Raw genomic sequence first — 288,358 nt, forward strand, 5'->3', positions numbered from 1 at the left:
GGAATTAAAAAGAACAGTCATAAAATAAGAAAAATTTTAATGCAAGAATGTTATCACGATCACATCTTCACGCATTATATTTAGCAGGATTTATTCAAGGTTTCAACCTTGGGCATATCCGGCGGATTCACCAGCCTAGAATCAAATGAAAGAATCGATCTTTCGTAATTTGCGTCGGTCAGTTTTGTCGTTTAATCAAAACTGCGTAAAATCGTGTTTTATTGCGACGTTTGATCCACTTCTACGCCACTGGTCAATGCTGCAGTCTGGGTCTGCTGGCTGGCAGTGCTGGCGGTTCAAACTCTCCCGAGTCTCCCGCCAGTCTCTGAGTCTCTTGTTCCGTCAGTGTCTCTCGCGTGTTCGCACGGGGAACATCGCTCGCGCGTCTTCGCCAAGGCCCATTCCGGCGAGTCCTCGGGCTTTCCCATTAACGACGAGGATATTCGCGGACGGTGAGAGGAGAATTCGGCTCCTCGCGCCCGGGCCGAGCCGCGTCGTCCCCGCCCGGCTAAATGAGAGTCCCTCGCGGATAGTACGAAAACACTCGGTCCTCTTCTCTCCCATTCCTTTCCTCTTCCGCGTCCGTCCCTCCTCTCTTCAACCCTTTGTTTACCTGCCCGACGCAGATCGCGAGTGCACGATTCGCGGACGCGTTTCGTAATTACCCCGGAGAATGGACATGGCCGACCGTTTCTGGAGACTGGCCCTGTGCTGGATATGCATCGTCGGGCTCGCAGGCGCCAACGGTGAGCGATACGCTTAGATTCAATCGCGATGGAACGTGGTCTCCGCGACCACCGTTTTATTTATTTAAAATAATAAACACGTAGGAGAAAGTATACGAGGGAAATGTACGCGCGTCGAAGAAATCTCAAACGTGTACCGCGCGAGTACAGGCGTACCGCGTTGTCTGCGTTCGATTATAGCGTTCAACAGTAATCAGTGACGAGGAGGAAACATGACAGTCGCAAATGAAAGTGACGTTCCTTTGTTTCGAAGCTGATTACGCTGCCGATCGGCGGCCGACGCGGCATAACAAATAAGTGGCGTGACGCGTCGCACAGAATGCATCGTAAAGTTTCGAAGCACCTGACGCACGCGCGTCTCTTTAAGTAGGATGTCCTAGATCGCGATGCCTACGAGGTATCACGAGAGAGATCATAGCATAGCCAGTCAAGGTTGCGACGTTCCCTCATGCGTCGTGCGACGCGCTCGTTATGACTGACTTTAGGCTCGTTACTGTTGACGTTGGTAGACGTTTTCTTTCCTACTCGCTTCACGGTCCGGCTATTTATGAAAATGGCAGTGTCCGACCGCAGATAGAACAAACCGACAATGAACACGCACGCACGGCGCGACGTCGGGATCGTTTTGCGACTCGCAAGAGTCGCAAGGAGTTCTTCGCTTCTTCCCTCGACACGAGTCTCACGTGTTTCGAGCTTCAAAAATCGTCTCAGGCACACCTACCGATGAGTTTATACGTTTTCAGATCACGTTCAGCGGTCGCGAATTCTCCTCGCGTACGTCACGCGATATTACGAGGCGTACCGAGTATCCTTCATCAAGGAGATTCTCTCGGAAGTGAAATTCGCTCGCGAGCTGGGCAAACAATGCGCGCGCTCGCATCATCCTCGACGCAACGCGCAATTAAAAAGTACCCGCAATCAGGGAACGAAACTAGTAATTAGTAATCGCGCGACACTTGCAATTAGGGCAAGGCAGAGGATAAAAGGCTAATTATCCGTTAAGGGCCGCTCGGCTTGGACAAACGAGAGGGGACAGAGCGACGGTGCATTCGAAATTAACTGACTGGGATTACTCAAATTGAAGTTAATCATACTGAAGTTAATTATACATTTTGTTCATCGGTGGAAGTGACCGATTTGCGAGTTCCAATCGTGCCTTGGGAATCGAGGCTGCTCCAATTGTTCCTCCCGAGTCTCTCTCCCTTCGTGTTGACGTGCAATTAATTAACCCTAATAGCAGCTAGATACGTCGAATGAATTGTATGGTTTCGCAAATGTGAAATTAGTGCGATTGCGGGATTGTGTAAGAGAGAAACACGTGTGCGGAAAATAATTACTCTCTGGCAGTCGCGCGCGCGGAAATTCGTCGTGTGTGAGTAACCAGACGTTGATGAATCACGCCATGACTCCATCGTGATCTTCTATACCTTACCGTGTCTATATTTGTATTGGAAAATTGCGCGAACCATTATGTAAATTAGAGCGATCGCTAAAAGAGAGTTCCCGGTATAAAAATAACACGTAAGCAACACGTAAGCAACTCCGCAACGATTACATCACGCTACGCTTCTTTTTTTGTAATACTTGAAAGTCAGTTCGCTTAGCGATTAAAATATAAAAATAACTATATCAGCTATATCAGCAATAATTAATTAATTTTATATAGATCTTTAATGGGGATCTCTTTTTGTGCTGTTTCATGATGTTTAGGAGAAAATTTATTATTTCCTATTATTTATATATTCGCTTGCGTTGTAGCTTTTCTTCGTCAGTAGATAGATCGCAATCGACTTCCTTCCTGTATCATTACTCCATCGCGGGGTTACGTCGAATTCTCATCGCCAGTCGGCGAAATTGATTATCTAGACTCGTATAATGGGCATAATTGAGCTGACTTACGACTACGGGGAAGGCAAACGCGGGAGAGGAGAAATAGGATTCTGCGATAATCGCGAAAAGAAAGGGAAGGTGAGCAAGGAAATGCAATTTTCTGTGTTTTGTGATTGCGCGTGTGTTTCCCACCTGCCCTTCGTTCTCTCCTAGAATCCGCGGAACGATCTTAACTGACTATCGTCCCGGAATTAATGGGAGATCCGTGAACAATGTGAGCTAGCTCCCGCACTAACGTGTGTCCGTAACGGGAAAGACACAGAGCCAAGATTAAATGTTTTGCTAATACGCGTCAAATATTGGTAAAACTTTCGAAATATATCTACAGAATTATCTATATTATTTATACATATATATTTAAATTATATGTATAGAAAAGGCTTAACTGTGTGAGGCAAAAACAATTCCTTACGACCGAAGATAATTTATGAAAATGAAATAATGCTAATTAATATATTTCTTTATTAATGATATATTGGCATTACCAACAGAAGACTCCTCTGTGTTATTTATTATTAAAGGATTGCAGAAGAGATACAATATTTATCGTGGATTTCGATCTAAGGAAACCTTGCCTTTGTGTAGAAGTGCAATTAGTTTTTCAGTAAAGATAGGATTTGACGCAAAATGATGGACAATAAATTACGCTTCCCTTTTAAGTTAATAAAATTCTTCATATGAAGAAACACTTCTATCGCTTTTCCGAGCAGGGTGCTGAGGCGCATCAGTCCGTTCTTGTAGCGAATGCGTGCGAGTGGGAGAATCATGAGGAAAGAGAAGGTGAAATTTGATCTAAGTAGCTCACCGTTGTTACGCCTTGCGCTCTATTCTCTTATTTTACCGCCATTATGGTTATTAACATCATACTTAATTGCTAGACGGCAAATGCGAATTGCAAGGTATTCCGTTCCGTTCGCGGACGGAGTCTCTTCTTATTGGTTTTCACGTGTGGCCGCGGGCGTGTAACATCGACGGATCGACGATAGATAAGAAAAATCGACAATTGGCGAAGAGAATGGAGTCATGCAGAAAATTGGCGCGCGCTCTGTTAAAATGAAATGTCAGGCCGCACTCGCTCGTGTTCAAGGATAATGAGATTTCTCGCGGTTTTAAAACTGTTCGCTTCCTGGCCGGTTTTTTTTTGTACGGCCGTTCTTTACGGAATTTTTCCCATGTGCGGCTCATGAAGGTCGATTTATTCATTATACCGCATGGAAACCGCACGGAGTTTTACGAGAAAGCGAAAACGCTCACACCGAGCGGAAAAGGGATAGGGCAAAACAGTTCCACCGACTCATTCGTGCTCTCCATAATCGCGCTCAAACACGTGGTCAGGAATGAGGAATAATACGAGAGGCGAGGATCAGAGCCAGTTGCGTACCCAGGAAGTTGTAAGCCCACCGTTGAAATATAGAGACCCGTTCGAAGCGACCCGTTTGAACGTTAAATGAAAAGATCGACTCGAAGAAAACAGGAAGTTTGCACTTTATAACATATGTATCACCGTTATAAATTCTATTTTACGAATGATATAAAAATACATAGCTTGAAAAACGATTTCTTTATTAGAGAGAAAAAGATCTGTCGATTAAATCAACAAGTTCGCTTGTCTGAATTACTTTGGATTGCGGGAAAAGCAATAGCATGGCTTCTCTGTTTGTCTGAATTGCTCTGGATTGTGGGAAAAGGCACGATAATTAATATAAATTTGAACATAGCTGTCTATTTTGTTAAAATATTCTATATCTATAGGAAAAAAGTTGGGTAATCTTCGGTCAAGTATTTTTCACTTAAATAATGACTATTATATGCTAAATAACTAATTATATGCCGGTTCTTTTTCTAACGTATCTCTGGAAAATATAAAAGAACATTTAAGAAGAATATAGTAAAAATAGGGACACACGTTATTCTCATATTGCAAAATATGTCGCTAATTGTTTTCATCCTTGAAAACATCAGTATGAAAAGAGATGTAGGATGACGCTGTAATGTTACAGCACTGTGAGAGATGAGGATGTGGGGTATGGGGAATGCACAGGGCCCTGGAATGGGAAACAGAAGTGGGAGTGAGAGTGGGAGTGAGGAATCGGTTGGGAGAGGCCATAGGAAAACCGGTTGCCAATCTGCACGGACGCGTTGGACAGAGCGCTGGGGAGATCATCGAAAAAAGGCCAAAAAGGCCGAGCTCCGGTTTCCAGTAAAGCGATCAGACTTTTCCTGACTCGCGAATCTTTGGATCGGTTCGCGTTTACCGACGAAGTCGGGCAGAAGAGATCAAAAGCTTTTCAGACTTTTTTTTAAATCTAAATCGCATATGTAACAAAATAAAAAAAGAATTAATTAATGCAAACAGAAAGTTGCAATGATAGAATAGATAAAGAAAGACGTCATCTTTTTAATTAATACCATATATTATTTATATATCTAATACTATCATATTAAGGCATCATTAAATAATTATCTTGTTTAAAAAAACTTTATAATGACGATTTATATGCTCTAACAATGAGTTACAATGCGGATAAGCAACAGGAAATTAATAAAATAAATGTCTTAAGAGATAAACGTGAGGCGATTGTTCGCGAAAGGGATGCACGAGCGTGACTTGATCTATTAAAATGTCATTAATCAAGTAAAGAAATCAAAGTCTCGAGATGGCTATCTCGAGATCGATTGCCGCACTGATGTACCAGATAATCGATGTTGCACTGTCGTGCGTATTTGACGTAACGGCAACACTTTTTTTCCGTCAGTCCATCCAGACGTGCTCTATCGGCAGCGATCTTTTTCCTTCGCCGACTAGACAGCACCTCCCGTACTCGGTTTCTTCGGCATTTAACGTATTTCCTTCTCAGCACCTCTCGTCACACCTTTCAACGTCCTCTCACTCGGTGACCCTAGTTTCATGAGCTATTCCAAGACGGACAAATATTTCCTGCGTAATTATTTATACGTGAAAGATAACCGCGCGCGTTCTGCCGCAGGCACGTTCAGATACCAAAAAGGAAGTGATCGAAGGTCAATGTGGCATATTGAATGCGCCTGAAGCGAAATGGCAACGACAGTAAACGTTCAATTTCTCGTAACTCACAAATTAAATGACGTCTTGAACAGTTATCTCGACGTGGCACGAGGAAAAGAACGTGGATGGATAGTGAACCCTGACACGTCATTTTTGCGATAGCTTTATGAATGGCGACCCAACCCATCGAGAGAGACGAACCGTTCGTCACGCGTTTAATGACACATCTTAACATATTCCAAGCCATAAATATACGATATCTTTTCGCGATTATTTTTTATTCTTCAGGTTGCAATGTAGGAACGTTCCCTTTCCGATTGGTACTTTAACGCGTTCGCCGTTAGCTATATAATGGATTTTTATCTATTAAAATTAAATGGAACGTAAAAGCACTTACTATTTTAAATCTTTATGATTTTAATTAAATGTTCTTAATCTAAATTTCAATTATATAAATTTTATAACTCTCATGCATTTAAATTACCACATTTAATATATAATAATTATTCTTCCTATACTAACTTATTGATAGATATGTCAGTTGGATATTTATAAAACTGCGGAAATATTATATATTTTTTGGGGTCATCACCGAATTATATATTACCTGGGGGAATATCGTATTTTTACGTCGATACCTTTTGTGAGCATGACCTCTTCTCTCAGGAGTTCTTATGTTTGTACTTTGTACTTCACGTGTGTATGTGTGTGGGGGGCCCAGCCAAATATGGCGGATACCGGTTGGACCACTTGAGTGCACGCGTGTCACCCGGTACATGCGTAGTGTTACGGATTCGTGTGCACGCATCGTGTGTATTGTGTGTGTGTGTGTGTGTGTGTGTGTGTCTGTGGAGATACCATCAGACAAGAGCGCGCAAGGGGACAAATTCTCTGCTTTATGTTAACGGAAACACTTTTGCGATCCTCGGCAATAACTAACGTGATCTTTTATATATATATTGCTCCTTTCCATTTAAATAATTTAAATAACGTACGCATTACATACGTTAAATTTTTTCTGTGGATTTATCAGAGACTGATTAATTCCGTTACACACTAATTAAATTAATATAGAGCTGTCTTAAAAATTCTTGAGATTTCACGGTGAGCCTAGGAGAAGCGGTGCTTAAGCGCATTGAAGCGGTACACGATCAATTCGTCATACATTTTTGTTTTAATTTATAAATGATTTAAAAATAAATCTTCTATTCCACACACATTGTTGGAATTATCAAAGAAAGTACATCTCTCAGAGAATCCGAACAGGGTGGCTTGATCGTGAAATCTCCAGAAGAAGTAGAATTCTAAAGACTCAGCCTCTCTCGACGAGATTACAATTAATAACGGTAATGAAGCAATTTTTTTCATTAGCATTAACAACGTGACCTCAATGTATCTAGTTGCTACCAGGAAACGTATGGCAAAATATTGCGAAAACATTTCCTGGTAGCAACTGGAGACCGGAGGATACGTGTCGGTAGGACCGAAAAACTTCGATTTTACAGTGTTCCGCATCCGCGGAGCATCAATCGCGATGTAACGAATGATGCGCGGAACGAAATTGTTTGCTCACCGAACTTGCGTCATTTATCACGAAGTGTTATCCTGCTACTTTCCTCGGTACCGGTTTGCTCCTCCTCGGCAAAAGAACTAATTCGTATAAATCGCTGTTTTCCTTACGCCCTGTGCTCTCTTTCTCACTGTCAGGAGCGTTCATTTTCATGATTGATAATGATCCGGCGAGCAGCGAGCCACAGGTTACACGCGAACTTCGTCATTAGACACGTGTATAATCAACTAATCATTAATCACACGTGACCGTTCTTTTTTCTTTGCCGGATGCCAGGCAAACGATCTTCCAAATCCGCTGCTCACTCTTGTTTTATTAATAAAGACACATCGTAACATAGAGACCTGAATTAAAAATACGTTTGAATGAAAAATTCCTGATTGCAATTTTCGATTAATCAATGGATTAGTTAATGGAAGATCAGTCTCTTTCATATCCAGTATCCAAATTATATTAATTTGATTACTTTAACGTTAATATTCATACGTTAACAAAAGCGGCGAAAGAAGATGCACTAAGCGCTATGACGACTATGTTTGGAATATATTTTAAACGGAGACCGACGACCCGATTGCGTGTTTTCATTTCGCAGAAGCACGCTGCACGATACGTTGAGCAAGTGCACTTAGCTACGTATTTGCGTCCATTTTCAATGTAACTGTACTGATAAAGTTGTGGATTAATCGAAAATTAATGTTAATGAAGACAAATAATTGTGCGGCGCTAAAGAAGCGGGAGGTAGACCTCGTGAAATGCGAAATAATCTTAACGAAGTAGAAGTAAAAGTAGAAACATGAGTGCGCAATGCGAAGTGAACGCTTACACTCAAGGCCGCCCGATCGCGCAGCGCTTTATTCGCGATCGTTCGCGAAAAATGATCGGTGTTACTTAATCGGAGAGAAAATTGCAAGATGACACAACCAGAGTACGCAGCCGATTTAACAATTTAAGTAATAGCGGGAAGACAATGTCGATCGTTTTATAACACGGTGAATCTGTTTTCCATGAGAGGCTATCGGCATGCCTATTAATTATCGAGCGGCGGATAAAAGCGAGAATGTGTGTCCGGCGCGGACGGTGTATCGTCATAGTCTGTCATTTCAGTTTATTACCTATAATTACTCCTATCGCTCGTCATTTACACCTGCTCCGATACCGCAGCCACTACACGTATTTACAGACTATGGCTGTGCTACTGCGTCTCGTGATCCTCTTTCCCATCCCTGACGTATTCGTCGTAATTGCAATATTTTTTTATACCTTTTCTCATGATTCACACTCCATAATTATCCCTACGTCGTTATTTCATCAGGCGCCGCGGCCCCCGTATACGTTTTACCCACATTCTATTTCGAATAATGAATGTAACGATCGTATACCAGTCAATTAGGCGAGCCTAATAAAAATGACCGTAAAATGTTGGTAAAGTTTTATTTTATTGCAGTGAATCATTCTTTTTAACGGCACTCTGCTTCGTATTCAGAAACATTTCAGTAGTTCAGTAGTTGAGAAACGCGAACGGTATATTGCACAGAATAGCATTAGATAAGGTATCTTGGTGTGGTGCGTTGTCATTAGAGAGGAAGGTAACGAGGACTGCTCGCGGATTTTTTTACTAGATGCTTTATCTGTTATATTTTATACATGTCTAATGCATCTACGTAGCATCCACGTTATACCGCGGTGCTCCAACTTGCTGAGCACCTACGCGGGAAAGAGGGACTCGAGGAAACAATTAAATCCTGTGATCAGATAGCGCTGCGAGTATCCTCTGGAAAATGTATTCCGTGCTCGGGCTGCGTCTAGCACCAGTCCGGATAACAAAGCGGTCTACCGGAAGTCAGATAAACTCCGGGGACTTGATTCGATATCTTAGAGATGACAGCCGTGCGCGCGCGTAGTAGCATCCGAGATAACAAAGGATCCTATCCCTCTGCGAGATCTTATCTCATCCAGTCGGTTTACTCTCGGAGAGTAAATCGATTTTAAGTGATCGATTATCGGGCGATATTTGTCAGCGTAATGCCGACAGTCATTCTAAAGTAGAAAACGAGAATTGATTGTGATCGTAGTTGTTGTTATAGAGCTACATTGGTCGAATCATTTAACATTAAAAAGAAATAAATAGAAAAAACTAATCATGTAATCCGAGAATCTATAATCAAAGCTCATATTTATGGCTTATAAAAGATAAATACGTTTATTGACTCCCCTCAGGGTTGCAGGGCGTTTTGTATAGGGACGTTCCCAACCCTTTATTCAATTCTCATCCAATACTACCCTTCTCCTCTCACTTAACCCTTTGGACCAACGCGTTGCAACGGCTTAACGTCTCTTTCCGAAAGACGGAGCCCAGTTTGCTCCGCACAAGAGCCTATCTTGCACGGAGGGCGCAGCTTTCGGAAAAAACTTTTCATGTTTACATGGCTCTAGTGGACTCGAACCTGATGGTTCCTCAGATTACGAGTCTGGCGCTCTACCACTAGACCACACTGCCGCCCTTATTTATGGCTTATAATCATATAAATTATTTTGTTGTGCAATACAAGTACATCTTGTAATATGTGATTTAATAAAATTGGCTGTAACGATAATTAATTGATGATTTTTGCGCCATGGAATATCCGTGAATGAAATGAAAGAAATTTCACGGGAGAAAAATTTACAAAAATTTCGCTACGATTCGCGGATAGTGCGTCTGCGGAATGCAGATCTGAAAAGTGCACAATGGACTATAAATAACGACACGTGCGAGCGTTTTATGCACTGCCGAGCCATAAAATTGTTTAAATAATTGTGCGGCTATGCTCCGTGGGACGCCGACTTAATCGTCGTCAGGATTACCGAAAACGTACGTATAACGGTAATTCTCGGTAGCGCGCATAATTTGTATACCGCGTGACGTTATAAATAATTCATTACATTTTCGCAGCATCCCTCACCGACACGCTCTGGGAGATAGGAGAGGCTCCAACAAGAAGCAGAATATTAAACACGTTCCAACTGTTACCTTAATTTAACTTAATGTGCCACGCTTGTCAAAAGGCATCTAATTTCCGTAAAAAAATATTTTATTATCTAGATGTACGTATCGTGGATAGAACGGAAGATATTTTTTCACAGCTGTGATTTAAATATTAAAAAATCATAAAGATAGTACAGAAAAATAGTTTGGTAAAACTGGTAAAATTAGTCATCGAGGAAATGTCAATCGTTTATCGTTTCCAAGCAATTTTAAGGATTGAGGCTTCTTAGAGATTTCTCTCTGATTCGTCCTGCGTGTGACTCGTCCGTCTTCTCTAACCGTTCAGGGTCTCCGAGAGAGTCTCCGTACGTGATGGACGATCGATCGTTTCCGCGCTAGCGATTACTCGCGACGGCGACATACGGTAGCGCCGATATTAACGACGCAGCGAGAGAAACATCGAATTCCGAAGGCGACCGTCGCTTTTAAAGGGAATCTCTCTCCTGCGCGCGATTTGTAGTCATTCGGTCGATGCTCGCGACGCTCGGTTTGCCGTGAATATCGGATTGTATTACTGTCACTGGACGCGCCTCGCTCATCTCACGCGATTCTCCTTACCTTTCGCGTGTGGCGTATCCAGCTTAAAAATAAAAATCATAACACACGCGATATAACTTGTAGATTTTACACGATCGGCAGAGTTGGTATCTTTCTTTGGAAGATTGCAAAAGGGAATTGTTCGGATGACGCTCAGATTTTGATGTAAAAGTAGAACAAGTATAAAAATCAGTCAAATAAAATATAAATAATGCGGTACGCGCATACTTTTTAGTTAAAAAATTATATAATTGATTGAGAGAAAATCGGGATCGCGTAAATTAGACGCCGGAGCAACAAATGTCTAATGCCAAAATAAACTTTATTGCATTAAAATCTAATGATAATGATTAAATTAATATTTAAATTAATTAGTCGGAACTTATTACATTATCATATTTATAGAGATCTATCTCATAATTATCGTTTACAGAAAATTTTGCCTTGCAAACTACTGCAACTGCATCAAGTCATCAGACCGTGCCAATCCGATTGCAACCGAAACATCGTTCCCCCGGTGGGCATAATAGCCCAGTCGGATCCAGGAAGTCGGCAGAGAAAGTACCGAGGAAGGCACTAACTAGATATCCATCGACATACGTGCCTCATCCTTCGCGTGCTCTAATCCCCGACGATCTGTACCCGGTCGTAACCGGTCCCTCTGCCGTCCGACGATTCCGTCGTTTCCTCGAGTTTCGATCGACAGAATTGTGGGCCGCTAATGATCACTGATGATCAGTGATTTACCGAGCTGGCGGCCCTTGTAATCGGCGTGCGCGTACTGCCGCGGCGGGCAAAAGCAACCGGAATGGAATCACCGTTACCGCGTGTATTCGCCATAGCTCGCCTGCGCTCCTCTTTTATCACCCGACGTTACTTGCATTGCTTTGATTAAGAACTTTCTGATCCTGTTATGCAGCGCCCTTTCTCGCCTCCCCCCGTTACGCGTCCACTCGCATGATCCGATCATGATACCCCGCGAATGATAACGCAAGTGATTCGTGCGTTATCCGACTTCCTTGTCGACGAAGACGTCTCGATCATTAAAATTATAAACAGCAATTAAATTTCGTCACATAGTAATTAATATACGATTTGCAATGGATCGGGGTGATCTGCGAATTTTGTTGATCGCTGCTAGCTTCGTACATCAGTAGAATCAACGAAGAGTCTTTCCAAAAGAAAAGAGGAGAAAACAGTACTTCCGCACTCTGTTTATACGAATCACAATTAAAGTTAATAAGATGGGATATATAAAAATAGGAAATGAGATATCTAAGCGATTACATGTGATTTTTGTGCTTCTTAAGCAAGACTGTAGAGAAGAGACTAAATATAAGCGGCGTAATAGCGGCTGAAAATTATACCGTTTAACGCGAAGCGTAATTACACGACGAAGAGGCGTATCATTTAACGATTCGTATAGTCTTTATGCTTTTTCGAAACCTATGTAGCCTAGCTGCAGATATAACGGGAGTAAATAAAAATAAGCCAAGGGAAAATAAAAAATGAGGCACTCATTCTTGCAAAAAGATTTATGTACATTCACGGAAATTAAATGGCAGGTTAATGTCACTCACCGATCCGGTATTACAGCGAAACGGAGTGATAATCGTACTTAGTATATTCGTAATCTTCACGTGCGCGCTATATACATTTCCCTTATTACGGAGATCATATTTTCTACTCGTTATTGCATGCGTATCTTATATTTGCACGACGCGATTGCTTTTTGTAGTGCCACCGATCCGGTTCGCGCCGATGACGATCCGTTTAATTTACAATAGATAATGCTAATAGATAACGTTAATACGATGTGTCACATCCGTGTAAGAGTTTCCTTGTGTCACGTCATCGTGTCGCTTTGCTCGCAATGCGCGAAAAACCGGCAGCGCGCAATCGCTATCCATTTCTTTTTTCCTTCCGATCATTCGGTACTGTTATCCACGCCAGCCAGCACGCATACGCGATAACTCCCCGCGAATATTAATTGATTACTGTAATGTAAGACCGTCGCATTTACCGTTGTTCGGTTTGTTCGCTTTCGTACGAGAAAAATTGAAGGATCGTGTTTCATTTTTATACGTAGCTAGTTACAACAAGAGATACCTGCCTCGCGAAAGAGAAGAAGGGACTGTCTGTCTTTTTGCCGTGAATATTTGTGTTCCAGGACCAACCGATTTGACGTTAGTGCTTGTGTTATTTGAAGCTTAATCGCTTCCGACAACAACAAAGTGTTCAAGCGTAATAAGCAGGCAGCGCGTTGATTTTTACCTCGCCGCGGAAAGCGGAAAAGATGTTATTGCACGCAGGACCGCCGATTCCTGCACGTTCGATCTTCGCGGGAGCCCGAACGCAGCCGCGCAGAAGCGTAATTATTCATCTCGGGGTCTCATCTTAACACTTCGCAGTAATGGCTACAAATTATTGTAATTCCGACGATCGTAAATTGGCGCAATTTACTTCGCTTCTTCTCGGTAGCGCAACGAGGTAGCCGCTCTTGCGAATTCCGCGCTATACGAAACAAAATAAAATGTCGTGCTAGCGGAGATTGGCACTGTTATCAGCAGATGAAACCGGTCATTGGGCAGCCGATTGCTGGTTTTATAGTAATATTGAATTTTACCACTACGGGAATATGAATGGAAAATGGGAATCGGACGAGCCGAGGAAAAAGGGAAGAACCTTAAGTACTTGGTACGTTTCTTAGAATCAAGTCGTTATCATTTTTACCTTGGGAACGGCATGAGACTAAAAATAACTCGTTGTTTTACAGCATGATGGACTCGTTACTCTTGAGAGGATTTAGGCGCGTTAACGGGAATACAAAAACGAAAGTAAAGTGGCGGTGCGGTAAGCTCGTCGGGCAAAAACCGCGTTGAAGATAATGGAAACGAGCATAAAAGAGTGGGTCGCGTGAACCGGGTTACGAGGAATCGGTGGAAAATTTATTTTGGTCATGCGAATTAAATGAGTCCGACTTACGAGCGAACGTACGAAAAGCGGGAGCCCACGCGTTGAAGGCATACGAAGAAGAAGAGGAGGTCGAAGGTCGCGAATCCTCCTCATCAGTCGGGAGGTCATTATCGGTTATCTTGCGGAAATCTTAATCTTGCAAGCTGAAGGAGGCGCGTCGAAGTGCGCGAAAGACGACGGGGGGTGGCCGGTAGTACGGCAAGCGCGTTGTAAAAGGGGAAGGAGGAAGAGAAGCACGGGGAAAGAAGAAGAAGCGGAACTCTCTCAGGATCGACGAGAGGACCGGAGGTAGTATGTAGTACCTTCTCGAGTTTAATGGTAGAAGAAGAGCGCAGGAAGAAATAAGAAGCGTCGAATAATAAAGAAGGATAAAAGGGGCGCGAACGGCGACGTGGAAGAAAACGAAGGAAGAAGGTCAGGTTCACGGACCTCGGGCTAAGATCGAGGGATTAACGAGTGCACCACATTTGAAGCTGATAATTATGCCCGATAGTACGTGAGCGCGGCGTCGCGAATAATCTCGGGCGGAGTAAATGTGAAGTAAATTCGCGATCGGGACGGGCAGAGCGGCAGAAAATAATACGCGAAGGAACTCTGGTCTACCCTGATATATTTTGATCGATTCAAGGCTAGCGTCATCAACGCAAGTTAGTTTCAGCCTCGGTTTAATTAATCCGTCATCTCCGAAGATTGTACGAAGATGCAGAGTAAATTAAAGTACGTTCCTTTCTTGAGTTCTCGAAAATTTCTTATATCAAGGAAAGAAGAGATAGAGTAATGTCGCTATAAAATTTTTATAACGCTGAGGCTTTCTTGCTCGAAGATTTTTTTGCGCATCAATTGTTTCCAATCTAGTAGCCCGATTTATAGCTTTCTGACAGAACAATGCAGACGCGGAAGCGTAATATTGGATCGCCGCTTTCGAAGACGGTGACCACGCAAAGGAAAAACCACGTTGCCGCGGCAAGCTCAGGAAGAAGGGAAGAACAGTGGGTGAAGGAAGATAAAGAAGAAGAGGAAGAAGTCGAAGAGTGGTAACTCAGCGGGGAGCGACGGTCGGGGAAGGGAAGCTAAGGTCACGGACCTCCTTCTCCCCGAGATCGGCAGAAGATCAGCCGCGACTCGCGCCTTCGCTACCTTCGCGAGAACGCTTAAACTTGCTAATGGAAAAGACCGCCGTAGCTTCGTAGGGATGTTTAAAAGCGACACGCTGCGCAGTCACGTAATTTACGCGTTAACTGCGCGCGCGGGACGGTCTGACTGACAGACGTTGCATAAAGTCCGCTCAGATAAGCGTCTGGGTGACGATCGGAGGAGAGTCATTAGCGGAGGGGGATGAATATTCGCGACACGTTTTGTGTCAAAGGTGACGGCCTCCGCTGAAAAAAAAAAATGAAAGTGGCTCTTTCCGCCGTGAATACCGAGAAAAATGCGACGTCCGTCGTCGCGTCACGCCGCTGGCCGTCGACACCGAGTGAGCGAATATGCTGATGACAACAAGTTGGCGCATATTAAGCGGACAGAACAATTTCAACGAGTCGAGGAGAGAGGAAGTACCTTTCGAGACCGTCCTCGCGCGGTGACCATCCTCGTGCGTGACGCGACTGCATCGCATGGATAAAGATGAGAAAACGCTCGAGATTCGAGATAATCTCTCCTGCGTTCCGAGAAGGCCCGGCCGGGGAGAGACGTATGGTCCCATTAAAACGACGTAAAATCACCCCGGGTGATTTCCGCAGCCTTATCGTCGGTGTCATTTCGGCCCGTCGTCCGCTCGTCTCCGTCTCCGTCGTCGGCAACGACGCGACACGCAGGCTCGCAGACTCGAGGACTTGATCAACGCCTGTCAGATAGTACCTGCTAATCCTCCGGAGTGCTGCAATCCGGGCGCAGCGAGCGCGGCAGACTCCCGACCGGCTGCCGGCTGAACATCAATTTGTCTGCCGGAGGAAATAAAAGAAAGCACCAGTCTCTCCGTGCACTTCCTGATGCGCACGCTCGCCTACAATGTATATTAAACATTCTACCGGTCGTTCAGCGTCTGTCAGCCGACGTGACGCTTGTTTATCTTTGCTTCTCGCGAGCGAGATGACTTCTGCAGACCGCGCGGAACATGCGTGAAGGCCTCCTCTCTTTCTCTCTGGATTCTGGTATCGCCTCGAGCGATCAAATGAGCTGCTAAACCACGTAAAAATTCAGCTCGAGGCATCTTATTTCTCATTGAATCATCTCGGCTACTAGTTGCATTATTTATCCTCCCATTATCGTGATATTAGACCCGCATTGTGTTCCGTGAAACGGAAAGTAACTAAGCTACATGTGTGAAGGATCAGTAAAAAAGTTAGAGAGAAAAAAATAGAAAATAAATTTATAATTTAATTGGCTTGTTTCGAGCAAGTCGATGCCTATACTTGAAACGTCTAGCAGAAAATTAATGATACCAGCGACGTCCGCAGAGCGTTATTAAAACGTCACAGTCCCTGATTGTTCACTCTGTCATTCATTATCGGGAATCGCGACATGACGGAGGGCTTGGCCGGTGGTTGCCGGACTGCCTATTCCGGGATGCAGCCGAGGATCGGATACATTGCGTGAAACTGCTTAGGTCCTCACCTCAGTCACCTTGTCGTGGGGGAAACGTTCGCCACGTTCCCTAACAGTTGCGCGCACGTGACGATGATACCTCACCGTGAATTATTGCCCGATGCGCGCCGGGCTCGCTGCGAAGCGCGTGCGTTAAGTGCGGGGAAAATATTGCTACCTCGCGTATCTTCCGAGATTAATGTTGAATTATACCCGCGACGATATCCCCGGGATTGTTCCCGCGTCGCTTCCTGCTTTGACGCTCACGAAGACACAATCTTCGACGACGTTACAGGTCGTTCGAGAGTATTCCAGTGGCATTTTTGTTAAGAAAGAATTCTTTCCTGAATTGGTGAAAGAGCTTGCACATATGAGAAAGATGCAATGCACTTGAATTACTTCGTAAAAATTATGTAAACTTTCTATTTTATATCTCTCGTAACTCTCGTTGAACTTGTCTCAGGATTGGGACGCGTTCCTCTCGATACGTGGCTTGACGTCATCCGCGGTAACGGTGAAAGTATCTATCATGGTATTCCGCGAATAAACAGGGTCTAACCCAGTGGGATATGCATCATCACACATTTCCCGAGCGCATCGCTGCGCTCTTTGCTTTTCAAGGTCGAGACGTTTACGACTTTATGGGGCAATTATCGTGGTATACAGCAACTTAGTTTGCGGATATGGCTAACTTCTCATTCTTCCATAAAGCAAAATCGTAAATTGTCTTGAAAATTCCTCTCTCTTATCCAGATATATATTTTAAGTATCGATTCAAGCGATGATTAATATTGATTACACATAAAGATCGTAAGATACAAGAAGTAGCGAAAAACTTTTAAATGTTATAAAGGAAGACTAATTCAATATCGTATTTATATTTTAGAAACGTTCTATATAATTTTTCCTATTCTTTCACTTTAAGCTTCTTTGAAAATAAATATTTTAAATCACTCATATTTTGCAAAAGTGTTTCCATGTTTCTTATAAAATAGTCATGTTTATGTTTCAGTGCAAAGCAAAGTAAGATGTACCAAGCAATTGATGGAAGTGGATATAGTGAGGAGTAGTCCGCAGGCGAAGATATATCTCCAGCAATTCAAGCATTTTCCGGGTGAATATATTCAAACATTTTTTACGTTTGGCACTTAGGAGTAAATCAAATTATGACTCACATCGAAATTTCTACTTTTGCAGACGAGGCTTGTAAGCCGCAGTTTCACGATGGCGTAGCCACGTTTAAATTATCGCTGCTGGAACAGGACATGTTACGGTGCGGCATTACAAGAGTCGTCAACAAAGTCACGGTAAATCATAATTTTATTTAACAAAATTCCAACTTAATTCTCAACTGTTGCGTTAACGTACATTCCGCCTTAAAAGGTCGCGCGGAAACCTCTGCATTTACATAATACGAGATATAACGTTTTGTATCGGGATTATGAATTTTGATGACGCAGGGTCAGAAGATGTACTATCATCGGGTAATAGTGGAGGAACCTGCGGATTCCAGCAAACACACGTTCACGGTGAAATGCGTAATCACCGAAGTTGTCGTGGAGCCTGAAATCACCGTCGCGGCCAATCACACGGCGGTACGGCGGAGCGTTCTTCCGGCGGGCTTTCAGGAACCTGAGTAAGTCATCAATCACTCGACATTAAGGCGTTTGATATTACGACACCAAGTATCCGGCATTCGTCATGACGCGGACGCAATCGTATTCGCTTTTGTTGTGTTTGTTGCGATAAATATGCGTAATTCATCGTGGCACAAGTAATAACGCGCAATAAAGCCGCGGAGATAGTGAGTGGGTAACGTAAATAGAAGAAATCGCAAGGAGGCGCATCCTGCTAATGAGCGTGATATTTATCAAATCTATTAGATTGACTTAGCCGTCCCGGGAGATTCTCGGACCTCAAGCTTTTCATTTCTCGCAAGTCATCCGACAGTGTTAATCGCGTCGTACCTGCCGCGATAGACAAGACTCTCTCACACTTCCTTCGTACGAAATGATCCCTCGGCATGGGCAAACGAGTGGGTTTAATTACCCGGAAGTCGCGCCTCTCGCCGCGCGAGTGTGAGAGAAAAAACTTCTCTCCGTACGGAAGCCTGACCTACCATTTTGGCGAACGTGACAATCGCATCCTGTCGAGTCAACGAGCATAGCTCCATCGTCGTGCAAAAAGCGGCATCTCTTATTGGCCAGCCGCGATTTATTACAGATAGCTCGAGAAGCAAGAAAATTCATTCACGTTAGATTGCTTAAGCATCCTTTTCTTTCCGATCGATTTTTTTTACTACTAGAGATAACTATGTTTGCTAAATGCAAAGCGAGAATATAATTTGCTAAGTGATACACGCCTTCTTCCGTTCGTCTCCGAGACAGGAAAGTCTCGGGGAGAATTTTATATCGGCGTTTCATATCTCGACGACGATATGTAATAAATAATTTTAAAATCACTGAGTATAATGAAGTGCAATTACGTCGTATTCTACGCCACCCAAATGGATGAATATAAGCGTTATCGTTTCCCGCGTCTTCTAGATAAGCGTAGATCTCGTTTACGCCGTTAGCTTCGCAGAACGGGTATTAACCAGCGAGAATATCGTATCTTATTAAATTTGCAATCAGGCGATCTTCTGGGGCATGTTGAAATGTTTTTTTTTTTCGTTCTTTAATTGGTCAAGTCGGCGACTTACCGGCGAAAAAGTAAAACTGGTCGCCGATTTGCATGCCTACGGAACAAGACGATGCAAAGCAGGCGCGGCGGTGGGGCTGCTTTATCGGCGAGGACGGTGAAATTGTGTGGAAAATTCGATGATTACAAAACGATTGACCGGCCGATCCACATTCGAGCGAATATATGTTTCCACTTGACCTGAATATGCGTGCAGAAGCTAGCTAGACCACTACAGGAGTCATCATCATCGAGAGTTCGTAATTTGTAAACGAGTCGAGATGCTGCCGTCTGATTTATTTGCACAACGGTCGAACGCGCGTTACAGCTGCTGGAAAACCAGTATAATATATTTCAATCCGTGAGACCTAATCAGCATTCCCGCTTTTTCCCTCTTCACCTCGAAAATCGCTTGACGGGTCACTCACATCCAACATCCAACTCGCGCGGAGCTGTTTCCAGCCGGTCTAACGTTTACTCGGGGAAACGTGCGGTTCGACGCGAGTACGCAGAAATAGGCGAGGAATAGCCGGACGATTGAGATACAGGGAAAATTGCATCGAGCACGGCAAAAGAGACGTTGCGATTTATGGCTTCGTACAGGAAGATGGAAGACATAGAGAAGATGGAAGGAATAAACGTTGATTATGGAAATGAGCTTCCGCGACGTGATTAAATAACAAATTCTTCCTTCAGCCTCAGATTCAAGTGAATTCTAGAATTACCATTTGAGTAGATGCCAAGGAATTTGAAGCTGAATGCTAAAGAGACGCAACGCGCAAGTGTGACGGCCTCTCGCGAAATCTTTCTCCGAAGGGGAGACCGACATCAAGTACTTATTAAGTTCGCCGAGGAATTTAATAGCGGGACATCCTGTGTATAGTTGAGACACGCGGTGACATTACGAGAGTCGATTTTATGGTGCGACGAACGGCGGAACAGCCGAGTCCATTGCGCAACGGTTCCTTTACAGATGGTAGAAAAGCCACGGCGCGATTTTAGCATGTTGGACGAAGCGTCGAAGAGAGAAGAGAGGCCTGTCGGAAGGATCCCTTGCCTTCTCCCGAACGAAAGTCGCTTCGCCGGTCGACATTCTTCAAGTACCCTCCGGGGACGTGCTCTCAAGAAAACACAGCGAGGAATTTTTATCGCGACTGCCGGCCGCCGAGGCAGTAATTTATTGGCGTTAATCGAACGTACACTTCGACGGATCGGATCTCGCGCGAATTCCGTAAATCGCCGCATCGTCCGCTACCAGGAAGCCGCGGTCGAAATCTTTATTGTTGAATTATCAAGGGATGACATCGCTGCAACTATCCCGGGTTCGAGTCACGCGACGTAAAATCTTCCCATTAACTATCCCTGCTTGTCGACAGAGCTGCATGACTTCTGCATTGTACATGCCTATTTGCTCCGGGATGAATTCCGGAGTTATTAGTTTATGATGGATAATTATTCGGTTAGTTTTGTTCTCCTTCGAAGAAAATCTGAGCCACGAACAGAGTTAAATACAGAAAATTCTAAGGATTCCTCCAGTTAACGATGGCTCGGACAAATTGAATTTCTCCCCGAGCATGCCTGATACATTGCGTGTCTCCTTCAATAGAAAATAAGTCGCGTAATTAAATAGTTTTTACTCAACATTATATCGCGTATACGAAAGGTCGTCACGCGTCAGAAAACGATGTAACAAAGCGCGCTCTGTGTCCGAGATAATGAAAAAGGAGAACGACGCGACGGTTCAGAACGAGGAGGGAATCATGTAAAATAACACGAGTCACAGTCATAATAATGACTAATGATTCCCAATGTACCAGTCCCGATACTTTGTTATTGAACTGCATTCCGTATACGCGCCTTTTATTTTAGAACTCGATCTGCCCGGTTCTACCTCGTTCCTCATTGCCGCGTACGGATTCCTAGCCACCTGGTAATTTCACGGTCTACCCATTCTGGCGAACATTCGTCTTCGTTATTTCGTCTGTCACCGTGATTTCGCTAGGACGACGATCCACGCCGCCCGGTAGCCCGTAATCCAATGCCATAACGTCGCGGAAGCGAGAGATGAGTCTGCACGAACTGGAGCACGCGTATACCGGCTCGGAATTGATTTACTTGGCCGGAAAATGCGACGAGCACGCACGGATGGTTCGCCTTTTGCGTTTTTTTTTCTCGATAAAATGGATCGTGCTCGGGGTCGCGCGCATAATCTTCCGCGATTTTGCATAAGACCGTAAAGTGGGTCGAATCTTCCTACGGAGATAACTGCGGCGCGGCGCGGCGCGGCGCGGCGCGGCGCGGCGCGGCACGGCGTCACAGGTCATCGCGATGGTGTGGCGTGTACAAACTGCCGCTGGCTTGGAATTGCATATTTGGATACGCAACATTGATTACCGTACCGGCCAGATGGTCGCCCTTATTATATGATTTCATTTTGGAAAGTAGGCGATTGCGACCTTGCGGTTTTCGGTTCTATCCATTTCTGTCGAGCAATTTATTGCGGATTTGATGTGTGGCAATCAGACGGATTTAAGTAGTTCGCAATAGTTAAACTTATACAATTTAAAGGCTTATTGCATGGTATATATTATACATATATTATACCTGTGATGCAAGATATGCCCATAGAAATTACAGAGAAGAAAAACTTACGAAAGTTCTTAGAGATAATATTTAAAGTCAACTTTCAAAAGCCTATTATAAATACTATTTTTAATTATTATATTCTTTTTCTAACTCTTACACTGTTAAGTATTAAAGGATGAAATTTAAACCAATATCTGAGTTAAGTAATATTTTGTTATTTTCAACTACCATGTGTGTCGAAATTTATTATTTTAATACAAAACTGTATTATTTTAACTAGTATTTGTTTTAGTTAAATTAATGACATATCGAGTAGGAGCAGTGGCGACTTATAGGTTAAAAATGACTGAATATAACTTGATATCACGAATTTAACAGATGTAGATAGATCAGATTTTAAAGAAATTTATTTACCTGCTTTAGAGTGATCGACATACGTGAGGAAATTTCGGGAGCGGCACCAGTTCCGATCCTCGGCGTCGGAGTAAGGCAGGGTGGAGCTTTGGTGACCGGCGAGCTCAACGTCAGTCCCGGTACGCCGTTGCAGATGGAAATATTTTTGGACAACGATTCAGCGCCGATCTACGGCCTGCTGGTGACTTACATGTTGGTCACCGACACCAAAACGCAGGAGGAAACGATTATTATTAACGGGTAATTGATCAACGTCGATGGCGTTGCGCACTTGATTGAAGAAACATTGTTTCGCACTACGGTTCCACTGTACGCGTTTCCGCGCGTTATGGTGCGCGTCAAATATAGTTACAGGGTTTTAACGCGCGGCAACGCGTGCATCGAAACCAGTTACATGCCACATTAGCCACATGTGCATAATTTGCGCACACACAGAAAAAAAGAATATTGTTGATTTGAAAGTATCTTTAGTTTCAACGTGGAAATCTTGAAATGAGATTATATTACGTTAAACGAAGAAAATTTGCTTGAAAAAAGTCATTTTATGTGATTCAACGAAGAAAAAAAGTTTAAATAAAAAGTTGACATTCTTATAAGAAGATTATAGATTGTTGTATAGATTATAGATTGCATGTATATACGAAATAATGAACGCGTTAATTTGAGTATACAAATTTTGATTTAACACTTCTTTTTTTTATGCAGGTGCTCCGTTGATCCTTACTTGTTCGAAAATTTCAACACCGTGGACGGCGACTTCCTGACGGCGAAATTCCGAGCCTTCAAGTTCCCGGAAAGCACCTACGTTCAGTTCCGCGGCACCGTTAACGTCTGCTTGGATAAGTGTCCAGGGGTATGGCCTTATTATTTCGTAGCACGATTATTAAATCAGCGACTTTTTAACTTCATTTACACAATCGTTATCCTTTTTTTCCGCTCTGTCGGACGCCGCTACCTCTCGTTCTTTCATCAAGTTTATTAAGATGCGTGCGTGCATGTTTATTTCAGATCGAATGCAGCAACGGGCAAATCGGTTTCGGCAGGAAAAGACGAGCCATTGAGATGTCAAGCACCGACAAGAATAAATTGTTCGAGGTAACCATGTCGACGTTCATCAAGGTCGATTCCGCGGATGACGTCACGATCGATCAAGGTATATATCTTCATCTCGCCAAGAGAATGAGCGTTTGAATAATTACCGTGTATTCATCATGTTTATGGCTCCTGTTACGGTGTGTATACATGTACTTCGTATGTTGTTAGTGCTTTCGGGATTCATCAGGAAAGGAAAGAACAGGACGCACACGAAGGAAAGGGCGGTGATCGCTGAAGAAATCAGGGAGCAGTCCGATCCGACGACAATTAAGACGCACGAAAGAGCGTTTCTCGCGGAAGAGATAAAGGAACAGTTTAAATACAAAGTCACCGAGGTGGTACTCAATGGTTCCTCGTGTAGTGCGCTGAGCTTGTCTCTCCTTTTGGTCCTTCTTTGCTTCTACAAACTGTTGTAGAAGATGAGATTCGTGTTTCCTGACAAAAAGATTGCTAACTGTAAATAAGACGCAGTCTGAGATATGTTAAAAACATGAAGGAAAAGTAAGAAGTATTGCTTCTGGGAATGATAGTTAACTTGCTCACTAATAATCGAGAGATTTCGATCGTCATAACAGCAGATCACTAATTATATAGCGGTGATCAGACAGTGTATAATCAAAATATGCCTTGAATGAAATTTGATTTAAAATAACGATATTTCAAAGTAGCGTAATTTCCTCAAGAGAAAACTTGTCTTCATTGTAAAATTACCGTCCATGTTAAAGTACTTTTATGCGTGATATTGAAAATACGTTTAACAAGAATCGAATGTTAGGCGACAAATTCGATAAAATTTAAATTATCGAATTTGGAATTCAAAGAAAGCTTAAATAATGGATTAACTATCTTGGCGCTAACATAATAAACAGTAACATATGTATATGATTTCTCCGCTCTGCGACCGCCGAATTTTCAATCGCAACGTTTCAGTTTTTAGTTTTATTATATCTTTTTTTAATTATATATCGTAAGTAACTGCCGTATCTCTTGATAGAATAACTGCCAAAAGAAAATTGGCCTTTGCGAGCGGAGAAAGACGAAGACCTAGTCGTGCGACGAGGTGTAATATTAAAATGCGACTTAATTATTTACTAAGTAATTATTAATTGCGTATTTGTAATCTCAGTTTAATTATTACGTTAAATAAATGTAAAATAAATAAATCGACAGCAGACGCGCGGCACAGTGATTATTTTTTAAGTCACAATTATCCCCTAATACTCATTAAAAATAAACTACAATAATAAGGAACGTATTTGAAGAATAGGCCGATTTTAACTGAGTTAAAATATACTATTTTCTGTTATTAAAAATACAACGAAAATGCTTCTGTCAGGCAGAAAGATGCATTCGGGAGGAATTATGAAATTATAGATATGTAAGCGTTATTATAAATATAAATCATCAACAGCGTAAAATATAACAAAACATATATTTAGAATGTATAATAGAAAAATATTTCCTTTACAAAATATAATTTTTGTCGCATGTATACATATGTATGTATATATATCAGATATAAAAAAAAACATAAAGCTTAACAATAACGTGGGGTACTTTCAAGATATACTTTCACTCGTTTTGGTACTTGTGTTACATTCGGAAAATACCGAATTTAGTGTCAGATATAGGCGCGTTCAGACTCGCTGACAAACTCAAGCCGAGTACGACTCGCGTGTCCACCGGATCAATCACACCATCATCCCAAACTCTAAAAAATATCAGGATATTCGTTAAAAAAAAAAAATTTTTTTTTATGCAACGACAATAATTTACCTAGCACTGGAGTAATATGGATTGCCTTCTTTCTCGATCTGTTTTATAATTGGATTTTTGAGATTCTCTTCTTCTTCTTGAGTCCACTGCAAAATCGAAATATGTATTTATATCTGCATGTTGAAGAAACAAAAATTAAATCATACCTGTTTGCCTTCTCTCGCACGTTGCTCCCTCGTGATTTGCGCTAATACGCTCGCTGCTTGCTCTCCTCCCATTACAGATATTCTAGCGTTTGGCCAGGAGTAAAGGAAACGCGGGGAGTAAGATCGACCACACATTCCTATTCAGATATTCGTATTATCTTAAATTATCTTTTTCTCTTTTCAGAAAGAAAATATTAAAATAGCTAAAAAGAGATACCGAAATTCCCAGCTCCGTAGGAACCCCCGATTATCACTGTGATTTTCGGCACCTGCGCGCATGCTACCGCTGTTACCATTTTAGCGCCATTTTTGGCGATACCACCTAATTCTGCGTCTCTACCCACCATAAATCCTATATTGATGAACTTGTTTAATTATACAATTGCGTAATACGAATTTTAATACATTAAGGTAGTTCGATGATGAATGGCCGAAGTCAAAACAATGTTTATAATTTTTTTTATTTATATGATAATAAAAAAATAGAATAACGCATCGCAAAGCTTCGTAACGACGTAAAAAGACCATTAGTAAGTAATTTTTACGTTGTAGAATAATATTTTGCCTGAAATAGATTAAAATAAAGTGTGTGTTAACGCGTCGCTTGACTAGTTTTCAACTTTAATTATTAATTTAAAAAAAACTGTACGGTGGATGGTGTTCACCTTCAATTATAGGCTTTCTCACAGTGTCCTCTTTCCATCGATATATATTGTTCGGACATTTTTGGCAAAAGATTTTTCGCAAACTCGTGTTATTCATAGGAAACTATACCTCTTTTCCTATTAGACCAATGTTAAAATCATTAAAACCACTTAATTTTGAAATTTAATATCTTGAGAACGGGACGGTAAATTATCTTTTTTCTAGGCTTAATCGATTCAGGAGAGTTCCTTCTTTCGATATAAAAAATAAAACCTATCACTTTTGGCAAAAGTTGTTTCATCATCGAACTACCTTAACGGTGTTTATATAATTGTACCTGTAATATTTTGCAGAAAGATAAGAGGGATTTTTCTTTGAGCGCAAAGCTGTACAAAGTGAGTTCCCTTTAGAGCACTTTCCGAAAACAATACACCGTTGTTCGCAACTATGCCAACAGGATAGCCGTAAATTTTGGCGAATCCAGTGACCAAGGTTTCGCCGTATTGCGCTTTAAATTCGTGAAATTTTGACCCGTCCACGATCCTCGCGATGACTTCCTTCACATCGTACGGACGTTTCAGATTCGCTCCGACGATGCCATAGATGTCATCGATGCCGTGGACAGGCAGCTCAATGTTTTTACTGATTTTTACATCCATAGACTGTTGCAGATTTAAATCTTTCACAACTCGACGTGCAAGATACAAAGCATGCGTGTCGTCTATCGCGTAGTGATCGGTTACGCCAGATTGCCTACAATTTTAATTATAACTGATTGTGAACATTTACGATCAGTGTAGCGTTTAAAATCATTACCGACAATGAAGCGCGGCTCCTCCTAAGTCTTCTGCTGAAACCTCTTCACCCGTTGAAGCCTTTACCAGTGGTGGGCCAGCCAGAAATATTGTACCTTGATTGCCAACTATAATACTCTCGTCCGCCATAGCAGGAACGTATGCACCACCTACAACATGAATACAAGTGATAAATCAGTACATAAAACAAAAAATAAATAAATGTTGAACTGAATATCGATAATGGAAAATAATGACAAACCTGCTGTGCAACTTCCCATAACCACTGCGATTTGGGCTATCCCTTTGGCGCTCATGTTTGCTTGATTATAGAAAGATCTGCCAAAGTGCATTTTATCGGCAAAAACATCAGCCTGTTTGGTTAAATTTGCACCACCACTGTCGACTAGATATATGCAAGTTAATCTATTTTCCTCTGCAATTTCTTGTGCTCGTAAATGCTTCTTGACCGTGATGGGGTAATATGAACCACCCTTTACGGTACTATCGTTTACAAGTATTACACATTCGGTGCTGAAAAAAAATATTTGGTTGAAATACTGATGTCGAAAGAATCTAAAATGTTGATTTTGTCATCTATGGGTCATATACCCTTCTACTCTTCCGATGCCAGTAATAATTCCTCCCGCCGGCACTTCGTCCTTACCATACATCTCGTAACCCGCCAATTGCGAGAACTCTAAGAAAGGCGAATTCTTATCTAAAAGAGTATTTATGCGTTCTCGAGGTAAGAGCTTTCCTTTGCTTACATGTCTGTCCCTGGCTTTCTGACCGCCACCCTCAACTATCTTCTCCACAGTGTCTTTCAACTGATCAACAAGATTTTTCATTTGCGCGTAATTCTCCTGCAAAAAATAATTACGTTTACAGTATATTTGTAGATAGATACGTAATTTATTCATGTTACAAAATTCAGTACATTTATATTTATAATATATCTATATAGATAGACACGTGATTTGTTTATATTACATAATTAAAGCAAGAAGCACATGTTTAGAAGTTAATATTATTCATAATATCAAAGGTTGATCTTCGTGTATAGGTTTTATAAATTATGACGTTTATATTTTCCTCCAAAGTGGCACAAGTATAGTTACAAAAAAAAAAGAACAGTGAAATGCACAACTGTACTTCCTAACCTGATAAACCGGTGAACTGGTGTCCGGCGTGCTGCCGATGACGGACGCTTCCTCGTGATAAAATCTCACGAAGGGCCGAAAATGCCTCAGCAAATACCGACTCCGTCGTAACATCGTTCATAAATACTTTTTTACCGCCACGAGAGAAATGACAGTCGACAACAATTGACACGTCTCGTAACATGCAAGTCGAAGTTAGTGAACCTACTCAGTGACGCACGTAGAAGAGATTGTTTGTTTCTTATCATATGGGACCCACACGTACACATATGTGTGCGCGATTAGATACGTGCATGACTGGCATTATTCGATGAATAATCGATGGTCGATGTCGATGGTCGCGCGGGGCGCGGGGTTATTTCTAGGCTAGGTCAGAGAGAAGCCTGACTCAGGCTGCGGTCCACTTGCTACGCTTGACGCTACAAATGCTTCGAAGCATTCCTCTTCTCTTTTCTTTCAATGAAGAAAGAAGGAGAAGAAGAACGCTCCAAAGCATTTGTAGCGTCAAGTGGACCGCAGCCAGATTGAGACACGGCTTTCGATAAGTTGAAAATTTTATCGCTATCGCTATCCCTATAATCCCTATCCCTATAATCCCTATCCCTGTCGTTATCGCCTTGCATTGTGTATTGTGTAATGGCTTCTGCACACAGACGCGGAAACGCTTGCCGCGCGGCAAGAAGCGACGCGGTAGCCAATAAACTTTTGGTTCTTACGGAAAAGCAACACGTTGATTGGCTACCGCGTCGCCTCTTGCCGCGCGGCAAGCGTTTCCGCGTCCTGTGTGCAGAAGCCATAAGGGGTTTTCAATTCGTCGTACAACATGAGATGTTTCTAAACGTAGGATTATGTGTTAATGTCCTAATTGCAACTCATTCAGAAAAAATCGTGTACTGTTTAATAGCTCTACGATGGAATTACTGACTCGTTTGATTCAACCGTTTCACTTGAGTGTCAATACAGTAGCGTGATCGAGCGGAGATGAAACATTACGCCCTACTTGTTTCTATGATTTGTCGAGATATTTTTGAGCGAAGAATAATAGTCTCACACGTTTGTTACGAATACCTTTATTATATCGAATTAAATCACGTCGAACGCGGCAAACTTTAATGCAGATCGTAGGCGAAATAGAACAGAATGTAGATCCTTTACCTGTTGGATAGCTTCCTCTTTTGGCTTCTGTACACAGGACGCGGAAACGCTTGCCGCGCGGCAAGAAGCGACGCGGTAGCCAATCAACGTGTTGCTTTTCCGTAAGAACCAAAGTTTATTGGCTACCGCGTCGCTTCTTGCCGCGCGGCAAGCGTTTTCGCGTCCTGTGTGCAGAAGCCATTTGTTCTTTCGTGTCGCTTGAGCCACATTCCTATACTCGCTCTATGCTTGTTTACAATCCTACGACCTTTCAAGGAGTAATTTAAACCGGCAAGCATTATCCGAAAGAAGCACCGTGCGCCGTCTCGCTGGGATAAAATTTCCTTCTGATTGGCTTCTCGTAGCCACGTGACCGTCGCGGGCATAGCTAATGAAACACGACGCTGCACGTCACGTGACTTAGGGCCTAAGCAGAATAGCTGAGTTATAATTTTAAGACAGTGTTTTATGCTTTAAATCTTTGTTTTTAGCAACGCACAATACTGTCTTGTGTCTCAAGGCTTACAATGTTGACACTTTGTACACTCGTTTAAGACTTGAGACACAAGACAGTATTGTGCGTTGCTAAAAACAAAGATTTAAAGCATAAAACACTGTCTTGAAATTATAAGTCAGCTATTCTGCTCAGACACTTACTCTAGAAATCGTACGAGATTCCTTTCAAAACGCGTTCTTTTAAATCGCATGCGTTTTCTTCTCGTATTAGATGCACCAAGTGCGAGCGTCTGTATAAATCCGCGATGTGGCATAAACTATTGCTTTGCATGCAAAGCCGAATGTACAAGTCATACGGATTGATCAGAGAGATTCTGCAAGTAGTGCAATGAGAAAAAATTGAAATCTCAGGAGAACGATCCGGCTGCTAAACAAAAAATGATGGAGAGTGCACGGACTTGTGCGGGGAGACGGATCTGGAGGATAACATTTTAGAAAATAATTTGGACGAGAGGAACACCAGAGAGTGGCGAGGACTAGCCATTTGATTCAGACGACGAGCAAGAAGTATAATTAAGGATCGACGTTTCAGAAGTTTGTGACTTGATGAATACTCGTTCTTACGAACGTATATCTTTCAGTTTCGTAACTTCGAAACCAGATTGTAGAACATCAATTTCGAAGATCTGAATGAGCTCCGGTCAGCCTTATCCGAAGCAGTGAGGCGAGAATTTGAGGCACTGATAATAATAGAGGCGAAAAAGTTGATATTTATATAAGTTAATCTCGTAGAGGACTTGCCGTGGAAAGTAAATTATTTCAGTTAAAGAGGACACTAAGAAAACTTATACCAATTTATAAAAAATCTTTCTTTGATTTAACGAATTGCAGGTTGGTAATAATAAGGTAATTATATACAAAATAGTATGATTAAAATAGTGCAACTAAATTTATTATTTGCGTTTAGGAAGTGTCCCTTTACGTACCCTATAACGTAAAATACGCGCTTAAGTAAAGATCATTCTTTACTAAATTGAATATTATTTGAAATGTATCCAGGAGACTGCCCGTGTTTTTGTGACTATCTGTGAGTACATGAGAAACACTGAAATCTTCCAGGATGGATCTCTCAGCAATTGAATCCGTTGTAGAATACGTAAAAAGTGTGAGTAGCTCGTACACCTATATATAAATATAAATGTGAACATTATAATATATTATTATAAAATATGTATAGGTCGATTGCCACAAGATGAACAAATTTTATCGGCGCTAATATTAACCGGCATTTCTACTTTACAAGAATCAGGCGTCGAAATGAAAACCGTCTATACATCCGCGGCACTCTTCGAGCTTCGATTCCTGGCAGCAGCGAAGAAAAAAATTTTAACCTGCAAGAACTGAAATCAAGAATTCATAAACAGATTTTCGCAGAGATATAGCGAAACGATGCGGGCTTGTCGAGAAAGAATATACTTTAGTGCTTGAAGAAGTAAGAATATTATTGGGCAAAAAGCGCCGAAGCAAGTGTTTTATAAAAATGCAATGTTTTATTATTTATTAATTATGCTGTACACTGTACTATCATTTATTACAATACTAAATATTTTATTGATGACATTTGGATCTCAATTAACATTCACATATAATTCTCTTAATCGACATGTTCTATATTACCAGTGCTTTGTACCGTTCCCTTCGACATTTCCCAGGATTTTGTCCCATTCCGCAGTTTCTAAAGCAAGGGATGCTAATTCCTCGATCTCTTTGTTTAGCACGGTATCGTCCAGATCGTCCTTGCTCAATGCCCTCAGTGGTTCTATTATGTCTGTTTCCATAAGTTTTTTAGCGACGTCTTTCGTATTTTTCATCATATTTAATGCAATTTCGATACCCTTACGTTGTAAGTCAACGTTTGGATTAGTGAATAAGTTGTGTAGGAATTCTAGCGAGCAATCCGGATAGAGTATTTCTTCGCAAGCCTCTTTGCTGACCGCCGTCAGCATCGCCACTGTTCCAACCACTGCCTTAACAGTATCTTCATCCTTGTCCTCGAACAATAATGTAAGATACCCAACTCGATAAGGTATCTGCTCGCAATATTGGACAGCAACTTCACGGCATAATACCAAATTGTTTATGAGTTGTGTGGCCTTCCGTTTCAACATGTTTTGTTATCGTCATGCATATAGTCCTCGATTTTCTCAAATCCTGCCTCCTTGAATACATGTTTTCGCATGCTGTCGTTGACGCTAGCTAGATTGCACAAAGCTGTTAGAGTCTCGCATCTCTCATTCACGGAACACCTCGAATTCAGGAGATTTATGATCGGCTGAACAACCTCCATCATTATCTGACCGGGAAATGCCTTCAGGAGATATCGTGAGTGCCAGATCGACCAGGATTCGCGAAGCATGCTTCTTCTATAAATAAATGTGAATATTTCGTTTTTATTAAACATTAACTTATTTTAAACCTAATTTATCAGATAATTTTTACAAAGTGTAAGTAAAAAAATATAAGAAATAAACATAAAAAGCAAATTGATTTGTCCTAAACTATTAAACAAAAACTATTTCAATTTATCATCTTAACATATAGACGGACGCGTGCGGATATCTTTCCTTCCATTGATTAACCAATTCATTAACCAATTGATTTATATGATCATTACAGAATATGAAATAAAACTCCTGCAGTTTAGAACATTGTTTCAAAATAACGGAACAATTATCAGGTATATCAAGTTCCGCGTCAAAAAGATGTAACTTTTTTAAGTTTTTGCACTGCGCTAGTAATTCCAACCGGTGATCAGTGAGGACAGCATCGAACAAATAAACTTCTTGCAAGTTTTGATAAGAGGAAAGTAATTTAAATAAGCTATCATCAGTAACTGAATAATCGAATCTGTAACAAAAATTATATAATTAATACAGTACTTTAATTGCAAAGAGAAAATTTATGTAACTTTTTCAAGATGCTCGCAAAAGAAGCAAACAAATTTCAATAAAGAATACAATAATGTGTGTTTTAAAAGAAAATGTAGCACACACACTTACAGATCAAGTTTCACTTTTTGTAAATTCTTACAGTTAGCGAGAGCATTAATACCCTGAGATGTAAGATCACGTGCGCACAGTAATGAATCTATTACTTCCAAGTCACGACACGAATTTTCCAACTCTATTAGAACTGCATCGTTTATCCAGTCTGTCGATAACTGACGCATCCGTTGATTATTTTGCAGTATTTTGCAAAGATGTTCGGTTCTTATACCAGTACCATCAACGTTTAAATGTTCCAAATTATTTAGCCCCTCGAGATACGAAAATCCTTTGTCTTCAATTATGTAAGAATAACTTAGATCCAATTCTAAGAAAAATTTGTATTACAAATTGTTATACAATTTACCAATAATCTTGACAATTATATACATATACTATATGCATATACCTTTCAAATTTTTGCATGTCTCTGAAATTTTAAGTAGGACAGGATTTAAGTCGATGCAGCTATGTGTCGTGTAAATGTTTGAGTCACTTAATCTTAAATGCATTAAACGTCTGCCGCAATTATCAAGAAAGTTTACGAAATCATTAACATCAAAGTTGCATCCTGTAAGATCTAATTGTTGCAAATATTTACATCTAAAAGAAAGAACAAAAAAATTACACAATTTAGATTGCTCACATTCGCCAGACTTATGCTTAGTTTCTAAATGACTATAAAGTTATGCCCGATCTACAATAGCTGTAGTAAGCTGTAGTAAGCCTCAAGATGTAAGAAATTGACCAATCACAGTCGATTATTCTCCTCACATTCGCCTGTAATTGGTCAATTTCTTACATCTTGAGGCTTACTACAGCTATTGTAGATCGGGCCTTAAGATTTTCCGAAATGTATTTTTTATCTTACTCAATGTATCTTTTATCTCATTTTCCGATACACGTTATAACATGTTCCACCACGTGGTACTGTGTTTCACACGGTAGAAGAGCATACGGCATACACACGTTCACGTGCACCAAAGAAAAAAAATTGCAAAATTTAAATTGCTTACGTTCGCTACACTTACGCTTACGCTTTTAAAAATGACTAAAATTTTTCAAAATGTATTTTTTTATTTATTTAATGTATCTTTTATCTCATTGTTTGATATAGGTTCCTAACCTAACCTAACCTTGTGACCGAACTTTAGGTATGAGAACGAAATAAACTCACTTTGAGTTGAAATTACGGTCGCCACGTTTATCGTTAGAACGTAGAACGTATGAGAGCCAGCAATGTATACGAAGGCTGCTTATCTTCCTTCCTTCCTGTCTCGTACCAAGATACAAAATGTCCGCTGCTCAGCTTCATGCGTATAGTAATGGCCAATGTCCTCGGACAAGGTCGCGCACTAACACTCGGTTCACGAACGATTTCGTCAAGGATCAGGGTGAGGATTATTTAAATAATTATGATGTATCTCGTTTTGAATTAACAAAACAATCTCTCATCCTCTGGCGTGACACCAACGAGCTGACGTGCCTACACTGCCTACTTCTCTCCGACGGAATCCCGCGTACGTAGTGACCGTCGTTGTACTGCTCGACAATGAAATGTTCCGGGAAACTTTGAAGAAATTCCACTAAATTGGAATAACCGAATTGACGATACGGTATACGGGTCTTCTCCTCATTATAATAGTCTCTCTCTAGAAGCGGTACAGCTGTGGCGCCTTTCCGGGAGACCAATAACGCCAGGATAAGCTGACGGACCTCGTCAAGTTTCTGGTTGTTCATCTTTGAAATCTCTGACAACGTATCTCTTCATGAAAATGAACAATTTCACGTGCCGAGTCTTCGCCCTGCCGCGGTTGCCGGTCGCGCAATCACAACGATATGTATTTACTTCTTGCACACGAATACAATTATGCGTAAGCGATTGACGAATCAAACTGTTCACGGGCGTTACCCGGGTACAATACTCGAACCTCGAAATACGTCGTTAATATCGTGTTAAATTACTCGTAGAACGAACGCTGCGTCAAGACTTTTAATAGTAATCGCGAATCGCGAAACTGTCCTTTCCCTGAGCGTATTTACGATCTCGAATAAACGATATATAATATTGCGCAATCTAGAATATTCTAAGACCGCACTCGACTATACGTCCGCACTCTTTAACGGTTAGGCGAGAAAAGACCTCGCCTCGACCTCGACCCTCGACCTCGGCCTCGACCGCAGTGTTGTTAAGCCCGTATCACACTAGCGGCTCGCGGCCGCGACTGCGATTGCGATTTCGTCTCTTGACCAATGAGAAATGCCCGAATTGCCAGCAGCTTCTTTCTCATTGGTCAAGGGACGAAATCGCAATCGCAGTCGCGGCCGCGAGCCGCTAGTGTGATACGGGCTTTAGACGGGCCGGTTTTTCCGCGCATGCGCGGACCTATTAGTACTGGAAAGAGGTTCCATTAGTCGCCCATACAAAATTGTTTAAAAATTGTGGAAAATTTTAATATATTTAATATACATATATGTATACGAAAATATAAATATTAAAAATTCAATAATCTGTATTTAATAATAAAAAATTTTAGTAATAAAAAATCAGTTAAAAAAACAGGAAGGAAAGTGATATAATTTATGAAATAAAAGAACTTGTAAATAAAAGTAAAATATTTTATTTGGCAGAATCTTATAGAATATTAACATTCGTTGCAAGGGTAAGGAAAACTGCCAAAAACCTTACCAGTATTCATAAAATAAAAGTACATTTTGTTATAAAATGGTATAAGCATTAATATAAAAACAAAAATAATATTGAAATATTTGTTTCATAGAAAATAAAAAATTAATAACATTTTAAAATTACATAAACAGTATTTAAATATTTAATAATCAAATAAAAGTAAAATATGCATTTTAAAACAAACGTATTAAATACTATTAAATAAAATACTATTAAATAACACAAAAATAAAATTTTATTTATTATTTAAAAAAATAAATAATATTAATATTTACTTATATATTAACATAAATAACATAAATAACAAATAATTTCCGTATAAAATGCTCTTTGGTTTCAACTTAAATTCTGAAATCATACAAATGATATTAATAATAATAATGTTTCGGAAACTGGTCCATTCGGGTTTCTAATTCTTCGTCGTCGCTGTACTTTTCTATTGTCACGCATCACAGCAACATAGAAAACTAAAGCCTCATACACAGGTGCGAAGCAACCATCGGGGCCTCGTAGTATTGAGTATGATTTGAATATTTTGCGTGACAAGTAGGAGGTTGCAAATTCGACATTATGTGTAAATGTATTTTTAATTTGTTTCCCTGGATTTGCAACACTTTTGTATTAATTTTGTAACACAAAATTAGTCATTAATAAGTTGCAATAATTTGCGTAACTAGTAGAGGGTTGCAAATTTATATTTGGATAAGGGAAGACATTTGAAGCACTCCGTAAAATTTGCAAAACTTTTGCAATTTTTTCACGCTTGTAAAAAGTTCAAAATAATAATTGTTGCTAATTTTTCACTGTTGCGGACCTTGTCCGAGGTTGCAAACTTAACAGCTTGTGACGAAAAATAATCTCAACGTTTGCAACCAATTTGCAAAACTTTTGCAATTTTTTTGGCAAAATTACGACTAAATAAACAATTGTTCCATCATTGATTTAAAAAAAAATATGTTGCGTGTAACATAGAAGGTTGCAAATTGGTACAGCTGTTCGGGGCAGTTGTAAAAGTTATTCTATCGGTTTGCAGCACTTTTGCAATTTTTTCCTCCAAGTTACAAATAAAAACGTTATTTTATAAAAAATTTCAATGTTGCGCGCCTCGAAATAGGTTGCAAATCTAATACATTGCGGAAAATATTACAATAGACATTGCTTTAAGTTTGCAGGACTTTTGTAATTTTTTTCGCAAAGTTATAATAAATTAACGTTTTTTGCAATGTTTAGCATGTTCCGGATCTCGGGGATGGTTGCAAAATGAGATTTATTGTTATTTCAACTCACCCAATATTCCATCAAAATTTGAAAACTTTTGTAATTAAAGTGAATTGATTGTCTTTAATGACTGGCCTATGACCCTCAATCAGACATTAATGCTTGCCGGTTTATTTACACTCGTTGAAAGGTCGATCATTTGAAAAGTAGAGAAAGTTAAGGGTGTTCGAACAGCACGAAAGAACGTTACGAAGAGGAAGCTATCCGTCAGGTAAAGAATTCACGTTTTGTTCTATTTCGCAGACGGTCTGAACAAAGGTTCAACAAAATATAACAAAGGCTGTTAAAAATAATACGAGATACGTTAGTAATAATCGGGAAAAGAAGCCACACGAGGACACACGAGGTCATTAATAACTCAAGCTTCACGCAAGTAAATTTATCGCGCGTCTCAGATAATTCGCTCGCTCTTATCAGATTCTCTTTCGTCGGGGAAGTTGAATTTCAGTAAAAAACGGTATTATTGAACTGTGCATTTATCTTTTACCCATTATATATATATACATATGAGTAATTAGGCCTGTTCCTTTTTAGCTGAACTACTTTCCAACGTCAAAAGAAAAAGAGGAAAGATGAACTGTGCAAGAAGTTCAGCTAAAACGAACAGATCTATTGTGTCATACATGCTGTGACGTTGCAGTTTCGCTGCATCGTGGCAGCGCCCCGCCGCCGTCACAAGGCGCGGGTTTCGCGCCCGAGGACGGTCCAAAGAGTCGATGCGAGATCTCCAGGGGCATAGTTGAGGCAGTTGAGCGCGTTTGCATGTTCTGATCCTTTTATTTTATTTTGTATCATGCGTGGCGCCTCACCGAGACGAGACACGGATCTTCGAGGGAATGCGAACGAGAAAGGGAACACGCCGGGAGAATCGAGCCGAGAGATCGATCGACGAAAGCGGACCGCGGCGAGGCTCGCGGGCCGACGAGCACAAGAGAGCGCAGGAGGACACTCGCGCGGCGCGTGACACAGCGGCGGACGGACCCGTAGAAGCAGGGCCCCGGGACGTCGGGAATGAGCTTCACCTGCTCTCCTCACCTGCAGACTCCGGGATGGATGGCCACCATTCCCGGACCAAGACGGAGGAGCACGGAGACATTAGCGTCCCGTCCGCTGCCGGGAAAGATCCCGGCGAAATCGCCGCGCGAGCGAGGAACCATCGAGCGCCCTGCGGGAGCCGTGATTGACGGCCCTGCGCAAGGATACGTCGCGAGCCTGCGAGCTCACCCCTAATTGGCCCGCGCTATAGCGTCGAGGGGCCGCGTACGCCCGGGGTGGGGCGCGCTATTGATTCCGCCATCGAGCGAATTTCGGCGAGCACTCTCGGATCTCGGATCGTCCATCGGCAAAGACGCGACTTACTCGTCTTATCCTAGCGCGGCGAATTACGCCCGGCACTTTCGAGCCTGACGACGACGACCGGCCTGACTTTTGATGGCGGCAACGTATCCTCGGGAGGAGGCAGATCATTGGTGAGGAGCCTCGCGAAATACTTTGTGTAAAGCCACGACACCGCTCTCCGGGTCGCGCTCTCGCTCGGGAATAATTCCGGTAATTAGCGTTATTTGCCGATAAGGCGTTGATTTAGCGATCGACAGCGAAAGCGAGAGGCACCGGAATGGTCTCGTGGCCACGGGATCGCGGCCGACGACCGCAAGCCCTTGGAGATCGCGGTTGGTGCGTCCACGAAGAGTTTCAATATCGCGAATACGCCCTTTCTCGCGACTTCCGTGTTCGCGACCGCGTGCTTTGGGGCGTCAGAATGCGTGCCGCGGAGACTAAGGTTTCACGCGCCATTACCGTGATACCCCGGTTCGTTAAGTGCCAATTCATGAGACGCTGAAAATGAGCGTCAACAAGGTGAACGTGGTGATTTCGCTTTGACGCTAGCGTCAAAGAAATGAAGTTGAATTTGTTTAATATTCAGCGTCGTCGCTGAATTATCGTTAATCGTCCCAGTACAATCAAACATAGACTTCGAAATACGTAAAATATTAATTATTTTCAAGTAATATCTTTAAGTAATAATATTTTATGGATATATATATATACAATATATAAATAAAAGATATTATTTTTGAAGATTTTTGCTTGCTGAAAATGAGCGTCGAGCGTCAACGTGAAAAGGCACCTTTAGGATATTATTCGCGTTCGGTTGTTTCTCGCGTTAGAATAATTGCGTTCAGATGGTACTTGCTTTAGGATATTATTCGCGTTAGAATATTATTCGCGTTCGGTTGTTTCTCGCGTTAGAATAATTGCGTTCAGATGGTACTTGCTTTAGAATATTGTTCGCGTTAAGCTGGATATACACTTAGCGAACGAACACCGAACAAACAGCGAACGTAAACGTTTGTTGTCATTATTCAACAGATATAATCAAAAATTTCAAATTGCTACATGCAGCAAACATCGAATCTGGTCGAATTCTAGTATTTGGTGCAATCGAAAGAAAGAACAAATAACCTAGGAGCAAAAACGCGAATATCTGAACGTTCGCATTCGCTGTTCGTTCGCTAAGTGTATACCCAGCTTTAGAATCCTATTCGCGTTCGGTTGCTTCTCGCGTTAGAATAATTGCGTTCGGATGTTACTCGCGTTGAATTATTACTCGCGTTGGGTTATTACTCGCGTTCGGTAGTTTCTTGCGTTAGGATATTAGTCGCGTTACTAGTTGCGTTAGGATATCACTCGCGTGGGATGCCTAATGGCGTTAGACTATCACCCGCGTGAATTATCATTTTGCGTTTGAATGTTATCCTTTCCGTTTGCGTCAGATCTAGTGTTTCGTGTCCTCGTCTAGTCCGTGTAATCGCGTGCGATGTTCCACGTTACGCCTAGCGTTCTGGCGTTAGATATTGCGTCGTCGTGAGATTCTCACGAACATTGTACCCCGTAGTAAGGGCCGTGCGATCATTCGCGTTAGGTTTAGGTCCATTGGCGACAGAATCCTTTCGCGACGACAATTGCGTTCTCGCGCGCCGAGCGTGGCGCTGTACAGTATAATTCGCGTTCATTACTCTGGATTATTATTGCGCCTTGGGTTCCGTTCTACTGTGTTTAATTCAAGTTCGAAATTAATGTTTATCTAATCTTGTTAACTAAACCTTGGTAATATTATCTAATGTCTGACCTAGTCCGTTTCGTTTCTGAGTTCCGCGATCTAATCGTTCTCTTTAATTTTATTGTTTATTATTTACTCTATCATTTACAATAAACCTTGTTCTTAATATTCATTAAATGTGCGAGTGTGTGATTTAGGCGTCGCCCCGCCGAATCTTGCGCTGCCCTTCATCAACCCCGCCCATAACCGTTAGGTCGAGCTGGCCGATCTCTCGCACACCGGATTCCTTGCGTTTTGCGTTTCTTTCGGGTGTTTGCGATCTTAGCGTACTTAGTGGACGCGTGTCTACGCGTCTGGCGCCCAACATTACAATTTCGTGTCGAATTGCCGGACTGTGCGAGGAGTCGTCGGAGAGGCCCACCATCCTTCTCTCCCTAACCCTTTTGATCCGTCGTGCGCCTCGGGCGCGAAAAAGACGTGACAATGCATATAATTATTTCCCACTCGGCATGTAATATTTCAGAAACATTTCTGCAACATTCTAATGTTTCTGAAATATTAGATGCCGAGTGGGTTAGTAATAATTTCATCTTCTGTGCTTTTTGCATTTAAGATAATACATATATCAATAAGAGACACGATATAAAATGTCAGAGTCTTTCTATGTTAAATCATAATGCAACGTTGCATTATGATATATAATGCGATATATATATATTATGATATATATTTTCTTATGATATATCCTTACATTACCGGCAATTGTGCCGGTCTATTTACACGAAACACATATCCGAACTATAACCCAAATGATCTTTACTATCTTTTTTTAATTACAGTTGACCGACCGAGAGCATGATTCAACCGAGTGGATCCACTCACAAGGAGCGATGTTCTTCTACAAGAATTTAAGTCAACTTTTAAGGAAATGTGTAACAAAAATCAGAAGAAATTCTTCCGAAAGCCTTCGGTGGAGAAACTGAAAAAAATGATCATGGAGAAACTTAAAACGGATAAGTACAGTGATCCGTACGTCAACGACGTGTGGATGATGTTTGAGGATGCCAAGCTCTCTAGCCGCAAGACTTCACAAGCCTACACAGACATCACCGCGGTAATATTTATCTGACGACATTATTACAAACATACTTCACGTGTTCGTGTATAATTTACTCTTTTTTTTTAAAACAGCTCTCGGAAGAGTTCGAGCAGAAGATATTATAGATCGCGCAATGTAAAATTTTGGTTATTGTTGCGGCAAAAAGAACACCTTTAACCCGCAGTTGCTTTATTGCTACAAGCAGCGCTGCACGATACCTAGGGATGCAAAGTATTACTCGTATCAGAACAGGTCAGTATACACAGTAAAAATCCAAACGATGTCTGATGTCTTTCCACAATCTTTTGAAACCAAAATCGGATCCGAAACAGTTAGCCATTCCCAGGGGGAATTGGTACATCGGATCACCCGTGTGAAGTTAGCCCCCCAACTTAAAAAAAATTAATTTTTGTTAGCTCATTCGATTGCTTATCGTTTGCACATGTATGCATATTTTAAATTTTCGTTTGCACACTTCTAGTAAAAAAGTTATTAACAAAACAATTTTTTAGACTTCTTAATATCACGTTTCCCATGACTTCCATCCTCTTGTTTTCTATATGGAGCATTCTTTAACCATTGTCCTGCATATGATGACAAATCCGCCACAGTTACATTAGGTCTCTTGTTATGAATTGCACCTAAAAACGAAATAATATTTTAGGTAAGATTGCTGAACACAAGCAAGAAATGTTTAAGGAAAAAGTATCTTACTCCTGTAAAACACATATATACGAATATTCAATATGTAATACTCACCTATAATCACTTCCCATAATAATAATTTGCAAAAGGGTTTCTTTTGGTTGCCATCGCCTCGAAAATTATATTTACACGCAAGAGAATTAGTAATAACTGCAGCCATAACTGCATATAATACTTCATTATCTTTTACTTTACACTCCTCTTTGGCTTTAACTTTCAGTTGTGCAAAATAATGTACCTTAAAGATGAAAGAAAGACATCACTGGCTGAGTTCAGTAGAAAAAGCAGCTTAACACATTTTATGCCACGTGGGTCACCGGTGACCCTGAACTTTCGATCTTTCAGGCCGTTATGTAATTATTATAGAACACAACTATAATGAACATACTGAGTGTGTCAATCACCGGTGACCCATGCGGCATAGAAGACAAATGACATAAAATTAGTTCGGCATGGTGTAAATAAGAGTGCAATATTGCATGCACGTGTAATTACGAAAAAATTGGTCTTCTTTCCGACAGATACATTTTATGTGAGAAATGTTTCAACGACATTCCTGGTGACACAGTGACGTTGGGAGACGATCCAACGCAGCCTCCATCGTAAGTCATATCAAATAATTAACCCGTGTAATCTTATTGTTATCAACCCGGTATAGTTTATAAGACGTCTCTGTTCCTCGTAGTGCCTTCGAAAAAGGACTGTTTCTGAAAATGGAGAATCACTTAAAATTGGAACCTTTTGTAACCTGTACTTTCTGTGGCAGGAGAGTACACAACATTTGTGTACTCTATATAGAAGAAATCTGGGGAGAGTAAGTAATTCTCTTTTATTCTACTGCGAATTAATTTGAATTATGTTTTCTCGCGATTAAAATAAAATGTTCGCGTTATTTACTGTCTGCAACTTCCAGATTTGAGAAAACTGTGAAATGTACTCGTGTACTTAGAAGTTACTTTTCCTTTGACAGGTTCATCTGTAACAATTGTTTAAAGGAGGAGGGACCGAAACGCGAAGAGAATAAGTTCAATGCCAAACAATTGCTCGTAACGAAACTCGGCACGCATGTCGAGACGCGCGTGAATAATTTCCTGAAGAAAACGGAAACGGACGCCGGTAAGATTGTGATCAGAGTGGTCGATTCCAGGGACAAAGTGGTCAAGGTCAAACCCGGTATGCGCAGCAGATTCGTCGAGAATGGTGACATGCCCGGCGAATTCCTGTATCGCGCAAAGGCTCTATTTGCGTTCCAGGAGGTCGACGGCATTGACGTCTGCTTTTTTGGTATGCACGTGCAGGAGTACGGAAGCAAATGCAAGCCGAACACCAAACGGATTTACATCGCGTATCTGGACTCTGTCCGCCTAAACTTCATCTGGTCTGAATTTCGAACGGCTGTGTATCGAGAGATTCTTCTTGGATATATCTCGATTACGCGAAACAACTTGGGTAGGTTTATTATTACATTGGATGTTATGTAGCGCGTAGCGCACAATTGTTCATATATTTTTTTAATATACATAAAATTCATACCTTAATATATTGATATTAAGGTATGAATTTTATGTATATTAAAAAAATATATGAAACGAGGAAAATGTGAAATTACAGATACGCGATGGTTCACATTTGGGCTTGTCCACCTTCCGAAGGGGACGATTATATTTTCCACCACCATCCCGTAGATCAAAAAATACCAACACCTGAGAAATTGCAGGATTGGTACAAGAAAATATTGGATGAGGGAAAGACAGAATTCTATTTTGAGACAGAAATACAAATGAAACTTTTGTATGCAGGACATCTTAGAACAAGCCAAGGAAGACAGGCTTTCGTCCGCGGCGGACTTACCCTATTTCGACGGTGATTATTGGCCGAACGTTTTGGAAGAAAGTATTAAATTAAGAATTAGATCAGAAAGAAGAAAAGAAACGTAAGAAAGCAGCAAATGCAGCGGCAAACGCGGTAAGTTGTAGAAGATAAATGTCCCTATTTGCACGCAATAACCGTCTTTCTCGTCTCATGTATTTATGTCTTCGGCTTTGTATCTCCTCAGATATCTTCGCTGTCTGAAGACGCGGAAAATAAGAAGAAGACGAAGAATACGGTAAAGAAAAAGGCGAAGAAATCTAACAAATTTAAAGAGAATCAAAGGAAAAACAGCAAGAAATCGAATACTTTTCAGACTGGCAATGATCTTACCACAAAAATCATTGACACTATGGAAAATCACAAGAAAAAGTTCTTTGTGATTAGGTTGCAGAGCGCTCAAGCAGTCAGTTTGAACGTAAGTTTTTTTTATATCTTACCGATCTTTCTCCTCCCTGGAAGCTTGGTTTATGCGATTATTAATTCTGATCTAAATAGGATGAAGAGCCTATCCAAGATCCCGATCCCGTCATCAATTGTGATCTAATGGACGGCCGTGACGCATTTCTCACAATGGCAAGAAAGAATCATTACGAGTACTCATCTCTTAGAAGAGCGAAGTTCAGTTCCATGTATATGTTATATAAATTACATAATCAAGGCCAAGACAAGTTTGTGGCTGTGATGAATACGAGCCCCACTGGACCTGTAGCCGCAATGCAGGCTGGACAACAGATTTCACAGCAGATGTCACAGCAGACACTGCAACAGCTGATGCAGCAACAGCAGCAGCAGCAGCATCAGCCTCAACCGATGGCAACGGGTGCGCAAATGCCGCGGCAACCAGGCGTGATGGGACCGGTTAGACAGGTCGGTCCGCAGGCAAGCAATATGCAGAAGCATGCTCCTCAACAGTTGATGCAGACTCTCAGGAGCCCACATACGCCCGGCCAACAGAACCAAATACTCCAAATACCCAATCCACCGTTGATGGCCGCCTTTATCGACCAACGAGTGAGTTGTTTAACACTTAAAAAAAAAATATATATAATATATATATATATATATATACCAGGGATTATATATATATATATATATATATATATATATATATATATATATATATATATATATATATATATATAATCCCTGGTAGGAGAATACGTCAAATGACGTCTTAATAACGTCTTAATGACGTCATTAGACGTCATTAAAACGTCTTTAGACGTTATTCTCCTACCTGGCATGTATCCATATTATTACACAGATTTGATTACTCTGTGATCTTCTTAATAAATAGACTGCGCTTGTTCATCAGCAACAACCTGGTCAGCATGGTGAGGGAGTCGGCGGGCCATTGGATCCTAATCAACCCCAACAACAACAACAACCTGGTTTGCAGCATATGATGTCCCAACACCAGCAGCAGCAGCAGCAGGGCAGATGCTGCAGATGCTGCAACAGCAACAACAGCAGCAGCAGCAGCAGGACAGAGTCCAAATACTCCAAATACCCAATCCACCGCTTATGATTATTTTCAAAAGATAATTCTTATGCGCTTCTAATTTATCTTTCAATAAAATATTTAGCAATATAATTATATATTTACCGAAAAAGATCTTTACAAGAGTAAAATTTTAGATAATTTCTCTTTCTCTAATTATTTAACTTATCGAGATGAAACAATTTTAATAAATGGAAAATAATTATTATGATAAGAAATAATACTCACCCCAAGGTTGCTCCGTCGGGGCCCGATGCCTCTCCCAGGCCTCCTCCTGCTCTTAGGACGTCAGGCCTCCTCCTTCTTCGATCTCCTCCTCTCACCGCACAGGACACTCGCGAGAAATTTTGTCGCGATCCTTCTTGCAGCACGGTGATCACGCATACCATAAAAGACGATAAAGAGAGAGAGGGAGAGAGGGCTATTAGATATTTAACATAAAATATAAACATAAAATAAGTTACATGTAAGATATAAATATTCTCGATTGTAATTGGTTGAGGATCAGTTTAATATTTATATCTTATATATACATGTATCGATAAATATTAACTTATTTTATATATTTTTATTGTAATAGCCCTCTCACTTTTTCTCTTTCCGACACTGCCGATAAAACATCATTTTGGTGCGCGTCCGTACTACATCTGCAAATGGTATATATACAACAAAATGATGTTTTATCGGCAGTGCCGCAGGCCTATCGAGAATCTCGAGCGTGCGCACTGCGCGTCACGACAGATTTTGAATCGCGGTCAGTTCCAGTTGCAGAACGCGTCGCAGCTCCGGCCCGGAGTCCGGCTTGCGTCGTTCCGTATTTCTCGCGGTCGTTTGTCGTTCAGATGTGGACCTGGCGCGCCAGAATCTAGCCAGAATTACTGGCGAGCGACTCGCGAGGCGTCGGGCGTTCGTCGCAACGTATATCGAACGTAGCCGATCGCTAGATAGCCGCGATCCGCTCCGAAGACCCGGCATCCGCGGCAGCGTCTTCCATCTTAACGCCAATCCGCTCGTCGAAATGCGGCGAAAGTGCGATGCATGATGTACGGTCATCGCCAGGTACGAATATATTCTTTCATTTTTATTTACTCGCTTAAGTTTCAACATTTCGAAAACTGTACATTGCGCGTCGATAAATCCCGAATGGCGGTCAATGCGGTGAAACGCGCCGTGATTTTTGGGTCGGAAACGCGATTTCGCCGCCGTATTACTCCTGATTGTCTGAACTCCGAAAGCGAATCCTCGGCGCGTTTAAAAAATTGTTCATAGACACCGACGTTATAAAATTGTGATGCTACGCACAGATATCGCGATTTTAATATAGTGATCTGCTTATGTACACGCCTGATTCGTACAAGAATTTTTCATTTTACTATCTTACATATGCAAGTACGGGCGGATACAATTCGGATTAAACGGATCTCTTCCAAGCCTTGTTAACAATTTATTTTATTCTTATAGTCAGAAATCTTGGAGATTGTTCTCTCGCACTTGTATATTTTACTTTGCAGAAATTACCGTTTTTGTGAAAATTAATTCTGCTTTTATCTTTTGTCATCTCTTTATGAATTAAAATTGTTTTTGTTATTATTTTATTGTTTTATATATAAATATAATATATATTTCTTTTTATAATTCTTTTTAATTAGGACAAGTTTATAATTTTTGGTCCAAGAATGCTCTAAAAACTTTAGCTACATTATTTTCATATGTTATATATTTTTTATATTTTACAAATTGTAGATATTAAAAGATGTACTTAACAATAGTAACAATTAATGAATTAAATAAGAAAGAGCTCTCTCTTAAATACATCTGATTTATTTTTAATAAGAGAGATGGGAAAAGAGAAGAATCAAGTCTTATCTTTTTCTCTCATCTGCGCATTGTTTAAAAAAAGGAAGAAAAAGTCTCGGCGTTCTCCATCTTTCTCTGTTTTTCTCTCTCTCTCTTCTCTCGTCAAGATATTTTGACTAAGATATATACAGCTAATGCAGTCTTGATACTTACCTGACACAAAATGGCAATATTGATTGGATGATTATGAGAGTTTTAGATATTTAATTTTATGAATTTTAGAAACAATGTTACGAATTTTCTTTTTTAGGTGGAGCGATTGCGTTAGATGGCAGCAGCTGCGAAAGACACTGCTGCACAGCTGATATATGACAATATACGCAGTAGTAGTCCGAGTAGTTGCAGTAGTCGCAATACGTGCGCTTCATGTTGTTGTCAAATCCAAGTTGTAGGCGGAAAAAGCAGATTAGATATTTCTTTGTCAGCCAGAGAGATATTTTTTAATCGCAATTCCAACTAATCTGCCATTTTTTTGTCATTATTAAGCACAGAGGTTACTGTCGCGCGACGAAGATGCCTAATCTAACCAATTTATCCCATTTTCCTTTAAAGGTATGTAAAGGTAGTGCCAGCTACATTCTTTTCTGTTTCAGTGTGTGCGTTTTCAGTGTTTTCATCGATACGGCGTGATATTGTATTGTACTTTCTGCAAATACGTAACACTTTACTGCGAAAACAAATTGACATTTGCGTGTATATATGAAGCCATAATTTATTTCCGTTTTGTGATTGATAGTTAAATTTATAAATACTTATATAAATGTTGCATGATAATTGAACAAAGGCGAAAGGATATCGTTTATTATTATATTTCTTTCAGATCATATTTGCAATTCACTTGATGCTGGTAACATGGTAAGGACAGCATTGGATTCTTCTAAAGTGGAGAAATTTTATGTATTTGTAAGAACCTGTACTTGTATTATAATCTGTGTCACATATAAAATATACGTTACAGGGGTATGCAGGGATATTGGTGTCCAAAATCTGTATTGTTCTATAATTTGCTATTCTTTGTTTGTATATTTTGGGCTGTTCATAGCGTCGAATCAGACGAACCACTGCAATTTGTAAGTTATTAAGGGAGCAAGAGGAAAGGACTTATTTTTTTTTATTTAGAATTGGTCGTGATTATATATTGTTTTACAGGCATTTTTCATAAATGTACTCTCTATATTTCTCGATGTGATTACGTTAGCAGTCTACTATCCATCAGAATACAACCGTGAGTATATATATCGAATATATTATATGTATATATGTCTTTCGCATTGTTCATTAAAGAAAAAAGCAAATAGGATAGGTTAGGTTAAAATTGTTTATTGATCTATTCTATACAAAAGATGTAATCTGTCTGTAGTCTGATTTCACTAACTTGTAGATGCGTCTGATAAGTTTAGCGCAGCCCTTATGATCATAAATTTGATCGTACGTCCTATCTCGAGTATATACCTGCTGCGAATAGGCCAGGGGAGAGGTGGCAACTTAGCCACAGTATTTGCACCGAGTCCTGCCATGGGTCAGTAAATCACTGGCTACGTGTCTACGCTTTTGTAGTGCTTCGACGAGATCTGATTTTAAGTATGTGCACGTACGCTTTACTGCAAACTATAGTTACTCTGTGCATTATTAATAATCAATGACTTTTAGTTACCTAGGTTTCTATGTACCTACCAGTTATGGCACTTATTTTACTGCCAAACTGCTTTCTCGCCCGCATTTATGTTGCATGAAAGTGTAATGTGCCGCAGCAGCAGTTCCTGCTTCTCAATGATTCTGCGAAATTAGACTGTATGTTATTTCGTCCAAATTATTTACAGGTTACGGCAGGCAAGATTACGAAGAAATTTCTCATCCCGTCCCACAGAACTCCGATTTTGAAGGGGTTTAAGATTGAAACAGAGATTGTTCGAAAAAGCAGCTTTAAATTCATGCAATATACACATGTCTGGCACTGTAAGGAGACAACGTTTGTGACATAACGATATTTTAGATTCTAATTTCATAAGATTATTAATGCTATATTAGCATTGATAAATAATTGTTTAAATTTTATAAGTTGTCTTACATAATGTTTTATATCGCCAAAAATCAAAGATTATATGTTATTTATTCATGTTAATTTTCTATTTTTTGGTTGAATTTTATGCAATATGTTAAAATATATATGTATACAATGTTTCTATATTTTGTTTAATGACACAATAGCGATATAACAATGGCTATATTATAGAGGCATTAGTTACTTTAATCAACTGATGATTATATTTATGAATTATGATATTACTATCGTCTATTTAGCGAATTAATCGAATACAACGATTTAAATCTCGTGTATTATAAAATTTCTACACAGATCGCTGTACGTACCTAATATTTTTAATATATTCAGAATCTATTCTGTATAACTATTTCTACTATTGACTTGTGAATAAAAGATTTTAATGCAAACATCGTCGAAGAAAAATCGTCCTGAAAGAATGATTGCCGACAAATATCCATGACAATCGTTCCATGTCTCCGTCGAGAAACCGAATTCCCTATCAAATTCCTTGTTTAGAATTTATTTCTAAAAGTAAAAAAGAACATGACTTATAATTTTCTTCGCAAAATCACTCGTTTGACGTACTTATGTGTATATTTCTTTACAGTGTACAAAATTTGAAGTCGGGATCGGCGCGATTCGAAAACGGCGCGCGGGTGCCGCGACGGCGGCGGCGCTCGGCCACGGACGCGCGGCGGCGGTGGCGGCAGCGTCGCGGGTATAAGAGCCGCGTCCGTGAAGCGGCGCGCTTCAGTAGTGTGGGTGATTGTAGCGGGAGGAGGGTGGCTCCGCGCGCGGCCGCACCGCGAAACCGTGCCCACTCGCCTCGACCACGGAACGTCCACTCGTTTTCACGTCTCGTGCGAAAACATGGCGGCCAGCGACGACGAGCCGATGCATCTCTACGAGGTCTTTCAGAACTGTTTCAACAAGATCGCCAACAAGCAGCCTGGTGAGTGTGCGTCGTCTGTAGTGCCCGTGTCTCCCCTCGCGCACGGGATACCTTGCGCCGTGCGTGGCCTGTGCGGAAGACGAAAGCGACGGACGTCTCTCCTCTCCGTCTCCGTCGCCTGCTCCGGTGTCTCTGTGTATCTGGTGTTCTTATCCGGTGCGGCGTGCGTATTTAACGGCCCGTCGGCGTCGAGACGCCGGTCGATCGAGCCCGCGATCGCGCCGAGGATCGGCGCGTCGGACGATCGTGTCGTCGACGGCCGCCAGGGCTACCTCTCCGCTCTGTGTTTTGGTTCGCTTGTCAGTGCCCTGGACAGTGCTGCCCCGTCGACGGCAACTAGCGACGAGAGCGACGGCTCTCTGCCTCGTGTTCCCCGCGTTCTGATCACCCTCTGCCCCGACGCCGACGATTTTCCCTCCGTCGGCGCGTGTTCCTCGCCTCCTTGCCGTGCGTCGCGGCGCCGCGCCGGGATGCGAACAACATAACCTAGACGCGTCAGAGAGACGTCCGTCGCCGTACGCTGCTGTCATGTGCAACAGTGTGAGCGATGGAGCGACGTGTGCGTGTGTGTGTATATGTGTGTATGCGTGTATGCATGTGTGTGAAGCGTGCTCGTATGAATGCGCGAGGGTGAGCGCCGATAGGGAGGCTTCCGGGAAAAGAGATGATCGCCGTCGCGATGCTCCGTTCCGCTCTCGCCGATCTGTCGAGGCTTATATACGCTCGCGTTACGCTCGCACCACGTGCCGGGACGCCACCGCGATTGTACGAATCGTTAGTGGTTAATCGCTCGGATGTAATGCGAGAGTCCATAAATCGAATCCTTTTTCCTCCTTTCTCGAGCCTCTCTTCTCTCTTCCTTTCTCTTCCTCGCTCTTCCTCTGCCTTCCTCTCGCTCCCTCGGCAGTCAGCCTCCGCGAACGTTTTTCTTTTATTTCTCGCTTCATACACCTGCCAGAGAAACAGCCACGGAGCGATGCGCCGTTGCGTGCCGCGGAATCGTGCGTTACCTCTCGAAAGCGGTTCTCATCCATCGACAATCTTCGATTATCGCGGCACGTGTCAAAATTCTAGCCCCCGCTAGTCTTTAAATATCTAATATTTGACAGGTTTTGGTAGTTTTAATATTTGGTGGTTTTTAAATGTTTATTATTTGATCACTTCTACTGTTATTTATCGATTAAACAAGCACTTGATAAAGAAGATTCCAAGTGCTGCAAATAATCTTAGAATATTATATCTATTTATTTATTTTAGGGAAAAATATATCTAAAAAATATATTGATAAAATCTTTATTTCTATTTCATATTTAAATATCATAATTGAAACCATAAAAAAATCGAATATTTGTATCTTGCTTGCTTATATCAAGCTTGCTGCTATATTTCCTCGATTTGTTTTTCAAATAATGGTACAATTACTGTGTATTTGCTCCTAGTTAGACGACGTCGAATTATTCACATGGTATTACGCTTTTTGAAACCGCGAGATTCCCACGTTAATTATCGCCGGGCGCACAAAGCAATTACGAAATTACGATTGAGAGAGAAGGGCGCGAGATGTGTTGCGCGGGAATCCGTGGCATTAGTTGGTAACTAAGTCTCAAACGTTTGTTTGGTTTGAGACGCTGTTTGGAAGACGACGGTGCCTGTAGGGCCTCCCGTATAGGCTAAGTTCGGCGCAGCCGAGCGTCTCGGAAAGACCGCAAAAACTACGTTTTAGAACGTCTCGTCCGAGGCGTTCCCATATTCCTTTGAAAACGCTGCGGGAGCTCTGCGCCGGCTATTCGGTATAAATATAATTTATATCGCGGCATTGCGTTTGCCATGAAACTTTTTAGGGCGGCAAATGTGAGAGACGGCGCGGGAAAAGGGCAACGTACTGTCGTAGTTAGCGATCCCTTGCGCGCAGCGGTTTACAAAACAACGTTCTGCGTAATTTTACGAGACGCTCGAAACAATGAACAATCACCCCGAGTTACGTTTCGTTAAGTACTGCAAATGATTATATTCTCGGTAATATTAAAATGATAACAAGATATTTGATATCGCGTCTATCGAATGCCTTCACGTCGGGAATATTTTAACGATAGAAGATTAAACATCTCCGTTCTCGCCGATCGAAGAACCGTTGCGGCCAGGATCGATGGGGCTCGTTATTTACGCTCGAATGTTTCTACCGGGTGTCAGATTCGCCGAGTCTCGTTTCTCATAATTTGATAAATATGAGACAGTTGACTGTCGTCGGTCCGTTTCGGCCCGTTAATCTCGACGATTGTCGTTTCGCGTCGAACAGACCTTCGTCGCGGATCTTACTGCGCCGCGGTCGTTATTAAGGCTCGTATTACTTTGCGTACCATACTTAACGAGCTATATTACGACGGTCGCGAGCCTTTAATTCACGGCACGATCGCTCCGTATGCTATTTTGCAAACAGTTCGTATTAAATTTCGGTCTAATCGCAAGCGTAGAGGATAACAGTTGAAGAATTGACAACAGACTTATATGTAATTAATAATATTATTAATAACATTCTATAAACGTTTAATAATAAAGTTCTCAGTTTTTATTATTAATAACATTGATATAAAATAATTAATTTAATAGAAGAAAGACGAGGGAAATAATCATCGGGATAGAGCCTTGTCACGAAAGTAAATCACGAAAGCAACATCCTTATGATTTCCTGCAGTATCCTACAGTCGAGGATCGTCACGGGGTTCAAGTGCAAGGGTATCCGAAAATAGAGCGTCCATCCTACTTACCGAAAATACTTCCGGTGTTCGTTTTCATCCCTATTCCCTCCAATCCGAAAAAGATTCACGCACTGAGGTCTTTGGTTTTATTGCTTTCCCATTGCGCATAATTGACCGATCGACTGAAATTTTATCAGACACGCAACGCAACATAGTAACGTACATAAACAGATATAAAAGGCGGTCGGAGAGATAAGCGTTCCATTGTCCGTCCGTGTTTCATAATCCGCCGGCAAAACGGTCGCTTCGAGAATGATTTCGCGCCGCGTTTCGCCGTCGCGGCGACGAGATGCGTTCCGGAGCGGTCCATCGGCGAAGATAAACATTTCGTGCCGACGCGAGAAAATAATCTGATTCGAAATTACGCGTAATGCGAGGAAAACACACACGCACGCGGTGCCGAAACCCAACGGATCTAAAATTAGTCGCGCACGGTGTGACTCACGAGTAAATCTACCTGGGGCACTAGTTTGTTTCAGGAAGTAGCGAGCTCGATAAAATATAGTTTAACAAACACACGTGTGTGATTCACGTATAGCGCGAGCGTTCACGCATCGAACGTTCGAAATGTTGTCGCTCCACTTGCACTGCCGCCTCGTGTTGCGACTCTTAATCGTTAAATATTCTTTATCGGGTATCCGTTTTATATTTCAGTGTTTTAAGTAAAGAAATATCATTGGCTCGCGTGTCTTTTTGGCCAGCGCACGACTTGCGCGCAATTTCCCGTACGGAATAAGGTGGCCTTCCGCGAGCGAAATATTTCGGGCGAGGCCCGTCGAATATCTCAATAACGCCGTTTTCGCGACTCTCCCCCGATCGCGAGATATCCCGTATCGTACCGCGAAGGTTGCCATGCTCAACAACATTCCGGCCGAGGTCCGCCGAACCCCACGTCCCGGCGCCATTTTCGAAACTCTCCTTCCTCGGAGCGAGAGTTTAACCGAACGACCATAAACGAGGCTCCAGACACAACACTCGTGACTTAGGTCCTTCTCTCTTTTTCTTTCTCCGGCCACTGCCGTCTTTCTTCTTCCTCTCTCTTTCCTCTCTCTCTCCTCTCTCTCCGGAGAATTATCGAGGGAGTGTCACCGTGATGCACCTGCCTCTCGCTCCGTCTCTCTCTCTTTCTCCGTTTTTTTTCTCACTCCCGTGTACCGCCGCCTCTTTCTCGGCCTTTCTTTCCCCGCCTCGCGTGCACGCGCCTCACGCGCGCGCGTCCTCGAACTTATAATGGCTCATGTCGAAAACCCACATACTTAAAATATGGAGGAGGGTGCGTCATCTTCTGCCGGTGTCGGAAAAATGTACCATCGCGACGTCGCACCATCTAAGATTGCCGCAGAATTTTGCCTCCCTCTCGCATTCAAGCCTGACTGATTTTAGGAAAAAAAAAAAAGTTAAAATCCCCGTTAAAATCCAAAAAAGAAAAATCTTTTCTCTTTTTATAAAAGAAAGTGTCAGTTTCTTTTATAAAAATTCCTTTGAAAAATTAATGTTTTGAAAACTTAATTTTTTAACGCGATTTAAACATCTTATAGCGATCGGCACAATAATGAATGAAAATGTACGATTATCCGCGATAAAAAAACCCTATTTAATCTCTCCGTATAAATCCGCGATGTTCCACAGTCAGAACCGTCGCTTCGTTTATTAATACTGAGTGGTTTATTAATACTGGAGCGGTGCAATTTTGCGAGAGCGCGCGTTTACGCGAGATGCAGGCAGATTCCGCGAAGGAGATAGCGGTATCGCGGTTATAAATATATTCTTGCGAATTTTATCCAGAGTCGGCGGGCGGCGGTCTCCTTGGACGCTTTTCAATCCTCTCCTTAGGAAAGGCCAAGTCCAGAGTGCGTTCACGTATGCACGCACACAAATTAAGGGCGCGGGCATAATCTACATTTACAGCGGGGACTCGATGAGCATCTGCTTCTACCCCTCTCGCCCTCGACCGTCCCCGTTCACCCGTCGCCCTAAACTCGATCCCTTTCCCCGCCAACGAGCATCCTCTCCCAACCGCGCATTCTCCCAATCAGGATCGTTCCCTCTTCGTCCGTTGTATCGGCCTCGCTATCTCGCTCTCTCGTTCTCTCGCTCTCGTCCTCTCTCTCTCTCTCTCTCTCTCTCTCTCTCTCTCTCTCTCTCTCTCTCTCTCTCTCTCTCTCTCTCTCTCGCGTTTTCTACATCGCTCGCTCTCTCTCGTTCTCTCGCAAACATACGAGCGAACGCGTGCAGTGGTGTCGATAGGTCACGCGAATCCCTGCTCGAATCAACTGCCTTATCTCGATATTATTAATATCAATCTTATTACGCCGAAAAGTTTTAAATTTAACTCAATATATTATATTGAGTTAAATTGCATCATTAATATGCATCTTTATTACTTTTATACAACTTTTATAAAACGGAGTAATTACAATGACAATTTCAACTGCTTTATCTCGATATTGTTAATATTAATCTCTTATTACGCTGAAAAGTTTATAATTACATCAATAATATGTATATCGAGTTAAATTGCATCATTATCGTACATTTTTATTATTTTTATAAAACTTTTATAAAACGGAGTAATTATAATTTGAACTTACGACAACAGAAATATTTAAGTTTACTGAGTTTGGAAAAAATATACAAAATTACACAATATTATTAGGCTATCGAGATTCAGTCCGAGATAAGATAAATGGTATTTTTCTCTCTAATTGATAGAAATATTTAAATCAATAAAATAATTCTTCGCCAGCGATCAAATAATAAAACACGAAATTTCGTCGGCCTAACTGGCAGTAATTTTAATCTTAATAAAACAAAGAAATATTTAAATTATATTAATTTATTATTTTAATATCATATTATATTATATTAATTTATTATATTAATATATTATATTAATTACATAATGAGCATGGGAAATATATTATCTTGAATATTCATCATGCGACATCGATATTTTAATCGAAATTTTAAAGAAATTTTTTGGCATTGTCTAATGCGTCAAAATGGTTTTTTTTTGCAAATTGTGCTCGAGAGTAAAGTGTGCAATTCTCACATGCTGCGTATCGCACTCGATCTCATCACCGTTACTTTAGGCGGCCAGAAGCAACTGGCGGCGAAAGGCAAACGACGGAAAATGGAAGACATTTTAAGGCTTTTTGCGAAAAACACGGGTGCGCGCCACTCAAGAATTCCTGACTAATGCAAGTCCCTCGTTACCAAACCGCGTATACACCATTCGCCTCGCTCCTGTTATGGTCGATATGAATTTGCCACTGCGTGAAACTCGCGCTCCGGGTTCTCTCTCTTTCTTTCTCCGTCGGCACCCTTGCTCTCGTTACCTCCCGCTTTGTCTCTCCGTTTCTTTCCGTCCTTCTTTCTCTCGCAGTCATACTCCGCTCGCTTTTCAAAGTTTCTTTCTGCTCATCTCTCTGTGCATCCCTCCCCCTATCACCCTCATTTCCTCTCCGCAAATTTGCGACGCTTTGCGGAGAAGAGCAAAAGTCCATTAGCCGCGGCGAGAACTGGGTTACAGAAACAAGCTTGGCGCGATAAAAAAGATGCCGAATGATCCGTGTATATGATTCTCCACGTTCATCATTCGCGATGAAACGCTGCTGAAACGTCTCGCAATCGATCAGTATTCTTCTGACGTCTTAAAGACTTATAAAAATCTCCTTCATTTTCCTCGAATGTACATTTTGACGGTGATTATATTTTACCGTTAACATTTGGAGTCACTACTCGAAAGGGGGATACAGTTATATTTCAGGATTGGCAGTAGAGAGGCAAAAATAAAAGTTTATCTTTGAAAATCTTCTCATCACGATGCGATCGAATATCATCCTCCGTGAGGACAAATACCTATCGTCCTAGAGAGTCGTGTCTCTTACCAGCTTGACTGAAAGCACCACCCTACAAGGGGCACCATATCCTAGTATCCCCTTGCATCATTGGCGTAGCCACGATGGTTCTCAACTATATTTTATTGTTGCGCCGCAACGAAACATCGTAACGTAATGTAGCATTTAATATTCATAATTATGCATAAATCTGTTGAGGCTGTTAATTCTGATTACAACTATCTAAAATGGTTTATCATTAACATAGAATTTTTCTCTTTCAATTTTACTTTACATTGAATATCTGTGAAGCAAACTTGCGAACGTATACGATTGCACGTGGCTAAAATATTAAGAATGTTAATCAGTAAAATATTGAATACATGAAGTATTGAACAATGAATTAAAATTTCATTAACAAATGACAGTTTAATAGCAAAAAGTTAATAGTGATAAAAAATTATTTTCTTCCCACTTTTCTATTATCAGATTTGTTTCGACAAAAAAGTGACGACAAAAGTCAGGAAGAGATGGTGCAATGCCACCTGTAAAGCACCAACAAGCACGTGCAATCCGATAGAGAACGAATCTGGCCAGAGCCGTGTGTGTGGGCATGCACGCACGTATGCACGCACGCACGCATGCATACATATATGCATGTATGCACGTATATACGTGTAGGTATACATATGTACGTGCGTACGCGCGAAGCGCATATGCACTGGGTGTGTTTTCGACGACACGCGGCACCGACCTGCGCCACGTTCGAAATAGACATCTGGCCAGATTTCGTTAAGTTTGGCTCACATGCAGCCGAGGCGCATAGTAGGTAGTAGGTACGCGTACGTGCACGCATGTTGTGTACGCGCCATGCGTGTATGCGTATGCGCGACGCGCTCGTCCACGCGACCGGGGTTCGAACAACAAATGTGCACTCGGGGCACTCTCTCCTGACGGCGCCGGCTACGAAAAAGGGGCTCCGATTTTTTGGCAGGTGCCACTGTCCTCGAGCGCGCGACGTCACCTTCTGACGTTCAATGGCCCGCACGAAGCACGGAGGAATGTCACTTCTAATTGGGTAAACGATCATGAGATTCATGAGAATCCGTTGAGAGAAACGCCGATCGAACACGTTGCGTTAAACCCTTCTGTTACCAAGGACAATTTTTATTCTGATTTAACTGATTTCTTCTTTCGGTTACTTTTCAGAAAGAATAGGAAATAAAACACAATGAATTAAATAAAATGAAAATTATATACGAACTATTGTACCGTGGTGAGATCTCTTTTTACATAATCAAATTCATCTCGCCGCGCAATTCTCCGTAAAAAGAGAGAAGAGAGAGTGGTATGCATCCTTTTCATCCAATTAGTTTGAGTTTCTCAAGCTTTATCACGCTCGTTGCTGTATCGCGGAAGTAAAAATGGCGTCGGAAGTGCCGCGAGATCACCTGTTGAATGTATACCCCCGAGGGCAACCACCAAGATTCGCTCTCCTGCCTTCGGATCTTCATCCTCGTTGCCCTGCCGCGCGTTCGTCGTTCGTGAAGTCGTGTGAATGAACACGCGTGTCGAGAGCGTCGCGTAGAGGCGTCGTCAGTGAGTGCGAGCAAGATCAAGAGAAACCGGAACACGTGCGTGCCACGTGCCGACGGTGGCACGCGCGCGCACGCACTCCGGCCACTTTGGATTCTCTTTTTCCTCTCCTCTCCTCTCTTTTATCTCTCCTTTCTCTCTCCTCTCCTCTCTTCTCCTCTTCTCTCTCGCGCGCGCCTTTTTTTTTTTATACATGCGATTTTGCACACACGCCTATCCCGTTTTCACCGATCGATGGAATCGACGACGGGCGTACTTTTACTCGCCGCGAATCGCCATGAGCGATCGATCCGATCTCTTCTCGTTTTCGATCCAATATTATGCGACGATCGAGAATGTAAGGAGCGTTTCTCGAATACGTGGTAAACGTTGCCACGTGCAACGTTTACCAACAAGCAATGATGCAACTTGCGTTTAACCCACATTCTCGAACACTTAAATTAAATTCAACTGTTCAACGCAAAACTGGATCGCATTGACGACATAATTGCGCGAATTTGCTATTTTTGTAATAGTACATTATTTATTAGAAATTATCATTTATTGAAATGGTCATAAGTTATAATATATCTTGTATCTTGCAACTTATAGTCTTTAATTCTGAAATTTATTTTGAACTCTGGAATTAGCACCAGGACGTAAGAATTTATATATTGCAAAAGAAATATTAATCTCTTTCATGTTCATCTAAAACTCTAATTAATCATTTAGTGTCTTAATATTGAAATTTGTTTCTACGGAATAAGTAACATTTGCTTCGCCAGAGAATAATTAACACAATTAAGAATTTTTAATGGACTATATACTGGCATTGGTCGAAACGCGGTGACGATTCGTCACGACGATTATAATTGTTGCCACGATTATAATCATTGCCAGTATATAGTCAATTAAAAATTCTTTATTGTTTCTACGGCATTAATCAAAGATTTTTCTACATCTTTTTAAAGTTCAAATCGCGCAAAGCTCCGCGCGAACGTGACACAGTATCAACGTTGCCCGGTTATTTTAACAGCGACAGGTTGAGATGCACTGGGGCCCCCGTGGTCTGCGCCAATGTCCTCCAGTGGGCCCCTTCTAGGGTAACACGAAGGGGGGCACTGGCAGCGACAGCTGCTGCTGCTGCTGCTGCTGCTGCATTTCCCCCTTTGCCTCTCGCCACCTTCCTTCTTCCCCTGTCTCCCCATATACACACGCCCGCCCTCTCCTCCCCCTCGGCGGTCTACAATCGCCATGGTCCCGCGGGCCCCTTGGCACGCCGACATCCCCACCATGGGGCCCCATGGTCGCGTGGCAGGCAGCCTTCTCCTCCACAAAATACACCTTCGCTGTTCCGTTTACTCCTGAACGGCGCAACGGACGATACCTCCTCTTACCGCCCTTCCTCCATTTGCTCTCTTTCTCTCTTTTTCCCTCCGCTGCAAGTTCGCCGACTTTGTCACGCTACCACTTTCTTTTTGCTGTTTCGTTTGCTCGCTCGCGACCGTGACGCTCATGCGAGTATCGATATTCAGTATCGAAGTATTCGCAACCTTTAACATATTTTTATTTATTCTTTTCATTTAACATTAATTTCGCGCGCTTATGATAAGGTTATGATTTTTCAAAATGTTTTTTTTACTACCGTCTAGGATTTATTGTTTCGTGCGTTCTTATTTTGTATATAACTGAAAGAAAATAATCGACTTATTACATGAAATCGTTTAATCATTTCCCTATTCTATGTAATGACATAAATGGTTTATTATTAATGTGGTAAGATAATATAGGAGAAAGTAATATGAGATAATATTCAAATATTTTTCAAGAGCATATATATTAAGTTTTAATACTCTTAAGTTTATACTATTAATGGATAAATTCGTGAGAAAGAAGTAGCAGATAATCCTGTTATATTTCTTTTATTCTAAATAGAAAGATGTGTATCCTAAGTAAAAGAAGCTCAGCGACCATCTCACAAGACCAAAGTTCTCCGTTTTTTCCCTTTGGGCCAGTTGCGCTCTTTTGTACTCCCGCGGACTCCTGACGGCACACGCGACGTTTCTTTCGATTTCGGCTGGAGGGGGAAATTGGAGCGTGGCCAGAAGTTCGTCTTCACAAAATTTCTGCCTCCTGAAACTCCGCTTCCTCCTGCTTCCGCGTTGAGCCCCGTGGGACTCGGGCCGCGCACTGCGGTTTTCGGGACCTACGGAGCTCACCAGCGTAGGTACGGAGCCAGAGAATATAAAGGTCTGAAAGTAGAGCGTGCACGTTTTTCTTAATCTCGATTATTCTCGCTTCGACGATCTTACTGTGCATCCGCGATTTGGACCTTGTGATTCCTAGGGTTATCATCTAGTGAACATTACAGTAAAAATAGTATCTCACATTTTTTAAAACAATTTAGACAGCATTTTTATTTTGGTTTGTTAAAGCTCTGCTTTTTTCAACTTTGATAACTCATTCTTAAAAATAACTTGACAAAAACAATTGTGCATATTCGTATATCTTTTTAAGGTTGTTTTCATTTATTTAACGCCTTTAAGGGGACTATCTTGGGGCAGTTGATATATATTCTTTGTAATAATTTATAGATAATTGACTCGCGGGATATGTAGCTGAGTTTTATCAGAACAACTAAGATAATAGAAATCGCGCAGGCCTGGTTGAGCACCAATGGCTACCTGAGCCTTTTTTCTACGTTTTTTTTTCGTCTTTCTCGTCTGATTCTATTCTTTACTCCCTCAGTAAAACCCTATACTCCACCTCTCTTCGGGGTCGTAGGCCTCGAGGGTGGTAGGGCCCCCGCTACCGCCGTTTCTGTATTCTCAATGATCGTGGCTCCTTTTCTCGTCGCCCTTCCTTCTCGTTCTTACCTGTACAAGCCTCGAACACCCTTTTGGGTCGCGTGGCACTATGCACTGGCGCGATACACACGTGAATTCGAACGTAGGGTCGATCCAGTAATAAAGTTAGCGAATGCGGAGATTTAAGTGCAAAAGATTAATAATATATATAAAAAAATTTGGATTATGTGTGTGAAGCAATTAAACAATATCATTTTATACGAATATATCATTTTATATATCGCAAATATGTTTACAGGAAATAAATACATTTATACATTACACTATGATGACTATTAAAATAACGATTTTATAAAATTAAAGAATCTTTTTTATTAATAAAAGTATTTTTTAAATTTCTATGTTACTTATTTTTTATATTAAAGATTTAGGTTTTTCACTTTGCAGACTCCAAACAGCTTCTTGATCTTGTAAGAAGTTGCCATTGACAAAATCGAGTCAGAACTGCATGATTTCACTTTAGCTTTTTCTGATCATAATCGCAAAGTTGCTGAATTAAGATACATAATGACAATTTTATCCTGAAATACATACCAACGTAAACTGAAGTTGTTGGAGATGCAGCGTTGGTCGTCGCATATCCAGATTTACGCGAGAAGCCCCCGCGCAAAGCTGTTTGTAAAATTTACATCGGGCGCACAAAGAAAGTGTCGGGCATTTGTTGGGCGAGCTAATTGAATTAAGCCCGCCTCGGCGCGCAGGTGTTCAATTATTTCCTTTACCGCTTTACGAGCTCCGTCTTTGCCGTGATACACCCCGCGAGATTTTTCTTGGCGCTAGAGCGGCGTGTAACCTGCGTGCGGCATGCTCGCTCTCGGCAGGTGATCCGGTGGATATACCGCGAGAGACGATAGAACGGCGATTCGATCGACGCGCGAGATAGCCGACTGAATTATTTTTCGGTCAAACATGAAAACCGGCTGCCGCGATTCACCTGTGCGCCGTTCGTCTTACATGAGCTGGTCTCTTTGATTCTCGTTACGTCCAAACTGGTCCCTGAACTTCTCTTTTTTATCTGCTTATCACTCCTTACTTTTTCCTGATTTAACAAATCTAACGTACTTTATATAGAATATATTTCCTCTAAAAGACGTTTATTATTAATATATTGATAATATTATTGTTATTATAATATATTAAAATACTTCTTAGCGAGTGTAATATATTTGAGGATATCTAATAATGATAATTTGTCTATTCCATTGATATAATTCGCTGTGTATGAAATTCGAAAGTGCTTTTATAGCAATCTCTGCGAGACCAGCTGGTTGAAGGGATTATTTTTTAATGGGAAAAATCTCTGCTATATAAGATGAAGAGTGCAGAAGTTCTGTAAAATTAGCATTTATTATCAGAATTTAGATATATAATTGATAAAATTCTAGTCTTTCTCCGTACAATTTTAGAATTTTTAATGCGTTTTAAAAAGTTGTGACAATTAAGTGACGAAAATGAGCTACCAATTTCACAGAGTCCAGATGGTCATCTAAGCCAGGATCGTGTTAAACACACTCGATCGAGCATTCTCAATACGATCCCGGCGTATTCCTTTGTGCATACTCTGTCCTCGAATTTTTAAAAAATTCGCAGACGGTTGGCTTCTTGCTGGCAGCTACCCTTTTCTGCGTGAATGGTTTAGCGTGTTTTTCCCCCCTGTAATTAGTCACTAAGTTCAACGGTAAGCTTTAACGCGACGTGACGCTGAAATCCTCTTCGACTCTCCTCGGCCATTGCCCTGCGACATCAAATCGCGAAATCTCTAGTCGAGAGCTATATTTTTGCGGGCGCGAAATGCGGAGTATCCCGAGGTACTTCGATGCCGCGGCCGCGTACACTCACGCGTGTCTATTTGTCGCATTCGCGTTCTCTGCTTTTTTTATGCGTGCACTTTTGTTACGGGATGCCGCGCACTCCACACGAGCGGATGCCTCTTTTTTACGAGATCGTCAACGTTGAAAGTGTCCGGCAGTTTTGGCCTCGTCGCGCAATAACGCGGCGTGATACTCGACTTTTCACGTTTCAGTTTTTATTCAAGCGCAAATATCTCTGATGCTTGCATGGTCGTTAGAAGCTGGCTGAAAGCTTGATAACTTGATTTAATTTAATTAGAAATTAGAAATTGAGAGAGAGAGAGAGAGAGAGAGGGAGAGGGAAAGAGTGTGCTTGTTTATCAAATTAATTCTGTCTAACTTTTTAATTTAATTAGCATTTCTTTCATTTACTTTATATTGTGTCGTAAATTATGCAAAGACTTAATTATTTTATTAGATATCCCATCACAATATAGACATAAAAACTTACACAAGTGTATCTGAGTAAATCTTGTCACGAGTGCGAGTGGTATAATTTAATGCAACTGATTACAATAATTAATGAAATATGTATATCGATAGTCAATTTCCGCCTCTACATGTCTTCTATAACGCGATCGGTACTTTGCGGATTTTCAGCGGAGCAAAACACGACCGACACGTCGTGGTCGCGTGTCGTTCGTCGAAAATTGCCCGCTGTATAGCGGTTTTCGAGGTCGTGTCGCGCGAATCGCGAGGTGTAATATCGAATTAATGCCGCCTGAAAACCATACGGATACTATCGGACATCGCCGGTGTGCATTGCGTAACAAATTCCGCGTCGGCAGAACGTGCTACTGCTGATTCTCTTTCTCTTCCCTTATCAGACCGCTTCTTGTTCTTCTGCGTAAATATCGCATTAATCTAACGTTTCCGACTATCCGCTCGGCCGAACGTGTGAGGAAAACCAAACATGAAAAAAAGAAAAACAAGATCACTTCTAGATAAAGATTTTCATCAAAAAACTCAATGTGTCTTTCTGAAGTTAATATTATGTTTTATTATATATTTCAATTTTATGTTATACCAAATAGCATTTATTATTGTCCAAAATTAATAGTTCTAAATTTGACTTGAAATTCGCAAATCTGCCGTGATACGTGTAAATGTATCCGACATAACGATCCGCCATTAGCGGCGGGTCGCACGCATCTCGCGATCGTTCCTCGGCGTCTACGTACGGTCCAGACCGAGGGCGACACCCGCAACCAGCATTCCCGGCTAATTCTTCATCGAACAATTACCGAACGGATGACGGCGGCAGAGGCAACGCGGAAGACGAACTAGTCGTGACATGGAGGCCCGGCGCTCAGCACTACGTCATAACGGTCGAGCGGGCTTGCGCCGGCTCTGAGGATGACACGATGGACCATGGTTTAGCTTGTCCTTTGATGCATGATATTGCGGAGTCGGTGCCGCACGCTTCGGCAAACATGTCACGAGCAAGCCGAAACTGTTAGGATTCATAGTTATCTCGGGCGATCGTGTGCCGTCCGAGGACACTCGCCCTATCGTCCACGCGCGACTACATCCTCTATAATGTAACACGTATACACCTGTGACGCGTGTGCGTTCCCGTACGTGAATCTCGCTACTCTGCGATATCGCTACTCTGCGAATTTCAGAACATCGTAACATCGTTTCGAGATTTTCTAGGATAACTAATTCCGACCGTAGGGAGGGATCGGAAGGATATGAAGAAAGAAGGATGGAATTCGGACAACGCAATAATATATTTTTGTCTTTTTAAATCCACGCCTCATTAATTCATAACGTCTTCTATTGTTATGTATATATCATGAATTCTTTTCATATGTTAAGATACATCGATGAAAGGATTACAAGATGTTAAGTATAATTTTTTTAATATAGGGGAGAGGGAGAGAACACAGGATAGAGAAATGGGGGCAATACGGAAAAGTACTTGCTAGGGCGTATCTCGTCGAATAAAAATTAATCTCGATGCGGCAACGCGTCGCCCTACAATTCTTTCCGGGCGGTTTTTTGAAACGTAAATCCAACCGATCCTCATAAATTCTCCGCAAGACATGGTGGCGCGCCTCGCGCATAGGTTCGCGACTCCTATGGTAGGTATACGTGTTACGGGGTGGGCATTAATAACGGATGAAGCCCCGGACTGCGGCAACCTCGTAATGTTTATCTCGTTGTTTATTCCGCGTGCGTATCAGCCGCAACGTGGAAAACGCGCGTATACATATCTCCGCGCTCGGATTCTTAGCGCGATCGCGATTTTGATTTATAAAGACGCATCGCGAATTTATGCCCGGCATTAATTTTGCATCGACTCCTCTCTCGAGAGGGGAACTTTCTTTTCGCTCCCCTTTTTTCGCCCAACGACTCACGCGCCAAGAATATTGCGAACCGTGGGGAGATGCGGAATATTCTTTTTTTCTAATCCCCTACCCGATACTGCGGATATTTTGTCAGGTATCCTCTTCCTTTGTTTTCCTTTTATTATCGCGCGGCGTCTATTCTTTTATTTTGCCGAAGGATTACTCGCAAGAGCAGGAACGTTGAATTTATATAAAAGTTTCGTACGTGTGCCATATTATGATCCTCATTTCGTACATTTGATATAATTTACAATTATTACAATTCATATGTATCTATATACAATTCATAACCGATAGCTTTATGAAATTTTTTGACTGCACAATGAATTGCGATGGTTATTCAATCTCTTGACAAAGAGCATCTTGCTGGAAAATTGATCTTCACATATTTGTTTTATCTGTTTCAGAAAAGCCAGGCTTTCAGACGCCGTATGGCCCCACGATAGACAACGGAATGGTGAGTGATCTTTTGATATTGACCTTCGCGCCGAGACAATACCAATCGCAGCGATTTCTTTGCATGCGTATCGCCCTTTGTTCCTTCCTTCCCCATTCGAGCCGAGCGACGCCGACGCCGACGCGACGGCGCGAGAGAAGTTGGAATATTCAAGATCTCTCCCTTTGTTGCTGCGACTTGAACCTTTAAACGAGGCGGGATTATGTAAGAAATAGGACCGTAATAATTATTGCAGTCGTAGGAGCGAATTTATCTGAGAAAAAGTTACTCGCTCCGCGCCGCCCGACTCCGCGCCCTCCCATCCCGGCATCCTCGGCGTAATCCCAAAACTTTACCTCGGATGATATTTTCGGAAAGCGGTTCTCATTTCTTGCCGCGAAAAAGATATCCTTTCTGAGAAGGATATTATTTATCGGCACGAGAGTAACACAACGCGAAAATCAACATGTTTGACTGGCTCGTTAATCTTAATGGTATAAATTTATCTTCGTGACTTTGCTAGTTATGAATTAACTCTCATTCATTTAATTAATTAATCATCTTAATTAATTAACAATTAACATCCACAGTATATTATATGCGCAATAGCAGTATTGCAATGTCAGATCGAAACGAAAATATCTTGTTGTTCCACGAGGCTGAGTGTCATCAACCTCCGACTTTAATATCACTTACGCTCTTTCTCATCCGTGACGATGTATTCGGTGCATCAAGTTACTTGCACGTATTCCACGAGGAAAGAACTTGAAAAAAAATATTCTCTTTTCGGCGCGCGTGTCGTTGAAATTAAAAAGATTGTTATAACACTTATTTTCGAGTTGTTGCACTACTTTTTAAATTTTTCATCGTACGAAACAAGAAGCTCTTGTCACTTATCGATGATTCTTAAGTAAACGCGTTATACATATGTGGAACATGAGAGACCGCAGAGACCTTGCATTCATATCTATTCAACGTAAGATAATGATCCTACTATTTGAATTTCACACACCTTCCGTTCATTGCAATTCTTGAAAACCTATACTGTGTGACACAGAAAAAGCATCACTCTAAACGTGATTATTTTTAAATTTATGTTTCAGAATATTCCTTTAGACTTAAAATATAATTGATAAAAAAAATCAGCAAAATTGATTAGATATGTATTGGTTAGATATTTATTAGATATGTATTGAGTTTTTTTACAATGTTTTAAAAACATATTGGTTTTTTAAAATTCAAATTTGACCATTTTCTATCAATTTTATTTGCATTTTTGGTAGTAATAAATTGTAACAAATCTGAAATAATGCCTAGAGTGAGAAGACATGGTAATTGCCAACCACTGTTTCTGTAAGCTAGATGACAGCAGAAACGAAGCGAATACGATATACTTGAACTTTTCGAAAGCACTAGAGAGAGAAAGAGCAGTATCTAATCGACAGTCGTTAAACCATAGCTGATAAGGAATATTGATTTCGATGGATGATTTATTGAAGCCGCCTCCGAGTTATCGCTGTCGCATTTCCTCCATTTCGCATACTCCCCCAGCCTCATCCTTCCTCTCTTCTTTCATGACTTGTGATAGTTATCCGTAATCAATGCAAAATCCTATACTTTTTTAATTGAAGCTAATTTAGAAAAAAACTTTAATGTGTCATGAATTAAATAAAAACGTAGTACTTGTTATAAATTAAAAGGTAAAATTTTATGTAATATTATTTATGTAAATTAAAAAAATATATAATTACACAATACTTTTGCAAATTAAAAGGTATAATTGTACGATATTTTTAATGAGAAAAATTATTTTTTGTAGCTGGGATATTCTCAGTATGGAGATATCCCGTATTAATACCGTTTATTATTATATCGATAATTCGTCGCTGCAATATTGCGATTATAATTGTCGCGACCAGAGACGAAAATGAAAAAATTGCGGAAAAAAAAGGATGTGTTTCGGTTTCTGTTTCAGGCGTATAGCAGTGGTGCATTCGGTCCTACGGCGGGTGGACCAGGCGGGGGGCCGGGCGGGGGTGGCGGGGGCGGTGGCGGGGGTGGTGGTGGCGGCGTCGAGGGTACCACATACCCCCCGGACTCACCGTATTTTCCGTTCGGGACCAGGGGTGTACCGGTCACTGTGGGTACCGTCAGTTCTCCCACCCCCGTCGTGAATCCGGCAACCCCTGTTGGTACCAACGGCACACGGTTACCTAATCCCACTGGCGGTAAGTCCTTTGTTATCGCATTATCTTTATCGAGTATCAAGATAATGAAATATATGCGGATGCGGAAATTAAGAATGACAGATAGAAAGAGATAGAGGAAGAGAGAGAAAGAAAAAGAATTTAATTCTCGCAAATTTTCTATATTTTTACGTTGTAAAAATTTTTTTATCGGGATTATTCTCCGCACTGTGCATTATTTTTTAAAAATGAATTTTGTAATATGATTTCAGGTGCTGCAACTGTGAAAAGGAAGAAGGATGTAAGTATCCGATATTACATTTATTCTATTTTTATCTTTTCTTTTTTATCTCGTGTGATTGTTGAAAATTACTACCGCTACTGGAAATGTTGATCGCGCAACATAATTCCATTACTCATTATTTATTAAATTAATTATCACGATCGGTTTCGCTCTTTCTCGCAGCACCGTATATACGGGAGCCAGCGTCGAAAACAAGCGTGACTCACTCGATCAATGATTAGGCAGCTCTTGAATCCCACGATCGATAGCAACCGCGTTTAGATATTGCATTCGAACACCAGCGTGTCATATCGCAATCACGTGAAACGTATCTTTCGTATGTTTCCGCACAGCGTTTTTAACAATGTCCTCTATTTGTTTTCTCTGTAGAACCTCGACGGAACGGAAGGAGAGGTAGTGGCGACGCAACATTGGGTGAGTGTTTTGAAAAGAAAAGATATATCGTATCTTCACGACTCATACGCGTAAATTAGATTAGCTCATACATTAAGTTTTTTGCTCGTGTCTCTTCGGCGTCTGACGTGAGCGAGAAATATTCGGATGAGCTCAGGCTCGCGATCGAGATCTTTACGAGCGGCGTTATTGAGGATGATGATTTTACCATTCCGTGGCAGCCGGCACGAAACGCCGACGTTTCGTGACATTTTCCCAAGAACTTCGAGTCCGTCCGAGTCGAAATATTCTACCCTTACGAACACGTAGGAACTAAAAATACCCGCCGTTTAAAATAACATTTTTATGCTTTTTTTCTATCAGACGGTAATAAATGTTAGCGTTAAACGCTATATTAAAGTGAGAGTATCTCACAATTCTATTATATAATATTTTAATAACGTATTCTGGAAATAACTTAGGTCGAAAATCTTTATATGGAAATGACGAGAATAATTAATAGGTTTTTAATTATAAGGGATTAAAATTAGCCAATGATATCACGCAGAATTTACATCCTTATAACAATCTTTATGCGATTTTATTGATTTTCACAATTCAAATGATCGGTTTTTGTTGTTCAGTGATTTTATCTTTCAATTTCTTACGCGTGAATACTATGTATAGTAACTAATTGGCATTAGCAGGCTTTACTTATAATAAATTTTAATATACCAATTATTTTACTTTTTCTCGATAAAAATTTGATCAATTAATTACTTTACTTTGAAAACAACGATTAAATCTAGTGTTATATTTAATTTAAAAAATTAAGTATACCTTTGTTCTGTGGAAAATGGAAATATTTAACTTTGTTATTATAATTCTTTTATTCGCGAGAGAATCAGAATTATATAATTTTAATAAATAATGAACAATGATCGGAGCACCTTTTTGTAGCGTTTTAATTCCCTTTCTTTGATTTATTACAGCTATAATTTTCGATGTATTAAAATCATATAATTTTGTTTCGCTCGGAAAAATTTGGAAAGAAGTAACAATAAATTAATTGGCATAAATACTTTTTTGATCGAGACAAAGGTAACAATTCTTTAAATTATCGCTCAGTGCGCGATAATTTATAGAAATTAATTTGAAACACAAGACGAGAATAGCATGTGTTTATTTTATAATATATACGTTAAATATTTCATAGAGCGGCGATGATCGGTTGGCACATCGCGCTCGACACTCGTTTTTTGCGACGTACAGCTTAACTATGTTGTGACGCGGTTACCTTGTTTACATTCGCGCAGTGAGACTCGCGTCGACAAGCAGCGGTGAGCCGCGCTCCGTGTGTTGTATTATTATCTCCCGAGACGCGATCGCGCGACATATTAAGGATGTATGTCCGTTCAGTCAAAATAGAGGGATGAAGCTGAAATTTACAGAGATTGTGCATTTATAAATCCCAAAAACCTGTGTTAAATTTGCGATCGATTGACCGACCCGTTTCTGAGATATTTGCTTTAAAAGTTACAGAAATTGTATATATAGATATACTTCCCATGTAAATATCATAATATGTATCTCTGCTCATGTACGGTAAAAATGAATGAAATTTTTATGGTAGGTACACTTCTATATGACATCGAGAATTGCAATTACGGTTTTTTAAGTTTTCCTGTTAATATTTTTGTTTCAATTTTTTAATGATTTATTTAAACAATATCAAGTACAAAAATGGGAAAAATTGTGATTTTTACGCTTTTTCTGTCCCAATGATAACATGTTGTTTATGAATAATTTCTGAGACTAGCTTTACACTGTTTAATCAAGAAAACAAAATTATACTACATATAGCTATAGGTAAAACATCCTTAAAAGACGCTAAACGCGACGTATTAAAAGATACTAAACGCGAACATTTTTTACCAATACTTATACCACTTATCATTTCATTAAGAGAAAACGTGAATATAATGTATTGAATTTTTAACGCTTATCAAGCCGCGCAGTTAATTAATTTTTGTGACTAACGATTCGTAAATGTATCAAGACAATGACTGTCTCGAAGCGGATATATTTCGCGCAACTTATCTATTTACGTAAAACTCGAAGAGTCAGAAAGACGAGAATTATAATTTTTGTTCGATATAATACCGCATTTCAATTGTATTTATAATTTTCTATTTTAATTAGCTCGATTTCATTAACCGTGTTGTATCGCACGATATCACAGTGAAATTATCGATGCTATACCTAAAATTTTTTGGTTACAAAGTATTATATAACATGTGTGATAAATATCGAGAATGTGTCGTATAAGATGTTTACGCGATCGTAATTAACTATATTTTCGTGAGTGAATCTCGTGCCATAAAGGTGTCATAGAAGTAACAAGAGAGGGAAAGGCTCGAAGACATTGGGCGATGGCGGAGCAGAGATGATAAAATATTTACCGCAATGTAACATATTTAATATACATAATCTAATAATAAGATACACCACCGTTTTTGTGAAATTTTATAAAATTGCAATAACTGAAATAACTGAGTTTTTTTTTTTTTTTTAATTACGTGCTTATGAAATATGAGTTTTATGAAATATTTTTATAAAATATCAGTTTGAAGGATGAGTAAAAAAATAAATTTGCGTCATAATTATTTGTTGAAATTAAATTATACATATACAGGTGCTCTTATAATTTAGTTATATTTATTATCTTATACGGATCAATGTACTTTGCATTATAATTCCGCTATTGCACATCGTATCGGTAAATGTTAAATTATTTTTTATTTTAATTTGAGGATTAATAAATCCGATAGCAATATCTAGATAATCTATGAATGAAAATTATATAAAACGGATATAAAATATACATATGGAATTTATATCGGAGAAAAAATTGAGAGAAAAATTAAAATCTTCTCTTTAAATAGACTTTCATATTTGTTGTCTTAAAAAAGATAGACGGGCTAATTTAATTTAATTTAAGTATCTTCATGGTGTTCGTATTTCAACGAAGATTGGAAGAACACGTTCTTTACATGTCTTTGTTTAAAATAAAAATAAATCGACATAAAATACAGGGGGAAAATTGTTAATATTAGAAATATTATTTTATGTTCTCCTTCTTTTTCTCTTTCTAAATAATTTTTAATAGAATTTTAGGTCAGTGTTTGGCCCCATTTCTTTTTTCCAGGATTAAATATTGTATAATTGGCAAGCGAAAGAAAGCAATATTCAGAGTTTTTTTTAAATATGTATGTAATCATAAATCTAAATAAAAAAATAAAAGGAATGGAAATATTTTATAATTATATGTTTTCAGTATTGAACATTTCAAATAATTTCTTTAATGAAAATTAATGATTATTAATTATATATGACGCGTGCTAATCTTTTATAGTCTATCCATCCATATTTATTGATATTTTAATTTTATTGAAATATTTGAAATAAAGTAAAAGAAATCCAATATTCTGTCAGAAAATGAAAGAATCTTTTAATCAGCTGAGCGATAAAAATCAATATTATATAAGTTGTGAAAATGACACTGGTATGTATGTATATCAGTTATGAATACGAACGTGCCAAATCTACGTGATACCATTGATTGCCTATAAATCCAAAACGACATCGACGTTTTCGTATTACGGCTCGATTATTTAACGTGTTAGGTCTGTAATGAAAATCGCCAGAATACGTTACGTTAAAGTATTGTATGCTAGTGAAATACTGTGAATAATAATTATAACAAAGCAATGATAAGATCAAATTATCTTTTCAAACATCTATCACTTCATGCATTTGGAAGAATGGTTAATAGGCTATCTGGGTAAATCCGATATGCATTACAATCGTGCGATATATGATTACACAGGCAGTTCGTAATTCAATATTTCACTTCGCGTAAACAAGGATCCGCGAAATTAAACAACAATCGAGTCATGCTGGCGCGTCAAATTTGTTGTTTAGAGTCTCGTGTCTCAACGAACGATCGTAACCTGTAAATGACGCGTATACACGCGTGTGTAAAGAGAGAAAAAGAGAGAGGGAGAGAGCTCAGCCTTTCGCAAACAGATATAATATCGGTCGATTGTAAGAAATTCAATATTTGTCATTCGCTTTGCATGACTTTCGCTGAAAAAGGAGCAAATTGTCTTTTGACGCGATTAAGCATGCCACCAGCTGTGTAAATCGTTTTGATGTAACCATTTAACTGATTTATTAACGGATAAATCGTAGGATCGTCAAGGTTCCTCATTTCTTCTTTCTGCCAAATGCAAAATTCGAAGACGTCATAGTTTGCAAAATACAAAGAAATATTTTTTTTTCGTATGATCTAGATAAGATGATTGCTCCGTTCATATTGCTCGTATTGCTGCGTTTGCCACACAATTAGCCATACTTAATTATTTTCACGTATTCCCAAGGATATGCGTTCTACAATTTATTAAGAATTCTTAATTTACATGATCATATAAGAAAAGCAAGATCACTTCTGTTATACGTTACCGCGGGAATGGAAACGATAATAAATAAGGGAGCGGTCGTGTCCGGAGTGGGATAAATCTACGAGTGTCCCAACGGCGAAGATCGTCGCTAATCCACGCGATACGGCGATCCCTCTCGTTCGTATAAGCCCCCGCGATAATTTATTCAGCGGGCAAAACTACGCGATTACGTTTCTATTAGGATATAGGCACCGACGGCGTCCTCGAGGGTGCTGTAACCGCCGTCCCAAGTGGCTCCTACGGGAGTTTCACTTATCGTTAGTACCGTCCGCTGTCCCCGTGCTCGTTCCCCCTCTTTTTCGAGCCCTCTCAAACGTGCGGCCGTCGTCGCCGTCGCCCGCGCCGGTGTTAAAAAAACATTTCGCGCCGTTTCCGATGGGAATAAATAACCCTCCGTGCCGTCGAAAGGCCGTTCTGCAGTTCGCCTCGTAATTTTCGGCTCGACAACGGGTCACTGACTCTCGTAATCAACGTGTTCACTGCGTTTGATCGTATCCTAGCTATCGCAGTAAATCTATACTTATACGTTTGTACCGGAATTACCGAACGACCTCTCAATCATAAATCTTTCGACGAGTATGGAATCAAGTTTTTTCCGTGAAGAATATTTAATTTTTAAAGCCTAAACATCTGAGAATATAAGAAAGTTGATTAAATTTATCGTACTATTGTGGCAGGTAAAAATTACTCTCCTTGTTTTAAGTTTCTTATAAATCATTTGAAAGTTTCAGTTAGCGTGTCGAAACAATGCTGTTTTTTTTTATTCACGTTTACCTTAATTCACACCTTGTTTTATTCAGAAAAGCGCTGCTTTCTTTTCTGTTCTTTTCTGCTTTTCTTCGAACTCCAGTATCTTCGGCTGAAAAGACATCCGGTGGTTCCGAGCACCCTGTGCGTCCGCATACATTGTTCTTGATTCTCCGGGAAGACTTTTGGGGGGGGGGGGCACGTTACGAATTTCCGCCGCCTTACCGAAGGGGCAATCCTCGGGGCGTGCGTCGAGGATGGTGCACCGGCCGATTCGGTTAGGATCCCGCAATTCCGCGAGCCTTTTTCGGGGGTTTCGTGAAGAGTTGAGGCCCCTCCGTGTTTGTGTGCACGGAGGTCACGGCAGACCATATGGTGTCGCGTGCTGCGGTCACCAGACCGTGCAGCAGCAGTAGCAGCAGCAGCAGCAGCAGTCGGGGCCCCCCTTTCCAAAGGTCTTTCGTATCCGTCTATGGACGTGTATAGTCCGTGCATCGTGCCCGGGCCCCCCGGGCATACCGATGGTTTCACACTAATTCGTGGCTTCGTGGAATCCTGGGAGCCTCTCTGGCCTCCGATCCGATCCGATAGCGAGAGGCTGCCGTGTAAGTGGCACGAATTTACACGCGCTGTCGGTCGCTGCCTGTTTCCCTCGGTGGCACGATGGACCGCTTTTTTTTGCACGCGACATTAACACATTTAATATGGCCGTATCGTATGGCCGCGCATATTTTACGCGTTGTCCTTATGGTCCGCGACCGCGCGCACTTCTGCGAGATTCCGGCATTTCGTGCTGCCGGATTTATTATGTACGCTCCAAAGAACTCGAAGCGGATCCGATGCGACGCGACGTGCTGTATATTTCATATACTTATATATTTGTTGCTCATGGCAGACACGGCAGTCGTTACAATGTGTACGGCAGGTTCGAGTTAATTTTGTAACGCAATAAGCAATACTGGTTTTACCGGAGGGCAGGTGTTTGTTTCAGATAGTCATAATTGGTGGTATTTTCAAGTTTTTACGTATCTCTCTTGTATGTATTATTATTATTAGACACAAGGTGAGGGTTATTTATTTATGCATCACGCTATAGCTCGTATCAAGGTTAATGAAATTCATTTTTTATTTCTGAAATACAGCAATCGCTCGCGCGCGCGCACGTGCGAGAGAGAGGACGGTTTTATGACAGTGTATGTTACTTTCTCGTATTAGTTGTATATTAGAGAGCTTGTTCCTCTCCATGACGCAATGTGCTCCGATATACCATTTAATGCCCGGCTATTTACGCCCTCTCTGCGCGAACGTATCGGGTTAGTGAAGTAATTAAGGAGTTTTTAAATGCGCTTTCAAAGTCAAATTGCAGGTTTTACGTTTAATTGCCTCGTAAGACCCGCGATCCCCGGACGTTTACTCTTGTTTGCGTCTCTCGGCGCACAAAACAAAAATATCTTTGATGAAAACTGGGGGAGAAAACGGGCCGTTCACTTATTAATTAATGAATAAGTCCCTTAAATGGTCTTAATTCTTTACCCTCTGATCGTGCCGACGGAGTGTTTCGTGCGTTTAATTACGCGGTGAATTTCGATCGCATTTTATTACCCGTGCGTTCCATGAAGTTCTCGACGAAAGATCCGCTTCATGTCGACTTCTTCTCCGCCTCTCGCTCGATATAAATCGATGTTAATTTCGAAGGGATTTCGCGAGAGCTGCTCGCAAATTAAGCAGAGATTCTTAAACACACACGGAGAGAATTTTCTCTTAAAATTTACCCTGAAATCATGGTAGTTGTGGGACAACATGTACCACCAAGAATTTTATGCAAGCTATTCTGATTAATATCTACTATAATAAAAAATATTAGTATCTATATATTATATACATTAAAATATAAATTATGTTTGATTAATTTTACTAAAATATATCTAGGAAATTTCAATAATTTTTCAAAATTTACCAATCTGCTTGGTAATTTTTATCACGTTGTTTGTAAAATGTCTTTTGTATATTTTAAAAATTCCTTGGTGTGTGTTGCCAAGTTGTCCCAAGTTTGTAGTGAATTTAGGGGTAAAATATAATAAAAAATTCTCTCCGTGCACGCACAACGCACTTTTCAATCAAGTAAAATTGCAAGGTACAAAACAAGGAACAAATAATTATATAATAATTGTAGATAATAAAAGTCAAAAGAGAACAAGGAGATTAAACATTTTTTTAATTTATCACGTATGAAACAGTTTATCATAATGACGGAAACAAATCACTGTTATTTTACTTTTTTGATCTGATAGATTTTTTAAGCACAATGCTGAAAAAAAAAACCGAACGAATAAAATAAAAGAGTTCTGTGGGAATAGATTTCGTTTTAAGGGCGCAGCCGTCGAATTTCGGTATTCGGTGAATTTCGTCGATATCGATGTTTTCACGCTGACGTCGCGACGAACGGGAGGATACGCCGTATCATTTATTTAATCGCGCATCTCGTGCTTTGTAATAATCGGTTGCGCCCATCTCGAAAACAAAGTTGAGCGCTGTTTAAGAGGCGCCGTGAAGTCCGACGCTCCGATACCTTCCCGCCCTTCATGAGATTACACGGCTGATTCTTTTGGCGTTACGTGCATTCTTCGAAGAATTTCAAATTGTAGACTCTATAAAGTCGCTTTCGAAGGTCGCTTAATACATGCATGAAAGACGGAAAAGTGGCTCCCCGTTTTACGTATCGATTCTCAACGATCAAAACGTGAGAGAAGGAGAAAGGCATTTACTAATGTCCTTTGGACATTAATTTTAACTCTATCTTTCTAAAGATAGTTTAGAGATTGTATTTAGACATGTTTCTATTTTCATGTTTTTAATTGGTGGTGGTTTTAATTTTAGGAATTTTAAGTACTACACGTGGCAAACAATTTTTGAAGTACTGGGAAAATTAGTTTGAGATTGATTGAGAAATCCGCTGAGGAAAGGTGGTTCGTAAGTACACAGAGAGAACGGTTTCTTTGGATTTAATAAATTTTATTAGATTCAAAGAAATTTATCTTTTGGAATAGTCCAAACAAACAAATTTTTGATTCAACAAATACGATTGTTTGATTTTTCAAAGAATATATATCTTTGTCTTAAATAAAAAAATTGTTTGAAACGAAAAACATATTCTCTATCGCTTTAATAATACTATTGTTTCATTTAAATATCAATGCTTTATAAAAAATGTCTTAAACATTTATTTATTATTTATTTATTTATATGATATATGTGGTAGTCGGTTGACTGCTACATATATAAATAAATAAATAATAAATAATTGTCATATCTCCATCACTCGAGTGACCGGTGTGATGGATTCCAATGATGTGTACAACTGCGAGTGATAGACGCTTTCGCCGTGGGGCCTTATATACAGTCTCTGGTCGAATTTGACTTACGAGTTTAGCAGCCGCCTAGCGGTGAAAACGCTTATTACATTTATTGTAACCAAATAATATATTATTTGTTTGGGAAATATTACTTCAAATAATAGTGTCTTTTCCGTTAAATAATAGAGTTTTCTTGAATAAAAACACAAATTTTTCCATTCAAAAAAATATTATTTTGTCTAAGCATATGTTGTTTCAATGAAAGAAATGTCAATCAAACAAATAGGATTACTAAATCCAAAGAAATCGTTCTCTCTGTGTAGGTTTAGGACGTTATATGTAACGGGGTATCTGCGTTTAATATTTTATTCCCCAGCGCGACTTCGTAATTTGCGCAGCGGGAGGAGATAATCGCGATGATTGCGTAATATGAAGCCGTGATGCGCGGGGAATTATTTATCAGTGGCCGAGAGCGCGCGCGAAATTTATCGAGCGTGAAACGACGTCGACGAATAGCACACCCTGGGATCCTCTCTCCACGACTTGTATCGTGCGCGCGGATCAGGAGTATGTCCTGTCTCGTCAGCGAATCAATTATCGAGAATCGCGTGCGCGAGGCGAGCCCGGCGCGGCGGAAGAAGGAGAAAGAAGAGGAAGAGAGCGCGCGCGGGGCGGAAAGAGAAGCGGCTCGCTGCTAGAGACGTTGGTTGAACGTTGTTTGACGGGCACCTGTTGCTGGTGGCACACCAACGAATACCTACCTCTCCTCTCTGCAGCGTGCACTCTCGCCCGGCCACGCTGTTCCTCTCGTCCTCTTTCTCCATCTCTTGCTTTGCTCCGATCCTTTCGTGGCGCACGCTACTTCATCCCCCCTGCGTGCCATTGCACTTGTTTGCTCGGTTACCTCGTGTTTCTTTCGTATACGAGAAAGTGAAAAGGACTCGCGTTGGAGAAAGCTGTAAAGGAGGAATGACAAGTTTATAATTTGTACGAAATCTAAAGTGGATCTTGTGTACAAATCACGGACTTACCTTATCCTTGCGTTTTCATTGCGAGTTACGCTGTTAAATTAAGGCGACTATCACTGCCTGCGGAGAGATTTAGTATGCCTTTTAGCCGCCTTCATACGTTATTATCGGAAATAGCTGGTGACGTAACGCGGGTAGCGTTCGCGCGCGCGCTGGGAGAAATTCGACCTTTTTTTTTATTTCCGTAACGCGTGTTTCGTCACGGCAATAGCCATACCGAGGTCGTAATTTCGCGTGTTGAAAGCATGCGAGTGCGTTTCGCGATCAATCGGCCGGCCGCTTATCAGAATCAGTAAGTGGTTCGCGTCGTGGTATTGTCTGGATCCTTTTATGCTTCAATCTCATCCTTCTTCGTTCCCTTTTTTCTTTCACTGGCTTCCGCGGCGACACGTGCACGCTCTCTCTAGATACGCTGACAATTTTATTACTAGCTAGGTAGACCAACCGTTGCGATTACAATGGGCTATACATGTCACAGTCTAAAAATTATTCCGTAGTGAACGCGTACGAAGAACACAGATACGGAATAAATCGGTTGTTTAGCATTGTTTTAATTTATTCCGATTCCGTGTTGTGCAATTAATGACGAGAAAACTTCTCCGGTACGAGCGAGTAATATTTTAATGATATTTACGAGATACGAAACTTTCCTACACTGAGCTTAGCATGTTGAAGTCGAGTTACGATAATGCGAGCGAGTTTTAGACGGTCTCGCAGAGAAACATATTTGCGTTTAATCACATTTTATTTGCGAACCGCGGGGAGAGTGCGTCATTCGCATTCCGATTCGGGAGGCTGCAACGGCACGCGAGATATACTTACATATATACGGTAAACGCCGCGTGCGGATGCTCGTCATTTCGTACAAAGATGTAATTGTGTTATATTACAGTGCGTGGCGAGCGAATCGATATCTTTTTTTTTCTCGCAGAAGGTACCGTTACACTTAAGGAAATTATAGCTTTCCGAGCTTACCTGCGAGATATCGATGCCTCTGTCACTGTTCGCGAGGATGCTGATTCCGGTTTTATTCCCCGCAATAATCTTCCGAATAAAACGTATGTAGGTATTACAGATCTCTCCTCGTAACGATGTTTTTGATCATTCAAAATTTTTTTAGTCGTGTTGTTTCATCATTTTGCAAGCGTGACTTTCTCAACGGCGAAATCACTTTATTCGCAGCTCCTATCTATTATCGCGGCTTTTCCGTCATTCATCTCGTCCTTCTCGCGCGCACGCGTCTCGTGCAAACTCGCCGCAGTGTACAGAGTACACAGAGCGCCTCGGGTTTATGGAGTGAGTTGTCGACTTACACCGGGTAAACCACCCGGCCGACGGGTTGACGATGGTCGTTGGGGCGGTGAGATCAGCTTGGGTGAAGAGCCGAGAGAGGGAGAGAGAGAGAGAGAGAGACCGCGAATGCGATCTATACACATATTTTCTGCCTTCGAGCGCGATCGGTATCACGTACGCTCGCCATTGTTTGTCCGCACGAGTTAATTCGTCGCCGCTGTAGAGACGTATTGTGGGAAAACGATTAGTCGTCGATAAATCGAGAGAAAATAACAGGGAGATTTTGTTTCGTCCTAAGAAAAATCCTCCATTATCTTCACAAACAGCGTAATTGTATTGTATCTTCAGACGATTAGAAGTGATTCTTTAACGTTTCTATTATTTGTGTGTGTTTGTGTGTTTCTACGAACGCGCAAAGGTCGATCGCATTCAGTAATTTAATATATATGACATTTATATCGATGTACTAAGTATATATAACATTAATTAATTTATCAGATATCTCGCGGCAAGAACCGTTAATGATTACGTGGGCCCTATCAATAAATCTTTTTATCGATTCTCTGCTTCGTGTGGAAGCGTAATTTCAGATAACTCGCCTCGCGCCGTTTGTCAATGCCTCGTTACACACCGAAGTGAATTTTATTCTAATTCTAATACGGAAGTATAGCCTATTGTAGCATTACAGATTACAGCGATGTACCATACATCGGCGGCCGTTGTTGGGCCGCGGAGTATGCGAAATACCGTGCAAGCTGACCAAAATGCACGCGTGAGCGATAGTTTACGGTCATTGTGGGATTATCGCGATAAATTATTGCATGTATCGCAACTGCGCTTATCGGTATGCCGATAGTATTAATTGGGTCGTCGAGATTATTACCGGGAATGTATCAATAATAATTACTAGCTCGCCGGGGTGGAAAAGGATTTCCCTCGCAATCATAATCGACCATCCTTGCAATGAACGCAAAGGAGCTTTCACGGATAATTTATAAAAGTATTTTCGTTTAAAGCCGTCGCACGCAAACGTCAACTTTTACTGAAATTTCAAAGCAACAACCAAAATTATTTATGATGAATTATTTAATAAAGTGCCCGATACATTTTAGGTAACCATTTAATAGATAACAATTTAATTTAATTTAATATAAAAATATTATTAATATCAATATTTATTCGTACTATGTCATACACGGTTGCTGATAAAAATATTCTTATTATAAACGTCCACGGTTAGTACGAACGACATACTTGCTGAAGTGAGAATTTTTTGCGGTGCATTAAGGGGAACATTAAGAGATATCATCGCGCCACGCGAAACGTTGCGTTGTGCGAAGGGTTGAAAAGTGGCCCATACGGCTGGTCCTATGGATGGCTGAGTTTTTCATGGCGCATACAATATTTAATGATCCCGTCCACTTCTACCGCCCTTTCATCGGCCACCGACGCGTACGATTAATCTATTACCTTCGACTAGCACAAAATTTCGAGTGGCCACTATCTCCCGCCGCCCTTCAAAGGGTCACGTGGCCCGTACGCGGGGGTTTTCTACTCTAGTGGGTACTAGTGGGTCGTCGTGTATCCCGCGATCGTTTTCATGGGGGATTAACGATCGCGGTGAGAACTCTGAGCCAATTAACATATCAATGACATTAAACGGATTCTCCCATTTCAATCTTTTCTAATTTACTCGTATCAGCGTATGAAAGAATCTCGGATTTATCAGCTGTTTATTAATATTTTACCTTCGCAGTGTATCTTATCAACTTTATCGATTTTATATTTTACTATGTGCAACTTATCATAAGATAACTATGAATACTCAAAGTTCAAGGTATAATCTAAGCAGTCAATGTTTTGCTATATTCTTTTGGTATCTTAAAGCCCATAATGTGCCATGTAAAATTTTCTATGTCAAAATTTTCAAATTAACGGCACATACGGCGCGAGTAATTTTTCCCAGGGGGTAAGCTCTTTTTTTTCGCGAGCAATTGAGGCGTGCGAAGATTTCGGGGCATCGCTCGCACATCCATATATCTCTTCATTGACCGTGTACACCGAGTCGCGTGTGTGTGTGTTTGTTCTACATGCGTGGCAGTGTTTGCTCGATGCGTAGTGCTCAGCCGAGGGTGCGGGATGATACGAGCTAAATCGAGCACCACCCAAGTGTGCTTCATTTGTGGCGTAGCGGGCTGTGAAATTCGGGGGTGCTCTCGCTCTATCTTCAATTTCCTACCCCGAGCCGCTGCCCCCTCGATAGCTCGTGATGATTTGTCGGCTGTCTGACCAGACGTTATCGAAAATACGCGGCCAATCTTCCGCGATGATACCGATCCGGGTCTTGCGGGGCTTGCGAGCTTATGCAAAGCCCGCCGTGTTACGTGAAGCGAATTATTTGTATTATGTCAGGTATATTACTCGGGCGTATGAGTATATATCGGTCCGACATGTACGCTGGAATTTCAATGAATTCCGGATAAATGCGTTTGTTATATTTCGTGCAGAGCGGATATGTAGATGATGCAGAGTTTAGCGAATAAATTGCATTTATGCGTCAACAACTGAATATTCCTCAAAGTTCTATCGGGTGATATTCTCGCTAAAATTACAACCGTACTATTAAACGAATAGAATTAGAAAAAAATAGATCCTTCCGAGACGGAAAAAGAGTGATGATATAAATTTTAAAATTGAGCTGTTGGTAGTCGCGAGTAATTAAGGATCCGGCAACCGTAAAATATTCGACCCCCTCGACTGACACGGCTTTGCAGGTTATAATCCGTCGGAAAATATAAAATGACAGCTCCGTCGGAGCATAAAACCAACAGGCCTGGGGCGGAAAGGTACAGGTCGTCCTGAAAATCGAATATATACGGCCGCGGTGAACGGACCCGCGGGGATGAAGCGGCTTCCCTTCTCCCTCCCCTGGGGAAGTTTCGTGCCGGCGGAAAGCCGCGAGATCGTGTGTGCAAACAGCCCCCAGTGCAAACAAGCCGTGCACCCCGTAGCGAGCTTATATTATCTGTTTCGACGTGTACTTAAGGGATGCCGCGTCTCTTAAATCTTTCCCTAGTAACTGCATTTGCATTACGCATTACGCGTTTAATTTCCTTTTGCATACATCGCGTTATGTTACGTTAAGGGTCTAACCGATCCTGAGGTGACGACATCTTAGTTGAGAGAACTCGGAAACAATTTTATTCGAAATTAATTTTATTCGTTTAGGACTTTTCCAGAGTAGGACAAAATTTATTTGTTACCGTCAAATAAATTTGTATAAATTATATCGTAAATTTTTATGTCTTGGAAAAGTATTTTTATTCCTTGAAAATTTTTCTCGGAATTAGATGGACGTTTTCTTCTCGTTAAGTGCTAGACATGGGCGTTATATTTGGGTCAACGACCTAGGAAATACCGTTTCCATTTTTTGACCTGTATCCTTGATTAACTTCGAGCTCCGAAGTTATGCGGTCTCATCTTTCCCTTATCCTTTCCCATCGATGCGCAGTGTCACGCCTACGAGGCCCTTGAAAACTATCCTTGCGATACACAGGGAAAACTGATTAGAATTTTATTATCGCGAACGGCGGCGAGAGAAAAAAGGAGGGAAAATCTACTCTCGAAGGGCAGCATATGGCGCGACTAGCGAAGCCGCTCTCTCCTACGGCTTTTGAAGTTTCGGGGATGAAAGAGGCCGCCGTTCTTGAGTTTACTTGACTCTTGTGCCTCCCCCTCGGTCCCGAGGATTCTCTTGGAGAATACCCGCCCCTTGCTCCACCTCTTCCTTCCTCCTCCTTCCGTAGAAACCTTACTCACGAAACGAGCTACAATCCCTCGTTCTATCCCTCCGGAGTGCCCCGGAGTTGTCTTTCGGAGTCTCGGAACGACTACCGTTACGGAAGACGTTGGCCAAACATCCGTGTGAATCCTTCAGTCGAGCGAGAAGTGCTACGAGAATAAGCAAGCGGAAAAACAGGATATTTTTTCGAAACGTTTGTAGAAATATTTGTCTTATTTTTATGCATTACAAATAATTGTTAAGAAATTCTTACGTATAATAATAACTAGTAGCTATGTAGAGATATTTCATTATTAATTAATTTTTTCTTATTTTGTTATTCACTTTTTATATCCGGACGCAAAAGAGAAATGTAGATCGATAATTTAATAAAAATTCCATGTGTGCGAGAAATTCGCTGAGGCGAAATGTAATGTGCGTAAAGATATAGATGCCGTTGATCCTTGTAGCGATATTACAAGAGCGGGGATATGTTTTAGTAACAATCGGGGGTTCTCGAAAGGGACAGAGATACGAGCTTGGCCCTGGTAACATCGAAGGGCTCCGGGCGTATATATCGAGCCGCAGGAAGTTGTCCCGGGATTCTTTCGCGTCGCTCCCCCTCGGTAACTTAAGGGTCCCATTTCGTGAAGTGGTTTCCTTCCTCCTCCTTCTCCCGCTCGCTCGAACTAATAGAAATTTCGGGGCTCGGTACCTTCGTATTCGGGTAATGCACCCTAAGTACTGCCATATAAGATAACAGTAAGTGGGGCGAACCTCGGGACGACGGATAACGTCTCGCCTTAACGTCGCGCGCGGTTTTAGTCACCGTGAGTTAGCGCGTGTCGGGCATGTTTAATAATTTAAGACAGCGCGCCTTTGGCGTCGTTCGCGTAGTCGAATTGGGGAACAACGAATTGTGTGAAATTGATGGATCCGCGCGGCAAACGCGGGTTACATTTCCTCGTTAGATATCGATGGCTTTTGAGCTGCGATATTACTTCCGTTTGGGAGACACTACGGTAGTATCATAAGCGAAGACTGATATGAATCGTCGTGGATAGTGTTTCGTGGTGGTTTGGTATTTCTCTCCCGAGTATCGACTATAGTTTGACTCTCGGGACATGCACTACGTACACTATACACAGGATGGGTAGACTAAGCGACGGAGGTTGGTACTAAATCTCACCCTAAAGCATCCCTACCGAGCCACCCCTAACTACGCTACTAGTGCTCCTGCCGCCCCTCGTTCAGTGCCTCACATTGGCGTAGGGCTCGGCGCGGTCTGCTGTTATATCAAGATATCGATGTAATGTAATCACCATTCTCCGTGAATTATTCTTTTGTTGGATCAGATAATGATATAGGTGACTTAAGACATGCTTCTTGCAGAAATTAGATATCGATGTAAACTTGAAATATATTTCTTAATAGGAAACTTGAAACTATTTCTTAATATAATAGAAAATAGAAAATTTAAGAAATGTCATAAGTTACCTGAAATTATCATACATAAATTTTTAAACAGAAGAGAGAGAGAGAGAGAGAGAGAGTTGTTAGTATAGAAATTGAAATAAAGAAACTACAGGCACAATCTTCTTGCAGTGCGGATTGCCGACCGAGCAAAAAGATCGATGAGATAAGATACTTTGAGCACACGGTAAAGAAAAAAATAAAACGCTGCGAGCAAACGAAATACGTCTCTTTCGATATGGCACTCGGTTTTCGTCTCCTTTTCACGTCTTTCTCACAAGGTGTATACACAGTTTGATATGTTAGTATGCGAACATACCATAAGCCGTTGTTGCGGCCACATCGCGCAGTGATCGAGATTCGTTAGTTGATCTATATTTGGCCAATCGATCGAGGAAATACACCGCTATCTAGCCTTTATTAAGGCTAATCGGGATTAATCTCGCGAATCTTACAACACGAGAACGTTCGCTTCTGTTCGTGTCCGTCCTCGTCCTCGAGGAAATTGAATGGAATTAATTCGAAGGATTACACGTGGCAAGCCTTGGTAATGATAAATCACCGAGATTCTTCGCGTTGTGATTGCGTGTGAAAAATCTGCTGAATTAATCTCGCTAATTAACTCGGCATACATGAATATAAATTATATTATTTCATTTTAGATAACTGTTTCACGTTGAAAATAGTATTTTATTTTATTACAGCATCTTATAACTATATGTATACATACAATTACAATTGAGTCAATCGAATTAAGACAATCACGCGATTAAACTTTGAAGAATTTTTAGCCAAAAAAAAGAGAGAAAAGAAGTTTTGGATTTGTCACATTCACCCAATATTAGAGCCGGAGATAGAACAGACTAATTCCCGGAGCAAAATTTCAACCACCGCGTTAAGTCCGATAATTTCCGAAGGAAGTATTCTACGACGTGAAAGCGTACGGGGTGTTACTTCCATTACGCCACTTGGTTAACAAGAGGTCAGAATTAAGCCGTAGCTACTCGTCGCACGCTCCCGAGAACGATTTCGTTTTCCGTTCGGCTTACGCCAGTGGTGCGGCCCCAACCCACCCCTATATACCCCGTCGCCCTGCAGTTAATGTGTTCCAGGGTGGAACCCTGCCCCCCTCCCACCTTCCCATCCCAATTTCAGTTCTCCTACCACCCGCTCACCCTCCTCCTTCGCCCCTTCGAACTCCCCGAACCTGGGATCTCGGCTTTGCCACCACGAGAGAACGTTTCTCTCTTTCTCCCTCTCGCTTCCTTCGAATCGCTCGTTCATCTCTCTCTCTTTCTCTCTCTCTCTCTCTCTGTCCCTTTCTTTCTTCCTTCCTCCGTCTCCCTCTCCCTCTCCCGCTTCCGTTGGCGTGCTACGATTCGCGACTCTCTTTGTTTTAGAAATTAGAAGAGGATTACCGGATCCCCCTTTCAGCTGCGCTGTTATTAACTATTACCTTTTAGCCATTCACCCTCGGACACGATATCCACGAAAGGGTTGTGACGGGGGAAATTAAATCGGTTTCTCGCGGAGGTTTTGCTTCGTCCGCGCTTTTTACCGCGTTTACCTTTCGGCGAAATATCATCGTTTCGCTTCCCTTTCCCTGTGCAAAGATTATCACGTATGAGTGTAATTATTTCCGGCATTCTCTGAAATGGTTTTTAGTAATTTCACGTCAAGTTAGTATTGATTGGAATATTATTACTTTTGCTCCTACAAGTCTCATCATTGAAAATTACGAGATGGTAAAAATTAATTTGCGACATGAAAAGAACAACCGATCTCAAATTATAATTTCAAATACTAACAGATTCTATACAAATGAATTTGTTCGTGTGCAATTATTTGTTTATACGGGTAATTTACAGAGGATGCCAGCTGCATTATTTGACGTATATCGTATAATGATACCAGTTATGGTTTCAAAACGCTTGAACCCGCGCGTCGTCGTAACGCTGCCGACGACGCGGAGACACCGAGTTCCGTTTTCTTGCCGGTCGACGTTTTTGTCGCGTTCCCCCCGTGCGCGCGTCGCGGGGAGAACGGAGTAGACGAGGAGAATCGACCTCCGACAGCCACGATCTTATTATTTTTTTCACGCTCTCTCGAAAGGGGAATCGTGCGGCGGGGACAACGGCGCAAAGAAGAGAAGAAGAGGCGTCCGGGTCGACGACTCTTCTCCACCTTTCTTCGTCTCCACTTCTCTCGGGTCTTCCCTTCTACTTCTGCGTCCATATCTTCTCTTCCTCTCCCTTTATTCGCCTCGTCGTCTTTACGCGACCTGATAAGGTGTAAAAAGAGCGGGAACGTCGATGCCGAGGAGGAGATGCAAGTTTACACAGTTGGCAGGCAAGGTTACCTAATTATTTGTTAGCTGTCCAATGACGAAACACCTCGAGGCAACGTCGTGTCTCTTCTTCCTTTTTCTTTTTTTTTCTTATTAATTTTTATTATTTACGCGTTTCCTGGCAAAGCAGGAAAAAATTTCTTTGCAGTGCTATCACGCATGACATCGCTGTAAAATGACAACATTCTCAATCACTTAATATTTAAAAGGGCTTAATATGTTGCATTGATCTCTTTTAAACTTCTCTATAAATGAAAAGAAGAAAGGTGAGGAATATAGTCTTCCCGTATACGAGAAAACATCCTAAAAAAAGTTGCCGTTTCTGTGAAGTATTTTCTTCATGTATCTTGTTTCTTCATCGAAGCCTCCCGGATATTATCATCCGGACCGATCCTGCAAAGCGCTTTACGATCCGATCTGAGAACGCCATATGCCACCGATCTTGGGTTAGTCGCGCGGCGAGTATCTTTCGAGATTTATCGCGACTGTATTAACGGCAATCAGGGACGCCACCGGGCTCTCTCGTGGTCCTCGCAGCATCACCGTGAAGTTCTGAAATGCGTCGCATCAGCCGAAGATGCGTCGATTGTCAAAACTCGCAGGAGGTATAAGCGCTGTCGCGCGATGATTGATACTCGAGTCGCTGCGCATCCTCTCCTTATCAGCGAGTCGACAAACGCAAACGTTGCGTAATTATTTAATTAAATTGTGTCATTATTTGCCAGCGACTGTGCCCGAAACGCAGTGGCTTGTTTATCTTATTGGTATATTCCGATTCGGAGTAATTTCAATCGCGACATTTCGTGCTCTTCGTTCGCGGATGCTGCTATTATTGTGACAACAAAAAATTTATAAATAGATACAAAGAGACATTTATTAAAAGCCGTAAATAGGCGTTTGCAGATAAACATAATTTATTATTTCCTCTAGTCTTTATTATGTATATTTTTTTACATTTAATCAGAGCATTATTGTCACGCGATATACCTTGAATTTTTGAAAGAGGAGAAAAGCCTCTTAGTATAAAAAAAAAATGAGATGGGAAATTAGAAAAGAAGAGAAAAACAATTGGACGCAACGTTTAAAACAGGCAAACGTTTTCCACGTGATTTTTGACGAGGGTTTCGAAATTAGTGGGTCATCGTAGTTGGGATCATTATCGGTCGAAAAGATGAAGTTTTCTCGTCGCTCCCAAAGGTGTTTCGAAAAGCAGGTATAAACCCAAACTGTACATATTGACACTGTCGCATTGTGTCGGTTGTCATATTACATTATTTTACTGTCATTACCAGCTTTAAAATAGCGAGAATTTCTTTATACCTGCCGTTCCTATAGGATGGTCATTTATTTTGACCGTTGACTGTTTCCTGTTGACTGTTTGTCGACTGTTACTTTATGGCTCATTACGGCGACAAGTGTGTTCGCACTTTGTCGTCTTTCAGGTACGAACACCTTGTTACATTTACACCTCGCTACGTTTAGCGAGTCTAATTTAATGCATTACGCGCTTTTAACAATTTAAGACGACGAATATGTATACGTTTCCCTTTATACTAATAAAATACCGATTAACCTGCGCCATAAAAATTGATATTGTTCGCTCGCTCGTATGTTGAATCGAAATGAGATCAAGTGTCTTCAATAAAGCGGCCGTCCGCAATTGATGTCAATCGTCGCTACAATGTAACGGCGAACTATTTGGCCACATATAAACGCAAATACTTATATTATGCCATTCCTGCCATCGGAATTTGATTGCCGACTTGCAATCGTCATAATCGCCGGTCTTATAAACGATCGTATATATCGCGCGTCGTTAGGTTCGAGTAAAGTCAGGTCAGATATTAATTGGAGGCTCGTCGACAATTCTCGGTCGATCGACTCTTTCTTCTTTTTTTAAACGAGCTTCGCCCGTCGTATCCGGCGCTCGGTGAGAGGAAAACTGGAACTCTCGCTCGTTTGCCAAGTGGGTTAGATTGGGTCGGGTGAGGTTAGGTAATTATAAACCTTCGGGCCAGTCGCGTGGGTACGACACTAAAATTACTCACGAATATCCGACTAACGAGGCACCTTTGGCGCCACGGAGATATCTCGTTTGTCCCCCTCCCTGACAGATTTTCCGAAATCGTGGCGCGCGGGTCATTACGGGGGCTTGCCCCCCCCTGCCCCCCTGCCCCCTCGATCCCCGCGCGAGCTCGCGCGACGAAATGAAGATATTCTCGGCCGCGATATCATTAAACTTCGCCGGGCGCGGTAAACAACGCCATTTAACTTCGGGCAAAAGTTAAGCACGCCACCTTAAAATTCGCCGACGATCCATTATACAGCGGCGAGGCTCGCGCCGAGCTTTTAATTAACTGGGCGTCGGCGAGATCGGACAGTTTCGAAGAAACTCGCAATAGGACTCGTTACAACGAAATCCGCCGTGAAATTCCATCCGCCGTCGTAGCTTCCGTCGAAGCTTCCGTTTATTCTGCACATTCGTGAATAACTTGCGCTTTTATCGGAGCAGATACCTCGATAAATCCTGAAGAATCGCAGGATCCATCGTAACTTCCATCATGATCTTCAATCATATCTTCGTCTAAGATACTTTTTGGCATGTGCGTGTGGATTTTATTAATAGTGAGATACATTCTATATATTTTCTCTTTCTCCCTCGTGTCACGCACACCCACACCCACACACGTACACACGGAAGTGATATTAATATTGTTGCTGCGGGGAATTTCGCGAACGGCGTTCAGAGTGAAACGCGATAATCGCGAATGGAGATGGAGAACGGGCAGGCTCTCGTCACAGAGATCGACCGCGTAGTGGCGCGTCCTCGCGCACGGGGGGCCGATCCTCTTTGTCTGCCCGTCGTTAGCGCCGCGAAGCTTTTTATCTCGTACGTCACTTTTCCGCGCGCGTATGCATACGCACGTATGCACGCACGCATCTACCCACACGCTCTCGTTTTCCGGGGCTCCGTCCTGCTCTCCTTCGCTCGCTCTCTTTTCGACTCAACAAGTGGGCCGATGTTTTCGGCATGGGGCATAGCCTGCGGACAAGAGAGGAGCGAGAGAGAGAAAGAGAGAGGAAGAGAAAGAGAGAGGAACCACCCACACTCGCTCTTGTCGCCGATACGTGAACGTCTGCCTCTTCGCAGGCAAAAACGCTGGCCCTTCGCGTTAGGGGTTGCTGCGAGTAACGAAGGCGCTAAAAGGGACGAAAGGAATCGTCGTCGAGTGAACGAACGAGAGAAGCGAGCGAGCGAGCGAGCGAGCGGAGCGAAGCGATCGTACGGAGCAGCGCGATGGCGCGCGGAGTGGGGTCCGAGCGCGGGGCGCCCGAGGAAGGGATGGGAACCCTTGGCGGCAGGGGGGTGGAAAGGAGCCGTTGCGATCGCCTCCCCTCGCGACCGCGACGCGTCAGTCTCGTCGCGTGTCCCGTGGAGAGAGGATCTCTCGCGCGCGCCCGCTCTCGTATTCCGCCGCTTCCTCCGCAAACCGTATCGGCGACGCAAGTGAATCCGCAGATAACCAGTGAACGTTGTATCGCTTGTTTGCGCGGATCCGTGCCACTCGCTCGCGGAACCGAAGGAGATGCGGCGCGCGCGGTAGGACGCGCCACCGCCACCGCCGCCGCCACCGCCGGACGGGTTTCTCTCTCTTTCTCTCTCTCTCTCTCTCTCTCTCTCTCTCTCTCTCTCTCTCTCTCGTGTGTACGTCCGCGTTCTAACCTCGAAAACCGACCCCCGACGCCATGCAGCTGGTGGAGCGACGGCAGCGATCGCGCGCGTGTGCGTCCTGATGCGCGTGCACGACGCAACGGTGACACTACGACGATACGGCGCGCTCATGACTCCGCGGGTGATTTCGCCAAGGGGACGAAGATCGGTCAGCGATATCGACAGCCGACGGTAAAGGTAGCCGGCAGACTTCCGAACGGGCGTCGCGTTCTCCTTTCGTTCCTCTCTTTCTCTTTCCCTCGGTCTCTGTGCCCGTTCTCGACAATCGTGACAAGTGCGTGGTATGTTCGCCCTGACGGGGACGCGACCCCGCACTCCCCCCGATTGTTCCCGAGCCGCGGCCTCCGCGAAGCGGATCCTCGTCACGTGACAGCGCGTCCTCCTCTCGATCCCCTACCCTCCTTCGCCCCACCGTCCGTCCTCCCGTGCTCCCGAGATTTTTAGCGACGATGACAACGGCGCGGGGTCGTTCGCCGCGAGACGCCGACGTCGCTAGGGTCTGACACGCCGGTGCGTGTCGGTGACGCGCGCGCGCTCGAACACTCGTCGCGCTCGCGGATCGGCTCCGCGAGCCATCGCAAGGCACGTGCCCGCGTTCCCCGTTGTGCGCCGGTTCCCGGCCCGTGAATTATGCAGTCCAACACGATACTCCGCTCCGACATCGGCAGCACGGAGAAGCTGATGGGCAACAACAATAATCTCAACAACAACGGCTCGCCGGGGGCGGACATAATGTTCCAGATGGAGGACGAGGGCCTCACGCAGTTGGGCAGCGTCTTTCAATCGGCCTACCAGTCGATCGTGGGCGGCGGTCCTCAGGTAAAAGATCGAGGGGTGCCCTCATTCAACGATCCGATTACTCTTGGGGGCGAGGCAGGAAGGAGACTTCCCGAATTCATCTTCGATATTAGGGATCTGTCTGCGGGAGGGACTTAAATTATTAAGATACCGCATAAACAATTTATTACATTTAACGCACGTACGTCTATTTATTTTCGTGAAAATTATACTTGTTGCAATTTTAGCGAATTGCGCTGATTTTCTTGCATTTCGAAATATGTAACAAGAAGGCAGACGATTTCCAGATTAATTGGATCGACTGCGATCCAATTAATCTTGAAAATCCAACCGGTGTTTGATTCGTTCGCATAATTGACGATTTTCTTCTCAATAGACACCGCAGGAATATCGTTCTCTCTTTATTTCGATATTGTTATTTCGCTCTCGTGTGTGGTCCATGGCAATTCGAAACCGCCGTTTCGGACTCGTACAAAATACAATTGTGTTCGCGTCCGATGTAATTTAATCTGAACGATATCACATCCGATGTTCGCGTATAACGGGGGAGGGGGAAAGAGAGAAAGCACGAAAAATCGTATATCGCGAGGAATCTTTCCGACGAAAGAGGCGAGCGGAACTTTCCGTGGAAAATCTAAATCCCCCTCGAGATCCCGGCGACGGCGACGTCTCGGCGCGGGAAAGACGTTTTCCCCAAAGCGGATTGCGCGTCAATCGCGAATAGGGGTGGAATGGCGGGCAGGGACGGGATTGGAGGGGGACCGTACACGTTTTACGATTTTCCCCGTGCACCCGACGGAGCGTGCGGAGCACGCTATCGGCACAATGACGTCAGAATTACGTCACGATATGGCCGCTCTCACGTGGGCGGGCTCGTCGTCGTTCGGCTCGCTCTTTTTGCGAGCCCTCCTCTATTGTACAGGGTGCTCTAGAAATCCCTGTGACCCCGCGCGGCGCGACGAATCTCTTCTCCCCTGTGAAATTGACGGCGACCTTTCGCGAAATATCGGACGCATCGAACTCGCGCGAACCGCTCTAACAATAAATTGAGATGGTACGCGCTAACTTTCGAGCTGATTTGAATAAACGACGGCTTGGGCCGTCTAGATTGCGACCTAATATGAGATCCTTGAATGTCAGAGGGCAGTCGACGACGCAGGGTTTAGCTGCATATTGTTTCGGGAATACTTTTCCAAAACCGATAGGTCGGAAGACGCCGGCACGGAATATCGCGCTTCCTCGAAACTAGAACGGGCGATATCATTCGGCGCTCTCTCGAGATAGGATAAATCCTACATCCTGTCGAGATAGCGTATCCTTTCTTCCCGCGCTATCGACTAGTATTGCTCGCTCTAGTTTCACAATGTAATCTGCTCGCCTTACCGCCCGGTCTCCGTATTTTAGGCGTATTGTATCGTCGCCGGTGGCGCTCCTCTTGTCGTTAAAAAATAATGAACTCGACTCGTCCGGGTCGGTTTTGCGAAAATGTTAGTCGGAGATGAAAGAAGACTCCTCGAGCTGGACAGAATATACCGTTGCCAAAATATATACGCGCTTGGCATTCCGACGCGACTCGCGGAGCACGGTGGCGCGATAACATGAACGGCCTGTAAGAATTTCGCGAAATCAGAAATTCACGAGAGCGGGAGGGGGAGGGGAGGAGAGGAATATCGCGCCGGGAATGCCGGGACTGCAGTAAGAGGGCTGGGGTAAGAGGGGCGGGAGGGATGATGTCTATTCCGACATTGCGAGTCAGGGCGTATACGGCGAAGTGACTCATCATCCCCGCATTGTTTCGTTAAATGGAATTTCTATCTAATTTAAATGCGGCTTAGCTAGAAATAATGCGATTATGCGTTAGCTTATTCTGTTTGTTAATCTCCTTTGCACACCATTGTTACCCCGTCGAGGCGGGCGAGGGACACGGGCGGCGGAGGGCGATGCGATGAAGAGAGTCGGAGAGCGCGCTTCCCCTCCCCCTCGTCCCTCTTTGCGTCCCCTCTCTCGCCGACTTGCCGTTTTGTACGGCACTGTACATTATTTCAGTACAGTCTACACAGCCGCTAGATCCTCTCTGGCTTATGGACTGTTCGCAGCGGTTCTCCTTTTCGACCTGCGACTGCAAATTTAATCTGCCTATCCGTCGGATTTTCTTCCCTTAAGTAGGATTATTCTATAGAATATATAATTTAATATATTTGGTGTTTTTTTTGTGATTTAGACAAATTTTGTTTTAACTGACCTAAGAATATAGATTACCACGTAAATGAATTGATAATAATTAATGGAAACTTGACTTAATTGTTAATCTCATTTTATACTGCGATATAGTACGTACCAAGTTCGCCGTTTCCTAACTGAATTATGATGGGCGATAATGCGCCAATTAAGCCGGGAGCTTGTAACGTTACTGAAGCACAAAGGAATCTAATTTAGTACTCCATTTTTAGAATATCGGCATTAGGTCTAATGGCGCGTTCTGTAATTACTTATTCCTGACTGGGTGACCTCTTTTACATCTTCTCGGGCTTTGGGACCGGCTCGATCGGACGACTTATTAACGCTAACGGTACAAAAGCATTGTAATTATGCCTCTCGCGTTATGCCGAAGCAAAAGACGTATTTAATGACGCAAAGCGTTACGAGACAAATGAGATCGAGTAGGTCACGCATTTATGTTGTGTTAGATCGACAGCTGTCGGTCCATTATTTCAGTATCTTCGTCGTCAATTTCAATTCGCTTAATTGCCGCTTCTAAGAAAATAAAACGACCCGTAATGACAAATCGATGGAATCGTAACTACGGGACTGTGTTGCAAATTTTAAGTTTTAAACACGTCGTTTTAAATGTCGCTAGTTATTAAAGTAGTTAAAAAGGAAATTATGTCAATTATATAAAATTAATGAATGTGAACTAAACAGATAAAATGCAAATAAGACTGTCACTTTTACAGCGTAAATAGTTACTTGAATTAGATCTTGAAATAGATCTTCGTCGATCCTTTTCCCTTATAGAGCTTTTTTAGTAGAGTATCACGTCTGACAATCTTAATATTTGCAACTTATTTCCCGCGATTGTTTTGACCGTGGAAAACCGCGCTTCGTCGTTCGTGCGAGAGAAAAGTACAACGGTGCGTTGCTACGAGAATTCCCAGGGCTGTATTTCGCGGAAGTCACTCCGGATTAACTGCATTAAAGTTTCTCCGCGGCTCCCTTAAAATATTGCAACGGCTTAAACGTTTTTTAACGCCGAAACTTTTGCCTCCCTCGATTTATTCGAGAGCGAAATTATCCGTTATTTACCGACGAGAGAGCGGTAGGAAGGAGGGCGGTGGTGGAAGTGTTCTCTCTCTCTCTCTTTCTCTCTCTCTCTCTCTCTCTCTCTCTCTCTCTCTCTCTCTCTCTCTCTCTCGCTCTCGCTCGCTCTCTCTTTCTCTGTTTCTCACTTTTTTTTCTTCGCTTCCCTCATCTCTCGGCGGCGCTTTCGTGTGTCTGGCGAAACCAGTTTTTGATCGCGCCGGGTTAAGGGCGGCCATTTCCGGTCCGCGCGCGCCTTCCTCCCTCCTTCTCTCCGTCCCTCTCCGCGTCCCTCATATCCGGTACGGCACTTGCAACGTTTTAAACCCGCTGCTCTCTCTGGTACACTCGGACGACCTTTTTTTTCCCCGAGAGCTTGTCGGGCGTAAAATCTTCCCCGACGCGGCGTCGGGACGGCGAGAGGGGAGACGACGGCGCTCGAAAAATAGGCAAAAAATCCACCTTCATTATGAAACGTTATCTTTCTTTACGTCCGACTTAATTAGCTCGCCGCGTCCATTTTGGGGTATTACAATGCGCGGACCCGGAGTAACTCCGGCCGGAAATTAAGTCGCTCGTGCTGTCGCATGTGTATCACTTTGATGGATTAAGGCAATGATAAAGTTCAATTCAATTTGATTTTCGCCACACGTACGCGATTTTATGCTGACCTTTAATTTTTTTTCTCTTCTCGAAAGGAACTGACCATTCTCGAAGAAATTTATGCGTATATACCTCGGTTAATAAGTGGATACATGCAACAGACGTTTGCATTTATCCGTTCGTTTTACGACGTCGCGCTGAGACCTGCCATTTCTACGTTATTAATGAAGATTCATATTACGTGCTTCGCCGCGATGGCGCGTTTCTCTATAAGCTCGTTTCAGCCGGATACAGAGGAAGATAGAGCTAAGAAAAATAACACACATCTACCTCGCCGCATAATAAATGACTTGTCATAACTGCTCCCATTTTTGCATAATCCTATCATGGATTAATGAACTCAATTTCTTCGTACTTCCACAGCCATGATAATTTGGAAGTCGTATGATCCTTACGTATCCGTCGCCTCTCGTATCTTTTCGTATAAAAATTCGTTTCATTTCCAAAGTGAACGATTAATATGCGGGATAACGTATGCATATCCGGATTTCTCGAAACGAAGCTGCAGTTCGGGGCGAAGGGGAGGAAACGCAAAAGCGAAAGTGGCCGTCGATCGCGGTGGTCCAGCGGCACGCCCGCTTCAATTAAGATGAAAATTTGAGAGAATCGCGCGCGCGTGCAGGCCGGATCGCCGATCGGCGAGATCGTGAAAGCCACCGTCGTCGTCGTCGTCGCCGAATCGTCGTGACGTTCAGCGTTTTACGAGCGGTCCACGCGCGGCGATCGTCAGAGAAATAACTTTCGCGCGCGCGCGCGCTCGTTTTGGAGGTCGGTGTAATTGCCTTGAGAAAGAGAAAGAGGAAAAAAAAGAATCAATGAAACCGATAGGTCCGTTACGTCGCTCCGTTTCACCTGCCTTCCCACGGTGCGCGTTACCGGTGCGACCAAATTTACTCCGAGTAAAATGTGGTGGCCGTGTCGAGATGTTGCGCGTGTATATTGGTCGCGTGTAAATGTGCTATATCTGAAATTCCATCCTCCGAAACATTCTTGTGAGATAGACCGAAGTAATCGATAATATGGACTCTAACGTCGAACGTAATTCACTTAAAAATTTCACGCAGATGGCTCTTAGGCTTTTATTCGATTTCCTCGCTGCTTGCTTTGTCCGTTTTTATCTTGAGAAATTGAAAGGAATATTGTACTTTGTTGCGCTGCAGAAAAATGTTGGCGATGGCCGATGAGAGCCACTGATCACGCGAGTGCTAGGTTAAAAGCGGCAATGAATAGAATTGATATAAATGGGACGGCGACCTGGCTTCGGTCTCGAAGTTGATTGTTTTTTCTTTCCCCTATCGGCGAATTGGTCGACAAGTGCCACTTTATTATCGCAGCGAGTTCATTACCGTGCTTTTACCGAATCGTCGACACGAATCGATTAAAGTAGGAAAATTTGTGCCCGCGAAATACACGTTAGCTTATATTAATGAACATTAATCAAGTAATTCTTACTTATATTATCTTAATGAAATTTTCTTTAGCCTGCCATTAGGCATTATTTTCTTACAAAATTGTTATTGATGATCCCTCATGTATTTATGACACAACATAATTTAGAAAAAAGTTACGATAATTCGGCGTGCGCGAGATTCGATAAAAAAAATTATATTGTTATTCTTGCGAATTTTATAACATAAATTGATATATTTTTTGCACTGCAATTATATCTGTTTACGAGATATATAGTCCTCTGCGGTGGATGTTATCTAGATGAGATGAAAGAGATGAGATGCGCTGACTGTACTCTCGCTCGCCGGAGGACCGCGGAAAGCTAGAAACTAGGAGTCGCGGAAATTCCATGACGGCGGCAGTTCCGGTCGATCGTCGCCGCCCGTCTCGTAATCTATGGTTGGGATTAGCATTAGTACCCCGACACGTATGCGTAACCCATATGATCGTGCTTGTAGCTACAAGTTGCGCGCGCGCGAGTGTACCTGCTCGTATGCACACGCCGAACGCGTATATATCCTGCTCTTCTCTCCGTCTGTTTCTCTCTCTCTGGCGCGCGCACGCGCGCGCGCGTAGTTCTCCACAATTTGAAGCACAATATATACATATACGTATACGCGCGTCTAAACAGATACGATAGATACGGCGGTTACAAACATATTCGCGCGCGGCGCGCGCGAGGTATAATTAGACGCGGCCTAGAGCCGTACTAATAGCGGTATCCTAGGACCCTAACACACGTCCGCCGATATAACCATTGCTGGTAACCATTATCCCCGGGCTCTGTTTGCGCGGATACGTCGCCTCCGGGACACGCGTACTCCGCACATACACACGCGCACGCACACACGCTCGCACGTGCGTTGTTTCTCTGCGCGCGCGCGCGCGAGAGCATGCGTTCGCCTCGTATCTACCGTTATATGCGTTGCGCATATTCTGTGTACCTGCCTAAGTCAGCATACGTGTATGCGTATGCGCGCACATACGAAGCGCGCGCGCGTGTCCGTGTGTGCATATTTGCGCGTGTGTGCGCGCGATCCTAATGAAGCCGCGCGCTCTGCGCGATTATGACAATTAGCCGGCGAGGTCGAGCGGTCGAAAAATGAGAAAACAAAGATCGTCAAGATCTACGCGCGGCCGACGATCGCCGACTCCGGTTCGCGCTCCCGTTTGATGTATATTTTCGGTCGGCTCGCGCTATAAATGCGGAACGCATATAATCGTAAATTAATACCCGGGCAGTTACGGCTGCGACTCTATTCCGCGTTGCACTCCGAGCGTTTATAAAGTATTCAAATACCCTGTCTGCGCGCCCGCTTTCAATTCCCGATTAATTTCGATGAAACTGATGATCCTTCCGAGACCCGGTATTATATTTTTAGTAAAATTTATAGAGAGGTTGCTATTTATTAAGTAGATATAATCCCTTTTTTTTCTTCAAAATGTATCTATTGTCCCAATGCATCATACATGACATTAACACGGTATAAGTACTGATATATTTGATATATTTGAGCAACAGAACCATATAATGATACGTCTGTAAATTAATATCGGTTTAGATTTATTTTATAAAAAAATTATCTTTTTATATTTATATCTAAATGATGAAGAAGTACCTTCAGTTCTTCACCATTGGTATCGTGTGTCAATTTTTAGCGCACGAGCTACGCCGGTCATCGGATGAATACTTGATGCCGAAACTTTACTTCTCCTAGTTTCTTTCGTACTCGTCGGGCATTTATTATAATATGTATACCGGCGAAGTAGGGCGGCAGTACGCTAAAGCGATGACTGAAAACGCCACCATTAGGAAGTAACTACGCGGCGCCGGATATCTCGATTATCTTCCAACAATCATCCTTCCTCTGAACAGGCGCGGGTATGCGTTCTCGAAACGCGCGCGTGTACATACACAAACGCGCGGGCATATGCACGCGAATACGTGCACATGCATCCGCGTGTACGTACACATACGGACGCACATTTCCGTATATCCACCGGGCGCAATATAGCAATACGGCACATACGAACCGCATGAGCGTGCGCTTATGTGTCCCCGTGCGTGTGTCTGTATCTGTGAGTACTATATGGACACCATATATACGTCCGATTATTAGTGTGTCACACACGCTTGATTTGGTAGCGGGCTTATAACGCCCGCTATAGCGCCGAGAGGCGCCAGCTGGATGTGTTTCGAAACATAGCCCCCCGACATATCCGCCAAACACGAACTTCCCTCTCGCGCGTATTCGTCCCCCCGATTCTCCGCCGATCCTCTGTTCGCGCTGATGATGATGACGTTGATGATGACGGGACTTGCGACGCGACGCGATGCCGCGCTAGACCGCGATCGAATAATCGAGATTTTCGGAGGCAGTAAAGCGTTGCGAGAACAAGGGGATATCGAGCTTCGGGTAAAATATTCGACTGAACTCCTGAGATCGTGCTTGATCGAGTTTTCTCTAATATACTTATAGTATAATCATGCGTAATAGCATAAAAATGAAAAATTAGATATCAATTCCGATTATTTTTCTACTACTTTATTACATACATTATTTCAGCGCGGAGGTGATAATCATGAATTTTATATTAATGAAATAGACCTCCGCGATCTTGTAATTGAAATTAGACACGGCGTACAGTCGTGCGCGCATTTTAATTATCATTCGCAACGGCACGGAATTTATAGTCATGCTAATTGTGTACGGCGTCAGTATTGATACACATCGCGCGACGGCTTGCACGATCCGCGTGCGCCAATAACACAGCGTGGAGAATTTATTAACATAGTCGTAGGACAGGGAATACGGGGCCGTTTAACGGCGTAGCCGAACGGCCAACGCAACGAAATTAGGCGTCGCGATTAGCGTTTCCGCCGATGGCCGGTGGCTGCGTGGACCGTCGACCGCCGATGTGGGTCTCTCATCTTAATATCGTGCGAGTGGGCGTCGCCCGTGATGACATGACGGGATAGTTCGATAGTATGTCGTGCTCAGAGATTTTCACGCACTGTCGACCGGCCAGCGGACGCGCGAACAGTGGAAACATATACACGAATCACCGTACCGTAATTACACGCTCCCCGTCCGTAAGATATGTCTTCTAATAACGGTCTCGTTCTCTTTCTGTTTCAGGTGAGTTAACAGTTCCTCTCTCCCATCGTGTGCCGATTAGTAGCCGAGAGCGCTCGCCGCGCCGGTGAGAGATTTACATTTATATTTCTCTGTTGACGTTCTTTTTTCTCATATATATATCCCCTAATTATAACGATCTCTATCGTGAAATTTTTAATTTCACGCTCTTTTAATTTTCATCTTAATTCTATCATATCTGATTTATAAATAGCATTTATAGTTTAATGTTTTGACACAAATATCCGAGTATATTTAACACAATTATTTACATTTAGTCCCTAAGTTGTTAATTAAATTATTCTCGTGCTAATGAAGTTAGATTAAGAGCGAGTCAAAGTGTAATTTCGGAGTTTTCTGAGACTCGAAGAGAAATACATCGAATCGAGAACTCGAGTCGAGCTAGCGAGTAGCGAGACGAGGGGGAGCTACCGTGAAAAAAAGAAAAATAAAGACGCGTAGGGACCTGAGTCCGCTCCGGGGCGAAAGAAAACGATGGAAACATGGCGACTTTCGGGCCATATGGCGTTTACGGGTGCCCAAGCACCGTAAACTTTCATGGACGTAGTCTAATCTCTCTTTCTCTCTCCCTCTTTCCTCTGTCGGCCCTCTTCCTCACGAGAACAGAAGCCTTAATCAGCGGCCGCCAGACTCTTAAAGGATGACGAGTGGTTTCGGCTGAAAGTCACGAAGCGAAGGTTCTTCGCCCTTTGCGTGTCTAGGTCGGGCTCGCATGGTTCCAGAAACTATTTTATTCCCCCGACTCGTTCGATCTGTGCTAGATCTATCTCGCCTCGTTCTCTATCTCAATTTTCCTCCCTTTCTTTTATACGATTGCACCAGATTTTCTCCGTTCGAAGCCTTTTAAATTTTTCCTTGAATTCTGTCTCTAGCTATTCGCGATAAGGAAATAACACCCCTATCAATCACAGCGTGATAGACCGCATCGATCGAGAATAACGGATTACGATACCCGCGAGTTCTACATGGCGTGACGCGCGAGCGTATTGCGCGAAATTAACGCTGCAACGTCCGATTAATTTCCATCGCACGTTTTCCGAGAAGACTACCGACAAAATCCCCCGCCGAATATCTAAGTCGGGCGGAATTATGCGAAAGCGTCTCCGGCATTAATAAACGTTTCAATCGTTGCCCTAAAGTTTCTCCGTCTCTCTCTCGCGAAGCGCACATTCCGTACGTACACGCGGTAGAATACACAATGTGCCGATTCATATGCGCACACACAACATCCGCGTGTGCACACACACACGTACACGCACCCGCGCGCTGGTCGCGTCCACACGCGGGCATTCTTGCCACCGAAACGGGCTTCACCTTCGACCCGAGGGATCGATCTGCATAGCGGGTAGCTCTCGCATAATCGCGCAAAACGCGCCCGGCGGACATGCACATGCAGGCGGACGGCCGCTGGGTAGGACCGTCGGAGCGTTTGCATGCATACAGGCACACAGGTGTGCATGCGTGAGTGTGCGTGCGTGTCCAGTGTGTGCCGGAGCTCCATAACGCGAACATGTTAGCCAGGTTAGGCGTCCCAGGGAGGGTAAAGCTCTCCCGCGCGCTCTCTCTCTCTTTCTCTATCTCTATCTCTATCTCTCTCTCCCTCTGTATGAGATAGAGCTTAGATTAGGTTGGCTCGAGCCAGTTCCGATTTTCGTGCTGATCTCGCGATAGATCGTGCCTGTTTCCGTGCCTGTCTCCATCTTCTACACCCGCAATCTTCGTACCTCCGTCAAATCCCTCGTTATTATTGTTTACGATTATGTCATAATTATGGTGCTACCCCTCGCAGCGATGTATCTCTCGCCTTTCTGTACGGTGTTAATTAGGTATAGTGTTTAGATTAACGTTGATATAAGGATTGGGTTTAGCAAACTTAATTTTTAGGAGCTTGCAGTTTTGACGTGAAAGATAATCAACTTTCTTACGCGAAAATATTCGCGGTAATCGAACTTCTCGACAAACATTTCAGTTCCTTAGCGTAATTCGTAATTCGCCGTTTTGCATTCGCAAATCCAATTATCTTCGGATAAGATAAAACGGGTGTTGGTACGAGTTATATTGCATCGGGGTGCATCGGGGCCCGGAATAGAAGCGCCTACGAGCCAGTTTCGATTTCTGCGGAGATCACGCGGTAGATCGTGCCTACCTCCGTGCCTGGCCCCCAGATTACTTCCCGGTGATCTTCGAGCGCGAGCGAGTTCACGTCTCTACGAGCGCGCGGCTCTTGCCGTTGTTGTTGTCGGCGTCGCCGCGCCCGCGCCGTAGCAACGTCGTGTATTCAACGAGTCCGAAACTTTTCGCGACTGTGCACACGACTGACGAGGAAGTCACGAACCAAGTTTTACCTCGAGGGACGCGTTTAGCACCGTTGCCTCGCTCGTATGTTCGTATCCACGGCGATTTTGCAACGGCCATTAAACAGCCGTTGAGCAAACTGATTCTCAATCCTATGACGATTAGTTCGCCGGAATCGACGATGCGAATCTCATCGTTGGCGCGTATAATTTCAGCGAACGCGTAATCGATTCCGTCAAAATAATAAAATATTTTTTTCAAGCACAAATATAGATATCGCATCGCAAAATCTACGAGATATTACACAATCTTGATCGCGAGTGTCGTTAGCGGGGAGGACGAGGGGGACGCGTCTCCCCCAATATATATATACGCAAATATATGATAATTTTTTAGTAAATTAAAATAATGTCTATATATATATATATATATATATGTACCTGAAAATCTTAACAAGTTAAACTTTTTAAACTGTATAGTTCTTTTATTTTTTTTACTTATGTATTTATTTATATTTTTTTTTAGTTTTTAAAGTCCCCCTTAAAAATTTATAGTTAACGGCGCCAGTGTCTTGATATAGATCGTCAGGAACGGCACCTGGCTTTATCGTTTCGGGAAATTTCCAGATAACAAAATGCTCTTAAACATCGCGAGTTTCCTGAAACTCACAGTTTATCTTCATCTCCGATGTAGATCTTTGTTTTCGAGCAAAGGAATGCGATAACTGGCGATCCCGAATCAAGAGTCTCGTGCCGATCCGCGACACCTGGCCTTACGAGTGACCAAAGAATTAAGTCCACTCACTGGAATACGCGATAAGATAAATTTCTCCGCACAGTTGACTTGGCGAAACGAAACGATATCCGCGATAGAAATGATTTCTCTGCGACGTGGATACGCTATATATCCGGTGATGCATCGGAATAGACAGCCACGTGTACGTCGCTCGCAGGCAAGTTCGATCGATCGTTCCGGGATTACCTTATAGACAATTGCTCGCTCGCGGACTAATTTCGCGAAATTGCATCGTTCTGCATCGCCCAAGCGATAATTGTTGTCGATAGATAGAGCGATTCCGCGACAAAGACTCGGCCCGGCTCGATTTCGCGAGGTCGATCCCGCGCTATACCGAGTGGCGAGATAAAACTGCCGCCGGTCACTTCTCGTACGCGATTTGTCCATGGCGACTCTACTATAAAATTATTGACTTTTGCTATAAATACCGTTTGCATCGCGGGCTATAGTCGACGTACCTTTGAGATAGCGATTTTTCACCTTCGAGCGATTCTTTCCGACGTTGCTACCAAAGAAGTTTGCTGTATACTTCATAAAATGATTGCAGTAAATTAAATGATAATATGACAAGATAAAAGAAATTATAAATGTATTTTATTATTCATTTTATTGATAAACTTGATCGATTTTTTATGGAACTTTCGCACACCGATATCGCTTTTGATACAATGAAAAATTTCAAGAGCGTTTGAATTGAGGTACTGCGAGGCCTCATGTCGAGAGTTCAACGTTCCTTGAACTTTGACCAATCGACACGCAGCCTCCTCTCCTCTTCACGCATTCTTACTTTCCCGGAGACACGGATTTTAATTCGAGCCGCGTGACCGGCCCCTTGAAATTCGATCCGAAATTACGAGACATGGTCCCCGTTCCGAGTTCCGGGCCAGTGGCAACAGGATGAGTGTGAGGAGGGAGCCCTCTTGCCTCTTTCCGCACAGTCCCATGGAATTATGGTTTCGTTGGTCAGAATTATGGTCGCGCTCTGCGCCCGTGACCGGGTCATTTCCTGAACGTCGCGTCAGCATATTCGTTCGTCTTCTCTCTCTCTTTTTTTCCACCACGCGCTCCGTTTCTTATTTTCTTTTCCACGTCTCTTTTTTAGATTCTCAACAGTCCTTAATATACTCTTACTCGTCCATTCCCTCGGACGAGAGGGCGTTTGAGTGAGAGTGCCTCTTCAACGAAGGGAATTACAGTTGAAAAAAAAGCATGGAAAAAAATGTGGTCCTCCCGCCGCAGGAAAAACTGCTCCCTCTCGGATCTCGATGATATACACGGTCTAGACCGGAATGACTTGGCGTCGCGACGCCGCGTACGTTTCTTTTTGCGAGCATGATTTGGATGATAAATCGTTTACCGATGTTGAAAGCGTGTACCAAACACGGTGAAGGTTAAAACTGGTTACCGATATGCATTACCGGCGAATATGGAATCAATTTCTCAAAATCAATTCGAAATAGAATAACCGATAGCTTTCATTACAATCCGAAGTAGTAGCAAACGCGATAAGACGAATTTTGCGACGAATGAAGGAGTATCTAAGAAATTTGCGATAAATATCTCACGATGTTTAAGAGCATGATGACTTTCTCGCCATTTTTTTTCGTACTTTCTTTACATTGCATTGTTAAGATAAGCATAATGTGATCGTGATAGGAAAAACATCCGAACACGTCAGGTTTGCTGCGTGGCTCTCTTGACACAGGTGTGCCCAATTCGGGCTTGTCTTCGACTATTGACGATTAAATTGTGCAATCAGTAGAACGTCTCACCGCTCATCTTTAATTACGAAACTTTTTACTATTGCTTAATAAAATTATTTTTTTAGCTCCGTAGCCATGGATAAATATTAAAATTAATCCCACACGTCTACGGTATCGAAAGTCAAGTTTAAGTATACTTTCCAATTCTCAAAACTTGCGAAATCTTTCTGCAGTATTGTATTTCTTATTACGCTTTATTCCCTTTTTCTGTAAAAAGTCCCGAGGATTGATTCGAATTAATCAGAAGAGCCTTAAACATAGTATCATTCTTTCCGAGGCGTAAGCTCATTATTATTGCGGGTAAAACAACAAGATTACCAGCCGGTCGAAAACCGGTTGTACGTGTTTTTTTAAAACCCATAATCCTAGGTGGAAGGACCTGCTGGGACACAGTGTGCCGTCGCACAAATTTGTGAACGAATGAACGAAATCCTTGACTCCCCGTGGCTAGCTCACCCCCCGTGACTATTGTTTCCGATTCCAACGTGGTGCGGCATTGCCATCATTCTCTACCTGTTTCGGAAAAATCATTCGGATTTGCCCAGATGTGCCACCCAGGCGAAGTGGATTTTCACGGTTTTCCCAACAGCGGGATCTTCCGAGGATTTCCGGTTATTTCGTAAACACAATTAAATGTATCTCGAGAAATTTATTATAATCTTAGGGCAGATCGGTTAGAGTAACGTTAACCGAAGGATAAGAATAATATTATGGTCATTTCAAGTTGTCGCTATCGTGTTATCAAACGTCCCGGTTCTATAACGTAAATTTTCGTTCTACTTGTGCTGCTATGAATTTTCGAATTTAATATCGACGTTCTGCATTTAAATGTATTTTCGATTCCGCTGTTATCGATTGCAATTTCGAGCACGTTATTTACGCGCGTATTTGTTATTGTTCATATTTATATTAATATTGCCAGAAGAGCATAGTATTTGCGTACGCGTTTCTTGCATGCACACGCACATGCACGCGCGCGCGTGTGCACGCGATGGCAACGTGAAACGATGACGATGCGCATGTGCGCGTGCATTCACGCATATATGCGTGCTAACGGCGCTTACGCATGCGCATACGTCGTCTCCGTAGCAGCTGTCCGCCAGGTGCGTGGCACCGTCGACCAATCGGAGGCCTCCCCTTGACCGGGGGGTGCTCAACCTTCGGCGTCCTCAATTACCTGCGTCCTATCCTGCAGGGATATAACCTGCCAAGGAGGCATTGTCCATCGGAAAAAATAAATCCGCCCTCGCGAAATATACGTTCGTGTGTAAAGAAATAAGAAGGACCATCGATGTACGGTGAGATTTTTATAAATGCGTATCGCGGGACGTTGACGTGTAACGGGAGTAAGCAAAAGCGTTGCTCTTTGTCACGAGTGCGATGCGATGATTTCGTTTGCGAAATGCAGAAGGGCTGCAGGTGTCGAAAATTAAAACATATTTTCAGAGAGTAATATTTATTAAACTGATTTATTTCGTTAGTGTTTTATGGAAAGTACTCATAATTCAGAGAGAGAGAGAGAGAGAGAGGATGCTGAAATTCTATATTAAAACCATAATTAGTATCGCAACAGTCATTAACATGAAATTATGAAATATTTAACGAAGTATAACGAAAGTTCGATAACGCAAACATTCATTTCGATGTGTCTTGTCTAATTATTAAAAAAATACAATTATGATGGGCACCGAAGATTATTTATCGCATGTAGATTATTTATTAAACTACTAACAATTAACGGCAGATTGCCGATTTTTCTAATAACGACATTTCTACTCTATCTATATGTAGCAGAACCGTCGATTCCGGTCTTTCTCTCGGCGCCGTTCCCTGCCTCAATTCTTGGCATCGCGCGGTGCAAAGTGTTACCGTTAAATAACAGCAATAGCCGCAAATTGCTGGCATTAGACGGCCGATCCATCGCGCTCGGGGAGAGCGCGTAATATTCGCGCACGCGTCTATGCACCGGCGCGGCACGCTGCAATGGGTCGCAGCAACGGCTGCTGTTGCTCCTGCTGCTGCTGCTCCTGCCGCTGTTGTTGAGCACTTTTGTGCCGATCGCTCGCGGCGTTTTCTCTCCTCTCTCTCTTTCCCTTTCGGGCGTGCACGCGATCGGAATCCGCAGCTGTACGAAAAGTCATTTTCGTGCCTCGCCGTGGACGGCCGTCCACGTGGCCAACTTGCGAAAGCGAGCCCACTCGAGGAAATCCGCGCGCGCGGTGGGTGCGCGCGCGTACGGATCGCTCTCTGCGAAGTTTGAGAAATCGGTGCATACGGGAGCGAGCCATTAAAGGAGATCGACGCCGCCTAACTCTCCGTCCGTGGCGAATTGTACCGCTCGCCGTGACAATGGCGCACCGCCTGCCCTCCCCCCTTGTCGACGGCACTATAAAAGTGAAATAGAAACCGGCGATACTATCGGGTTTGCGAGTTCTATCGTACGACGCTACGTCGCGGATAGTAACGAGCCGCGATTTATTAGCGCGCGATCGTTCCCGTCGACGACGTTGCGTCACGTTCGTCGACGATTCCAAATTGCTGCATCGGATGGTGACTTTGATCGATATAACGCTGAATCGCGTCGGTAAATTGGGCGATTTGCTATACGGAATTGAGGAAATGTATTTCATCGGCAAAAATATAGTAATAAGATCGGAACTGAGTAGTAGAATAGCGTAAATCTACTTTGTACTCTCCTAGACAAAAAATATTCTATAAATGACAAAATAATAGAAAGACGCTATTATTTTGTGTGACATAGACAATAGAATAGAGGAAAGACCCCGATTATGAGATACCACATCTATTTTGTGTGATTGCCGGAAGTCTATGGACAGAATTGAAAAATATAGTAGGTCATTATGAAGGAAATTTAATAAGCTTTAAGATGCTGAAATGTAAAATTTAATTTAAATATTGATTTTTCTGAAAATTAGAAAAATGTAAAAAATAAGCTTTCAAAAAAATCGAAAAAGTGTGCTCCTAATATGAGAGACCTCGGGAAATCGCTAATAAAGTGCAAAATACATCATATTGCAATTAAAAAACTTTATTTAAAGTTTTTGAAAGACAAATGTAATGGAGAAGCATATTTGCAACAATCGTAAACCCACTTATACTCAATATTGTACCTAATCTTCCCCCTCCACACTTCCCCCTCAAATCAAGGTCAGCACAGTCTTATAAATTCATATAAACCTTCCCTTAACGTTAATATAGTATTTTCTTTTCTTTTATTACTATACAATAACTTTCATACTCCAGCAACCCAGGAGTACCCTGAGTATCTCATGTTACGAGCACCACGCCTTGCGGTTTCGCGATCACCAAATCTAATCTCTACAATTGAGCAACTCAACATATCCCGTATTTTCCTATTAATACGACCTTACTCTATCGCTGCATGCAGAACTTATTGCCAAATATTTATTAATTATATAATAAACAAGGTTTAAAGACTCATATCCTTGGCACTTGACAACATCCAATTTCACAATTTCTTTCTCTGCAACGACTACACGCACGATCAAACAATGAATTTTCCACTAAATAGGTTTTATCCCAAGGGTAATAAGTTCATGGTGGAACCAACAGATAGGGCCTATTAGTTTAGTAGAAACCTTGCTGTCGCATATTAGGAGCCTATCTCATAATAGGGGACTTTCCTCTATATATTTTATTTAGAATATTTAGTAATTAATCGCATTATGGTAGATTCAGATTATAGAGTAATTAAAATAGGAAGTAATTATGTTAAAAATGATAAGGAGCAAGAGAGATATAGAATGCCAGATAAAAGGAGCAAGTGTGTTCTCGCATTTCTTGATAATATAATGGAAGTTTGCCGTTTAGGGAAAACGTCGGCTCCTTTGAACCGCCCGCGCAGGATCGCCGGTGATTTGCCGCGGAAACGTCCGTAGAAATGTCGCGCACGTGCATTGCGAGATATATCCAGTTTAGGCCACCACCGCGCGCAGAACGATTAATGGCCGACGGATGGAAAACACGGGAGAGAAAGGGGCCCGGCACCGCGGGGAAATGACATTTTCCTGCGTCTACGCTGTTTAACGAAATGCAAACTGTGAGAACGGGAGGATTGCGGAATCACATCGCGATACGCACTGTTCGCTGTTCGCCTCGGTATTTAGCTCGTTGCCTCACGTTCCGTATTGAATGCGGCAAATTGAACAATGTATGCTCGAAGGATTCGTTAGAGGCGTTGAAAATGTCATTAGGAGAAAGCCGAGTAGCTAGCACGTTGTTGTTCGACCCACGATATTGATTAATGAGAAAAAGTAATATTCAATTAACTGAATCACGTTGCGTTTGGCACGTATGTGTATTTCATGACACTTTGCGACTTTAATTTTAATGTCAAAGCTTTTATAACTAATTATCGCAATCAATTTCTCCTTATATGTTCATCGACAGCTTTCGTCCCTAGGATTATTGAAATTAAAGAATTGTTCATCTCGCAGAGGTATTTCGATATTCCGAATATAGAACATCGAAATTTTGACAGGACACACTTCTACAACGAGATTTCGATTAGGAGTGCATTATTGCTTTATGCACAGGTCGTTTTCGGCGTAATCGGCGCAATTCGCATCTCCATGCGATTTGCACCGTGAAATCGCTCGGTTTGCTATCAAACGATCAAAACGTTTCGCGCATCGTCGACCATAGCCAGGGAGATTAATGACAAGCTTTGATGCGTACCAGCAATTATTAATTACTCGCATTACGCGACGCCGCCGGACTCGACGTACGCACCGTATAATGCTCAATCGCGTTAACTGTTAGCCTTAATGCACCAGGAAATGAACTTGCCTTCGGTGATCACGTGGTATCCATTCGACGGCCCCATAATCGACTGTTCGATGATATCTGTATCGCGCATGGAGGAGAGGAGGATATATGAGGCGTACAAGATATGTATATTTTAATTTTATGCTTTATTAGTCGAGATATCTACAGCTGAACATTAGAAGTCGTACTGGGGAAGAGAATAATATAGAATTCATATTAATATTTTGATTCCAAAACACATCGGTCTTGTTCATTTCTCATTTTTCGTATTTTAACATTTACTTTTCATGCTTCGTCAACGATCGATTTGCTTCGAATTTCCGGTTGTCATAGCATCCGCATAAAATATAAATACGTACCGTTGTCTATTACGACACGAAAGGACGTTAACGACGAGGTTTATTCGATTCCCAATTGGCTGCAGGATATATTACGTAAATAAGTGACGACAAACTGTCACTCAAGGTGCGCCGGCGTTGTTGTTGGAAATTAATTCGCGCATTCCGCGTACTGTGCCATCCTTTCACCCGAGTTACGGTGACCGATCCGCGCAACCGGATGCCGGGATTATTCAGCAGGCCGCCATTTAATCGGCCTTCTTAATTAGCGTCCAATTATTTTATCCGCGGCTACTGGTACCTACTGTTAGAACACCGCCGGTCCGTGAGCACTTCGGGCGGAATCGGCCGATGAATTATTTATCGCACGTTAGACGGGTCAAGGGTACTTTACCGAGTCTACTTCGTGCCAAAAGCCATTAGCTCGAGATGATTGTGGTAATTTCTCTCTTTGGCTTGCATCTTTTTTCGATCGTGCGTTTCTTTCGTATTTTCGCTATTCCCTTGTCGCGGGAAAAAATTTCCCGATCTATCGAAATCGATCTTTCGGAAGCTTTCAGTATCGCTTTTATGTCCCTTAACGTATGTGTCATTAAATGAAATAGGTGTTAACGACAACTTTTGATTTATAGTACTTCTATTAGTTCTAAATTACATTGACATAATACTTTTACTTAAAGTGGGAAAAATAACTTGAACAATCATCCGCTTATATATCATCGCTTGACAATTTAATAATGTATGCGATGAACCTCGATCAGTTACAGCATTCACCATTCGTATATCCTGCTCTCTTTTGTAAGACAACCGAGTACAAATGGAAACGTTTTTCTTATCTTAACCGGGCCGGTCCGTTGCTTAAAACGTCGTTTCCCGTCCGACACGTTTCGAGGTCGGAATCGATAAGAGAATCCTTTCTCCGGTCGTACGTGGAATCCCATCAGGATTTCAGCTTGGTGTCTATATACCCGGTGTCCTTAGGGGATTCGAATAAGTACGAATGGACGACGATGCCAAGGAGAATCGTTCGGGGCCGCCCCGAGGGGGGTTGGCACTGACTACTTGACTGACAACCAATTATACGAGCGAGTTGGTCAGGCAGCCGCCGTTTATATATCGAACGAAAACCTCCGGATCTCCTTCGGGTTAATCTCGACGAGGGGGATAGGGAGAATGTCTTAAGGAGGATTATGCGTCGAATGAAAGAAGGACGGTCACGGCTGCATGCGAGACACGGAGATTTCTGAATGCGTCGAAAGAGAATCCGGTGATATTTATTGATCTGAGCCATTTGTTTACGTAAGACGGGATTAGATCGCGCCAACGAGGGTAACTTTGCGTCAGATCGGAAATAAAAAGTCACCCGATAGTCGCGAGAATTAATCATCGAACAAGCGGAGACCGGAGTTAGCGAGTTACTCCGGCGGGCGTTAAATGATACCGTTACGGTCCTTTTATTCATTATAGCGGAATCCAGAAGCGTCTTATCGTATTTAGAATATTCTTTCGGGAGGGCAGTTTCAATCAAGTGGTTGAACTACTTAAATCGGAACGCGTCTTGTACGCGCGGATATCGGCCGGCTTTAATGCATCGGCTTATCGGGAAAAAAAGTCCCAGAGCTCGGGGGAACTGTGTTATCGAATGCTTTTACGGTATAGGATAGGCGCGAACAACATGAGGCAGTAATTAGCGGCGCGGCAACTCGGGCGGTATCGTCGCTTCCAAGAAACGCGCTCCAATATTTTTTTCGGCGGCGTGCTTTTCTCTCCACTTCGCTACCTACTTTGCCCTCGTCTATATCCTTCGTCGGTGGATTTAGAATCGCTGTAGGAGATCGGGATGAGGACGGCGATGGCAGAGCGAGAAAGAGAGAGGGAGAAAGAGAGAGACGAGATAACCCCGGGGTGCAGCGAGATAAAAGCTGCCTGCCGTTTATTTTAATGAAAGCGACTGATAATCACGGGTCACCGAGGAGCGCCATGTTGTCTGCTCGCTTATCGCACTTTTCGTTGCTTGATTGACGCGCGACAGGAAGAAGTCAGCAAACGATGATACCAAATTCGTACTCTGGTCCTGCCTCGCGCTCTCTCCGTCTCGCTTCTCCGCGACTTTTACTATTTACTTCTCATCGCGCATCGTCCGAGAGCAAGGGTTCGGGGTCAGCAAAAATGCGACATCAGAACGCAGGAAACGCATCGCGATAAATTCGAGCGGGGGAACGGCTTAAAGTCACGTAACCAATTTTCATGACGGCTTTCCGCTGCGTGATTTTACCGAGCGCGTGGCTTAAAAATTCATTTCGTTCTAGTGGAACGAAAATTTCTACATATTTGCTCGTTGGCGTGCGTGTACTGCGCTAGCGGACAACGAAATTATTGCATAATTGTTATTCGCACCGGACGTGGAGAATTAAAGCGGAGTATCGTGAAAATAAAGCGGACACGAGCCAACGCAACACGGTTCGGGTCCAGGCCGAAGTGCCTAATAACGAGGCGCGGTCACTCGTCCCGGGAAATCGCTCGTAATTCTCGTATCGGTGCAAACATCATTTTTGCGCCCTAGGGGTCGCGCGAGAGAGCGGGTTCTCAACTATCGCTCGTCCGCCCCCTCCCCTCGCAAAAGCGCGCTACGATAATAATCGTCCGCGCGAATAACAATTTTTCGCCGCAGTTTCCACCCTCGAGCGCGCGTGTTCGACGGCTCTAAAAAATGGTACAAAAATCGTCGAAAAAGAGTCGATACCAAAAATCCTACCGCTTGCAGGCGAGCTTTCCATATCGCGCCACCGCGCTATGCAAAAAGCGTTGAGAGTATCGCGCCGACACGTTTGCGAGGATTTATCGTGCATTATTATTTCCCGCGAGGTGCAATTATGAGAATCGAATCAACGCGAAATTTTTTCTCGCTGTTTGCGTTAGATCGGCATCGTCGATAGGCATTATCGTCGAGCCTGACCGTTCCTCTCCATTTGACGATAGTCACAATCGCTTTTTCGCCTCGGCGCGACTCTTGCATAGCATTAAGTCACTTTCCTCGTGGGGCCAAGCCTAATTGGAATTATTATTATCATCGCGCCGCGCCGTGGAACAAAGTGTGGGTTACCCTGCCGTGATCATCGTCATTATCTCTTTATCGTCTCTCGCATCACATTACCACTCTCGTTTACATCGGACGTGTGTTCATTACTACGATCCGCGATAAGAATCGTTCTTATCGACTCCTCGTAAAAGGAATCTCGGGCCACACGGTCGTATCCATTATGTAGATAGATAACGTTTCTACCTAATGTTACGGGACTTTCAATTTCCTATAAAATTCCTAAGACTGCATTTATCTTCTTCGATCGAATATGCATATTGTTTTGTGTGTAAATTGAAAACGTAAAACGGCATTTCCCTTTCTTTTACACACACTGTTTTTACTACTCGAACGTAATTATCTAAAAAAAAAGTAAAATTACACCCTACAGGATTAGAGAGGGGAAAATTTCGGGTGTTACTATATAGTTTTCTTGTAACAATAGATTCGATTCGCTTGTATGGTGCAGAATCGTTTTGTGATCGACTGTGTCGTTAAATCGTGAATCGGCCTCTATATCGGTAACCTCTATAGCGGTCGGCGCGGTGGAAAACTGTTGTCTCGAATTATATTCCGCCTGTACTCTCCTCTCCTCTATATTCCGCGATGCATTGCGACGGCCGGCCGGGATTGCGACCCCGCGACACGCGCGATTTACATATTTCGGCGTGCGTTTGACCGATAATAATGTTTCACCCCGTTTTCAACGAATGGCTCCATTACCGTGGGCCGAGGCATCGTGGAGTTGACTTTCCGTTATTATGTGCTTTGAAAAATCAACCGCCCACGCACGTGAGAGAGCGTACGGGGCCGCGCGCGTATCGTCGTACACACAATGCAGCGTGCCTCGCACACAGAATCGCTTTCTTTTGTGTCGCCCCATGCACGCACGTACGCACGCGCGCGCGCGCGCGCGCACACGTACGAACGAGCGGCACGGTAAAATAGGGAACGACTGTAACTTTTCACAGAGGCGGCGAAGTCTGCGCGAGCCATTGATCATCGGTCCGCCTGGTATATACCGCGTTGAGGGATGGTCGTCGGCCGCTCGGCTGAATTTTGGCTATTTTTCGGTGGTCTGATGTTTGTTAAAATGGATATTTTATTGTCGTTTGTGCCATCCATGGCCACTCCATTCTTCCGCTCGCCCGCGAAAGCATCGCGCGCGCTTTCGTTAAACGATAAATCAATACCATGCAAATCCCATAAAGCGGTACCGCGCGCTTTCTCGGACCGGGTTTCATCGCGCGACGTACGATTCCGCTCGCTCGCCCGCGCGAGCGAACGAGCTCCCGTAATTCGTTTAGAAAGAAAGAAAGAAACGTAACTTTGTTTCGACACTGTCATCGATACGTTTTAACGCTTAGTATAATCTAATATGGACTTTCAGGGCTGCATTTACATGGAAATTGATAAAACTGATCGGGTAGAATTGCTCCGTTTCGAAATATAGTTTAATGTTTTAACGATGCGGTACCTACTGAGAAAGTGAGTAAATTTTTATTTTAGATATATATATATAAGTATACATGAAATATTTATTGCACAGGATATAGCAAGGAAAAATATAAATTTCTTATGACTTACATATAATTCTTCTTTAGTTATGTTATATCTCTAGTAAAAACCCTTAGAAAATTATTTAGTTTCAAGTTTTGCGGTCAAAAATATATCTCCGATATGTATGAAAAATCCAAAACACGACCATAAAGAACAATATTAGCGAACAGACGAAAAGAGCAACCGCGAGGCATCCCTCCTTGGTTTCTCTTAATAACCTCAGGGAGAAGAAATAAGGACGGAGGAATAAGTTGGGGTGGCATATTCTCGCAGGGCGGGGAGAAACTTCGTCGGCTTTGGTTAAATATTTAAGTAACAGGGCATTTCACTCCCGAGAGTGGCGTCGTGAGACTACCATCGGGGGATCGTCGTCGAAGGGAACGAGACGGTCGGCGACATCTCGGAACGCCGCATCCCCCTTATCTTTATCTGTAAGATATCTCGCGAAGGCGGCGAGGACGACGGCCTCGACGAGGTCCAATCGCGGTTTTATTGCCCCCTCTTGGAAGACGATTTAAGTACGTTTCTATGTCCCGCGGAAATTCACGGTGCGAGAAAATGCCTTTTGAAAATTTCGATCTCTGTCACCGCCCTCTCTCCTCTCCTTGCCTATCGGCTCTTTTGTCTCACTCCCCTCGGCTCTCCGTGGTCCATTTTTCCTCTCGATTCCCGTCTTTCGGTGAAATTATCGAGATCAATTCGCGCTTTGCCGCATAATCTGGCTCTAATTAAACCAATTAGAAATTATAGAAATTGAGCGATAAATTACGTTAGGAATTTACAACTTTGCAAAATAGGCTCTCATCGATTAAAACTTTCGTAACGAGTACCTACATTCGTGATTAAAGCTGATTCGCGAGTTCGGACCAACGCGAGAGTTATAAACCCGCTAATAACCGATAGGTAACGGCATTTAAATTAACAAACGGCACTTTTATACACGCGCGTTTAATCATATTAATAATTCAAAGTTACTGTAGCGAAAGCTTGCCGGCCGAAAACGCTTGTAACTCGCCGTGTAATTCGCCCTGCTATCGACACCCGTCCCACTGCATGCGTGCATTACGCGGATAATTTACGGATTCGAAACGAGCCGTTAGGTGTTATACCTTCAATTAAAAGCGCGTAATTCCGAGAGGCCGCGACGGGGCACTCGAGCGCGCCGAAACAGTTGTTGCTTCCCGATGTGCGAAGTGTCGTTGATGTTTCAAAAATGATACTCCACTCGATGCGATGGTGTATAATTGAAAAATCAGTGAAGCGCCCTCGACACCGTTGGCCGCGCCGCGCTCGTCGAAAAACGCACCCTCGCACGCGCGTGCACTCGTGCTCGAGTACCCTCATTGGTCGATACCTCGAATTGTTTTTCCCTTCGAAAAGCTGTCCTCGTAGCGTGCCCCATATGATTTTTAACTCGTCCGACACCATCGTCTTCGTAACGGCGTTAAACATGTTCCGTGATTAGCGTTAAACCCAGCCGATTATTTCTCGGTGCAAGATGACGTTGATCACGGTAGACGAAATACGTTGAATGTGGGCTTTGAATACGAGCTTCGCGTGCGCGCGCGAAATCACGGAAGGCGAGGTCGCCGCGAGTAAAAACGACCGAAAATACGAGGGAAAATAATAAAAAGAGATAAATAAATAAAATAAAAGGGACCTTTGTGTGCTCCTAGCAATTAATTATCCACTCTATATGCTAATCGCGCATTCGTTCGTTGGTTCGTTCCGCAGAGGCGTGCCATTGTCTCCTGAAAAATTAGAAAGCCCATTTACGGCCTCCTATGCGGTCTCATTAATTTGCGAAAAAATTTGCGCGGTGCCCGTTGGAATAGGACCCCCTATGTAAATCGCGCGAGTGCTGCATCCGCGCGATCCATAACGTGTCAAGGATGATCTACGCTCGTGTGTAAGTGCGCCATGTCGAAAAGAAATTATTTACAGGTGTGTGCGTGTCGTGTTTATGCAAATAGCGGAGTGCCCGGCGTGCCTCTCGTGGTCGGAATGCTCGAACGGCGTTCCGCGGCTCTTCACGTATTAACGAGCGGCATCGACATTCGTTAACCGGACACTAAAATCGCAATATCATAATGCCCTCCGTTTCGTTCGCGAATCGGCGATCTTTTAAAAAACGCAAAGAGCGTTCTTCGCGTTTCGATACAGGCGCGACACCGCCCCGGGACAAATGCTATAAATCGCGCACCTCGCAATTGTTGTATTTCCAATTCGATCGCGAACGGTTCCTCGAGCTATTTTGCGTTGCACCAGAACGGTTAAAAATACTGAAAATTTTTTTCACGTAAGCCTTGTTTTTTTTCCCCTTGCTTCATAAAAGTGCATTCGTTATCGGACTTAATTAATAATCATAAAGATGGAAATGGATAGCAATTATTTTATTTAATTCGACGTGCTTTGCCGCTCTCGAGGGCGTATTTCAATATTTTGGACGTTCCAATTATAGCGCTTTGCGGCCGTGCCGAGCCGGAGTTTTAACATCGATGTACCCGGCGATGATCGATGTAATCCACTTTCCACCGGCGATAATAAATAATAAAAATAGGAAGCGCCGAAAAAATGGCGAGTCACGCTCAGAGCGGTAATAATATTTCGGCACCGGCACCGTGCCCCGGATTGATCGGTCTGCACTTAACATTTGCGCAATTGCCGCAGGTGCGGCTACAATTTCACACGTCATTATTATTTGTTATCATTTAATTAATCGCCCGGGCAAGCATTTATTTATTTACGGTGCCGGAGCGCGCGCGCGCGCGTCGCATCGATCTCTCTCTCTCGCGTCGTGTTACGCAAACATGCGTATCGAGAGCGAGAGTAGGAGAGAAAACGTACAGGCGAATTAGCACGGCCGCGTCGCGACCGCATTAATTATTAGTACATGCTGAAACAAAATTAGGCGCTGTCATAGGCGTAATTTAATCGCGTGCGGGAAACGGTGTAATAAAGTCGGGCGAATCGTGTCGATCGATCTCCCGCGGGGAACAATTACCGGAAAAATTCGCCCGTTCGTTTCGCATTTCCTTTCTCATTTCTGCTTTTCAAACGCAGTCCCGACATACAACCACCCGATTTATTGTTGAAGATTATTTTTAATAACACCATCTCTTTAGTTTTAATAAAACTATTTCTATCTTTATTAATGCATTACTGTAATTATTAGTCTTTGCATATTAATCGCTATTCTACTAATTTGACGTTTGCCTAAAGTATTCCTACTTTGTAATAAGTTCTCGGAGAAGAACTTGTTCATGCTTGGCGTTTAAATATATTTCTTGTCCGTCTTGAGACCTGAGACTGTTCGATTATTCATTGACTAGAAAATATCTTTAAATAACGGATAAACCCTCAATGAGGCGGGCGAGAACTCTCCGATATTAAGGCGGCACAGCGGCATTAAACGACTTTACCGTTAGTTTGAGCAACAACTTCCTCGTCTCGAGGGTTTTCATCGACGCCAACTCGATTCGATTTGAATTCTGGATTCCGGTCTGGTACTTGCCGCGATCGGCGCGCTCGCTCGGCATTCCGGGATCGACCCTTTCGTTCGGCTCGGTAAAGTATCGATGCGCGTACAAGGCGATACGAAGATGAGGGTACGTGCACACGCGTGCGTGCGGATTTACACGCGTGCACACGGTATATCGCGGCCGGCGAGCGAGCGGGCGAGCGAGAGAGCGATTTATTACGTTTTTGCGGCGGGCTCTCCGCGCAATACCTCGCGTCGCGGTAATTGAATATCTGAAAATGTCAGGAAGCACATAAGTCTTGCGGAGTGCACGGCGCGGGGTCATTGCGTTCGCCAAGTGGAACGCCATTCTTACAGGACGCCGCGTTTCGGACTCCTCTATCGCGTCCTCGTCCCCAATAATGCAGCATCGAGCGAGCGTGCGTATTTCTTTTTACACGGACGCGTTATTATTATCGTTCCGCAAAGTTGTCGCGCGAGAGCTGTTTTCCGCGTTTCTTCGCGAGCTAGAGAAAATAAAAAAAAATAGAGAGAAAGAGTAACGATCGGCCACGATCGAGAAAGAAATTCAAATTGCGATACTTGGCCGATCGCGCGCGGTGTGCGCATCCTCATTGATCGATCGCGCGGATTCGAGAGCGTCCGACGCACAAATCATCCTTCGATCGTCGGTCGGATGCACCTTCTCGGTGGAAGCAGAAATTGCCGACAATAAATAATAAACCGAGCCGTGTAATTTGAGGTAACGGGTTTTCTCGCTCCCCTTCTCCACCGCTCTCCTTCCCCGTTTTTCTCTCTTTGCTCTCCTCTCCGCTCGGCCACGCATACACGTGGACGACATGTTGTTCGTGGCGCTTCGCGAGGAGACGCGTGCTCGACACGCACAGGTGCAAGCCGAGATTACACGGTCCACCATGCAAACCACGTCAGAAGAAATATTCTCGCGTTGCAGAAAAAGTTGCCCGCGGAATTGAGATGAAGAGAAGCATCTTAATTTGACCGTAAATATTTTCGCTCTGCAAGAAATTACTCGAGGGAGGTTGTATGCTGAGACACAAAATATATCACATTGCGCAATTAATGGATTTTAGAAGTTAGCAAAATCATACAAGTACTGTGACGAATGCGGACTAAAAGTACGATCGTTTCGATATGAATTTCTTGACCGTCGATTAATTTTCAAATTTTTACGGTAAACAGTATCATAACTTATTTGTATTTTATAACGTGATCGCTCGTAAAATTATCTAGAATGTGTGATCACGGATATAAAATTACCTATATGCGGTTAATTACCGCTGTGATCTATATTCCAGCTAACGATACGGACGCTGTACAGCGTGCCGTAACTCTCTCTCGCGTGCGCGCGTTATCCAATAATGCTTATTAACCGTAAAATTGCTTACGTCGTTTTAAGCTACATACAACGTGGCCGCGAGATTTTTCTTCAGTTCGGTCGTTCAATCGAACAACGAGCAACGCGAATAAGCTTAAAGCCCTTCTGCATACCGATTGCCGCTCGGCGCGTAAACGATTCTGCGAGCTCGATCGCTTTGCTCGCGAAAAGTGTGTGCGAATACGCAGCCGCTACTCAGTCCGCTAGGGTCAAAAGATGGCGAGGAGTACTGAGCCGTAAGATATTTATCTCGTGCCCACACGCGCCTCGTAAATTTGCGCGTCGCTGAACTTTTATACTTCGTCTTTAATACACTTTACGCTGCGCGGACGCGGCCTCGCCTTACCTTACCTTACCTTACCTCGTCCTTACCTCGACTTATCTTAGCGATTGAAACCGGTATAATTCCAGCGAGACCGATTTTCGATGCTATTTACGTGGAATAATGCATTTCACGCCGATCGCGCCGCGTATCCGTTATCACGAATAAATATACGGTTTATTTATGGGTCTCAATAGCATTTAAATCTGGATTCGCTGAAATTATGCCGGAATGAATTTTGCTGTCGGACATAAATTTACATTAACGCGAACTTTATCATATCGTGTTTATATTTCGCGATGATTATATGGGTTTATAAAGATTTACACGTTAATACATTTCAAACATTTTGAGCATATATCTCGGTAATTTTTTTGGACAAATCACTTCAGTTGGACGTGTTGCTTTTTCCGGCGATTGTCAGAGTGACGTTCTTTAATATGCACGCGTTTTCCGCAATTGCTGTCATCATTCTGGGCGTTATTGTTCACCGCGCGAGCGAGTTTCTCCGTCGAAAAAGCATCTTGCGCGCCCGACGATAGCGAAATAGCCATTAATTACCGAGAGTCGGCACTGGCCTTCTAATTAGCTCGAAAACCCGGTTTTGCTTTCGTCGTCGCCCCGTCCTACCGTAATCCGCGACTGCACCGCCCTTTTCTTCGGCGTTTCCTCGAACTTGTTAATTTATGAATGAGCTGCGAGTTAACGAGCTACGAAAATAAAAGTTGCGCGCGGCGAGTGAAGTATAGTTGCACCAGACACATTTTAATCTCTCGTGCTCCTCCGTGTCTTCTTCCTCCTTTTCTTCGATTTCTTCTTCCTCGTGAGGTCACATCGCGAACGAGGAAACATCTTTCATATTTTTTGCAATTGCATTTTTCGAAATGTCCTCGCGCTCCGGCAAACATACACGACAGCATTTTTCACGGGAGAACTATACATCATTTTTGCTGAAGGGTTATTTATTACGTACTTGGTCATATCTTCTTAGGAGCGAGCGCTATTCGTATCGAGCGGAAAAATACAACAGAAATAAGAATGATCGGCGCCAAAAGGATTGTCAGATAACAATGAGACGGTGGGACGAGTAAGGCAATTTCCGACACCGTGTATAATGCTCGGGGGTGCGGTGCGTCGTGGTGATCGGCTTTGTGTCCCGTTACCCTCTCGAAGGAAAAGCTTTTTTTCGCGTTCCTTCTACTACCCTCTCTGCCCGCCTCATCCTGTTTCAATCTAAATCCGCTTCGACGCGTATAATTCTATCGACCGATCAAATAATTGAAACGCTTTAATTCTCGGTATGCACCCCCACGTTACTCGCTCTGCGCCCCGCAACCTCTTCTTTATCCGCCCTATACATCGCGAGGGGTGGTACCAATATCCGTAGTTTTTCAAGGTTGAGGGCAGACGACGAGGCCTGTCATTATTGCTAAACTTTTCAAATTGGAATTGTAACGAGGATGAAGCGAGAATAATTATTTTCTTATTGTGTCGCTGAAAATGAGAATTTTGTAATTATTTAGCGAGAAGTGAATGAAATTAATTGATTTCACTTCCTGGTCAAATTTATAATTAATCAACTCGAGATATAGCCTTTCTAACAAACACTTGTTTAAAATATTTTGTTATTATAGGCAGCAGGTATTTATTAAATAAAATGAGTTAATTAAAATGATCGTTAACGCGTATGCACATGAAAAGACAGGATCCTCGGATTTACTACATCGCTCTGTTTTCAATTAACATCTCCGCATTGTCGGTTACGGGAAAGATCAGCGAGAAAGGACGGCGACGTCACTCCGGCGAAAGAAAGCGGGACGAGGAGGTTGGCAAGGGGGGGAAACGGTAATGACGCGTATTTCAATCCCGAGGGCGCCGTGGCCCCTCGGTAGAGGCGGCAGTTTTCGGGGGCGAACCTACCCCCTGCCCGTATCCACGGAGTATACAGTACATCGAGCGTGTAACGTCCCACTGTCAGCCGACCCTACCGGCCCCCACACATGTGTACGTTACACATACGCGTGCACGCATACACGCGCGCGCGGAATACGTACGCGCTCGCCCCGAGTGGGGGTCTGCCCTATGATTTGTAGCAGGGCTATAATGCCTCTAGCCGGCACCCTCTGCTTTACCCTCTCTTGTCCCCTCCCCCTCCCGTGCTCCTGTCGTAACGCTTCCCACCCTCATCCTCCACGAACACGCTAGTAGAACGGAATACACGCGCAGCTTTGCCCCCTCGCGCGTGTAGCGACATGTAGAAACGGTTGCCGTTTCGAGAGCCGGCTTCGAAGCCAAGCGCGAGAGATGTTCACGGCTTTTCATCCACGCTTTGGTGCTTTAGTATCGGGAAAACTTTCAAGTCGGATTGTACATTCGACCCATATTCCCTCGGTTGTTATACGAAATATTAATTAACTTTAATTAATTATTATAATCGTTAAAACTTTCATGTGTTTTATCGAGCAAAAGCGACTTTTGATGTACTTGTTTAATTTAAATTTGTGTTAACGTATGTGTCATGATGTAAAGTACAATTTTACAGTAATAATAAAAACCAGTGATCGTTGGAGCGATTTTCAATAAACTTGCAAAATGCTGGTTGTTACGAGGATCGAAATATGAATCGCGGTCGCGATACGCGCGAATTCATCGCTATTCGAACGAGCTCATTCGGTGACATTATCGCCGACGCTCGTCCGGATGAAGAACGGAACGATGACACGCGACCGTTGCGATTTAATCAACGTGGAAAATTAACTGGTTGCATAATCCGAAATGCATAGCCATTTTCGAGCGCGCACCATTATTATCAGCGCGCCTATGTGCGCGACGATTCGTCCAGATTTGACGCTGATATACGCGTGAGAATTCGCGAGTCGACGAGGTCATTATCTTAGCCGAATGACGAATTCATGGTCTCTCTCTTTCTCTCTCTCTCTCTCTCTCTCTCTCTCTCTCTCTCTCTCTCTCTCTCTCTCTCTCTCTCTCTCTCTCTCTCTCTCTCTCTCTCTCTCTCTCTCTCTCTCGGCGTGATATTTAAATTCCCAATCCGATGATTTAATCGAGCCGCGCGCGCTCGCGGTAATTATTCCGCCGATGAATTTAATCGGCCGTTATCTCGCTGTTGCGCGATTAATAACGGAAAAACGTATCTCACGCGTTGCGAATCTCGCGCATAAAATTTGTACAAATCAGGATCGAATCTGCATACTTCAGTCTCTAACGGGAAATAATTAACGATGATCGCCGCGCATTATAATAAAAATCAAATTTAACGTAAATAATTAGGGAACGTTTTTGCGAGGTTTATTTTAACGACTTTTAACGCGATCATCGCCGGATTGCAGTCGAGGAATGAAAATGGAATGCGGACGATACTTGATTTGTAAAATCCTCCGGATGCCCGGCGTTTAGGTTGTAAATGTAACGCAAGCCAGGAACTCGAGGTCTTCGACAGTTTGATCCGTACGACAAACGCACGACGGCGAGGTTTCCGTTTATTGGTACATCCGACATACGGAGCCGTAAAACTCCCGAAGATCAACAAGGAGACGAATTTATGGCAGTTTCGTAGCGCGACTGCCGCGAAGAGGAGAGAAGGAAAAGAGGGCGAGGGCGAGAGTGTGAGGTTGCTCGGAGAACGTTCGTGAGAGAAGTTTTAGCCATATTGAAGAAGGCCAAAGTCGTCGACTATCGGGTGTCTCAGGGTTGACTAGCCTCCTGAAACGAGAATAAAATTATTGAATTCAATAGAAGCTGATTACAATTTAAGTTAAGGTTGAAATAGGGAGACGGTAAAGGCTGGAAGTTTTATTAATTGAACTGCGATGACATCTTTTTCATTAAGTACTTTTGTAACTGCTATAGAATAATTGAACAGTTCACTGCGAAATATCTCTGTTCGCATATTATAGAACGGAAATTATTTTCGACGGAATTTTTTTTACAATATATTCATTTGCCGTAAATATCGCGGAAATCGAGTTAGGATGAAACGTCCTATAGAGGGAGAAAAAGAGAGCAAGAGAGAACGAGGGTGAGTTAAATTGCGAAATGAAGATGGCCTTACTGTTGTTAAGCGAACAACGGAACGAGAAAACCCGATGGTTGCCGCGAGTAAAAAGGAGATGAATGATACGGTGATACAGTTACGGGACAAAGATGGCCATAATTCGACGGTACGCTCGTCAGTGTCTCTCAGTTTGTGACAAATTTTCTTATCCTAATCGGCTTACCGAAATATTTTATGTGATATTTTATTCAAAGAATGGCCAATATAATCATTCTATCTATAATTATCTTTTCGTCTACATATCCAAAATAAAAGTTTTTTTTTAATTATAAGGGATGTGCAAGTATTAATTTTATTTTGTGATATATTTTCTTTGCAACTTACTATATTAAACGTAGCTTTAATATGACTTAATATAATTTAATTCATCTCGATTATAATTTAATGGGTTCTTCGGAGGAAAGATATTTCATGTCAATTTCCAAAAGCGTGTAAGATACATTGAGTGTCGCTGAGTATCGTGGGCTTCTGGATTTAAAGGGATTCTCCTCATCCTCTTCCTTCTTCCTCTTCTTCCTCCTCTTCCTCCTCCTCTTTCTCCTCTGCTCGACGAATAGCTACGTACTTTACCAACCGACCGACCGAGCGAGCCGAGTTATTAAATTTTTAATGTGTCTAAGTTGGTACAGTCTCCCTCTTCACCCTCTTTCATCCTCGTTTCTCTCTCCAGCGACTCGACCGGGCAATTCAACCCCACTGGCTGAGCGAGAACGAGTATCGGAGAGTCGCGGGGGAGAAAAAAAGGGGGGAGAGTAGAACGAAACGAGAAACAAGGAAGGGTGAGCGAGAAAGGGAAGTCGAGAGAGGGATCTGTGTGTTGTCTGTCGCAATAAATTTATGAATTGTTCCGAATTACACGGAAGCTCTCGGCTAATCGAGTTAACGCACGCCGCGTTGGGGGTAAGCTCGAATTTTTTCCAGTCTGAATTTGTCGGCCACTCGATACCATTTAAATTAACAGTCGCAATTAAAGTTCAAATACATTTTGGATATCAATTGGAATTTGTCGGTTTTAAACAATGCAAATAAGGGGAAGCATATCTTGCGGAATACATGCATCATGTCTCGTTTAAGATCGACGTGTTATGCTTAAGTTTTTCTTTTAAAAACAATAGGGATATGTTACTCCCGTATTAAACTTGTCCGCGTAATTGGATAGACACAAGATATCCATCTGATGACTGTGCGTTCGCATTAAACACTTGACGTTGGTGTCAAGTGACGGCTGTCAAGGATTGTTTGCGTGTCATCTACGTAGAACCTGCGAGCACCTTACCGCCACAAGCCACCGATCGTCTCGATGATAAATCGATAGGAACGCGCGCGTGCCTCGGCACATTGAATAATAGCTTCCGGATGTTTTGGAAATTCTAATCGTCTCCGATGCTAAATTATTCGCCGGAATAGAGGACTGGGTTATCGATTATTTAAGGATTATCGGTCTTGCCGTAAATTGACGCGAAGCTATTTCTTGAAGCTACGTCTGTCAATTCTGCTAATTGGCATCATGGTAATACGCTCATTTAAATTGCAAGTTAAGTGTTCGATTTGTCGGGAACAAATTAAATTAATTCCCGGTTTCTAGATTCGCGAAGTGTTTTAGCGCGCAAGAATAAGTAAGTGCAGGATAAATATGAGGTCATATCTAAAATAGACCTCACAAATTATCTCGCTCTCACACCGAACCCCCTCAAGTCTCATCCGATCTCGTACATCGTGATAACGAAAAAGCACGCGATAGAAACAACCGGCGGACGAAGGGTGACGTCAGTTCGTCAGCAAGAGAGTCGTATATCTGCGGGCGAAACTTCACGAGAAAGACACCGTCGCATAAATTCGCGGAAGTCGCAGTGAGATTCGACGTTCGTCTATCTACTTTATCTAAATGACACCGTCAGGATCCACCATGCGGACTTTATCCCATTATTCGCATGCGTCTACGTTTCTTCACGGACAGCATTTTCGAAGCTCAAACGAAATCGATTGTCGCGATTTTAAGCGTTCCGCGCTTTTCACCGGGCATTTAATTACGCGCGCGAACTGCGGCACTTAATTCGGCGAAGCGGGGCCGAATTTCAGCGACGAGGGAGAGGGAGAACGGTGGCGACCACTGTTAAATAACAATTACAGCGACAACGGAGGGAAAGCAGCCGCCGAAATGTCCGTGTAACGTCAACCGGCGGTAATTTAACTGCCGCCTCCATAAACAATCATAGCCGGGGCCATAATTATTATTGTGCAGCGAGCGCGGGTAGCAGGGACCGCGCGAGCGACTGGAGCACATTGTATGCGCGCTGCGCGCAGCGACAGTTAAATCGCCATCGTTAAATGTCCGGCTTTACGAGTGTCGTTGAATCGACGTTCTGTTCGTTATCGCCGCAAACTGCCCTCGCCCGCCCATTCTCTCTGCCTCCTCCTCCTCCTCCTCCTTCTCCTCCTCCTCCTCCTCTTCCACCCCGCGCTCCCCTTTTTTTCTATTATTCTTTTCGTTATCGGAGTCAGTCGCGAGTATTTTTGCGTCACCCGTTGCGTGGGAGACTTCCGGCCGTCGCTTTAAAGTGTCACGTCGCGGAAGTCCGCCGCGAACGCGTCTTTTAACTTGCGATGGACGTCGCGATTCTTCGAAATCTGTCAAGTGAAATCTCTTTCTCGCGAGATGTCGGATGAAAATTGAAAAAGGATCGAAATTGATACAACACTGGTGTACGTGTGTATGCGTGTGCGTGCGCGGTACACTTCAAAGATGTTTCACGCTTTTCGCCAGATCTGTACATATGCTTACATAGCGATACGACAGTAAAATATACAGAAGCGGACGCAGAGGCGCGGCGGTGTAGACAAGATACGTAGAGGCGTGTTTGGCCTTACGAAATTTACATTAGCGATGAGAACGACCAATGTCCTACCGGGAAAGGCTTGACGTTACCATTTTGACGAGACGAAGGCTCTGTACGCTTCTATACGCATCACAAAAACAACGTTGTCTACCTTCTGCCTTCGAGTCGCGGGTATGACATTGATTGTTCTCGTTCCAGGGCGACGATATAAAAAGTACGTTCACGGCTCTTCCAAGTTCGGATTCGCGACAATTCTGCCTCTCGGCAGAAGTTGCTCGCCGTGTACCTAATGAATCTTTCAAAGTACGAAAGATGCGCTGTTTTCCCTCCTCGCGAATACCATAAAGGGGGTCGGCTCTCGAGAGGACAAAAATGGCGCGTTGTCCTGTCGCGTTGTCCTGTTTCGGAAAAAGACTTGTCGTCGCAAGTCATGCGCGGTGGAGTTAAGGCTCATTTACACCGATCGATTTCTAAACGATGTCGAGTTACACTGACTTTCACATAACTTGTAAAATAATTTATATATGTAATAAGGGAGATACGGCAATTGCTCCAATATATTAAAATCAATACTTATAATTTATTAATTTATGAGTTAATAATGATTATACAATGATGATTATGTTGGAGTTATTTTCTTGTATTTTCTTTTCTAGGATACCATTAATTACGTATTTACTAAGCTACATTAATTACCAATAAAACGTTTTATTTCGTATCAATTACGATCAATTATAATAAATCTTAAAAAATATTGGGGCAGTAATAAAAAAAATTATTTTTTTTATTAAGAATCGTTTAACTCGGATGAATGTTGAATTGTCGTGATGCGCAAGTCACATGGCCTTGGCAAAGGAAGAACGATGCATTCTGTTTTCCTCTTTGTTAGTTTGCGAACAAGTCCGCGATGTCCGTAACGGAGACGCTATTCTTCGGGGACGCATCAATCGCCGAGTGGTCTTCGCGTAAATGGCTTCGCGCTGTCGTTTTCGGCCGTCGGAAGCAGCGTAGATGGACAATTGACACCTTCCGTGGATAATTAGTTCCGCGAACATTCTGCATAACCTTTTTTGCCTCTTTATTCTCATATTGTTTTATATCTTCACTGAATAAATGAAGAAAAATAATTCTCTCCAAGCTATAATGACGATGATTTTTCTCTCGCTTGCAATATCAGTATTAATTGATGAAATGAGATCAAATTAAATTTTATAAAATTTATAAAGTTTATCTCGGTCATCGCTGACTAATTTCTATCTTTTTTGTTTCAGGTAAGTTCAATACCGAGCAACAACAAGAGCCACGAGAACGCTTCCGTGCGAGAATCGTAAACGCCAACTGCACTCACGTGAGTCGTCCGCTCGGTTCCTAACGTGAGCGTGAACACGTGGGTAGTCGCGATCGTAAGCACCGGGCGTGCTTAATTCATTCAACTTTCTAACAGCGCGCCTACCCGACGCCGCTCGTCGTTTTCCACGCGGGCGCGGGCGCGGAAATATTTGTCATTCGTGTGTTTATGCCGCTTCTTTATACAGCTGTAATGTACAGCCATTTTACGTGTTTACCTATAGCCGGCACGTTAATCTTCGACCGCGCCTCGTGGAAAACGATCTGTAAATCTCGCTGGGAAATCGTAAGATTCCGCGACGTCGTCGAGAAAGTCACGATGTTTTACAAGCGGTCCCCATATTTATGACGCAAAGTAATACGTAATGTGCGTACAAATGTGTCGTGGATTTTATAACGTAATGTGTGACATAACATAACAAACGATTTTTAATATTTATCGGGACGGATATCGCGAGCTCTGCCGCCATCATGTCTCTTATGTTTTTTATTATGACATAATTTTAATTCCATATTTTCCTCACGACTAATTATAGGTAGTAGGAACCCATTAATTTTTCTTGCAAAAGCTTATAAATATCACTTTCCTTTTACGTACGACGGCCGAATTAATTTCCGGGTCGACAAGTGCTCTGAATCGATAATCTAACGGTACCGGGACGCTGTTAGAGATCGATTAAATATCTCTAAGCTAAGCATTGTAACTCCGCGCAAGAGTGCTTATCTGCATTGTAGATCCTTTGTTTCTGTCACGCTTTGTTCGCGACAGATAGGATCGCAGAACGACGAGATCAATGTCGGCGAAATTCGCGTGGACCGAATGGTAGTGACACTATTTTTTTCTGCGGTCTAAAACTATTTGATTCTCGAATAGATCGGGCTTAAAAAACTGACCGGGACTACTGTCAATCAATGGCTCTTCGCGCAATCTTGCTGTACAGGATATCCCAAAATCTCCGCTCTTAGCATTAGTGATGGATTGGAATATATTTGTGTAATCTCGAAATAACGAGACGTCCCTTACGTCCAAATGGAAGGTAAACATCCCGTTTTAATGCACAAATAATAGATTGCATTTCATTAAGCAAATTAATGATTACTGAAAATGAATAATTAATGATTGCAAAGGGCGCGTTATCGCCGCGCCCGCCGTTGTTCCCTTCGAAAATGCGGCGAACTGTTCACGCGGGGTACGTCAAACGCAATGTTCAACGCGCGTGAAATTTGCGGTAAATAACATGTTTATTTTATGCAACTGGTATGTACAACGAATTATTTGTTGCGCGCGTGTGTCAAGACGTGGCGGGATATAGGTGGGAGAGCCTTGATTTTAATTACGTGTTTATGCAAAATCAGAGAAATAGTTGACAGCGGAATCTCGATCGGAGCATTTAGATAAAGTGAACGGTTATTAACGAACCTGATATTCCAGGTGTATAATACGTTCTCAAGGGGACTATTTCCAATGGGGAAGGTCTCTCCGCGTTTCTCTCTCTTGCCTTTTTACTTTTATCCAACGCTATCCTTTGTCTCGTTGGCACGCGAACGCGTGCGAAAGAGCGACAGGCAGGCTGCGTTTTGTTTCTCGGTGATTAACCTTTCGCCTATCGACGATAATGGTCTTTTATAAATATTTAGCTAAACATACACCTATGAAAAGCGCATGTTACGCTTAAATGCGCCGTATGACTGCATGGAGTAAGCAACGCGAGTCGAGTTCTCTCGGATCCCGCTTCGTTCCGTGAACCTGGCTATCAGTTTTTCTCTCCTACTTCCTTCCTTACCTTGTACCTTTGCTTCTTCCTCCCTTTCTCTCTCTTTTTCTCTGTCTTTGGTCTGTCCCTTCTTGGTCTCTCCCTCTTCGTTTGTCTCCTCCGAGCGCGCCGTCGTCGGCGACAGGCCGTCTGGCTGGTTCTCGGGTCTCCTTCCAGGTATTATCACATTAGATACAAAAATCGCAGACAGCCCGAACGCACCATTGCGGTGCATTCTACCGGGAAAGAACGTCTACTGCGTCGACGCGTGGTATCTCTTAGACAACGTCGTCTCGTCCTACTCGCTTGTTCGATCTTAGCTATCAATTTCTTCGTGCTTCCCTCGTCCTCTCGTTCCCTCCCGATCTCCCTCACTTCTTTCTCTCTCTCTCTCTTTCTTTCTAACAGATTGCATTACGTTGTGTCGGCGGCAGGCAGTCTGGCCAGTTTACTCTTCAGTGGCTAGTTCCACCTCTCTCTTTCTCTATAGCTGTGCCTCTCCCTTCCTCTATTCTCATTCCTTTTCTAGCCGTTCATTCTTCTCTCGCGCACCTTCACCGTCGCTGCGCTACCCACGGACACGTTCCGTACCTGTCCCTCGTGCGTGTGCGATACCTGTCTTGCGTGCGTGTGCGATACGTTCCTCGGCTCCGACCGTCTCCTTCGCCAGCCAGTCCTTTAAAACCGGTACAGTACCGATAGAAAATACAAATACCACCACGAACACGCCCTTTTGCCGATTAATCGTTTTTCCCCCCTTTCTCGCGGACGGCTAAATCTCGGAGCAATTAAGCCTTGAATTCCTATCAGAGCAGAGTTCGATTAAAACGGATGGGGAAATAAAACTCGATACTTCCTTAAAACTTAAACTTTTTTAATTTCTATATAAATACGTTACAAAACGTGGACGCGACGCGCAATTGCAAAATTATTATGTAATTTTTGTCGAGAAGTTTTACTTCGCGCGATTCATCGTTCGCGGGATTCTTTTTCTCTCTCTCTCTCTCTCGCAAGAGAAAGAGAGACAACGGCTCGTTTCGCAATGCGATCTCTATGCTCGATCATTCCGCGCCGTACAGTCCGGCTCGTTAAAAGTGAACGTTCTTGTTCCGCCTGTTTCCAGCGGAGTTGTATACGCGATTCGATGACGACGAGAGCGACGACGACGACGACGACGAGGACGACGACGATTATATGTTACGCTGCGCGTATATGTAACGCACGCGGCGGCTAGATTGAAATCGGTACGGAGAAGAAACCGAGCCGAACTGGTTGCACATGAATGGGACCATAATCATGCGGGGACAACGAGTCGCATATGCTTAGAGGGTCTGTGAACCATCAGCGAGGGAAAGAGTGCGGACGCTTTTTCACCTCTTCTCTTCTCGCTCAGCCACGTTCACGATATAAATTCACGCCCGTCTCGAATGGATCGAGATTTTATCCGATCGTAAATGTCGGTCGATCTCGCAGCGCTCTCGCGCTAATTCCGCGCGATCGCGGATTTGCAATCTTATGTTCTGACGCATTCAATGAATTATGTCGATTACGACCAAACTAGAAGAGATGAAATGCCTCGTGCAAACTCATTTGCGGAATAGAAAAAAATCTGTGATTTTCAGATTTAATAATTTATTTACCCCTTCAGCTATGGATTTCTTAGGACTTCTTTACTACTTAGTTTATAATTTTATTATATTTTTAAAGAAAAATAACATTTTATTCTATACACAATCAATGTTGAAAAATACAAGATACAACAGCGAATACGTATATAATATAGAGAGCAATTATTTTTTTATATCGAAAATAATAGTCTTTGGGATTTTATGTGTAACATTTATAATTAAGGATTAATTCAGAAATGTAAAGCAAATATTTTTTCCTAAAGATATATACGAGAATTTTTTCACTTCTCTTCACGTCTCTCGAAGAATCAAAATATAAGAGTAATCGTCACCGACACGCCGATTACTACACAATCCGCATAATATTTCATCTTGACTTTATCGAGAATCGCACGAGTCGATTTCGACTTCTTTATTATCGCAATTTGCGGTGAGTAAAAGAAAAAAGAATTTACCTGCCGGTGACGCGGTTGAATTATTGCACGTCGCAACTCGATTCGAAAGGACATGTCGTCGTCGTCGCAAGCATCGAGATATCTAGGTGAAGGTGTGCGATTAGGCACTTTGCGGACCGCGGCAGTGGTACGTTTACCAGTTTCGTTGAGCAACCGGTAAGTCGCGCATTGATCGACGAGAGTTCTGCATCGCCCGCTCGCTCGCTCGCCTCGTTGCTCGAATTGCTACCGCACTTCACCTCGCGATCCGATCCGGATCGATGGTGAACTACCTACTCGTTACCTGTATGCGCGTTACCGCATCGATCGCGCGATTAGTATGTCCATTATACAGATAGAGGAAAAGGTAATAGGAATACGCGCGCGATATATCCCATTATGTCATTGAATCGTGAAATGCGACGTTTAATTCTGTGGCTTTAATTTCACGTATATCCCGCGCAATATATTCCAGTGATACGAATACAGATTACTCCGACTATATCGCAGGTTTAAAACCTTTATCTCGTTTCCGAAGATTCGCAGTTTGATATTTCGATTGTTTTTTTCCTGCAATTATCGTAATAGATTTGGTAGAAAATGTATGGAGAGAAATATCGCGACGCGGCGATTATCGCGAGTGCCACGATCGGCCCTTGTTACAGTCGACCTCAGACTCTCCCGTAACGTTCACCTTGACTTAAATCGCGCCAGAGGTGATTTCGTCGATCGCCGTCGCTGCACTCGCGGTGTCCGCAGCTCGCTCGACTTGCAGCATCGAGCCTCTGCCGTTGGCTTCCCTACCTGTTGCACGTCGGACCAGGGCTGGTTTTTCCTCGGGTTTACCTCCCCGTTTCCACTTTGCGTCGCCGAGGAGCTCAGCTGCCACGGGGATCGGAGTCGCGTCTGGAATTGCGGAGGCCGTGGACATCCGTTTAATCGCATTCGCGTCTTTTTTAAGCCAGTACGAATTCCCGAGATCTTGAACGCCCCCGTGCAGCTCCCGAAATAATAGGTACTTCGAAGTTGTTGTGCTCCAGCCATTTCTCAGCTGTTATTTTTACATTATTTTACTACCGATATTCGAGCCGGATTTTCAGAGAAGCACGGTTGAAATGAGCGAAATAAATGATAAATATATCGACGTAAAGTAATAACCCGCATCTTTGTCCGCGTTTGTCTGTAATGAACAAATAATTAGCAATTAGTAATAGCGTGTGGATGCTTTTATCCCACGCAGCTACAATTACATCTAAAGGCAAAGCGATCGTCTCGATTCCCGATCTTCTTTGTTACCGTTTCAAATTCCACGGCATTATTTGTGAAAAATCGACCTGGATCTCTTCTCTCTCTCTCTCTCTCTCTCTCTCTCTCCGGGCGATTCTCTCAAGTTCTTTAAACGTTCGCACGCACGAGAGAGCGAGTCGAAGATCCGTCGGACCTTGACGCCGCTGTCGATGCAGCAGTAGATTCCGCTCGCGGAGAATCGATTCCGTGAGCCACGAAAGTCAGAACAAAGGAATCGATTCACCCAGTGGCGACCACCTAATCCTCACAAAGCGCCTCACGTCGCCACGAAGTCGAAGTTTACTTTTCGTGCTCAAACATAACTCGGGGGCTTTCGGAAGCGCGTTTGCGCGACGGCGAACGTAGAGGCGGCGGCGGGACGTGGGGGGCCGGGACGAAAGCTGGGACGATGAAGGAGGAGGACGAGAGCGGGCCGGGGAAGGTTAAACACACATAATCCACCGTTTTCCGCTGTAACTCGTAACTCCCGCTCGTATTTTCTGTCGTTTCTCTCCCCGGTTCACCTTCCTCCTCTCTTTCCGCCTTCTCCCGCCTTCTCGCTCCATTCGGCCTCTTCTCCCGAAATCCCTCCGCGGATAAACTATTTCTGTATTCCCGCGGCGCGGTGCTTGACGAGAGATGGAGAGAGAGAGAGAGAGAGAGATGCAGCGGCGTAATGCAACGAGCTGCATCTTGGAAACTTCGAGAGAATCGAGTACTGTCGTGGCTTAATGGGCGATGCGGGCTCATTTTTTTACGAGTTAGTGACGAATTAACGAAACAAAAAGACTTTTTTCTCTTCGATAGATTTCGCTTGAACGAGCGATCCTTTTCTAAACTCGATAGTATATCTTCGGTGAGATATATCTCACTTATCTTTTATTTTAATACAAGATTTTAGCTTTCTTCGACTCTTCCAAATTTATATGTTTAATGGATTTTATTCTTATCCTCTGTTTAGCAGTTATTTACTTACAGAAAAGAGAACAGTTGTAGCGTTGCGAAATTGTTTATTAACGTTGGGCAGAACGCATGAGGGATAGGCGAATTTTTTCGATTTTTGATAAAGCGAACAATTAAAGATTAAGCATTTCGTAAATTCTGACGAGTCGTGCCGACTGCGAGAAATACTAAATCGATAGTATCGCATTACGGCCGATGGCTTGGAAATAATGCTCCGATGCCGCGCCGAGGTATTTGACCCCTTGTAAAAAAAATGAAACGGAAAGTAATAGGCGATTAAGATATCGCGCCGATCCACGATTAATGATCCGGCGTGAAACGAGGGGCAGATAGGCAACCGTTGTAAACAACCGCTCGCCCCCTCGAATCAATATCCGATTCGGTTTACACTTTTCTATGATCTACATTATTATCGAGTGAACGTTGCGCTATTAAATATTATCCGAGATATTATACAAGCTTTTGCGGCTCGATTCTGCAGTAATCACGAAAGCGCCCGAGTTTAATTATGTCGAAAATCGATGAAAGGAAACGATAGCGAGCCGTGCGCAAGTTCTAATTTGATCAATATTGGAAACATCGTAAGAGGGATCGTAACAATTTATGTCAGAAATATAAAAATGCAATTCTAGACGTTAATCATTCTAAACGCAATATCGAAGGCAATTTTATGTTATTACGTGACAAATCGCGCAGTCATATCGCTGTCCTTCTTCCGGCGCAGCGTCCCGATCTTAATTCCCACGATTTTTTTTCGCGCGCAGACGTTACTCGACTCTCACGCGGAGTGCAACGCTTGCATTTCGTCTGCGGCGGAGTGCATACGCGCGAAAGACTGCAAGCGTCTCTTGTGGGGTCGGGCCGAGAGAAGCGGGAGAAAAAGAGAGAAAGAGTGAGAGAGAGAGAGAGAAACGTGCCTACATGGAGCGAGAGTGCATCGGTGCACATACACGCGTAAGAGACGTCTACGTATGTACCGCAAGGGGGGAGTAAGCACACTTGCTCTGTGTATCGTCTGGTGGAGGGGTGTGCGCTGGACCCCAGCCTCCTCCGTGCCGTGTGCGGTGTGTAGCCTATGAGTCGGGTAACACAAAACCAGTCGTCTCTCTACTGCAGGCTAACCAGCTGGCCGTTGGCTTCTAATCCTTTCTCTATCTTTCTCTCTCTCTCTCTTTCGATTGTTTCCGCCGTGGGACGTTTCGCGCGCGAGTGCATTTTGTGTGTGTGTACATGCTATAATTGCTGTTTGAAAATTTCGTACATTAGTAGAAAAGTCCCCGATGTGGAGAATGCAACAAACCGATCGGACGAGGGGGACGCTGCACTGCGAAAACCGTATGTTGTGGCAGATTCGTGCATGACACTGTGTGATGCAATTGCGTTCGCGTCAACGTGAGTCCGCATATTACGGGCGAGATTCGACCAGCCCGCGAAAGTGGAACCGCGGAGAACCGAGTGCGTGTAGACACGGTCGATATGTTTTGCAAAAATAGTAGCACCGCCTCCTCTTGGCGTCGCGATTCAACGCGTTTAATTGGCACGCGAATCATTTACGTGGAATTCTAGTTGAAGACTTTTCGGTCCCGATATTACGGTGAATAAGTGCGATTTGTTTTATAAATATAGCTCGTTATCGACATCCGCCGCGGCCTCAAACGTGCCAAAAGCGCGTAATTTCGTCGTTCGATGATGGATTTCGTCGATTTGTCGAGCCGCCGAAAATTTCGTCTCATTTTTCGAGACGCAAAGTCAAAGACGATTCTTTCGTCGCGAAACTCGTTTTCGCTCCGCGACTTTCACCAGTGATTAACGATTATAGCGAGCAAAGAGTATAACAAAACGTTGCGCCGATCCACAATAATCGGCGATCGCGGCAACGCGGCAACCTCCGATTAAACTCCGCGCGCGCGAGCGAGTTCTTGAGTTTCACTAAATGTTAATTCGTCGTCTCATGTATCTGGTGGCGTGACAAATAGCGTGGCTTCGTGACGCTCGACGCAAGGCGTTTCGTCGTTACTACGGTCACTATTTGGACGGTGACAGAATCCGCGCGATCGCCAAACGGTGGAGCGTGCCAGTCGAGTGAAAATTCGACTTGCGCGAATATTGGAAGACGTTCAAAGGTGTCCGTTTCGGAATATACCGCCGTCGACGACGAGTCGCGTCGACAAATCGCGGATTGGAAGGTTTACGTGCATCAACGCTGGATCTGTGTCAAGGCGGCGAGCGCAGCGTGATCAGTGGTGAACTGTCAAACGTATCGCCGCGACAGTCACCTGCGATTAATTTCATCTCTCATTTCACTTAACGCGCTGTCACCGAGGAATCCCGCTCGTAGAAAACATTTCAAGCGACGAGTGCCGCGCAGTAACGAACGCGCGGATGTTCAAGATCTCGCGATTTTGTAATCCGGGTGGATAGACAGCCGTTTACAAGTTAGGATTTATTTGCTCAGCAAGAGCGACGGCGAGAGAAATTACTCGATACCGCGAGCGGAATCGAGATGGATCGTAGCTTCAAGAACAACGCGGACTTTAAAATGAATCAACAGAACTTCAAGCTGAGCGATTTCGGGATCGACGTGAAAACCGGCCACGAGCCGAAGGCCGCTGGTCAGAGTAATCAGTGTAAGGTACGGCGAAGTGCTCAGGTCAGCCAGCGGTACGTTCACGCGGAGAACGCGCACGTGCGGCAGATTTCGATGAGCTCGGGACGACTCGCGAGCGGCTCGAATCTGCTGCAGGTCGCGTGCAATCGTTCTCGCGCCGGTCCGCTGGTGACGTCCAACGGCAACAACCAGCACAGGAACAGCCCGAGTCAACTCGGGCAGTTGCAGAACGCTGCGGCGGCGGCGGCGGCGACGGACCGATTTCAGACGTCCAGTCCGAGCAACCTGTCCGGAACCGGTCCGATCATGCAGCTCAGCTCGTCGCCCAGTTATTGGAAACAGTACGGGGGGCAGGAAAGCGGGGTAAATATAACGAGAGGAATTGAAAGGAGCGTGTAGGGAGTACCGTGGGAATACGAGCTCTCGATCGCCTTTAAAGCCGGGAACAATGCGACAAGCGGAGAGATTTTGCAGCCTGATTATCTTCGTTGTTTATTAGAACGGATTGATTTCGCGATTATCAGTGTGTGAATATTATGCGATCGGATAGCGTGCTGCGCATCGATCACATAGCATCGCAATAGCTAAGACGCGTTAACCGCTAACGATAAATTCCTATCGATTTCGGCGTTGCCGAAATCGTGTCTGTGAGGGTGTCCGGTGCGTGTCGGAAATTTCACGGCTCGTAAATCCCAGGGCGAGTCAATGTCTCGCCACGAACGCACTTCAATATCCCAGCTGAAATTCGCGTGATATTTACCACTCGACCGCGAACATTGCGTTTACGACTCGAGCACCTGTTATAGGGGAGAAACACTTTTAATCCCTTAACTTTAATCTTAAAAAAAAAAAAAAATTATTAACTTAGTTCTTGTACGTGACTTCGAGTTGGTCTCTGTATCTCTTATCACCACTTTATATTTTATAGCGAAACTGAGGGTAACTTTTTAAATTTATCTTGAAAATATAACGACGATACACGACTTCTTGATAATCGAGCGAGGGAAAGCGAGACGTTATTTGGTCCCGGTAGCGATCGTTGCGACAGGAAGTGTCTCTCTCGAGGTTCAGCCTCGACCTAGCCTCAAGCACCGTCGCTCTCATGTCTAATGTTTGTCTCTCTCTCCACGTGGAGTTGTATTCATGGCGCGTTTCGCTCGCAGAGCTAATTAGTATGTGCCGCAGCGCCGCGTATTAGACGGTGGTCACGGTTGCATACGAAAGACACACACGCGCGAAGGGGAAACGTCGCGTCCACCGTCGCCACCTGTGAAAGAATATTTCCACGGAATTCCAAGAATCTTCCGTCTCTCGCCTCTTGTCGATATCCGTTTGCTATTTATATTTCCGCTTACGTTTTCGTATTTCTTTTTTACCCGGATATTATTTCGAATAATAGTCTTATCGAACAAGTTAGCAAAGTTTTATGTTAGATGGAAAGAATTTCGAACAGATCGGGGAATCCGGAATCAGCTGGCGCTGATGAATTAGATTATGTCATGCTGTCGATATCCGTTACCGGTGCATAATTGAAAATTCTTTTTCGACGGAGGAGCGACGTATCATCGTGGTCGAGCATCCGGTTAATTTACTGTAAGCGGATACAGCCCGTTATCGCGATTCAATCATAACTCATCCGGCGTGTGTATCTTGTCTCTCTCTCAATTAATGAGAATTAATTGATTACTGCGGTCGTTAATGCTAGCAGGTGTATTTCACTACCAGAGTTACAAATAAATAGGAGCAGCTCTCTCTCTCTCTCTCGCTCTTCTCTCAACCGAGAGAGAGAGCACTCCGATACACGTCGTCGTCGGGACAATTATATTAATTAGATCGTGAGATCGTTAAAGTGCCTGCGATACCTTTGTGCGCATCGTAGATACATTCTCCTTATCTTAACGTCGACGTTAAGATTTATGACTGCCGTCGAACCGCGTACGGTGTTTGAATAATTATGGCTTGGGAAATCAGAAGAAGCTAAGTGTTTTCAAGATGAGAGTTTTAAGATCTTTTAAAAAGGAAGTTTCCTTAATATGTGTAAAGAAATTGTTTAATTACGAGTCTCGGGTAAATAATAATTATTCACACTGTAAGAAAATTAATATAATAACACATAGAAATTATCTATGAAATATTCTAACGGATTATGTGTTGTCTGTTTGTAGAGTTTCGCTTTTCTCATTTCTCTTTCTTGCAATAGACTTTATGTATACGGTGTAAAAATAATGAAGTTGTGAAAGTTTTCAGTTCTCCATAAAAAGAAACGATGATATTCTTCCGGTTCGGCTATATCCCTTTTAGCAAACATTTCGATAACTTTAGATTTTAAGTCCTTTGTCCCACACAGCCTGTTTACAATACTAATTGAAGCCATTAGCGGTTGAACGAAAATAAAACTTGGAGGAATGAAGCATGGGAGAACAAACGCAAGCGTGAAATTCGTAGAGAAGTTAAATACCGGATAATTCCGAATGTCGACGCGTTTGTAGGAAGGTACGAAGGATTCGGCTTGAAGGACGACGCTGGCAGCCTCTCAAGACTGGTTTCCGCAGTTAACGTCGGGCTTTCGCAGATTTCCGTCCTGATAACTGTAATCGTAAAGCGAGTCATTACGGTAATCTTGGCCTCGTTCATGCGGATTTGCTTCTCGCCGCCGTGCCGTTTCGATGAGCTTAAATTCTCGTTCATGCTTCCTACACTTTACGGTGTAAGAATTAACGACGATTCGCAAAATTTTTTTTTCTCTTCGAACTTTTGCCTGTAAATTTTTTATAGTGTTGTTTAATGAGTAAACTGAGTACGATATGAAGGGAAGATGTCTTACAATTAGTAACCTTGAAGATATTTCCATATTCGGAAAAACATGGAAAGGCATTTTGTCATCTAGTTAACGTGCCGAAGTAACAATTGTAATTACGAAACGCTTCTAGCGGCAGAGTTGTCATGGAAAAGTGTTAATTATCACATAATTGGACTATACGCTTCCTTTTTCTCTGTTATTTTTCTTTTCTCTTAAGAGTGACATGAAATGATTTTCCAAGCTCGCATTCTCTGCGGCTTTGTGTACAGGACAAAATTACATTATTAAAGCCATAATTTCCGATATCTACTTGAAATGCAGTCATATCTGGAATGAGTCGGGGCATATAATGGAGTTAGCGCGCTTCTCCGCTGAGTATTTAATACATGTAAAACAATGTAATAATGACATAGTTGTACGCGTCCTGTTTCGAGTTTAACATTACTACGTTATTCGCGGTCACATGGAGGAATGCGAGCTGATCTCAAGCGTTGCGATTCTCAACGTCCGAGCAACATCTCTGTTGAATGGCCGCGCGGATATAGGCGATCGTTCGGTATTCTCTACACGGTAAAACGCGGGAGAGGAGGGTTCTTCGTTCCTGTCGACGTATCCTATCGACCGACGGAACTGCGTGCCGCTTGTAATTCTGCGCAACGTCGTCTTTTATGCGAGGACTTAAATCACATTCTCGAGAAGTGACTCGGTTCCTCTCGCTCTCTCTCGCTTTTTCTCTTTCTCTTCCACGGTGGTAGTGCGGTGACACGCACGCGTTCGATGTATTATATTCTCTATTGGGTGATACTGAGAGAAGCAAGCGGAGCTCGTGATCGCTGCGCCGAGAGAGGCCGATTCCGCGGATTTGATCCTTTTGCGGCGGCGGTCTGACTTTACATGGGCTCAAGTCGCATTCTCGTCGAGTGAGTCGACGTAGTATAGCAGTCGAGAAAGAAAACTCAGCTCGCTCGCCTGCTCTCATTGTTCCTCGCCAACTATTGTTCCTACGTCGGCGGGCGACGAGTTCTTCTAGCGCGTCTTTGTTCCTTAAATTTGTAACAGAACTGTCGCCTGTTGCTATCGAGTTCTGCTATTAATAATAGTAATAGTTACGTTACCTACAATGGTTTAGTGGTATTTTGTCCTTGAATGATCAAACTCAAGAAAGATGGATCTGAAGATGCTCCAAACGTGAAACTTCAGATTTTTATAATGTAAATTTTTGGGCGTGGTAAAATGTTTTTGCGAAAAATATGCAATAAATTTCTTCGCTCTTTGCGAATGACGAGTCTTTTTGGAATTCGATGATATTCGATTATGGTGTATCGATCTTGGAGTGACCAAGTTTTGTAGTGACACAATTATTAATTGGCACAAGGTACACAAGTGATAGAGACGACGATGGGCAAAGCGAGAAAACGCGTCTCGCTAATGCAAACATAGATAGCGTTCGCTCGTTAAAAAATTATCACGTAGCATCGCGCGTATCAACCGGCTAATTGTTGATTATGCAGCCGTTTATCTTAGCTCTCACTCGGTGTGTACGCGCGTCGACGATACGCCTAATAAATAATGTAAACCGCCGCGGATCTCTGGTCTCTTTTCACGTGGTGCTGCCTGGCGGTGGTGGCATCCATACGGAATTACATATGCACACCTGCCCTGTGTGTTATAACGTTGTAAACCGACGGCGATCGGCGACGGTGTTGGTAACGCTTGCGGAGACGGGTCCGTCTCGCCGTGTAAATTGCCTTAAGCCTCTTACGTCAGGTTTCCGCGGGTGGGTACTACTGATAATTAACAATTAGTGGGCACCAATTAGAACGAGGACCGTCCGGCCGATCAGTTACGCGTCCGCGATGATCGTCGCCCTGTTCTGAGGAGATTTATATCCTCGCATGGAGCTCGTATCATTTGAAATCGTATTAAGGGAAAATTCGGATACAAGAATTTCTATTTTCAGAAAGTTCCGGGCAATTTTAACTTTAGCGATAATTTTTTTATTTATTTAGGATTAGTTTTAAGAGTTTTATTTCAATAGAAATTTCATAAGGGAGCGATATCTTGTTTCTTTTTCAAGTTACTTTGCCCCGATCTATCTTTTAGTTTCGTCATTTTTCTAAGATCTTTGTGACCTTCGTGCAAAAAGATAAACTTGTTTTTCTCATAAATACTTTGTTGTTGCAGCAGTTTGCTGCGTAAAAGCAACGGAGTCGCTTCTTAATTCACGTTATTTCTCTTCGATGAAACATCTCGATCACATTTTCTCTGTTTGCACAATTGGCTGCCTCGACTCGATGACAACGCATATCATTTTCTCTCCGCGATTAATCCGAAAAACGACGTTGTATCTAAATGAAGCCGCTTTGTCTCGGAGATATTCGGGACAGCTCAGCGAAAATTACACGCGACTGCGCGTTTAGTCATCCGACGATTATGGCGTGCCGAAGCGTAGCGCATAAAAATATCCTCTCACAAAAACCATGGACTCTACGGTCCTCCAATGTAACCGCGTGACCGGAAGACGTCAACTTTCGACGTATTCTGCAAATAAATTGTCGCAGAAGTTTTCAAGAATAACATGCAATCTCGCAATTTATGGGACACGATCGCGCATCCGTGAAATATAAGGGAATATTCTTATATATACATGAAATATACAACAAAACTATAGCCGATAAGGCGAATTTTAATTGTCGCTAAATCTACTTCTTATCGTCTCTCTTCGACTAGATAAATGCGAAGTCTTTTTAATACTGCGGCGTCAGCACAACATCCGATCGGGTGACGGATGAAATAACGTCTGCTAAACAAATCTCAAATATTGCCGTGACCGTGCTTCGCCCAAGTTCTCGTCTCTGCCGGGTCGTTCCCTCGGTGGTTGCGATATCTTGATGCTCGCAATGATACGATAAGTGCGATTCTGTGAAATTGGAGCTCTCAATAGGTTCTCGCATGAGGATGATTTGATATAACATCATTTAAGATCAGTATTTCTTAGCGTCTCGAAATTATTATCTAAATTAATATAATTTTTCTTTATTAGACAAATCATGGCTAAAGTAAAATAATATTAAGAAAACTGAGGTAATGCTAATTTTCGTGTTTGAGTAACGGAAAGTTAATAGTATGTATATAATCCTTATATAGGGGAAAGCCTTGTGTATGATACATATTTAGGATAGTAAAACTTAGGATATTTAGAACTTTTGTGAGATAATTTTTCACATAGAAATGAATATGAATGTTTCTTTATTGCTGTGACGTAACCAAAGGTATTGCATAATTCAGCATGTGTTTAATACAGTTTCGCCTTCGGAGAGATTATACAAGGTATAACGTCTTCGTGACAAGTGCAAGTGTTCGTTCGGAAAGAAGACGTTCCAATTCCTGGCAGCCGTTCGAAATGGCGCAACCGGAAGTCGTCCTGTGTCGCGTACATGCCTATTCCATCTACGGGTATTTCCTTTACGGCCGCCCGCTTCTCCGCCATGGGAACCCATCGCGATCCCGTAGCACATGGGGGAGACTAAGAGGCATAATTTACGGAAAGAAGAGACAGTCATTACCATATCGTGCTAAACAGCTTTTATCGAGCCACGAAGTTCCCACATTTCTCTCCGCCGTCTTATGAGCGCCCCTATGTCGTTGCGAATTAAGATTTTGCACGAGCACCCAGCATGCCAACAGCGCAAGAAGTTAGGGTGGCAACACAATGTCATTAACCGTGTGAACGCCGAACGAAATAGAAACACACTCCTTACGAATAATTTTTTAAATTGCAGAATTGAATAGCGAACGTCGAAGATAAGTTTGCGATTAATCTTAAAAATTGATAAAGAAATAAGAGAAATATTTTATTATCTTATTTCCTCGCGAATAATTCATCAGATAATTTTGCAGCGAACGAAACGGCCTGTGGTATCGGATAATTAAGCGATACGAGAAGTAAGAAATGGAAGTGCGGGGCGAATATTCAGAATGAGTAAATCTTCTTGGCCGGGGGCCAAGAACTATCGATTTGCTCGACGGACGCACCTCTTATCGCACGACTGGACAAATTTCGCTTCGAGTTGTCTGAATTATTCTCTATTGCTGATATCGCCGGCTGTACTTCTGCGTGACGCCGGCAATTTGTGAGGGGGGATTACCAACACGTGCGACGCGGCTCGCCGGTCTCGATCCGTACGTACGCTCGCGTGCGTACACACGTGTATGGAGGCCGGCGTGAGGCTGTTGACTGAAATTATCTTGTCGTCATCTACGACACACGGGGCCCATTAACTGCCAAGACCGTTGCATCTATTCTTTTTTTTTCTCTTACAAACGTTCCGCCATTAACCCATTATGCCGACAAAGGGGAAAAAGTGGCGTATAGCGTGGCGAATAAACGACTCCGCAGCCGATAAGGCATATCGATTCGCCAATTATGCGTGGATTTATTATCGAGGCGTCTGCTTGGGCGTAAAATAATAAATCTGGTTTCTGTGCATCGAAAATTAGTAGCCACATCGAATCGAATCGATTTCCACGTCGTTCTCATGACGTCCTCTACGAGGTGAGAGATCGTCCAACGATAGAAGACGTCTTCGTGCGGGAATTCCCAAGGTCCAGCAAAAAAGGAAAAATTCATTACTTCGACGAGACACCTGGTTTCGTCTACTCGCTTCTCGACAGGCAAACGTCTCGACGTAAATTAATAAGGGGATAATCGGCGATCCATTATCTCGTTAATACTGACCCTCCGCCTTTTACATCCTCCCCCTATCCTCCTCTTCCTTTCTCTTCCCCCCCCTCTCTCTCTCTCTTTCTCTTTCTCTCTCTCTTTATCGTCTCGTCTAATTACCCTTCAGCTCATTTCCGCCCACGTGTACTTAATAACGATCATAGGAAAGAGCGAGTGTAAAGAAAAAGTAATCGTGGCTGTCAGTTTCAGAATTTTTAGCGCATTTGTTCGAACTGTTGTGTTTTGATTAGCGAAATTATTCTTAATTATTATTACTTTATCTTGTTATGAATTACCATTATTATAATAATATTTCTAGTTTTTATTTTGCGACGTATAAGTATAACATTCTTTTTCTCATAGTTACGAAGTGACATTGATTAAGTCAGTTCACATATCGGCCTCGTACAGTGTAGGGTTAAATCAAGCGAGGCGAGTTGTGAATCACGACTATGGATGTAAAATTTCCGGAGTATATGTGGGGGATGAACGACGACGACGACGACGACGACACGGTTGATCGAGAACGTGAGGTGGCCATCACGTGCTCAATTTTCCGAAGGTTTCATAACATCCGTCTGGCAAGAAGGGTGCGCGTGCCTGCACCCTTCTGTCCTATTTCAGATCCTCGAAGGCTAATTTCCCTGACAGAGACATTTTCGTTCGGTCGGTTCAGTCCGAGTCTCTCTCGCGTCGCCGGCCACCGCGCGCCGTCTTCTCCGTCTCACCCTCCCGATAGATCGTAAGACCCATCGAGGAGAGGAGGGTAGGAAGGGAGAACTAAATCAATGTAGGACATTTATATTGGCTGGAAAACGCTGACTCTCCATGGACCGACCGCCATGGACATCCGACCGGGGACATATTAAGATTTCTGATCCGCCGCGTCGCGACCACGGCGACATTTTTATCATTGCGTGTCCTTTCCTTTCCTGCCGCGAGGAGGAAATAAAACGTGAATTATTGTCCACGCGGTGTCTCTCGCGCCGTGTCCGCGCACGTGGTCCAGCCCCGGGTCTCCACGGGGCCCGGGTTAAAGTGGCCGTTACGGTTTTCGGTGAATAATTTAATGGCCCGTTTAGTGATGTCGGCTCGTGAATATCGTACGACGTCTCGCGCGCGATACGCTTAGCAAACATTTTTGCCCGCTCGGCCGAATTTCGCGTTGATCCACGGCTAACGAGAAAATCCGAGTAAATCCTTAGCGATTAAACGCTAATCTGTGTAAATGGAACGATAAGTGAGGCTGTTTTCTCTCCTCATTAAAATACATTAAATAATTTAAATTTTTTATTAAACAGACGTGTTATTTCCATCGTGCGCTTTGTTCAGGGTTTATCGATTAATTTTTGAACGCTATTTAAATTCGTTAATTTTTGATTGTGATCTCATTTGTTACAAAGTACAACCATGAAAAATAAGAGAAAAAACGAAGGTCGAAAAAGAGAAGAAAAGTATAATGTATCAAATGGACTGTTAAAGTTTTATGTTTGACCGCGGGTGTCAAACTAATTCATTTAAGTTAATGGGAAATTCATGCAGCCCAGCTTATCATCCGATTAGTACCAGTTTCGACCTCCCTTCCCCGGTTGAAGAAATGTTCTTATTTGTAAGGCCGTTATCGACCGGTTTCGCTGATAAAGCTCGATACTTTTATCGGGCCCCGATTACTTCTCTATCTCTCCCAGATACTCCGATGCCAGCGTTGCACGCTCTCGAAAACGATTTTATTTGTCATGCGTATGTCAGCGATAGCGTTCGTTCCTCTTTCTCTATCTCTGTTCCATTTTGTACTATATTAATGCAAGGGAGAAGGGAGAGACGGAGCGTATACGACTGTTTTCCGTTCGCGATCGAGATGTGTCCGTTAACATTACGGCCACCAACGCATCTTCATCCTCGGACTCCTCGGAGTCGATCAGCAGACTCTCCCGGTTGAATGTACTACGACGAACGGAAACGCGCGCTTTTCTCTTCGTAGAACGCGCTTACGCGCGTTTACGAGTCGCTCGCGACAGACGGGCTTATCGCACGAGCCATGCGGCAGCACAGCTCGGAGATATCACGAGGAGGAGATGCCTCCGCGTCGCTTCTTTCACGGAACCGCGCGCGTCCGTACGAGCGCCACGACGATTGGGTCGCGCATCGCTCCCACCTCGGCCGCGCGGTTCTCGATCGACGCTGGTGAACGCGCGATACCGCAGCCGACAGTCGCGCGTAGTCGGCCGCGTTGCTCGGTATTATTTCACGTTGAGTCGAGTCGAGTCAAGTCAACTCAACTCGAGTCTCGCCGTCCCCCTTGCCAGTCCGGATTCGCACGTGGTCTCACGATTATCGATCTATCGTGAGAGTCTCCGCGCGGCATTCTGCGCGTGAAACGTAGTTGCGAAGTTCCGACGTCGGCAAAGTTGTACGATTCTTTCATGGCCCGGAGAAGGCGTTAAATTTCGGCCTGGCGCCCCATAGTCCTCGCGTTAGCGGCCGAAGTTTATTCTACCACCGCCCTCACTCCGCGCGAAGCGAGCGCGCGGCACTTTTCGACGTGTCGGAAAAGCAGGACGAGAGAGAGAGAGAGAGAGAAAGAGAGAAAGACGGGTAGAGCGGAACGGGAGGGTGGAAGAGGACCGGCATCGTGCGCGAAAGTTTTCGGCGCGGTGCAGGCGGGTAAAGTAGCAGTGCCGTGGAATATTTTAACATATATCACGACGAGAGAGAGAGAGAAAGAGAGAACGAGAGGGAAGAAGAGAGAAAGAGAAGAGAAATTTGGACGAGGGGTTGTGTAGCGCGCGATAGCTGTCTTCCTCTCGTTCCTCTCTACTTGGCCGGCTACTCTTCTTCCGCTTCGTCTTCCTCTCGTTCGCGCGGCAACTCCTCCGGAGCTCGTCGCCGGATCAACGTGCCTTCGTGGTGGTGCGATGTGCCGCCCTTGTATGACGTGACCCGCGCGCGAGGACGAAGTCCGTGTATCGTCGAATCAGCGCGCACACGTTCCCGCCGCCAGCATGTTTGTCTGCCACACGGACTACGGCAGCTATAAAATGGTAAATTTACCGAAAAATGCGGACTACGCGAAGTTCCCCGATTGTATCCGTAATCCTTACTACCGGAACGATCGATAGATCCCGTTCCTGTCGCGTGCACCCTCAGTGCATCATCTTTATACATTGTCTTTTTTCCACATCGAAGCCTTCGTATCTACCTCGATTTAAGAAAAGGGAGAAGGGAAATGAAAGAGAAGCGCCAACCTATAAATCTATAACTTGGAGCTGAGAGCACGAATGTTCTGTATGTAACTCGCGACCGCATAATCCGTCTCTGGTCCGCGATTTCTTTCAGAGGAAACTTTTTCCGATCTATGTGGTCACTTGGAGAGACGTCTCGACATCCATAATGGATGAGTAATTAAGTTATATTGAATAACGCCGTTTGCTTTATCCTTCATTTAATTTAAATGATTGGAGCACAATACCGGGATTAGACAATCGAAGACTCTTTATCGCGCACGAAACTGCTTCCGCGCTATCATCGGTGTCTTACGTCACGTTCGACGTAAAGCTCTATATTAACGAGCATCCAATCCCAACACAAGCTCCTAATAATTAATTTATCGTCTTACTCCCTGGCCTTCGTCGCGTTCTAAAAATTGGAGCACTGTATATCTACCGAGCAAATCTTAATCTCGCTGATACGAGTTGACGCGTTATATCGTCACTAGCATCTTCGACAAATTTCAGGTTCGACGCTCTTTTTCGCGAAGAATAAAATCATCGCGCGTTGCCAAGGCACGACGAACATCGTTAAATAAATCGAACCTCCTGCTCGTCCCTATGAAGATTGACAGCGTTAATTGGATCGAGGAGGACGACCTAATCTTAGATTTTTATTGATGTACGCGTTGCGCAAGGATAACCGTGCGCATGTGTATGCGTGTAGCCGTTTAATGACTCCATCATAGCGATTTTCTCTAGAAGCGTGCACGCGCGCGCGCGCGCACGTTCCTCTCGCGCGTCTACGTCGCTGAATTAATGACCGTTCTCGCTACGAGCCACGACGTCGGTCGGTGTCGTAATAGTCGACCGGGTCTATCGTTAGATCGATGGAGAGAGACGCGCTACAATACAATGCACAAAGGTGTCGTAAGAAACGAAGATGCAACACCGCCGCTGGTGTCTGCCCAATAGTCGACGGTGAAGTCCGCGTGTCGTCTCAATTACAGCGCAATTTTTCGCATTACACCAGAAATGCTGAAACGTCGATGCTGAAGTCGACGAAAAGTTTCGCGGCTCGCAGAACAGCGCGACGAGAAAATTATACGCGCGGCGTTTCCGTTTTGTTGCAGCGACGTCGACTCCGCGAATCGCTCGCTCGAACGAATCGTAGGATTTCTTCCGCTTTCTAAGCTTACATATACGTGGCTTGATAACGAATTCTTAATAATGAATATTTGCTTTTTCTGTTGCAGTATGGCTCGGATGAATTCGGGCAGGACTCGCCGAGATACACGTCGCCGAAGAATGCCCTTTACGCGGATTCCTATTACATCGGTAAGTGAAAACAAGAGATACATTAATTCGCAATAAAAATTTAAACTATTTAACTTAAAAATTACATCAACTGACCAAAACCCATGGTCGAAATTTATAATGTCTCGATTTGATCCGAAAACGTACTGTGTGAATCCGACAAACCAAGTTGGCTCACGGTTTTTCGATGTTCATATCGGAAAAGACGTTATATATTGCCAGTCACGGTCGATTTAAAAATTACTTTAATTGTTAAAAAATAAGAAAGATAAAGATACTATACTTCAGTTTTAGTAGCTTCGATAAGAAAAAAAACGGATTTTTGTCAAGTGAATCATTGCATCCTTGAGATCTCTGGGCAAGCAGACATCATGATAGATAAAGAACGAAAATAGAGCACATAGTAACAGACTCGTTATAGATTACTAATTTTATGAAAGTAGTTATGAAATAAATTATTGACTTATATCTGTTAATAATCGATATCAGCGGATGTGAATGTAATTAAACGAGATAGTGCGAATCTCCGAGGGGGGAGGGGGGTGGTTCGATAGATCGATCGTTATCTGCAAATCAGCAGCCATCGGCATGGAGGCGCGCGCGCGCGCGTACGTATACGTACGTATATATCATTTGGAAATCGCATAACGATCCGAATGGACGATAAAAGGGATTTTACGAGCGCACTAATATTCAACTGTTTAACGTTCGCTCGTAAAATTTGCCGCTCTGCCTGTCGCGCGTAAAAACAATAACAATCTCGTTATTTGTTCAAGCGGCGCGGCGGGGGCGTCGAAGTTCGTCGCTGGATTTCGCGGATATATCCGGCGCGCCGTCGAAAAAAAAATCCACGGGGAAACTTCGTCGACGAGATATTGCCAATAAAAGCAATTCTCCGCCGCCTGCTTCGGCACCGGCCACTGCGAATCGCGCTTATACTATATACTTTGTTGTCGTAACGAACGTTTATCGAAGCGCCACGGCGCGTCTTAGTCTCGCTATTTTAATAATTTTTCACCGCTCGCGGAAAGTCGCTTTGATGTGACTCACTCCCTTACGCGATACTACCTGTAATATCGATTCGTTGCGCTAAGATTGAATTACGCGCAGAATTCGCTTTGTCTAATAATTACTGTGTCGCGCAAATTGCTCTATTAGTCGGAGCTGTAACTTATTTTTATAGAGCTATAATTGCGGTTTACGGTTTATTTAGTAGATTATAACGGATCTTTGAAAAATTATCGTTATCTCGCAAGGCAGGTGTACATGTACACCGTCACGCTCTATACTCCACGGATATTCGTCGCAGCTCCTCAGACTCATTCAGAAAATCGTAGGAAACTGTATACCAAACTTAACATCTTAAGTAAAAATAACAGAGCATTTTTTAAAATTTTATTTTATTAAATCTTGAATTATGTGTAAAAGGATATAGAGCGTGGTTGTAAAAAGGCTATATTGGTGAAACATGTGATCCGTAGAATTCCGCGTGCTTAAATATGCAAATATTTTAGACGATCTGCACAATGATAGATCTATGAAATCGGCGAAGTTTTCACCGCAGGGCTCGTTATTATGGATCAGATGAGAAAAGTAGCAGTTTAAGTACGCTTTCGAAATACGTGTCGGCGCTCGTGGCACCCGGTAGCTGACCGGAATGGCTTATAAATGGGAGGCCAACGACGAGGGGGCGAAAAAGTTTTATCAGACATCGAACACCGGTAGTTGGTAGAAACGCCCGAGTAGTTTGGCTTAGTTTCCGTTTTCTCGTCGAGGAGCGCCCGGTACGGGAATTATATCAAGCAAAAGTATCAAGAAATACGTTCCCGAAGCTTATTGCTGTTGTTTTCAACTGAAATAATGGTCCGCGCTGGGTACCGCGTCTATTGGCCCTTATACCGGAGGTGTGTGTATGTGTGCGCGCGCGACTTCACCGCAAACGACGCCCGGGACCGAGTGAGACGTTAGAAAGCGCGAAATTTCGACTTGGCGAAAGTCCAGGGAAGTTGTATCATACTCATGGATACTCGTTTCTCGAAATAATTACTGCGGAAGGAATGACATCGCCGCTTGATTAGGAAGTTTGGCGCGGCGCGTGTCCGAAGCGCGGAACGCCGCGTTAATCGACCGAAATTGTACAAACATTATGAAGCGGAGTGCAAAAGGCGTCCCTGACGAGTGGGGAAATTCGATTAAACGCCACGAGGATGCATTTTAACTCGATTTGGACGCTCATTATCCGGGCACGTGCGTGACATTCTCCGCTCGCTGAACGCCACGTGCTCTATTATTTATTATTTCCCGCTCCAATGAGGTAGAAAGTGCCCGGATACGTGTACGAGGGTTCTATCGGTATTTTGCACGTCAATAATATATACTTAAATTTTTACGAATATGACGAGCGATGCTGTATCAAAAGGCAGAAACGTTCGGAACGTCTTCAATAACATCGCAAAAGTCCCCATCATTGCATCTCTATTATTGAGACGTTCTCTCTCTTAAATCTTTCTTTTTTGAATGTGGATGCTCTGAATCGATTATTTAGATCTCGGATATTCGAATAATGATAGGATGACACACGATTGATCGAAACCGCGCCTCTCTCTTGTTGCAGATGGTAATACTACAGGAACCGGTCCCGGTGACCCATGGACGGGTAGCGGCGGTGGTGTCCAACCCCCATACAGTGGATACGCAGCCTCTCACCTGGCGCAGCCAGCCTATCCCATGCACCTACCCCACGACCCCATGGTAAGTGATTTCTCCTACCTCACTCTCTTCCTTTCTCTCGTTTCTATCCCGACTATCCCCATGCCGCGGCCGAACCCGAAGAAACGATCAATCACGCGTGACTCGGCTGCTGGTTCCTACGGTGCCGCCGTCGCGAAAACGACGTCTCTGGAACTTGGTAATAGACACGACGATATTCCTTCTCCCGTATTCTTTGTCGTAGAACACGTGAGTTCGACGAGGAAGTCGACAGATTAAAACCTAAGGGCGAGCGACCTAATCTCTGTGCTACGGAAGATCGATGTTCCTCCCGAGTGGCGTTGGGGCCTCTCTTTCTCTCGGCCCCGAAAGTCACGAGGTTCAACGAAACCTCGAGTGCGTAATCGACGTATAAAAATTGAATTCGACGATGAAAGATCGATTTTTCGAACTGGAGAACTGGCGCGCGGTAATTTCACCGCGATCAGTCGCGATCGCTGAATTTAGTTTGGCCGGGAATTCCGCTAATTCGCGAACTTTTATCCCGTTTTAGCCGACGTCGCTGTACGTCGAAGCGGACGGACGGCTGTTTGAAATGCACTCTTCTCGGACGAGATTCCGGGAGAGATGCGAGATTCTCGACGTTCTCGATCGAGAACATCCACAAATACGCGAACTTTTCGGAGATTTATCGTATCATTTTGATGGCTTTCCGCGGAACGTGATAAATTCCGATCGCGCTATATAATGCCGGCGCTAAATCTCACCGGCGGACGGTCTCGGCGATTCGCGAATTCGCGCGAAGTGCCAGGTCGTCTCGAGGACGAGCCGCGCGTCGCTCCTCGGTCGGCCATTACTCTCCGGCCAACCGGCGTCGGCTCTAATCCTCATCGTCAACCGTGATCCGACGGGCCAGCTGGTGGTCTCTTCTGACTGTCTTATTTCGGACCACCCGGTTGATTGTCGCGTGCGCGCGAGGAGAGGGGCGTTCCTCTCTTCATCGCCTCGCCATGGTTGAGAGACACTGTTGACAGTGCTCCACGTACCCGGAGTAACGTCAAATGACTCACTGGCGTCTATATATAGCCCCGACCCTCCCGCTACTCCGTGTTTCTAGTCAAGTGCAGCCTTCGTTTGATTTACGCCGTTCATGGTTACCACGAAATCCTCCTCTTCGTGGCACCTCGTACCCGGCAGCCTCTCTCTCTTTGAGACGACGAGAGGAGGCTTCTGCTACCGGCGTATGACGTCGTGATGCCTTCGGGAATCGCCGATAAATGGCGAAATCGCCAACGTTATTTTTATTTTCATTAAAACATCATCCTTTTATATATATATATGTACAATAGAGCGCCGTAAACTTCCGGCGCTCTCGGATCATAAAGCCCGACTTTTAATGACTGTAAGACAAACCATTTTATTGTCGTTTGCGTAGCTACAGCGAGGCCTATTGGCCTACGTGATATGACAAGAAACGTCGTAAAGATGTTGTACGATTTAGGGCGAACGCGTCCAAGAAGGATGGAGTCAAGCGTCAGCGAGGTAAGATTTCTTTCGGTTACCAAAGATTTAAACATTTACGATCTTCGAGTTTAATGACCCATCTTCTGAGAACGCGCGTTCATCGAAGAAAAGATGCTGTCTCTAAGTTTTTCTAATCTATCCGTCAAGATCCGACGGTCTCGCCGCCGATATTCGTCGCTAGGCTTTTTCGTAAAAGCGTCGATTAGACGACTGTTTTACGCGCGGGATGTACGTCTCCCGTAGGCGTCCCCGGCCACTCTAATTTGTTGATAAATACACTACGCTCCATAGAGCGACGGCACTGGCTTAAAATTAGACTTTTACGAGCGGTTTCAGTAGGTGCGAGAGAGCGCTATCCCACGCTCGGCGTATCCGATATCAAAGCTGGTCGAGGCGATCCATTATGACCAGAAAGACGCGCTTGAGGCGATCGTACAGATCGCCGAGCGGCTCCTGGAAATTACTCGGGATTCTTGTAACGGGGACCTTTATTGTTTGTAGCTACACGGGATAAATCAGTCCGACGTTTCGCGCACGCATGCACGAAGACATGCATTCAGAGAAGACATCCCTTCTGAAATCCTTCTGAATCCCTGAACATCCTGAAGTCTCTCTCCTGAAGTCCCTCCTGCGACGAAGATAAAGAAAATCTACGAAGATAAAGCTTGAGATGCGTAGACTTTTGCATCGAATAAATCACGATGACACGTTGATGTCGCTATCTTCCTGTTTCATATATCGAACGACGCTCCTGCAAATCCTAGAATTCCTTCTACGACAGAGAACCTAGAGATTCCAACATACTGACGCAAGTTCGATAATTAACGTTGAAGACGCGATCGCGTATTCCCACGACTTCGCCCCGAGACGGGGTTACCACAAGAACCGAGCGTCGAACCATTTGCGCTTGGCGGTTTCAGGCATACTCGGCGATGTCACCGAACGGTGAATCTGCAGCGCCGATCATGGGCTCGGCGGTGACCAGTGCGGCTTCCCTGCCGCCAATGTCGACATTCCGGGGTAGTGCCGCGGTCGCGGCGAACAGCGGCACAGGGGCGCCGTCGCCGGCATCGTTGCAATATAGCCATAGTCCTGGTGCACCGACGACCGCGTCTTCCGCGCCCAACACTGCGCCCACGACGAACCAGCAATCCACCACGGAGGACAGCCTCGGCAAGACCCTCGCATCCGTCGTGAGCACCCGAGTATGTTCTCGGTCGTCAAGTCATCAAATTTTTTTACGCTTACAGAGTAAAAAAATATTTAACAGAGACAAAACGTTATAAAATAATTGATATTATTCGTTAGATGAAACGAATACTTGGATGATCTGAACAATTTATGTAACACTTAGAGACGTTTTCGAAATCTAATGTAATATTTATAGCGACGTTCAGATACATTTTATTTTATGACGTGACGTTACTTCGCGGATGATTCGGACGATCGTACTTCGTAATGTTATGTCACGACGTGTCGTTATCGCGATGTTTTTCACAGATTTATCCCACGGACCAATCAGTATCCAGTTATAGCAGTAATCCATCTACGCCCGTCAGTTCGCCACCACCTTTAACCGGCTCGGCACCAGGTTGGGCACCTGGAGCCGCGCCAGTATCTCCGCATTTTACGGCGGACCCCAATCGTGGTATTCACATGGTATGTATCGAGGTATCTTGTATTTGTTACCATTACTAATTACGACCATCTCACGGCCACCGCACAAGCCACGGAATCTTTTCAACGTTGCCCATTCTCAAATTATTTTACCAATTTACCGGTACAGTTAGTTTGCTGATCCTCAATCCTTGCAATATATGGAAGTCTATCGAGGTATAATCGATCGAACATCGTTGAAAGATTTCTTGGACGCGCGTATAATTTTGGCCGCTTCAGAAACACGCACGGGACAATTTCTCACTTTTATAAGCGCTGGTCACCGTTTTTCCGCCGTTATTTCGCCACACGTACGCTGATGCGACACGTCAACAGCATTATCAATTATCACGCGCGCAGTTCTTATCTTTTTTTGGGGGGGAGGGGGAGGATTGTTACGAGCAATGGAGGAACGGTATACAAGCGGAAGTAAAGGAAGGTCGTCGTTCGCACTGTCAAAGACTTATTTTTGTGTGTCAAAGATTAATTTTTTATTACGAGATATTACGGCCGCTATTCGCACATAATCACGCAGCATTGAAATTGCACAAAGTGCATGATCGCGTTTTTGCACCGAGAAATCACCGTTTGTGTGCTTCCCTTACGAGCGGCTACTTATTTATATCCTCCCCCGCCCCGCCCCCCCCATTTGCGTAAAAGATTATTAAGTTTATCGTTCTCTCCCGTTCATTTGACACACACACTTTTATTCATTCCGCCCTGTTTGTTGTGAACGTTGTGTTGACTTGGTTGTTTCTCTCTTTTTTTTTTGGTTTTGTTGTTGCGTTGGTGTTGTGTGTGAAGCCGGCGCCTGAACAGCAGAGGCTAGACGATGCCATCGGCTTCCTTCGCGACCACGCCGAGGTGAGGACCGCCGAATTTCAGTTTTTTTACCCCCCCTCCCCTCTTCTCATTCGCTCCCTTCTTTTTCACGTTTCTTTTTACGCATGTTTACGCCACGAGACAAATGCCACATGTTCATTGCACTTTTTGCTGATTATTACGCTTTCGATTAATTATGATTATATATTGTGATGAGGTCCTTATATTGTGCACAATGTATAATCGTAGCTTGTACTTTTCTATTAACAAAAACGCGTTTCGATAATCATTCGGCATTAAACCGTATTAAACCCTTTAATTAAATAATCGGTCGGATCCTTCTTTTATATAATACTCTTGTAATACTATCTTTCTTCCGAGATCTACTTCTTCGGTCAACAGAACTATCTTTCCATGGAGCACTTAGAGAAGCGCAATAAGAGAATTCAATATTGACTTTGAATATTATATTTTCCTTGTGAAACTTTTCTGGAATAAATCGTAAAAATGTAAGAAAAAATAAAAACGTCAGTGATACGTCTCCCCTTATAGTATCCCTCGAATAATATGTAATAAGGCAGCAGGACAATCTTGAACTATCGGTGCGTAATCGAGTCGCATTTTCGGTATTCTGTTGGTACAGGGGACACGGATGGAGGAGCGGTTAGACGATGCCATAAACGTACTGAGGAATCACGCCGAAAGTCAAGTGGCCCTCCATCTTGGCCCGGTCGGTCCACACGGCGGGATATACTCGCACACCTCACCACCGCAGCTAGATCATTTGGTAAGAAGCCTCGCCAATCAGCGGCGAATAAGAAATACCAGGACAATTACAATCACGAGGAGGAATCCCTTTTATTCCGCGATACGCTATAATACTATCTCTTCCAGACGAGTCCACATTCTGCGGTAACGGTGACGCAACCTCAGGGTTCCTACCCCGGTCTTACGCCTACGCCCGACACGGACGGTTCCATCAAGATCGAAAGGTTACCTGTGACGAATGCCAGTAAGTTGACCCCGAAGTGGCGTATGATGAATCGCGATATAATTTGCAACGTAGGAGAAACCAGCTCGCGATTACGGCGGCGATTCCCATAACAAGCTTTTGATGACTTGATGATGGTCTTTCCTCGGCCTGTAACTATTTTCGCGTTAAAAATGTCCGATGATTTTTTTAATAAGAAGAATACCGCGATAAGAATCATGATTGCGGCGCGTCCTTTCGATCACGTTCTATTCTCGCATCGTCGCATCATCGAGCAGTCACTTTTCCCATGAATTCCCGCGAAGGAGAGGGAAAAGGGAAGGAGCTCCCAGGTGTTCCACACAACGGACTCGCGGCCGAATAAGGAAATATTAGATAAATCACGCGAAGTCTTTGCTGTCCGGCGGTCGTGCCTGCATTATTCCCGCGAGTACGTTCGGTTATCTCTCGCTCTTCGTTTCTCTTTCCGCCTCGTTGCGTCCGTCCCTTTCGGCCTCCCGCGCTCTTGGAGTCATTATGCCGACGGAGAACATTTGGTATCCTTTTACTACGGATTAGGAGATCCTACGTTAGCTGGTCGAAGGAATGCAGAACATTCTTGCGGGTTTGGAAACTGTTTACGCGCATAGGAATGAATGGAAATTCGTGAAATCTCGTCTGGGGTAACTTCCGTGAAAAGCAGCGCATTGAGAACTAAATAGCCCGAATCCTTTAAGGAAATACGTTTGATTACGCAAATATTTCCACCGTGAACGTTTCGTTCGCAGTCCAGGTTGCGATGCGTCACGAAGCGCGATTTAAAAGCGATCGCACTTTCGCACACATAATCGTGCATCTGATTTATCCGCCGCGATTGTTTCGCGAGTTCATTTTTAAACAGACACATTCGCGACATACGTGAGCTAATACTCTTGCGAATCGTCAGGCGAAAGAGAGAGAGAGAGAGAAAAAGTTTAAGGCGATCGGTTGAATCAGGGTTGAGCAAAATCCAGTAAAGCGCGCTTCCAGCTGCTCCTAATTGGACGCTTTTCACGGTTTCGTGACTAAGCCTCCTTGCCTAAAGCTCCGGGATAATCGAAGATCGTGATCGCCGTCTTCGGCGAAGGTCGGTCGCGTCTATTCTTTCTCCGTTTCCGGATAAGCCCGTGACATTTTTCCGCGGTTGCATTAGATAATCTGTTGACAATGCTCGAATGAGGCTACTGTCATAGTCTGTTTTTTTTAACCCTCTTGAAATACGTTTCGCCTTCGGAATTACGAAGAAATGAAAAGCACACGCTTCGAATTGACATGAATTTCATCTGGTTTCTTCTGCCTTGCGAATTATATGTAACAATGCGATTTTCGTGAACATTTTACGCGGCAGTATTAATAATGAACAGAATACATCCCTGCATTAGAAAAGAGGAAAGATCCACCCGACAGCAGCGGCGGCGAGACGAAGCCGTCGAGCAGCGAGCTCGCGGCGGCCGGGGTAATCGGGGCTGCTACAGTCAACTCGACGTCGCAAGGAAAGGGAACGAAGCGATCGCGCAGATAGTAAGTATCTGAAAAAGAATTTTCAAGAGACAAATTCCCCTAAATAAATTCCTCGATAGATTAGACGTGTCGAGTGATAAAAACGATGATAAAAATAAAGAGAAGCTGCAGTCGCGCGACACGCCGCGTATCCAACGTCTGTTTCGTTTCGCCCCGAGTCTCATGGACGTTGAAAAAAAATAAAGATAAATCATATCGCTGCATTAACTTGAGAATCCCCTTGAAAATCGAGCGAATTAGAATTTAATTTCCGACCTTCGAAAATTTATTCCCGAACTAACTTGCTGTGTCTTTGAACAACTGTTGTTCGAGCGCCGACGAAGACTGCGACGATCCTGGCACCAAAGCGGTGCGCGAGAAAGAACGTCGCCAGGCCAACAACGTGCGTGAAAGGTTAGTGAACACACGCAATACGCACTTCGTTGCATCTTGATAGAAACAGTCCCTCCTGTCCCGTGCTCGCTCCCACAATCCCGATGATGTATGTACATGTACGCGCTTACGGTGCGGACGATACGCGTATGTATGTCCGCGTCGCCGAGCGTAACATACGAAAAACAAAAAAAAATTCCGCTGTACATTTTCCCGGGGAAAGTTCCTGCCACCTAGTCGTATGCATGCCTAAAAAAAAAAAAAAAAAAAAACGAGGTGCTATTTGTGAACGAGCAATAAAGCGTGGAGACGATTAATTCACGAAACGTAATTCGGGGGAAACGCGCGGCATGTTTACGACTTCGTTACAAGATAAGTACAAATGTCCCGCAATCCGAAAAGCTCCTCACATCCGTTGCACTGTATAAGGCCCGTATTCAGGCGTGAAAATTAAAATGTTTCTGGTTAAGGACAGAAATGAGATGAGACAAGAATGGAATTTTAACAGCTCTCTCGTGCGTACCTACAAATCAGTCTCATTTTAATTCAGCTGCGATTCGGTCCCTAGGCATGCCACTTCGTTTTTAGAACATTTTGCACTTATTTCTGCATCACTGAACGTTGCATCAAATTGCTCAGTTGTATAGACTTTTTCTCTTTTTACTCCCACAAGCGCATTCTTTTACTATCTTTGTAAAAATGAAAGAACATGTCGTATTATTTGTAAACTGATAAACTGTGTTAGCATAATACACGTGTTACATACATTTTTAAGGAATTGTCATACATTCTTAAAATCAAAATCGATCAATATTGACCTTTTAATAGGATACCTAATCAGATATCTATTTTGATGTTAATTATGTATTTTTAATTATTTGTGTACTGTTTTACTTTCTTATTATTTTGGTGATTATTTTTTTTAATCCTTCTAAATTATGTTGTTCTGGAAAAGGATTTTTATTGACAATTGTATAGATGTCATCTGCATTCTCTAATTTTCTAGGTAGCAGCGTCAAAATAGAAGATCTGCATTTTTCGATCCGAAAGATCACTGTCCTTTGACGTGATTATTCGCCGTCGAGTGTTTGTTCTGTGCAAAGAATACGGGCCTTTAAATTCGTAACCTACTTATTATCCATGATTTCAAAATTACGAAACCACCTGCGTGTGTTCATTATCATATCGCTTGTCTATCGCAATAAGAAACGTATGTATGTGTACGAAATCCGCTCGAACAACAATTAGGTGATTAGACTCCAGCAAGTCAAAAGCAATTTTCTTGCAATTTGCGACTGTGTCGCGCGCGTGTCTCTCACGTTAGTAATTCGATTGTCGTTAGATAATTTAAGCGATATAGGCTAGAGTAAGTTGTGACGTAAGCCAGGTGATTAATCGCGTATTGTTATTGCGCAACTGTTGTTCGAGCGCCGAGGACGAGGATGATGATCCCGACATGAAGGCACAAAGGGAGAAAGAGAGGCGGCAAGCAAATAACGCTAGGGAAAGGTAAGATCAATGATATACGCAGCGGACGTAAAAAGAAAAAAGAAATAGATTATATTTGATTCACAGTGATATGACAATTCTGGTCAGTAGTAAACGGCGGCCCGTATTCTATGTATATGTGACATGACAATGTAACATGAATATACTAAAAATATTTCTCGATGACGATGAAGATAAATGACATATTTCCCCACATACATTATTTCATGAAATCGGCATGTTCTGGTGTATATATATACATATATATGCATGAAAAATTTACTCCTATCACATACGTATACACAATTGTATTTGTATTAATTAAGAATCACAAAATATATATGATATTGTGGTAGAATTACATTTCTCGTAATTGGCTCTGCTACATTAACTTCTTTCACTGTAAACATATACAAGAAGAATATTGCTTAATGCGATGAGTATGTAAGTAGATATTAAAAGACAAATTTTATTACAAATAACGTTATCACAAAATTATTACATGTAGTTAAGGTTATTATTCCGTTCTTTGACATTGAGACTTAAAAAAAGATATTCTTTCACATTTTTAATAAAGATAATTAGCATGCTTACATTTCATTTTTTATCATAGGATACGTATCAGGGATATCAATGAGGCTCTAAAGGAACTCGGTAGAATGTGTATGACACATCTAAAGACGGACAAACCTCAAACGAAGCTCGGTATTCTCAACATGGCTGTTGAAGTTATAATGACACTCGAACAACAAGTCAGAGGTACGTGTACCGACACGCTTCTTGATCATCGGTTGCATCGTATTAATTTGTATAAATATTTGTATTTTTAATCTATCCTTTCCTTTGTTTAGAACGGAACCTTAATCCAAAAGCTGCGTGTTTAAAAAGAAGAGAAGAAGAAAAAGCCGAAGATGGCCCGAAGTTACCAGGCCACCTTGCAGCGCACATAGCACATCCGCATTCTCATCCACACGCGCACTCCCAACCGCCCTTCCCCGCATTACCTGTAAGATTCTGTCAAAGTTAAATTCGCACGAGCAAGATTACCTTGGGATGTATAAATAAAATGTACATCTTTGTTTTAGGGTCCACAACCTTCCCTTCAGCACAATCCACCACAGCCGCAGTAGCAGCGGCTCAGTGGCGGTATCATTCTGTGTTAAGGGGTAGATACATCTTAAAATCGATAAGAAACAATGAATTATGAACATGACTTACATACCCATATAGGATTTTTCTCTGCTCTTATAAGTTGTGGGAATGTGCAAAAAATTGTGGATATTATGTGGTGTGTTACATTAATAGAAGAAAGAAAAGGAGAATAGATAAGAGACATTCTCAATCATATTTTTAAAATATCTTGTTTATTATTTAATATTTATATTATTAATTATTATATTCGTATAACTTTTTTTCTTATAATTTGGGATTACTTAAAAGTATCTATATCTATTCATTTAAGGACACGTGTCTTGGTACTGTAGCAAGAGCGACACAGAAATACCCATAATTTTTTTCGCAGCTCTTCAATATGCAATTAATAAGGGAAGAAGTTCCATATGCGTTCACCCAAGCATAGGGCAAGTAGTTTTAAGAGGCATCTACCCCCTCAAGGCGGCTTCAAATTATTTTTATAAATAGCGAAAAGAAAAAAACAAAGGAATATGGTTCCTCTTTCGAGATATATAATGTGTAGTACGATCAAGATTTTATTAACGATCGAACTTCGCTGCTGACTCATGTTAAATTGCCCACTTCTGTGTATACACTACCGACACGTTTACGTTATAATGCGCAATAGCTAGGAAGAGAACTCGAGTTGGCGAAAAACAGAGTCATTGGCTAGGGATGAAAATAAAGGCAGCATATTTCCGAGTCGATTAGATATATTTAAATATGCTTTTCGATTATATAAATTAACAGAATCGGCAAATCTTGATCAAGAATCTCTTGGTCTTAAGAAAACCGATTTTAGCAGAATTTAACTCTTGGCCAATATGGCATACGGATCATGTCGCCTTTATATTGATCATTAGACGTTGGCAATATTGTATATAGAGACTATTATTTACGAGCGTTCAGAATGTGAATTGAAGATGCTAGCGGTTCGTTCACGCTCGCGAGAACACCATTTTTAACTGGTTCGCGATGTGATAAGAAAATCATTTTTCGATGCTTTCAGCTTTTTTTCTAACAATTTGATTGGGGAAACAAAGAAAATGAAAACCGTAAATGTTATTTCATACGAGATTTGCTTTTCTAAAACTAAATAAAAATAAAACATACATAATAGAAAATATATATATTTTATGCATGAAAAAAAAAGCTGCAAGGAACGTATAAATAATAATGGATGTTTCTTATGACATTGCGTTGTTTAAAATACTCTCATTTTGAACAGAACTATTACTATCTCAGAGAAAGTAAGAAAGCCGTGAAGATACCCCACTTAACAAAGTTATCGGCATGTATTTATTTTACAATTCTTCAAGAGTTTTTTTACGGCTAGAATTTGATTATGTATGCCATTTAAGTGCCATTTATAGGACTCTCTTGATTTTAATATTGAGATGGATATTATTAATCCATTCACACAGTTGTAGTTTATATTAAGCATAATTTACATGCTATTATATGCAAATCACATCTCATTTCTTTACAAGCCATTGTAATTATTTCGGATTTTGTATAAAATATTTTTATAGTATTCATAGGAAAATAGCGTGAACGATCCGTGCCCAAAACCGAAAGCGTACATTATAAGAAGTAACACTATAAGAGACACTATAACATTTGCATTACTTTCAACAAATAATTTGTTAATCATTTTATTACAATGATCGTTCGAACGATCTTTTAATTTAAGAATAATGAAGGATTTTTAATTTAAGACATTTTAGGACATTCTTGAATTGTATATTAATAATTTTTATGTCTTTTATTATCCGTGTTCCGACACGGTTACAAATTGCAACTACGAAATGGATTGTCTCAAATATTATTGCGGCATTGAGAAAAGCATTGGGCAGTAAGAATATGGAGCAAAAAGGAAGAATTAAGAGGTGTCTCTCTCTCTACAATTATTGTCCCAGATTACACGCTTTATGTTTTCACAATTATGAGATATGCATATACATTATCAGCAAGAATTGAAAAGCATTTACATGTGCCAAGACGTGCGCATTGCGAAAAATACTACAACGTACGCTTAATGTGAAATATATCCTTGTTATGACATATAACAATGTTTACGGATGCACTTTCACAAATGCGTTATGCAGTGCTTTTCTTTCATAATGCTGCATTGCTGGAGAAAAGACGATCTTTCGATGGCATCGACTGGTTTTGGTACATCGTCGAATCATTCTGGACCTTCTCAGATCTTCAAGGCGCTCCTCTTCCTGCGCTACCTTTGCCACCGATCATTCGGGCAGACTTTCTGTACTTATATATACGCGGTGAAGTGGAATGTAGATCGAGCGAACGAAATAAATTAAGCTTCATAAGGCGTGATATAAAGTCGTTATGAACACGATTTAGCTCGCACAAGAGAAGAGCCAAACCAATCAACCTGTCATAATCATGATTAATTATTATTATTATTATTATCGATTAATTACCGTTGATAAGATCTTTCGTGAGAAATACAAAACGGGACATTTTTGTTTTTGAACAAAAATATAGCTCAAACGTATCTGTACCCAGTTGCCATGTATTTTAATTTATTTAGATTCTTAAATAAATTTTATTGAAAAAAAGAAACCAACGCAAACGCATCGAGTGCCCGTGTTTATTTCGCCTCTTTTCCGTTCTACTTTCTTTTTCTTCTCATCTATCGAGAGTATCTTCTCTTACGTAACGTATATCTATAGCTATATTTTTCTTCAAAAGCATAACAGTATTTCATAGAAATTACGGAAGATCGTACGAATGTTATATATTCTTGCTCAGACTCTGTGACAGGCTTTTCCTTTACTGGCACTCTTTTAAGATCTATTCATATCAAAATCTGTCAAACATATCATATGTATATTGTAGGAATCTGCAAAATAATTTCTCTCTTTCGCTCAATTTTTAACTAAACTCAAGTCGAATATTTTCGTATAGTGATGTTTCAACTATATTATTTTATTGTTAAAAAATTATTATTAATAATTATAATTATATTCAAATTATAAAGCCATTTTTTTCATTTGTTAACTACAAAATGGTCGAATTATTTGGACTAAATATCTGCCTTATTTGCATATAATGTATGATATGTGAAAAGATATTTAAAAAACGCAGTTGAACACGTACGCATGCACGATATAAATGTAAAATAAAGATCTTTTTATGATTACGAATCAGAATGCGATCATACAGTACTGTTAATACCCTGTAATATTTGATACAATACTGACATTACAAAAATTTTTAAATATTTTATTTTCCAACCATCTAATGACACGAGACACGAGAAGAATTAAAACGATTATCCCAACACTGATTTTTATAAACTATAAAATACTTACATATTTTCACTAGATCGTAGACCTATCATAAAATCACTTTCATTTTCGATCAGGATCTGTAGACTATAGGCAATCTGATCGGCAAGAACTCGCACAACCTCGCTCCACGTTTAATTAATAATCATTAATCACGCTACGTTGCTTTGGCGACGTTTTATAAAATTATATTTAACAAAAATAAAGAAAGAGAGAGCGAAAAAGAGGAAGAGAGAACATAACGATAAATGTACATTGCGATAAATTGCAAAAAGAGCTGCTCACAGACACTAATAAAATACACGATCACACATCTGTATTCGCGAAGGTAATCATGTAAAATAATAACGACAATAAATAGCTCGTAAGCCAGTCTAAGCTAGACACGTGTCGATAGTCGTAGATAGTCAAAATGAAGCTGAAGAGCGAAGAGGTCTACACAGGGGGTCGAAGTCGAAATTGTCGGCCATAGTGGCCCCTTCACACAGACCTTTGTACATGAAACGAAATAATTATACTCTTAATGAGACGTTATTTTCAAGTATGCGCATATCGAGAACACGGGGGCACCGCACTTTCGTTTGGTATGAGCTGGTTGTAAATTCTGATTTCAATTTATGATTACTGTTAAGCGGCAAATATCGATGAGAACGTAAGGGGTTCTATTTGTTGCGGTCTAATTGCGTGTAAGGGTTCAGTTTTATTGGTACAACTGCGAATCGATAATTATCATATCACATAAGAGTGTAACTATATTAGATATATAATATTGTATAATATGTAATAAAAAAAAAGATTAATGCGTAAGTGGGTTGTAGGCAGTTTGTGTGAATGGGCCTAGAGGATGTTGAAACCGATCTCTTCGACCCTATATGCGATTAAGAAGAATGCGATTATTAATATTAATGAAGTACGAGATGAATATAAATATCTAAACTGAATAAAACAGAGAGAAAGAGAGAAAGAGAGAGAGAGAGAGAGAGGAGAGAGAGAGAGAGAGAGAGAGAGAGAGAGAGAGAGAGAGAGAGAGAGAGAGAGAGAGAGAGAGAGAGAGAGAGAGAGAGAGAGAGAGAGAGAGAGAGAGAGAGAGAGAGAGAGAGAGAGAGAGAGAGAGAGAGAGAGAGAGAGAGAGAGAGAGAGAGAGAGAGAGAGAGAGAGAGAGAGAGAGAGAGAGAGAGAGAGAGAGAGAGAGAGAGAGAGAGAGAGAGGAAAAAAGAATAAACGGAAGAATGCAAGAGAGGGAGAGAAAGAATATGAGAGAGTGAGCAAGTGTATCGATTGAGAAAGAAAAAAAATATGTAATTATATCATTAGTAATATTACTATCACTAATATAATAAATGTACCATTTTTTCCATAATCACAGTGTCGCCTGACGTGGATCCCCGAGCGGTCCGTTAAACGTTTCTTTCTTTTTCTCTAATATAATTTTAATTATACGCGCTACATTTGCCATTATTAGCCTTTTTTTCTTTCTCACTCGTTATTTTATTTGTATATTATACTCTCAGTATTTTAGACAATATTTACATATTACGTTTTACGTTTTTGCTCCTATGATACGCATACTGATTTAAGTTTCAATTGTATTTCATTATACGCAGAATAACGATTAGCTATATGTATGCACAGTATGTAGATACTTATAGACATTAACAAGTACAGCACGCCACAAATCCTGTACTTGCTCATTTTTAATTGATACGCCGCCAAACTTTACGAACTATTGCAGTACATGCAAGCATTTGTAGTCCATATTTTGAAGTTTATATTTCTCGTACCTCATGTTACATATACAAGACAAGATTATCGCGCTACACTTTTGATAAGTCGCCGATCGTCTCTTCCCGAAGGGAAACGCAGCGGAAATAAACTTATTAATTTAATCTGCGAGATCGAATTCGACAACAATATTATTTCTCCCGTTCATTACCGAGGAATTCATTATTGAAGGTAATTTCATTCGTTGGTGAAAGGCTATTAATTTAACTATTTCTCAACTTCTATTGCATGTGCAGTCTTATATAATATTATTACGAAATTATATTTGCACGACCGCGATATTAGCGGTCCATCATCGCTCTTAGACTAATGTGAAACACGTGGTTAGCTTCGGTTAAGAAATCCTATTGCGAATTCCATGCGCTCAGTGGTTTTTGACCTACGACCCACGTCTTTACATTACCTAACTCGCGATTTCGCGAAATACCTTCCGCTGCTTTATCGCTCTTAGCTTTATTCTTTCTCTATGAGAAATATAAATCTATGTCGTGTTGCATAATTTCCTTTAACTGAGCGGGTTTGGAAGAAACATTTTCATCGCATAAAACTAAATAACTTACTCGAAAGAGATCCAATATTAAATTCCTAATATATTGTTAATAGTCTTTCGTTGACGTTATTTAGTCGTTATAATAAATATCCTTAACATCGAAATAACATCATGATAAGTATATCATTTGAATACAAGATTTCTTCGTCGACGAAGGCTATAATTTTATTACATGATCTCTATTAATAATTTATTCAATAATACAAATTTTTCTGCTGATTTCATCAGATTTATCCTTTTCAAAATAATTTTATTTTATTTATGCAGTTATTCTTAAGTAGAACTTTGTAGCAACAGCATAAAAATCGATTTGCTTATTATGTGATATTAGCAAATGGAAGGAAACTTATAAGTGCAGTTCTCGCGGAAACTGCCGCTTTCGCATAATGATATACAAATGTGGACAAAGATATCGAAGAGGTGTAGCGTATTTACAAACTGGATAGAGCCTATTGAATACTTGATGAGCTGCTACACGCATGCAGCGATTTTAGCACCATTTATAATCCGATCTAAAAAAAATACCTGAATTAATTCCGAAAAAAATTATGATTATGATATAGCTCGAAGAAGGTTATTATAAATCACGAAACGCAATAAAATTTTCATATCTTTAATTACAGCCGCGCAAAATATGATGTCATATTTATCATTGTCCCAGCACGTGCTCCATCGAGCACAAGCGTGAAAGTATCGTCTCGCACTTGGCGTCTACAATGTCACAGTTCACTTTCTACAACCGTACTCCATCCTCCGTATCTTATCCCGCTGGTTTATATCAGATCGAGTTAGAAAAGCCGAACTCAATTACAAGCGTTACTTTTACTTCCCGCTGCACATGAGTTGCGTAAGCATTTCTTTCGTTGCAACCGACACGTCTCGACTTTATACACAAACTATCATTTCTCTATCTTTGAGACCGTAGAAAAATCACTACGGAGATAAGAGACATACTATACTTCGAAATTATTCACCACCTTCTACCTTGGCGGAAAGATCTTGTTACGAAGCGATGAGCACACTAACACTGTCACAGCCATACTGACATGCACTTCCAACAAATATTCAGCGGGCACATCCTTGCGGAACGTCAACAAACCTCTTCGGTGCCTCTCCGATGATCCTCGGTACGAAAGCAGCGTTTTGCTCACGGAAGCCGGAAGAATCTCGGCGAATTACGCTACAATGATAATACCCGCTTTACCAGCAATATACACAGGGGATCTTCATCATACTTTCGAAAGCCTTCTTTTTAACGATATGTAAGACGCGATCCGAACAACCACGAACCAGGCGAACAGGACGACGACGTCGATCCAGAATACAGATTTGGTCATACGCAGCTCTTCTAGTATCAGCGACGGTATTCGAAGATGGCAATAATCGATATCACTCGGACACTGTATCGTCTCTCGTTGAAAGCCATAAACCGCCTGTACTAAGCCGTCAAAGGTGAATCTGAAGTAGTTCATGAAGCTAATGTAGTAAAGGATCTGTGGCATGTGATTGAAAAATACCAAAAAGCCAGCTAGTACCAGCATCCCGCACGCGGTGACAGCCCCAAAGAAGGTGCCGTTAATGGGGTCGAAAAGTGTCCCTAGACCCAAGCCTACGCTTTCCGAGGTGAAAGCCGTCAGGGTCGTGATGAGTAGAAACATGAGATATCGGAACCATTCCTGGGGCTGCCTAGTTAGCACGTAGGTGATGCTTGAGTAAATAACACTGGACAATATGTGTAACGGTGCATTCATCACTAGCGTGGCCGTGTAGTAAGTCCTCAGCTGGTACCAGTTGTTGAAGCGCTCCTTCTTCAGTATGGCCAGCTCCAAAGGGAATCTCAACACGGCCGGCATCAAATTGGTGTAGAGGAAGTACATCCCGCATACCAGCAAGAAACTGACGTTGCTGATGGTTTTGCTGCCATCATCGCCGGTATGCTCGAACAGTAAGCCCAACAAGATAGCCACGACGAAGTGCAACATTAACTTGATGTGAGTTATTGACCAATCTCGACACGCTATCAGGGAGTAACGGTATAGCAATATCTTGAATTTCGTCATTTCCGAGGGCGGATCCATCATCAGTCTCGTTTTCTCGTCGTAGAACGACGCTTCCCTCATGATGCGCATCTTCAGGGGTGTCTCCTCTCTCTGGCAATACTCCTTGGCCGCTGCGATCAGTTGATTGTTGTAATCCCCATACTCCCGGTTGGCCACCTCTAACATGTAGTCCGCGGGATTGTGATATTGGGGACACTGAAAACCCTGCTGGGCGAAATAGCTCACCGTGTTGTCGGGCGGGCCGGCGTACATGCACTGGCCGTCGACCACCAAGTAAATATGGTCGAACATATGATAGAGCGCGGCGCTCGGCTGATGAATGGTGCAGATCACCGTTCGACCGCTCTTCGCCAGAGTCTGTAACGCGGAGACGCATTGATGGGACGCCATTGAATCCAGGCCGGTTGTCGGTTCGTCCAGGAACATTATCGGCGGATTGTCAATCAGTTCCAGGGCGATGCTCAGCCTCTTCATCTGCCCTCCGCTGAGCCGGTCGACTTTTGTGTCCTTTACCTTCGCCAGCTGCAACGTCTCCAGGATGTTGTCGATCAGTATCTGCCTGAATATTTTCGTCGCATTATTGCCGATCTTTAAATAGGTCACCATCATCATGCTCTCCTGAATGGTGAACAGACCGTACAGATTGTCCGTCTGTTGAATGTAGCACGATTGCTTCCTGTACTTGTTATAGTTCTGTTTACCATCGCTACTGACATACTCGACCGTGCCCGTCAATTGTCCCTGTTGGAATCCGGTCAGAATGTTCAACAACGTCGACTTCCCGGCACCGGACGGTCCCATGATAGCCGTCAGCTCCGCGGCCTTGAAGACGCCGTTCAGATCCTTCAGAATCTTCCTCTTGGTCCCGCGATATCCAGTCTGTACCTCGAACGACAGATCCTTGAATTGAATGTCGGCCATCCGAGCCCGCGACATACGCAGCGCGTTTGTTGCACGTCTTCTCGTCGACATGACTTACAGATTTGATTGACCTACTAACAATAAGAGTATCTTCTCTCTCTGCACTGTCTATCTCTTGCCGCACTTTCCTTCTATCTCTTCACCCAGGTTTATCGGCTTATCGGCTACACTATAAAAAAATCTGTCTGACTTGCGTAGGTGGGGTGAGTTATGTATGTCTAATGCATATTGCATGCGCGAAGATTCATCCGCGGCTACGTATTGTTACAGTTGCATGTTGAAAGAAATATTAGACGCAGCTAATACTGGACCTTGTTCTCAAGAATCGTATCTTTGATCCCTGATTAACAATCAGTGAATATGTTAATATGCATGCGAAAGTTCAACTTGTGCATAATTTTCTCCGAATTATTACACTTTTTAAATATTAAATATTTCACAGTGCTTATAACAGTTCGAATTGCGTATAATTTATTCTAATATCATGTGCTGTTTTCCTCGTGCAGTTGCATTCTTTTTATCCTGCACTCGGATTGCGTATAATTTCTTACACCATCCGTTCCCGAAGGGCACTTATTCAAAACAAAGACTTCTATTCTTTGTGCGTAATGTTTCTTCAACGATTTCCGGTATTGCTAGCGATCATTTGTATCAATCAAATTTCTTCATGTTCCACACAATTTCCTCTTACGAGATTCTCTCCGTCTCTCGTTCACCTGCAATATAATGGCTGAATTACTATCTCTACATCTCGATTTGCATTACAAGAAATGACTGCAGTTTTCGCGATGTGATATTTAGATGGTACTCGATGATGCAGCAAAAACTGGTTGAGTGCGTTGTTACGCGACTATTAATTTATAATAAGAATAGATTAGCTGGCACGAACCGGTAGTTGCGCAAGTGTTAAGTGTTGCGTAAACATACATTCCTTATTTCTGGATTGAGGAACTTGGAACGCTAATTTACGAAATTGCATGCGAATTGCATAAATATACTGCGTTTATATGTATATTAGTCTGTCTTTCCTTCATTATTGGTTCAGAATCAAATTTTATCTTATTAAATTGATAATCTATTAGCGTTATTATAATTATGAAAGTTACTAATTTGTACAGTCAATACTTTTTTAAATGCTTTTTTAATTAAAGGTCAGCTGTTTTTCGGCTGTTTTACATGCGGAAAAAAGTCAGTACGGTACAGTAACGGAAGCGATGTCATGAAATATTAGTATAATGTCATGTATGATGCAAACTCAGAAGTAGCAGTCAAGTTTGCCGTCAAGTGAAATTAATTACAATTGAGTAGAACTAATAGTCACTTATGTTGCAAATTAAATAAAAAACAATTTTATCTACATATATATATATATATATATATATATATATATATATATATATATATATGATAAGGACCCAAAATAGAGGTCGAAACGTCGTTATAATTATTCAATTATTGCCAGTCAGGCCGACTAATAAATACTTTATATATATATATATATTCATATCTTTTTCATGTTAAATTTATATTCATTATATTTATATATACTCACTATAAAGATTATAAAAAAAGATAAGAAAATGATCGCAGATACTTATACGATTTATAATGCTGCAACTTTTTTTCTTTTTTAAAAAAGAAAACGTTTAACTTCTCCAGTATATCTTGATATTAGTCTATTTTAAGAAGCATTTGCATGGAAAAGATACAAGGTTCTTATTGTTCTTAATAAGTTCTTAAAGGTTACACACGTGTTATAGTCAGTGCAGACTATCTAATTCAATCAGAAATAAGTATAACGACTATCAAGTTATCAGGCTGAAATATCTCCCAAGAGTTACTTATTAATAAATTATTTATCAATGTTCTTTAAACACACGAGTAGTGTCTCTAACTTATGGCTGACGAATATACGGCTTATTACGGATGTTCTTGCGTGAATAAATCGGCATAATCTCTTACATCAGCATGACAAATAATGAAAAGAATGACTAAGTAAACTCCAAAGTTCTACAATTCTTATACTGAATAATTTCATCGTTTTATATTTTTTCGTTGCACTATATGATATGACCGATGTTGCATACCATTATATCGGTCATTATTTCTAGACTATTATTAGCATCTGATTAAATCTAAATGACGTAAATATGAGAGTTCCATTCTACTCTACATTCGTAATCTCGACTTCCTACGTACGCTTCATCGATCTCAGCGTTACACATGTGATTTTTTACATTTTACATTTGATTGTCATGCGAGAAGGTGATATCAATTATCTTTCTTTCTTGCACATGCAACACGCATATATTATCTTTCTTTGCTTTCAAATTATGTTACCTTATATTGATGCTATTTATATTTCTCGAGCTTCTAAACCACCTAGGTTATAAGATAGGTCGATTTTTGTATCAGTATATAACTACGCAGTGCTTCTTATATAACAACAATAAACTATAATTTACAGTAAGAAGCGTGTCGAGTTCGAGTTGAGATATCATATGCTTTATATCGTGTGACCTCATATTCATGAAGGATAAAAGAAAATGTTTTCGCGAAAAGTATAAATGATATATACGCATTAATGCAATAAGAAAGCAAGAAATTGAAATGTGGACAAATTTGAGGTTATAAAAGATTCGGCACCGTTATTACGAAATTGCATTAAAAGAAAAATAAATATCTCCATAGTTAGTTTCAAGGTATATTTTTACATATGAGCTATTAGATCCTCTCGATGTGTCATTTTATTAAGTTGGAACTGACTATAGACATATTCTTTCGGTTAATGACGACAGTCATAAATATTAATGAAGAATATTTGAAGAAGCCTTTTTTTTAAATGTTATTTATGATTTTTATGTTTTCTTCTCTACACTTATCTTGTTAATGCAGTGGAATATATTCTTATCTTCTATATATATTTATTTTTTAATCTAAATGTGATTTTTATTTATACGTGCCACCTTTGTTATTTAAAAGCTGAATGACGCATGTCCAAATTAACGTGGTATAGTTGATTCTATCATGTCTCTTAAATTTTTGTGTTAAGGGTGTTCTAAAGAGTTAGTTAAAATGTAACGAAGTTGACGAAAATTTAATATCATATTGTGTATTCTCTTTCAAAGTTCAGGGCCAAATTTCAAATCGATTCACAATTTAGATAAAAAGTTATCAATTCTTGAATATCCGTTTTACGAAGGGTTTTACAGAGAAAAGTGTAAACATTAAAAAATGTTACCAATATAATAATATTTTACACACAAGCAGATCATCAACAAACAAAAATATAGCAACAAAATTTGAAACGATTTACAACAATTTTTTTTTGAAATTTTTTTTTGAAAAAAAAAAAATAGTAGTAACAGTTATTTACAGTCACTAAATCTACGTCTTTTACATTCTATTAGATGTTCCGTAACTATTTATATACATTTTTTTGTCTTTGGATCCCTGGAGAAATAATATCAGAGTTTTTAATATTTCCTGCATATTTTTGGTTGGGACGGTACCTATAGAGAACATCCTTAAAAACACGTTTTTTTACAAGAAGAAAGTATAATCAAGTCGGCTCCGGATAACATGTGAAAAGTTTCTTGTTGCAAGAATGTTATCACTTAGGTTATCACTTAGGTGATACGATTTTAAACGGCTCGCTAGATCGCTGAACTATTTTTTAAATGGATCTAACAAAACGATTTGGCGGAAAATGTGTGGGAGAATATTAATAAACCTTTCAAGAATTTCAATAAACTTTTCTCTCTCAATGCAAACCTGTTTAAAAGTCTTGGTCCTTCACGAGTTGAACACGAGTTAAAGTGTATTTGCAAGGTCGACCAGTTCGATGTTTATTCCCTTTGAAGTCTGAGTCAATGCTACAATGTACCTTACACATGTTTAATAGCTTTGCGTTATTAAATTATCTGTCTGCAGTTCGGTTAACTGATATTGGTTAAATGTCAAATTCGATATTACAGGATTGACCGCAATGATAGATGAAATATAAAAAGAAAAAAAGTGCATGCAAGAGAGAGAAAGATAATATAATTAATATTGAATGTTATCCGTAATACAACAAAGCAGATTATGCTAACATAAGATAACAAATTAGCGTATAGATAACAGTTATTGATAACATTTATCAGCGATAATTTTATAATAATTTAGACTGTCGAAAAATAATAACTATCGAACTATATAACAGTTTGAAATTAAACTAGTATATGTTATAGAATAAAAATAGATATATTATACATATTTTTTTCTAAAAAACTCTTTTTTATATAAATTGAAAAAACTGTTCTTCAATAATATCTACAAGTTTTCAAAAAGGATAACATAGTTCTTATATAACACTTTAATTATTATCAACGTACCTATATAAGAAAACTGTGAAATCTTATTTTTCCTTATCTAACTGACTTTTTCATTATTAAATCTACATTGTTTTTGCAAATTGGCGATTTATTATTGATATAAAAACAAGTTACTTACCGCACGATAAAGGTGTCTTTCATCGATGTTCTCTTCCCGGTAAGTCTTGTTGCGCTTAAAGATCTCCGTGAATTTCAACTGAAAAATTTCTGGCACCTGGCTAAGCACTCGGATAACTAGTTAGCAACTGAACAGAGATTATTTGTTAGAATTGGACACGGTTGTGTGGAGTCACGAATAACAGACGCTTAGCGTGCTTATAGAGCCCGCGAAAGGCGAGCGATCTATCAGGACGCACGATGCAATGTGTCTCGCAGTGTCTCGACGAGGTGGCCTCTGCACTTCATGTTACATCTGTCCGTCCATCGGCAGACTGCCCCCGCCAACATGTAGTATAATCTTTCCTTCCTTTATCCTCTCTCTTTATCCTCGAAAACATCTCGTTGGAAACCGCCGCCGTGTCTCGCGAAACCTGTTCTAAATATTATGTTTGTCGACTGAACTTTGCCGATGACTTAGGCCAGCAAATTTGCATACTTTCGTCCTTCCATTGTCCTTGGATATAAAGATGTTCAAGGTTAGTGAATAACATGAGTGAACGAGGTGTTATTCCACTAGTGTCTATAAAATTGGTTATAAAATATTCCGAGAAAAAATTCTTGAAATTAACTAGCGTGTATCTTTTTTGTTACATAAAATTATTATTTTCTCAATTTTTACAAAATATAATGATATAATAGTAATTAAATATTAAAATGTATTTTTGATAAATTGTTTATAAGTTTGGATTATAAAAAGAAGAAAGTATAATTAAATATGTACATGTTAATTATCTACAAATGACGTTGTGCGAAGAGAATGTGCAAAGAAGAAGGAAATAGTTCAGTTTCCTAAATATTTTATTATGTAAAGAAAATTGTAAAATATAGAATATCTACAAAAAATCGGTTGTAGAAGTAATGAAGAGAAAAGGGGAAAAACGGCGAAGTAAAAAGGCACACGTTAATTGTAAATGCACACTTAGAAATCGTAAATAAATCGCAAATGTTATAATATAAATAGCATTTGCAAGATTCGAATAAAATTACATTAGTGAGCGTGACGGTTGCAATTGTGTGTTATCGACATTAATGGTATATGATTAGATCACGTTAATCATGGTTTAATTATATTTGACATTTGTCTAACCATAATGACCGACACTCCAATTCTTACGTAATGCATTCTCATAATTTGTCATCCGGATATGCGACGTCTACAGTAAGAAATTTGATATAAATCTTTCTTCTTTAGTAGTAAATTATTTGTTAAGGTTCTACAATCTCATAAAATTCATCTAATGGGACAGATTAATTAAAGATGTGTGCAATGACGAGTGTCGTTGAAACACATACATACGCAGGCGCTTAATGAATATGAGGAACTGATTAGTCGTTCATTTATCAACAATGAAATTATTATTCAGACTAACCTTGGAGGTTATCATCATAATAAAATTATTGTTACGCAACGGGAGAATTTTTATAATTACGCTCGCGGATAACTTTCCAAGGACATGAAGAATGGGATAATCCATTTTATTTTCTAGTGAAAAATTTTATCAGTGAAATATTGTTTAATGCAATTTTAACCCTTTGTAACTCATGTTATCAAAAACAAAAAATATGACAACTATTTTAAATTGATTTACAACAGATAAATTCATGATTTAGAATGTTGATGGAAACTTTGCCGGTTTGTAATAGTATTGTTACCAGGAGTTACAAAGGGTTAATGGAGACACAGAAATATACGGTTAATCTACATAGATCGAAAACAAACGGAACGGAAAACTAGAATTGATTTACTATATATCGTTATGATCAGGAGTGTTCCACACTAGTGAAATTGCATTTACTTTAGAGAAAACATTTTTTATTCTCAATTCTTGTTCTTGTAGCCTTGCGCTTCTATTACATCAGTCAGGACAAACGATATAGTAACAAAAAATAATAATTTATCATAAATTCATAATAAGTTATGAGAAACAATTAATTATATGTATAATATATAGAGGAAAGTACCCGATTATGAGATACCATATCTATTTTGTGTGATTGCCGGAAGTCTATGGGCAGAATTGAAAAAAATAGTAGGTCATTTTAAAGGGAATTTAATAAGCTTTAAGATGCTGAAATGTAAAATTTAATTTAAATATTAATTTTGCTGAAAATTAGAAAAATGTGAAAAATGAGCTTTCAAAAAAATCGAAAAAGTGTGCTCCTAATATGAGAGACCCCGGGAAATCGCTAATAAAGTGCAAAATACATCATATTGCAATTAAAAATCTTTATTTAAAGTTTTTGAAAGACAAATGTAATGGAGAAGCATATTTGCAACAATCGTAAACCCACTTATACTCAATATTGTACCTAATCTTCCCCCTCCACCCTTTCCCCTCAAATCAAGGTCAGCACAGTCTTATAAATTCGTATAAACCTTCCCTTAACGTTAATATAGTATTTTCTCTTCTTTTATTACTATACAATAACTTTCATACTTCAGCAACCCAGGAGTACCCTGAGTATCTCATGTTACGAGCACCACGCCTTGCGGTTTCGCGATCTCATCAAATCTAATCTCTACAATTGAGCAACTCAACATATCCCGTATTTTCCTATTAATACGACCTTACTCTATCGCTGCATGCTGAACTTATTGCCAAATATTTATTAATTATATAATAAACAAGGTTTAAAGACTCATATCCATGGCACTTGACAACATCCAATTTCACAATTTCTTTCTCTGCAACGACTACACGCACGATCAAACAATGAATTTTCCACTAAATAGGTTTTACCCCAAGGGCAATAAGTTCATGGTGGAACCAACAGATAGGGCCTATTAGTTTAGCAGAAACCTCGCTGTCGCATATTAGGAGCCTATCTCATAATCGGGTACTTTCCTCTATAACATATATTTTTTTTTATAACAGATATACCATGTGTTCCGCAATTCGCTTACGCGCGAAATGTGTACTGAGATTCTTTATCAGGAGTAACAATTTTTTTAAAGCAAAGATCCATTGGAATAATAGTTTTTAAACGAAAGCAATTTAAATCTAACGAATGAGAGCTCTAAAGTTACGCAAGAATTTTGGGACAACGCACGCTACACTACTGGCTACGTTTACACCCAGCGACCTGATCGCGGCCTGACCTATATTGTGACCCGAAGTAGGTCTAGTCATCGTTCGTTTACACCGAAAGAGACCTAAAAATTGACGGGATCGTATTTGGGATCGCCCTGAATTGCAGCGAATCCGAACAAGCAAATAAAGCTTTTAGGACGCGTCGCGCGTGATCGCGCGTTTACATCGTAAATGATAACGGCCTATTTCAGGTCGGGTCACTAAAATACGCGGCCTGACCTGAAGCCAGATCCGGTCGCCTATCAAGTGTTTACAGCAGGCGGCCTAAATAATTTAGGTCGAATTTGAAGTATAGGCCGCGGCCTAAATTCAGGGTGTAAACGTAGCCACTATTTTCATTAAAAGATTTCACAAAACAAGTGCATAATATTTAAATAATACAATAACAATAATTTCTCTTCGCCAGTAAATATTAAAAACGATCCAAAATTATTTAACAACACAATTGGCCAAACTCTTTATTAAATCACAACGTTTCGACTCTAATTGTTCCGATTATTCCGTTTATATTTACACTTTTACATTTTATCATTTGACACACAAAATTTTCTTATGTACGCACGATGGCGCTAGGAATCAGCGTTTGGCGACTTATGATGGTTTTGTGCTTGTTGAGGCTGTGTAAAAGTATCTCACTTGAGAGATAAGGACCCAATTAGGATCGAAACGTTGTGATTTAATAAAGAATTTGGTCAGTTGTGTTGTTAAATAATTTTCGATCGTTTTTAAATAATACGTTCGTGGATTTTTCTCTTATTTGAGATACAACTTAATAAGAGAAATTTTTTGTGAGGTAAAATGGACTTCTAAAGATAAAAATCGATAGATAGTAAATATAAGTATTCAACTTGTAAAAAAAATTTTATTCGTAAGATAAATTTATGTATACAAATAGAAGGCTGGGATTTCGAGCATATACTTTAAAATATTTAATTGGCCTTTTTCAGGTTCATAAATATCTTTAAAATGTTAGAACAATAAATCGAACCTAATCTACTTATTCGATCTATTTATTTTACTTTCACTCATTGCTTCGAAAATATTAGAAAATGTTGTGTGTATGTATATTATGATATAGATTATACTATTAACATTTTCTTTAAATTATTTATATAATTTATCGATTCTTTGTTTAGTTTATTAAACTCATTTTTACTGCGCACACTCCGTATGAATAAAATGGAAAACATTACGACGATAGTATATATATGAATGAGCGATTGCAAAGTTACGTAATAATTATATACGAGAATTATGAGGTTTTTCCCATATTTTTATTATTACTTGAGTTTTTTTACTGACGCGCTCGAACAGTTTTTTTTGTTTCCTTGCCTATTAGTCTTATTGAAACGCAAGGCCGCAATCGTACAGGAATTAATATCTTCCACGTAGTGAATAATCTTCTCAGTGGAATGAAATATTATAAAATATAACAACTGAACTAACGTCTGGTCTTTAGATTACAGTTTTTGAGAATAAGTACTGAAAGTATCGTCTATCTAATTTCAAGAGAAATTTACTGTGACATAATTGTACATTGCATCATCAGTCACAAAGTTATCAAGAACTGAATTGCAAAAAATTGCGATTCTGTTATAAATGTTATACTTTTTCTTGTCAGTCTCTCGCGAGTATGCAATTAATGATAAAAATGATAACGTCGTTTAACTCTAAAGTCGCTTCATTAATATTTTTATCGTGTTAATGATAATTATTCACTATTATAGGCAATTTATTTAATAAACAACGAAAAAAAATTGTATACAATAATTCAATAATTAAATTGAGAGACAGAACTTAGTTGCTTGCGATAATGCATCTCCATCTAGCACCTACGACCCGAACCTGTTGATTTCTATGGTGTCCCAGGATACATTGGCTAGTCAGATATCCTGCTGCAATAGAATTAGCTGTCGGTTATAATTGTTAACATGAACACAAAATTATCTATCTTATCTAAAATTTTTCGAAGTAATAATTTTTTAGATAATCGGAATTGAATACAATTTAATATTACGCCTTTTCGCTTTACAGTTATTCAGATTTAAACAAAAAACTTATTAATTGAAGCATGATGAAATAGTATTTTATTATAATTTCCAATTTATCTTAATATTATCATCTTGCACTGGAATGACACCTCAAGAGTCTTGGGATATAATTAATATATAATTGGCGCATTATCCATATTTCTTTCCTCAAAAAAATAATGTGCGATAATGATACAGATATCTATATGAAACGCACTGCCGATAATTACTTTGCAGAATACTTTATAGGAATAATTAGGCAATAATAATATGTTGGGCGCAAAAATTTTGAAAAGATTTACAAAACCGAATCTATCGATCTTACTTCATTCTTTTCTTCTCATCGGGATGAACCGCTCTTCGTTCCTCGTTGAGACGAATAGGGACAGAATTAAAGATGGCGGTACTTTTTCCATTGTTCTACTCCCTACGGCTACCCCACCTTCGCTGCTTTTCTTTCGGAGGGTGGACTTGCGTTGGTGGGGCGAAAAATGGCCGGAAATATTTTCGACGGAGACCGAAGAAAGGGGCGGTCACCGTCGTTACCGAGAAATCTCACCAATGTCCTCCAACATGTCGGATGTCTCTGAAAAAAAAAAAAAAAAGATTATAAATAACATCTGAAAATATCATCTGAAAAATAATTACAATTTCAGCTTTATATAGATATTTAGATTAAATAGCGTAACTAACTCGGTTAGGCGCTATTAGACATTAGTTGCTGAGATAAAGAATGTGATAAAACTTAAAATTGTATATACTGAAACGCAATTATATAAAATATATTTTAAAATATCTCTATTCACCGCCGCGTTTTAATGATACTCTTTTTTTTTTAATTTTTTCACGCGTATTGACCGAACGGCATATTCCATGACGTATTTTCAGTTCAAGATGGAGAAGTCGCTCTTGGGTTTTTGTTTTTATTGAAACAGCGGAAAACAAGAGTAGCATGCCGAAAGGAAGGAAAAAGGAAGTAAAAAGAGGTATTGGAGGGGAGAAAAGCGAGAGGTGGACCGCGCGGGTATATATATAAGGGCGAAATTCGTGGGTGGAAAAGGAAAGGAAAGGTAAACGGCGAGTGAGGCGGGAAGGGAGTGGAGGCCAGTAATGCGAAAGGTATGCAAGAAATCGCGACTCGTCTGTGTTTTCTCAGTTTCTGCGCGGATCTTTTCTTACCTTCTTGCATGGGAGTTGAATGCAAAAACTTGCAACGGTTCCGCCGGCTCGTTAATGGAAACGGCTGCGAATGTAAGAGAAAATCGCCGATCGTCCATGTTCCTCCTTCTCCCGTATCTTTTTGAAGACTTTCATTCAGCGTTAGTTTTTTTTTAATTCGCCGAAAGAGAGAAGGACCTTTTATTTTTCTGCAAACATAATAATAAGCATATTAAATATAAACGTGTGACATATATTTGAATTTCATGAATATTTTTTTGTGTCTATTTCTGGTATTTTACGAAAAAACAATTATTTCTAAATATATCTTTAGTCGTATACAATATTAATTATTATTGTTTGGAAGTTTTTGTAATGGCATAAATTTGAATTTTTATCAGCTTTTTGATCCATAGTTTATAATGGTTAAATTATAAATATTTTAAGCGAGAGAAACATTCACAGTTGGAAATTAATCGCTTATGACCGCGTTGGATGACCTAAGTATCTCGTACATAATTGTGTTGATTTAATTAATCAAAGAAACAAGAGGACAATGCTCTTATTCTTCAGATTGAGTAATTGAGCGGCGATATTTTGTTGATTACGTGAGATATTATAGAAAGAAATAAGATAGTGTAAGCCGGCGGATAAATGAGATAAAAAATATCGCTGAAATAAATAATGTAGTGAAATCTCGGACGAAAAAATCTCGGATGATAAAAACTCACAATTTGTACATGTCGATCTTTACATTTGCGAGCAACTGAGACTATAATTAAAGATATGCAACAATTTAAAGTATAACACAAAACAATGCAATTCCGCAATACTAAAACTGTGAAAATGAAAATAAATGTTATGTCTCTCAACAAAGTTGTCGCAAATAAGTCGAATACGATAATGGCTCGCTTTTTTTGCGATATTTCTCACAGAATATGACAATATGCTTCGGAGGGCACTCTTTACGAGATAGCCTCTAGATACCCTCTAGATACCTTCCGCGCACGGGTCACTTGAATTTGTATAATTTGACGATCGTGTTAATGAGACGAAACGCGCAATTACGCGAAACGAGCCGAAGGCTTTCCGAGAGCGCGCGGCTGGAATTTAATTAATTTGCGCATCAAGTCGCTCGATCGCACGATCCGCGATCGAGGGGATATTAAATTACGGTTGCGGGTAAACGCGCGCACTACGTACACGTGACATGACGCAAATACGAAACGCTACGTCTAGGATCAGCTGGCGAGCATGATTTTCCAGCAGGCGTAAACGCAATTCGATCGTTCCCGATCATAAACTCTCCGCGTTTACATCTGAATTATTTGGCTTTGCCATATAAGACGGCGCTATTTAAGCTAGGATCGATCGAACAGCTTATAGTTGTATTGATAACATATATGTGAAAAAGAAAACGTCGTGGAAAAATTTGGATATAAATAAAAATAATATATGTTAATAATATACAAAATCAATATTCCAGATCCAAATTTTTTTTTAAACTTGACATTAAGCCGATTCGCGAATTGCGTGCCAGACGTTTGCGAACTAGTCGAATAAGGAAATTTTAATATCCATTTAAATTCAGTATGTTTATTAATTTGGCACGCGTTCGCGAGGTTTATCAGCCTCTTTCGTTCCTTCTCTCGGAAGTTAATAATTTCCAAGCTCACGTCTGTCAGATTAAGAACACAATGTCGATTAGTGATGATTATTTTCTGGTCACACATTACAGACGTAACGTTGATTACACACATTAAATCACACACTCCGTTTTTTCTCTCGACGAGTGATTAAACCGACGCTTTTGAAGGACACTCGGACGCACTGATCAATCCGTTCGCGGAAGCGCGTCAGATTCCAAACGCATGTTTCGAGAGTGACCATGGGTGATGCCATGCCGGCACAGACTCGTTTGACCGGTATGCAAATCTTACCTGACCAAAGCATCCGGAAAAAGGTCCTGTTCCGTCACTCTCCGAGGGTCGACACACCACGCAGCTGCTCGCGAAGGATCCCTTTGTTTCGCGCAACAGAGCGCTTTCCCGCCGCTTTTCCCCCTCTATATATAAAATATTCCATAGATAAGATACGATGGACGCCTATGGATTACATAATAATCTCATTATTTCGTTTATTAATGTACGCGACACGATCGACGTTTCTCCGGTCACGTATATATCGCTCGGCATCGCCATGATTAATTATTCACGTTGTGGGCGTATTGTAATAGCGCTGTCATGTAATAGCGCGTTTCGGAGAGATAATGTACGGCAGATAAATATTATACATCGATTGGATCACACGGCGAGACTTTGAATACCCCCGCGGTACGCGGTAGGATCGTTATTCTGTTAAAACGCGCGCGAGACGAGTGGAATATAACAATTTAATAGCCCGGTTATTATCCGTTGATCACTTTATAATAATTGAGAATCTTAGAAAGCGGGTACTTTATCTCGCGGACTAAGAGAGAGAGAGAGAGAGAGAGAGAGAGAGAAAGAGAGAGGCTTAATTCCGGAGATAGGGATGGGGTGCAACGGGAAACTCGATAGTCCTCTGCGTGTGAACGCTATAGATCGAAATAGTTTTTCAATTTTCACGGACGATTGGTCACCCTCCGATCGCAATTTTCCCGTCGCTTAGCTTTTCGATTATCCGCCGATCGCCTGCCATGATGGAAGCATGCCGTGAGACAAAATAGGAGAAAAAGTCCGTTGTTCCTCCGCCCGCATTAATTAAGAGACATTTGCATTCCGCGGTACTGTAATAAATTACTCAATACAATTACAGTTCGTATAACAAGCACATACAACTACCGCACGTATTATTGCAATAGGCCAATCAATTCAAATTAATGTTATTGATACGGCATTATTATGCTAAAATGAGGTGCTCCATCTTTCGATTTGCATCGTTTAACATGATATGTATTATCTCGATGTAATTATCTTGAAGAAAAATTTACGAGTATTAAACTGTATAGCTTTTGTATCTCTCTTTAGATAATATATTTAATAATTGTATTTAATAATTATATAATTAATAATTATATTTAATAATTATATTAAATATAATAATGTCTGCGTATTGATTAATCCAATTTTTGCGACACAGCAATTATTACTTATTGGAGCTTCAAGATTATTCTGTCACGGACTCGGCAATAATAACGACGACAATGATTAATCGATCACTCTATAAAAAAAAGGTTATAAATCTCTCGCTATTCCACGTTTGCGAAACGGAGGGACGGGCGAAGATCTCGTCCTTTTGATAATGTCTTGAAAGGGACAATAGTCGGCTGGATAAATTATGACGTCATAAGGCAAGGCAGAGGGCAAAAACAAAAGATGGCGATGCGCCGTCACTGGGAAAATAATAAAGACTTTTTGATTGTACCATAAATTTAAGAACCTTTGTTTTTACGTCGTTTGCGACCGCGATGAATTTTGCGCTGGTCACGCGTTTTCGTTCGTCTCTCTTTTTCACAGTCTCTCTTATTGCGATCGTTCGTTTGAGAATTAAACATTAAACGATCTTCGACAAAGTGTTGCAAAATATCTATGCCAAGTTTAATTATGAATGGACAATAAATTTTGGATTTATGAATCCACTAATTCAAAGATTTTTATTGAAATGCCTTTCTAGGTGCAACGTAAACGTCTATTTCATGCAACGTCATTGCGAAAGCGCAGGAATAAAATATTTCTCAGGAGTCCGATAATTTCTTACCCTAGAGGTTACTGGGGCAAAAGGACGAGAGGGGTCGATGCAAGGGGGACGAAGGCGGAAGAGAAAGGGTTGAAAATTGGACTATCGTAAAACAGGTTTTGCAGCTCGGACACCCGGAAGCCCTTTCGGTCAGCATTTTTTCTTTTGTTACGAATTTCTAATCAGCGGTCCTTTCAGAGGTTACACAAAGCGGCCTACGTTCTTATTATACTTTCGCATAATTTAAAGCACGGCATAGAAAATCCCAATTCTTCCGTACGATAAATGTGTTACATTATTGGAGTGTAAGTGTAGCGAGAAAAAATCACGCAAATATATTCTTTTAATAACTTCACGCACGTTTCGATATAATACACGCGCAATTTTCTCAAAGCATTTAAACAATCTCAAAGCAAAAGAATTAAAATAAAGTCTGTTCTAAGTCTCGTAAATCAATTTTGCAATAAATAAGTATTGTGAATATTTAATTATATATTCAAAGAAGAAAAGTCGATGATGGATTTATTTTGCGATAAAAGAATCGGGCAACGCGCTCGAAGAAATATATTTAATTAAAAACCCTTGGTTTTCATGTACGCGTTTCCGCGTGTTATAAAGCGCGTCAAACATGCGTCTCCTTACCCCAATCAAATGCGTGCTTTTTTTTTCAAACGCGCGCGTTTGACGCGCAATAACGCGCGGCAGCGCGTGCATGGAAACGCGGCGTGCACGGAAAGGGGACGCTAGTGCGTTTCGACTAACTTCAGATTCTTACGAGATAACTACCCCCGCCCCCGCGGCCCGTTTCCCGCCTCCCGCGGTGGACGTAGATTGCTACTAAAAAGTCGGTAGGTTTTAAGCATCGTACGGTACTTTTACGTCCTTCTAAAAAGTGCGAACGATAAAGAGCAGCTCCGGTGGGCAGCCTCGTAAAGTCGCCGGAGAGCACGAATACAACGAGAGGTGGGTAAGTTTAGGATCGGTCCAGTCGTAAAAAGGCAGGCGGGAAAGGTTAAGAGTATATACCTTCCGAAAATCCTTAGTCGGCGAAAAAACGGCGCAACTTTATTTTAATTAACTATTTCGAAGTAAAAAATTGCGTCGTAAGAATTTTTAAGATAATGCAATATCAAATTTCCAACAGATTTATATTTTATTCAAAGAAAACATTTTTGCTAGGATTTTACTGTCTCTTTGTCACATTAAAATTTATAATTGTGCGTTTGTTGAGATATGATATTTATTCTTGTAATCTATAAATGTATTTATCTTCAATTCTTTATGGATATACATTTATAAGTCATACATTATTTATTACGTCGATTATATATTTATTTCGATTATATACTTTTTTGAATATTTGTAACATTAATGAGATAACTAATAAATAACATCGTTGTTCCGTATTAAAGATTTAATGAACACGCCGATGTATCGTCGGCCGAGAGAGCTAAGTATCTAAATACAGTATTATATCTGGCCCCTCTGCTCCCCGATCTCTCTCTCCGCCGCGAGCTGCGAGGGCAAACAAACCCCTAAAAATAATCGCGAGCTTCCCCACTACCCGGGTCAGCCCCCACCCGTCGATCTTTCGCTTCTTTCTGAGCTTTTTGCTCCTTCCGCCTTCGAGAGAAGAAGACGAAGTCGGAGGTGGAGGTGACCCACCTCCTCGAGCAGCTCGAGGGAAGAAAGACTGCGGGTGCCGCATCGGGGGTGGACGAGGAGGGACGAGGGAGGATGGCGAGGCGAGTCGGAAAAGCGGGAAGGAAGAGCGAGGGACCGACCACCTTCGCCTCTCTCCAGTATTTCAGATAAGAATAAAGTAAACGGCGAATGGTGTTGCCGGAGAGGTGGCTGCTGCAGCGCGAGGGGTCAGGGGGAGACGGCCGGGGAGAGCTGCTACGGGACGGGGGGAATGATGCTTCTCAGGCCGGGACGTATCAAAGCAAAAGGGGGAAAGGCAAAAAGTACGGCGATCGATGCTACCGGCCACATAGAATACAATGAAGACGCTCCACTTTGGTGTTCCGTCTCTCCGCGTCTCCCGCGAGCCACGCGAGTTTTCTCAAGGTCCAGGATGTGATTAATAACGCTCGCCTGGCTATTTCAATTATACGTGTTGACATGACCGCTGATATTTGACGTCATCTTAATGACGCATCAAAAAATGCATATAGAAGCTACATATATTCAATGCCTATCTGAAATATTATCATTCGTTTAGTTGTTATTATATATTTCGTTACATCTTTTAGCAAGATTTCTTATTAGTTATATAATGATCTAGAAATTATAAAAAAATTCATTATTTATATATTCACTATTTACCTATTATTACAATTACCCTGTTAACGACGTAGAAACAGCCTGAAGAGAACTACTTTACATCATACACGAGCATATGCTAATTATAAGCTATTAAACTCATTATTGTTTTGTCCTCTTTTTTCTTTGTCTACGTTGTTGGTTAAAAAATAATACTTAAGAAGAGTGATGCGGCAAAAGAGATTTTTTTTCCCAGCCAAACACTTCTTTGAATACCGATATCTAAAGATACAAATTACAAATTGTTAATAAATGCATCATTACGAATTATCACGAGCAAATTGCTAAGTAGCGACCTTCTGCAAAATAAAACGCCCGGTGCGTCGAGGATTTCCTTTTTTTTTTTCCACGGAACGTGCAATATGAGAGCTGGACCGAGCCGCTATTTCACGATCGAACTACAGTGTAATTACTTAATAACGCGATCAGAGAAAAGTTCACCTCGTTATAAGTTCGTCGTAATTTTCGTTACTGCTAAACTGGAAAAAAACGATGACCGTTGTGCTTTTTTTTGTACCCCTTTCAACGGGCCGTCACCTCCCTCGCGCCCCGCCGCCGTCGTCGCCGCCGCTCATGGTGGGGTGGTTGAGCATAATAGAGGCGAATAGGGCGGTGGGATGAATTTCCTAATTAAAACTCGCGCGAAACTATTTAAAACTTAAAAAGGAACGAAGCTAGACCCAAAGCAACGCGGGCCCCATTATCGCCCACGCCAGAGGAACTTCGGCAAATTATAAATTTCATCGGACCTGCCTCGCTCCACGGCGAATCTTATCCTCCCTTCCTCGCCTTTCTCCCCTCCTTCCTTCTCCCCCCTTGCTCGTTTATGCGCGATTCTTGATTATCTGGTTAATGTTACGTTAATAAAAATCACTTTTTTTATCGCTTTAATTGCGAAGAAATAATGATTGGGATATGACTTGGAAATTTTTATGTTGATGTTAATGCGTCCGTCAATGTTTGCGATGAAAACCGACTGACGCCACTGCAATGATTATTTATTTACGGAAACTTACTCGCAGGTAACAGCGTAACCTTTCTCACATATATATATATATATATTTGAAACTTGCACGCGGCCTTGTCGCACTTTTAATTTGTAATTACTAATTAACCGAATTGGCGACTGTCAATCTCGATAATTGGAGCGTTCGTAGTGCGGCGGAAAATCGTTTAGCCTTTTGTTATAATTAGTCGCGTTAAAGTCTCGGTTGCTTTTCCTCCTTCTGCAATCGGTTAAGTACCCGGCCTTCGTTCCTTACCAATCCCCTTTATATTCTTTTCTCCTCTGCTTTTCATTGTACGAACGCGTTTCTAGCCGAGACTTACTTTAACGGCCTCCGGCGTGCCGACGCAATTAGAGGTGCCGCGTTTAAGCCGGGTCATAGATTTTTCCGCGTAGCTACCCTGCTTAAAGCCAGGAAATTTAAGGGCTCTTTATACAAGCTGCTTGATGCATGCGCTGGTTGCAATTCTCCATGGGATCTACCTTAACTTGTTCTCGCAACCTCATTTTTCCGCTCTAATTGTGCGATTATTTAAAAAAAAAATTTTTAAATATATTTATAGTGCAAAAATTTTCTCGATTAATGCTTTTTATTTTATTATCAATGTGTTATCAATTTAATTTCAGCCTCTTTCGGATGTGGAACTGTAGATCCCTGCCGTATCGATTTCATGAAAATTACAGCTCGTGCCATCTATTACGTGCTACCTGTACTCGGAAATTTGCAGCAGAATACGTCGAACAAGGTGATTCCCTTTTTGTTAACAATAGAAAAGTGATAGAGGGCGGTATAGCGAACAAGTTCGACTTGTATTTGGACTTGTAAAGCGGTATTCATGATTCAATCTTATATTTAATATCATCTTAAGTACAATCTTGAAGTCTTATCCAATTATTTTATTAGAAATTTAAGAATTTTAAGATCACTTATAATCTGATCTTAAAAATATAAGATCGAATTATGAATACCGTTTTACAAACGTATATTTGTTTTTATAAACGATAGTCGAGGAAAAAAATTTTTATATGTAATTATATATAAAAGTCCATACATATTTTCTTTCTTTTGTATAATTTCTGCTCGTATATACAAGAAAAATAACAAAGAATTTAAAAAAAAATTAAAACAATATATTTCGCATTTTTTTACATGAAAATTGTGAAGTTTGAGGAAAAGAGAAAAAATTACCCATACAATTATATATACAATTATATTATACAATTATATATAAATGTGATAATTGTACATAAAATATGATTATATATAGAATATTGTATAATTTAATCGCAATTTTACTTTTGATAAAAAAAAAACAATGTGACAGTTATTTTTCTAATTATTTTTCAATTATTTTTTTTATAATTTTCTTTATATATACGAACACAAATTGTACAAGAGATAAAAAATATATATGAACATATTTTATATATAATTTATATATAAGAAAAATTTTTTCAGGACTACAATAAATATTCGAGGAAAAGTACCAGCAAGATCTAACCTAAGAATAATAAAAATATAAAAATAAAAATAGGAACAATACTTATATACATTTGATATAGACGCAGAATAGTGAAAGAAAAAACTTTGTTTTTTATTTATATAATAAAGAGAAAATGATTCCTTAATTTAAAAATAAATTGATAGTAGCATTCGCGATTATCATTTGTCTTCGATCTATTTCAGATAAAAGTCAATGAGACATTTTTTTACAAGTTACCTAAAATTTAATTACGTTATCGCTACAAAATTATTTCCCAAAGTAGAAAGCGTTTTGGGGTCAAATACATAATGCGCCAATAATAGATCGTTAATTTATTAAAAGTGTTTATTAGATGCAGTTATATTTTTTAAAAATAAAAAGAAATATTTCCTTCGAAAATTATAAACATGGATAACACGAGTTCAATTGCATAGTGCAGAACTTTAAAATAAAATGGTAGAATGGAATCGTATTTTATCTTTCTGATTAAATTGATTAAATATAATTATAACTACCATTTAGCGGCAATAAATTTTTAAAAATGCTTTTATGCGGCACGCAAATTTGACGTTCTACAATAAATGGTTGCAATAATCCGTTCTATGGGTACACTATATTATATTCATTCCTGATATAATATAGCGTAACATTGATGCGATGTAATTCATGATAACTCGATTATCCAAGTAAATGCAAGTAAATGCAATATTGCAAGAGCATCTCGAATCGCATTCCGAAGTGACGACATTCGTGACGTGTAAATTAATTGATTGATCAAAAATGATTGATTAAAAACGATATTTCTGCAGAAATCAAAAAGTACTCTCTTGCAGGAATTTGTGACCCAAACGACAATAAATGTAACACCTCTCGCGAGCGTATTACTCGCGAGATTGTGAAAATTAATTAACAATTATAAATAATATAAGGCCAAAGAGAAGCGGTAGGACGGACGGTCCTTTTGTAAAGTTCAAAGTGGTTGTTTAGGCGAAAGTACGCTTCGCAGAGTTTTCGGTGAGGAGACTCGAGGAGAGAGAGAGAGAGAGAGAAAGAGAGAGAAAGAGAGAGGGTGAGCCCCGGCAACCATTGCTAAGGGTTCTCATAAAAATCTCACCCCTCCTACCGTCACTCTCTCACTTTCCAGGCGAGCACCCTTCTTTCTCCGTCCTTCCGCCCTCGGGCTCGCTCTTACTTGCTTCTCTAAGCACGGCTAATTCAAAATGGCGTCGCCGCCCCTATATCATTCGCAACCCTCTCCCGCCTCCGCGTCGCCCCTCGTCCACCCCTTTCGACCCTAGGCAAAACGGCACGTCAGGGGTGGGGCTGCCAAACTATGGCGCCCCGTACACCCTACGCCGCGAGCACGTCTCAGAACTCGACCAACAAATTGAAATCCCGCATTTTCCATGGGCCTAAGCCCTAGCCCTAGCCCTCGGCAACTTCATACGCTTTATCACAAGGCTTCTAAGCTCTCCGCCCAGCGATATTTTCGGATAAATTTGGAAAGATCGTCGACGATTCTGGCCGTTCCAGACGAATAAGAATGTTAAAAATGCTGCATTTAAAATTTTTATTATTATTATTTCGGGAAGACATATTAAATACACATCGCAAGAAGTAAAGGAGTCGATATAACTCAGCGAATATGTAAAATCTAGTCTGACATTCTTGTGATTAATTGATCCATTCTGTCCAAACTTAGTTCTTCCACTATTGTGAAATTAATATCTGCTTCATCATCTGTCTTAATAAGATGATATTAGATTTTACGCTAGTATCTCAAATATCTATCGTGAAATTATTAAATAAGAGAGAGAGGAAGAGATCGGAAAAACATGCAAAATATATGTATCCCATATTATTATTTGCAAGAAACAGATACATTTATCTACTCTTCTTCTGGAGAGTCGTTTTATTTATTTATTCCCGATAATACGTAATTAATTTTAATTTGATAAAGAGAAGCGCGGTAACCATAGGAGATAAATTACTCGATACAAAGTAAACAAGTAATGAATCTAAATATAATCAGTTCCGTTTAGTAATAAATAGCACATGATCTACCAAAATTGCTTATGAATATAACAACATACAAAACGTGGCGCGTCAAATAAGCGACTTCCTTCGAAATACTTCTTTCGAAGCGTTGACTGAAATTTATTCATTTATGATTTATTGAAGATGACAGCTCGTTAGCACAATTAAATATTTCCTCGAAAGAGCTCGTAGCCATAGAGAATTTTCCAGCGGACTGTCACGCGTCAACTATCCGCTCAGGAAAACCGAGGTGAGCGGAATTGGTTTGGCCGACACAGGGCGACAAAAGGGAGAGGGAGGAGGTTTGCAAGGGGGGTGGCGGGCGAGAAGGGGGATAGTTTGGTGCGTCGGAATGCGAATTCGGACAACGAGGGGGCGACATGGGGATGAAAAGGGGTGGCGAGGACGCTCGTTCGCGCGTCCGTCCCGCAAATTTCGACGACCACTGAGATTTCGATGTCGCCGTCCATATAATCGTCGAGTGCTCCGAATTCCGGTAGCGAGATAGTTAGGGCACTTGTGGCCTACGGCGAACTTTTGCATTTTCTTGCGATTTTTCTGTCTTCCTTCCTCCCTCCCGCTGCCCCGGGCGGGTGTCGCGACCGGGCCCGGCATATTTCGCGAAATTGCGAGCCGGATTGCATTAAACCGATGGGGCGGCGGTCAGGCTGGATGTCGCGTGCCGCGGTGACGTCGGCGCGGTTTTCGCGACTGGCGCGATTACGCCGTCTGCCTGTCGCGTCGAATATAAAATCATAACGCTGCTCTCGAATTCATGAGGTTTTGGTAATCGCGGCGCGGCGCGACGGCGGCATTCGAAGTCCCCCTTTAAACCACAAATTTCGCGCGGCGACGCGAACCGACGATTTTGGAAGCTTTCGTTTCAACCCTCTCATGAACCTTCAGACGTTACGTCTTATCAAAATTTAATGTTCTCTCCATAGCAAAATGCTTGTACCGTCTTTCATATGCATTAATTAACGATAATATAAATTAGTATAAAATATAATATAAAACAAATTAAGAAATAATTGTTATGTAAAAATTGTTTTCGCGATGAATAAGTATATAGACATGCGCATATGTTTTAGTATGCCACATTTTACATTCATGGAATTTTACATTCAGCTATTAATCTCAGTTTTCTTCAGCGAATATGTATATCGTGAATAATATATCATACAGCACTAGGTTATTTAAAACACGTGTCATTTATTATTGTTTTCCATTTTACCGTTTGTCGCTGTTAAAAAATTGCATTTATCAATAAACGCGCGTTTAATTCACGTGTCACGCGGCGGAAATTGAGTTCAACGTTGACATGATGAAAATTTAACGCGCGTCTAATATTTGCGTAGTTAACAAATATCAAATAGTATGATAAAACAAAATGTAATTAATGTAATTGGAAATCAATGATGTCGGCGTAACGTGGTGACGGTGGTTTCTCTCTTAATAACGTCACGGTTAGACATTAGAAAAATCTGCAAGTTGCATCATTTCTTTTCGAATTGGGGGTTTGTTCGAAGCGCAATTATTTCGCTTCGTATCGATTTAATGAAAATTACGATTTCGATGTAACATTTGTATGCGAAGTGTTGCATTGTATGCAAAGCAAACATTATTCGCGATGGCATATTTGTCTGCGTGTGTGTGTACATTATTACCTGGCTATGATTTGACGTTGTTTTATTCATCAAGAAGTATTCCCGATTCGATTTGACGCCGAACTAGACTCGATGCATACAGAAAATCCAAAGTGCACCGGAAAAATTCAACGGGGACTAATGCACTCTATAGTACACCGGAAACACGAGGCGCTTTTTAAATTAACGCGAATTTTTCCGCGGCTCGCGTCCGACTGACCTCGCCCTTATTTTTCAGCCTCGTTCTCTCCTTTCCCACCGCCTTTCCTGCCCTCCGACCACCCCACCTTCGCCCGGTTGCGGATTTTTACGATTCTGCGCGTGGAAAAATTCGCCTTTTTCTCCAGCCTGTCTCGAAGAGACTGCGCACTGACAATGAATGCGACACGCGATATTCTTCTTATATTTTCTTATCAAATCTCATTAAAGTTATGCCTGATCCTGACGCCTTTTGATTATTATTAACGCTGGGGGGAGATTCTCTTTATAGTCGATAACGTTAGCTTTCAAATGGAGAAAGTTTATGAAAAGTTTTGTCAATAAATATTTATAAAGGATAGCTAAAACTTTTAGAGATTTATTAATAAGTGGTACATGTATTCTGAATTACCTCAAATTTACAACACGTTAACCGATAGACGCATTGTCGATATCTTTTTCGCGATGATTAAAAAATGACAAGCCGACGGATTTGAACGTCGGGATCGCGATTGGCGAACGGGGATGCGTCATGCATGTATCTGTGTATCGTCCAATCAGCCGCAACGAACCGCAGCAGCCGGTGCCGACGAGGCGAGGCAAGAAGGACGACTTCCCGCGCCGGAACTTCGGAAAGGAATTCCCGCGAGGAAATCTGAAGGAGGTGCGCGCCGCCTTGAAGGAGGGCCCGGAAGAGGACCGAGGAGAGAAATCGTGCGCCCCGCGAGGCCATAAATTCGCCCTTCGTTTCGAAATTCTCTCCCTCGCACACGCGCGCACCAGTCAACGCTCACAGTACACACGCTCACCCACACGTGCGCGCGGGGTGGGCATATAAATTCGCTTTGCGGAATAAGGATCGGCCCCTTTCAGACGTCGGGTGGCTGGCGTACTCGGGTGGGTGGCTTGGCGGCGGCGGTGGCGTGGTGTAGCGTGGTATGGCGTGGTGTGGTGTGGGTACCTCTCGCGTCGGAGGTAGGTCGGCGCGGGTAAGAGGGTGGGTGGCACCTTCTTGGATCAATAAATGATTTAACATTCACAAAATGGCGGGTGAGCCCCCGGCAGGGGCGGAGAAATAATATAATCTACCTTAGACTCTCTCTCTCGCCTTCCTTCCCACCCACCACCCCCGGTATCGTCGTACCGGGGGGCCGTGCGGGGCTGCGCGGGGGGTTCTCCTCGCCGGGTGGCTGAACGAGGGTGGGCACGTCCCCCTTTTCCAACTTACCTCCCCGCGTACACGTACCCCGCCCCGACTCCCCCGTCGTCGTCGGCAGGATCCTGCTAGAGAACTCCGGCAATACCTACGGTTCCGCTTCCGACGGCGTTACCACGTAAGAGAGAGGGCCCGTGGCACAGCCGGCACGGAATCGGCGGGGATGACGCCGTGAATTTTGACTTTTCAGATTCCGCGAATAGTTACGGAACCACGTCGCCTTGCGCGCGCGATTGCCGATTCGCGTTGAACGTGCGCCGCACGTTTCCGAGTTAAGATTCCGACGCGGAATGTCGTTGCGGGATTAAAATACGAGCGGGAAATTGAAGAGAGGGCAAGAGAGAGAAAGAGAGAGAAAGATAAGTTAAAGGAAGATATGTGTATGCTTCAACAAATATATAGAATTTATTACAACAATTTTAAAATAGTAGATATTCTAATGAAAAAGATAGAAATTAAAGGAACAAATTTGAAATGACTTTTAAAAATGGAACAATTTTAAATTTTATCAATGAGGAAAAATCAGGATTAGTTCGTAACTGTGCACAATTTTTAAAAATCTTTTGCGGTAAACAAACGTGCTGGCTAAGCCGGATATATTTTATCTTAATAGGAGTAGTAAAGTGGATTTTAAGAGGGAACGGCGGGAGGTGGCGGAGAGGTGCTTCGGCTTCGAGTCTGGCAGACGTGCAAGATCCCTAAATATTAAGGGGGCATTAACGTGGTCGGCCATTTTGCAACCCCTCGGAGCGCGTATAAGCGAGCCTTCTCTAGCGTATATTATTATATTATAAGGGGGTGCCAGGCGCCTCCCAAGATTATGGAAATCGCGGCGGGTATTAAGGGGGCGAGGCGACAGTGGTGGGATAGTGGAAAGGAACGCGAAACACACATTTCCCGCCTCCTCCTTCATCGTCGATTCTCCCGGCCAAACTCCTTCGAGATTGGACCGGCAAATTGATTTCGTGATATAATCCTTCGACTTCTTACAAACCCGCGCACGCGGGGGTATGATTTACGAGGGTGGTATTTTAGGGATTATGTGACGTGCTTAATAATTTCCCTCTTGACTCGAAAAACCCGATATTCTCTGACGATTATAATAAAACAGATGAAGTCTGACTTAATGGCAATATAAATGCCAGAAATGTCCTCAAACAAAAGTTCCGAGAAAATAGAAATAAATATCGCACTTTTTATTAGAAATTTTGAGAATGTTAGAATTTTACACGGTAATTGGAATTATTTATTGAAATAATATAAACGTGATACTTTCAACGTATTATTTATATCTGTGTATTTATGCATTGATTCATGCAATAAGGCTATTTATTTACTAAAATCAAATTAACCCTATTGTGCGCGTACATATATATTTACTTTATATGTGTGTGTATGTGTAAGTCTGTGTATTTTGTGTGTAGTAGTTGCGCGTTGTCCAAATTTACCTATATAGTTATTTAGAGTTAAATCGTTTGGAGATAACGAAAAGCTATGTGGAGAGCACCTAAACCAAGCAAGGCACATTCTTTGAATAGTCTGCAAATCGTTGTTTTATTTTTGAAATTTACGTCTATGCGGGAAGGATATACGACAAATGTAGAGATTCGGCGGTTGGTTCTGTCACATATCTTCATTAAGGAGGTGGTAACTGGCAGGACAGGAAGGTACTTAGTTCGCGGAGGGTGGCGGGGAAGGTAGGAAGGAGGTAGTAACTACCGTCGGAGAACCAGCTTCGGAGTTCCTCCAAGTTTGTTGTGTGAGAAAACAGGGACTGATTTGAATTTATATTACTTGGCCTCCCCTCTGAATACGTTCCCGGCTAAGGAAATTTCCATATATCTGAGAAAGCCCCGGCGCCGTACCCGCAAAATGAATGCCCCTGCTGCCAAATTCGAATTTTGAATATGGCAGGATTTTGGTGAACGCGAATTCATCGTGGCGAACAACGTCCGTGTGTTTTTAACCGCTTTATCTGATCTGCCTTGCAAAAATAGAGAATGAGATTAATGTGAAACGTAGCTTCATATTTCGAACATACAGTTTACATTACATCATTAATTATGAAGGTATGAAGGTACATACTGCTTTAAAAATTTTTGATTATGTTCCGGCATCTCAGGATAATATAAAGGATAAATTAAAATTTATAATAATACTTCTCGCAAAAAAGAAGAATAAAGATACAAAATTATGTAACATTTTTACGATAATAATTGCACTTAATAATTTTTGAAGAAGTAACATAATCTATATTTTAATTATGAAAGTTAAGAACAAAAATTCGTAATAACTTGTTTCACTAAACGATTTACTTTAATCAATAATTTAAATTTTGTACATGTGTTTTTGACACAATGCAGTGCAAATACAGAAATAGAGATACAAGTAAAATAAAAAATCCGAGAAGAAATCCGCACATAATTTCCTAGTTAAAATAAATTAGGCGTAGCGAAAATAACTGAGGCACAAAAAGGAGTGGAAAACGTTTCGATTTATTCTTCATTAATTATCTGTGCGACTTGGCACGTCGATGTAACCCGATCAAAAGGCAAAGCGGGAGGAATGCGGTTGAATGACACGCAACTGGCGGAAAACATTGAGAAGCTCATTTAATTTACTGGCAATGCCTCTCTTTCTCTTTTTCTCCGTCTGCCTCTCCTTCTGCCGGCGCTTAATTCTCGCTTAACCTCCGGGTTTTTACGCTAAATTTTCGCCGGTCTCACCCTCGTTACCGCAACCGACGGGGGTGAGTGAGTTAGGTGGCCGGCTACGCGCTTAAGCACTTTTTAAACGTCCCGTATATTTATATCATCCCTCTCGCCCGGCGCGGCGGCCTCGCTCGCTTCCACTCTCCTTTCTCGCACTCTCGCACGAAAAGCGACGAGCACGAAACAATTAAAACGTCGAAACGAGGGTCCGGGTATTCCGCGGCGAAACGTGTTTTCGCACCACCGTGCTCGGTCCATCTCATCCCCGCGAGCGTGGTTATATAATCCGGAATGGAAAAGAAGGTGCCGGACGAATTCCCGCTTCGCACGGATTCTCGTTTACCGTCGGATTTCGCACCGCCAGAAATGTTTTCACGATTTTACCACTGTGCCTTCTCGTTTGCTCTGAAATATCGCGAGAACGCTAATTCTTTTTGTAAACGATGTGAAGAAAACGTAGCCGCGTTGTATTATAATTGCACTGCGATATTGCATCGCAATATTATTATTTTTTTTTCACGAAGGATGCTTCACGAAATCGTTGATCGACAATCGACGTGTTTGATTTCTTTTAACGCGAAATAGACTTTCAGACATTTCTAGCTGCGGCAACACGTTCAGTCGCGAATAAAGATTCCGAGGTTTCCTCGACTGGAAACGACACGAGACTGGTTACATCCGTATCTGAAAATCTTCGCGGCGGTCTCGCGATGCGATTTCGTGGAAAAACCTGTTAGACACACCCCGATCCCAAGTGGCCGCCGACCAGTCACGTGAGAATCGCAACATGCGACGTGCGTTATGAAAACAGACTCGCTTTCCGCGGTCAACGAATGTAGGACAGCTCGCAGGATTCCCACAGGACAGGTCCTGGCAACCTGCTGCTGCTCCGGCCACTCACGTAGACCGCGAGAAGATGCCGACCAGTCGTCGCTGACCAGTCGTCGACCAGTCAGTCAGCCGATGCTCCCGAGGTATTAATGTAACCTGTCTCCGACCCTTCCAGTGAGGGTTGAATCAGAATCGATCGCGAGATTTCTCTTGACACGAGATAGTTGCGAACAAACGCGCCGCCGGCTTGCGATACAAATCTTTCGATTTCACCGCAACAATTTTTTTCCTCAGTTACAAACAAGAAAATCAACATCTATCTCCGTTGTTAGATTCATCATAATTAGATTCATGATCACGTGACAAGTTTGAGAGAATGTTTGCGAAGCTGAAATTGAGAACCTGAAGGACATATGAGATTAAAGCGACCCTATTCTTCCAATCATGTCGGCCATTTTCCGACGGCGCGCGATGAAACGAAATGTACACTCGTTTAGAATATCACTGCGCGGAAACTGCATTAGAATTAGAAATCTCATACATTTGCTATTATTTGGCGAGTTATATGTAATTTTAAGTTGCGTGTGGGATTTTATCTTCGTATAAATAAATAAATAAAGGTTAAAGCTCTCTCTTGAATACAAAACACAATATAATAAGGTAAATGAGAGCTGGCGCCGTTGTTCGAGCGATAATTACAGAGTTTTTAGAAAATGTAATATATAAATAATTAGACAAACGTTTCGGTCACATATTTGGATCCTTTTTCAGTGTATACAATTAAGAATGCAGTTTGGAACCGTAGTCCGCAGCGCAGCGATATAACATGTGGATGCCAGTTTCAAAACAATGTGACCGTTGTCTGACAGTCATATCTATTGAAAACTACATCCCTTTGATCGCAGATTGCCATAATTATGGCGAGTAGAATTTTTTATACGATGTTACGTGTTTAATCGTCCAAGTTACAATGTAACGGTCACATTGTTTTGAAACTGGCATTCACATGTTATATCGCTGCGCTGCGGACTACGGTCCCAAACTGCATTCTTAATTGCATACACTGAAGAGGGTCCATGTGACCGAAACGTTTGTCTAATTATTTATATATTACATTTTCTAAAAACTCTGTAATTATCGCTCGAACAACGGCGTCAGCTCTCATTTACCTTATTATATTGTGTTTTTTATCTTCGTATATCTTGTTATAATGGAGTAAAACCCTTCCGGATATACATATATATATTGCTGAACAATTTATCCCGCTGTGCGACTCGCTCCAGATCCGAAGAATAAAATTACCATACCCACGTGGTCGTTAAATTCAAGACAGTTGAATGCACGCCGCGTAAATATTAATTAGTGGGTTTCTTTGTCTTACGGCAAGCCATTGTCATGGAAATAATCCTTTTTTTGCGTAATTTGCGGTGCGATTCGTTTCTGGTTTCGCCGGTGGGTCTGATATATAGCTCCGCAGACACTGGAACGTCCACAAAGGACGACAATGCTTATTGTCGTGCCCGGAGGAGAAACTTAAGTTCTCAAAGGCGACAAGTGTACAATTAAGTCATTAGGGGCACTTCCGGGAACTTGGACCGTGCAAGTTTTCGCACGGAGAATGGACCTAAGCGGCCGTTAAACGATTTGCAAATTGCAATTTCTACGCGTTTTCACCTTTCAACGCGGGTCTCCCGCGGACGGCGAGGACGGCGAAGTCTTCCAAAATAACGAAAAAAAAATCAGAAACTATAATAAGAAATAATTTTAAAAACTTCTACTAGAGCAATATCCTTAGACTTCATTCTTGGCAATATCAACTGTCACCTTTTTATTATTTACGATCTCTTTCTAAGAGATTTAAGGCACGCGACATTTTCATTTAGCCGTAAAATAGGCTCTTTTAAACCGGCAATTGCTTGTTACGTCAACGTCGATTTCAAATTGAAATGCAAATAAATAGATTACGCAAAACGAGTCGATCATGCCAATAGGCGAACGGAGAAAGGCACCAGGGGCCAGGGCGAAGCGTAACGGCCTCAGCACGCCGACGAGGTGGAGAAGGTTGAGAGGGTGGCCCGAGGGTGGTGGCTGGCTGGTTGGTAGAGAGTTCGTTCGATTCGATATTCATCTCGAGATTCAATTCAATTTCCCCGCAGCTATCCCGCTCTCCCGGGCGTCGCAGCGCGTCGAGAATCGCGACTCGCGCGATGAAGGGGGTGGCAGAGGAGGAAGAGGAGAGGAGGTGGTTGGTGTGGGTGGAAAATAGGAAAGCGGGCGGCCGGGTGTAGTGCTGGATGCAGGGTGCAGCATTGAAAACCACCGTCAGCCATCCTCCCATGCCACCCCCTCAGCCGTCTCCTCCTCTCCCCCGTCCTCCTTCTTCCTCTCACGCCTCGCCATCTCGAAGAGGAGATAAAACGAGCTGGTGCACAGAGGCAGACCCTTATACCGCCGATCCCCGCCGCCGACGCCCTTCTGCCAACCCCCATTCCCCCCGCGTCGTCGCGCAACCCGTTTCCAACCTTCTCCCCCGATCCACCCCCTCCCCCCGACACGCTCGCGATGGCAGAAGGTACTACGCCGTCTCGAGAAACTCTCCCGTCGAGGGAGGTTTTGGGGTGGCGCGGGTCGGTCGGGTGGGTGGTTTGGGTAGGAACGGGGGCTGAAGGGGGTGGAAACTGTTTTCCACTCGGTCTTACTGTACTAACTGTACCTAACCTACGCTCGTATCATTAATTATCTAAATTGAAGCTGCCACAGCGCACCCGAGTGTCTTACATCGAAATTCTCAAAGGAACTCTCCGTACTCTCTCTCTCTCTCCTCTTCATCTCTCTCATTCCCTCCGCGCGTCCCCCCTCCCCATGTCTTACCCCCGTCTCTCTGTCGCTGCTCCGCGCGTATCTCGAATGGAAAATGGCGGATGCTCGCGGGTAGAATAAGGCTGCGTCTCTTCTGCGAATTAGAGTACGCCGTGCTCTCGATATCGGCGTTGAAGATCGGCGAACGAGCGCGAGACACGAGTGCGAAACCCTCGAGAATATCTGGAGATGAAAGCGATATATGTGTTTCGTTCCGATAGAAGGACTAGTTTGTTACTGGGAAATATACGCCAGGCCATCAAGATAATTAATTATTTTGACTCACACGTTACATTTACTTTGAACGCTAGAAATCTGTTACATTTTCTCGGAAGGATATTTTTGTATAAATTTGACAAAAAAGATATCGCACATAATCTTTCGGTCTTTTAAATGTTATATATTATTTTACATACTTCGCAGTCATCTTTTATTAGAAAGATAATTCTCGTATTTACATGTATGCGCGCGCGAAATAGAGACAGCGTCCATCGAACTTTTGGAAGCCGAAGATGCAGAGCAAACATAAATTTAACATAGGTCTTAACCCCAACTTTGGTTTCCCCGTATTCATATAACTTGCTGAGCCAGACGTACCTCATAACTCTCTGGTCGATCCCTGAAAATAAATATTTCCAAACCTCGGAGGGTGAAGGGATCGGCGACCGGACAGGCAGAGAGACGAGGGGATTTCTCAGGTCGTCTCATATCGACGTATTTTAGGCGTTTTCCCCGGGATCGTCTTGCCCAAACCTAGACGGAGGGTCGTACGACTCTGTGTGCGTGTGTGTGTTCGAGTGCGAAAGCACGTGTGTGTGCGTGTGCCTCTGTATGGGTGCGCACGAATCTCCCTCTTTCAACCGGCGGAGTCTCTACACCTCCTCCCCGTCCCCCGTTCGCCCTCGCTCTGCCCTCTCAACCCTCGACTTCCCCGCGACTAGTGAGTAACGATTTTCCTCCATCTTACCCCGATTCCGGAACACACCCTTGGGGCACCGCGTCTCCCCCCCTCCCCCTCTCTTCGGAGCATCACCGCCGGCCTCCTTCCATCGGCGCCACCCTTATTCCGGCAAACTGACGCTTCCACGTGAGACGAAACCGAATGGAGATACGATAGAAAGAAAATTCTCATATAGAAGTTTGTCAAGCTTTTTTAAAGTCTCAAAGTCTTTTCGAAGTTTAGACCGAAAGCAATGCAGGCCCACTGTATTTTATGCCTGCTTAGTCGTTGATACGCAAGATATAATTTCGAAGTGTCAATTTAGCTAGAGTCTATTCAAAGTGCATTTGTTGGCGAATATCCTGTAGATAATGATAACGTATCTGTCGTGGGTGAAAGATTGCGACGTAATAATTTGCATTCACACTATTTAGGGATGCGTTGTCACCCAATGAGATTGGCATTAATATCAATTTGAATGTTGAAATTTATGTTGGTGCACTCAGGTCGCAGTTATGTAATGGCAATTGTGGTTTAAATTGGAGGGGAGGACGTATAAACTCGCGTTACCGCGCGGCACGCATATATCCTCCCGTCTTTCCGCGGTGACTTGACCCAGCGGCGTCGGTAGGATGAGGCGAGAAGGCTAGGCGGGTGGAAAATGAGGAAAAAAGCCGGGATTCGTCGGTGGAAAACGAAAAGTCACACCCACCGGGTACGTGGAGACATCAACGCCCGGTGCAACGACTGGCATTCTTTTTCCACGAGCTTTTCCACTGCTTTGCGGCATTTCGTCAGCAGAAAGAGCAGCAAAAATGCGGGATGACTGCGCCTCGCGTGTCGCTCTCCTTCCAATTATTTTACGCGCGACTTGGTTTTAATTTGAATTTATTCTCTACAGAAGCGTTTGCAATTTTTTGCCATCAAAATGTCACTAATACTATCGCGTAACATTCGTTATAATAATTTCACGTATAACCGGAGAAAAACTTGCAGCCTAAGCTATATCTCAGCTAGCTCAAGCTTCTCAAAGACGCGCGATATTACAGCCGCGTCGGAAATTTGCGTCTGATAACAAATTAATGTTGCCAGCGTCAAGAGGGATCCGAGAACTCGGTAGACTTTCGGGTGACGTTGCCTCGTCAGAGACGCTACCGCTGGAAGAGAGTGACGCAAAGGGTTGGTACATCATCATGCCGAAGGGCAGGGGGCGGGGAACGGGTGGAGACGCGAACATAATCCAGGATCTCGTCTCGAGACAACTGGCAAACGAGGGTGGATGCACGTAAATACATAGGCACGTCATCGTTGATGCGTGCGTGTGCTCCTTTTCCGACTCCGGCACGTTGCGCGCAAGAGTACCCCGGAAGCTAGAGAGGGACTTCTCTCGTTCCCTCTCTCTCTCTCTTCTAAACGCGGGATGTCTCTCAGCCACGAAAAGCGGCCGCGTCTCTGCTGATTACACGGGACGAGTCTCGTGAGTGGTGCCTTGCCGGTTAGACTTGAAGCTTCCTTGGCAGTGGGGCTATATTCGGTCTTAGCACACTTCCAAAGACCTTGCCTCTACATCGTTGAATAGCGAGGACGAGAGTAACGCGATGTCGGTAGAAGAGACGAAGGGAACCGGGTCGGCGTGCCGCTGATCTCCCTCCCTCTCTCTCTCTCTTTCTCCTACGCCCTTCTCGTTTCATTGTGCAGCTACTGGTGGAAACTCGAAGATGCGCCTTCGAAATTAACGTAATGAACATGGTCGTACGCCGAAACGAGTGATCGCCTAATGCGATCGCGGGACTTCGAGTTTGCGCCGATGGCTGGACGGCGATTAATTACGGACGTTGATCTAGATTGCGAAAGCGTGAAGTTGCTGGAGTTGGATAGGAATTTCATGATTATCATTGTAATTATATGATTACGCAGTTCTAATCAACACTCTCGCCAAAGATTAGTACCACCAATCGAATGATGGTGCACCTGTACATGTAAATCTGAGAATCTTAACGATCTTTCCTATATGATTAATCTTTAGCTCCTAAAATATTAAATACGTCACGAGGTAATGTATATTTCATTAAAATAAGACGCTCCAGTCTTTGATCCGGTCTTAACGTCTTAACGTCAATTTCTTTGAAACGGGCTATGTTCGGTCTTAGCCAGCAGTTCTTCGACGACGGCTGGATAAGGATCCGTTCTGTCTGCTAAGAAGGAGCGGGAACGGAGCGGGGGTGAAGGAAGAGAGCGCTGGAATACGTAGGTCTGTTGGTTGGCCTCTCATGTTTCTCATTTCATTGTGCAGAAACCTCCCTTAGAAACCCAAAGGCGCACGTACATGTGGATGGTTCGTCGGGAGGGAGGACGGGTTGCGGGGGTGGGTTGCGATACCCCCCCCCCCCCCACGAGAAGGTGGCTGGCTGGAAAGGAGGATGAAACGTCGGATGGAGGGTAGTCTCCGCGCTCTTGGATCTCATACATACATTAACGTCGCTTGTCAGACGTACCGAGCCACCCTGTAAGACTTAAGATACTGCTCCGAGAAAGGGGGAAGTTGCCTGCTTGTGCCACCCTCTCCTCGGTCTCTCTTTCTCTCTCTCTCTCTCTCTATCCCTCCGTCCCGTTTGCGCAGATTCCTCTCTGCCGGATCTCTCTGCACCTTGCCTCTCCGTAGTCGTTACTAAAACCACCCACTATCTTGGGAACACCCGCTTTGTTTCCTCGAAAATGGCTGCCGCGGGCTCGGATTCCATTTGCATCTGATTATACGTTTTACGCAATCCCAAACGTGGAAATAATTCCTCGTCGCCCGCCTGCTTGTGCCAGCGCGAAGATTGTTTGTATGCGCGCGTTTGCCGACGCGGAAGCTGATTTACGGAGTAGGCGAAGCGATGTAAACGGTGATATGACGTCCGGTATGTCGTCAGCTCTCGTCTGATTTATAAATTATCTGCAGAAACAGGTCGCAGGTATTAAAAATAGTAATCTGTGGCGGCATTCATCTGGACGCTTATAATAATCTATCACTTTATTATACGAACATTAAATGGAAAAATATTTATCGCGCGATCTTAAATAAAGACAATGAATTGATAATTTTAATGACTAGATGGTGAAAGAAAACTCTGAATTTTGTTATACTTGTCAAGATATTTGCAATATTGGAAAACGGAAGACATAAGAGAGTCGCTGGAAGAAATCACGTAGAGATTCGTTGATTCGAGATCGAAGAAAGATGGTAGCGGCACAAAAGGGGGGACGCGAGGCAAGCGGGAGGGGTGACCTCAGGTTTACAGTGCAGCATAATATAAGAGCAGTTTGTGTTGAGGGGCACGTAGTGGTGTGCTGCACGCGTCTCTCCCTCGCCAACCCCCGCCGCCCCCCCAAGACGCCCGGGCGGGATCTCTGATTGGTCGACATTATTCAAAATGGCGTCTTCGCCACATAAGATCCGTTTTATTAGCATACCGGGAAAGGAGACGTCGCCGGTGCTCCTGATGACTCGCGAAAAATTTCGCCGCAAAGCCGCGACCGCGAACGGGATCACCCCGCGACTTCCGGCGGGACGCAGACTCAGCGGCGGGACGTCGCGATCGATCTGCGAACGATTGCGAGTCGCCGGACGTGACCTTGAGGATCGTAGCGAGGATTTTGCCTCGCTCCGGTGGACAACACTTTCCAAATGAGGGTTTTAAGCCGCTACCTCTTCCTACGAGGGCGGCGAGGGAGAACGGCGGCGAAGGAGAGCCATCATAATGTTAGCTCCCGGGAGACTCGAATGTTCGTAGGGAAACTTTCATTACCGCGTCGGAGTTATATATTTATCGTTATGTAGCTCTCGTACCGCTGCCTACTGGCGCGAGGATTCGTCGATTAGATATCGCATGCAGATTACGCCCTAAGAAAATCTCATTAGTCCGCTCTCTCGTCTTCGACATATACATCCACTTGCGAGACATGGATAACGAAATAAATTAAATTTTGCGTAGCTTCCGATCTGTTAGACGATCGTGCTATTTCGCACGCATGCTTTTCTTCCACGTCGGACATTCGACAAAGCGCGCGTTCTCACCGCCGAAAGAAGCGGCCGCCTTTTATTACCTTTATTTCGAGGAGACGGGATACGAAAAAGCGTATCGTCCTGCGAAGAGACAAGCTACAAGAAACGATCTGCTTGCGCGGAACTCGACCAACTCGTCCTGAATGCTGCTCGCTGGTTGGACAAGTAAACGCGCGGTTATTGTACTCATTGTCGCAGACTCGAGGCGATATCCTGTAAGACCTCCGCCGTGGCGGACCACCGGGTCTCGTGATAAACCTGTTTACCGTTGTCCCATTTCGGCGGGAACGAAAAGTCACTTTTCAGGATCATGGGCCTTCGAAACTGATCGCAACAAGTTCGTTCAGATAAAAATAAGTCGCGCGGTATTGTCCGGAAGACGGCAACTAAATTAATTCATTCGGAGTCGTGGGAATGTATGTTTAATAAATCTCGAGTCAGAATTAATCAAAGAAATTACCAACTATCAGGATGACACTGCAATTTTCTTCGATCTTGTCAACCTTGATAAGTTGAGATGATTTTCAAAAGTCGTCGCAAAGAAACTAATTATTTATAACAAATATCGTAATTTCCGGTAAATAACTATCACGTCATGTTTAGATAGACTTTCAACATTCTTTTTTTTTCTAAAGAAAAATAAACAAGATTACTAAAAAATTATTGTATAATCGGGTTACCAACAAGTATCGTTTAAGTCGGCGTTAACTGATATAAAAAAAAAGATGAGAGAGATCTTTAATGCGTATCCTGAAAAGTTGCGACAGGGGACTCGTTCGGAACCAGTAATACTGGCGAAGAAGTTTCCAGGAGAGCACACGCGGCACTTTCCCACCGCTGACCAGTGGTCAAGCAACATCAGAGAACCTTAAACTGGCACGTACCGTGGACAGTGAGGGAACGGGTAGAAATAGTTGCCGGAGGTATCGAGCTTTGCGGAAGCGATCCCTCGTGGGATTGTATCCAAGATAGCCAGATTGAAGCCGGCCAAGAAAAGAAAATCGCGACCGGTTCAAAGGGAAGAATATCGCATGCGATATTTTTCTTCTCACATATCTATCATCTGGAAGTCTAACTTGTGAATGGCAAAATTAATGTAACTCGTAATTCGAGCGGATTATTTATAGTGTTCTCGCGGACTCGTAACTTTAATCTTTTCCGAATTTTTCAATCAATTCGTAATTTGTTATAATTTCCACGCGATACCTTGACTCGCGACGATATAGCACAATTTTTACTTTGAACAATTGACGTTTATCTTTCGCAAATCTTCCTAGTGGCAAACGCATTTGCAGAATACGGACGGATTGTCACAGTCGTGTTACAGCCCGAAAATCCCATTCGGACATTACGGAAGTTCGAGATGCCCGTGCGCTCTAGAACAACAAACTCTAATTACCGTAATTAATCCCGTTTAACTCGGTAAATCGGATTTTTCAGTTAGTACTGCAACTACGCTGTGAAGGCGGCAAATCCCGGGGTCCCTCCGTGCCGGCTGTACAGAAATGCAAGAGGTAATTAGCCTGGTCCAAAGGACGAGCGGAAGTTCGCGTATAAGAAGATAAATGTCGCCAAAAATAATTGCTCGTTCGTAATTTCTTTTTTTCGAGATTCTTTTTAAAGTATTTGAAATAATGATTCTTCGATCTTCTTATAAAATTCCATTTTTATATGCGTCTTTTCCTTTTTACTTCGCAAGATCAGATACTTGCAAAAGGATTTCAATTGAGATCGAAAGAAGATAATTTCAATCGCGAACGAGAAGATGATAGAAGGATAAAATATATTTTTTTCTTTTATGAGATCTTAATGTATCGAGATGAGAGGTACATGTGGAGTCGGCAAGCTTGCCGTCTTATCTTTAATTAATCTGCCAAGGCTGACATTAAGCCTCTACGCTCGTTCGCGACCAGCCGCGAATCCATTAAGGAGCGGTGATGTCAGTCAGCGATCGTGGATTCTTCCCACGTTACCATCATAATCCATCTCGGCAACTACTTCGCTAACTACCTCGACTTGCCCGGGGTGGGTTCTTTCAGGTAGCAGCGACGATCATCCGTGTGATGCTCCGTCGAGAGGAAGCGGGCGGGGGAGTGCAGAAGGGGTCGGGGGGAAGGAGGGGGGTGAAAGGAGGATGGGTGGCGGCTGCTTTCGGGGCACATTAACGTCAATTTCCATCCAGGCTCTCCGAGAACTTACTTGCAGTCCAAGTTCCTCGCAACTAAGACTGCCTCTCGCGTAGTCGCGGAGGGAGCGAAAGAGGAGGACTACGGGGACAGAAGGGGGAGAGAAGATGCTGCAGTATGCTCTTCTCCGGTATTATTAATGTTACGAGACACGTGAACGCGCGATAGAGGAACAGAGGAACGTCGGTGGAAGGTTCGGGCGCGGGCGGATGGTGGCGGAGGCGGTGGTGGCGGGGCGGATAAGGGGGATTTAGGAAGAGAGGTAAGGCGAGATACATACGGGGACGGCGAATGGTGGAAGAGGCGGACACACGCGAAGGAACGATAGGAAGGTGCGCGCATGGGGCCCCCGCGCGTTACTCCCTTACTCCTTTAGCTTGGTCCTCTTCGCTAATTGTCTCGAAGGTGACTGCCGGCGCTACCCCCGCGGCTGACAACGTCGCGGGGGCGAGATCTCGCAGGCAGACAATCGCGATGCAAAAATGCGCAGACAGCTATTAGATACGATTAGAAATATGACGCGTTTGAATTAAACCCGAAGCTTCTGCGGTCGTTACTAGACGGGGAACACTTGGTATTGAAGTCGAGCGTTCTCGGAGATGGCTTAACGCTGCTTCTCCCCGAAAATTCAGAAAGTAAACTGTGCCGAGATTTCATGGTAATAATGAAACGTTTGTATAATAAAAAAAAGCTCAGATAAAAAGGAAAGATATCTTGAAAAATGTTATTACTATAATTTTTAGTAATGCTAGACGAAAATTTCATAAAATATTTATAAGGGTTTACAAGTTACAAAATTCTTGTGTTTAATTCTATCTTATAGCGATAAGAATAAATCTTAAATAAATATGTTCATACATGGTTTTGAAATTGAAAATAATTTTATGTTTAGGGAAAATTTCTTAAAAAATTATATACAAAAGTTGCATTAAATAATGAACCATACTGTTGACTGTTTAATCAATGGGTACATGTTTCCAATTTGAATTAAGAAATGTGTCTGACTCGTAAAATTTGTTAAGTTAAATAAATGACAAAACTTTCCTACAAAAACCAGTCGGAACGAGTTGAAGAGGATGTAGAAGCAGTCCGCGTGCCAGGAGAGGAGACTCTAACTTATCGATTACTCGGGGTCGCCTTTCGCGACGGCAACGGCGTACCATTGGCCCCTTAAAGGTTTCTGAAAAGCGAAGAAAAGCGCCCGGGCCGGGCCAATGGCCGTGGCGCGCGCATACCACCCTCGCTCTCGTCGCCTTTTTCCCGTAGATTTTTCCGCGCTGTCGCACCTCTAAGAAAGCCACCGGCAGCGAATCGTGGCGGCGCAAAATCCAGCGAAACCACCGTCATTGGCGGAGCCGCAGCGTCTTGACGCCGCCCATCGAGGAACCTGGCACCCGGGAAAACAGTGCTCGCGTTCGTTCCCTCTCTCTTCCTGGATTTTCCCGCCTCTCTCGAGCGCGCCTCTCGTTCCCGTTTTCTCTCTCTCGCTGTACCGCCGCCGCTTCCACCACCCCCCGTCTTCTTCTCCTTCTTCGTCCTCCGCGCGTTCTCGCCCCGGCTCCACCTAGAACCGCTCTCTTCTTATCTCGCTTCTACCTCGGCTTCCCTTCTCCGACGAGACGACGACGTCGTCGTCGCTGCCGCCGTCGCGCGCGCGCTTCTCGCCCTCTTTCTCTACTTTCAACCCTGCCCTCCCTGCTCTTTTGTTCTCCCCCGGCCGCCTTCCTTCCTCTTCTTCGGTGTCGGTTTCGCCGGAGCCCTCGGCGCGCCCCGATCATCCCCCGTATGCGCATCATCCGAGACGATCTCCTCTTCTCCTCTCCTTCTCCCTGGCGCCTCCGTCTTGCCACTTGCTACCCTGACTGTCTGCGTTACGAGGCGCGGCATACGGCGACCTGGAAGGAACCCCGCGCCCAGGGAAAGGCCGTGCGAAGCCGACGAAGAAGAGGAGGAGGAAGAGAGGGACGGTAGTCCCGAACTGCGCGATGGTGCTTCCTCAGATATTAGATTTTACAAGGAGCGTGCTGGGATTTTAGAGGGGTCACGGGGCGGGTGGACCGGCGGGTAGAGATGGAGGGAACCGGTCCGCGCTGGATCCGCGCTTTCCTACGTCGGGGGTGGGATAAATATTAATTATGTTTCTAAGGGCCGCCCGCGGCTACGTGTGCACTGGTTATACTTCCTCATGCTCTATCCCGGGTCTTACGTCTCCGGGAATTTGCGGGCGCGTCTTCGCGCGGCTAGCTTTCTTATTGATCGTCGGTATGGCTGTTCCTATCTGGCTGTTTCTACTGGTCCCGCGGGTCTGTGGATTCTTCGGCAAATTTTAGAATTGAATTTTCCACCGCGCAGTTTTCTCATTGGCAACATCGTTTACTGTTAAAAATAGGCAAACATTTTCTTATTTCTTTCCTCGTTACATTGTAATATTAAAGAAAACCGCAATCTTTTTTTCTTATTATTTAAATAAACATTTCTAAATAAGCAAAAAGGGTATTTAGATTGAACACGGTCATCGTGTTATCAATGAATTTCTTTTTTTACCTCTGTCCGTTTACTAGACATGCTATTTGCTGGCCAATTGTGCGCTATTGAATCAAACGCGGCAAAGTTTTATTAAATACCATAGACGCGTGAAGTGTCAACGTGGAAAAAACACTTCGTCGACTCGACGTGCATTCGCAACGCTGCTCTATCTCCCCGCGTTAAATTGATTCGCATTATTAAAAGCAGCCGTGAATTGGCCGTGAAAGTTTTTCAATTTCCCCGGCACTGTCTCCGCCGGTAAATTGCACTGATAAATTGCACAATACGACGCGGTTCGGAGAAAATCGCATTCAAAACTACGTGCGTCCCTGTGTCTAGACGCAACTGTGCATCGTGGATTAGTTGTGTGTTTCATCCAGAAACGTAATAAGTGCTTTCTAGATGAGTGGTTAAAGCGCGATATAACAGCTTTTTTATCTTCATTACGATGACGTTTTAACGGGATACAATGGGTCGGAGATAATCATCAAATAAATTGCTTTCAGATTTATATTGATAAATTTGATTTTTTTAAAAATAATTTTTGATATATATAATGTTTCTTTTTTTCGATATTTATCTGTTCTCTATATTACTAGCGTAGTTGTGCAAATTAAACTTTTAACAAACAATTTTTTAATTAATTTGCGATAAATCATTCTTCGACATGATATGGTATCGTGGTTCTTGAAAATGTATTTTTAAAAGGTTTCGGAAAAAATTACTACTTTTATTTGAGATTCGCGATTTACCACGTGACATGAGCTTCAAGCTTTTCATGCGACTTTTTTCATGTCAGACGGCTGGTCGCGCCTGTCCAAGTCATTAAACTGACCGCATCTCGCCGGCGGCATTTGAAGAAGGGTCGATTTATCGAATTTGCGGGATAATTACGTGGGGATGTAAACTGCGCGGCGCCGATCGTATGATCTCGTAGGTACGCGTAACCGATGATTATGGTCGATTATCCTTGGAGTCGTTCGCCGCTCGTCGGGTAACGAAGCAAATCACCCCGACTCGTTGGAAACAACCCTTCGGGGGACAGAGATCAGGGGTAGTTGGTTCGAAACCTGGCTGAAATAGGTAGTGCTGCCGCGCGGTGGCAGTGTCGAAAACTGAGCCCGTCTAGACACCCCCTTGCAATTTAATCCTTTATTTATCCAAATCGTCTTATCGCCTTTCGAACAGTTATGACATGGACCCATAAAAATTTTACAGCAACTTACGAATATCAGAATACATAAAAAAGTTATTATATGATTAATCGATTAATTGTAAAGTTTATAAAAATCTTATACGGCTCTGATTAATTATCTTCACTCTCTATTTAATTTCTGTCTTGTAAGGGGACAACCAACTCTTGACCCCTTGAATTTGGCTAAATTTTTAATATGCTAATTATTGCGCATTGGACAGAGTTATTGTATCTTGTATTAGTGAATGGAGTGTATTGTAACATATTAAAAATTCAGCACAATTCAAAGGGTCAAGGGTTGGCTCTCCCCTCGTTAGTCTCATATATATTTGTCATTAATATAGGATCAGTAAATAAAAGTAAAATAAATCGAAAGAAATTTTATAATATAAGATGAATAACAAAAGATTTAATTACAGTCAGATTTCATTCAATATACAAAGTTTATTAAAACGCTTATATCTTTGTCATAAGTAAAACGAGACCTTCATTTTACGCGGTTCATTTTCTTGTATAATAAACAGGATACATAGTTACAGAGGACATACGGTTTAAACAAAGACAGAATTTTGCTTATGTACCACGATTATATTACGCTACCGTCTTGCGGTGATGCTGAATCTGAAACTCCGTTACTCCGTGAGACGCGATCGATCGACTTGTCGGTTGATCGCGACATCGATGCATCCCATGATAGGGCATTAGATCGCCTGGCTGAGGTCGGCTATTAGCCGCAAATGACGTACTTAGGTGGCCGGCGATCTCTCCCAGTGATTTGATCGGATGCGGGATTCCTTCAACAATGATTCGGACAATGATTCCGGCTTGAGAGCCGCAAGACCACGCGAGAGCGAGCGGCAAGGGGGATGGCACGGCCCCTTCTTCGTTCACCCTATTGATTTTCCATTCGGAACAGCTTCGGCACTCTCGAGGCGCCAAACGTCGGCGCGAAATGCCCGACCGATTGACCGACATTCGATTGCCAATCGACACGCACCGGTCGATCCACCGGTGACAATGATTGAGACACCTGTGACTCATTCGCAGGCGAACGATCGACCAGCTATGGGATCGTTGTTAGTCGCGATTACGTGCGCTTCCTATTCTGAATTGTTCTGTGTTTAAATAAATGAAATAATAAAAAATAATATAAGAAATGTTATGAGAAAATATAAAATATGTAGGAAATAACATAAGAATACGATCTTTTCGAAATTGCAGAAGCTAACGAAGCACTTAATAAAACATTTATTTTGGTCACCGTTTTGACTTTCGTCACCGTTTTCATTATGGAGCGATAAATACAAAGATATGCGGTAAAGTTTTATGTTAAATTGAAAGTGCCACGGATTGTTATAAAAAGTTAAAGAAAGCACTTGGTGGTTATGATTAATCATGTACTCAGGTTTTTCGATAATACCCGGCGCTTTCAGTTTGAGAATTTATGGGTAAAAAGGCACTACGATGTTACTCACCAGACCTTTCCCTCTGTAACTTCTTTTTATTTCCAAATATAAAGTTACATGTTAAGAAGCATCTTTTTTTTTAATTACTCGAATCAATTGAAGAAGCGGTGACGAATAGCCATAAACAGCCTCACTTCAAACGATTATGCCGAATATTACGGAAACCTATTGGCAGTGATATGTAGGTGCTGGTGGGTCATATCTTGAAGGAAATTATTATAATTTAGTCATAAATGTATAATAAAAGGTTTTATCGATTTAATCTCATTACTTTTCTCTGTCAGACCTCGTACATATAATAATTTTCTACTCAATTCACGTGTGCTGCAGAAAGATTCACCAAATAAAATGCTACTAATAATTGAGAGAACAGTTTATAAAAATATTTAAGAACATATCACAGTTATTTTTAATTAATCCGCGAACTGTTGAATTCTGCAATAATTTTTATTATAAGAAATATATGTGATATTAACTTACAATTTCAAATCACCTTCGGTTCACATTTGAATGATATAATATTTTATATGTATTAAAAGTTTCTAAATTTCTTGTCAGATAATGTAAAATTGGAAAAAATATTTCCAATATTCATTACTCAAGTATAAACATACATCGCATTCCTAGAAGAATACTGTCATAACTAAAAAAACTCTTCGATTTTGAATTAAGCTCATAAAAAGTATGCCTAAAATATTACCTACATACTATAATAATGTGCGAAATCTGCTGCACGGGGCAGAAATATCATTATTTTTTTAAACGTTATGTTGCGGTCGCTGGATGAATAGTGTCATAAGCGAATTGACAAGTGAATCGCAGTAGACCTCTTCAAGAAGCAATATAGGTTTCATTACAACAAAATATCGTAATTGTGATTGCTTCAGTTATCATACAATTCAAAAAATTGAATTAATCTTGTTTTTTTCTCTGAAAATTGTAAATTTTTGAGTTGTGACAGTATTCTTTCAGGGGTGTGATATCTATGCAATCTTTTCTCAAAAAATGTTTATTGAATTCTGGAAAAGAGAATTCAAATCGTATCCGAATTCTTCACTTGAATCACGACTTCAAATGCGACGAATATGTCACGAATAGTAAATTAATTCTCAAAACCCAACTGTGAAATCGTGTCACGTCTGAAAACTAAGTTTAACTAAATTCCTTAGCAGAATTGCAAATATAAATTAGCAAAGTTAGAGTTTAGAGTTCTCATTTCTTTACACGTTTTTCTTTATAAAGATTCTTTTCCAACATCTTCTTTGCGTCTCTCTTGGAGGAGCGTATGTTAAAATGAGTGTCGATGTTCTAATTAACGGGGTAATCTCTACGATCGAGATAGTTCGCGGTATATTCTGGCGGTAATTAGCCGTACTGTTTGATTTGGACGACGGTGGAAGAGGCTCGCGTGGCTCTGATTGGATGAACGTTCGTCTTCACTTTCCGAAAGGAAAGAACAGCCCGGGGCCTCTGGCTCCGGGAAATGACGAGAAGACGAGATGAGACAAGACGGGACCCGCGAGTTAGGAACGACGAAGTCGTTGAGTTCGGATAAGGTGGGACGGAACGAGGGAGAAGAGACGACGAGATGAGATGAGAAACAGCAATGTCGCAATGAGATATTGCCAGTATGCGAAGGCGCACAAAGCTACCCTAGGATCTGTCTCGGCGCCTTGTAATAACACTGTGCGTTAAGCTATCAGAGGACTCGCAGTATGATGATTAGCTTTAAAAAACTATTTTCGTTGTTACTGCGCTATAATAATATTCACGTTCTATGACTACCAAATACATGCAACAGATACGTGTATGCATTCGCTAAATTTTTATAGAAAAGAAACGTTTTTAAAAGAAAAATATTTTAAATTTCTTAACGTGTTAACAATGAATAAAAAAATATCTCTAATATCTCGAATTCATATGATTACATTGGGCACAAAACTTTTCCGATGCCACATATTCGCTCTATCTCGGTGCAATGAAATCGTCATATTTGATCGCTCTATTGTGGCACAACTTGTGTATTTGACGAACAAAAACTGCTCTTACGTAGTGCCATTGTAATACGTATTTAGACAAGCGAAACAAACAGGATGGTATTGAAGATAAATTTTATTAAGTTGAAACTTATGAAAGTTTTTTCATCATTTGATGACACCAAATAATATCGCGGAATTAAAAACAGTAAACCAAAAGACGTTCGTTAAATGACTTATCAGAAGTGCGATGGTGAAATTGAGAGTATATTAAGTTAAATAGAAAAAGAAAGCCAAAAGTAAAAAGTTTTAATGTCCTGAATAATTACTTGTATAAGGATACAAATAATTCAGGACACTTTTGAAATAAAGTTAGTGTTAGTGCACATCTGCCGAATAAATTGCGACGATAGATGATACATTGTACTAAATTTAATGTAAGGAAAATAGGATTTTTAGGTACATTTTTTAAATAAGTGTTTTATTTCTATATTTGTGGCTTTAATAGTGCTTTAAAGAAGTAAATTATATATACACAGCCATTACATATATGAATATATTAAATTATATAAGAAACATATTTAAATATGTTTGTACAAAAGTATATTTTCACGTTTCAATTATATTGGTTTTAATGTTGTTTTTTTTTATATCAAAATATCTGAATCTAAGATTGCAGTCACTGTATATCTTTCTGACAATCGATGTTATATTATCAACAGAAAGTTTATATGTTGTATAGTTTTTATTGTCTCTAATATACATATCTGCACGTCCGGGGCGGATTTTCCGCGAGGTATGAAGATAGGGAAGAGGGTGGAAAAGCAAAAGGAAAGGAAGTTGCCCACGGTGCTTGGGGGGAGACACGGGGTGCAAGATGTAAGACGAAGGAGGCGTGGTCTCGGCATTGATCCAGAACCCCCACTCCCGTGCTTAAAAGTACAGCCCTGGCTGCTCCGCTCTGTGCTCACCCCCGTCGACCTGTAAGAAACCGGCAAGAAATGAATATTCATGAGCCATCAGTTCCGCCGCCTCTATCTTCCTGATTCGGTCACCGGCGAAAAAACACCCTATCTCTAATAACTTAGAACGATATTAAATATTATTATTATAATTTCGTATTAAGTTGAACGGAAAAAAAATGTATATTTCCTAACTGTATATTTTATTACGCGAATTGTCAATTTGCATGAAAAAGAATTACATAAAATTTCGTTCATTTAGCGATCTTATTTGAAAAAGATTTATTGAAGGTAAAATAGAGAAATAAGAAATTTGTATATCAAACATGAATTAAACAAGAAGAGAGAGAAAGAGACAGAGGGAACAAACATTTTAGCCTAGTAAAAAATAATGATTGTAATTGCAGTTTATCTTTTAATTTAAAAAAATTACTTTAAATGCTAATTAATATACATCTTGATTTAATAACTTTGATCGTCTCGGGATCCGAAATTGTCAAGTAGATTCTCTAAACTCTGCTCTCAACGCGTGTTTGAATTAATTGTGATAATTCTATTTCTATTTACTCTCGCAGGATATTGCTTTATCTAATTGCTAGCGATACGCGAGCGAGGGGGAAAATGCCGGTAGTCGTAACGGATTGATCGTCAATCTCGACGATGGCAGAATACACCACGTACCGAAACGAAATTCGATTAACAATATAAATTATTTTCAATTTCCAAATTAATGTTTCATTATAGACGTCTGACAACTGCGTTAGAAATGTCCGGGCACTGCGAATCGTTTTCCAAAAAAACAAACTTCCTTTTATACATTTAATCGAAAAATATCACAGTAATATATGTATACGTACAGGATGTATCCGGGAATGACAGATCTACGCTGCAGAGATACGTTGTGTTCTGTTCGAGCCTCGCGTTGCATACCTAAATCGCGCAGATACTTACAGAGAGAGACAATAGGACGGGGATTCATCGCATGAATATTTCATTGCTGGTCACTGACCAGATATAAATAATCTGAAAGTTTCGGAGCTCGAATAAAATTTTCAACGTTTCGCTCTTCTATTCAAGTCAAGTATGTAAAATTGCGAACGGGGAAGGGGGAGCGATTCTCCCCGAATGCATCTCGCATCGCGAGCAAAAACACAGCATCCGCGGCCCTCACCTGTGGCTACCCACGTGCGTTTACCCTCACCGCGAACGATATTATTTTATCCAATTGCGCAACGTCCGAAAGGATACGTCTGAGAGAAAGCGAGGGGGCTGTAAGGGTGGTTTGGTCGCGACGTTGGCGGATTGGTTGCCGGCTACGACGACGTTCCCGGAGAGTACGTTACCGGGAGTTTGTTCTAACTTGCAGTCGGTGGCAGTTCTCCTCAAACAGGCTAGATTATGCTCCACATCTCTCCGCTTTCGTTCTCCCGGACGGGCTCGCGCGCAAATTCGCGAATTCGCGATGCGCGCGCGACTGCACCCGCGCGCGTTTGTTTGATCTAACTTCGCCCTCAAGCTCTCAATCTCGCTGATTGTGAAAGAAGCGCGGCCGGGGAGAGCCTGCCAGCGAGACGACGATCCCGTAGTTTCTAGTCTTACGAGGGTGCGAGAGACGAGGATCGTCGCGACAAAAGCTGCTTCGCGTTGAATACTCCGGAGCTTGACGATCGAGATGGATCGATCGACTCTCGCTGCTGCGGTTGTTGATAATGCATTCTACGTCTGATGGAGCTTCTTGCTGCAATCTGCATAGTTGCGTCGCGTCGTTATGTATACGGAAAACTTACGTATATTTTCTTAGAAAAACATATTTATTCATGAGGGACGTAAGAGAGAAATTCATTAGAACAATATATTGCGGATAGATAATAAACTGATAGCGAGTTGTAAAGAGTACTTTTAAATATTCTTTCATAGATTTTGATTTCCAAGACGTAACCGCGGCAAAGCCTTCGTCTTAAATTGTCGGACGATACGCGCCGCATTAAACCCGAAATGGTCCGGGCTCTGATTTACGAAGCTGTTAACGTATCCGATAAAATACAGCCTTCGGTTTTATTGCGCCCATTCAGCGCCATTTTGGAGAACGTGGATTTCTCTCGTCGAAACATTTCTCCCCGTTACTCTTACTTACCTAGCCACTATGTCTTCCCGTTTCTCGGCGCAGTAATTTCAATTGGCTCGCAAGGCGCTCCGCACAATTTATCCATTTACATAAGCCGATTCTCCTTTTTTCACCGGTTATTTTAAACAGGGTAACACGAGCTAAGTCTCACCCTCCGCAATTTAATTTACTTTGATCGCACTTGCTTGGATCCGACAGACGAGATTACCTTCGTGAATAATATATCAGGATAATAATACGGGGATCCTTCTGCCTCGTAGGAAACAATGGTGACAATAAACTCACATTTTCAATCTTTTTTTGCATTAGTATATTTTTCCCGGCTGATTCGTTTTTTTCGTTGCCATTTTTTCAGAGCACGGTTCGTTTGCGCGCAATTTAAAAAATTCTGCGAAACGAAACTGTCTAATTGTCACAGATCCCGATATTTTTATCCTTCACGCCGACGGCCTTTCGAGTTTCGAGCATCCCTCCCCGAGGACAACAACTCATAGACCTGAGTGTCACGATCCTTTAAAATATTTAGAGAAGGTAGTCCGCGCGCGGGGAAGGAGAAGCGGGCGGGTAGAGAGAGGCGGAGGAGAGACTCATCCAAGTTGGCAACTTTCGGTCGTATTAGCTTTTGTATATATATTACCTCATTTGCGAGAGGAAAGCTTATACTTCTACCCCCTGTAGACACTGTATAGATATACCATGCACTCTCTCACACCCCACCCCACCTCCCTCCACAATATACTCGTACACGTGCTTCGGCTATATTCCGCCGTCAGTGTGACACTTCGCGCGACGAATCGTCTATCCAAAAAGTTTCCGCAACCTCGACGAGTTATGCGCCATCGTGACGCTCGGAAGATGCGAAGAAATGAAATGTCGCGATTGTTGAACTTAGTTTTACCCGTTCGAAATATTACCTTAATTAATCAAATAAAGAAAGATCGTTGCGAGGAGAAAGAATATAATTTCTTTATATTTCTGCAGTAGATCTGACGACGTGTGATAATGTCAATATTATTACCAATGTACTAAAATTTTATTAATGAAATTATTTCTAAGTAAATGCGATCTTGACTGTTTTTGTCGAATAGGCAGGATTTATATTTGTTACATCTCATCCTTTTATCAATAATATTAGTATCTACTTGTCGTCATTTATTGACAACACGAAACCGACTACGAAGACGAGTAAGACGAACTCATCATCTTTCACATCATCAATGTGAAAGACGGTTTAGTATATAATTTCTAATGCTCTTGAAAGTCTATTCTCGAGTCTCAAGTTTCGCGTAAGCAATTACTCCGCTCCTCAGCTACACAGAAAAAAAGAAGTGTCAAATCAAAATATTATATACTCGTAATATATACGCAACAATCTATAATCTTTTTATAAAAATTTCAATTCCTTTTTCTTGATTAGACTATATAAAATGACTTTATTCAAGCAAGTTTTCTTTGCTTAACGCAATATAATCTCATTCAAGATTTCTATGTTGAAACTAAAGATATTTTCAAATCAAGAATACTCTTTTTTTCTGTGTAAGTATAAAATCTTAATTGATGCTTACTAAAAATGAAAACGTAAATGTACACGTTTCTTTGATCATTTTTTATTTTCTTCTACGCAAACTGATATCCCTAATTTTGTGACCCCCGAGGCGAGCCTCGGAGGAACGTAATGGCGTGGCGCGAAAGAACAGATTCATGAGGGAGGAGGGCGCGAGGCGACGATGCAGGTACACCCTCAACGCGGGAAAACAGACATTTAACCTAAAATAACACACGGACAATGAATACAAAACATACGTCAACACGAGCCGTAACCTTCCTCACTTCCGTTGCGCCACCGTTCGTCGTCGTATCATCCCGGCGCTGTTCCGATTTTAGCTCGCGCTCGCGCTCGCGCCCGTGACGTCCGGATGAGCCCGGCATAAAAATAGAGAATAGGAGGCGGAAAGCGCGATGGAAAGAGAACGAGCGAGAGAAAACGGCGCGGAGAGTGGAGGGAGGGAAAAGAGGGAGGCGTAGGAAAGCGACGAAGGGTGCGAAAAGCATCGGCGGCGCATCGCCTTCGAGCAAGTATCGCCCGGCTGTCAAATGGTAGGTAGGGTTGGCGGAGAAGGAAGGTACCCTACGCGCGGAGGTTAGGTCGGAATATAGTTTAAGCTAGACGAATGGGCTGGTGGGTGGTTCTGGAGGCAGAAGAGTGAGCCGAGGCGGGTAGTTTTGCCTGGGTACCGCCGCACCACCGTCACCCCTTCGCCCGACCGCCGGTTTCCCGCCGTGCCCCGGTCCCCCCCCGCCCCCGCCCCCGCCCCCCGCCCCCCGTCCCCCCGCCAGCCCTCTGGAGGCACCCCCGGTTACTACTCCACCACCTTCTCCACCTCCTCGACGACGCCATACCCTCGTTCATAATATCCTGCACGTCAGACTTTGAAAACTCCAACAATTTCCTCCTGCCGCCTGGTTGGAGAGCGAAGAGAGGAGGGGAACGGGGAGGGAAGGGGATGGCCGGGGCTCAGGGGGTTGGTTCTACCCGCCGCGTGGAGATGGTTCCAGGTTGCTGATGCTGGTGCCGCTCTCTTCGTGTGGCGTGTAGTAGTAGCGATAGTAGTAGTAGTAGTAGTAAGTAGTAATAGTAGTAGTAGTAACGGTGGTAGTGAAGGTGGCGGTGGTGGTGGCGAACCGACGGTGCGAGGGAGACGAGTTTCGAGTTTATATAAAGTTCGGGCCACATCAATAATTATAAGTAGAGAGCCGAGGCAAGATGGCGCACCCGACTGGCAAACCCCATCCCCTCGCATGCCAACCAAGTCATTATTCAAGGCATCCTTACTTCCACCCGCCTGCCCGTCCGATTGATCCTTGGTGTCGTCTTGGGGAACGATCGACGCTTTTCTCGAAGAAGAGCGGAAGATCACCTCTTTGATCCTTAGTGCTCCATATGTCGCATTCTGACTTCCATATTAATATTTCACGTTATATTACATTAAATTTCGTTCCAGGTGTACCAATCACTTTTATAAAGAATGAAAAAAATAAATCTTGCACATGACTATTGCGTATTAAAAATTTTTTAATATAATAACTCTTTAATTATCTTTCTATTCATTTCATTTCTTTACAAGAAAGTTAAGATCTCATTAGTTTGTAATAAGGTAACAATAATTCTCAATTATACTTTGTATATGCGATAAATTAATCGTATTAATGCCAAGATATAATTTTTAGAAAAATATTATTTTGGCGAAAATTCTGCCTCTTTCTTTAGAAACGTAATGAAGAGTAGGATTATTAAGGGAAGGCTGGCGAAGAGGAAAAACACGAGGGGCCGAGACGATAGGGAAGGGCTGGCTGGTTTCCGGCAAAGATGACGGTTGATTAATGTTGAGGGTAGTTTCTTACTCACACCTAGCCCGGCGGGATAGTCGGTTACAATGGCGAGCGGCGCCTTAGATAAAGCGTCGAAATAATACTGCGCGCGAAGCAAGATAGCTGATTCTATCTAAAATTTAATATTCTTCTCACCCGTACGTACCTCATTTTTTACACGAAATTAATAACGTACAAAATCTTACACATTTTGGCAGAAACAACGTTCTCACTCAGCAAAAGTTAAATTAACGGAGCGCTCACGTTCGCCCGCTCACATCCCTTTTAATTAGAAAAGGTTTAACTGGCGATGTTGAAAAAACAAGTACACGGAATGCCCGGACATTTACACAGGAGTCAAACACATCGGGATATCGGGATCCACCCCGGCAAATATTTTACTTTCGCGAACTGAGCCGGCGGATCAACCGGTAGTTTCGTTTGACTGCGCGAAGCAATATTTTTCAGCCGCGGATCCCGGTCTCCTCGTGCGGTCCGGCCGGCTACGCGGGCCACGTACACGTGCAAAATACTCGCACGCGCGCGCGCGTGGGCACACACGTGCACACGGCCGGTGCACATACACGCGCGAGCACTTGGCGTGGGATCGGTTCGAATCTGTCCCTAACGTAGTTTCCAGTTGAAACGCAGATCTGGTGTTGCCCTAACTCGGCCGGGGAAACTCAGAAATCTAATGCCAGGAGGACACACGGGCTGTACCAGCCCGACGTTAACTTTTAATGCACGGGATTAGTGCCGCGGGTGCACGCGGGGACCCCGGCCAAACTTTGCGCTAATTTGTTCGTCTATTAATCTCGCACTTCCTATCTGCCCGCGCCGGCCGAAAGAAGCCGGAGCGGCATACGAAGAAAACTCACCGCAACCAACGCTAAGCACGTGCGGGCAATAAATCCTTCTACCGAAAAGATTCACTTACTTATTAAATACGATTATTTGCTTAGCCTTTAGTGATCATAATTTTTAAGTGAAAATGTAGTTTATCTATAGATAAAGATTAATATATAAAAATCTTGAATGCTCATTAAAAAATTGTTCATTTTTATAAAAATAGTTTTTTATGTGTCGGAAAATATTTCCAATGCAAACGTCAGTCCAATCTTTCAAACAATCTGTGTTAAATTTTTTGCAATTCGGTCATTATCATTAATATGTAATAATTTGTGATATGATGTATAAATTACGTACTCGTTCTTTTATACTTGACATACCTATTAATTAAAGTGTTTTTATACGCGTTTTACAAAATAACGAAGAATAAATGCGGAGAGGTGAAACGTTTAAATACGAAATCTGGGTCGCAGCAGCCGCTCGGCGAGATTTCTCGTAGCGAAGTATAAGGCAAGGGTAAACGAGGAGTGTAAAAAGCGAGAAAAAAGTCGAGAGTAACGCGCCGCAGAAGGGAAGCGAAAAGAGGAGGAAGAGGCCGCGCGCTCAATTTACCGGTCGTGTAAAAAAGGAACGCGGAAAAAGACGGGAAACAGCTTAACGGGGTTAAAACCACCCCTTCGGGGGCTTGGGGGTAGAAGGTAAAAAAGCTAAGCGGCATTTTATAGACCCAACAAGCGGCCCGCGTATACCTACCTACGCGGGTGCCAACCCCGTTTTTACACCCTCGTTGGAAATTAGAGGCTTTTTGTGCTAAATATACCCCCGTCCCTTTCCTTCTCTCTCTCTCTCTCTCTCTCTCTCTCTCTCTCTCTCTCTCTCTCTCTCTCTCTCTCTCTCTCTCTCTCTCTCTCTCTCTCTCTCTCTCTCTCTCTCTCTCTCTCTCTCTCTCTCTCTCGCTCTCTCCCTTTCTCTCACACACAGCACGCCGCGCGCCAGTGAATCTCATATTAATTTTAACTCCACGCGAACCTGACCGCTCTTCGAATTACTCGCCTACAATCTTTTTAATCTTTCTATTACGCGAGAAGGAGAACACAGAAACAGAGTAATTTATAATGCATTTCTTTGCAGTAACATTGTTTCATTTGTAATATGATGTTTAGACTGGTTAGCTGTATGGAGAATTTCTACCGCATTGAAATTCGATATTCATATGTGCTGTATCATATGAGATTAAACTTGTATTAAGTTAATGTAACGCGACCTTTTGAGCAATAATCCGCTTTTTGCTAAAGCGAATGGAATTATCTCCAGATTATTTTTAAAACTGACATTAATTTTATAATCCAAGCTTCTCATATTTCCATAATTGCACAAATTATGACAGATACTTTTTTCAAGGACTTTCTTAGAGTTTGATTTTTAGAAATTGTGACGGATTTTTTTTAATAAAATCGCGTGTTAAAGTTTATAACATGCGAGAGAAAATTGTAAAAGCAGCTCGACCAGGTAGCAACGAGATTTGAGTCTTTTCCGTGGTCTAAGTGAAAATAAAACGCTCGGCCAACCGGCCAAGAGGGTGTGAAATGAGGGTGGCATTTCTCTCACATAAATTAGCCGTCGGGGGCAAAATGCAAAACATCCGTTCAAGCCGCAGTTCAACACAGGCGAGATTGGTCACGTTGTGGCTTTGTCTCGCCTGATTCGCCCGCAGGTGGGTTCACTCCAGTCACCCGCTCTTGATCTTTAGACTGACATAATTGTATACAATTTAGAAAATAAGCGCTTTGTACTAAAGGTACTATCTTTCCGTTGCAATATCTTGTCATCGAAAATGACATTTGCCTCGAGAAAATTTTTTTTACTCCCAATCGGACGATATCTCATCATTTCTTATTTCATTTTGAAGATATTTTAAAAATAAAAATATATAATATTTCTGTCTTGAGAATTATGTCTTTTAACTCACGGTTAGATCACATGGAAAATTTCCGTATTTTTCGAGAAGTATCGAGGTAAACCACGAAGCTGCTGAATAAATTATCACAGCGCTTGCAAACCGCATTCCGGTGTACTTCGACCCGATTCGGAACGGAGTCGAATCCGAGTGGAATTCGCGCAGGAGAAAAAAAAACGACGTGACATATCGCATCGGCATGCGATTACCAAACCCTGGCGCCCTCGCAATACTCCGGGGCAACATCGAAGATGCAACCACCTGAAAATTCATGGCTGGCACGAAGGAATCGAATATCGTTGTCGCATCGGAACCGATGTGTCTCCCCAAGTTATTCCCGCGGGGCGAATCGAAACGGCGAAGGTCGACGGTGCTCTCGAAGGCGAAACGTTTCTCTAGGCATTCGAAACGGGCGTCGCGCGCGTATATCTGGCAGGATAGGTGGGCCCCAGATAGCGCCCGATTTCCAGCAACGACTAACGGTGGATATAGGTACGGGAAAGGTGGTGGCGAGAAGAGCGAGAGGTGCGGCTCGGTCGTAGGTTGTGTGTTAGCTGAGGCAGTTCGCCCTCCCCCACCTACCCTCTTCAGCCCTCTTGCCGGCACCCCCTTGCCCCACCCCCTCCCGCCACGCTTTTGGCTTTCGAGGCAATATAACTCGAAAATGGTGGCTGGCTTGCGAGTGCCGTTATCATTTCTTAGCCCGGTATCAGCCCGCCCTCCCGGTTATTACTGCACCCCCGGGGCTACGCCATGGACTCTTAGATAAGCCACCCACCGCGAAGGTGTATTGTGTGTTTCACGTACCGTCGCCTTCTATACGCTTCTCCTTCTCCTCGCCACGTCTCTTATTCCATCTTGTTCTATCGGGCTCTCTTACGGCGTTTCTCCATTCCTAACTGCCTCTCTCGCTCTATCTCCGTTCGCTTTTATGCCTCTTCTCTCTCCTTCCCTTCTTCTCACTCACACTCTCTCTCTCTCTCTCTCTGTCTCTCTTTCTCCCTATCTACCTCTTTCTTTATGGTGTTACGTCGCCCCCTGCGGAAAGTGCCCCTTCTCCCATATCCCGGTTTCAGCCACTTCCGACACTCCGAGATGTATAGAATTGTTTGAGAATCGCCCGAAGCGCCGCGAGATTACTTGGGAAAACGGATATGTCGTTCACCGCCCGGACCGATAAGTCCGAAATGCACGTCGTCGAAAAGGACCTCATCCACGACTGGTCCAGGCTCGATCGATGCTCGTCCGCGGGCAGGTGCACCTTCTGGATCGCCCTATCCGGACATCTCTCGCCGGACACGCCGAAGGTTCCTGCCGTCTCTGTTTTCTTAGGATTATGGCGGCAATCGTGCCGCGCCGCACCGGACGGGTTATCGGAATCGCCGCTGCTAATCTGACCGCGCGATCCGGAGATGTGCAGCGGAAACTCTCTCCTCTTCTTCTCCTTCCCCTCTCCCCCCCCCCGTTTGGTCAGGCGCTACGGACACAATGTTTAAACGCTACCCTCTTGTTACCTTAGTACGAATACGTTATATTACTGCTTCGTTCACGAAAATGATAATTCTGTGACTACGTTTCTCATTGGAGACAGTATAGATCTTCTAAAGAGAAGATCGGAAACCTACTACTTCATCTTCTCTGAATCGGAATAATAATTTGGGAGATTGGTGTGCTCAGATCACAAGACATTTTTCTTGAAAGTGAAAAGTTTGACAGTGCCTCCACGGGGGACACGCGCCTTCGAGCGGGTGGCTAAGGGTGCGAGCGATTTGCGGACGTCGTGCCCGAAGTCGAAAGCTAGGTTCGAATGCGAACGATTCCAAACGAGGTCGCCCCCGACTGACTGATGACGTCATTACTGTCAGGCTTAATGAAAATTTCCGGAAAGTTACCGCTCGCCTCGACTGCCGACACCGTGTTACCTTCAGCTACAGCGAGACGTGGGCGTTTTCGGCGAAGGGGGGAAGGGGACGCGTGGGGGTGTCGGATGGGGTCCCTGCAGGGGGGCAGGGGGAGGTGGAAACGAGCGCGGGGGCTGCCGGAGCCCGCGAGCGAGCGAGAAATTTTACGAGAATTTCCGAGACTAATTTCTCCGGCGCTTTGCGCTCGAGGCAGGCGGGCGTCGTTAATTTCTGACGTTAATTGCTAAACCTGAAGTTTCTAGAAATTTCCTGGGCGCCCCTAGCCGCGCTTCCACTGCACCAGTCTATCCTCTTCCTTTCCTCCTTCATCTCGTTTACGTGTGTGTACGGGACCCACCGTCATCCTCTTGCTCCCCCTCCCCCCCTTCCCCCCATCGGCGTTTCCATGCAGTCTCACGCGGCTGCTTCACCCGGTTTTCTGATATGAAGATTAAGCATCATTTATTCAAGACAACCGAGCGCCAGGCCTTTCTTGACGAGACCTTTGAGGCTTGGACACCGGCCGGTTCGGCCGGACTTGCGAATGAAGCACTTTTGTGATGGGATTGCTATTCATATGCATAGTTATTCATACGTTATTAATTTAAAAAATATTCTTGAAATTTTTAGACTGTTTCTAACTACTTTGCTTCAATAGCTCTATATCCCGTAAAATTTTTTGCGAAACATTTAGTTGAATCTTGCTAGAATCTATATTTTCTTCTCGACATATCAAAATATAATTTTATTTTTATTTTTAATGCATATTTGATTTTACTGTACCGTACATTTATTTTATTCTGAAATATATATAATAAATAAATATACCAATATGTAACAATTAATTAAGTCCGAGAACGAGCGTGGATGTGCAAGCGGCTCTCGATTCTCTATTCCGAACGTTTACGATCGTAAAACGCCGGAATTCTCCAAAGCCATCGGCGCCGCAAGAAGTAATCGGCGATAAAAAAAAAGATATGTATCCATCCATGACCGCGCACCGCAGAAACCGCAACTACCGCCTGCCATCCCTCGTTCTCAGCTCCCGCCCACCCTCTCGAAGGATGCCGGCGTGTAGAAACCCGGTAGGAAGGGTTGGGCACCCCTCTTCGATGTGCACGGGGGTCAATTTCGTCGCGATAAAAGGGCGAGCGAGAGTTCCTTGCGCCCTCGCCTAGTTGTTTAGTTTTCCGCCATCTTTGTTCGCGCTTAGGTACCGCGGGACGAGGGAGGGATGGCAGGAGGGGAAGGGGGGACGACCGTTCCTGGAGAAAGAGCGAGAGTGAGGGCCCGTGCGGGAGGTTACGATGAAATGAGAAAGAGCGACGAGAGAAGGAGGGGGTTGGGTTAATAGCGGGCTCCGGCGGTTCTGCAACCCCGTTGAGGCTTCCCGGGGAGAGAGGGGGATCGGGTCGGCGGCGGTGGAGGATGAGAAAGAGCGCGAGGTGGTGCGAACGAGCGAGCAAGCGAGTGAGCAAGCGAGCCCGACGAAGGAGAGGCATAAGTCGAAGAGAGAAAGCGGAAGGCTCGCGCAGCTTCGCCGGAGACGGAAAGAGAAATAGAGGAGGACCAAGATGGATAGAGAGGGTAGAAATAGACGCAAAAGACGGGGACGAGAGCGAGCGGGGCCGGCGGTGGCGGCGGCGGCGGCGGCGGCGGTGACGGCAGCGGGCGGTTCGAAAGGCGGGAAGGGAGAGATTTTACTTACTTACACCCCCACCAGCGGAGGTCCGCGTGCGGCGAGACCGGCTAATGCGAGGCCGGGTGCGCGGGAAAAGGAACGACGACAGCGGCGGTTAGGTATTTCCCCCGTAGCGCGCGCGCAAAAGGCACCGTAACGATTTTCTGCTCCTTCGAAGGAATATGAAAGGCGATATTTGCGCGAACCCAGCACACCGGGAGAACGATGGGTAGAGTAGGGTACGGAAGGCGATGGAGGATGGGCAAGAGAGGCAACGGGACGAGGGAAAGAGGAAGGGGAGGCGGGGGAAGGAAGGTGGCTGAGATAGAGGGTAGCTCCGGCATATCGTCTCGCTCTTGCGCCCCCACGTGTCTCTCCCGCTCTCGTTTCCTCTAATGATGGAAAGCGAGAGGCCGAGTCGCCCCGGCAAATACCGCTCGGGTGGGATTTAAGGGATGAAAAGGGGCAGGAAGCCTTCTTTGCTGCCTCCGGGAGCTCTTTGATGTCACCAGACGTGCTGTCTAATTTTCGGGCCGGATCAGCGTCGCGCAGCGCCGGAGCTGTCCACGGAAAAATTGTTATCGCGATCTTGGCGGGCTGAGTCCACGGGAGACTTTAAACTTCAAAGCAGATTCTTGAGAAACCGTAGCAAGATTATCAGAGTTTCCATTGAAATTCTTGAGTCGATGTTTGGAATACCGTAAACACATTGCACACCGGTGCATCAATATTGTTCAACTATGGGCTTTATTATAATATTATTGGTGCACTTGTTGTAGCTAAAATTGCAATTTGATCGACTACAAACGGCAAATATAGATAATAAAAACATTTTCTTTTCTCAAACGCAACATTTTCTTCAGACGATATAGTAAGTGTGAAGACTCATTGAACCAGTGACACGCTTCATTAGGTTTTGAGCATCATCGCACTTAATTACAATAAGACTAAGAAAAATATGCGTCCGTAAAAGACTTCCACTATTTTTTTGCTAATCTTATATTTCTAACTAAACTAAATCAGGTTATTTTCTAAAGATTATCATTTTAGAAAAATAAATTTGAGTAATTCGAATAAATATCTTATTGGTAAGATATTTGAATAAAAGAAGGAAAATATAATATATATATACGGAATAATCATCGAAAAATGACTTAGGAAGGTAAGCCGAGAACTCCGAGATGGATTATTATTTTTCCATCTTCCTCACGGAGAACGACGATGCCACAGCCAATGCATTCTCCGCGTCGTTTAAGACAAAAGCTCGCGAGGATGGTTCGCGGGGGTGCGAGGGGCTGGCAAGGGGAAGGTGTATGGATGGCGAAGAAGAGGTACGCCCGGGTGGGAGCTGCCTCATTCCCGGCTGGAGACTTAGAGTTGGTAATTAAATACAAGGAACCTTGCTTCGCCTCGTCTCACCCCGAGTCAGCTCGTCCTCTTCTTCCACTCCTCCTCCTCCTCCTCCTTCTTCTTCTCCTCCCGTTACCACCCACCCCCTCTCTCTCTCTCTCTCTCTCTCTCTCTCTCTCTCTCTCTCTCTCTCTCTCTCTCTCTCTCTCTCTCTCTCTCTCTCTCATCTTCTCGTCTTCTTGCGTCCCCTTTCGCCGTGCCCGGAATACAGAGAGAGGGCTGTATTTAATTCGAGACTTCATTCGATTTACTTCGAGTCGCGGATTACGCGTCGTCGAACTTCGAGCAAACGACCGGCTGTCTGCGCGATTGGCAAAGTCCATGAATAGTGACGGCGCGATGCAAAAATAAGCGCCCGGCGCGGCGTCGCGACGCGTGCATTAGAAACTTATCGCGTCTTCAGCATAGGTAACTTTTAATATAAGGATGATATGTGTCTCTAAGCCACTCGTACACACACGCACATACACGCACGTTTAAGTGACTGCTGTTATTTGCTTCTATTCACTTGTACAATTTTCACGTAAATCTGATGAAACCATAGATAGAAGACGAAGAAACAGACTGTTTCCTACGCAATTTCGACAAGACTTCTGCAACAGTAGGCGAAGATAATGAGCAGTTTAATCCTTCTAATGTTGCAAATGCTTATGGATATCCGACACACGTATGCCGTTAAATCTAATATATTCGAGGATCACGCGTAATACCGTTATAGAAAATATTTCTTAGAGAATTATTTCATTCCAGGCGCGAAAAAAGATTAAAAACAATGTAATACTCGACGTTAGATTTTAATGCTGCGATCGCATAATACTGTAATTTTTATATTTTTAATTTTTGTACTAAAAAATATCAAGGGTAGATTGATTTACGCTTGTAACAGATGCCGAACTTCTAAACGTCGCGACGGCATTAATCGGTCGACGCTAATTGATCTCGCGTTCATAACGACGGTGGCAGTCGATAGCCGCCCGATGGCGGGCGTTTCTTTTCGTAAATCAATTTCTCGATCAGCCCGCGAGACATGCACGCGCATAGTCGTGCCATTATTGGCAATAACAGTGTTACACCAGCCCATCCAGCCAGCGGAGATCTCTTCTCTCTTGCTCTCTCTCTTTCCCCCCTCTCTCTCTCTCTCTCTCTCTCTCTCTCTCTCTCTCTCTCTCTCTCTCTCTCTCTCTCTCTCTCTCTCTATTCCTCCGTCGCTTTCTCCGGCGTCTCGCCAAGTCTCCTCTCTCGCCGGGCCTCTCTCGCTCTCTCGTGGCGAAACTCAATTCCCCAGGCCGTGCAGAACGGAGAGGGTGCGCACACTTTGCTTGCTCCTGCTGCACAAGACGAAATTTCATTCCCGCCCGCGCCCATCCTGTGCCCGGTAATTGTGCACGTGAAGCAACCTGAAACCTGCATTTGCCCCGTAGGTTCGCAAAGGAGGTTTCCATCGTCCTCTGCCCTCCGTCCTCCGCATCACGGCGCTATCCTTTCCGGCGGTACAAGATACAATCGCCCGGACGGCGAAGACCATCAGCGTCCTCGAGGAAAAATTCCGCCGCGCTCGACTCCGCAGTCGAGCGAGATTGGTTTACTAATTGTAAGAGTAACTACTGCGAGAAGTGTACTCACAAGTAGTTATCAATTAACTGCGGAGAATATACCGATCTAAAGAGACTGCGAAACCGATAGATGACATGTAAGAACTACGGAGCTTCGTTCACAATATGGGGAATGAAATATTCCTTTAGGTCCAGTCTTGCCCGTTAAAAGAACAGCTTCCTTAGTTTATGTGTAAAGATGGAAGACTTGATTCTCGATTAATAAAAGATTAAATTGTTCTCTAATAATATCGCTAATTAATTAGAAACTTGCGAGCTTTGTAAGTAAAAAATATAATAAGAATGGTAAGAGTGAGAAACTCCTTTGGCTGTCGCAATATTAAGATGTACGTTCGAAAGAAATCTTGTCAAGTACTTTGTCGACGGTAAGTCGCGTTGATTACAGCCGTGAAATAAAAAGAGGACGCCGCTCTCGTAAGGAAAGGAAAATAGCGGGCGTAGCCGGGCAAACAGTCGCGCTAACGTTGTTGGGAAGTTCAGCGCGACCGACACAATAAGACGGCTCAATGAAAAGCGTCCTTTACTGCGGCTGCACCGTGAATGCTTATATGCCGTTCCACGGAGAGCATTCTCTTTCTCTCCTCGCCCAAACCTCCCTCTTTCGCCGCGGCTTCTCTCTTTCTCTCTCCGACTCGTCGCGCACGACGTCGCTATTTGCGCGATATCTCGCTCGTTGGCCGCCGGCTCAGCCAATGAAAGCGCGCGGAGGCGAGCTTTTACGGCGTTCTTACGGCATGGCGGGGGTTGCGGAAGGTTGGGGCTGCTGCCTCCGCAACGTTCTTATTGTTTCAGCCACCCCAACCCACCCCGCCCAACCCCCCCGGCAACCACCCCGGGCGCGCAACCATCTCCCTCCGCCCGCCCTCACCTCCCCCCGTCCATCGCCCCGTTGGCGGTACCACTCCATCCCGAGTTTACTTCCTCCTCGTCGTCCTCCACCCTGCCCCTGGTCCCGCGCGTAAGAGAGCGCCCGACCGCCTCCTACGGCACTGTGCTTAGAATTTTAATGGACCGGCTTAGAAATTGTTGGCGGAATTAGATTTTAGGACGAGATTAGGCGGGACTGCTCGAAATTACTGCAAGGAACGGGGCGGACGAGAGGGAAGTGGTGCTTTCTCGCGCGCCCAAGCTGGAGGCCTTCGCGAATTTATGCGGAAAGAGCACGCGAGATGACTCTCTTTCGCCCTCTTTGTCTCTTTCTGTCGCGCGCTTACTCTCTCACCCGGCTCTTTGAATTTCGAAGAGGGTGCAAAATTTTACGATCGAACACGTCCGGACATCATTCTCGGGTGCGCCACGAAAGCACCTTTCAGCCGTTCTCCAGATCTCGGCCCCTTCGAATAGCCCGATTTCATAGCACTTCCGCGTCTTAGGTCACTTCTCTCCATTGAATTTCTCCATCTTCATCTCGCGATACTCGACTATTGGTCAAATCGGCGTAAGAGTGTTAAATCGGGCTGCATGTACGCGTATCTTGAAAATCCGCTATCGATAGTCGATGCACGTCGCGGCCTTTTCTCGGGACAATTATTGTCGCCGCCTCTCTGTCATCAAGGACGAGCACACACGCGCGCATAACACAGACACACACGCGTGCAAACACCGATGTAGACGCGCCGAAATCTCAGCCATCCTTCGACACCCCTTTCCCGAGGTTCTCCGACGTCCTAACCACCCGTAACCGGCAAAATACGCGGACGCGGAGGCGCGAGCGAGATGGCGAAACGCAAATGGGGTGAGTCGACCCCGCGCTGCTGTTTGAGTTTGAAATTACAGTGCGAGAGAATTTATATGCCGGTGCCGCCTGTTCTTGCGCGACGCACTAGAAGTTTCATTTATTTAAGGCATCTTGCTCTGGGAAAGGGGCCGGCAGTTTCAAGAAGCGGGGCCCGAACCCCTTGTCGTGACGATATGTTCCACGGGCGCCTTGGAACCACCGGAAGCATGGTACTCTCGCGAGATCTCGTGTCTTTCGCCGCGTCTCCGTGCAACTTCGCGTTAACAGTCCCGGAGAATTTCGCAGAGAAATGCCAGCGGCACGAATTTCGCAGCGTATTAGCGAAATTCGGGGGGAAAAGGGGGGGAACAGGCGCGATTTTCTGGGGGATATTCTGAGTCTTTTTCCATTCGCAGCGAGTGCGGTCCATACGTAAATTACAATTTTGCCCTAATTGTCGTCGGAACTAGTCTCCCCGAAGTTACGTAATATTCGTACGTGAGTTTCAGCACGCCGCAAACTTTGTCCGGCTTCAACGCCGAGCTCGATCCGTGCAGTAATAGCAACCGCGATGTCTGAGGAATAGATCAGCGACGTGAAGAATTTATTGAATTTCTTTCAACCATCTTTCAACGAGAAATTTTTGAACCGGGCATTAAAATCCTTGACTTGACGTATCTAATCTGCATCTGTTCTTGCTGTATCTTACTTGCATTTTCAAAGAATGTAATCGGAGAGCCGGTCTCATCAATTAATCTTAATTTAACTGATCTTTTATTTGTTTTCCAAATTAGAATAATAGAATTTGAACACAGAAAAAAAGAAATGTTAAATCAAGATTTATATACTCGTATATACGCAACAATCTATAATCTTGAAATGAGATATTGTATATTAAATGAAGGAAACTTGATTGAGTGTAGTAATATATATTTCAATATAGTTCAATCAAGAAGAAAAATTGAAATAAAAGGTTGAATTAATTCTTATAAGAAGATTATAGTTGTTGTATAGTAGCATATAAACGAGTTAGAAGTTTCTATTTAATACTTCTTTTTTTATGTGAAGAAGTTTGCATTTACACAAAGATAATTTTACACTTTACGTTATACAGATCCAATGAGTTCTAAGTTACTTTAAAAAGGAAATATCAGGACAGAGAATCTTCTTCAATTATTGTCGTTTCATACGCCATCGTATCTACAACTTCCAACTGCAATTCAATCTGAGATGAACGCAAACGAATCGCGTGGGTCGTCGGTGACCCGTCAGCAAGACCGAGTGGGTATCTTTTATCTTCCGTTAAGGCCGCGTCTTCGGCTTGCATTGTGCATACAGCTCTAACGGTGGTCGGTGATGAAAAGGAGCCTGCAGCTACGAAGAGGAGTCACTTTGAGGTCCTTTCGCGAGAATCGACGATGGATCCCAAAGTTGTCGGAGGTATCCACCCTCTCCCTACAACGAAGCGCCCACCTCGCCGTCCTCTTCCATTTCCAAGCGGCTTCCCACCCCCGCTCGCGCGCCCGTCCTAACCTGCAGCCCAGGTCCTCGTCCTCAGTGGCTTTGTCTGCAACTTCAGCCGGGTGTTTCGCGATTATAATTTAACGACGCCGGCAACGAAGCGAAGTTGGCCCCAGAAATCAATGCGCGCCCCGAGACAAAAGCCAGCGACGACAGAAAGTCAGCGGGGGTAGTGGCGAGGGGGGCCGCGGAGCGGAACGGGAGGAAATCGCGAGCGAGCGAGAAGGCTGGGTTTGAGATGAGTTGTTTTGAGGGTATATAAGGGGGTCGTGTCTAGAAAGGCGAGAGAGAAAGAGAAAGAGAGAGAGAGAGGGAGAGAGGATGCTTCGAACAACTATGTACGCGCGAGGGCGTCATAAGTATCCCGGCGCTGGGGTGTGAGGTCACGAAATTCAGCCGTATTTTCTTGCAGGATAACAATCCCGTCTCGCGCCGTGTATCGATGCCTAAAGTTGGACCGCGAAAATTCTATGGGCCCTTCCGACGTGAACGTAGAATTGCGATCGCCTTCCAAAACGGACCTTTGTCCGTCCTGCATATACATCTGTCATCGGCGATTTATCGCGAGATAATAAAATTTCTTTCGATTTCTTATTTAGTCTTGTTTCGGAAATTATGGAGAGAAATATTTAAAATACTGTAACAGGGTAAGAGAATAAGATGCGTCGTTTGCATCTTCCACATTTCCTCTTCCTCTCTCTCTCTCTCTCTCTCTCTCTCTCTCTCTCTCTCTCTCTCTCTCTCTCTCTCTCTCTCTCTCTTTAGATACGTGCACCACTACCGGCGCGAGAGACCACCCTCAATACCCATGCGACGAAGGCACAAACGCCAGGCATTTGCGGCGGGTATTAAGAAATCTCTGCGGACGTTTGGCGGTCGGCCAGCATTCCCGGCGAATTAAAATACCGTGCCGAACGTGCAGGGCATCTCGCATTGCCGAGGTTTTCGCCGGCGCCGCAAAAGTGCTGGACAGTTTGTTCTCCAGTCTACTTGGGGTCTCGGCGAATTTAGGACGGAAAGTCGCGCCGTCGAGATCAAAAAGAGAGAGCGAAGAATAGTTTAATGGTTCAAAAAATATATAAAATAATCTACATTTGAAATTAAAGAATACAGAGTACGGTCCGTATTCGAACGTTAGAAATAGTCCGCGATGAAATCGAGAATTATAAAAATGATACAGGAACGATGTATTGTGTAGATATTAAGTATACGAATTAATTCAAGTTTGAAGCTGTCTGCTAATTTTTACATTCAATAGTATGTAGCTCAAGTGAGCGGAACGACAATTAAAAAAGATCAGGGAGAACTTTTCGGAGGCGAGATGTGTATCGGAATATTTTCTGCAGCCGGCATGAGCGCGGCGCGACGGCGACGTTCCGGCAACGGCACTCGAATAATTTCGACGAGTGACAGAAGCAGAAGCGCGGGCGCGGCGTTTGTCGAGATTCGAAGGCTCGCTGCGCTGAATCGGGTACTAGAAGGTACGCGACATAAGGAAAGCAACACAGGCGGCGGCGCCCGCTTTTCAAGGTATTGCGGGGGTATCCTGGCAGTCACGGGACTGGAACGTTTGCAGACGCGTACCCGGTGTACAAAGTCGTAGCTCGCGGCCCTTTCATTTGTAAACGAAATTACAGAATAAGGTTGAGAGGGAGAAGGAACGGCTGCCTAGGACGAGCGCGCGAGAGGAAGAGGGAGCGAGAGAGAGAAAGAGAAAGCTGGCGTCGGCGTCGAGGTGAGGACGGTTATACGGCGAGGCTGGTAAGGGACCGTCGTGAAGCAGCTAGAAAGGTGGATAGAGTACAGGGGCGGGGGATGGCGGAAAGAGGGGGGTGGATTTTACTCTGAAGCAAACGGCTCAAAGGAAATTAAGGAGCATTCACTCTACGAGAAGCTTCCACGGAGAAATATCGTCTGTGAAGTGAGAGAGGCAGAAACGCGCGTAGGACGATCTAGGAATACGAGAACTCCTCCGAAAGCCACGCAAATGAAGCGGCAGATCTGCTTTTCTGTTAACCGAGTTCAGTTCTGAGAAAAAGGCGACCGCTGTAGGCGACCTTCGAGGTAGCTCGCTCCGTCGACGACTTATCGAGGAATATCACGTTATGATGAGAAATCGATTCGCTTTGACTCCGAATGTCGATTCTAAGATGAAAAGCGTTCTAATTGAGTCAATCGTAGATAAGGCACGTCTTAACTTGATGTAACGTGTTGAAGAAGATGCGAACGCGTACAGGACACATTTTACGAATACGGAACACTGCGAATAGATTACCTGAATTATATGAATCGTAAAAGACTCTGTATCTAGCGCCCCTAAACAAACCTTTTTCCAAATTGCCTGCATATAAGTTATACATAAGTTACGAGCAATTCCGCTTCGTTACGGAGAGAAACGTGCCGGGAAGGGCACAGCCCTTGTGAGGTGCTTAAAAATTAATTACCTCGCTCCAGTGATTTTCTAAATTCTAACATTTACGGGCGATGGGGCGGTAATATCAGCCCGATAGAGGGTGAACTCACGGCGGAGCTTTCGTAAGCAAGGCGGCTTGCTTGAACGCTCGTAGGAGCGCCGTTGCCCTCGTCCTGTTTTTCATCCCTTATTTTGCTAGAGGGGTTAGAAGAGGGCTGGTAAGACGGGGGTGGCAGTATGGCCGCTTTATCCGGGACTCCGCCCTCGAGTGGCTTCCCTCGAAAGGGGAGAGAACTTGGAAAACCTGACGATCCTACGGGGTAGTACAAAGTACGTACTTACGGCCTGGTATGAAATGAAAAGGGGATGAAGTCGAGGGTGGTGGGGGCAGCGACACCATTCTCGCGCTCGCGCTCATGCTTAATCTTTATTCCTAATACACCTATCACAAACGCACTTCAATCTCAATGATAAACGTATGGAACGCGCGTTTATTATTCTCGCTTAATAGAATAATTTCTACTGAATAGAAGCTTATTAACATCGGCGATCTTTAGTTAAAAAATTACTCGGAAATAGTACACATATAATCAATAACCGACATTACGCAGATTCAAAAAATATTATCATAATAATGCTCTAATTATACATTTCTTACGTAACGAATTAAAGAACTAGAAATGTTTTAAAAAATATATATATGTGTAGAAGAATATAACAAATTTAAAAATGCTAAATTAAAAGATACTTCCTCAACGTTAAACATTCTTCTTTTTGTTATGATTAAAAAAATGCATTTTTCATGTTAAGTCAAGCAGTGTTTGAAGCATTCAAATTTTAATTGATGAAAACATTACCCTCGTTTAATAAAACTTTGAGTTATCCGACAATCTCTTTAAATGTCCATGTATTTTGATCTTCGATTCACCTTTCTCGAATATCTCGACGTAAAGACCGCCACTGGCGAGGACGATTTCGAAGGTCCACGCACACGCACGCGGAACCGTCGAACGCGGGATAAAATCGTGAACTGACCAAGGGCGAGAATCGTGTCCAGGAACTTGGACAGTGCCCCACTCTTGTCTCCCCCCGAGTGACCGGCGGCCCCCGGATATGTGGGAAAGAAAACCAGTTTCGCGTGCCGGATAGCGTGCCAAGATGGACAATCGGTTGTAGGTCAATCTGACTCGGACTTGCAACCGGAAGAAAAAAAAGAAGCGACGGAGACAAGACGTAAACCTGTTCCGGGTCAGTTCGAGGGCCCCGCTGACCTAGAGAAGGGTCCGAGAGGTTCTTGCCCCGTCTGTGTGAAAGTTGTATCCTTCCCCGTCACGCGGACTACAGCGAAATATCCAAACTGTGTTACTGATATTTCGAAAGATGATTGAAAACCTGTTATTTTTCCTTAAGATAATTGTAAAATAATTATGAAATAAAATTTCTTATCTTGGGAGCAATCTTTATCTTAATCTAACGTTATTCTAACGATACTATTTCAGTGTTAAAAATATCTTAACAGTTAATTGCTGTGACGTATCTAATATAAATCTCATTAAAAAATGTAATTGACAAAAACATCTGCAGACAGTTCTTGTATAAAGTATCACTATATCAATGACCGATAGAGTTCATTGAAAAATCCCTGATTTTTATTCCGCTCGAAGTGGGAGCGCTAATTCGGAAATTGTTCGTTCGGGGCTGTATATTGTTCGCAGGGCATCTGGTACGACGCGAAACAAGATCGACCGGATCAGCGGCTTCTTTCGTGCCGACGAATCGGCGTAACGTCCAGTTAGACCAGTTTTCAAATATTTCTGGGACAGGACAATGTCCAGGCTGCGCAAGCAGATGCGACGCCGGCACGAGGGCCGGCCCTCCAACGAAATTTACCTTTTGATTCAAATGTCTCGCAACGAAAAGGATTTATCGCGGACGTATCGGGCCCGCGACGTTTCCTTTCCTCTTTTCTTTTCTTTTTCCGCTTTCATTCTCATCGTCGTCGTCACTCCCTCCTTCTCCGCGCGACACACGGAAGATTTTCTCCCTTCGTTCGAATAAAAACGGCGCAGCTTCCGACGAGCCGTCACGCCGACGGGAAGGTAACGACGGGTAGCGCTACCGATGTTCATTAAGAAACTTTAATTAAGTTCCATCAAGTTCGGCGGAACGACGCATGAATAAGTCTCGTCTGTGCTAAAATCGACACACGGTATATACGTGCCGGGGCCACGTCGTACGTGATGCATTAAATTGTTGCCGGGCTTCAATATTTATAGACGGTATCATGACCATAATAATAATATTAACCGGATTCCGTTTGCTTACCTATCGATAATTCAGCCCCGGCCCGTAACCAGCCCACCCGCAAACAAAACGCGTTGCCCGCGATGTATTGATTCATTACTTTTGTATGATCAATAATATCGGCGCGCTGTTGTATTTCTTGATTCGCTTTTTGAATCGCGCTCTCGAATTAATAACGGCCAGTCCGGCCTACGTGTTATTGTTACGCGTAATGAACATTATTATTGTAACCTTGAATAAAAAGAGTCAATTAAACAGAAACGGAAAGAAAGGCCGTTTAATAAATGCCGCTGCGTTGGCCGGCATTTATAATATTCAAAACGCGGGAGAGAATAAAAATTTCCAATGCCGCCGCGTTGCCCCTCTCGATTCACAGCGAGCGGATGGCAATCCGGGGCGAAAAAAAATCTCGCGATCGGCAGCACAAAAAGGGGATCTCCCTCGGTTCAGTGACCAGTGGTCAGCGTCTTTTCTTCGTCGCGTCATTAGCCGCGCCGGCGACAATGCGACTAAATTTCTCGCGTGCGGTCAGTTGGTCATTAATAAGCAATTATTCGACACCTCATTAGAGGCAAGATTTTGCGCAACAAGAGGTCGTCGAAGTGAGTAAGACACAGAGGGAAAGAGAGAGAGAGCGAGACGGAGTGAGAGGATGAGGACGTGTACGTGCAAAACGGTGTATAGATGCACACGGTCAAGTTCTATGCGCCTTTCTATTAGAGCAGTCAGCGCCCCGAGGCATCGGCACCCCTCCGTCCATTTCCGCTACCGGCAACGGAACTAGTCGCCGCTGGTCAGCGCTGAGTCAACGGGGTGGACTTCGAGGCACTGCCATTGTTGTCCTTTAAGTTCCTTTCTGTAACCACGAATCGCACTAAAGATATCGACGAAAATATTTTTCGATGGAAGATAAATTTTTAATGTGCAGGAATCGGAGTAAACACTTAAATAAAATATTGATAATTAATCGCAGGACAGGCGAACGTGTCAACGAGAGTATTATGTCAATAGGTAGATAGGTAGATAGGTAGATACGCGTATGTCGATGTAAAACTATAAAACAAACTCGTAATCACGAGCCGACGGGGTAACGCTGTTTTTGAAATATCTCGAATTACACATTTCTTCGACGAAGAAATTGAAGAGTATCTCGTGACGGAACAGATGCAGAAGTGAAACGTGCGAGGGGGGAAACGGTGGATGATTGCACCGGGGGTAGGAATAGAAAGAGATAGCGCGCATGCGGATGGTAGTCGCGAGCATATAAGTAAAGTTTGTTCGCAACTTATAATAGGGACGCTCCTCCCCCGCCCTCTCCCTTTCCCTCCTTCCTCTCTGCCCCCCTGCACATCGCGGGAAGGATGAGGTACCAAGGCTTGAAGCTAGCGTTACTCCCGCGGACGAACTTGCACGGTAATAGACCGTGTGCAGGTGCAATCTACGGCGGCAGGCAAATTGCAAAGAGGACTGGCACAGGCAGGACGTGGTTATCGATGCTTTGTGCGCAGCTCTCGCAGTTGCACTAGTGCGCGCGCGTCCGTATGGTGATGCCTCCGTACGTGTGCATGCGTGCGTGAGAAAGCGCAGAAAACGCGATTATCATCGCGGACGATTCCCGATAAATGTCGAGGATGAATACGAGGTGAATGAGTCGCTCCGTGACCCGCTTTCCGTCACGCCGAAAGATTATCTGAAGAATTATCTGGAAATGGTAACGCCCTTCGTCCGTGGGCACCCTTCTGCCAGGCCCATCAAGGCATTAGGCGGGGCCTACATGACCCCATCGTGAAATCAGCGGCGTGGTAAAATATGGACGTTGACTGAACCCTCGAAGAAAGTTTATTCCAACTGTTGCGTTCACCGTAAGGATAACGATTACAAGATCAAAAATTGTTTTTATAATAGATGGATATTTTCTTTTCTATCGGAATGCATTTCATGAGAATCAAAGGGTTTTTAGGGAGAAAATGAATATCTAATAACTAAAATAGGTCAAGAAACGGAGTCAAAATTTACGAGCGGCTTAATAGTCGAGTAATAAAAAAAATCGTCAATAGAAGTGAGCAGTAAAGCTTTTGTACACTTTATAGACCATTAAGTGGTCCTAAACCTTGCGTCTCGAATTGAACAGATAATGCTTGAACGTGGGGAATTTTCTCGTCGAATTTAGCCTCTACCTCTCTTTAATAGCTACCCTCTATACGTTCCTCGCTCATTTCTGCGATCGTTTATAACCATTTCAGGAATATTTACTTTAGATTTTTCTAATTTTGATTTAGTGCTCAGGTTGCAGGAAATAGATACAAAAATCTCATCTCAAAATCTGTAAATTATTTTTAGAAAATAACAGCTTACTGCGTATATGTATAAACAAATAAAATGTAATATTACAAAATACGTTAAATAACATCAAGAGAGAACTGTTTGTTAAGTACGAGTAGCCGGAATTATAATTCGTCTAAAAATAATTTTTATCTTATAATAAATACTATTTTTTCCTTCATGTAATAAAGAGTGTATCTTAAAACTCCCGTACACGCAGTCGATATTAAAATTTTTAAGGTTTTTTCCGAGCCACTGTAGATGCCAGCTTAGTGTAATTCTTGTCGGTAACTCAGCTCGGAAGGGTTGCAACGAGAAGCGGCAGATAGCGTCTCGATCACGTTATAAAAAACTTTTACGAGGGGTGGCTAATACGAGGGGTAGCCGACAAGAGGGGTAACTGATGTGAGAGGTAGCTGATGCGAGGGGTTTTGCTTTTTTTGAGTTCACCCTTAGCGTTTATGGTCATCGGATTGCATAAAAAAATGTCATCCCCTAGTATTGAATTCTGTTTCATCCCCCAGCGTAATCTTAATGAATACACATCTTAATAAATACATGTGGTTTTCATCATACATTAATTAATTTGTTTGATATACACACAAATTATGTTAAATACAAATTGTTTCTTTTATATTAATATTCTTTTTGTAAGATATTTTATAGCACAGATAATTTATGTTTGTTTCATTCGTATTTTACGTTTCTGGTTTAACAAATTAAATGGGTGTTGTTGCATGAAAATAATTATGATCATCCTTAAAAATTTAATATAGAGCAGAAATATATATATATCACGTGAAAGTATGCGAAAGATTCAATTGATATCACCTTCGTCGGATTGCAAAAAGCACTCTCGACCCCACAGCAATTATTCGCCACCCTTCACTTCGCTTTCCAAATTCTTCCGTACGTCTGTACGCGTCCGTTCGTCCCCTCCTGTCAGGAGAATTATTAAAACCCAGATTGAGACGAGAACGATCATCCACGAAATTCTCGCTCGCGGGCACGAAACGAAACCAGGCTTGATTCGCCCGCTAATCAGACCAGCATGCCCACCAGCCAGTTTCCTACGCTTTCCGCGCGGAGAATCGCATAAGCTGCCAAAAACCAAACATTCCGAACTTGACGTCGGAAGTCGGAAACTTCATTTCTATGCGAGTGGAATAAAGTAGGCATATAGACGACGAAAGAAATATATTTTGTTTAAAAGATTAAAAAAAGAAGAAGAAAAGTAACGTCAATGAACTTATATAGCTTAAACGTCAGTTTGGTCAAAGAATTTCCTCTTATTAATTTTCATTGACGAAAAAAAGAATTTTATATTTTATTATATAGCTTAATTTCTGTCAAGAAATTACTTGTCAACGCAATTGTAACTTGCAGTGACTTTTTTATGTAAAAAATGAGTCAAAGGCCACAAATAACATTGCTATGGTAATATCGAGATACATTATCCTTATTTCTTAATAAGCATTTCCAATAAATCGCATCTTAACGCAAAATCCCCCGTTGGGAGCGGACTTCTTTGACGACGCGGTCGGCGCGGAAGGTTCTTGCGATGGGCAGGCTTCTCTCTTTCAAGGCCACGTCTCGCGGGAGCGTCGATTTCACGTTCTTCGTGCCTTCTCTTGGAAAGAGCAACAAAAGGCTGGCGCCCCCGACTGCTACCTTTCCCGTACAGTTATAAAACGCTTGTTAGTGCCGCTGGCTCTCGCAATGTTTAATAATTACAACAGCCAAAGAGCGTCGCGAGGCGAGAGGAGCGGTGGGGTGGCAGTAGGATAAAGCTAAGGAAGAAAGAAAGAGCGCAGAAGGTCGATGGAAAGAGAGATAGAGAGAGCGAAGGAAAAGGAAGAAACGGCGATGGAAGGAAAGAGAAACGGAGTGTTTAGAACGAAAAGAAACGGACAGCGGCGAGGCTGTACGAAGAGGTTGAAGAGGGTGGTGAAAGTGCGCGAGGGCAGAGGCGAGAGATGAGGCTGAAGGAGGACGTCGGAGGGGGCGAGCTCCGTCGACGAAGGTTAGAGGTGGCGAAGAAGGTTCGCCGTGGAAGAAACGAAAGCTAACGCGAAGAAGGAGCGCGAGGGAGAAAGCAGAAAAAGGAGAACGAGAAAAGGCGAGGGAGGTAAGGCGGAGGTGGACGGCGGGAGGCGGGGGAGGGAAAGAGGAAGCGAGAGGCGATCCACGGCTGTTGGGATCTTTGCGAGAGAGCGAGTCAGGGAAGGAAAAAGGGGGGAAAATAAATTGAAAGCAAAATTGTACTCGCACAAGAAAATGGAATTATTCCTCGACGCTGTTCCACCGAGATACGAAGAAAAAGAAGGGTAGCGGAGGCGGGAGGGTGGTAAGGTTGTCCGAGATGGATTCGGGCTCCATTGTGTTCGCAGGAAGAACCGGAAGAGGAGGCAAGGCGGCAGGGGTGCTGCGGGGGTGGGTGGCGCGGGGCAGAGTCGGAGGGACGAGCGGCAGCGGTACCGGCGATGTCGAGGTGGGAGAGTGGAAAGTGGCGATGGGAGGGACGGGGGGGGGGTGGTTGGCGATGGCGGGAGAAAGACCTGCGTTTCTTCGAGAAATTTTCTTACGGAGGGTAGCTGAGTCGGGGCGATAAAAGAAAAGCGCACCGCCCGGCTGCGCCGAGCTTTCTCGCCGGTCTCCGCGGTCTTCGTCGGCCAGGGAAATATATCGTACATCTCCTCTATGCGACGCATAATCGCTTGTAGAGCCAATTTATCACCATAGTCCTCGCCACCTCGCCAAACTTATTGCTATAGAGGCGACAAAGTGCGTTCATTTGCTGGACGATTTAACCTCCCGTAGTTTCACTCCGTTACATGCTCCTAGAAGCAATTCGCCAACGAGCTCGTCTTGGATCATTACATTTCTTCAAATGCCACAAGCTTGACCAATGTCCCCCCAGAAGCTCCGCGCCATTTAATGCCTCATTCGATATAATCGCCTAATTAACGGGGCAATTTCTTGTCCCGGCTTCTAGCTAGTGAAGTAAGAGGTGTTCTAATAACACAATGGCCAGTCCGAGTATGCACATTATGAGCTACACTTGTCGGTATCGTGAGAGACACCGAACGGCCCGTATGCGGTCCGTTCTTGAGGGTCTTCCACCAGCAGCGCGACAGCGACAAGCAGCGTCACGGGGGAACGCAGCCCGTAACTAAGTTCCGCCGATAATGGCAATTAACGGAAAACACACAACTGAGGTAATGATATTCCCACGCGTACGTCGTGGCGCGCGTCGGAGCGTCTGTTTGCGTACGTGCGTGAGCGTGCAGGTGTACGGCACGCACACCACGACAATCGCTGGTATGTCGGCCGTGCGGGGGGCGGCGAGGGGGAGGGGTGGTTTCTATGTACGCGCGAGAGAGCCTACCACCCAATAAGGACGCTCGCTCTTGGTCTTTTGAACGCGACCTCCGCGTGCAGCTCCCTTGTACGTAAGGGTATCTATCTATCCATCCATTTATTGGGTGGCGGCGGGTGCGCTGCGAGGGGGGAGGGAGGACGGCGGCAGCAAGGAGGAAGAAAGTGGATACTGATGCCGGTGCAGGAGGATGGTAGGTACTTACGTCCTCTCAGCATCGCTAATTACCGAACGATACTACGCCGCGCGCGTGTATGTACATATATACGCGCGCACGGTCGACGATCGGAGAGAATGCGATATACTAACTGAATTTGTAATAAAAAAAATAGACCGCTTGATTTTCAGATGTCCCGTGTGCGACGCAAAGATATAAAAAGCGTTCGAAAGGAAGCCTTCTCGACATCTTTACAATTTCGATATCGATTCTGAATTACGTTCGATTAATTTTTTAACCGACAAAATAGCCCCAGTAAATACATTTGAGATAGCAATTCATTAATAACAAGCGTCTTAATGATTAAAATAAAATTGATTTTTATATTTTACGCAGGAATTTTTTTTAAAAACGGATGATGCCGGATTGGCAACAGCCATTATTATTCGACACGGCTGTTACATTAGGACGTTCGAACGGAGGGTGGATCGACTAAGCTTCATTTCCAAGGACAATCGTTGTTTCAGCATCTTTCCTACCCCTTTTTGTTTTTCTCGCAAGCTTCGCTTTTCTCTCTCCACTCATTTTAAATCGAATAAATGGAACCCCTGTGTCGAGCTTACTTCTATAATTAGAATTAATTCTACGGTGATGGCGAACGATAAAAATGGCTCCTCGTGTCAAATAAAAAAAGATTAGCCCGTTCTTTTGTCATTGAGATAAAAAAATAATATGGTTTTATAAATCTTTCTACAAGTATTTGTGTCTTTATTATTAATAGAACTGAATGAAGTCTATTAGCTAAAGTTTGTAGTAAACTGTACAAGAGCGGCTTTTACGATAATTACGCTATAAACGAGTATTTTGCGTTGGTGTTATATTAGTGACAAAGCGCTTTGAAAGAAGCCACAAGAAACACGTAACAGCTAGCACGTGGCTTCGATATAGCAGGCTTATTGTACCTTCAATGTTGGAGAAGCGCTTTACTTTGCGAATAATTCTAATTAATTTATATTATCCGCCAATACACAACATAAAACATTGCATCAACAAGTAGTGAAACTATACTCGGCTACAAATCCCGCTGATAAAAGTGCGGCACGTGGTAGCTGTCACAAGTGGCATGAAGGGATATTAATATTTTCTCGAGAGAGAACATTTCCTCTCTGTTAGCAGCGCTAAGAGAAAAAGAAGAGGAAGAGGAAGAGAAGAAGGATAAAAGGAAGAGTCGCGCCGATGAGCAAACAAGCGAGAAGGATGCGAAACATACGGAACAACCCCTTATGGAATGAGACGCGCGGGCAAGAGCGAAAACCACAGGGGTAAGACTCCCTTAAAACATCCGTGCAGCTTCCATCTTGCCGATATTATTGACGTTTTTTGCCACCCCTATTTTTCCACCTCCTCCTCCTCCGCCACCCATCGTCACGGTGGGGTCGAACGGGGTGGCCCAGGGACGAAGAAGTAGCAGGGGCGAAGGGGATTGCCAGCTAGAAACGAGAAGGGGGATGAGGATGGCTGCTGGATGGCGGTAGGGGGCAAGAGGGAGAGTAAGACGGCTCTTATTCGCGCGGGCTTTTTAGAATACTTTATTGACTGAGCCTTCGTGGAACGAGGTGGCTGCGGGAGGGTGGCCGGAGGGTGGTACTGTCGGCGGACAAGCGGGGGCCCGCGGGAGGAGGAAGGAAGTGGGCAGAGGTGGCGGTGGGCGCGGAGGTGCGCTTCGAAGGAAGGATGAGAAACGAGGGAAAAACATTAGGAAACGCCGCGAGCGAGACGAGGACGATGAGAAAAGAGAGAAAAGGAGTCGGTTGGCTTGCTCTCGTTTTTGAATTTAAATACCAGACCGTAAGAGACCGGAGAGGAGCCTCGGGTCCCCAGGAGCCCCTGCAGCCGGAAAACCCCGTGACTCTGACACTGTCTTTGCGAGAAATTAATGAAGCGAAGTGGGTACCATGGTCGAGATGCCGGCAGCGCGCGGCAGCCTCCTTGATCTCTTTCTTCCCCTTTCTCGATTTCTCTTTATTCCACGCTGTCTCGTAGTTTCTCCACTCGCGAGTCTGACACTCGCGCACTTATTCAGCAATATTTAATGTGTAGCGACATGCAAACTCGGCGTACATAACTTACATTTGTAGTCCGGTAAAGTTTTATTTGATAGAGATTAATTATACGTGCAGAATATTTCGCCAAGTTCATGATGATGGTCGTTGATAAAAACTAAACAAGATTCATCTTTTGATAAAACAATATTTTATAGCGTTCTTATCTGCTTTTGTGAAAATGAAACGATCCGTTGTTAAACGTTAATATTAAAAGAAACGATGAAAATTTTTACGTAATAAGCAAACTTCTTATCGATTCTATCAAAAATTGCTGAGAAACAAGTTTCGCTAAGAAAAATATAAGTTCTCCGTGCTACGGTACGGCAAGAACTTCTTTTTTCGCGTCCGCTTGGAGCAGAGGAAGAAGTGGCAAGACTGAGAATAAAAAAGGCGTGTTCGCGGGAATTGTCCGAAATCAGGAGGGGATTGAATTCGTGCTGCGTAATGCGGGGCCAGGATCTGGGCCATATGTCGAGTGACCCTTCGAGCTGACCCTACAACCGTAACCGGGAACCATTTGCTCGGTACCTTCAATAAGATCGCGGTACAGTCTTGATCACAAACTCCTCGAAACTGCTGTTGTGAAACTTTATTGAAGTCTCGTTGAAAGTGCATTGTTTTGGCGTGCTTTTAGACAAACCTCATTTGATGATCAACCGCGCCGCATAATATGAAGTTATAATTTATCGCAAATATTATTTTACATCATTAAATACGTCGCTGAAATATTACGCGTAATGTAATACGCTGATACTAATTTTTTGGTTGATACGTGCAATTGAGAATTTTTTAAAAGACTTGTCGATTTCACGTATAAAATATTACCACGTAAAATAACACAGAAATATTATAAACACAGAATGATTACAAAGCTGTCCATAATTCTTTCCTACGTAATTGTGACCGGAAAGGATACCTCGAGCTAACCCATCTTTCTAGTGTTAAAACAGTTTACGAGCGTGTAATTGCCGCGTGCGCCAACTTTGCTAAGCTTTCGCAAACATCATTATCCACTCTTCGCCTCGCGAGAATGTAATTAACGTCTTGCTTACGTGGTGACGTCGCGCCGAGAAAAATATCACGTCCGGCGAAATGTCGCGTGTCAAAAATTCAACAGTCACGATCCGATCTATCGTCGACGACGTGGAAGCCGATTTTAAGCGGGGCTGATCGGGAATGATGAATTCCAAGGATAATGAGGGTCGACGGCTCGGAACTCGAATCGAAGTCGATTTTGATTTTCATCTCCCTTCTTTGAGACGCGGCTGGTGGGCTCTCGGTCGAGAGAAAGGGCTCGGCGAGAAGAAAGCCGCGGGAGGAGGAAGAGGAGAGAGGAAAAACAGAAAGAGGGCGGCCGAGAAGATGGGCGGCAGGAAGAAAGCGAGACGGAGATCGAAAAAGAGGACGATGCCCCTTCTCCACTCTCGGTTCGAGGTGGAAAACTTTCTAATCGAGAATTATGAAAGTTATTTGCTATGCCGGGGCTTTGGAAGAAGGGTGGTCTGCCGGGGAAGAACGGCGGCCGCGGGGAAGAACGCAGAAGGATAAAGGAAGAAGGATGAAGCTTAGCGGACCCGAGCGAAGAGCTCGGCGGAATCGGAAAAAAGGAAGGAACGCCCAAGGCAAATCGGTAATTTCGTTCTGCGCGTGCGGCTATGATATTTCCAACCGTTTGCCCCCCGCGCCGACCCCGCTATTCTCGCCCCCGCGCGCCGCCATCCCGTGGCCCGCTCTTACCCCTTGTCTTCTCTATACCGCCCCTCTGGAGAAAGTAGCTAGACTCTCGAGCTCTGCAAAAGACAAGGCCGGATGGGTGGTAAGTCGCGGGGATGGTGGGTGGTTGAATGGGTGGACGGGTGCGAGAGGGGCGGGGGAGATGCAAATTAAAATCCTCGCCATTTTCCCGTTTCTTATTTTCCACGGTGGTTCTCAACTGCAACGACCACCGGTCGTCCGATTATCGAACCTATAAATGCGATGCGTAAATTGCACGTGGAGAACATTGGAACATGTATGATGTATGTGTTATATATCTGAGCCATGATATATCGAAGCACATCGAGTGTGGATTGAAAGTCCGCCTTTATGTAGTAATAAGTTTTCAAGTTATCACATTCATGTGTTAGAAGATTTATCGTAATAAAAATAATAATAATTCGAAAGAAGCATAGTATCCCATTTTATATTGATAATAAGCTATACAAATTCTTATCTCTCCAAACAATGAGAAACGAATTTTTTTTTATAACTTGTTCCATTACTGTTAATACAAACTTTATAAAAATGTAATGGTTTTCGATTAAAAATACTTTTCCATTTTAAGTCTTAATGATATCAGGGTTTATGAATAAAAAAAGAATGCTTTTACGTGTCGCTCATCTATTTACAAAGAGAGAAATTTTTCCGTGAAGATAGAAATCTAATTGGTGATTCTGCGCTTGATATTTCGAGACGAAGGTATTAAGAGCGTATTCGTAACTCTTGCAAGACAGTCGTCCTCCGTGACAACAGTTGCATTTGACAACCCCGCGCGGCTCCGGACTAAGACAGATTAAGTATTTTAAATTGAACAGAGGGAGACGTTCTGCGGCGGGGGCACGGGGTTGTCGGAAGGATTGGTGGCCGGACCGAGAGAGGGTGGACGCGGGGGGAGGGGCGGTAGCCGTCGGAGAGTTGGGGGCTTTTTCCCTCCTTATCTGCCTCTCTCTTCGTTCTCTCCTGGCCGGAGGGAGTTCAGTTTTTATAATAAAGGACCGTAATTAATGCCGCCCTCCTTCCACCACCGTCTCCATCCGCCTTCGCCGTCTCTCTTCCTTCGTCAACCCCCGCGCTGGCCCACCCACCCTCGTCAGTTCTCACCGACTCCATGTCCCGGGGAAGGGGAATCGAGAACCGCCCTGGGCTTCGACTTTTTCTTCCCTCGGAGCAAACGACTGCAAAGTGTTTCGCCGTTTTCGAATTTCTTTCGCCGTTAATTTTCTCGATGGTCGCGATTCCATCCACGATATGTCGGCGAATCAAAGCCAAACGAAACGTCAAAATATATGCCGATATGTAATAATCTTTTTAATAACTTCGAGAAACAATTTTCAAGACTTGAAACTACAAATTGAGTTTTGGAAGATTACAGACAAGATCTGCATATAAAGGAAAATAATGCAAGAGTTTTCAATATTTTTTCCTTCCTTTCGTAGCGTCTTGTCAGGTATTCCATGCTGTAAATATTCTTATCGCGTTTCCGCGTTCGCCAGTTCAGCTTAATGCACGCGATTGTTTACCTGAATGTAAACGCACTGTCGTCGATAACGCGGCGTGTAGACGTTAGCTAAATCGGCCGTGAAGCGTCGCGCGGTAGAGTGCGGAGGGTTGTCGTTCGATTGCATCGATTTAATTTCACATCGCGCGGTAACGCCGCGCATTGTAACAACGCGGTCGCTGTACCTAAGTCCATTACCTTCACCGGGTCATACCTCATCCTCCCCCCCCTCCCCCTCCCTCCGCCTCCTCCCGTCGATCCTCTCGAGAGATTCCTGAACTCTGGAAACTTGAGTCTCTGACACCGAAATGGATGCTTTTGATACGCGCGATTTATCTTACCTGCGCTCCGTCGCCGAGCGCTGTCTTGCCTTTCGACGTACGCTCGCCTTACCTCAGAGGACACGTCTTAGGAGAAAGTCGATTGTCCATTTAAAGTCCGTATAGATAAAGTTTCAACGCGTTTTTTTCTTTTTTTTTTTCATAAACCGAGCACTTGCGATAATAACGGGTTCTATGACGTTTTACATCATCGGTCTTTTGTAATAGTCTTTTATATAGATTTCTACGTGAGATAAAACGTAACGATACCTCTCTCATTGCTCTCTTTATATGAAAATTGTTACTACGGTTAGTAAAATTCAATACTGTCCGATGAGACAATTACAGATGATCGTTGTGGGAACGCCAAAGTGAATGTAATTATTCGGTTGTCAAGTATTACCAAACGTTACCGAAGAAAGAACACATGCCGGTTCACGTTGAAGCGTAACGATCGGCGCTCGAGGTAACGCGCGTTTACCTGAAGCCTCGTACGCGTTCGTACGCACCCGGTACGTTTCTCTCTTGCCCGGCCGTTAAAACGTCCGAAAAATCCCGGGAACCGGTTCCGCGATTTTTATGGGGTCATCCGGAGCCGAGAAGGGGAGGTCATCTCTCATTGAGGTCAGGCTAAAGGAGCGGCGCCCTTCCCTTTGCTACGCGCAAGCCGGCAGGCCGGCCGGGCATCTGGTCATCGAGAATTAAAAAGTGCGAAAAAACTTACCTGACCAGTTCTACGGCCCCCTGGCATACCGGCGCACACGTGGACAAACCGTAAGGGTTATGCTAATGCGGAAAGGGCCGTTTGGGCGTCCTACTCTCTCTTTCTCTCTCTCTCTCTTTCTCCGTCCCTCTTTCTCTCTCTCTCTCTCTCTCTCTTTCTCTCTCTGTCCCTCCGACGTCGTTTCTCCCTCTCCTATGACCCTTCGGCCGCGCTCCGTTACCGCCAGGTAGGGTCACTTTTGAGAAACGGGTTTCCGGATTTTTTCGCGACGATCAAAGGGCTCCGCAGAAGTGGAACGAGGTGGGGAATGGCCAGCGTGCGCCCTATATCGAAGGTGAGTTAGAGCTTCCGCCGTGCTGGACATGTACGTACAGTACAGTCTTGTACTTCAAGATTTGCAAACGGAAAACGGGTACGTCGCGAATGTTAACACGCGGAGTGAGAAGATCTACGCGAGGTTCGTTAGTACGTTGACGTAGGAAACGATCGCGAGGAAGGACTCGGCTGCGCCGAGCGGCGCAAAAATCCGCGGCGGCCGTCGGAAAGTGCGAGACGGCGTCGCGACGCCTCCGTCAAAATTTGGATCCGCGCTAAATTTCGTGTCTACACGTGCGATCGACTTTAAAGTCTTTCACTTGGAATGCGCAACAGTGCCGCTTTAAGCTCCCTTCGGTAGTGCTTTGATTCCGTTCGCCGTTTGCCGGATCGACGGGACGACAACGCTCGCGCATAACGGCCAGCGATCGTTGATCCTGTCGCCGAGTCGGGTCACGTTCTTTGTAGGAAAACAGAGGTCCTCCGCGGCTTACTCCTGACGAAATCGACAGGATGTCGTTGGGTCGTGATTCGAACGTCGCCCAAATATTTATCTGGCGAGCAAGCTTTTCCGAGTCGTCGTGCAGCATTCGTTATACGTCGCCGCGGTTGCAGAAATATTTGTTGCAGGAAGGAATTGATTAGAAGCATATTTGTACCAGTGAGAGTTGTGTATAGATTTCTAGATAAAGAGAGAATTTTGAACGAAAAAAATGGATATTTAATATTTCTTGAACTTTATAATTGTAGTTTAAAATTATAGAATTGTTAATGAACTAATAGGATCAATTTTTATCGGGCGGATCGTTGTGACCTAGGCTTGTTTTCTCTCGTATCCACGCCACGGCTAAGCGGGACGAGCGATTAAGGCAAAATTAAAATTGCAAGTTTCGAGGAAGCCCCTTAATCTCAAAGTAAAACCGAACTCTGTAAAGACGCCGCCTCGACGAAGCCCGAATCGCGTCTTATAAATTGACCCGGTTGAATTCCATGAAAATGAACTTGCTTTCTCGCTCTCTCCTCTTTCCTATCGGGAGAGAAAGGAGCGGAAACGTTACACGGCCATTTTACTTGGGATTTACTTTTTTTTCAAAGAGCACCCCCTCCTCCGTAGCAAGCCAGCAGTCGTCGACTGCCACGAAGTGGACCGGAATGGCGAAAAGGGGTTGGAAAAGCCGGGGGTGGAAGGATGGTTGAATTGGACGAGGGTGGTTTTTCTGACGTCAACTCACCCTCGACTACGGATCCACCCGCCTCATCCCCCCGACCCTCGATGCGGCTCGGGGGAATGAAAGACGAATAAAATGGCCGATGGCTCGCTTAATACCTAAAATATACACGGCAGAAATTGAACCGTAACAAAATAGAATGCTCACGAAATTGTTCAAGAACCACAATTATAAGACAATTTATAAAAACTACAGATTTCGATGTCGATTCATATTTTATCAGCATTTTAAATCGTTTATTTCGTCAAGATAATTTATTTTAAGATTTTTAAACAACAAGAGAGAAAGAAAGAGAGAGAAAACGAGAGAGAGGGAGAGGATAATATATGAAAACAAATCAAAATATTATTTACGGATTATTTACAGATCAAAATATTATTTGCCGTTTTTATCAAAGACGAGATCTGAATGTGGAATTTGCAGAAGAAGGAAACGTGAAATAATATTTTATATTAAATATTGAAATTCATACCGATGAGACATTTCCTAGAAGCTTGCATGACGAACTCGGGAGAAACGGAAATCAAATTTAGCATCTTTTCCATGAGCTGGTAAAGTTTGAAATCGTTTCTATATCAAATTACCGATTAGAGAAATCCTACTTCGAGACTTCATTGTATTATCGTATATTACCGTCGCTTGATTATCCGATCATCATCCGTTGTATTTTAATATGTAAATCAATATAAAGATATGTTTCACATATTTCTATATAATTATCATAAATTAGAATTATTATTTTATAAACCAAAAAAATTTTCAGGAAACTGTAACACATTAACACTAAACTTCAAATATGTTCAAATTAATTAATTAGAAATTCAGTACTTGAAATATTTTCTCACTTGAAGTATCTTTTCGGATATTGTTTTCGGACAAGCTCCAGAATAAGTAAAAATAAAACTTGGCGTAATCAGATTATAACACTTATAACATGACGCTGAAAAATATTGCTCGCTTTTTGCCGTGGAATAAGGGCAATTAATGCGCGAGACGTTGGTTATGCAACGGTGAGGGCGAGACGAAGGGGGTGGACGGTTAGAAAATGAATCTCAGTCCTCGGAAGGGATGCTTTTTGTCACTTGAAATATGCCGAAAGAGGGGTGTATTCGTCTGGCGCGGAGGCGAGGAGTGATAAAATGGCGTGCTTGGAACAAAGAACCCCGGGATTTTTGTCCCCTTCTTTAATGACGTCAAGTCAAGTTCTGGCCAATTGAGATTTTCGCGCGTGGCAACATCGGGCAAGAATTACACAATCCAATAACAAAAATTATGTAACGTGCAAAAGTGCAGTCTTATTCAAAGCTACTATTCCTGAGAAATGATAAGACTGTCGATTTCTCTCGATTTTTATGTTATCTTTCTTCGCCGATAGGTTATACTTAATTCTAAGAAAACGGTTGAAAGCGGTACATGATAATAAATCGATAGCTCCCTAGAATAAAGAAAAGGATATCCAAGTTAAACAGAATACATCTTTAATCTTTTTTATTTAACGCTGAATTCGCACACCGTATTGAAGTTCTTACGAATAAATTTATGCCGGCATTTCGCGAGTACTTCGAAGTATTCCAGCTTTTCCATCTGGCGAAAATCTTTCACGGCACGAAGAAGGAACAAAAGAACGTAGCGTCGGATGATTTGCCGGATCGCGAGGGTGTACGACCACCGAAACAAGGCGGGTGAAGGGGGAAAAGATACGCGCAAAGGGGGTTGCCGAAGAAACCGGAGATGGGAGAGCGGGGGCGGCAGTGGCAGGGTCGGCAGTCTTCGGAGGGGTTGTATTTTAAGATTCACCCTCGACTATCTCGCCCGTCCTATCGGCAAGGGGATGGATTTTTCCATGGCTCGCCTCGAAACTGCAGAAAGAGGCGATGGTTTGGTACATGATGAAACAAAAATTATTTATTCGCTGCATATATACCAGCGAGCAGCGAACGAATTACGAGCTTATACATTGCGCTTGAGCCTACCAAGCATAAGCATTCTACAATATATGAATAAGCAAAAGCATTCTATAATATATGAATATAAACTACGATATTAATTAATTATTTGTTACATAAGTCATGTTTTTTCAAGCCTATTCAATAATTCAGTAAACTTCTTGAAACACAATATTTAACGTTTCACATACGTTTCGAAACCATTAACATTCAATTTTCCTCCAACGTTGCTTCAATCTGCATGTTTCGAGTGCCATCATCCTTGCATTACTTTTTTTTTGTTACAGGACACATGTAAGACTGCATGTGTAATCGCGAGGGCTTTCTTACTCGCACGAAGACGCTAGTCAAACATCTCGCGCCGCCTCACCTCCTTCGGAATGCTTCGACTTACAAGTATCCTCGACTTGAAGGTACTTTGCACCGACTTGAAAACGACACGAGGGTCATCCGAGGGACGACTCGCTCGCCGCCAAACTTTGAACGCTGTTTGCAGCGAGCAACATATGCCATGGCACTTGAGGATGAGGAAGACGACGAAGAAACAATGACCATCACTTGAACGAGGCTACTTCAACTAATTTTCTATCGTGCTCAGTTAATCGATTACTTTTTGGCCCGATGATCCCGCTTAACGAGATCCATTTAGCTTAAATTAATGTACATATGTAAATCAATTTAGCGAGAGAGAAGAAAAAATATATATATATATAGATGAGCGACAAAGGTATATGAATAATTATTATTCTTGTATAATTATACTTTCTCTGTATACAATATGTAATAATGTGTTATCTGTTTTTAAACAGAGATATTCTTTCGCTTAAAATACATTTCTATTTACAGTGACAAAAGATTTATATAAACTGTACGACTTTCCTTAGCAACTCTCTGATTCTTTTCTATATTCATTAATATGTGAATACGTATCTTATCAGGCTAAAATTAAAAGCGCGATATTAACAATATTGTATTTATTTTTACTTTCAAGAAATCCTTGACTTTTATGTTAGAAGATATATTCGTGAAACGGTAATACATTTCCTTTCCCATATTTAAGGTTCGCAGTTTCTCCTCTCTGCTCGGCAACGAACGAAAGGATCTGTCCGCGCGAGCAGTATCCCGAAGAAGAACACTTTCGTATTTTTATTGATTTGCCCGGTGAGGGGTAGTTAAGGGGCGCCAACCGCCGGTCTTACCCCCACCCCAGTTTCAGTACCCGCGCTCCTGCCACCCCTTTTTGCGAGAGAGGCCGAGATGGTAGAAAGAGAGAAAGAAAAACTCTCCTTACCCCCTTCTCCTTCTTTTCCTTTCGAATCCCCTCCACTGCCGCGCACATAGACTCTCCACCCTTGGCTTTTCCGACGGACGCCGTTAAAGAAAAGTACCTACGAAAAAGAAGGAGCACTCGCCCCTACCGCGTGTCACTCCCCTAGCCTTTTATCCGGCAAGCGAGCGGAGAAGATTTCGTGGTCCGCGGAGACCGCGCGAGCAAACCCGGCGTGGAAAGTGAAAAGTTTTCTTTCATCTCGCGGCACCGGCTAGAAAACGGAGACGGGCGAAGGGGGGGGGGGGTGGAAGGGGTCCGCCTTCTAGCGCGGGGGGTTAAACGCGGAAAAAGTTTCAGCCGAGATTTCATTTGCGACGGGGGTGCAATCTGCCCGGTTGGTAATCCCCGTCTTTGTTCTAATGGAATGGGATTCGTCCGCTGCTCCGCAATGGCCGCGTTTTTCTCTTAACGGCCGCGCGGCAATAAAGTAATAAGATTTTAGCAGGAATATTTTCTCCAGACGCGTGCGATTCTATCAAGCGTCTTTTAAAACATCTGGCGCGCCTTTATGTGACTTTATCGTATCGTCATCGAATTAAGATCTTAAGATCTTAAATTCTTAATAATCAGTTAACGTGAACATCTTTTTATAATTTTAATAAATCGAATTTTATGATACACGTAGACGATATTTTTCTTTCAAATTATTTCGTTTTTCTCTGTAATTAAAATAATGAATATTTTATTAAAATCTAAAATTGTATTATTAAAATTTTAATAAAATATTTATATAAAATATTAAAATTTTATACAATGTAAAAGAGGTATATGATATGTAAAAGTTTAAAGGACAACGTACGATATATTGAAAAATAGCTGGCATTTAATTGGCTCTCTGACAGGCTTGCTGATTATTCCGAAAAGAGAGTGTCCCTATTTATTACCTTCCTATATAGTCGTGCTCCCAGCGTTATTACGTGGTAGTACGTTTCTACGCTGTCGCTTTTTATGCTTGTCGTGTGTGCGGTAATTAACTTTTCATGCCACTTAAGGTCCTCCTGCGAGGAAAACCACGGGGAAAAAGCGAGACGAGCAATTTGCGGACAGTACGTCCTCTTTTTTTTTTCATTTCCTCTTTTTTTCCGCCGTCGTCGTAAGGCGGTCGCGCCGGCAGTTTATGACCTTTAATTAAGTGAAAAAGCGTCGACGCGGGGGCAGTCGGCGAGAGTGGCCGGCCACGGTCCGTGGAAAATGAATAGGATACCGATGCGAAAGCAGAACGGCGGATAATGGGTGCACCTGTAAAAAAGCGGAAAAAAAGCGGGGAAAACAGATGCGCGGCAGGGGTGAGAGAGGGAAAAAAGCGCGGCCGTGGGCCACCACCTGTTAGAAAAAGCATCCCTCCCGTGGAGGGTGATACTCCGGGGCTGCGGTAGTGGGAAAAAAAAACGGCAGGCAACCCAGATACTCACGTATACATTATACGCATACGCGCGCGCATACACATACACGCGTCGCTTATTCGACACGAGAAATTCTGCGTAGCGGTGGCGCGTGGCACGTGCCAGTAGTCCAGGAACGTTCACGGACAAGTTGTACGCGCTGAAAGGGAGAAAGAACGCGCACGGGGTGTCAAGTGGGCCACGCTGCTTTTTTTTCACAGAACCCCGGGGCATTCTCAATGAGACGGCAGGAATGCGGAAAAAATGCTCGGTATTGTTTCGCACGCAACTGTTGAAGTATCAACGGTGTCTCTCGGTGTAGTCCTTTCTGTAATTACATCTGCACTGAATTTAATTGTACGTACAATGAGACACGGGAGCTTCATTAATCGTTTAATTAATTAAATTAATTAAAAGTCGTCAAAAGCAAGATCGTGTAGTTGTAAATAGAAGAGTGCTTTGTATTCTTATTTCGTTCCTATTTTGAAGATCTTGTGTACAAACTATGATTCGTTGGTATTGTTGTCAAATTTATTTATATGTTTCATGAGAGAGTTAACACCGTGGAAAATAAAGGGTATACCGGAAAAGGCACGAGATAAAGGGATATAGCATTTCTGCAGTAAAGGGGTAAAACACGAGCGCTCGTAAAGCTCTAGGGAATTGGATGATAAATTTAAAACTCTGTTAAAACGCTTCTAATGAAATCTGCACGGTGGATAAGCTCGTGTTTGCCCTACAAAGATGCGAAAAAGCAGTAAAGCAGTTACCTTATTAAAAATGCATCCACTCATAATTTTTATAATCTCATTTACAATTCATTAAGTTATACACTATATAATTGAACGGAGCAAACATTGTATCTTATTTAGAAACGACTTAACAGCAAAGGATTGCATTAAAAATTGAGTGTAGCCAGGACGCAAACCACTGGACGAGGGACTAAACCAGCGACGACATCTTTCCAAGGCGGGGTGAACTCGGTAGCAAAGGGGTGACTTCACACGATCAGCCACTCGTACTTCCTCGCTCACAGCGAGGAATATTGAGAATGACCACGAAAGCAAAAGTAATATTAAAATTTTCACTCAAAACATATATCTCTAATTGTATTTTACATTTACTTTATATATCTCTTTTATTCATTAAATTTATCATCAACTTGCTCGACGCGTAAAATATAAATTTTATACACCACTAGCACCACAGACGCGCGCTTCGCGCGCGCTATTTAGCTTTAACATTATGCTATTACTATTACACTATTAATTTCTTGATACACACAACTGTCAAAATATACGATGACAGCTGCAAATGAAGTAAGCGCAGCGAGAAAACCAATCAGCATCGCGGAAAAGCGGCAACAATAAATTCGACTATCGACTTAACATGCCTTTTTTTAGAAAGGACTAGCACCACAGACGCGCGCTTCGCGCGCGCTATTTAGCTTTAACATTATGCTATTACTATTACACTATTAATTTCTTGATACACACAACTGTCAAAATATACGATGACAGCTGCAAATGAAGTAAGCGCAGCGAGAAAACCAATCAGCATCGCGGAAAAGCGGCAACAATAAATTCGACTATCGACTTAACATGCCTTTTTTTAGAAAGGACTAGCACCACAGACGCGCGCTTCGCGCGCGCTATTTAGCTTTAACATTATGCTATTACTATTACACTATTAATTTCTTCATACACACAACTGTCAAAATATACGATGACAGCTGCAAATGAAGTAAGCGCAGCGAGAAAACCAATCAGCATCGCGGAAAAGCGGCAACAATAAATTCGACTATCGACTTAACATGCCTTTTTTTAGAAAGGATTATCGAAGGAATATCACAATCGTATCGTAACATTTTATTGTTATTGTTAAGTATTGAAATACAGGCTCTAAATAAATCTTGCAAAGCGTTAAAATTGTTGTAAAAATGTACAAATATTATTTTCATTCTTCGGAATTTATTAAATAGAGTTTCTTGCTGAACATTATATTTTTCGTTCTATGCGATAGAATATAAATCGATAGCCCGTTCGTGCTACCTCTCGCATCTCCATTTCCCCTCGCAGCGCATCGTGTCCTCAATTACCAAGAGCAGCAAGCGTCCCTTGCAGCCGGGCGGCCGATGAATCTCTATGAAATGTCCCTGACTTTCTCGCGAAATAAAGGACCGAGTGTCGCACGCGGCCCTCCCGGTGCGACTTAAGCGAAACAAACGCGGCGACGTTAAATCTTCATGGAAGTCTGGAAGACCGCGTTAATGTTCGGGTAACCATGTAAAACCGTGCTTACTTATCTCCGGGAAAACAGCCCTTGTGGGCGGCCGGGCGAGCGGGCGGGCAGGGGAGAAAGGGGGGAGGGCAGAGGTTGGCGTGAGCCGAAAGGGGATGGGTTCGGGAAGAACCACCGCGCTCGCATCCGCGCGGCATTTGGTTTTTAACGAAAATTAACGGCGCCGAGCCGAGATTCTGCAGATGCTCCGGCGTAATCTAATAGTCGACGAAGTTACCGAAAGACGGGTGGGTAGCGAAGAGCACGGGCCACTCCCGTGGCTTTTTCTGATTTATTATTTCGCTGCGCGGACCGACCGAGTCGTTTCGCAGTCGCGTCGTACGGATCGTTATCCTATCGTTTCGCACGATTTCACAGAAAAGCCCTTAAATTTGATAGGCAATAATCTTAATTATACGTCGGCTCTTTTTGGATTGAATGCATCATAATTTTAGATTATATTTGTATTGAATCAGTCGTGCAGATGGAACGGAAAAATTTAATTCGGCATAATTAACATTAATCAACGCTGCTGCGATTGGAGACAGATATTTTACGTGCGACAGAAAGTTATTTATGTATTATTAATCCGCATTTGCAAACTGTACACAAATATGCGCAGAAACCGAACGTTTTCCGCGAGTTTATTCGCGTCGAGCATTACGAGCGAGATTCCGCGACAAAGCCCGCGTCGCCGTGATCTAATATTAGAGACGATAAGAATAAATCTCGTTTAAATTATGACAGATTGCTACTAAATCGAGAAAGATGCGGAATGAAGTTCAAGAAAAACAAAGGGATCAACGATCTCTACGCGCGGAGTATCACTAAACGCGTCACGAGGACGTATTGAGAGGCGGAGAGACGTGACTGGCAGGTATGTCGGGGGAAAAAAAGAAGACGAGTCCCGCCGCGGGCTGACCTTTCATTCATCGTAATCCTTCAATCACTTTTTTGCTCACCGCACGCATCCGACGTTAATGGCACAATAAACATCGACAATTATCGAGACGAACGAGTGTCACGACAAAGGCGTACGGTATCTCGCCGTCCGTAACTTCGCCGTGCCATTCGTCTCCGGAGATTAATTAAAAATTCATAGGCCTCTTCCTCTCCGTCGGGAGGAATTCGTGCATAGAAGGGAATCGCGCTGCTCTTTTTGCACAAACGGCTGCGCGCGATGGAACGGATGAGTTGCCTTTTCCGGTCCCCGGTTTTCTTCCTTTTTTTTCCTCTCTATTTTTTAGGGTAGGGATACCGGGTCGCAACGAAGACAGTATGTTTTCACTTAAAGGGCGGTTTAGTTACGATATTCTCAAGCGCTAACCCCCGGAACGGAGTCCCGGGCAATTTTTCACTCGTTCCAACCCCCGGACGGGAACGGACGTCGGCGACCACTTCATAAAATTACTTTATTACTCGTCCGGCCCTTGCGGTGGCCCCGGGTGTCCCTTTTCCGAGGCCATTTTTTACCGCGACATATGTCGAGGAGGGCTTGGCCCTCTTCGAAGAACGACCGGCCCGTACTTTGCCTTCGGACCTTCTTTTTGCTACCGCCTACCCTTATTCGCATAGAATCCACCTTAAATCTCTCTATAACGTTTTAATTGAGTCAGCACATTACTTTTTTAGTAATTCAATAGAGAAAAAATTTCCCCGCCGACATACAATTTAGAGAATTATTACTCCATTTACATTTCAATGAGAAAGAAAGGCAGAAATGTTTCGGAGGTCTTGTGACAATTTAAAAATTAAAAAGGAAAGTTTTTTATGCCAATTTTATATAATCTGTTTTTATCGTGACGCCTGGTTTGGCGGCTTGCGATAGCGACGCATTTGCGCTTACGATTCTTGCGACACGCTTAATCGAGCGAGGCAATGTTGTCCGAACGACGGGTATAATTAAACTTACGAGAGCGAAAGCATTATGGTTGTCAAGCACGGTGGCTCGATCGATGGCAACGCACCCCGATGGATGAACGGTGCCATTGTCGATGAATTTATCAACTAAATGCAGCGTCACGGGCTACTTGGCGACCGACGATAGTCCATAGTCTCTTAAAATATCGGCGGACCTTACGATTGTAAATTCATTTAGATTACAATAATTACGTAGCAAAGAAAAGACTAGACGGACAGTATCTATAATGCAGTAGAAAAAAGTATGAAAAATATATGCTATAAGTTGTACGTTATTTCAAACATTAATGACGTTTGCAGTAATTAACATACCATAATTTACCGCGGTGTAGTGGGTTAATTACACTAAACATCATTAATACTTACGATGGAATATTTCCGAAACAATGGTATAATTTTACTTACAATATGGTTGGTTAATTGTGGTAAATATTATTAATACTAATACCGAATTGCAATTTTGCCTATTGCGAATACCCGATACAACTGGAAACGATCGAAAATCTTTTTATCTTCAAGCAAACTAGTTTGGAAAATAGACGTAGCATGTGTCGTCAATATCATCTTTATTCAAACGATATTATATAACCGTATTTTATTCGTTACTTGCAGTCTGAAATGCGAAAGTGGGTAAATCGCGGAATAAACAACACGATGTGTCGGGAAAAAGAAGTCGGAGCCGCTTTAGACTGCGACGTACGACACGTATGTGAGTTTAGCGATACGCAGTCGTCGATTCAACCTGTCCGCGGTAACTAAACCAAACCCGTCCTCCGACACCCTCCCCGCGATGTGCGCCAATCTAGCCGAGCACTGCCAAGACGCGCGCTGCGGAGATACGATGAGTAATTTCATTGCACCCAGCCCAATGATATGCCACCGCGATGGCACCGGCATTGCACGTGGCGACAAGCAGCTTGTATCAACGTTACATAAACTCTGTTTACGCATTGTTACTCCATACGATTCTCTTTAACTTTATTATTCGAGAAGCTGCAATCGTGATCAAAGCTTCTGCACTTACGAGACTAATAATAATTTCACGTGCGAATTAGATTCTTACTCGACGAATTTTTTCTGTCAATTATAATAGATGTGTTAATTTGAAAGGAACAGGCTCGGGAACAGGTGTTGTAATTAATCCAGATATATATATAGAAACATTTATTATATTTAATCAAAGGGATGAAAACGCAATGGAAATAAATGTGGTACGCCAATTTTATTTTCGTCACGAGAAGCGGAGGTAAAGGACTCTGTGATATCTTTGTGAAAGACGATGAGCTACACGTGTCGCGCTTCGATCGGCCGCGTGTGGTCGCGCGCTGAAATTAATACGACAGCCAAATATCTCCGGCGCAATGTCGCGGAAGCGCGACGCCGTTTCACGAGCTGTTGCGCGCGTTTCCCAAAGAAGTAACGACGTCGCAAGACCGGAGAATATCGATCACACCGGCACGTCGCTCAGCACGAGCGTAAACACGCGTCGATCGTGTACGGGAGCCGGACGGATGCAAATCCGGTCGACGCGATGAAAAGAGGCTAATCTACGGGCGCGTATCCAAGCCGGTTAAGAAGGTACGCTCTTCCCGGTAGGGAAATGGTTCACCGAAAGGACGGCGACAACACCGACGACGACGACAACGAAGACACCGCCGCTCCGGGTCCGGGACTGGGATTCTCACGTTTTAAGCGCGCCTCGCGGGCGAAGTTGGCGACTTAGCTGAACATTTTTCGGGGTTATCTTAATCTAGGCGGGGGATTAGCCGGCTGCCGTAGCCGCGCGCTCAAGGAGAGTGCGAGGGAAGACGAAACGAGACTAGAAACAAACGTGAGCGCTTCCCCGCACAGTATCGCGCATCGCCAGTGGCGTCTTCCAGCATGGGCAAACGTGGATTAGCTCTCTCTCAGCTACGAGACTCTCGGCGATTCATCGTCAACGATACAGCAGAGTCCTCTAATCAGGGTAATTGCGGCAGCGAAATAAATGTGAGAGCGTAGCGTATTTTCACGATACGATTCGCAGACGCAATTTCTTAATCATTTCCTGAAGTCTATTTATATTTAGTAGTTGCATAACTTTCAATTATTATACGCCGCTTTTCAATTAAACAAATATCAGTAATTTAAAGGAAATCGATCGATTAATAATCTTAATCCTACATGAAGACACTTTGCCCCTATATACAAAGGTAAAAAATTAAGGATAACTTCGTTTTTCTCAGTCTATATCCCGTACTTTTTCGGATTAATTAACATAGTAGAGTTTCACACGTAATTTCGGTGCAGCAGCCTTCCGGAGCTATAAAGACGGCGCCGCTGCATCCAGCGCACGTGTGCACGCGTACGTGAACACTCCTCGTCTGCTCGTGTGCGGCAGTACGTGCGTCCTTCCCCCCTCGCCATTCTCGTCGACGTTCTCCACATGTGTCTCCTGTGTGCGCGTTTAACGCGGCCCTGTGTGCACGGCTCCGGCCGAAAAGTTCGTCTCCATGGGTATTGCGGACTTTGCATAGTAGCCTTTTCGAAATCCGCTCCGGAAACTTCGCGGAAGTCGGAGTCGAATACGAGATAAAAGTCCGCGCGCACACCCGAGGGACTTGTTGCGGCGGTATAGCGAAGGAGCAGGTACGAAGAGGTGGCCTTTCGTCAACGAGCTTAATGACGTTTTCCATCGACAGCAACATTAATCAATCTTTGATTGTTCCTCGTGGGAAATCGACAGGTATCCCCAGGTCGAATGTTGATTTGCGTATTTTCTAAATTCAAGAATTGTTTTCATTTCGACTGCGTCACAATCGTGTTTTATTTAAAGTAAATCTTGCCATTATTTATTGCAAAACATGATATTGAAAGTGGAAATTTTTATCTCGTTTTTCAATCAAAACAAATGCTTTTTTTTGCAATTTACCCGCCCTGCCACGTGTCCGAAAAAAAGCATGCATTCAGCAAGGCACCGCAGACAATCCAATCAGAAGCGGATGATGGGTAGCAAAAAAAAATCTGCTCTATAAAATCCCGTTCCGCATGCCACCGGCACGTCGAGCGCCCGCCCCAGCGTTTGGGATTTAGCGGAGGGAATAAAATCGAACGACAATTTTTTTTCACCCAGCGGCAGAAACGAGTGCGGGGGTTTGGGGACATCGAATGCAGGGAGGAAGGGAGGTTGGGTAAGTTGCGAAAGGATACACGCGGTGGTGTTCTGTATCCTCTCGTTGGCGGCTTGCGGTTTAAAGCAACATCCCCCTACCCACCGCAACTCCCACTATGTGAAAGAGTGCACGAGAGAAAGAGAGAATGAGGAAAAGAGAGAAAGAGAGAGAGAGAGAGAGGAAAGAAGTGGGGAAGGTACGTGCGGGTGGCCGCTCGTTATTTTTATTGGCCGCGTTTATCGGAGGGCTCTCGGTTAAAAAAAAAAAGGGAAAAAAACGAGGGTCGCGGAACGAGCGAAAGCAAAAAAAAAACGAGGAAGCGAGAGAGAAAGAGAGAACGGGGAGCGTCGAGTGAGTCAATCCGGTGATTTTTTTTCCGCCCTGATTTACGCGAGTGGATGAGCGCCGGAAAAATGGGCCAAGTTTGCCCCGTCTGACACGTCGCGGTTTACCCAAGCCGCGTGAAAGCTCGGGTTTGAAAGCTGAAACCCCTGCCGGGTAAGGCAATGGACTCTCAATTGTGGTCACTTGAATATCATGTGTACGTCATGACGTATCAAAATATTTAATGCTAGTTCCGCGTTTCATTAGCACAGACTAATGAACAGCTTCGCCAGTGTCAGAGAGCGAACGTCAAATGTACTTTAACTAAATCTTCGCATCTTTTTATTGTTTTTATTATTCGTTTCGTAGGAATAGATAATAAATAACGAACCAAGGAATAGCAATCTTCGTGACTGACATATTTAGTTAAATCTAGGGCAGAGTTTATCATGTTTACGCGACGACGGTTTGGACGTAATTCTTCAAACCAACGGGCAGCAAAAGCAATTGGCGACCAGAAAGTAGGTGGGTTTCCGCGAGGACGCAGAAGCCATCTTGGTATGGTCGAGATACGGCCCACGGTTTTTCCGGCAACTTTCTCAGCCATTTTCCGCGGACTATGCGGAAGCACTAAATAATGCGGATGTGCTCCTGGATGGTCCTGAAAGGACGGCAAGAAGGGGGACAGGGCTCCCGCTTCTCCGTGGGTGTGGAGGCGAGCGAGACTGAAGTGGTTACAAGGAAAGAGGGGGTGGCGGCCGGGGGTGGGGGGTCGCAGGACGAGCTGGAGATTTTGCGCGTAGAGTTATAGTGAAACTTTCGAGCATTTATTTCACGAATCTGCATATTACGTCCGCCGTCGTGGCTGCTTCGCAAAGGAGGATACAGAAGCGGGGGTGGACGGGGGGGACGGGGTGCAACGAGACGAGTGTCCTCGGCGACGTACGTACGTAAGTACATGCACGAAGAGAACAAGGAAAGGTAGTGTGGGAGGGGGGAGGAGAAGCGCGAGGGTGGTTGTGTGTTTTGCTACCGTCCAGAAAGGGGTTGCAGGAGACGACCGACTTTGTGGCTCCAGCCACGTCCGACGTACGACGTCCGCACGAGGTAGTAAATACGGATGGTGATTTGTAGCCCGATCGTGCAAATTAACCCCGCGTCCCTTTCTACCATGAGACCAGTTCTTCGCTCGACGTTGTCTAGATTTCGATAAGTCACCCTAATATTGTCAATATTGACTGGCATTTCACAGAATTTTATTGAATGTACAATGAAATTATATGGTTAACTATGATTACGACAATCGATTGTACTTATCGTTCCCTTTTTACTTCACAATGGCGGAGCAAAATTGACGATAACCGCCGGCGAATCGCACGCAAACTTCGACGCGATTTTTCGGCAACGCGCGCTGCATTATCGCGCGCTAGCAAGTTCGCGGTAAGTTTCGCGAGGAATTATTGATAGAAGATGGTGGAAAGATATGTGTGTGGCGCAAGCGAGCGTTCGCCCGCGGCCCTTCCAACGAAGGCCCCTCCACCCCCCCTGCCCCTCCTCTAACCGGAACCATCCTGCAGGAGAAAATTTACGGCCACGCGAACTACCCTCTTAAACTCCGCGAGACCAACCCCCGGCCTTCTGCTAACCTACCCCGACGCCCCCGGGCCCGTGGTGTGCCGCCATCCTCGAGAACTTTCAAAATTCGGCCCATAAAACTTTTCGAGAAACTGCGCTTGGCCAGCAATTTCCCACCCCGTCGTATTACTGGATTTCGTGATCAGATTTTCAACCTTCGATCCTTTGCTCGCATTATCTCCCTGCAGTACGATGTTCCTTGAATGTCACAAAGTCGAGGAATTTCGCATATTCGCACTCTGTCACAGTATTTTACATTACATGTTCTTTCGTTAAATATCGCGTTATTTATTTATCGCACCAAGATGTCAGTAAAGTAACGTCAAAATTAAACGAAAAATGAAATTACTTTGTGTATTAGCACCTTTAAAGTTTAATTGTTAAGTACCTAACATCGGTTTAGTGATTATTTAATTCATTTTCGATCACAATTGAAGACTCGTGCATTATTGGCTGCTCGCTGTGAAGCTACGGTTATTCTGTCGAGAATTGCGCTTGGCCTCTTGAATGCACCTCAAAGAGCTGGATAAAATTCATTCTGGTATGTGGCTCGCACCGTCAGTGTCAGACGATCCGGGCGAAGTAGCGCCGGGGCGAGGATGACATTTTTGAAGAGGCCATTAGCGTACGCGTGTGTGTACGCGTGTCTCTATACCTGGCTTCTCTCTTTGCCTCTTTTTGGAGTGGAAACGATTACGTTACAAGGGTACGGGGACGCGGATCGACGCCACGAAGCGGTGTTACGTGTACATTCGCGTTTCATGAAGTAGCGCGGATGGAGAAAGAGATCGTGCACGCGTGTGAAGGGGAAAGAGACGGGGGAGGGGGGTACTGAGGGAGCAAAGAGGGAAGTGGCAGAGGAGAGCGGATGACGCGGGGACGCGAATACGGGGTACTCAACCGAAGGGGCGGAGAGGGGGGGAGATGGGCGAAGCGGAGGTGGGCGAGCCGCATGCAACCCCGTCTATGCGAGCACCGAGGGATGGGTTAAGAGGGTGTATCACTTGTTTACTACCCGACCACAAACCGCCGACAAAAACATTAATGTCGAACGTTAACGGCGATAATGCGAGCGACCCGTTCTCCATCCGCGATTTATTCACTCAGGATCGACATTCTGAAAGTATCCAAAGAGGCATCCAGCCAGCGAAAGAGGGTAATTTTCTTTTTATAAATAACGAGTTATTTTACGTAATACATTTTAAACGATTAAATGTAGAACAAGCGATTCTATATGCAATACCTCTTACACGGTCATTTAATTTTAATTCATACTTCAGCAACTAAATGTACGATAAATTCGATGACACCAATATATATCTTCGTATATCTATTATAATAATAATCGCAATTTAAATGTGCACGAAAAAAAAGATTTAAATATATTGTTATATATTTTCATGCGTGGATATTCGCAAACTGCACAATGAAAAAATCGCTGGGCAATTTCCAGTTGTTAGATGTTGCGTCTTGATTTTAGAAGGATGTAAAATACATTGTACTTTCACATATTTATCGCAAAGATATCTCGATCGCGCGTGCCCCGCCGCATAATCGAGGACCGACCGCGTAACTCACGGCAGCTCTAAAAGCATCCCGTAACATAACACGTGCATCGCCTAACGGGTTTATGAAAAATGGTAAGTACCTTTCGGGAGAGCGAGAGAAGCTGGTTTGCCGGAGAGTATAAGGGGCGGCGCCGACTTCTTCGCTGATGTCGCAGCATAATTTCGAACAGAATGTCCTCGTTTATCTGAAAATTCTCGCGCGACTCCGTCGCCCGGGCCGGGATGGGTCGGACGAAACTTTGCCCATTTTTGCCCCCTTCCCACCCCCTATCACGCCCCTTCGGAAACCTCGAGCCACTTTACCAGGCTACCAGCGGTACCATCTCCGGTAACCGCCGGTAACCGCCCGAAGGCACCACGGTTGTTCCGACCGTCGTCGTGGAAGCGGGAGAACGAGAAGGATAAAGAGGGTGGAAAGAGAGCGGGCGCGAAAGGGGGAGGAGAGAAAGAGAGCGGACGGCGTGAAGGCGGGTTGTGTATGGCTGCGGCGGGGTGGGTCGCGCGGAGCCCGGGCAAGATGATATTTTCTTATCTTCTCATTACTTAATTTTACGATTGCTCCTGATACTACGGGCGTTGCCATGGCTACCCCACTTAAGTGCCCCATAAAAAGATGAATGGCAAGCCAACCATATTTCCCCGCGACTCGAACTCTCGGCTTCTTCCGCTCGTCGCGGGAACGCGCTCGCCCCCGAAAGCTCGCTGCCGTTTCGCAAACTTATCTCAGAAACGTTCTTCAGAGTAGTTCATTGTGAGCGTTACGGTGGCCAGGGAACGACGACTCGATTAAGTTACACATCGCCGTGATGATCGACCTACGCATTCCTGATTTGTAATTACGTCATTAATTCGTACTCAGTTGTATCAATCTGTAGGTACACCATCGACTGCCGACATTTTTGACTCTTAGATCATAGTCTGAGTAAAAGTCTTATAGTATTAGAAGGTCATTAATGCATTGAAAACAGTTTTAAGAATTGTTATATCTTTTTCTAATAATTACATAAATGTTATAAATTATAATAGAACGCTCGAATAAATTTAATTTAACGATCATCCGTCTCTCGTTTCGGTCACTTTGAGATTTCTATCCTCTTCTGCTATAAGTATGAACGATGCGGATAACATCGCGTCCTAAAACACGTGGTACAGAAAGCGATCAACCGCTTCACCCGTGAATGACGCGTCGAAGTAGCCCTAAATCTTCGGTGGCGCGCCAACGTCGGGGTAAATTCGGCCGAAGAAGGGACGGAATTGATCGCAGTGCGCCCTGAAATGATGCCGCATGATTAAACCGACGTGTCGGAAATCTTCCGCGCGATCAAGCCCTCTTCTAAGCTATTTCTTGCTGATCGCCCAGCCAGCCAGCCAGCCAGCCAGCCATCCGACCCCTGCACACCCCCGCTCAATCCCTCGCGTCTTTCCTGTTCGTCGCCGTCGTCACGGGTGCCTTCCTCCGGGCTCCTTTATCCTATAGTATCTATCTTCATTTTCTTAATCGCTCCCAACCACCCCGCCGCACCCCCGTGACCCACCTCACCCTCTTTGGTGGCCAAGATGGCGCCCGTTGACGAAGACGTATTACCCGGGACGTTACGCAGCGACGCTGGCTGAAAGGGATCGACTGTGGGTTTCTAAGAGATTGTATACTTACGGGAAATATACTCAACTTATTCTTTCCCAGGTTCCTCCGGCGGATTATCCCACGATAGTACACTCCCCCCTTTCCCCCGTGGCGAGAATCATGTCGTTACGCGAAAAGGGTTAACTACGTCGACATTGTAAGCGCGATTATCGTTCGCAACAGGGCGTCGTCAGTAACGCAAATTTCGCCACGTCGATATACCGGGGATATTTCGCGCGGGTACTTTCTACGAGTTCTATATAAATGTAAATAGGGGAACACACTGTATTACCTGCGTTTATCATAATGGAAATTGCATTTCTGCATCGACGTCACTGATGCATATTTATTGAAGCAAATATTAAATTAATCTGAATTTCTATATCGAGTTAATTAAATTGAATCAAATAGTAATTCTATGTTGCTTGCATATTAATTGATTCTAACTGCCGTAAGGGACGCGCTCGCAAAAATTCGCGGCGCGGCGGAAATAAATAAAATCGCGAATGCCCGTTGTTGAATGAACAAAAGTGATGAATAGAGAACGAGGTTTTACCTTTTTAATGAGCGTTATCGAGCGGCAAGTAAATCACCGCGCGGCGCGGTGAGTAAAAACTAATTACGCGCATTTACACCGGTCGGCGTGCATCAATCCTCTCTCATTACACACGAGCGTTAAAGCGATTTAAAAATAATTAACTGCCACGTTGGGAAGGTGGTTTTTCGCGGCCGGTTGGTTTTTCGCATCGCGTGTTCGAAAATGCGGCCGTTTACCGATAGTTATAATTCGATCACCGTAATTAATCTCGGTCAGGACGCGACGTGGCGGCGCACACCTGTACATCGTGGACCACGTGTGTTTCGAGTTTCAAGTAGCGGCACGACGACGCGCGCCGCTCGAGGTAATCCGTAGACGAGCAAACGCACGCACGTACGCATAGCACAACTCGCGCTCACATATACACACGCATACACATTCACGCACACACGTGATGCGCGCATACACCCGCGCCGGAAGAGAGTGTGCAGAGAGCGAGCCCGAATGTGGGACAAACTCATACCCCATTCATCTGAACCGCGCCGGGTGCGTTTGCTCTCGCACGCGTAAGTCACGGAGGGCGACCCGCGACGTCATTTTTTATTCTTTTCGTGGAACGACAAGCGCGCTTCTTCTCCGTTTGCCGCCTTCCTCTTTGCAATTCAAATGGCAACGGCATGAAATAAAAATAACGTTAACCATGCAGGTACTCGTGAGCATCTTTTATTCCGAGTGCCCTGGCTTGCACTTCTCGAGAGACTGGATTTCTTTAATAACGTGAATCTATTCGGGATATCTAGCTTTCTTCAGTCTAAGTGATTTAACATTAATTTGATACTTCCGCTGATTTCTTAGATTTATTTTCTTAGATTCTATTATTAGTCGCATTGGTATAAAATAAATACATTATCTTCGCAATCTTTGGAAAATTGTATAAAACGACATATGTGACGTAGAATGAGACAATGTGAGACCCCCTGCAAGAGGGAGGATTAATTTAAAATTAGCCGCATCTGTGTGAAGCCGCGCAGTCATCTTCGACATACGTCGCTACGAGATTGGGGATGATAAATTTTTATCGATCGGCGTGCAAGAACGACAGACAAGATTGTCCGTGCGTGCAGTGACTGAACTCGAAGAACTCCAACGACGAGCGAGCCGCCGACGAAGAAGCTGCCGTTGCTGAGGAAGGGGGGGAGAAACGAAGGCGAACGAAGTTGCCGGTGAGAAAACGAGTTTCTGCCCGGAAAGTCTGGCTGGCTGCAACCCCTTCGCGAAGGTGCGGTGTACTCCTACTACCCCTTGGTACCGGTATCAACCTTCCCTCCGCCGCCCCCGGCCCACCAGTCCTCGCCACCGACGTCGGCGTCCATGTAGTACGTGTCCGTAGACGCGCGTGCACGCTCGTGTCGAGAGAAGAGAGAAAATGAGATGGAAGGACGAAGGAAAAGAGAAAGAGAATGGAACGGTAACACGAGAGAGGTGCGAGAGAGACCCCAGCTTTTCCTTAGCTCGCGGGTGGGGGCGGCCATTTTCCCGAGTTCTTAATATTTTCATGATGGCGGCCGGCGCTGGCGGAGCCGCTTGGAAATGGAGAGTGGGTGGCGGGTGTAGAGACGAGGGGGACAGGCGGGCAGGGGGGACGTCCGGGGGTGGCTGGATGGAAGAGGGTGGGCAAGCGGAACGGAGTACCAGAGGCGGGCTGAGGGGGCCGCGCGGGCCGAGAGGGGAGAAATTAGAAAAGGGGAGATTTAAATATCAACCCCCGAGGGGCGGACCGCGCGCTCGCTGCCTCTATCTCGCCTCGTTCTTCTTCTCTCGCACCGACGCCCCTCCGGCTCGCGCGCTCTCTTTCTCGGCGCCCCCGCGCTGCCACCCTCTTTACCACCCTTCGCCGTTCTTCGCTTATGCACACACACCGAGAGACCCGCACAGAAAGATATGTACACAGACAGACACACTCACGCACACATCTATCGATCCTCGGCCAGAGAAAAGACGTCTTAGAGCCGTTCGACGATGGAGGACGGTAAGGCAGTGCTACGTGCTAATTGGACGGCCCCTGCCGACGCTTTTGTTCTTCGCGGACCGGGCGAACTTTCTTCATATAATGATAGCGCGCGCGCGCGCGCGCGTATGTGTGCGGATATGCCGAGTGCATACCGTATCGTGTGCGCGACCGCGCCAGGCGTCGTCGCCGCGCCGGCAAGAATTAATACGAATATGAATCGCGGAATGGTCCCCCGATATTTCGGCAAACACGATTTGTCTGATCTGTTGATCATTGGTTAACGCGACCGGAACTCAAACGTAAGCGCTAAGCCGGCGAAGGTCGTTCCATTTCGGCATACGCTAATGAACACCGGTGGCCGTTGCAACTGCAACGTGCGCAGTTAAAATCTACCGGCAGATTGCGGAACGCTCCAAGTCCCCGTGTGCCCAGACAGTCTCGTTAAAATGTAAGATGTTTTTAATTTAATAAACATGGAGTTTTCTAATTAAAATCGCATCTACGCATCTACTCCGTCGTACGACGGACGCAATTAAAAGTTAAAGACAGGTTTGCCGGCTCGAGTCGTAAAAAGAGAGAATTGACAATGTTAATGCAAAGTAGATAATATATGTAAATGTAAATGTAAACCCAAGCACACGTGCACGCAACATTATTATCATTATCAATTGCTGTATATTTATATACATTATAAATAAGAAGAAGATTAAACACTCTGGCAAATATTTGTAATAAATTTCTGTGATATGTACTGATTATCCATATTTCAGTAAAGTTAAAGATACCAATATTTTGTTAAATGGTAAAAATCATGAAATAATTTTGAACGATATTATCTTTTGACCCTTCGCCGTAGGTCGCGACGCAAAAGTAGGGAAACTTATGAAAATCTTCGCGAGAGGAAAATTTTCAAGAGTAAGATTCTCGAAGGAGAGGGCTGCTGGGAATTACTGAGTGCTTTGAGAGAAGGGTACGGAGCGTGAGAAAGGGATGAGGGAAAGGGGGGAGGGCGAGGGACCGGAGGACAACGGGATAGAGAGCGAGGAGGAAGACGGCGAACTCGAATTCGTCCTTTGAGAGGCCGACAGCAGGCGCCAGCCGGAGGAAACGGAGTAAAATGTTCTGGAAACAACGAAGTCTTTCGCTGCCCCACCCGCCCCAACCCCCAACTCGCTCGTCCTCCCGCAGCCTCCGTTATCCCGCTTTCGTAGGTACAACTCCCGCTTACATCGCCATGAAACTCGCCCATCCTATATTTTCCTTATCTGGAATAAGTGCACCGGGAGGAGAGCCAGGGGGGTTGCAATACGGTGTTCCGCCTCCTTCTTTAATTACGTTCAGCCGCCCCTCGCGGGCGAGCAGACCTAGAGGAGGTTACCCCCTTCGCCTTTCGGCCACCCACTGCCTTCTTGGTCGAACTCGCGACTCTCCTCCTTTTCCTTTCCTCCTTAGAGTCCTCCGCGCAACCCGCTAACTACTTTGTTTCATCTATTCATCTGTCGTTCTCTTCTGTTTTTCGAAAAGAAGATTTTAATTGAATCTAGCGACATACGCAAGTACACGCGCTTTCTCTCTTTTTCTTCGCAACGTGATGTCATCCCGCCTGTCTTCCTCTTCACGTCATCGTTCCCTCGCTCTCTCTCGCGTCGCTAATCACCCTTACTCCCGCCTCACTCCTCACGCACAAAATCAACCCTTCGAACATCGAATCAACCCTCGACGCCCACGATTTAAGATGGCACCGATAATCCAATTATTGTCGTCGTCTTCTTGACGGCAGTTGGTTGCATATTAAATCGATCCGATTGATTGACTTCACTCCTCCGCCATCGCTTTTGCATATTGAAAAGCCAACCGAAAGGTTAAATATGATGAGCGGTGTACGTATAGAGCTATTAGCATGTTTACGACATTTCGTAGAATTTAATATTAATTTGGAAATTTATTTCAATTATAAATTTACGCATATTTTCGAGCATCAAAGACACACGTTGTAAGGACTGAATAATTTTCTAGCTAGTTGCAAGATCGATATTTACGTGGCGTAGACAGCTGTCAAACTCAAGGTGAAAATCTTAATGACTACGAGTCGTGTGAGATGTATCGCGAGAAAAAGTCGGCGGCTGGAAATTAGAAGGCAGATAGCGCTTAATTAAAGACGCGCGCGCGTATGGTGCCACGTACCGCCACATTTGTATTATCCCTCAGTGGTCCACAAGACCCTTATATGTGTCGCAGTAAAGCACTCTGTTTGCTCTCGAAATAAGTTGATTATCCAGCATTCGCTCGATCTCCTAGATTTCCTTTAGAAGCAAAAGATATAACGAAACAACAACGTCGAGAGTATAAAAATCCAATAAAATTTCGGAGAAAAGTTATTAAGATTTTAGGCCAGTTTAAAACAAGATACATTAGATATTAGCGCTAAAGAGAAGTGAACATTCTACCTATATCGAACCGCAGAAGAAATCTTACAATTTTCCAAGAATACGATATAAGTCTTTGATGATAATAGAACGTGGATAAATTACAAAACTGTTTGTTTGTGGATGTGAAACAACACGCAGCGGGAGATAATGTTGCGGTCAGGACAAAGCGAAAAGAGGAGAGACGCTAGAGAAGAGACGGCAAGACGAACGCAGCGACGGCGACGGCGGCGGCGGCGGCGGCGGAGAATTGATCTTCGCGCGTGAGAGAGACGCCGCGGATGCTGCGACAGGTGCGAGGGAGACGCGAGAGGCGGCGAAGAGAAGGAACGGGCAAACGATAGAACCGCTCGATTGAGTCCACTGAAACAGTTTGTGTCTGCGGTCCACCGAAATTGATCCGGCAACACCGCGGCAACTGTCTCCAACACTCTACGGTCCTGTGTCCTCTCTCGCATCCCTCGCTCCTCTCTTTCGATCCCTCTTTCCACCGATTCCACCACCTTCGTCGTCGGTAACCACCACTACTACCGCCACCGTACCTCGCGCTTCCGCTCTGACCGTGCGGACACCTGTGGTACATCGTCGAAGATTCTAACGATTACGCGCCGCGGGATGATCTCCCGGGATCTTGGCCCTCGGTAGGATTTCGCGATTATGGGGGGGAACTAATAGTGAGTTGTTGGTAGTCGGATAAGGGAGCGGGAGAGAGAAAATCCGCAGCATGACTCGAGACTTTGTCCAGGAAATATCCTCTTTGTCGCTGTAATCCTTTTTTTTCCTCCCTTTTGTAACTTCGACGTTAATTATTATCTATTAAAGCTACGAATTTGACAATGATAAGTGCGGTAACTTTTTGACACGTGTAATTACAACGTTGAACATAATCGAAATAGACTAATAAATTAGTCGGGGAGCGCGTGATAGAGCTAACGCTACAATCGCGTGTCTAATTCGTTCCCGGAAATGATGAGAAGATGCACGAAATATGTTTAATCCTTTAAAATGTCAGTAACGATGATGCATAACCACCTTTGTAATCCCACTTTTCCCAATCTGCATAGTGGTTTTCTCTGACCGCGGCGGCGTTACATTCAGTAGCCACTAATAATAATAGATGACTTTCAGCTTCTTTATGTTCATCGGTATTGTACAAAAGATGGCGATTGTTCAAGAACGCTCGGTCCATTAAGATTTATAATTGGATGACGCATATATTAAAGACAATAATTTGGGAAAGAATAAATATCCATCGGTGTGATTATCTAAAGACAAGTTTGTTTCTACGCGACAGTTTAGCTACCACCTCGTCCTGGCAAGCGCGATCTATAGAAAACTGCTGAAATATCTCGAAGGAAGAGGGGGCAGGGACGCGCAAGGGCGGAGGAAGGGCGCCGGATAGACGGCACACGCCGGTAGGGAGGGCACGGGAGGGCGTTAAGAATAAGAAGAGGTGGAAAGACACCGTTGGAAGCGGCTCTCGTTTCCAAAAGGTCGAGCTCGCACGTCAGTGGGCGAGAGAAGCGGGCAAGAAAGAGTCAGAGGGAGAGAAAGGGGGAGCTCGGCGAGGCAAGACGGATGGAGGTCGTAGGACCTACCCCGGTGGATGGAGGAGACGAAAGGAGAAGCCGGAGGAGAAAGAGGAGGTCGAGGTGGAGGGTAGGAGAGAAATAAAGATGGCCGCTCCCGCCTCCGGGGTCGACCCACCCACTCTTCCTCCTCGCGGTAATAAAAGGAAAAAGGGGAGAAAACTGAGGAGCAGCGCTGAAGGTGGTAGGTCGGCCTGTAGGGGTGCCACGAACGAGGCGACGAACAGGGCGACGGGGAAGGGGGCTGAGGGGGGGGGCGGGAGGGTGGGGTGGACGGGGATGGGTATCCGCGGGGGAAACAGTTCTTATTGATTCAGAGGAGCCACCCTCACGGAGGAGCAAGCCTGGTGGACCCGCTCCTGGACCTCTCTCCTTCTCGCTCTGTCTCTTTTCCGCCCTTTCTCTCCCGGTCTCACATTGTCTCTCTCTTTCTCTCTCTCACTTTCTCTCTGTCTCTCGCTCTCTTCTCTTTCTCGCCGCGCGCGCGAACCTGGCTTCTGCGAACAAGTGCTCCTCAGCTTGCCACCCTCGACAGTTATCCGTCGTACCCTTCTTTTCCCTCCTTTCCGTCGCATCGCGGAGAACGCGGACGGCTTCAAAGTCCGCCGATCGATTCGATCTCCGTCTCGCAAGCGTTCGAGATCGATCTTCTCGCGCACGTGATTGTAATCCGACGATCAAACGTCTCGATATTCCAAATTACGCGCAACACATCCCAAACGAATATAATTAACACGATTCCCGCTTATAAACTTGTCCGGTTTATCCTTCCCGGGAGAGCGGTATCCGCCTGGCGAAATATCACTTTTTGCTTGTATATCCGTGTCACCCTTTCCGACGTGTTCGCGTTAACTGCACAGGGATGCGAACGGTCAGCGGAGCCCAGGGGTCAAATTGACTCTGACTTCTCGGCTCTTGTTTCACGTAAGAGACCCGCGTTTTATGCCGGAGGGAAAAGCGATTTCAACGAGTTTTTCCAGAGTGCTTATTTACGTACTGAGCGCAGATTCCATATCAGTAGATATATAACATACGCTTTATGTGACAAACGCAACAATTGTATAATTGATTCTGTACTGAATAACAATGTTATATTCGATACCACAATACCAGGGATGTAGCGCTTATTTTTCATGTTAACAAAATATAATATATCGATAATTTTTTTTTCATGCAGATTCTCCTTTCTGCACTTGACATATCCTTCTTTATTTTCTATTCGATTAATATGTAATATCATGTATTATCAAATTAGTTCACTATCAATTTTCTATAAGACTCAAATGTCTATCAGCAAAAAATGTTGATGAAATATATCTATATTTGTGCAAAGACTTAGATTATTTTATAATACAACAGTTTCAATTAGCAATTTACTTCTCGTTGAACTTTGCATCTCGCGTTCCGCGGCGTGCGAGGTGCCTTAAATTTCTCCGCATCTACGCGATCGTGAACGTCTCTCGGAGAGTAAGCAGCATCCCTGGTCACCGTCGACGTCGAGCGCTGTACCCGCCCCGGCGTGGGCGTTACGCGAAAGGAGAAATGCAACGTCGTAATTTTGTAGGACTTTTCCGACCTGTACTCGTAGTCGAGTCTCTCTCTCTCTCTCTCTCTCTCTCTCTCTCTCTCTCTCTCTCTCTCTCTCTCTCTCTCTCTCTCTCTCTCTCTCTCTCTCTCTCTCTCTCTCTCTCTCTCTCTCTCTCTCTCTTCCTTTTCGTCATTGCTAAAGCATCGTTCCTCTCCCTCGCCTTCTCTCTCCTCTGGCTCCTTCTCGCTCTTTCCTTTTACCTCCTCTCTCGCTCTACGTCGATCTCGCTCGTTCGCTCAGCTCTCTGGGCAAATTGACTTTTCCTAATAAACCAACTCGCGAGGCAACTTCGGCGAAAATCATTTAAAACTTTGCCAGACTCGAATTCGCCTCTCGTTTTAATGCGGAGGCCCGCAGAAACCTGGCTGTGCGTGCATCCTCAGCTCTCTTTCCCTCTCGACTCATGCGAGCTCTCGTCCCCGCCTCGCCGTCCACTGCGTCATCGTCACCGTTCCTTACCATTTTTTGCGCATCATTTTCTTATTCCGTATTGTTAGTACCTTTATGTCGCGATAGCGTCAAATCACAAGACGCTTGTCCATTACGAATTATTTTACGATTAAAAAATATGACGGAAAAAATCGTAAACGGCCGAACTCAAGAATTTAAATTGCCAGTAAATATTATTGAGGCGTGGATTACGTGTCTACGATGCATAATGGCGTGTTCTACGCGCAGCTTGTGGCAAATATGTTAATTAGAAATGTAGCGTTTCTTAAGTTTCCATTAAAATGCAAAACTCATCCTAAGATTCGCGACGAACGAGGCTTAACGAGCCGCGAAATCGATGAGGCGATATCCGAAGAATATCCTTTCCATTCTGGCCGACCGTTTTCGCATTAAAATTGCATACAAACCTCACTTTAACAATATTTCATCCCCGTGAATAATTCAGCGGGCACTTCGCGATGGCTGCTAATCCGCTATAGAGCGAGCCGAGTCACGGGATGAGAGAAAGGGAAAACAAGAGGCGGAGAAGGAGAGACGGAAAGATCATTCTTCGCTTTCTCCGGACGAACGGTTATCGAATTAAGCCAAGGATCGCCGATAATAATTCGATTTCACACCGTAAGCGCGAGAACGTCACCCCGTAAGAATGGTTGGTCTCTCCCGGACGCAAAAATACTGATAAATTATTATCATCCGAATTTCCTTACGACGGAACGAGTTCGAGATATTCTTTAAGATTCACGCGAGAAATAGAACTCCTGCATTAATCCCGAAGATTTTCGCAATATTATTCGACATCGTCGTTTATCTCGCTTTGTACGTAAGAATCCACTTTTATTCACTGTAACATCTAACGTCGCGATTATCCAGGCTCATTTTACTTCGTAAATAAATTTACGTTCACAAATATTTGAGCAAACTTTACACGAGGACCTTTTAAGGGGGAGCAATTACGAGAATAATTTGAGAATGATAAATATAACTTAGAAATATTACGTCTTCTCTGTAAGGTGTACAGCTCTAGCTCGCGTTTTTCTACTTAATAATCGTCGTCGTTCTTCTTTCTCAAATGCACGGGAGTAATTTTCTCGAATTACGTCCGGATAATATTTTTGCGCCGTATACGTTATGCAAACACTTCGACCATGCCGCTACTTTTTCGACGTGTATATGCGAGAAGCTCCGGTGGTTTCTCGTCTCTCGGCTTGTTATTCCTGGTTTATGGGTTCTCACGTCGTATGGCGTGAGATGGTAGTTGTGGTGAGTTCGCACAGGATTCCGTTACTATTTATTTCATGGCGCACACCCTGGTCGCTTCGAGAATGAGAGTACTACGGCTACCGAGGCGACGCAAGTTACAAAATTCATGACGTGTCAAGCGAAAGGATTTTTTTTTGTTTTTGGTTTAATGCGCTCCTCTCTTTCATTTCAAAGCTTCTCTTTTCGCTACGATATAAATTACATGCATATTGGAGGAACTATGTAAATGTCTTAAATTTATAGACACGATACACATGAAACCCTACTTAAAAACCTTCTATTACTTTATTGATATAACATATTTATATCCTTTCAGCCCTTTAAACGAACAATTTAAATGATTTCTAGAATTACTAAATTTATTACTCTAACGGGATTAATAGAGAGTTTCAAAATATCATCATGCACATAGTTTCCAGTATTATAAAATTGGTAGAGAGCGACAAAGCGACGATGTTAAAGAGCGCTAAAACCCAGCGGACTATTCATTTCATCCGTTGGGTAAAACCGTCTCGAGATAATTACGACTCGTTCGTTCCTTTCGTTCCGTATCCTCTTTTTCTCGGCGATGATACACGCGCGGGGCCGCGCACGGTCTCGAAAAATTAATTATATCTCGAAAGTTAAAATCGAGTTTGGGTGGAGGGGCGCGTTTGTTTTTGCTCGGCGTCGTTCCTCGTCCCTCTCCCTCTCCCTCTCCCCTGCCACCCCTTACTCGCGGAACGGCAGAAATTTTAAACGAAAGTTTACTAATGAAGGCGACTTTCCGCGCACTCCTCCCCGCCGCTTTCCCGACAGGAGGAGGACGAGATGAAGGAGGAGCAGGAGGAGAAGAGGAGGCTACGAAGAGGAAAATCGCACGGCGCTTTTCCGCAGCCGTTTTCCGCGCTTCATCATCAACGCACGGTCCGAGACTTTTTCAGAGTTTCGTCTCCTTTTTTTTTTAATCTCCTCAACTCGCGAGCGGTTACGGACGAACCGCGGCCGCGAAAAATGAGACCGCGGTCCCGACAAAAATTTTACCTTCCCATATGCCGCGATCGTAATTGCTTAAAAGAAGTTTCGCGAAATGTGTTTCCGTGGCCAGATTTTAAAACTATCCGCTTATTAAAAGCAGTATTAATATCATTATTTCGATTGCCGATTATTCTTTCATGTACACAAAGTCTTTATTTTTATAAATATTTGATTAATAAATTAATTAAAGATTTAAAAATTTTAAGAAAGAAAATTACGCCTTCTTCACTCTTCTATTGTTCGAAAATAAATCTTAAAAATCCTTCCCGACTCTGCATAAAATATGTTTCCTTCTATTTTCTTCCTGAGAGGAGTCTAGTGCACAAATTAATAAGATAATACCTTTTTTTCAAACATAATTAAATACAGATGCTTTAAATTAAAAATTATCTTTATATTTTCTTTGGTTTACGTAAATTAACATATATCGTCTGAAAGGAAATGATTAAAAATCAAGTTAGGGAAGAAGAATATATTGTCATTCGTTCTATCGACGATCAAAGATCTCGGAGACTCTTTCTCCTTTCCATACCGCGTGTCCCGTTTTTCGGAGATCGATAAGGGAGTTCTTCGGAGCGTATAGAGAGGCCGGTGCCAAGGGACGAGGCATAATAGAAAGAGATCCCTCCATTTTGCCAGCCATCTTTCGCGCAGGACTGACTAAACCACCCCCGGACTACAAGTCTTTCTCTTCCGTCTCCCCCGACCGCCCGCCGCCCGCCCGCCCCGTACGCTCTACGCTATACTGCCGAAACAAACCACCCCCAGGTTTTCTCGCCGGGGTAAAAGCTGCGGAGAAAGGGCTACGATGAGAGTACTGGAGAAGAGGGTTCCTACCGAAAGTAAGGGCTTAAAAATTCCCCGTACTCCGCGCCCGCCTTCGCCCGTCCGTAGAAAGGGTGCCATTCCTGGCAACCCCCAAAAATCATTAAAACCATCCCTCGCCAAGGACTCCTCTCGACTGCGCGGAACCGTTGGACGGGAGCAAAGGCGGGGAGGGAGGGGCGAAAGGGAATGCCACCCTCCGGAACGATCCTCGAGGAAATTCTTTCAACGGGGAAGCAGCTGGCGTCAGCGAATTTTCGCGCCAGCCGCCGCGCTAGTTTCTTCAGGGATCGCATAATGACCCTTCGTCGTGTCTCACCCTTAATGCCTGTAATTGCATCTCTTTACGTTCGTATCGCATTCGAGGAATTCATTCCTCGTAAAACGCGAAACGGACAAGATTCAAGGAAACACGGCCGCAACGTGCCAATCGCGAAGTACGGTAACAGCGAGACCGTGTTATTCGCGCACGACAATTGCACGGGTGCTTCTTTCGCGTGGTTCGCGCCGACGCCACGCGAGTGTGGAACCGCCTCCCGAAGCAATTTAGCGTAATTTCAGTACTTTCGTAGCCCTTGTAGCGTAGGAAGATGGTGGAATGACCATGGCTGGCACGCGAAGGGGTTGCTTCCCGTCGTCGCGATGAATGCTACAAAGTTACCACCCTCCGCGCCGACGGTAGAAAATTGTCGAGCCGTTTCTATCGTGACTTATTTATGATGGGAGCGACGACACGTGGCATTTGCGACAGAGCGACGACAGAGGCGGGACCATCATCCGTGCGGGCAAGACAATCGTCTCGCCCGCGCCGCGCCGGTTCGGCGAGGTAGCCGGGCAAGGTGACCGGAAGGACACCGGAGAGGAAGTCGTGCTGAAAAATCCGGGAACTAGGTGAAAAAATCACGATTCATCGGAGGAGGCCAGATGTCGCGTCATGTGCACGCATGTACGCCCGCCGCCTTTCGCTCGCATACGTTCTGGGAGGAAAAAAAATCCCGCCACCCGGTACACCGTCGCCGCGTGGCCTCATTACGATGATGACCGGCGAGCAACCGGAAAGTCTCGCAAGTAATCGGACTGTAATTTGAACGATATTTATGGCGACCATAAATTACGACAGATTGTAGGACGCTCGTTTTATCTTGCAAACATCATTCTAAGATTGTCTTTTAGTTCCGCTTGGTATAAAAATTCAAACGGTAGGGTTTATCTCTCTCATTATATTCCGATATATTACATTTATAGAAACCTTATCGATATTCTTCTCGAAGTAACAATTTCTTATAGAATCTAGACCCAAAGAGAAGTAAAAAGACGGTAAATTCTGTGTGCTGATTCTCTTTGGATGCATTCTGTATTTAAGAAACGAGATTGATGAATGAAGAAAATCCACACCCCCTTCGTCGCGAAATCGAAGGATCTCCATTTTGTTCAAAGAAAGCGACTTCCAGCTGTTCGGGGGGGTGCCGCAAGCGATTTTCCCGGCGAGCGATATAAATTCATCTAATCTAAATCGAGGTAGCTTCAATTTCAGATCTCCTTCCGGCCGTGCCCTCTCGCCGCACCCCCGCCTAACCGCGCGCGGCAATCCTTTGCCCTGGTGTAACCCACCTCCCTTATATTCCTCCCTCCTCCTTCTCATCCTCCCTCATCCACCCACCATCGCCTCGTCTCGCAAGTCCTGTTATTCCAGGATTCCTTAGTTGCCTAAGACGCCTTCGCCGACCGCAGAGTAAAGTATGGGGCCATACTTCACCCGCGGGGGCTACGTCTCTCCCGGTCGACTCCCCCTGCCACCTCCTACCGCCCGGCGGCGTCTAATGAAACTTTGAAAAATCACCGGAATTAACCGAATTTGAATTACACCGAGCTTCTCGGGAACGGAGGAGCCCCGGGGAAAGTGAGAGAATCGCGCGAGGGTGCACGGATGGAGATCGAGGAGTCAGGAAGAAACTCCAAGAACCCTTTTTGTCTCTGTCGCGAGTTTCCACCAAACTTCGGCCTCATTCGCAGCTTCCTTCCGTCTCGAAGAACAAGCAACAGTTCGAACTAGACTCGCTCGGATAGCTTCAATATATCTTTATCAATGATAGCATTTTTTCCCGCAATTTTTCACTACTACTTATGATATTAATTATCTTCTACAAATTTTTTTAATCGTAAGAGTCAAAGTCAGAGAAAGATTAAGTTAGATGTTTCTGTTTCATTCAAGCACCAATTTTATACAATTTCGCAGTAACATCCTCAACAATCTATGTTTCACGAGAGCACATGTCACTGTCACGAAGTATACCCTTCTGAGTCCGGGAAGAATCCAAAGAAGTCGCACTTTTCGTGACACGGCCGAGCGACCGATCGTCGCGAAAAATCGTGAATAACTATGACCAGTGTCGTGTGTCTAATGGGAACTGACCGACTGGACCCCGAGTCGAAAAAGTGACCGCCGCTACGGTCCCTCCCCGTTCCCCCGTTCGTCCTCCACTCTTTGGGTCCAGTCGGCCGCACGGCCACCCTACGAGCGCGTAGCGCGGAAGGAAGGAAGGAAGGCCGAAGGAACGGATAAAGGTGGAAACTGGACAAACCAGTTTACCGTTTTCGAAATTAGGCTCCCCCGGCCAACGGGACCACGGCTGTCCGGTGTCCAGCATGTCCAGGGGTGCGCGTGCATGGGCCGACACACACCGGTCAGAAACGTTCGTGAATGCCCCGCTCGCAATGCCATTGCTAAACCATTCTATGACACTGATTCTTTTCTATTGTTGGACCGAAATAAAGGACTGATGCCCCCTTCCCTCCCCCCTCCTCGTCCCTTTGCCCGAACGCGCGAATGCGCAAGCATCGCGATCCAGTAAATACGACAGAAATCGTTAAATGCCATCTTCGACGACATTCCGAATGTGATGCAGTTGGCACGTCGAAAAGGGTTTAATATATATATATATATATATATATATATATATATATATTAAAATAAACGTTAAATTCGAAATTTGTTCCGCTGGATCTTTCGCCGTTAAAATGAAATTGTCAGCGATCGCGCGTAAAACGTCAGTTATTAACTCGAAGTTGAGAAAATCATTTAATTGAGGAATTTCTGTTTTATACGAAACGAAATTATGATAGCCGTAATTCAGGAAAGTTTTATTTGATTAAATTCGTTCACACGGTAACTGCAGCTAATTCAGATTTTTGGCCCGTCGTTCTTCTACCATCGGCACGTTTTATCTAAGATCTTTCGTTTGCTCATTCAAACCGTATTTGAACAGAAACATTCATTTCATTTTGGTAAATAAAGGAAGAGAAATGCATTTCACAATCTTATCTTTAGAAATTATTTTCTTGAATGATTGTCTTCCTTAATCCAGTTCTAAAAAAAGACAATTAGACTCGCTGCATTAAGTCGGACATAAAGTCAACGAACGTATGTCTATATCGCTTTAAAATGAAACGTACACCGAGATAGATCGTGCAATTCAATTGTAATGGACGTCGGGACAACCTCGCCAGTCTCGATACCTCAAATCCGCGAGCGTGAGTTTCGTGCAGTTTTACGGTATGTGGCAGACAGGTGGAATGAAACAGTGACGCCGGTGTAGTGTCAGCCGGATCTCGAAGAACGTCGCGCGACGCGCGAAGAAGGATTACGAAAGACGAAAGGAAGCGAGAGAAAGAGAGAGAGAGAGAGAGAAGATGAGGCGGCTGCGAAGGAAGAAGCGGCGCGTGTAGGTGGAAGGTGGCGGCGACAGCGGTAACGGAGGCGGTGGCGGTATCGCGGCAGCGGTGACGGTGGTGGCCGGAGGTGGCGGTGTGTGCCGTGCCGTCGTGCGAGGCAAAAAGGGGGCCGCAGCATCCAGGAGGAGAGCCCCGGGGCCGGGGCTCGTAAACACGGCGACAGAGTCTCTTGTTTTCTTATCTACGGGCGGCAACAATGGACCCCCAAGAAACAAAAGACGAAAGACGGGCTATTTATTTCGGTCCATTGTTCCCGCGGCGTAACGCCGTAGCGCGGCGTCGAGCTTGCGAGAGAGAGCCCGAGGCTGAGGACCGGTGCGCAGAGGCGGTCGGGAGACGGGAATAGGGCGCGCGCGGGGGTGGCGGGAGGTCTCGACGACGAGCTACCTACCTCGAGAGATGGCTGCAGAGAACCGCACGCCATAAAGGCTAAACGCTATGAAACGCTCCGCGGGTCCTCTTCCACGGTGGAGACGTACATTGCCTTTCGCCAGAGAGCCGAGGGTCTATCGTGCCTTCCGCGGCAGATAACGAGCTTGCGAGCTTTAATGCGATGGTGAGATACTTACAGCCGGCACCGGTGAGTATCGCCGATACGTCGTAATTACATGACGCGCCGTTTAAAATTAATAAATTGCATTTATAGAAAATGTTGCTCGTCTTGAAAAATCCTGGATAGAACTTCGCGCGTCGCAAAGCTTTTATGTAAATCAGATTCACTTCACATGTTTGGATGTAACGAACCATCAAATATACGCGATTTCAGTATCGGTTGAATGGTTGCGATATAAAAATTGTAATGTATAGAAATAAGTATATCACAGATATGCGTTTCTTTGTGAAACAACGTCTCTAATTGTTTGTAAAGTATGAACAAAGTTGAATAAGTTAGAGAATATAACTGTGTATATTCAGTACATATCTAATTTAATTCCTTCCGAGAGAAGCGAATAGCATATATATGTATAGTAATGTAATATATTCACTATAATATATATGATGAATATATTTAAAACAAGACGCTCGCGAGACGTTTTATCGGGCTCGAACGATACGATCTCTTGGATGCGGATGGAGCCTAAATCTTGAACGTTGCGACAACATGCTCGGCGACGAATTAATTAAAATTTTCGCAGTCACGGCCGAGATGGCTGGGCGGCGAGGGGCCAATTTTCCGGCAAGAAAATTCTGATTCTAATTTCATGCAAATGGCCGCCACTGCCGCTGCCGCTGGGGTACGGCAACACCACCATGCCGGTGGCGGTGGCGGTAGCAGCGGCACGAAGGGGGTTGCACGAAGGCACGGCGCGGTGGTGCACGAAGGGTTGCGTGACGAAGGTGGGGCGAGGGTGGCCCCCGGAGCCGGCGACTCGAGACTCCGCTCCAAGGATGGGTGGGCCAAGAGGGGGGGGGGTAAGAAGAGCGACAAAACAATAGAACGAAATTTAAATTATGCTCCCCGCAAAATGGCGATCGTATGCAAAGCGATGCTTATCCGGCGGGAGAGAAAGAGGGCGGACGCCGACTTCGCAGACGCCGCCAGACGCGAAGCCGTCGGCTTCTTCTTTGCCACCGGAATTGTTTGTTTCTCTTTTTTTCTTCTTCTTCCGCTGTCGTTCGCGATCCCTCCATTGAATCTCGTTCCCCGGCGGTTGCGCCGCTTTTTTTACGCACCTTGCGCACCGTTTCGCCTTCTCCACCTGTCGGCCCACTTTTAGGACACTCATCATCCGCCTTCTTCCCTTCGTTCTCTCGATTTATCTCCACGTTGTATTTATTGCACGTTCCTCGTACGGTCGCCGTAATTTGATATGATTAATTGTGCCACTCGCGACGTCATTTCGCAAATGGCACACGCGCCACGACGGATAAGTCGTTATAATCGGCGTAATCGAGGTGTGCCCCCCTTTTTACGCGTTCCTCGAGTGAGAAGGAGGAAGCCGCGAGGACGATACTCTTGTCCCGGGTGGTTTTCTCTCGTCTTGCGAGAGGGTAGCGTCGGCAGGGTGGAAGGAAGGTAAGGGTGGAAACGGGCGGAAGACGGGGCGGCGGGAGGCGGGAGGATGGATTCATTTATCTTTCTCGTAGATCTAGCTTATATTTCACCGCCCCCCGAGGCAGATACTAAGACGAATGGTCTCTCGAGCAGATCTTACAAAACATCACCCCCCAACCACCTCGCCCTTCTCCGCCGCCTCTCGCCACCGCCTTCCGCTGCCGCCGCCGCCGCCGCCGCCCCGCGCGGTTTGCCATCGAATGCAAATGTAAAACACTGAAGAGGCGAGCTAACCTTCTCAACGTCTTGTCAGACGTGAAATCGCGCGCATTAGTTTCGGGCACGACGACAAAAAGCGGCGGGCATCGCGGCCGAGTATCAAGATTAATGGCGACGCGGAACATTAATCCGCCACGGCTGAAAATTCCGCCACGAGTATCAAAGTCGTAATCATAATATATACTCGCAAGTTTGACCTGTCATTTCATCGTTTTGAGACTTATTCGGCGATGAGCGCGGTCGCGATATAAAAATACGTAATCATGAGAAAAAAATTATTAATGGCTAAGCTACGGAGAATTTAATTAAGCTCCATTGTCGAAACTATCGAGCGTGGAGAAATTTTATAAGGCTTTATATAGACTGGCACGACGTTCGAATTACTTGCGATCGAGTTTATTTCACTCGTTCGCCGCTCTCGAATAAAAGCCATTAATTACCGAACTTCCCGCTCTCATATATATTACCCATAAAATCAACCGCTCGTATTATGCGCGCAGTGGATATCCGGCTGAATATTTATCCATATAAGTTTCGATTTAGTTATACGATAAGCCCGATTAATTACAACAGGTGAAACAGGATGTGGCTCGAAAAATCAGAGGTTGAAAGTTTTGATGTCATTGATACGATAAAATATATTTTATCGTATCGATCGACAGTCATCGCATTTTTCCCGGGTTATAACAATCATTTTCCCGTATGCAGTATCAAATATGCAATCGGCAAAATTGAATTGTTTTTAAAAGCTGCTAAAAATGTTAAAATCATTTCGGCCGTGTATATATGTAGCAATGGAAAACGTGACAGAGGATTCATGAAGCGCATTTACGTCCTCGCAAATCGTGCCGCGGAATTGAGAAGTAGCGGGCAACCGGGAGGGGAGTTAAGAATGACCCAGACTGGGGTGGCCAGGAAGTGACCACCTGGACACACGTTCGGTCGACTGGTCGAACGGGTTTCGCGATAAAAATTCTCCGGAAAAATTGCAGCCGTACGCGCGCGCATTCGAAAAACCGGTTCCCATAATGCCGAAACCGGGGGTTCGCTGACCGTTGGTCTATCCTGAAGGGTTGCCCACGGCGAGGGTTACGTAAGAAAGGGTCAGGTCACGATAAATAATCGCGAGCTACCGGCCAAGAACCGAAGGCTTTCCCACGAAACGTCTTTGCCGAGCTTCTTCGGTTGATTCGAAGATAGATACAATAACCGCAATTACGTTACGGCATATACTTGGGAATATTAATTAATTTCTACTACTAAAACGAAACGCTACTCCCTCTTTCTCTCCCTCTCTGCATATATCTGTAAAGGGTTATTCTTAGAAACTTGCCCTTAAAATTAAGCACACCTATCTACGCGAGAGTCACGATAAAGAGACGGGGCAGCGGGGCGAGATGATGGGTCTAGCTGGTTCAAATTGGTAACTCTAG

At 43.3% G+C, this 288,358-nt stretch overlaps 6 protein-coding genes, 4 long non-coding RNA genes and 1 pseudogene across 38 annotated transcripts in view; 5 read left to right on the forward strand and 6 right to left on the reverse strand.

Moving 5' to 3' along the window:
* Positions 1-335: 335 nt before the first annotated feature.
* Positions 336-24,304, forward strand: Qsm (Zona pelucida superfamily protein qsm). 5 transcript variants are annotated; one of them, XM_071697200.1, is made up of 9 exons: positions 13,214-13,490; positions 13,570-14,486; positions 17,365-17,466; positions 17,550-17,659; positions 17,813-17,988; positions 22,041-22,271; positions 22,737-22,884; positions 23,040-23,184; positions 23,295-24,304. In XM_071697200.1, coding segments are annotated over exons 2-9 (1,161 nt in total). In that variant the 5' UTR covers positions 13,214-13,490; positions 13,570-14,485; the 3' UTR covers positions 23,543-24,304. The 5 variants fall into 5 exon arrangements, with proteins under 5 accessions (XP_071553300.1, XP_071553302.1, XP_071553301.1 ...); XM_071697199.1 differs by lacking the exons at positions 13,214-13,490; positions 13,570-14,486 and adding an exon at positions 336-746; XM_071697201.1 differs by lacking the exons at positions 13,214-13,490; positions 13,570-14,486 and adding an exon at positions 12,709-12,979.
* Positions 24,305-24,539: 235 nt separating this feature from the next.
* Mccc2 (methylcrotonyl-CoA carboxylase subunit 2) lies at positions 24,540-28,199 on the reverse strand. Of its 2 annotated transcripts, none has more exons than XM_071697197.1 (9): positions 27,651-28,199; positions 27,100-27,353; positions 26,750-27,021; positions 26,510-26,657; positions 26,031-26,446; positions 25,266-25,400; positions 25,049-25,185; positions 24,903-24,988; positions 24,540-24,837 (listed from the first exon to the last, which is right to left on the reverse strand). In XM_071697197.1, the coding sequence occupies exons 1-9, from the start codon at positions 27,762-27,764 to the stop codon at positions 24,720-24,722; spliced, it is 1,680 nt and encodes a 559-aa protein (XP_071553298.1). In that variant the 5' UTR covers positions 27,765-28,199; the 3' UTR covers positions 24,540-24,719. The 2 variants fall into 2 exon arrangements, with proteins under 2 accessions (XP_071553298.1, XP_071553299.1); XM_071697198.1 differs by lacking the exon at positions 27,651-28,199 and having other exon boundaries at positions 27,100-27,187; positions 27,258-27,353.
* Positions 28,200-28,737: 538 nt separating this feature from the next.
* LOC139767673 (uncharacterized) lies at positions 28,738-30,858 on the forward strand. Its single transcript, XR_011717191.1, has 3 exons — positions 28,738-30,146; positions 30,300-30,405; positions 30,478-30,858. It is a non-coding gene; the product is annotated as an uncharacterized lncRNA (long non-coding RNA).
* Positions 30,769-34,430, reverse strand: LOC139767672 (uncharacterized). Of its 4 annotated transcripts, XM_071697206.1 has the most exons (6): positions 33,462-34,430; positions 33,156-33,214; positions 32,694-32,887; positions 32,300-32,612; positions 31,836-32,147; positions 30,769-31,663 (listed from the first exon to the last, which is right to left on the reverse strand). In XM_071697206.1, the coding sequence occupies exons 3-6, from the start codon at positions 32,794-32,796 to the stop codon at positions 31,402-31,404; spliced, it is 990 nt and encodes a 329-aa protein (XP_071553307.1). In that variant the 5' UTR covers positions 32,797-32,887; positions 33,156-33,214; positions 33,462-34,430; the 3' UTR covers positions 30,769-31,401. The 4 variants fall into 4 exon arrangements, with proteins under 4 accessions (XP_071553307.1, XP_071553309.1, XP_071553308.1 ...); XM_071697208.1 differs by lacking the exon at positions 33,156-33,214 and having other exon boundaries at positions 32,046-32,147; XM_071697207.1 differs by lacking the exon at positions 33,156-33,214 and having other exon boundaries at positions 32,010-32,147.
* Positions 34,431-37,535: 3,105 nt separating this feature from the next.
* Positions 37,536-44,697, forward strand: LOC139767674 (uncharacterized). Of its 4 annotated transcripts, XM_071697210.1 has the most exons (11): positions 37,536-37,720; positions 40,152-40,426; positions 40,504-40,663; positions 41,638-41,718; positions 41,802-41,930; positions 42,087-42,565; positions 42,728-42,838; positions 42,916-43,081; positions 43,173-43,403; positions 43,484-43,999; positions 44,286-44,697. In XM_071697210.1, exons 9-11 carry the CDS (start codon positions 43,338-43,340, stop codon positions 44,514-44,516), a joined length of 813 nt encoding a protein of 270 aa, XP_071553311.1. In that variant the 5' UTR covers positions 37,536-37,720; positions 40,152-40,426; positions 40,504-40,663; positions 41,638-41,718; positions 41,802-41,930; positions 42,087-42,565; positions 42,728-42,838; positions 42,916-43,081; positions 43,173-43,337; the 3' UTR covers positions 44,517-44,697. The 4 variants fall into 4 exon arrangements, with proteins under 4 accessions (XP_071553311.1, XP_071553310.1, XP_071553312.1 ...); XM_071697209.1 differs by having other exon boundaries at positions 42,728-43,081; XM_071697211.1 differs by lacking the exon at positions 42,728-42,838.
* A 1,947-nt stretch (positions 44,698-46,644) lies between these two features.
* Positions 46,645-48,797, forward strand: LOC139767677 (type-1 angiotensin II receptor-associated protein). Of its 2 annotated transcripts, none has more exons than XR_011717192.1 (6): positions 46,645-46,898; positions 47,167-47,201; positions 47,305-47,416; positions 47,496-47,571; positions 47,728-47,927; positions 48,167-48,797. XR_011717192.1 is itself a non-coding variant. In XM_071697226.1 (6 exons), exons 1-6 carry the CDS (start codon positions 46,860-46,862, stop codon positions 48,235-48,237), a joined length of 471 nt encoding a protein of 156 aa, XP_071553327.1. In that variant the 5' UTR covers positions 46,652-46,859; the 3' UTR covers positions 48,238-48,797. The 2 variants fall into 2 exon arrangements, 1 of the variants encoding a protein (XP_071553327.1); XM_071697226.1 differs by having other exon boundaries at positions 46,652-46,898; positions 47,728-47,865.
* LOC139767678 (uncharacterized) lies at positions 47,651-48,167 on the reverse strand. Its single transcript, XR_011717193.1, has 2 exons — positions 48,021-48,167; positions 47,651-47,954 (listed from the first exon to the last, which is right to left on the reverse strand). It is a non-coding gene; the product is annotated as an uncharacterized lncRNA (long non-coding RNA).
* A 214-nt stretch (positions 48,798-49,011) lies between the features above and the next one.
* Positions 49,012-164,736, forward strand: LOC139767676 (transcription factor 12-like). Of its 12 annotated transcripts, XM_071697218.1 has the most exons (17): positions 49,012-49,342; positions 64,991-65,040; positions 66,995-67,247; positions 67,478-67,506; positions 67,879-67,923; positions 148,278-148,359; positions 150,953-151,089; positions 153,492-153,776; positions 154,072-154,230; positions 155,032-155,090; positions 155,683-155,836; positions 155,944-156,061; positions 157,423-157,579; positions 157,883-157,972; positions 160,053-160,198; positions 160,291-160,445; positions 160,525-164,736. In XM_071697218.1, exons 1-17 carry the CDS (start codon positions 49,261-49,263, stop codon positions 160,567-160,569), a joined length of 2,046 nt encoding a protein of 681 aa, XP_071553319.1. In that variant the 5' UTR covers positions 49,012-49,260; the 3' UTR covers positions 160,570-164,736. The 12 variants fall into 12 exon arrangements, with proteins under 12 accessions (XP_071553319.1, XP_071553326.1, XP_071553325.1 ...); XM_071697225.1 differs by lacking the exons at positions 49,012-49,342; positions 64,991-65,040; positions 66,995-67,247; ... (1 more) ...; positions 67,879-67,923; positions 157,883-157,972 and adding exons at positions 89,835-90,978; positions 159,371-159,460; XM_071697224.1 differs by lacking the exons at positions 49,012-49,342; positions 64,991-65,040; positions 66,995-67,247; positions 67,478-67,506; positions 67,879-67,923 and adding an exon at positions 89,837-90,978.
* A 455-nt stretch (positions 164,737-165,191) lies between these two features.
* Positions 165,192-174,046, reverse strand: LOC139767679 (ATP-binding cassette subfamily G member 4 pseudogene; annotated as a pseudogene).
* Positions 174,047-174,557: 511 nt separating this feature from the next.
* Positions 174,558-182,203, reverse strand: LOC139767680 (uncharacterized). Its single transcript, XR_011717194.1, has 4 exons — positions 181,998-182,203; positions 180,079-180,266; positions 179,225-179,485; positions 174,558-178,764 (listed from the first exon to the last, which is right to left on the reverse strand). It is a non-coding gene; the product is annotated as an uncharacterized lncRNA (long non-coding RNA).
* A 32,763-nt stretch (positions 182,204-214,966) lies between these two features.
* The window catches only part of LOC139767686 (uncharacterized), a 212,472-nt gene continuing 139,080 nt past the window's right edge, over positions 214,967-288,358 (reverse strand). For all 6 annotated transcript variants that reach the window (XR_011717198.1, XR_011717196.1, XR_011717199.1 and 3 more), the window contains one exon: positions 214,967-215,405. This is a non-coding gene — a long non-coding RNA (uncharacterized lncRNA). The remainder of the gene's footprint in view (positions 215,406-288,358) is intronic.

Source organism: Temnothorax nylanderi, unplaced genomic scaffold, assembly GCF_030848795.1.
Source record: "Temnothorax nylanderi isolate EJ_2023f unplaced genomic scaffold, tnyl_v1.0 TNYL_tig0011_pilon, whole genome shotgun sequence".
Lineage (NCBI taxonomy): Eukaryota > Metazoa > Arthropoda > Insecta > Hymenoptera > Formicidae > Temnothorax > Temnothorax nylanderi.

Coding starts and splice junctions, on each gene's coding strand:
- Qsm (XM_071697199.1), top strand. CDS start 674: ATGGACATGGCCGACCGTTTCTGGAGACTGGCCCTGTGCTGGATATGC. Junction 747..17,364: donor CGGGCTCGCAGGCGCCAACG/GTGAGCGATACG, acceptor TTTATGTTTCAG/TGCAAAGCAAAGTAAGATGT. Junction 17,660..17,812: donor GAGTCGTCAACAAAGTCACG/GTAAATCATAAT, acceptor TTGATGACGCAG/GGTCAGAAGATGTACTATCA.
- Mccc2 (XM_071697197.1), bottom strand. CDS start 27,764: ATGTTACGACGGAGTCGGTATTTGCTGAGGCATTTTCGGCCCTTCGTG. Junction 25,401..26,030: donor CTTTCTGCAAAATATTACAG/GTACAATTATAT, acceptor TCATCAATATAG/GATTTATGGTGGGTAGAGAC. Junction 24,838..24,902: donor CCATATTACTCCAGTGCTAG/GTAAATTATTGT, acceptor GATATTTTTTAG/AGTTTGGGATGATGGTGTGA.
- LOC139767672 (XM_071697205.1), bottom strand. CDS start 32,796: ATGCATTTAAGATTAAGTGACTCAAACATTTACACGACACATAGCTGC. Junction 32,613..32,693: donor GACATGCAAAAATTTGAAAG/GTATATGCATAT, acceptor AATTTTTCTTAG/AATTGGATCTAAGTTATTCT. Junction 31,664..31,835: donor CCGCACGCGTCCGTCTATAT/GTTAAGATGATA, acceptor ATTTATTTATAG/AAGAAGCATGCTTCGCGAAT.
- LOC139767674 (XM_071697209.1), top strand. CDS start 43,338: ATGGAAAATCACAAGAAAAAGTTCTTTGTGATTAGGTTGCAGAGCGCT. Junction 43,404..43,483: donor CTCAAGCAGTCAGTTTGAAC/GTAAGTTTTTTT, acceptor TGATCTAAATAG/GATGAAGAGCCTATCCAAGA. Junction 44,000..44,285: donor CCGCCTTTATCGACCAACGA/GTGAGTTGTTTA, acceptor CTTAATAAATAG/ACTGCGCTTGTTCATCAGCA.
- LOC139767677 (XM_071697226.1), top strand. CDS start 46,860: ATGCCTAATCTAACCAATTTATCCCATTTTCCTTTAAAG. Junction 46,899..47,166: donor TATCCCATTTTCCTTTAAAG/GTATGTAAAGGT, acceptor TATTTCTTTCAG/ATCATATTTGCAATTCACTT. Junction 47,866..48,166: donor TGCACCGAGTCCTGCCATGG/GTCAGTAAATCA, acceptor AATTATTTACAG/GTTACGGCAGGCAAGATTAC.
- LOC139767676 (XM_071697214.1), top strand. CDS start 136,188: ATGGATCGTAGCTTCAAGAACAACGCGGACTTTAAAATGAATCAACAG. Junction 156,062..157,422: donor GTTACCTGTGACGAATGCCA/GTAAGTTGACCC, acceptor AATAATGAACAG/AATACATCCCTGCATTAGAA. Junction 160,446..160,524: donor CGCCCTTCCCCGCATTACCT/GTAAGATTCTGT, acceptor TCTTTGTTTTAG/GGTCCACAACCTTCCCTTCA.